This window comes from Panicum hallii, chromosome 2, assembly GCF_002211085.1.
Source record: "Panicum hallii strain FIL2 chromosome 2, PHallii_v3.1, whole genome shotgun sequence".
Taxonomy (NCBI): domain Eukaryota; kingdom Viridiplantae; phylum Streptophyta; class Magnoliopsida; order Poales; family Poaceae; genus Panicum; species Panicum hallii.
In genome coordinates, this window is record NC_038043.1 from 52,315,153 (window position 1) to 52,582,944 (window position 267,792).

General features: G+C 48.4%; 44 protein-coding genes, 1 long non-coding RNA gene and 2 pseudogenes across 61 annotated transcripts; 17 read left to right on the top strand and 30 right to left on the bottom strand.

The window, feature by feature from the left end:
* Positions 1-7,408: 7,408 nt before the first annotated feature.
* LOC112879829 (protein FAR1-RELATED SEQUENCE 5-like) lies at positions 7,409-11,752 on the top strand. Of its 3 annotated transcripts, none has more exons than XM_025944240.1 (5): positions 7,409-7,631; positions 7,791-8,155; positions 8,246-10,670; positions 10,750-10,805; positions 11,386-11,752. In XM_025944240.1, exons 2-4 carry the CDS (start codon positions 7,922-7,924, stop codon positions 10,800-10,802), a joined length of 2,712 nt encoding a protein of 903 aa, XP_025800025.1. In that variant the 5' UTR covers positions 7,409-7,631; positions 7,791-7,921; the 3' UTR covers positions 10,803-10,805; positions 11,386-11,752. The 3 variants fall into 3 exon arrangements, with proteins under 3 accessions (XP_025800025.1, XP_025800027.1, XP_025800026.1); XM_025944242.1 differs by having other exon boundaries at positions 11,446-11,752; XM_025944241.1 differs by having other exon boundaries at positions 7,821-8,155.
* Positions 11,753-11,966: 214 nt separating this feature from the next.
* LOC112879830 (ADP-ribosylation factor GTPase-activating protein AGD5) lies at positions 11,967-17,096 on the bottom strand. The gene is made up of 11 exons (XM_025944243.1): positions 16,769-17,096; positions 16,073-16,131; positions 15,547-15,637; positions 14,921-14,975; positions 14,738-14,828; positions 14,442-14,634; positions 13,503-13,737; positions 13,217-13,395; positions 12,861-13,112; positions 12,712-12,767; positions 11,967-12,561 (listed from the first exon to the last, which is right to left on the bottom strand). The coding sequence occupies exons 1-11, from the start codon at positions 16,817-16,819 to the stop codon at positions 12,402-12,404; spliced, it is 1,422 nt and encodes a 473-aa protein (XP_025800028.1). The 5' UTR covers positions 16,820-17,096; the 3' UTR covers positions 11,967-12,401.
* A 1,949-nt stretch (positions 17,097-19,045) lies between these two features.
* LOC112881276 lies at positions 19,046-22,495 on the top strand (annotated as a pseudogene).
* A 1,422-nt stretch (positions 22,496-23,917) lies between these two features.
* On the bottom strand, positions 23,918-24,691 carry LOC112882296. The gene has a single exon (XM_025947321.1). The coding sequence runs from the start codon at positions 24,376-24,378 to the stop codon at positions 24,154-24,156; it is 225 nt and encodes a 74-aa protein (XP_025803106.1). The 5' UTR covers positions 24,379-24,691; the 3' UTR covers positions 23,918-24,153.
* A 1,953-nt stretch (positions 24,692-26,644) lies between these two features.
* LOC112882705 (SOSS complex subunit B homolog) lies at positions 26,645-27,651 on the top strand. Its single transcript, XM_025947820.1, has 2 exons — positions 26,645-26,811; positions 26,966-27,651. The coding sequence occupies exons 1-2, from the start codon at positions 26,656-26,658 to the stop codon at positions 27,443-27,445; spliced, it is 636 nt and encodes a 211-aa protein (XP_025803605.1). The 5' UTR covers positions 26,645-26,655; the 3' UTR covers positions 27,446-27,651.
* Positions 27,652-27,946: 295 nt separating this feature from the next.
* Positions 27,947-30,211, bottom strand: LOC112883167. 2 transcript variants are annotated; one of them, XR_003226764.1, is made up of 3 exons: positions 29,814-30,211; positions 28,614-28,683; positions 27,947-28,224 (listed from the first exon to the last, which is right to left on the bottom strand). XR_003226764.1 is itself a non-coding variant. In XM_025948420.1 (3 exons), the coding sequence occupies exon 1, from the start codon at positions 30,159-30,161 to the stop codon at positions 29,202-29,204; it is 960 nt and encodes a 319-aa protein (XP_025804205.1). In that variant the 5' UTR covers positions 30,162-30,211; the 3' UTR covers positions 27,947-28,224; positions 28,614-28,683; positions 28,826-29,201. The 2 variants fall into 2 exon arrangements, 1 of the variants encoding a protein (XP_025804205.1); XM_025948420.1 differs by having other exon boundaries at positions 28,826-30,211.
* A 564-nt stretch (positions 30,212-30,775) lies between these two features.
* LOC112882767 (internal alternative NAD(P)H-ubiquinone oxidoreductase A1, mitochondrial-like) lies at positions 30,776-33,890 on the top strand. Of its 2 annotated transcripts, XM_025947915.1 has the most exons (5): positions 30,776-30,898; positions 31,486-32,437; positions 32,559-32,719; positions 32,853-32,918; positions 33,036-33,890. In XM_025947915.1, the coding sequence occupies exons 2-5, from the start codon at positions 31,567-31,569 to the stop codon at positions 33,648-33,650; spliced, it is 1,713 nt and encodes a 570-aa protein (XP_025803700.1). In that variant the 5' UTR covers positions 30,776-30,898; positions 31,486-31,566; the 3' UTR covers positions 33,651-33,890. The 2 variants fall into 2 exon arrangements, with proteins under 2 accessions (XP_025803700.1, XP_025803698.1); XM_025947913.1 differs by lacking the exon at positions 30,776-30,898 and having other exon boundaries at positions 31,437-32,437.
* Positions 33,891-34,166: 276 nt separating this feature from the next.
* LOC112882768 (secretory carrier-associated membrane protein 1) lies at positions 34,167-38,403 on the bottom strand. Its single transcript, XM_025947916.1, has 13 exons — positions 38,160-38,403; positions 37,773-37,835; positions 37,560-37,664; positions 37,367-37,429; positions 37,049-37,082; positions 36,438-36,560; positions 35,766-35,828; positions 35,588-35,681; positions 35,444-35,489; positions 35,271-35,338; positions 34,820-34,868; positions 34,599-34,664; positions 34,167-34,510 (listed from the first exon to the last, which is right to left on the bottom strand). The coding sequence occupies exons 1-13, from the start codon at positions 38,214-38,216 to the stop codon at positions 34,424-34,426; spliced, it is 918 nt and encodes a 305-aa protein (XP_025803701.1). The 5' UTR covers positions 38,217-38,403; the 3' UTR covers positions 34,167-34,423.
* A 1,043-nt stretch (positions 38,404-39,446) lies between these two features.
* LOC112880298 (brefeldin A-inhibited guanine nucleotide-exchange protein 5) lies at positions 39,447-50,233 on the bottom strand. The gene is made up of 32 exons (XM_025944846.1): positions 49,882-50,233; positions 49,619-49,785; positions 48,529-48,650; positions 48,390-48,448; positions 47,953-48,010; positions 47,777-47,861; positions 47,484-47,687; positions 47,317-47,375; positions 47,130-47,199; positions 46,979-47,047; positions 46,780-46,902; positions 46,613-46,666; positions 46,415-46,503; positions 46,226-46,322; positions 46,012-46,110; positions 45,728-45,931; positions 45,538-45,648; positions 45,238-45,422; positions 44,539-45,162; positions 44,038-44,455; positions 43,653-43,892; positions 43,424-43,547; positions 43,166-43,314; positions 42,672-43,025; positions 42,310-42,476; positions 42,004-42,212; positions 41,739-41,902; positions 41,053-41,169; positions 40,711-40,847; positions 40,346-40,634; positions 40,146-40,241; positions 39,447-40,056 (listed from the first exon to the last, which is right to left on the bottom strand). Exons 1-32 carry the CDS (start codon positions 49,994-49,996, stop codon positions 39,994-39,996), a joined length of 5,121 nt encoding a protein of 1,706 aa, XP_025800631.1. The 5' UTR covers positions 49,997-50,233; the 3' UTR covers positions 39,447-39,993.
* Positions 50,234-53,116: 2,883 nt separating this feature from the next.
* LOC112882706 lies at positions 53,117-59,771 on the bottom strand. Of its 4 annotated transcripts, none has more exons than XM_025947822.1 (16): positions 59,362-59,771; positions 58,722-58,831; positions 58,478-58,597; positions 58,348-58,383; positions 58,101-58,235; positions 57,863-57,946; positions 57,677-57,795; positions 57,442-57,543; positions 56,998-57,114; positions 56,869-56,922; positions 56,629-56,695; positions 55,678-55,731; positions 55,158-55,247; positions 54,650-54,715; positions 54,532-54,564; positions 53,117-53,418 (listed from the first exon to the last, which is right to left on the bottom strand). In XM_025947822.1, exons 3-16 carry the CDS (start codon positions 58,565-58,567, stop codon positions 53,281-53,283), a joined length of 1,185 nt encoding a protein of 394 aa, XP_025803607.1. In that variant the 5' UTR covers positions 58,568-58,597; positions 58,722-58,831; positions 59,362-59,771; the 3' UTR covers positions 53,117-53,280. The 4 variants fall into 4 exon arrangements, with proteins under 4 accessions (XP_025803607.1, XP_025803606.1, XP_025803610.1 ...); XM_025947821.1 differs by having other exon boundaries at positions 57,863-57,949; positions 59,362-59,768; XM_025947825.1 differs by having other exon boundaries at positions 53,117-53,399; positions 59,362-59,752.
* Positions 59,772-60,058: 287 nt separating this feature from the next.
* On the bottom strand, positions 60,059-64,475 carry LOC112882884. The gene is made up of 5 exons (XM_025948075.1): positions 64,139-64,475; positions 63,270-63,319; positions 62,569-62,646; positions 61,516-62,374; positions 60,059-61,004 (listed from the first exon to the last, which is right to left on the bottom strand). Exons 1-5 carry the CDS (start codon positions 64,298-64,300, stop codon positions 60,372-60,374), a joined length of 1,782 nt encoding a protein of 593 aa, XP_025803860.1. The 5' UTR covers positions 64,301-64,475; the 3' UTR covers positions 60,059-60,371.
* Positions 64,476-64,956: 481 nt separating this feature from the next.
* Positions 64,957-70,861, bottom strand: LOC112882998 (protein STRUBBELIG-RECEPTOR FAMILY 3-like). Of its 2 annotated transcripts, none has more exons than XM_025948209.1 (19): positions 70,459-70,861; positions 69,864-70,134; positions 69,536-69,665; positions 69,368-69,439; positions 69,195-69,260; positions 69,043-69,114; positions 68,866-68,937; positions 68,699-68,770; positions 68,550-68,615; positions 68,367-68,432; positions 67,875-68,275; positions 67,720-67,776; positions 67,512-67,568; positions 67,103-67,410; positions 66,742-67,010; positions 66,511-66,646; positions 65,866-65,999; positions 65,588-65,744; positions 64,957-65,509 (listed from the first exon to the last, which is right to left on the bottom strand). In XM_025948209.1, exons 2-19 carry the CDS (start codon positions 69,982-69,984, stop codon positions 65,423-65,425), a joined length of 2,343 nt encoding a protein of 780 aa, XP_025803994.1. In that variant the 5' UTR covers positions 69,985-70,134; positions 70,459-70,861; the 3' UTR covers positions 64,957-65,422. The 2 variants fall into 2 exon arrangements, with proteins under 2 accessions (XP_025803994.1, XP_025803992.1); XM_025948207.1 differs by having other exon boundaries at positions 67,512-67,571.
* A 6,063-nt stretch (positions 70,862-76,924) lies between these two features.
* On the bottom strand, positions 76,925-80,604 carry LOC112882375. Its single transcript, XM_025947421.1, has 2 exons — positions 80,024-80,604; positions 76,925-77,448 (listed from the first exon to the last, which is right to left on the bottom strand). Exons 1-2 carry the CDS (start codon positions 80,357-80,359, stop codon positions 77,290-77,292), a joined length of 495 nt encoding a protein of 164 aa, XP_025803206.1. The 5' UTR covers positions 80,360-80,604; the 3' UTR covers positions 76,925-77,289.
* Positions 80,605-84,207: 3,603 nt separating this feature from the next.
* On the top strand, positions 84,208-88,435 carry LOC112882278 (peptidyl-prolyl cis-trans isomerase CYP37, chloroplastic). 2 transcript variants are annotated; one of them, XM_025947298.1, is made up of 12 exons: positions 84,210-84,444; positions 84,532-84,708; positions 84,795-84,884; positions 85,071-85,166; positions 85,303-85,410; positions 85,529-85,578; positions 86,324-86,426; positions 86,633-86,686; positions 87,078-87,233; positions 87,355-87,477; positions 88,036-88,085; positions 88,181-88,435. In XM_025947298.1, exons 1-12 carry the CDS (start codon positions 84,265-84,267, stop codon positions 88,302-88,304), a joined length of 1,311 nt encoding a protein of 436 aa, XP_025803083.1. In that variant the 5' UTR covers positions 84,210-84,264; the 3' UTR covers positions 88,305-88,435. The 2 variants fall into 2 exon arrangements, with proteins under 2 accessions (XP_025803082.1, XP_025803083.1); XM_025947297.1 differs by lacking the exon at positions 88,036-88,085 and having other exon boundaries at positions 84,208-84,444; positions 88,125-88,435.
* LOC112882279 (caffeoylshikimate esterase) lies at positions 88,340-89,616 on the bottom strand. Its single transcript, XM_025947299.1, has one exon. The coding sequence runs from the start codon at positions 89,467-89,469 to the stop codon at positions 88,453-88,455; it is 1,017 nt and encodes a 338-aa protein (XP_025803084.1). The 5' UTR covers positions 89,470-89,616; the 3' UTR covers positions 88,340-88,452.
* Positions 89,617-90,939: 1,323 nt separating this feature from the next.
* On the bottom strand, positions 90,940-91,670 carry LOC112882664 (putative cell wall protein). Its single transcript, XM_025947770.1, has one exon. The coding sequence runs from the start codon at positions 91,596-91,598 to the stop codon at positions 91,266-91,268; it is 333 nt and encodes a 110-aa protein (XP_025803555.1). The 5' UTR covers positions 91,599-91,670; the 3' UTR covers positions 90,940-91,265.
* A 4,086-nt stretch (positions 91,671-95,756) lies between these two features.
* Positions 95,757-96,814, top strand: LOC112881277 (putative F-box protein At2g16220). Its single transcript, XM_025945953.1, has 3 exons — positions 95,757-96,218; positions 96,375-96,429; positions 96,516-96,814. The coding sequence occupies exons 1-3, from the start codon at positions 95,757-95,759 to the stop codon at positions 96,812-96,814; spliced, it is 816 nt and encodes a 271-aa protein (XP_025801738.1).
* A 1,520-nt stretch (positions 96,815-98,334) lies between these two features.
* On the top strand, positions 98,335-98,925 carry LOC112881278 (the record flags this gene model as incomplete). Its single annotated transcript, XM_025945954.1, has 1 exon — positions 98,335-98,925. A coding segment is annotated over one exon (552 nt), but the record flags the coding sequence as incomplete, so codon positions are not given.
* A 9,380-nt stretch (positions 98,926-108,305) lies between these two features.
* On the top strand, positions 108,306-110,125 carry LOC112881825 (annotated as a pseudogene).
* A 161-nt stretch (positions 110,126-110,286) lies between these two features.
* LOC112881824 (translation initiation factor IF-2-like) lies at positions 110,287-111,226 on the bottom strand. Its single transcript, XM_025946704.1, has one exon. It carries the CDS (start codon positions 110,889-110,891, stop codon positions 110,439-110,441), a length of 453 nt encoding a protein of 150 aa, XP_025802489.1. The 5' UTR covers positions 110,892-111,226; the 3' UTR covers positions 110,287-110,438.
* A 2,724-nt stretch (positions 111,227-113,950) lies between these two features.
* Positions 113,951-118,275, bottom strand: LOC112881823 (probable protein phosphatase 2C 64). The gene is made up of 5 exons (XM_025946703.1): positions 117,592-118,275; positions 117,188-117,457; positions 116,933-117,053; positions 116,617-116,840; positions 113,951-114,890 (listed from the first exon to the last, which is right to left on the bottom strand). The coding sequence occupies exons 1-5, from the start codon at positions 117,814-117,816 to the stop codon at positions 114,435-114,437; spliced, it is 1,296 nt and encodes a 431-aa protein (XP_025802488.1). The 5' UTR covers positions 117,817-118,275; the 3' UTR covers positions 113,951-114,434.
* A 7,874-nt stretch (positions 118,276-126,149) lies between these two features.
* LOC112881920 (NAC transcription factor NAM-B2-like) lies at positions 126,150-128,710 on the bottom strand. The gene is made up of 4 exons (XM_025946850.1): positions 128,542-128,710; positions 128,185-128,426; positions 127,575-127,900; positions 126,150-127,457 (listed from the first exon to the last, which is right to left on the bottom strand). The coding sequence occupies exons 2-4, from the start codon at positions 128,420-128,422 to the stop codon at positions 126,762-126,764; spliced, it is 1,260 nt and encodes a 419-aa protein (XP_025802635.1). The 5' UTR covers positions 128,423-128,426; positions 128,542-128,710; the 3' UTR covers positions 126,150-126,761.
* A 6,408-nt stretch (positions 128,711-135,118) lies between these two features.
* Positions 135,119-142,936, bottom strand: LOC112881279. The gene is made up of 4 exons (XM_025945955.1): positions 142,347-142,936; positions 142,117-142,218; positions 135,369-135,863; positions 135,119-135,221 (listed from the first exon to the last, which is right to left on the bottom strand). The coding sequence occupies exons 1-4, from the start codon at positions 142,934-142,936 to the stop codon at positions 135,119-135,121; spliced, it is 1,290 nt and encodes a 429-aa protein (XP_025801740.1).
* Positions 142,937-145,389: 2,453 nt separating this feature from the next.
* LOC112883393 (probable arabinosyltransferase ARAD1) lies at positions 145,390-149,347 on the top strand. The gene is made up of 3 exons (XM_025948690.1): positions 145,390-146,435; positions 147,216-147,581; positions 148,753-149,347. Exons 1-3 carry the CDS (start codon positions 145,491-145,493, stop codon positions 148,942-148,944), a joined length of 1,503 nt encoding a protein of 500 aa, XP_025804475.1. The 5' UTR covers positions 145,390-145,490; the 3' UTR covers positions 148,945-149,347.
* A 3,333-nt stretch (positions 149,348-152,680) lies between these two features.
* Positions 152,681-155,604, top strand: LOC112879821 (obtusifoliol 14-alpha demethylase-like). Of its 3 annotated transcripts, none has more exons than XM_025944234.1 (3): positions 152,681-152,918; positions 153,902-154,406; positions 154,548-155,604. In XM_025944234.1, exons 2-3 carry the CDS (start codon positions 153,927-153,929, stop codon positions 155,559-155,561), a joined length of 1,494 nt encoding a protein of 497 aa, XP_025800019.1. In that variant the 5' UTR covers positions 152,681-152,918; positions 153,902-153,926; the 3' UTR covers positions 155,562-155,604. The 3 variants fall into 3 exon arrangements, with proteins under 3 accessions (XP_025800019.1, XP_025800020.1, XP_025800018.1); XM_025944235.1 differs by lacking the exon at positions 152,681-152,918 and adding an exon at positions 152,965-152,988; XM_025944233.1 differs by lacking the exon at positions 152,681-152,918 and adding an exon at positions 153,515-153,661.
* Positions 155,605-158,931: 3,327 nt separating this feature from the next.
* On the bottom strand, positions 158,932-164,309 carry LOC112880627 (uncharacterized protein At4g19900). The gene is made up of 5 exons (XM_025945346.1): positions 162,989-164,309; positions 161,645-161,794; positions 160,497-160,634; positions 160,026-160,220; positions 158,932-159,660 (listed from the first exon to the last, which is right to left on the bottom strand). Exons 1-5 carry the CDS (start codon positions 164,167-164,169, stop codon positions 159,474-159,476), a joined length of 1,851 nt encoding a protein of 616 aa, XP_025801131.1. The 5' UTR covers positions 164,170-164,309; the 3' UTR covers positions 158,932-159,473.
* Positions 164,310-164,460: 151 nt separating this feature from the next.
* LOC112880629 (cytochrome c6, chloroplastic) lies at positions 164,461-165,888 on the bottom strand. Its single transcript, XM_025945349.1, has 5 exons — positions 165,560-165,888; positions 165,117-165,205; positions 164,999-165,030; positions 164,854-164,917; positions 164,461-164,779 (listed from the first exon to the last, which is right to left on the bottom strand). The coding sequence occupies exons 1-5, from the start codon at positions 165,792-165,794 to the stop codon at positions 164,639-164,641; spliced, it is 561 nt and encodes a 186-aa protein (XP_025801134.1). The 5' UTR covers positions 165,795-165,888; the 3' UTR covers positions 164,461-164,638.
* A 1,321-nt stretch (positions 165,889-167,209) lies between these two features.
* Positions 167,210-167,935, bottom strand: LOC112880630. The gene has a single exon (XM_025945350.1). It carries the CDS (start codon positions 167,860-167,862, stop codon positions 167,536-167,538), a length of 327 nt encoding a protein of 108 aa, XP_025801135.1. The 5' UTR covers positions 167,863-167,935; the 3' UTR covers positions 167,210-167,535.
* Positions 167,936-169,015: 1,080 nt separating this feature from the next.
* On the top strand, positions 169,016-170,835 carry LOC112880628 (scarecrow-like protein 23). Its single transcript, XM_025945347.1, has one exon. It carries the CDS (start codon positions 169,255-169,257, stop codon positions 170,611-170,613), a length of 1,359 nt encoding a protein of 452 aa, XP_025801132.1. The 5' UTR covers positions 169,016-169,254; the 3' UTR covers positions 170,614-170,835.
* Positions 170,836-172,334: 1,499 nt separating this feature from the next.
* LOC112879432 (cysteine-rich and transmembrane domain-containing protein WIH1-like) lies at positions 172,335-173,250 on the top strand. Its single transcript, XM_025943677.1, has 3 exons — positions 172,335-172,646; positions 172,775-172,991; positions 173,075-173,250. The coding sequence occupies exons 1-3, from the start codon at positions 172,610-172,612 to the stop codon at positions 173,118-173,120; spliced, it is 300 nt and encodes a 99-aa protein (XP_025799462.1). The 5' UTR covers positions 172,335-172,609; the 3' UTR covers positions 173,121-173,250.
* A 117-nt stretch (positions 173,251-173,367) lies between these two features.
* LOC112883485 (exocyst complex component EXO84C) lies at positions 173,368-178,521 on the bottom strand. The gene is made up of 7 exons (XM_025948790.1): positions 178,177-178,521; positions 177,564-177,658; positions 176,353-177,391; positions 175,200-175,718; positions 174,086-174,274; positions 173,879-174,015; positions 173,368-173,781 (listed from the first exon to the last, which is right to left on the bottom strand). Exons 1-7 carry the CDS (start codon positions 178,279-178,281, stop codon positions 173,532-173,534), a joined length of 2,334 nt encoding a protein of 777 aa, XP_025804575.1. The 5' UTR covers positions 178,282-178,521; the 3' UTR covers positions 173,368-173,531.
* A 2,099-nt stretch (positions 178,522-180,620) lies between these two features.
* On the top strand, positions 180,621-185,389 carry LOC112879424 (nodulation receptor kinase-like). The gene is made up of 12 exons (XM_025943670.1): positions 180,621-180,756; positions 181,012-181,162; positions 181,363-181,434; positions 181,516-181,587; positions 181,763-181,831; positions 181,926-182,107; positions 182,436-182,656; positions 182,989-183,115; positions 183,195-183,263; positions 183,469-183,658; positions 184,259-184,391; positions 184,606-185,389. The coding sequence occupies exons 1-12, from the start codon at positions 180,678-180,680 to the stop codon at positions 184,945-184,947; spliced, it is 1,707 nt and encodes a 568-aa protein (XP_025799455.1). The 5' UTR covers positions 180,621-180,677; the 3' UTR covers positions 184,948-185,389.
* Positions 185,390-185,626: 237 nt separating this feature from the next.
* LOC112881280 lies at positions 185,627-191,043 on the bottom strand (the record flags this gene model as incomplete). Its single annotated transcript, XM_025945957.1, has 4 exons — positions 185,627-188,299; positions 188,698-189,546; positions 189,663-189,698; positions 190,735-191,043. Coding segments are annotated over 4 exons (3,171 nt in total), but the record flags the coding sequence as incomplete, so codon positions are not given.
* Positions 191,044-198,822: 7,779 nt separating this feature from the next.
* LOC112881458 (zinc finger CCCH domain-containing protein 50-like) lies at positions 198,823-201,771 on the top strand. Its single transcript, XM_025946155.1, has 2 exons — positions 198,823-199,033; positions 199,299-201,771. Exon 2 carries the CDS (start codon positions 199,331-199,333, stop codon positions 201,347-201,349), a length of 2,019 nt encoding a protein of 672 aa, XP_025801940.1. The 5' UTR covers positions 198,823-199,033; positions 199,299-199,330; the 3' UTR covers positions 201,350-201,771.
* Positions 201,772-202,481: 710 nt separating this feature from the next.
* Positions 202,482-207,215, bottom strand: LOC112881725 (HVA22-like protein k). The gene is made up of 8 exons (XM_025946556.1): positions 207,007-207,215; positions 206,055-206,113; positions 205,537-205,634; positions 204,724-204,775; positions 204,231-204,294; positions 203,453-203,548; positions 203,302-203,374; positions 202,482-202,971 (listed from the first exon to the last, which is right to left on the bottom strand). Exons 1-8 carry the CDS (start codon positions 207,037-207,039, stop codon positions 202,856-202,858), a joined length of 591 nt encoding a protein of 196 aa, XP_025802341.1. The 5' UTR covers positions 207,040-207,215; the 3' UTR covers positions 202,482-202,855.
* Positions 207,216-207,783: 568 nt separating this feature from the next.
* On the bottom strand, positions 207,784-210,476 carry LOC112881724 (protein TIC 20-I, chloroplastic-like). Its single transcript, XM_025946555.1, has 3 exons — positions 210,214-210,476; positions 209,624-209,779; positions 207,784-208,562 (listed from the first exon to the last, which is right to left on the bottom strand). The coding sequence occupies exons 2-3, from the start codon at positions 209,748-209,750 to the stop codon at positions 207,925-207,927; spliced, it is 765 nt and encodes a 254-aa protein (XP_025802340.1). The 5' UTR covers positions 209,751-209,779; positions 210,214-210,476; the 3' UTR covers positions 207,784-207,924.
* Positions 210,477-212,029: 1,553 nt separating this feature from the next.
* LOC112881722 (calcium-dependent protein kinase 20) lies at positions 212,030-215,706 on the bottom strand. Its single transcript, XM_025946553.1, has 8 exons — positions 214,848-215,706; positions 214,420-214,543; positions 214,150-214,293; positions 213,712-213,864; positions 213,439-213,554; positions 213,188-213,355; positions 212,587-212,817; positions 212,030-212,472 (listed from the first exon to the last, which is right to left on the bottom strand). The coding sequence occupies exons 1-8, from the start codon at positions 215,379-215,381 to the stop codon at positions 212,320-212,322; spliced, it is 1,623 nt and encodes a 540-aa protein (XP_025802338.1). The 5' UTR covers positions 215,382-215,706; the 3' UTR covers positions 212,030-212,319.
* A 6,804-nt stretch (positions 215,707-222,510) lies between these two features.
* On the bottom strand, positions 222,511-223,764 carry LOC112881723 (polygalacturonase inhibitor 1-like). Its single transcript, XM_025946554.1, has one exon. The coding sequence runs from the start codon at positions 223,652-223,654 to the stop codon at positions 222,656-222,658; it is 999 nt and encodes a 332-aa protein (XP_025802339.1). The 5' UTR covers positions 223,655-223,764; the 3' UTR covers positions 222,511-222,655.
* Positions 223,765-227,845: 4,081 nt separating this feature from the next.
* LOC112881868 lies at positions 227,846-229,335 on the bottom strand. Its single transcript, XM_025946767.1, has 2 exons — positions 229,001-229,335; positions 227,846-228,225 (listed from the first exon to the last, which is right to left on the bottom strand). The coding sequence occupies exons 1-2, from the start codon at positions 229,266-229,268 to the stop codon at positions 227,999-228,001; spliced, it is 495 nt and encodes a 164-aa protein (XP_025802552.1). The 5' UTR covers positions 229,269-229,335; the 3' UTR covers positions 227,846-227,998.
* A 182-nt stretch (positions 229,336-229,517) lies between these two features.
* On the top strand, positions 229,518-234,883 carry LOC112880506. The gene is made up of 3 exons (XM_025945149.1): positions 229,518-229,841; positions 230,775-231,124; positions 231,658-234,883. The coding sequence occupies exons 1-3, from the start codon at positions 229,631-229,633 to the stop codon at positions 234,598-234,600; spliced, it is 3,504 nt and encodes a 1,167-aa protein (XP_025800934.1). The 5' UTR covers positions 229,518-229,630; the 3' UTR covers positions 234,601-234,883.
* A 1,450-nt stretch (positions 234,884-236,333) lies between these two features.
* On the bottom strand, positions 236,334-237,663 carry LOC112883283 (remorin 4.1-like). The gene is made up of 2 exons (XM_025948565.1): positions 236,777-237,663; positions 236,334-236,678 (listed from the first exon to the last, which is right to left on the bottom strand). The coding sequence occupies exons 1-2, from the start codon at positions 237,497-237,499 to the stop codon at positions 236,484-236,486; spliced, it is 918 nt and encodes a 305-aa protein (XP_025804350.1). The 5' UTR covers positions 237,500-237,663; the 3' UTR covers positions 236,334-236,483.
* Positions 237,664-246,556: 8,893 nt separating this feature from the next.
* Positions 246,557-251,935, top strand: LOC112882086 (protein N-lysine methyltransferase METTL21A-like). Of its 6 annotated transcripts, none has more exons than XR_003226598.1 (4): positions 246,557-247,402; positions 250,590-250,945; positions 251,074-251,196; positions 251,294-251,935. XR_003226598.1 is itself a non-coding variant. In XM_025947069.1 (2 exons), the coding sequence occupies exon 1, from the start codon at positions 246,587-246,589 to the stop codon at positions 247,385-247,387; it is 801 nt and encodes a 266-aa protein (XP_025802854.1). In that variant the 5' UTR covers positions 246,557-246,586; the 3' UTR covers positions 247,388-247,402; positions 250,383-250,518. The 6 variants fall into 6 exon arrangements, 2 of the variants coding, with proteins under 2 accessions (XP_025802854.1, XP_025802853.1); XR_003226597.1 differs by having other exon boundaries at positions 250,590-250,804; positions 250,877-250,945; positions 251,074-251,935; XR_003226595.1 differs by having other exon boundaries at positions 251,074-251,935.
* On the bottom strand, positions 247,619-251,175 carry LOC112882085 (L-type lectin-domain containing receptor kinase IX.1-like). Its single transcript, XM_025947067.1, has one exon. The coding sequence runs from the start codon at positions 251,173-251,175 to the stop codon at positions 249,058-249,060; it is 2,118 nt and encodes a 705-aa protein (XP_025802852.1). The 3' UTR covers positions 247,619-249,057.
* Positions 251,936-252,068: 133 nt separating the features above from the next.
* On the bottom strand, positions 252,069-253,434 carry LOC112882087 (chaperonin-like RbcX protein 2, chloroplastic). The gene is made up of 5 exons (XM_025947070.1): positions 253,082-253,434; positions 252,885-252,976; positions 252,732-252,789; positions 252,540-252,605; positions 252,069-252,434 (listed from the first exon to the last, which is right to left on the bottom strand). The coding sequence occupies exons 1-5, from the start codon at positions 253,367-253,369 to the stop codon at positions 252,309-252,311; spliced, it is 630 nt and encodes a 209-aa protein (XP_025802855.1). The 5' UTR covers positions 253,370-253,434; the 3' UTR covers positions 252,069-252,308.
* A 3,557-nt stretch (positions 253,435-256,991) lies between these two features.
* LOC112879808 lies at positions 256,992-260,883 on the top strand. The gene is made up of 2 exons (XR_003226177.1): positions 256,992-257,242; positions 260,564-260,883. It is a non-coding gene; the product is annotated as an uncharacterized LOC112879808 (long non-coding RNA).
* A 1,122-nt stretch (positions 260,884-262,005) lies between these two features.
* LOC112881281 lies at positions 262,006-262,821 on the bottom strand. Its single transcript, XM_025945958.1, has 3 exons — positions 262,709-262,821; positions 262,203-262,620; positions 262,006-262,107 (listed from the first exon to the last, which is right to left on the bottom strand). Exons 1-3 carry the CDS (start codon positions 262,819-262,821, stop codon positions 262,006-262,008), a joined length of 633 nt encoding a protein of 210 aa, XP_025801743.1.
* Positions 262,822-264,887: 2,066 nt separating this feature from the next.
* On the bottom strand, positions 264,888-266,728 carry LOC112883042. The gene has a single exon (XM_025948259.1). The coding sequence runs from the start codon at positions 266,663-266,665 to the stop codon at positions 265,220-265,222; it is 1,446 nt and encodes a 481-aa protein (XP_025804044.1). The 5' UTR covers positions 266,666-266,728; the 3' UTR covers positions 264,888-265,219.
* Between the last annotated feature and the right edge of the window lie 1,064 nt (positions 266,729-267,792).

Here is a 267,792-nt window from a genome sequence, read left to right on the forward strand (position 1 = left end):
GAAAAAAAGAGAAACGGTTGGAGTTAGTTTTAAGACTATCAAACCACATTTTTTTTTGAAACTAAGGGCAGGAGCACTGCCATGTCATTTAAGCAAGTAGAGAAAGCAAAGTCGAAGTCTTACAATGTTTTGATTACATAAACGAAATTAAGTTCCAAACTCGGAAAAAAACTAACAAAGGTACTAAGGTACGATAGGGGCGCCACAGGCCCAAAAACGCAACAGCATTTCTTCCTTGATAAGTTGCAGGACGAAACGCGGTTCCGCAGCTTTTTCTTCAAAGATTCTTCCATTTCTTTCCTTCCACAGGTTCCACGCAGTGTATATGAGCAAAGTTGACGCCTGTCGCCACTCCTGCTTTGGCTGTACTGCCAGAGTGTCGCACCACCATTCTTCAACTGAAGCCTCTTGAGACGGAATGCTGATGCTGCCTCTTGACCAAACTCTAACCAGCTCCCAAATTTGCATCACAAACGAGCAGTGCAGGCAGAGGTGCACCGCGGTCTCCTGCTCAGCATTGCAGAGCGCGCAGGATGGGTTGCATTGCCAGTTCCTCGCCTGTATCTTGCCCGCTATCAGCAGCATCTCTTGAACCAGCAGCCAAGTAAAGAACTTGTGCTTGCCTTCCGCATGTGCTCACCAAAGTGTAGTAGGTCTGAATGAGCAATATGAGCCCTTGAACTGAGCTACATAGGCTGACTTTGCAGTATAGTTTCCATCCAAGATCCACCTCCAAGTGATTTGATCGTCCTCCGTTGTTAATTGCACATTCTGCACTAGATCCCATACAGCAACAAAATCAGTCATTTCCTCAACCATCGACATTCTCCAAAGACCTCTGGTCCAGCTGTGGTTTTCAAATTGGTCCCTCACTGTTAAATGCTTCCGCCAGGCCAGTTTGTATAAACTCGGTGCTATGTCTCTTGGCGCCTTGCCATTCAGCCATGGTGCCTCCCAGAATTTTGCCGTGTTCCCATTGCCCACCGCCCGCCGTAACAGTCGTTGACACTCTGAAGAGCTGCCGATCAGCTTCAGTTATTGGTAGTGCTCCTCCAACCCAAGGCCGATCTGCTTACTTCCATTCAAACCAAAGCCACTGAAGCCTAAGTGCTCTGCTAAATCTCTCAAGATCCAGCACACCCAAACCTCCCAGTTTCTTCGGTCTCTGCAACTTTTTCCATTGCACAAGGCAGGATCCCCCATTAGCCTGATCAGTCCCTTTCCAAAGGAACCCTCTTCTCAGCTTGTCAATCTGCTTGATCATCCATTTTTGTGGTTGGAAGACCGTGAGGAAGTAGGTTGGGATGGTTGAGAGTACCGCGTTGAGCACTGTCAATCGACCAGCCCTGTTCAGGCATTTGCCTTTCCAAGCTAGCAATCTGGCTGCCACTTTATCCACGAGTGGTTGCACATCAACTCTTCGGAGCTTCCTTGTATGCAGTGGCAAACCCAAGTAGGTGCAAGGAAAATTCTTCACCGGGCACTGGAAACACTCCATTACATCAGTTAGGTTCAAACTGTCACAACAAATGGGGTATACTGCGCTTTTATGGATGTTGGTTAGGAGGCCCGATGTCGTCCTGAAGCTCATCAGAATCTGCATCGTCTCCTGGACGTCTTCCTTGACAGGCTTCAGGAAAATGGCCGCATCATCAGCGAAAAGACTCAGCTGTAGCCTCGCTGATCTTTGGTTGAAAGGGGTTAGTGCCCCATCTGCCGTTGCTAAGTCCAACAGACATTGCAGCGCCTCCATCGCCAAGATGAACAGCATAGGCGATAGTGGGTCGCCCTGACGCAAACCAACACTATGCTTAAACCATCTCCCCCGGCCACCATTTAGCAACACAGATGTTCATGCAGTGGAGAGTAAAATTGATTCCCAGCTCCGCCACTTGGCTCCAAAACCCATTCTCTCAAGTACCTCCAACAGATAGTCCCACGTGACGCTATCAATCGCTTTGGCGATGTCGAGCTTAAGGAAAAGTGACGGTATCTTGAGTCTGTGCAGGCCCCGTATCAAGTTCTGCGTGTAGACAAAGTTGTCATGTATACTTCTTTTTCTGACAAAAGCACTCTGTGCCCTTGAGATCAAATGCTGCAGGAAAGGTGCAAGTCTTGTGGCCAGTAGCTTGGAGACAATCTTGGCAACACTGTATGTAAGGCTGATCGGCCTATAGTCATATACTCGTTGTGCATCACTCTTTTTGGGAATCAGGATCGGATGTGTTGTATTCAAGAGCTGAAAGTGCTGGTCATGTTGATTGAAGAAAAAATTGACCGCCGCCAGTAGGTCTTCCTTGATTATTCCCCAGCTTGCTTTGTAAAAAGAGCCAATAAAGCCATCCAGCCCAGGGGCCTTGTCAGCTGCAATTTCCTTGACTTTTGCATGCACCTTTTCTTCAGAGAAATCTTCCTCTAGAGCACTAAGGTCCTGTTTAGGCAGTCCAAGTTGTTCCCAATCTAAAGTGAAAGGTCGTGGTCCTAGCGTTCCAAAATGTTTACTGAAGTGCTCAAATATATGCTGTTCTTTATCATCTTGAGTGTGTACTTGACCCGAATCAGTTGTGAGCTGCCTGATGTGATTCTTTCGTTTCCTCCCATTGATCTGCAAGAAGAAAAGCTTGGAGTGTGCATCTGTCGCCTTGAGAGCTGTCAGACGTGACTGCTGTTTTGCTCTGATCTTTTCCACTGCTGACAGACCCAAGAAACGTGCTTTGAGGTCCCGTTTCAGTTGCACTTCCGGTATGAACAGCTGCCTGAACTTCTATACTACATCTAGGATGCCAATCAAAACCTTCGCTGCACAAAGAAGTAGTCTGACATTCCCAATCTTCGACCTGGACCACTACCTCAGTTTAGCTCCCGTTCGTTGCAACTTGATGTGTAGTCTGAGGAACGGGTTTATTGGTGTAACCTCACCTTCGCAGTCTTGTTGAACTACTTCATGAAAACCCTGCACCCTCGGCCAGAATACCTCAAAACGAAAACCACAGTACTTCTTGGCATTTGTGTTCCCCACCAACAAGAGGGGACAGTGATCAGAAACTAGAGAAGACAAAACTTGCAGAGAGCAGTCCTGTAGCATCACGTCCCATTCAGTTGTGCAAAAGGCTCAGTTAATGCGCGTTTGAGTAGTATCATTTGCCCAAGTGAATCTCCTCCCTTGCAATTTGAGCTTATTCAGCTCCAGATCAACTACCACCTTCCTGAATTCACCCATCATGCGCCTGTATTGTGTTACTCTTGGCTTCCGCTTGTAAAATCAAATTGAAATCCCCAATGACCAGCCATTTTTAGGGATACTGTTTCTTATCATCCTCAGCTCTTGCAGGAAACGTAATTTGGCTTGATCATCCTGTGGTCCATACGCCACAGTTAGCCATGTTAGCCACCAGGTACCCACACCCATTGTCGATTGTAGTTGTGCTGACACTGAGTATTTTCTCACATCAAACTGCACAATCTTGTAGCAGCTTTCATCTACCGCTAGTAGAGCTCCACCTCTGGTACCCACTGCCGGCAGGTAGACAAATTGCTCGTCAAAGCGCTGTCCCAAGCTTTCCACAACAATACCTTGGTCAATCTGCTGCATTTTCGTCTCCTGCAGGCACACTGTACTGGCTCTCGTGTCCTGAGCAAGATCTCGAACAACTTTCCACCTCGTTGCACCATTCAAACCCCTCACATTCCAATCTAGCAAGACGCAGCGCTGATCAATCATCATTAACAAAGAGAACTCCATAAACACCACCTCCGTGAGCAGTGGAGGAGAACCCACAAACACTGTCTCTGCCGCCAGAACGAGAGGCGAGCAGAGGAGCACACGCTCCACACACTTCTTGAAGGAAACACCGGGGTAACATGGGGGGAGGGGGGGCGCACGCACACACACAATGACATGGCAAGGGGCCGTGTCATTAACCTTCGGAATGCACGGCGACAGCACTAAGGATGTTAGTGCCGCCAGCCTCCTCCAGGTTGAACATGGTTCTGTACTGTGTCACCTCCTTCCGCGGCATCGGATTAGCAAATAAACTGCAGAACATGATCTTTGCCTGATCATCAGGCTGCTGCTTCTTCTCAAGAAAGTTGCACTTCTTCATTAGTAAAGCCGTGGCTTGCTCCTCCATTGTCATGTCCCTTGTTGATCTGTTGGCCAGCCTGGTGCTCTTCCTTGACTTGGGCATAGTGCCGTCAGTGGATGCATCTCTCTTCTTGCTAGCAGCTTTGCAGGTCACCCTCTTTGCAGGGATGGTTAGGAGTGGTGCGCTGGTTGCCTTCATGTACTTGGGACAAGCCGTCTCTGTTAGGTTCAGGGGGTGTTCGTTTCCGGGTACCTAAATTTTAGAGGGGTCACATCAAAAAGAATCTTATCATTTAGAAGTATTAAATAAAGTCTAATTACAAAATTAATTGCAGAACCCTAGTGCTAATTTGCGAGACGAATCTAATGAGGTATATTACTCCATGATTAGCGAACAATTACTGTAGCATCACTGTGGCAAATTATGGATTAATTAGGCTCATTAAATTTGTCTCGCGAATTAGCATCTAGCTGTGCAAAAAATTTTATAAACAGATTTTATTTAGTACTTCTAAATAGCAAGATTCTCTTTAATGTGATGGGTCTAAAGTTTAGATAGGAGGAAACGAACAGGCCCTTAGTCCTGATGGATCATTTTCCTTGCCTTGCGCAAGTTGGACCTGCACTCCCTCACGACCCATTTCAGTAGACTGGCCCGTCCCAATCACTTTGGAGTCCTCACAAGCCACAGTGTCATCAAGTGATAGAAGCTGTCCCTGGTTCCAGCTCCCGCGAGCAGCACAGTGTCCTCCGGCACGTGTTCCAGCACCTCCTCACCAGCTTGGACTCCAGCTTGCTGCGCCTCATCTTCTTCAGCCACGTTCTTCGCACTGGCATGGTCAATAGCAAAGGCCCTTGTGCCCAAAGACAGCAACTCCGCCACAACAGTTCCCTCGGCAGGCTAGCCCCCTTGATCTGTCAGCTCCAGCCCAAGAGCCTCAGCAGTGCTTTCTGGTCCCACGTGCTCTACAGCCTCAGGCATCGCCGCCAATGGCAACACCTGGACCGCCCCCTGGCCGGAGGCAGCCTCCTCGGTCATGGGGTCCACAGAAGGCCAGTCTGCCACCAAGCTTTCATTGAAACGGCAAGCGGCGTCTACATCTTCGAAAGCTTTCTCTGGCTCCTTCTTCTTCCAGTCTATCTGTTCTCCATCACCGGTTCCCTCACCTCCGGTGATCCTAGCACTTGCGGTCGGATCCTCTTCCACAGCTCCGGCTGTGTCCCCGCCGTGGCTGCGGCCACTAATTCTCCTCCCGGTCTGCCCACCATGTGCATGTCCACCTCCACCTGATCGGCCGCCTCGGAAGGGAGCCATATCATGGTAATTTGGCGGAGGCACCTGCATGTTCCTGCTCCCTCCACCGCCTCCACGTGGCGGCGAGCGATCATGCGGACTAGCAGAACCCCTGATGCGATCATGCACCGAAGTCCTGGGGATGAACTGGCCGTCAGGAACTCCGTTGTACCACGAAAAACGATGCCGGACGGGCCATTCTTCCTCAAAGGAGTCATCTGGTATCCCACTCACATCACTCTGGTAGCTTTGGTTGGATGAGCTGCCCGACCGCGAGGTGTAATCCTCAATGCGGTCAATATGAATGATCACCTCATAGTCAAGCATCTTGGCAGGTCCAGATCTAAGGTTAGGAAGTCCATGTTCCCCCAAACGGATGAAATAATCCTCAGTCACCTCAACAGGCTCAGCAATCTGCAGCACACCCTCCTTTGCAATAACATCAGGATCCGAGGTCCACAGCCACAAACAGAAACAACCAATCTCTTTATCCCTCCGCCTCTCCGGATCTACCGTGTTAATGAATGTTGGCGCCTTGAACAGTGGTGTGACGGTCTCTATCTGATGAGCATGGCCGGGCAAACCCTCTATGCAGACACGCATCTGATAGAACAAGGAGCTCGATTTAGCACTGATCTGCTTGGTCCAGGGCATGAGCCACAAGCCAGTGCGGCTCGCAGGCAGAACCTTGGTGGCGAGAGCGGCGTTGCGAAGATGCGGGCTCTCAAACTACAGCAAGAACAAACCAGGCTTCAGAGGGGTGAACATCAATTCATCCACCGGGATACGAAGCTGGCGCAGAACATCCCAGCGCATGGCCTCGTAGGTCAGGTGCACCCTGGCATCCAGCTGGATGGCAACCAGGCCGTGGATCTCAACCTCCCGCTCCGCCTCCCACAGCGCGCCAGACCACGCCGTGCAGGCGGTGATCCATTCAACGCGACGCTCCGGGGCACCCCAGTCGGGTCGAGCAGCAACTCCATCGTCTTGCTCCGCTGGGGTGGCTTCCTCGAGGCCGCCTTGGCAGCAGGCTCCTTCTTCCTTCCTTCACCCGAGCTCAAGCAGTGCCTCGCCTTGTGACCAGACCGCGAGCACAGGATGCACTTCGGTGGATCGCGGCACTACGCAATGCGGTGGTTAGGGGCAAAGCAGTTGAAGCAGCGTCCCTCAGCTCGAGCTTGGAGAAGAGAAGTGAAATCTGACTGGGGATGCGAGGCAAAAGCCTATCCTTCACACTGGTTATCCTTTGCCCAAGCCGGTCATGAATGTTGCCCTGTCTTGTCCCCAGCCTAGCCCATACCGGTGGCCTGGCCAAGCTCTTGGATGCCCTGGTGCTCCCTACTTTGCACCAGATGTACTCACCGGACGCAGACCTAGCATGGCTTGCCCGTGGCTTGAAAGTCTTCGGCCACAGTAACGCCTCCTTGTAGGAAAGCCGGTGCTTCGGCGGCTTGATTATGACCAAGCGCAGGCCATCCACCAGGTTGGCAGGGCCATTACTCTTCTCCTTAGTCGCTGCCGCTTCGCCCTCTTTGTTGCAGCTCTCCTTCAATGCGTCGTCCTATCGCCTCCGTTGTCCTTGACTTCCCTCCTCCGTCGCCTCCGGGCTCGAACAGTAGCCAAGGTCCAGCGCGTCCTCATACGAGAGTGAGCGGGCGCTGGGCTGGTGTGGATGGGTGGCTGGTGGCTGGATGGTTACCACCGACGTGGCGTCCACCGGCAAGGAAGGTGAGGTGGGCGGGGTGAGCAAGGCGGAAGGCTCCCTCATCTTCCGTTTCAGCCTCGTCTCCACTTGCCAACCTCGCCGCGACTCATAGTTTTAATTTCAAAACCACATTTCAGAAAACGTTGCCCGGATTCATCAGCTTTCTTATTAATAAATGGGAAAAGAGAATTAATATCCCATTTCGTGAAGGCCCAAAGAAACGGCATGGCTTGGGCCTACTACCACCCATGCGCAGGCCGGGTCCGTTTCATCAAGATGCAAATATAACTCCACAGTTCCGGCCCGGCCCAGCCCGGCACCTGGCCACCTTCGATCTTCCGCTTCTGACAGTGAGCAGCGTTGCTGACACCGTCGTCGTTCTCTCCTTCGCCGGCGCCCGCGCCCGCGCCCAAGCCGCCGAACCAGCTCCCACGAGAGACCTCTTCCCTCGTGGTCGTTGTCCTCCCGCCTCGCTGTGATTGCTACTGGTATTGGGTTGGCGTTGACTGAATATCCTGTGGGACTTCGAATTAATTTTTTTCACGGTGGTAAGGAACCCTAATTTGCTTGGGTGCATTTCTCCCAGAGTGGATTTTGTTCTGGGAGATCATTCGACTTCTCCATTGAGCAATCGAATCCAAACTTTTCATTCCTCCACCATGCTGTCGTACTAATCCTATAAGTGTCCATTTTTTTCCCGGGTTCAGTCAGTCGTCCTCCATCTTCTGCGTGCTCAGAATCGGCCCCGAATTCTCTCAATCGGCGCCTTAGGACGTCCTCCGAGGCGAGGGCGCAGTTCGATCCCCACCAGCAAAATTGGAGGTTCAAGTGGACCTCGATGCCGTCGGCACCTGGGGAGAAGAATCCCCAAGATGCTCCGGGGCCTGCGACTGCACCTCCGCTGGTGCAGGCTTTCAGGCCTGTCGATGGCACTGGCAGTCCCGCCATAGACCCGAGGCTAGCACAACAGTCTTGGCCCGGGCATGTAGTGCTCCTGCGCCCATGTGTGCCTTGGCCTCCTCAGGTGCCTGTCCCGCTGCTGCTGAATCCTGCAAATCCGCAGCAAAATGCGGTATGCTCTCTGTCACACTGGCACCTAATTTCTCCTAATGAAGAACTATGTCTTATTACTGGTTGTTCTGATGCCGTTCTTGATGAGCAGGATGCTATGGTGGATGTGGCTGCAGCAGATGTTAACCCTGCAATTGGTAGCTGTGACGAGAATATGGTGCCCAAGGTGAATATGCTGTTCGATGGTGAGAGTGGTGCGTATGAGTTCTACAATGCATACGCAGAGAAGGTGGGCTTCTTTGTCCGGAGGTCAACGCTCTGGACGACGTCAAAAAACATAATCACTAGGAGAACTTTTGTATGCTCAAGAGAGGGTTTTCGGGAAAAGAAGAAGGGGGCCAAGGAAGCAAAGTGCCCACGCCCTGAAACAAGAATTGGGTGCCCTGCGAGCTTGACAATTAGACTTACTGCTAACGGCAAGTATCGTTTGACAGAGTTTGTACCGAATCATAACCATCAGCTGGCAACGGAATCTACAATTCATATGCTCAAAGCAAAGAAAATCAGGCGCAAAGCAAGGGCTGTGAGAGAAAATCTGGTCGATGATACTGTGAGTACGCCAGAATTTGAAAATGAAGATGAGGCATATGAATTTTACAGCATGTATGCAGGAAAAATTGGGTTCAACGTGCGAAGGGCTAGCATGACAGTGAATACTGAGAACGTTATAACCAGAAGAATGTTTGTTTGTTCGAAAGAGGGTTTCCGTGAGAAGAAAAGAGGAGCGAAAAGAGTAAAGAAGCCTCGACCGGAGACACGAACTGGCTGTCCGGCATGTATGGTCATCAGGCTTGGAACCAATGGCAAATATCAAGTCACAGAATTTGTTACCTTTCACAATCACCAGCTTGGGGCTGCGGCAGCGTCTGATCTCGTCATGGCATCACAGAGTACAGAAAATGATCAAGATGATGGAGTTCATCTGGCAGATAGATCACCTGATGATTCTGTTCACAAGCAAAATCTTATTAATGAAAGTGTCACTATAAATTTCCTAGAAGGTAGAAGTTGCAAAAGATACAAGTGTACAAAGACTCCACACTATGGTGATGTCGGTGCTACTCTAGAGTACCTGCAAAGGATGCAACATGATAACCCTTCATTCTTCTATGCTGTAAAATCTGATGAGAATGGGAACTTTACGAATTTTTTCTGGGCAGATTCAAAGTCTATTGTTGATTTCGTCCATTTTGGTGATGTAGTATGTTTTGATTCAGGATATGCATTGCAAAGCTATGGTAGGCCACTTGCTTTGTTTACAGGTTTGAATCATCATAAGCAAACAGTTATCTTTGGTGTTGCATTACTGTATGATGAAAGTAATGAGGCTTTCAGATGGTTATTAGATACTTTCAAGATGGCAATGAATGGAACACATCCCAAGACATTGTTAACTGATAGATCTGCTGCAATAAGTGAAGCTGTTGCAGCCACATTACCTGCTACAGCCCATCGTTATTGTGTGTGGCAAATTTACCAAAATGCTCTTCAGCAGTTGAGTCAAGCTTTCCACGGTTCAAAAACTCTAGAATGCAACTTCAAGAGGTGTCTATTTGATTGTGAGGATGAGGATGAGTTTTTGACAGCATGGAAGGAAATGTTGGAAAAGTATGACCTAGAAGATAATCAATGGCTAGCAGATTTGTTCTCAATTAAGGAGAAATGGGCACTGCCATATGGCCGTGATGCATTTTATGCTGATATGAAAAGTGTCCAGCAGAAGGAAAGCTTGACGAGTGAGTTGAAAAAACATTTAAGCTTGGAATATGACCTTCTAAACTTCTTTGAGCAGTTTGAAAGATTGTTATGTGATCGTCGATCTGCAGAGCTGGAAGTTGATGTGAATGCTAACCAGAGCACAAAGAAGCCACCATCTATGCGAATGTTAAGGCAAGCTGCCAATGTATATACACCTGCTGCCTTTAAAATGTTTGAGCGGGAATTTGAGTTATACATGGATTGCATGCTTTACAGCTGTGGTGAGATGGGAACAATTTTCGAGTACAGGATAAGTGTTGAAGACAATCCAAAAGATCATTTTGTTAAATTTGATTCGCACAATTCCATGATGAATTGTACTTGTAAGACGTTTGAGTTTATTGGCATCCCGTGTCGCCATATGCTGAAGGTACTTGACACGAGGAATATCAAGGACCTTCCTGTTCAGTATATCGTGAAAAGGTGGAGGAAGGATGCCAAATCAGGATCTTCAAATAGTGGTTGCACTTTCTCATTTGATGGTGATCCTGAGTCTGCTCAGATGAAACGTTACAATTTACTGTGTCGCATATTCAGTATAGCAGCGGCTAGGGCTGCAACCTCTGCAGAATCATTCACATATATGGAACACCAGTCAAACATACTGATGGATCAAGTAGAGCAAGTTATTCAAAGCAGGCCTCCTGACATTGTTGACCTTATTGGTGCTAACTGTGACCGAACTCAAAGTTCAGTTGACAATATTGTCACTGAAAGCATTCACAGTCATACTAATTTTCTTAATGGCTCCGCTGATGGTAGGTGTTCAAGTATTGTTTTCCTCCCTATTGAAATACTTATAATTTCTAGGCAGTAAGTGCATTCTGTGCATTGCAGGCTCTCTAACATTTCCGTTCACATTGGGTGCTGGCGCATTGGATTACCGCTGACAGGTAACTATTGTTCAAGTCATACTGCAGTTACAGAACATAACATTTCTGTTTTGCTACACACCTCATGATACATCGTCTTAATGTTTTAAAATGAAACAATGCTCGTTGTGGTTGCATCATTTGTTTATTAATCCGTGTGGAAAATGTCTGCTTGACCTCCTGCCTTGAGATAATTTGTTTTTTCGATCTACGGACCAAGTATGTTTAGGCAGGATGACATAACTGAATTTTCTACTAATCTGTTGGTAACTGCTAATTGTGGAACTGCGAATAGCAATGGCACATCTTTTTTCTCGAACACGCAGGAGAGCTGCGTATCATTGTATTAATAGAAGAGGAGGAGTCTTCCATAGACCCAAACACCCCCCCCCCCCCCCCCCCAACCACTAAACCTGCAAGAACTTAATCACCTATGCTTGTCAAGAAGCAATGGCACATCTGCTTGCACAGGTTGTTGCAGGCAGATTACGAAATTGCTGGAGCTTATCCATTTAGTAGCTCTTATGAAGAAATCTCAAATATATAACCTATAAGCCACAGCCACTGACTACTCCCTGTGAAACTACTCTCAACATTGCAGGCCTGATATTATTTCCGCAGTAGCTCTTCACCTGAAGTCAAGCATTCTTTCCTTGACCAGCATTTACTTGTATATACTTGCTGGGAAGGATCTTACGTGAGTTGGAATAATCAGCAAGATGCGTTGGTCATGGCCTGGTGGTTGCTGTGCTCAGCACTTTCAGGGACTTCCTGTGATGGCAATTTGATAAGGTGATGCTGCTGGGAGCTGCTGATCTCTTAACCAATGCTAACCGTGCCCATATGATCTGTTTATGTTTCTAACACATGCTGTATGTACAAATGTTTATGACATCATTACATCAATAATATTGCACAACTGGCAATCAGTTGCTGGTGTGCTAATAGTTCCTAGGTTTTTTATTATATTTTTGTCAAATTGGAGCATGCCATGGCGTCGGTAAAATGTACACCAGTGGCCCATGAAATCGGGAAACAAAAGTACGTGAATCAACCTGTGAACTTGGGAAACAAGTGGTACATGGAACTGTTTGAATATATATATATATATATATATATATATAGAGAGAGAGAGAGAGAGATAGAGAGAGAGAGAGAGACACACACACACACACACACAAATGCTTGAAAGTGTGGTTCAATGCCTTGATGAGGCCACTTCAGTCTCACAACAGTACACAAATGTGAAAACAAATAAAATCCAATTGTCTTGTACAATACAAAATAATCTGTAATCAGTATCGGCATTGCAGCTAAGTCACGACCAAGACAATGGAAAGGCTGCATTATACTTCTATAACTGACAAGGCGTAATCCTCGAGTAAAAGCAGGAAGCATAACTGACAACGAACTCTTCAATTGTAGAAACATCATGAGCTATCTAGCGACATATTTTCCCTCTTACTTGTCCGACAGCTACAAAGTCATGTAACTATGTATCCACCAGAAGAAAAGCTGCCTCAAATAATTGTGCACAAGCCCCTTGTGCTCCCTACATCAATATGCCCCGTCCAACATTACACACTGGTCTGTTCGGTTTCCAAGCTCACAAGGTGCTCATCGTTTGGAGAAAAATCCTTGAGTTAATGAGGAAAAGTCGTAATCTTTGCCAGATTGTGAGGGGAGAGTAGATGAGGCAGTGGATCCAGTGCCATTGTTGCTAGCACCTGCAGCCGCGGCCCCATTTGCTGGGACAGCTGAACTAATGTTGTACAGCCTGCAACCAACAGGACACGTCAGAAAAATGGACATATGATCAATTACCGACTTCATACACATCCAAAATTTGTTTACAAATCCAGTGTGGTGCAGCATGAAATTCCATCAACCACAATCTGCAACTAAAATGTCAGACGGTATAGCTTACCCAGGTGTACCAAAACCGAAGCTCCCAGAAGAGAAGTCCTGATTGTTGTTCGCAACCTGTCACACAGTAAAGCAAAGAAAGATAACACGTGGAACAATTTAATTCAGATATAATGCCAATAAATATATGTAGCATCTTCAAGTATTTACCTTAGCGGCACCATCCTGTGCTGCTGGTGCTGCTGCTGGAGTCAACCCAGGGTTTTGATAACCAAGATTTGTCCAGTTTTGAAAAGGCAAGGTTCCAAGAGGGGGATTAGAACCATTAGCATTTAGCTGATTGGCATTCCCCGGAACCATTTGGGGTGCATTTCCAGCTTTAAGAGCAGCTAGAAGAGCTTGCTGCTGGGACATCAATGCCAGCTGCTGCTGGTGGAGAGCGAATGGTGATACCATATTGGACTGCAAAACATAGCTATTTCTTAGATACACCACGGATGTGCCCTTTCTTTTGTGGGTAGAGCCATTCTTCTTGAACAGTGTTGCAAAAGAAGTGCTGTGCTCACCTTCTCGAACAAACTCATGATATCATTCTTCGCATTTGCTTGGGAAACAGCTGGAGCTGAGGATACTGACACAGCTGGTGAGTCTTTAAATAAGTCTTCTATTCCTGATGTGGACTGGGGCTTACTTTCTGCTGGTTTGGCAGAATCCTTTTTCTCTGAGCTAGGTACTGGTTGTGCAGCTGAAAATTTTTGAATATCCCATGAGCAACAGAAAAAAAAGGTGGCATTGCAATCCATAAACATCATACTGCCATAGTAGCTAAAAAAATATGACACAGGAACTTACACTGGAACCCATCCCAGGCATTATCATCGTTTGAAGATGACTCTGACTCTTTCTCTGTTGTTCCATCCATAGATAACATGTTAAAGAGATCAGTGGCATAATCAACTTTAGGAGGTGGTGCAACCGATGGCTTCTCAACTTTAGAGGGTGTTGCGTCAACTTTGGCAGGAGATTTCTGTGGCTGAGGAGGTGAAACCACCTTAGGAACTGGTGGTTCTACTTTTGGAGGTGATGCCTGCTTCCCATGCAATCATGCCATGTTTAAACTTAAGACTGTCAACTAAATAAACAAGGAAACATACTAGAAATGAACTAACTTAAGTACCAAAACTACTAGAAGCTCTATTCAAATGGAATGATATGGAATCCTAATGCCGAACAGTTTACTGTTAGACATGATATCTTTGTTCATCATACATGATTACAATGCTAAAAATTGACTAATTTGACCAACTAGACTAGAGATTATGGTAAGGAAGACCACATGAACTAGATGAAACCACTGATTATCATCAAGCTTGGTTGTCAAGGACAAGCATAAGAAACAAACTGTAAAATGCCCTTGACCACAATATACCATATACAGGTTGTTATTCATGCTGATTCATGAAACACTCATTAGCATGCTATTGCATATCAACACATTCAAGTTTTAGTATGTTCGGTTATCTTAACTGTTTTGAGCCAATATGGCTTTGTGCATATAGTGCCCCATATGAGATGTTACAGATTTTCATTTCAATTAGTAAATTATTAAAGTACTTCTTAGACTTAAGGCCTTCTTATTATTGGTGTATTAAAGTGATTGATAATTAATAATTCTGCAATGTGGATTACTCATCTTGAGTTAACGAGGAGTGCTAAAAATTTTCAAAATCTTTGTCTGATATTTGATTGTGGCATAAGAAAGCTTGCAGTATTGCAGTAGTGAAGGGTTACCTGAGAGGGTATCCTTGAAGCTGCAGGTGCAATTTTGCTTGGAGCTAGTGAAGCACGGTTTTGCTCAAATGAAGATCTGTGACCATATCCACTCCTGTTAGCACTAGCCGGAGACTCTTGGCTCTTCTCATCTCGAGCACCAGAGGAAGGTCGTGACGTTCCATTCCTCGGTACCCATCTCTTGTCCTCGTATCTACATTTCAGACATAATATTGGTCACATGTAGTGTTTGAAGAGGAAGCAGATATGAATGAATTACACTAGATCAAAGTACAGAAAGATCAGAAGAATCATACTTTGCACGGATGAAATTCTCTATTCCAACCCTATCATAGTTAGGAGGCAGCTCTGCTTCCCAGTAGCTGTTTGCCTTTTCATTTCCCATTGCTGCAAGAAATAAGAGCAACCATCATGAAAAATATCATCACGGTTTTATTCAACTAAAATGTCCAAGTTACACAACAGATAGTAATCCTTACATTGAATAAATGCAACTTGCTCTGGCAGCCATGTATCCAGGGTGGCAGATCTTACCTGCAGAAGGAAGAAGATGCTTTAATAAAATGATAAAAGTCGTGGGCTATTTGATAACCATCTATGGCTTATAGTAGACAATACAACATGAACAACAGCAACATATGTTTTATGAAGCCATTTTCTCTCTGGCTTACACAAACAATGTGTTATCGACAAACTGAATAAACTTAAATGCAAAAAGATCAGGATAGAAGCAATGTAGCCAACAAAAACATAAGCACAGCTAGATGCCAAGGTTCTTGCATGATAAGGACAATTAAGCTGATACTCTAGAACTGGATAGTGCTGTAGTGATACATGATTATCATTATGTCAGCTAGTAATGTCAGTGAAATTGAAGTTGGCAACATAGTACACAATTTCAAGGTTAAACATTTGAAGCCGTAAAACAACAGGTCAAGAGATAGCAAATTGTCTTCAAAAGCAGATCACCTTAAGCCATACATCAGTGTTGTGGCTTCCATACAATTCTTTGAGGACATCTACGAAGGACAAATGTCTACCAGTGATAGAGATGCTGAGTTGGAAAAGTAAACAGTGAAGCTCATGCACATGATTAGTCACTGACCTTAGATATGTGCACCCCAAGGCTTCTATGAATTCCAGAACATGTCATGCATATAAAGATCCCTAGATTCACACTTGCCCATCGAGGACCCCTGCAATATGGTCACAGTTAGGTTTTTCAACATGGACAAAGTTGTAAGAACAAGTATCTACCCATAGTACATGCAACTACAATGAATTAAAGCAGTCAAGGAAGCTTTGTATATCACTAGGGGGCTAGGATAAAACTAAGAAATAACCCACCAAGCTCCTTTTCCGCTGACATAAATTTTTCATTTTAGGCCCTTTTCCTGTAATCAAAGGTGTGCTTGCACATGTAACATAAATTCCTAAACAAACGGTAGACCTGTAGATGTTTTGGACCATAAAATATCATCCCATTTACTCAAAAAACATTTAAAAAACAAAAAAGCCATGTCCTCAAGTGATAACTGATAGTGTAAGGAAGCTATTCTGGCAGCATCTAGATATGTCTAAATTCACCATTTCCATGTTTGAAACAACTAAATTGACACAGTTCCACTCACTTTGACTTGCAGTCCGCGCATTCTCTGTTCTCAGGCAGCCGAAGAAGACCTTCTAATATCTGAACAGAGAAGATACAATTAGTTAAGATGGCTAGGTTTCGGAAAAGGCCAACAAGCATAATAGAAGGATGCTAACACAACATAGGGTCAACAAAATGGCGAACTTTTGTCTCGACAATGAAGGGAAGCTAGTGAGGTTACTTGCACTGTGAAGTGTGAACTAAAATATCAGGAAGCCAAAAAATGGTTCTGCCTTTCTTATTACTATACACAATATAAACGAGATAGTTTGTAAATCTAACAGACAGATACTGATAAGAAAATTCGGAATCAATCCGCCTTCTAGCAGCCAAATGAAGAGACCTAAACGTCACCAACAGCAAGCGTGGTTCCTTCATTCCTTGGTTCCCACATGACCCTAAGCAAAAGGGAACGGAGCAGAGCTCGGATCCGCCCCTCGCATCAACTCAACCACAGAGTCACAAATCAATTACGCAGATCAGCGTAACGGCGAAAGAGAAATCAACTGCCGACGTCACCGCAGATCCCGAATCCTGAATCCCGAACAAGACAATTGACCGCACCCGAAAACGGATTCCCCCTCAATCCTCTTGTCAATCAAAGCAGCAGCAGCGCGCGGTCCCGATCTACGAAAATACTCGGAGAAGGGCGTGGAGCAGGAAGCAACAACCGGACCTTCTTGTGCTTGGCGTTGAGCTCCTTGGATACGGACGCCTTCTCGTTCATGGCTGCGCCCCCGAATCCTCCGACCCGATCAGACCCCGAGGCTCCCCTGATTGAGAGATTGTACCAGGATTCGGGGTTGGGGTTCGGATTTCGGGCTCCTCCTGCTCCCTCTTTCTCTCTCCCTCTCCTCCCGGTGTTTTGGCTTTGCCGCGTCGGAAGGGTCGAGGAGAGAGAGGGAGAGAGGAGAGGGATCTGTGCCGTGCCTCTGTTCTCTTCGCGGCTTGACCTTCTCGCTTGCTTCCTCTCTCTCCCTCCCCACTGGATTTTCCTTGATTTTATTTATCTGTTTTTTCTTGATTTGTTTATGGTGGGAGACTAGTTTATTTGTGTGGTTTGACAATGACGGTGGTGTGAGGGTTTGCTGGCCTAACCACGATTAAGCCCCCGGATATTTTTGTAACGCTCACACCGGCCAAGGTAGGATTGATGGGAACATGAACTCCTCGAAATTTCATCAGGTGCTTTTCTCAAAACATCGATCTATTGTGGCTAGAGACAAAAGAAAAGGCATGTCTCTATCAAACTTACCCAATGATATTTTGGCAATGCATGATGAAATTTTGTAACTTTTAACCGTGATTGAAGATTTCAGTTTTAGATAAAATTGTGGTTTCACCAATGAACGACGAAGGCTCTGTTTGTTTTCACCCAAGATTATATAACCTAGATTATAATTTATAAGCTAGAGGAGAAGAGTAGCTTATTGGATTATGATAACCTAGCTTATAAACAGGAATAATCTATCTATAATCTATAGTATGTTTGTTATATAATTTAAGTGGGAAATAAATATCTCCGAAGTAGATTTCCAAAGACGTACAAGATGGCATATCTTGGCAGAGAAACAATTGTAATGGTGTATTAGCTGAATTGATTGTAACGGTAGATCTTTGAACTTGGGTATTTGCAATAGCATAGCATGGGTCCAATTAAAAGAATAACGGCACGAGCGAATATGCTAAAGCAAACTGTAAGGAACCGAAGATGACAGGCGCGTGAAGATTGCACGGTAAAATGGGCAGTCCACCGCACACTAGGATGGATGATGCTAGCACAGTCAGCGACACCATGCTGCAAAGATGACCTTGGTAGGCCGGTATTTTTGACAGCTTTTTCGGGCACATGGTAATTCTCATCTGCTAGTCAACCATTACCCATTTCTTTTTATACTTCCAAGAAGGTCATGATAAGTAACTGGCACGTGGCTTTCCCCGGTGCTCTGTCCCCGATCTCGATGCAGCACAAAGTTAACATTGACCTGTCGAGGCAACGCCACGGTAGAAGACAGCAGAGAGCAACTGTGCAGATAGTTTATCGGCACAGGCTTTTTAGTTTGATCTGATTACCATGGCTGTTCAATGGCAATCATGTTGCTTAAGCATGATTAGTAGGTGAGGTGCGGCAGCTGGTCCTCTCCTCCATCTGTTGTTTCTTCTCGTTTTGTTTTGGTTTACCGAACGGAGAGCTGTTGGATGCTCCGTTTGGTGTTTTGCTCCTGCAGTTCTGCGTGTACCAAGCTGTTTATATTATGTGACAGTAACAACAAGCGAATTCTTCATACAAACACACGACGGAGACAGGCTTGACAGAGTTTGTGGCAAGTCAAAAGCGGGAGTCCCCACGTTGGTAGCAACTCTTTGTTGGGTTAATTTGCTTCTGTACCACGCTGAAATTAGTTGATGCCGTGAGTTTATTATGTACTAGCAGTATGCTTGCTTATGCACATCCATTTCTTTTTATAGAAAAATGCAGAGTTCTTCGACTGTCCTTGGATCACAGTCACAGCCCCTCCCTGCTGCGTAATCTGACAGAATGTTTTTGCGTCATTTTCGTGCGTGGAGCTGATTTTCCAGCGAGAGCCCGAGTCAAGCAAAACATGACGCATCCAGTCCATTCTCTAAGAAGAAAAATAAAACGAAACAAAAACAAAAACAAGAGGCATATCGGTGCTCGAATCCTAGGTAATGCACCTCGCTGGGAGTGAGAACGCTACCAGTCAGGCTTATCGGTGAGAAAACCTAACCCTGACAATATGCTTCCGATGAAGCGGGAGGATACCCAGCCTCTGCCCTCAAAAAAAAGCATCCGCACGCGAATGAAACTGGAGTTGGGCCGCACATTGCCACCACATGCTTTCTGGCGCACTATAACTCTTGCACGGGCCCAGGTAGAATGTTCCATGTCCGGTCCGGTCCAGTACCCACCCTGAACCAGCAGTGAGGCGTTTTCTGCTAAGAAGGCGGGTTTTATATCGTAATTTCCTTTTCCTCTCCCTTCCCTCATGCAGCGAAATCCGCTGAAGCGAGCGGCGAGAGGAAGAGCGCGGAGGGAGATGGAGGCGCAGGGAGCCCAGCGCCAGGCAGGATAAACCCTCGGCGGCGGCGGCGGCGGCGGCGGCTCCAATTACATCGCCAAGCACGTCGGAATCCAAAACCAGGTACCGATTAAACTTGCCGCCACCGTCGCCCGCCGATGCGGATCCCTGCGCCGACTCGCATTCTCGCTCGAATCAGTAGCAAATCCGCCCGTCACGTATTTGTTGCGCTGAGACGTTGCTCAGACTTGGGAATTATTGTCAACTCCAGCCCGAGGCCTTGTGTCCGGCTCTAGTAACGTGCGATGTGTTTTTCTCTTCTCACATTGCAGGTCTTGAAGTGGCTGCAGCATTTCTCTGACAGGGTGGAGGGGAGGGCTAAAGGGGCTGCCGCGGAGGTGAATGGGTTGCTGGAAGAGACTGGTGCGCCGGAGCTGGATATGAAGACGGCGGTGGTCGCTTTCGACCACCTCACCCGCCAAAGATTTACTGAACATTCAAGTAGAGGTTCCAACCTTTGAATTGTCCTTGTCCTGGATCGCTCTATTTAGTGGAATCATGGTCATTACACAATTGAGTTGTTGGCTATTGACTTGAGATGACGAAAGGATTGTTTTAGGCTGTATATGATCGGTGACTCATTTCATGGTGTCATGCTCTTCCAAGTCCAGCTGCAACTTAATACTAGTAATTAGTTTTAGAGAACAATGTATGTACTCCTCATCAAGTAATGGAACGTAAACCACCATTGAGTTCTAACGTTGAGGCTTCAACTGCAGAAAGTTTCTGATGATGATATCGACTTGAGAACAAGAGACAGTATAAGAAGTTCTACTCAGTCACCAGTGTGAGCTCAGGATTATGAACATGACATCTTACCAAGATACGAAAATGCATTACACATAGGATTTGCTTCCTATAAGGATCACTTTCAAAAGAAAGGGCCTTTCGACCATCTCTCCCACATATTATTGGTTCTGAAGAGTATAATCACGGTCATGGCTGCGGCTTGGCAGGTAATAGCAATTTTTTTTTTCAGTTCTCAGTCTTCAGAAAAAGTCTCACCCTTTCTATGAATATATTCATTTGAGTTTTTCTATTTATTCAAATAGATGATGCACTAACTATAACTAATGACTTCAGCTGGTTGCGAGAGTTTCAAGGGGAGTCTTTGGACTCTGGAGCTGATGATCTATTTGAAGCTCAAATGCTTGGACTGAAACAACGTTTTAAAAAGGTAGTTGGTTTATTTATCATATTGAAACCATCAGTTATTCTGCTATTCATTCATGGTGCTGTCTGATATTTTTGCATGTTCTAGAATGTCTAGCACTCTTAGCTGGAGATGGAAGCATGCGTATTACTATATAGCATTAAATCTGTTGGTTTTTGTAATCCAGGGGGAGATGGACTATCTAGTATCTGCCTCACAAAAATTCGAAGCAATGTTGGAAGCCGCACTTGTTAGTCCCTACAAGTTCTGTATGTGACTCCTCTTTGTCCGTTTCTACAATTTTACCTACTTTTTACTTCATATGCCTTTTGGCTTCTTGAATAACCATATCATCATAGCCTCCCTTTTTCTCCCTGCAATCTGGGCATTGTTATAGGTTTTTCTCCGTTGAATAATTTTGTCCAGATAACTGATGACTTTTCTTTTCTTCGTTCTGCTTTATCATACTCCTTGCAGATGGTGATGATGATGCAAGTACTACAGCATGAGAAGCTTCTGTAGAGAATACAAGCACAATTGAAGTACACCGTGACACAGTTAATCCTCCTATTTCTATGCTATTGGTCTGTGTAGATTTATCGTCTACATCTTTTTATATTTGGAAAAAGTCGATTTTACTCCCCTCAACAATTCACTTTGTCCACTTAACCCCCTAAACAAAATTTAGGCTCAATTTACTTCCCCAAACTATTCCAGTTGGTCCAATCTACCCCTCTCTTTTATTTCTCCGCATACAAGTGGAATTTGAACTTGAAATTTTGCAATGTAACTTACAATATTTTGCCCTATGCTAGAAAAATACATAATGATTTTTTCATGAATATTTTTTATGCAGAATTGTATTTTTGTGATAAATTCCGTGTTAAATGTTTCCAACTTATGAAAATAATCATGAAAAATTCTTAATGTATTTTTTTGACATAGGGCATCATGTTCTCTACCCACTAATAAAATTTGAACTTAAAATTCAATTTGTATGCGGAGAAAAAAAAGAAAAATAGCATTAGGGGTAGATTGTACTAATTGGAATTGTTGGGGGAGTAAATTAAGTCTAAATTTTCCTCAGGGGGTTAAGCGGACAAAGTGAATTGTTGAAGGGAGTAAAATGGACTTTTTCCTTTATATTTTGAAGTGTGGATGCAAATGGATTTTTATTTTAAGAAATCCAAGGCAACCTCTTGCAGTAGCACACTTATGTCTTCATCAGTTGACATGGCAAAGCTGGCTGGCTCTTTCCTGATGAAGAGATTTGTTTATCTTTTTTTTCATCCAAAATTTATATTTAAAACTGGAGTATCATGAAATATTTCTTTTTGGGTACATGTTCTTTTGGATTTCCTCAATGATGGCCATGGCAACTTTCGGAGTTCAAGTCCCCAATATGGGTGATTCTTAGCTATATTACCTCTTTGCTGAGTAAACTTTAAATATGCCTTTACTTGAAGTGTGTATTCATGATACTACAGTTTTGCATTGTTTGCTTCATACCAAGCTGGCTAACTTGTAGTTCTAGCTTTACAATGCTACCTTAATGATGGCTCCAGGGCGCAGCTTTGTCGGCCAGGATGGGTGGAGCAGTGGGTGAAAGATCAACAGAAGCAGATAATGCTCAAGAGGCGGAACTTCTCACAAGCTTGCAAAACCCAGACAGCAATGTTCATGACATCTATTCTGCCTTGGTTAGAGAGGGCCTGTTTGATGCTGGTGATGAGATACTAGCTGTGGACCCAGCAACCAGCATCAGGCTCGGCTAATCCTGCAGTTGCTGATTCAGCAGAAAGCGCCTCCCCGATGAAAGAAGCTGTTCTAAGTGAGGACGAAAACTTGATTGAAGAGGACAATACCGCATCTCCGCCTGAGATGAAAGATAAAGAGTTTCCGAATCATCCTGACAGTGCTGGCATTAGTTAATTCAATTGATCCTTGAGGGTGCTCTTTTTCTCTCTTGTGGTTTGTCAATTTCTCATTCTAGAAGACGATGAAGTGAGAAGCTCTTCTTAACAGAGACATCGCTAACTTTTGTTTGTCATTGATACGGTCGTTTTGTTACCACTAGAAAGTTGATGTAGACTGCTAGACTTTTCAGCAGTCCAGTTCAGAACAACAAAAGAATATACTTTGTGCAACACTCCACTGTGAACAGCTATCCATTTGCTTCTGAAACTATTCATTCTTTATACAGCACCCATCGTTTCTCTATGTCACCCTCGTTACATCGGTGTGGCAGCCTCTGAAAGAACAGCACCGGCATGGTATAACCGTCAAGATGCGCCCCATGCTGCCAGATGCATCATTAAACCACGGTCCGTTACCGCTCACCAGTCACCAGTACGCACTTTGGTACACACGGCGGCTTGTCCCGCGACGCCCAAATTCTGGAGCATTTCTGTGGTGATGTTGAGTTGCCGACCGGCCCATGTTAAACTCTCCAGCCGGACAACGGTTTCAGTCCAAGGAAAGAGCTCTCTGGCTGCTGAGTGCTGACCGGTGACCAAGACGGCAAGACACCAACGCTGCCGCTGCCAGTCCCCGGCGTGTGCGGTGTGCCCATCAACGGCTGCCCCAACCGCCCTCCTCCTCACGTCGCCGGCGACACATCCACTTCATGCCCGCCCGCAGCTCGATGCCGGCAAGCGGCGACGGCTCAACCGACCATGCCTGTCGTTGCCGACCGTCATGCGCCTCGGCAACCGGGAGCACGGGGCGGCGCGCAAGAAAATCGGTAGGAGGCGAGGTGGAGCGCCAGCACCTGCTGCTCGCCAGCCGCACGGGTCTGACGCTCTGCAACGCCCCAACTGACCGAGTCAGGTCTGCCGCTCCGCCGCCGTCTCCGTGTGCTGCTACAAGTCAAAAACCACCAAACCCCGCGCCCCAACTACCAGCTGCTCCTCGCCCGTCGCGCTGGCGCGCCTCGGCCTGCCGCCGCGCCGCGCCGCCTGATTCGTCCTCGTTAGCGGCTGCCGGCCGGCTGGCTGGCTGTGGTCACCACGCACCAGCGTCCGGCACCGTGAAATTGACCTTGATGACAGCCTAGGAATGGCACCACCAAATGACAGCTGCTGCTCCTGTGTTGTGGGGCGACGGAATTAAAATGGAGTTGTTTGGTACTGGAGGCCCCGCCCGCGTCAATTTAAATGATCTCGCATGGCGTAGTTAATGCTTATGAATTGGTGGTCGGGCATATATGGGTTTAAATGCCTTGCCCTTTTCCTTCTAGATGAAAATCTAAAACTTTCAGAAGTTCAGATTCAGAAAAAAGGAAGTCTGAAACTTTCAGTTTCAGGATTATATTTCTTTACTCACTGAAAATGATTTTTTTAATACTGTAGCACCTGACAAATGTTGTTCAGGTGTGAGGGACCACGTTCTTGATATGGAGGGGGAGAAGAAATGTATGAGCATGACCGGTGAATGCTGACCGATTAAGCAGGGAAAGGCGTTGTGAACCATAGCATTTCACCTGCATCTAGAACTGATCCTACTACAGTGATAGTATTCCAGATCCATGATGATAAGAGCTGGAAGAGTGAATTGTGAATCCTCGACAAGGTTGTTTCAGAAGAAAAATCGCTCTTGCTTCCATAAGTAGAGGGAAAAGGAACAAGATATGGATCACTTTGTTAGTCGGACATAGAGTTCACTTCATGGCACCGATCCCATATTTACATGCATGCACAGGCAAGCTGCCATTACAATCTGCAAACCGAGCATAATCAAGCGGGAACAAAAAAATATCCAATATTCGCCGAGTGCAAGGTCACCGACCAAGAAAGCCGTCGATGGAGATCAGTAGAGCCTGTAGTGGCGGTAGGACTTGAGCATGGCGCCGCAGAAGGTGCAGATGATGGCGCGCCAGGTGCGGCGGTGCACGGTGAGCAGGTAGCAGACCCTGGTGGCCGTCTCCATGTCCGCCACGCTCGCGCACCCGCCGCACCGCGAGCAGATCCCCGCCGCCGGCTTGCTGCTCCGCACCGTCCGCCGCTGATCCACCAGGAAGCAGAAGAACACCATCCCTCCCCTCTCCTTCCTTCGTCGATATCCCCTCCGGTTGCTTGCGCGTCTCGCTCGGCTCTCTCCAACGATACTAACAGACTAATCTCCTCGCGTGCGGCGCGTGCTTATATAGCGGCAGCGGCAATGCGGGGGCGAGGCCTGCAACGCGGTGACGAGGCTGCCGTGAGGTCAGCAATGGCGAGCGAGCGGCAGGCAGCGCCAGTAGGAAGGAGCAAGCGATTCCGCGGGATGCGACCCGGGTGGGGTGGCGGGGAGGGGGGCCGAGGGGAATTTAAGGCGGGGCATATGGATCGCATTGATGGCGGGGTAGGAGGAGTGGTGGTGGTAGAGCCGTAGAGGGGTAGGGGTGGGGTAGGAGGAGGCGTTAATGGCCTGGCCAGCCGGCCGACCATGGCGCGTTCCCGTCTTGACCTGGCTTTCGAACGGGCAGCGTGCCCAGGCACAGCGAGGCTGGCTGGCCAGTGGACAGTGGTCACCGGTGCTGAGCAGGCAGCTCGTGTCCGAGATGGTTCATCACGGCGGCCGGCCGGCCGAACTGCCGAGAGTATGTGTGGTGGTGAAAGTGTGCGGGCCAAGGACTGGCAGCTTTCCGGTTGAAATTGTCGTTTCAAAGAAATCAAGGATGACCTGTCAAGGCTTCACTGCCTCTGATTCGGGAACTGTTGTAACCTGCAACAAAGCAAGAGATTGAGAACAAAGAAATCTGCCTTTCCAACGAGAGTCTGAGAATTCTTTTACACAAAATCGGCAACAATCCTTGTACTAGGTTTTGTACTAGGTTAATCTCATGTTAGGATCTAGAAGATGGACAGGAAGCACGAGGGGCGGGTGGCACTATCAATCAAAGCCCTCACTAAATTCGTGGCCAACCCCGCTCGGCTTTGGCCCCACAACCGTCCTCCGTCCAACGGAGCAGCATGAGAGGAACAAAAGACTTCCATGCGAAGCAAGCGAGAGCCCTGCAGACAAAGGCTTGACCGGTTGGCAAACAAACAGACTGCTATTGATTACAGTTGGTACTACTACTACGAAATGTGCCTGAGCTGCCGGCTAATTAAGCTTCCTGTCTGAAATGCGAGTCGCGTGATCCTTTTTGCTGCTGCCGCTAGCTCGGTTGACTTGAGAACCTTCTACCGTGACTGTATCGTGCCATGCATGATGCCCATGCCATGCCCATGAAACGAAGGACCGTGCCGTTAAGTGCGAGCGGCATTGATCTTCCAGTGATGGTCTCTTCCAATGAATCCGGCCCGATTCCACGGGTAGATTCCGCGCCCCATGCTAGCTTCTTCATTGTTCGTAGGAGGAAACCCAACGTCCGCCTGCCTGATGTCCCGGTGCGTAGCATCGTACTCTCCAAAAAAAAACACGGAAAGCAATGCCGGGAGAAAATACACGGCACGGCCCCGCCCGTGCCTGCCGCCCAGCACGAGTAGTGCACGACACGAACCAGGGCGCCCATAACTTGGCCGGCGTGATTTGTCGTGTTGGCATTAATCCGGGCCGTGGGAGGCAGACAAGCCCCATAATTATGGGATGGACACGGAGCGACCCTTCGACGGCAGGGAATTATATTGATCGACGGGCTTGTCACGTCGCAGTCGTGCCATCATCATCTGCAGAGCTGCTCGTGTAGATGGCACTAGGATCACGCATGATCTGATCCACGATTAGCGGAGCGCGAGTGTGATCTCCTCCTCGCACCGAGTCTTTCCACGGCCGTGCAGTCGTGCACTGTTAAAAGAGACCTGGCATGCTTTCGAGTCGAGCACGTCTATCCGCTGGCGCGATTGCGTACGAGTCGATGGATATGAGTTATGATCACGGCGATGCGTGCGCGGTCGACAAGCCATCTCGTTAGAAGCCAGTACTCCGTGCAGTGCTAGCGTGCCCAGGTCGCAGTCGGGACAGCTGCCGACCGCCGTCCGGCGAGCCCGTACGCGCATGTGCAGAGAGCAGAGAATCCAGCGCACAACAGTATGATGAGATGGCGGAGGAGCACTGTTTGCCAGGAGGCAGACGATGAGGCGGAGCGACACGCGTGGTACGGGCAATACGCCTGGATGGCCGGGGTGATCCCGCCGGCCACGGCGACGGCGACGCGAACTGCCGCGCGAGGTGTAGGATTGGCCGTTCGTCGGGGCAACGCATCACGCGGCTGCCTTTGTCTCCTGCGGAGTTGTGCGCGTCAGTCTGGCGGAGCACGACTGCACGAGATCAGGTCAAGCCGGCCCGGTTACAGCCCATTTAAGTTTAGAGTGCAGGTGCGGCGCAATGAACGGCCCAGCGGCCTGCGTGACCGACCTCCAGCGCGGCGAGTCCGCCCTGTCCGACTGCAACCGCGGCACGCAGACGAGGCAACTGAGCAGCAGCGGCGGCGGCCGCGGGACCGCTCTCCCGAAACGAGCACCGTTGATGGCGCAGGGAGAGGTGAGCCAACGTTTCCGTCCTCCCCTTCCTTCCTCCTCTTACCAATGCGCCCGATGCGTTGTTGCCACCCAAATCCGAGACGCCCGCAATGTGTTCGATCAGAAGCCTGATTGGAGCTTCTGGGCACGGTGATTAACCTGACGCCATGCTGCAGGCCGACACGCCCGGCGGCGGGACGGTGAAGCTCAAGGACCTGGTCCCGGCGGCGACCAACACGGTGAACACGACGTTCATCGTGCTCGACAAGGCGGCGCCGGCGGCCCGCCCGGCCCACCCGCACCCGCACCCCCACGCCCAGGCCCGCGGCGGCGAGGAGGTGACGTGCCTAGCGCTGGTGGCGGACGACACCGCGGCGGCGCACTTCCTGCTGTGGGGCGGCGAGTGCGGCGCCTTCGAGCCGGGCGATATCGTGCGCCTCACGGGCGGCATCTTCTCGTACCACAGGGGCAACGCGCTTGTGCTGCGGGCGGGCCGTCGCGGGCGCGCGGAGAAGGTGGGCGAGTTCACCATGCTCTTCGTGGAGACGCCCAACATGAGCGAGATCCAGTGGGGGCGCGATCCCGGCGATCCCCGGAGGATGGTACAGGAGGCCGTCGTCTCGCCCTACTCCCAGGTCTTCAAGCCACTGCGATGAGCTTCCAGTGGCGCGGCAACTCGTGGGCTCGTAGCCTTGCCGTTCTTGTCAGACCGAGAGATGTTGATCTCAACCTTGTGTATGCGTGGGCGCGCGTGCCTGAACTTTTGAAACATGGAGAAATACTATATATTTTCTCTGTCTAAAAAACAAGTCATCATAGAGGATAAATTAATAAGAAGGTAAAATGACCATGTTTGCCCCCATTTATTATCCATATTTAGCACTAATTGATTTTTACATGCACATGCACTTTCTAAATAGGACAAGATGGCTTGTTTTTTAGGATAAATTTTGAATTATAGAAAGATTTGTTTTTTTAGAACGGAGGGAGTACTGTATAAACCATCAGGGAGAATGAAGCGAAAGCTTAAGCTCCGTCCGTCTGTCTGAAACTCATATAAGCTGTTAGCAGCGAATGTCTGTCAAAGTGACAAAGGTGTCAAGGCTACAACATGTGCAATCAGCTGTGCTTTCTCTATTTATAAGTAATGATCAACTCCAAACTTGTACACCTGTACAATATGTGTTTCAAAGTTTGCAGCACGCGTACAAACTCCTGTACATGCACATTGTCACTTCCTAACTCCTTGCCAAAATGCTGTGCAAATCATCAAGGATGCTGGAATGCCACTATTGGCACATGACAGGAAGGTGACCATGTATGGCTCGGCGGCAACGCCAGCCCATCTTTCAGTGACAACTATCAGGACACTTTTTGTCGACAAGTTAAATATTTGCTCTTGCCTCAAGGTACCATGAGAGATCATCCATCAACTCTGGATTTTTTTTTAAGAAAAACAAGGTAAGTTTGTCAACAATGGCCAAACTAGAGGGTACCAAGCAAAGAAAGTAGAAGACAAGAATAAAAGAACAAAGGCCCTAATAAAAGAACAGTGGCAATGCCTAACCAATACCTTAAGTAAAAGTACACGTGCACTAAGTAAAACAAACTAGAAAGGAAGAACTTCGAAAAGAACAATTATCTAGACATGAATGAGATGGCAGCCCACATCTTCTAAAGCCATGGTTTGTATCTCAAGAAGCTATGGCAGAATGATGAATTCGTTGGATTGGTAGAACTAATTACATATCACAGGAACATGACATGCATGGAAAATATTGCAATTACTCATTAATAGCTGAATTGATCAAAACTAGGACTTACGCCTATCCACAGATTTGGCTTCACCGACCAATCAGGTCTTACAGCTCCGTGGAACATGAGTGCTTTATTCCTGAAAAAAGCATAAGGAGAAAACATTAACTTTCCGAATCGAACAAAACAAACATACAGCATCATCTCTAACTGTCTTCCTAGTCTAGCACATATAAAAATAAACACAAATATATAAAAAAATATAAACATCCTCAACATACCAATGGCTGCGGTAGCAGCAGGTGAAAATATGATGCACGAGCGTTTAAGGGCTCGCTGGGGGGTTATCCCTGGGTATGGCTAGAGACCAGGTACCACTACCTAGATGGTAATGCTCAATAAGTCTCTGGCAACATACTCCCACCTGCGAATCGTGTTTTGGAATTCTATAGTTGCAGGTGATTGAGTTGCCCGGAACAAAAGGGAACCCCTTGTTAGATGAGACGCACAAGGATCGATCACCAAGCAAGAGGGCATGCTCTCCGATGTCTGTTATAGGAATAGCTCTTCCTCTGATAAGGTCAGCGAGCCTGTAAACTACTAGTTGTGTAAATGAGGTGTCATGAGAACCAACGAGCATGAGCTCTGACCTGCATTCTACCAGGTGGCCTGCTGCCATAGTTGCGACCACTGGGCACTCGACAATAATCCTCGCTGCTGGCTGCAGATCAGATAGCAAGTGCGAACCCTCTGCACTCGGCGTAGGCGGATCAATCTGATCCGAACATTGCGCTCGCCAAGAGACTTTGATGACATAGCGTACACTTTGCCCTGGAAAGAAATTGGTGGTACTAGCAAAAACGGCAGCTTGCGAGCGGAGAGGGTCCAGCGCTGGTCACCGGCCGTGGCGTGGGCTACACGGCGTCTCGGGCCAAAGGCTATAACCACGGTGATGCCATGGTCCCGGCGACACCCACGGTGACGGCGGCACAAAGTCCCTAGAGGTAAAGCCGGAGCTCGCTGAGATTGGACTCCTCGCTCATGTAGCGGTAGCGCTCCGTCTGCTGCAGAAGGGATGACAGCGGTGGGAACTCGGCGATGTCGCCGGTGAAGGGGTGGAGGAGGCAGATGGTGGTGCCATGCTCCCGGTGCAGCAGCAGCAGCAGGAGACCATCTACCGAATCGAGGACGACGTGGTCGTCGAAGAGCGGTCGGTGGACGCGGACGAACCTGGGACTGGTGGTGGTGAGGCTGAAGAAACGCACGTACCCGCCGAGGTTGGGGTGGCCCGGGTAGAGCCCGTGGCCTTCGGGCAATATCATCCACCGTCGCGGGTGGAAGCGCGGATCCACAAGGCTGCGACCGCGCGGGCGGAGGGTGCTCTTGGTCCCGTGGGAGCAGACGGCGCGGAGGCGGACGTTTGTAATCCAGCAGGTCGCCGGCCAGCACACGCCACGCTATAAGCTCCACCAGATCCTGGGCCAGCGAAGCCCATGGCCGCACGTCTTCACCGTCGTCACCCCCGTCGGATCCGCCCCGCGCGAGGCGGCGGCGCTTGCTGCAATTGCACGTGATTGCGGCGTCTCGGTCGCCTTCTCGTCTCGGCGGCGGCGACATCCTGGATCGATTGATCCGAGCGCAGCCGGCCCAGTCGTCAAACGAGCAGAACAATCTCGTCGAGAGGTTGGACTGAGTTGGGGTTGGGGACGGGTTAGGGTCCGACCCGCCCTCTACCACCATACGGATTCGGTGCTACAGAACCCGCGCTCCACCCGGCCGCTGCGGCAGGTAGGTCACACGGTTCGAGCACGCCCGCGCCCGTTTCCTTACCCGGCTCAGTTTCTTCGTGTGTGACGTGTCTGTCTCTAATTTTTCATCAGGGTTCTCTGCTCGAGGGGTACGCCGGGCTCCGCGCGGCGGTGATGTCGGCGGATTGGGGTTTGCGCGCAGCTACTTGATATTGGCCGCGGACGATGGGGCTCCAGTAGCGCGCGCCGCAAGTATCTGACATTCTGATGACGATGTCCTAGCCTAGCGCATCTGCGCATGGATGGACCAAACCCTGGGCGAGACCCGGGCCGGGCGGGCGAGCGGGCCCTGTGGGTTCGCGGTCGCGTTTTCTTTCTTCTTGCGACGCAAGTCGAGGCCGAGAGATCCTCCTCCCCTCCGTCAAGTCAGGAGGAATATAAAACGAGGCAGGGAACACGCGCACGGCCCCGCCGCTTCCAGATCTTTTCGGTTCCCCATTCTCCCTACCCTTCCCATGTCCCTTTCCCTCCGGATTCCTAAACCGAGGTCATCGATAATGGCGATGGGTCTGCTGCTACCGCCGCCTTCCTGGTGATCTTCGCACGGTAAATTCTCCAACCTCTTCTCGACTCTTGGCGTGTGTTGTGCGGGCGCGGGTCTGGGCTGGTCATCCACGGAAGCTGGGAGGGAGAAGGGGGAACTGGAACCATCAGCGAAACTCCGCGGCGGCGGCGTGCACAACGCGCCATCGACTGGACTGCGGATCCTGTTTGTTTCTGCATCAATGAGTCCGCGGGTATATTCCTGCACGCGACGTTCTAGATGCGCGCATGCCTGATCAGCCAGGCCAATGGGAATCGAAAGGGGGATCACATCATACTTGTTCTTCTTTCCGCCAAATTTCTTGGGGAACAATTTGACTGATTTTACTTGGAGTACAATTCTTCTAGATGCAGAGTTCGTCGGCTCCAGTTTCCTGGGAGGCTGGTCAATATCAGCGTATTGAACCACACGTCCTTTTTCCTTGCCGAATCTTCCTAGGAAAAAGCGAATCGAAGCAAAGCCAAGTCGCATTCCTCATGTCTTTTTTTATTGCTCTGCTGCCGTTGTCGCTCATATATAAATTCTCTTGCAGATCTGCTATCGGTTTTTGTATGAGTTGCTGAATGCGATCTCAACGTCCGTTTTGCAGGCTCTTCTCATCCTTCCCTAGCACGCTTGGGGCGGTTACTTGCGCGCGGAGGGTTGTAGCTGAACTAGGCGCGCCGCGGACATGGCGGCGTGGTCTAGGATCGGGAGGGGCGCGCAGCTGTCGCTGTCGCAGTCCCTGTCGAGGATCGTCTCCGAGGGCGGCGCGTCTCCGGCGGAGGGGGCGTCCGCGCTGCGCGGTGCCGCTGCGCTGTCACGCGCCCGGGGGCAGCACGCGTCGTCGCTCCATAGCCTCGCGTTCGCGGGGCTCGCGGGCAGGAGCGCGGCCGCCGGCGGCCACCTCCTCCAGCCGGCGCCAAGCAGCAGGGGCATCGGCACCACGCTCGAGAGGCTGCACCCCGCGTCGTCGGCGGCGGTGGCGGCGGAGCTCTCGGACGCGGAGGCGAGGGAGCCCGAGGCCGCGGCGACGCCTCCTCCTCGCCGCATGCCGAGCCTCGGGCCGACGAAGCCCGCGGAGAAGCCCCGCTTGGTGGTGCTGGGCACCGGGTGGGCGGCGTGCCGGCTGCTCAAGGACGTGGACACGAGCACCTACGACGTGGTGTGCGTCTCCCCGCGGAACCACATGGTGTTCACGCCGCTGCTCGCGTCCACGTGCGTCGGCACGCTCGAGTTCCGCTCCGTCGTCGAGCCCGTCAGCCGCATCCAGTCGGCGCTCGCCACCCGCCCCGGCTCCTACTTCTTCCTCGCCTCCTGCACCGGCGTCGACACGCGAGCGCACGAGGTGTTCTGCACGGCCGCCCCCGGCGATGGGCTGCCCAGCGACCCGTACCACTTCAAGATCGCCTACGACAAGCTGGTGATCGCCAGCGGCGCCGAGCCGCTGACGTTCAACATCAAGGGCGTTAAGGAGAACGCCATCTTCCTCCGCGAGGTCAGCCACGCGCAGGAGATCCGCAAGAAGCTGCTCACCAACCTCATGCTCTCCGAGAATCCAGGTAGCCACAGCAGCTCACGTTCACACACGTTTGCAGAAGGGAAATGCGTTATGTTCATCATCATCAGTAGGGCATTGCAAGCTTCGGTTCTGATGATTAAGCATTACTGCTTCTACTCCAGGCTTGTCTGAGGAGGAGAAGGCGCGGCTCCTGCACTGCGTGGTCGTCGGCGGAGGCCCCACCGGCGTCGAGTTCAGCGGCGAGCTTAGCGACTTCATCATGCGCGACGTGCGGGAGAGGTACGCGCACGTCAAGGACTACGTCAAGGTTACCCTCATCGAGGTACGGATATGCAGTGCACCTCATGAGTTGATCGACTACATGATCCGGAGCATATCTTGCAACGATCGGACTTGCTAAAGAAGTTGCCACTCTTCTAATCGTTCTTCATGAATCATCATCTGTTTCTTTGCAGGCAAACGAGATCCTGTCATCGTTTGATATCGGGCTGCGTCAGTACGCAACGAATCATTTGTCAAAGGTAACAGAAGCTTCAGACATCACTGATGTCACCCTGAAATGTAGCAATGTTCTCGCGAATGCAGATTAACTTGTGATGTCAGCTCAGGCTTAACCTTGTGTGCTGCATCTGTGACAGTATGGAGTTAAGCTGGTGCGAGGCATCGTGAAGGAGGTGAAGCCCGGGGAGATCACCCTGAGCGACGGCACCCGGGTGCCCTACGGCCTGCTGGTCTGGTCCACTGGAGTCGGCCCGTCGGAGTTCGTCAAGTCCCTGGACCTGCCCAAGTCACCCGGCGGGAGGATCGGCGTGGACGAGTGGCTCCGCGTGCCCTCGGCCCCGGACGTGTTCGCGCTGGGCGACTGCGCTGGCTTCCTGGAGCAGACCGGCAAGCCGGTGCTCCCGGCGCTGGCGCAGGTCGCGGAGCGGGAGGGCAGGTACCTGGCGCGGCTGCTCGGGAGGGTCGCGGCGCAGGGCGGCAGCAAGGCGCACTGCATCGGCAAGGCCGAGCTCGGGGAGCCGTTCGTGTACAAGCACATCGGCAGCATGGCGTCGGTCGGGCGGTACAAGGCGCTGGTCGACCTGAGGGAGAACAAGGACGCTAAGGGGGTGTCGATGGCGGGCTTCATCAGCTGGCTGATGTGGCGGTCGGCGTACCTGACGCGGGTGGTGAGCTGGAGGAACAGGTTCTACGTGGCGGTGAACTGGGCGACGACGCTCGTGTTTGGCAGGGACAACACCAGGATCGGCTGACGAGGGTGCAGCTGTACTAGAACGTCGGCTGCACTCCTCTCAATAATCCACGGGAGCAGCAGACTGGCTTCTTTTTTTTTTTCCTCAAATTTTCCACGAGAGAATTATGAAGCATGGGCACTATTTTTGTTGCGATTTGTTGGTGGTGATGTTAGGAATTCTAGCTAATTCACAAATCAAAGCATTGGATGGATGGCCGAAACCGATGCTAAAGGAGACAGTGACAGACAATCCTACAAATTTATTTTGGCCACTAACTTTATTTTATTTTAGGACCGTTGCTTCGCATGAAGATTAGAACGAGTACTTGGACAGGGGGCGTGAGGAGTCAAGACTCATTGGTATCAGCTTCAATGGTGGTTGCTTAAATGTAAGCAAAATATTCTAAAAATTTTGATTGAGAGAAGCCATATCATTATTGGCTTGATCGGTTTGCTACATCGCACTTCAAATGCTTGTGCAAATATTTACTCCTCCAGCAAGTACAAATAGTTAACAATAAGACTGTACAATAAATAAATTAAAGATGATGCTCCACTCCAATTGCGACTAGGAAAAAAGATGGATGAAGTAATGCTATAAAAGCTGCACATCCTCTATATAGGTTAAAAAAGAAGATGGCGAGTCACGTAATGTCGCTTGCAACACCACGATAACCTACTGATAATTTTGGCATTATAGTCAAGGAGTAAACATATACTTTCATTTGTAGCACAACCTATCCACGGTAAGTATACGCTTGGGACTATCATCTGAAATGTACTCCGCCGCACTTAAAATGCGGCTCTCATGGCACTCCTTGTCGCATCACGCTTCATCTCTGCTGCTTTTCCACTGCCTCGGAAGTACATGTACACTTGCTGCACTCATAAAAATCCAAATTGGCTCAGCTAGTTCACATTAATTTAATTCAGCAAAACCAGATCAGTTGCTTATAGAGACACTGACCTGGATGACCCAAATGCTGAGCAATGACTCGAGACAGAACAATCCAAATCCAACAAAGTAGAAGATCTGCAGAACAATCATATAGATTACTTTGTTACTAGCCAAAGTGGATAATTATATTTTGCATTAGGGATAGGATGAAGATAATTTTAATCAAAATATTCAAAGCTACATATCTCAGGATGGAAATGTAGTTAGCAAAAAAAAAAATCCGTCCTTACCCCAACTAAAGCATTCACGCTGAGAAGATCAATTGCTGGCAAAATTCCTCTGCAAGAATATAAGACAGAAGTTAGTTCATGCCAAGGATTTATCAAGCTCCTACACAGATAGTTCACTCATCTAGCCCTCTAGACATTGATCAAAAGATTTTGGGGGTGTTATTGTCCAAATTAGTAAAACATTTCATGTTTTTATCTTGTTGCAGTGATGGGGTTGTCCAATCAGGTGGAAATGGAGCAGTGGAGCTTTGCTCTATAATGTTCAACAGCCAACTAAACTGTACTCTAATATCAGTGTTACTTCATAGCTACATCAAAGTGTGCACAATTACAGATCGTGTTACTGATACATCATAGCAAAAAACCATTTGCATTGATTCAAGTTTACGAAGTATGCAAGCTTTCAGTATTCCCAGTTTTCTATACACAAAAAGGCAGGCAAGAAACTTACGCCAATGATTTTCCCTCAAATACAACAGGGGGAGCCACAGCAGAGAACACGCAGAAAAGAATGTGGAACTGTAATCACAGGAAGTTCAAGCAATTTATTAATGTGCATTAAAAATTATTGAACATTAGATAACTATAATCACGGATGCTTCAGAAAGTGACTTGTAAACTTACCAAGTAAAGCAAGAAGAACAATCCAAACTTCAATGCGCTATCAGTCCTACAAAACAAGTTCCAGCAAATGTTACCGGATTACACACAAAAAGACAGATGGTCTGAGATATACAAAACAATGCAATGATATTTCAAAAAAATTACCTCATGGCATTATACAGAGGGCGATACCATAAAACATATGCACCAGGAACACCAGATATGAAGTAGATTATAGCCAACAACCAGATCTTAACACCTGAAAATAGATTAAACATTTTAAAAAGAGTGGGATTGATTAATTTGATAAAATCACAGGTCACGGCAAAAGGATTCAGTCTACCTTCCCCCTTGATCCAAGCTGTAGTAACTGCTATGACGTTCCAGAACAGGCAGCAAACCAACCCTATTCATACCAAATAAAGATTCAACAATGTTTACTGCTGAAAATAAAATGCTTCACATATGAATTAAGATATTCTGTTAACCCTTCCATTTATGCCTCTGAAAATATGTAGATGTTTCAATGCTATTCATCTCTCCATATAACTTCAAAAGAAGCGCACCTTCTCAATACCATTTAAGATCTCAAAAACTTCTACTATGTTTTATAAATCCCATTACATGTACGGATTTCGGAGGGTGCAGGGATATAATAATATAAATATTAGTGTCACTAAAAATTGCATCTGCAAGCATATTAATTTAATCAATTGTGCTGCAGCTATAAAATAAGAAACGTATCTGTCAAAATATTTGATATCCGTTGCAAAACAAATTTGACCAAAATTACTGCAGGAATGCAAGGGTCAAGTTTCAAAGGTTGGAACAAACCATTTGCCCGTCTTACATATAGGTTCATAACCCATGGGTAAATAGATAAAACCAATGCAGAACTAAAAAAATAATCCAATATATGGGTGGAATGCATGTTCTCCGCACCATAAAGTAAAGGAGGATATTCTTCACCCAAGTGAAATATATCAGGAATTTGAGAGATTCAGAAGCACCATACCAAGAAACGATGCAAATGCAAAATATTGCATTCTTTGAAGGTGACTTGGTATCTCATTGGTGATATCATGATGGATGAGTGGCAGGAAAGGGGGCCAGTTTTTCTCCTCAATGACAATACCAGCTGCCAAACAAAATAACGACACGTAAACATACATGGATCATAAAAAATCTTTATGCCAATGGTCTGTTAAGAAAAAACGTGAATGAATGTACAAAAGTTGCCAAAAGCTTCTCATGCTTGGTAGTCATACTTGTTTTATATAACTATGTGTATTGTCGAGTACCCTTTTCCCTTTAAGACGATAGTCATACTGTGGTTTTGCAACAGATCAAAAGAAAATATGTGTAAATGAAAAATCTACAGCTTTTGCATGAGATATATCCTTATGTTAACAAACTAGTGGAGCTGAGGCTCAGTATCTGTACATGTGTTACAAAAGAATATGGCGTTAGCGCACTATGTTATTCTTTCAGGTGTAAAATACCATACTCGTAACACGCCAACATTAGGTATATCACATGCCTCTTCAATGTAAACAGAAAAAAAATACTATGAAGCCACCATGTTTATACAACGACATTGATATATGGAAAGAAATGAGCATTTACCTCGTGCTGCAGCCTCCTCTCTCCTTTTCAATTCCTAGTCAGTATAATAGAGATAACAAACACTCAGAAACTTCACGAATTTCAGACGATCTGGCAAATGTATTAGAGTACAATACAAGAATACACTTTGCGGGTACAAAGTATAGTCTAGAGGGGAAATAACCAGTACACTCTACTTCGCATTTAAGCCTAGGAAGCAACTCTTCATGCTTGAAATGAAAAACTAAACCAATCATCTCGAGCTTAAAAAAAGATTTATGATTGTGTGGTCTTGGAATGAAATTGAAACAGCACTGAAGATACAAATATCCAGCATACCTTCTCCCGCTTGTTCAACTCCGCTTCCCTTGCTTGCAGCTCCTTCTCCCTTCTCTTAAGGTCCTGAAGGATCCAGGAAACATATGTCAACCTAGACAGTCACAGATGCTTGGCACCGACCAACATTTACTTCTAAGAGCGCTTATTACAGACGCATTTTGCAGCTGAGAACAAAGTGCACATTCACACGCACCTTTGACGAGTCAAGTGGTATATCCACTGTGGCACTGAAGTCTGCCGGTTCAGGAGGAAGCGGCGAAAGGCGTGAATTGGATGCGGGAGCCACGTTTCTGGGGTTCTACATTCCAGTAGAAATCACACAGTAGTGAGCAGGCAAGCGACATTAACCCCCCAACTCTTGTGACATTCCACAAACGCCACAACACATAAGAACAGAACAACCCACAGGCATGTAGAATGCGCCGCCGCCGAAGTTGGACTGCCCGCCAGCCTTGCCGCGCGCTTGTTCCTACCAAGCAACCGACCAAAAATACTTCAATCACAAGCGCATACAAGAGGTTTCGGGCACCAATGCATCATCAGAGCAGCCAAAATTCCCCAAGCAGCATCGGTGAAGGCAAAGCTGAGAACAATAATAAAAGGAAAAATATACATATTGATTCTTCAATCGCGGGGCCGTGGTCAGATCTGCGCTCCACCCAGATCCAAACAGGTCCGAAGTAGCCAGCACCCGGAAGAAATATGATGCCAAAAACGGAAACTAGATCTGCGCCCGGGCAATGGCAGGATCGCGAAGACCAGGGGAGGAGGGCGGAGGATCGGGCGCGCGTACCGAGAAAGGGTTCACGTCCTCCTCCTCGAAGGGGTTGCTGTCGTAGCGCCCCGCCATCCCGCTCCGCCCTCTTTGCTTGCGCCGGCAATGGCGATGGAGATTGGAGTAGTGAGGCGGCGACGAGGAGTCCTCCTGCCCAACGGAAGAGGGAGGAGCGCGCACGCACGCAGCACCGCCCCCACACCGACTAGATGGAGCGCTGGCGACTCCGCTTTGCCGTCTTGCGAAGGAGAGGAGGCGGGTGAAGGGTGAACGTGCGCAACGCGGAACGACCTGTCCGGCCAGTAACCGCTCGTGGGCCGAACTTCGGTTTTTTCCCGGTTGTTCCCCCGTATCTCATGGGCTGATGGGCCCGTCAATTTGTTTATAGGAAAAGGCTAGTTAGGTCCACTCCACACGGTTCGATTCAAATGTGCCATGTGAACGTCTACGATTTTGTTCAGCCTCGTCTTTGAATTTAGAAGCTCACATCCGAGCAAAATTTCACAAAAAAAAGTTTGGTGCTCTTCCTTTATCATTTATGCGTAATAATTGATTCTAGCTTATTTGGAGGGAGTGAGCGTACGCTTTTACCACCAAAGATTTCACCTATGGTCTGTTTAAGTGACAATTGTCTATTTCCTTAAATGTACTATCTATGTTCTTCTCCACATGAAACAACATAGTTTCAGGGAGACGGATCACGCACCTCCTTTGCAGGAGTGTAACATCACGTAACGCAATGGGCATGTAAACTAGCCCCTCCCGCTGTCTCGCACCAATTGGAGACGTGCCAAGCAACACCACCTTTTTTTGTGCCTTGACCAAAAAATGATGTGGCGGAGGCTGCAAAGGTTAGGGCTGGCACCATCATCAGTATTCTATGATGTTGGCAGACGTATAGCCGCGCGACTTTGCAAGAATTGCGGCCATAGTTTCGATAGTGACCTGGATACCCTGCTGTGGCTAACTGCCATCTGTTCACTGTCTTCTTTTTTTGAGGTTGACTGACTGGGGAAGGCCACCATTTTCCACTCAAGCATTGCTCGATGTCCAGTTTCCATTCTGCCTAAAAGCGACTAACCACTTTAGTTGGGGAGTTAGGCCTGATCGTCTGCTGTACAGAGTAGTATTAGCTGCCAAGAGGCTGGATCCAACTGGCTCAGTCTCGACAGGTTTATTGAAAATAATGAAACGAATCAACGATACACCTGCATTGTGCAACAAATGAACGATTGGAAGGTACAAAATTGAGTAATATCTTCATTGCCAGCAACTACCGCACTGATGCACATCATCAGACAAGACTGACACCCAATAGGTACAAGACGTAATACAAACAGATAGAAACACACCATCGTGCCAACATCACGCGGTTCCGCAATAATCAGTCAGAAAAAGCTATACTACTCAAGACCTCAGCTTTATTTGACGCACAAAAACGAGACTTTACCGCACATAATCTACTATTGCCATATAATAACAACAGGCTAAGTCCACCGTCCTGAACAATGTGTACATATCGCCAACACCTATTCTACTGTGTAATGTGCGTATACAAGCATCATCCCCGTCCGGGAATAGATAAATAGCCCACAAGTACAATAAGTCACTAGGAAAAACATGGCATGCGCAACAGGCAAACCCACTTCCCTTGCATCGTCCAAAAATATGTGGCTTAGGGACTTGCAGTTTCTCGCAGACCAAAAGCCCATTCCTAGGGAGTAGTTGTTGCACCAGACATGTGCCTTAAGGATGTCAACCTCCCTACCTGTGCTCCATATTTGCACAAAAATGCCGATGGTGACTATATTCCAACGAGAGATAAATGCTACAGAAGAACTAGCGCCGTGCTTCAGGGCATAAGTGGAGTAAGTTGTTTGCTGAAGAGATCTCCAAGCGCCCCACGAACATCCATCTGAAGCATAACCACAAATTAAAGCTCTAGACTATCATATGTTTCGTTGATACCTTGAAACCAAACCATATATTGGAGAACGTAGTTACCTGATCACAACAGATAAGTTTGGTAATTAATGGATAGAACTCTTTTAGGTGCCTTTTGAATATCTGACCATCCATGATGCACATTCCTTTCAAAACCTGAAATGCAAAGAAAATTTCATGTCAAAACAGATTATCCCAAAGTACAGATGAGCATCTTAAAGTTCTAAGGTAAAGCTCCAAGAATCCCAGATACATTATACCTTGACAATAACAGGAGCCCGTAGGTCCAATACACGATGTATGTCTGCACTTGCAGCCTCCCCAGTGCTAGGCTGGAGATCAGACGCCTCTTTCAGAATCTGCCCGCAAAAGGAAACCAGCTTTCCTTCTGCTAGGTCCTTGATCTTTTCCTGCTCACCAGATTCCGCACTAAAACAATCTGCTTCCTCAGTTGAGTCCTTTTCTTCCTGCTCCACTGTTGATTTATGGAGGATATCTAAATAAATAGTAGTTCCAGCCAGTTCTTGCCGAAGAAGATTCAATGGAGGCCTACACAAATTTACAATGTTAAGAAACTGATGCCTAGGTCAACAAAAGTACAAAGGCACTGGTCTTCAAGCCTTACCGTTCTGGAGGTATATGGTGCATCCTCGTTCGAAGATTCGAAGGTGAATTATACGAAGAAGCAAATTCTAGGAGTGAAAGCAAGATATCCATTATTGCAATCTGCTGTGTGGATTTTAGCCTGCTCCAATACCTCTTCTGCAATGTTCCATCAACAGTTAGTCACAGTATATCAACCCAGCTACCCAAGTAGGCTGGCTCATATATTTGGTGAGATGAATTCTTTATTTGCTACAGAATTTTGTGAACCCCTGATTGTGCCAAAGGTGGGTTTGGGCCCACATGTCAGTGAGACAATGGATGGATTCAGAATAAGTATGCATACACAGTAGAAACTGCGTACCTGTATGCTGTCAATTGCGCCAAGCAGCAGTAACTGGGTGATACATTTGCTCCTGACAGTTTCCATCATAGGGCTATCTTCCTCTTCAGCCTTGTCAGCCTCATCATCATCAGGTGCCTAGATCAACAAGAACATAGCCAAAGGAGAAAATGTTAGTACTTCCATACCTAGCATATTCACGGTATCAATGTCAAAACACTTAGTTCCAATGCTCATAGCTACTCTTTAGATGCCAGATGAGTTACCAGATATGAAGGGTTAGAACAGGCTAAAACTATGCTAATAGAGTCGAGCAGCTTCAACAATGGCCAAATTTTTTTATAAGAGAAGTATTGCAGAAGGTTCAGTAAATATAACTTACAAATTATTTGAAATAAAAACACTGATTACTAACGATAACACATACAATTGGCTGTCACAGGTCACAGCAATAGAGTAGCAAGTCCTTGTAGCAAATGGACTCATGTGTCGCAAGTTAACATAGAAGGTATTACTAAATAACCAGCATCTTTCATGAGATGGATCAAAACAAAATTTGACAAAATACCAAATAAAAGTTATTAATAAATAGTATTTTTGTGAGAATGTGTGGTTAAATATTTATTGATGTGAAGATGCCCAAACCATAGTAGTTAGATGCACCTATGACTTATCAACATGTGCTGGAGGAAAGAACAAGCATATACCTTCACAGGTGAGGGTGGAGCAATGTCATCTGCTCGACCTTTTGATTTGGATGTAAGACTTCTGACCAAAAGATTATCCATCATATTGCCCATAATTCTTTGTCCAATGCTTTGGCCACGTGGGGAAACAGCAGGTTGTGTTCTCCCTGATGGTGATGGCGAACCTAAATGAATACATAAATTGTGTAGATCTTTTCATGTTGACATTCCATATGGAATATTGTGCACAAAAAGACAACTAGAGAAACACCTTAGATCAGGATACCTTCTGAATTATCCAGGCTAGTTTGTGGATTTGGCTCTGGATGATTATGTTCACCATTACTACTGATGGAGACTTCTCCCCTACTGCCATGGTAACTATTGCCATGCGAGTTGCTCTCTGCTTCTCTTGAAAGTAACTGCTGGTTGTTTGATTTCTGAAATCCTAATGAATTGAGCAGTTCAAGGGGCTGAGTTGTGTATGATGCATCCCTGACAAGTGAGATCAACAATAATAATAAATAAATAAATAAATAAATAATGAGTAATGAGAAGTAAATACTTTGGTAGAAAAAATTTCAGAAAATACCTAATACTCTTTAGTAATGTTTCCCAGTCACCATCACTGAACTGGTGACCACCAACCTCTATCAGATGAACTAAAGCGCCAAGAGCAATTGAAACAACGGTTTGATCTGTTTTCTTGGCACACTCAAGCAGCAAGCTCAGAAGAGGTGGAAGCATAAAAGATACCTCCTGTAAATGCCACAATCAGATGATGACCAACCAAACAAGTTTCAGTTGGATCTTTTGTTCTATGGGAAGCTTAAATGAAATATAAAATGTTTATGAAATGTAGGGGATCAACAGTTTCATCACGCTGATGTTCTGAATTATGGACATGATGTCCTTGAAGCTACTAAAGTCAGAAGGGAAGAACAGCATAAGTACCTTATAGAAAGTATTGAAAAGGTTGCAGATTAACTGCAGCGAATGAATGCTAGTATCACGAAGCCAATCATCCCCAGAAGAAAGCCCATCCCTTCCAGCATGTCTTACATGATCAAATATAGGAAACAGTACACGATGGAAAATACTCTCCCAGAAGGGAGAAGAGAACTTGTGTCCTCTCTCATTCAGCAAATCAAACAACACTTCAAGTGCACAATGTCTGACTTCTGGTCTGGAGTCTAGAGTCAAATCAGACAAACCAGCCAGCATTGGGAACCAGTAGTGCTCCGTCACATCAAAATTTGCCTCTGGAACAGCATCAATAGGTTTAACAGCACCACCTGGAATGAAGCCCTGTATGATGAAGAGATAAATGAGGCAAACAAGAAGGTATTCCCAATTCCCATGAATAAGAGAGCAAGAGAACTATAACATCAACAAAAAGTGGACAAATACAACTTAATATGTAAGTAAAGGTTACTAATAACCCCAACCTCTGCCAAACGATCTTCACATATACGGAGGAGAGCAATAGCCTTCAAACTAATTCGAGGAGTGCATTTGTTATTTGCAAAACCAATAAGGCAGTTGACACAATCCATAAAGCAATCACCAACAACTTGATCAAAATGTTCCAAAATAACTGCAAAAGTTCGTTTAGTTCACAAAGTCAGACAATAAAATTTCAACATCGCTACGATATAAGCTGGGAAAGACACGTTACATGCCAGCTATATAAATTCCTTACTTACCTTGTTCTACGTTTTCAAAAGCACTCTCAACAATTGATTCATCCTCGTCATCGGCTGCTGCGGTGAATATCATGAACACACAACGCCAGCCTGACTTTATGCTACCAACTTTCGACTTGATCAGCTACATGTTCATCCAGCAAAGTTTTTACATGCAACATCATTTGATAAGAAACATCACATCATTATATTTCATTGGTGAATCAACAATTCATGTGTAAGGACATACCTGAACAATGCAATCAACAATTAGACCGCGGATTTTTGAGTTGTGGCTATTCCTCATTAAAATGACAAAAGGCTTCAGTATGTCACTCTGAAATGTGAAGTTGTTTAATTCCGCACGCTCCAAGTACTTCATACCAAGCTGCCTTAGTGAGTCAATGGCATACATAGCAACTTTCTCCTCATGGTGGCTTCCAGCAGCAATAAAATGCTGGGCCAACACAGACCATATTCTAGCCCACACCTACATTTGCACATATAAATGGTGAGTTATTGCTACTTATGGCAGATTGTATGTTTAGATCCCACTTATTTATCACTTCAAAATTATAGTCCAAGAAAAATACTGTGAAATAGATGGCACAGTGCAAACAAGAGCCAGAGCATACCAGACGTATACGAGCCATGTTATAGTAGCTTATCTCAACAAGCTTTTGCAAGCTAAAGACACGAGCAGGTGTTTGTTTCAGCTCTTCAGCAGAAACACCGCAAAGGGCGGTGAAGAATTCAACAATTGAATCACTTGGCAGTTTTACGCTATTTACAAAGATTTGTTCAGCAGGCTTCCCAGCCAACTCTTTCAGAGATTGGACTACAGAGTCCCTCGATATTTGATTTGATCCCATCATTACAGTTGCAGAAATTGAAGGATTTGAAGTGATATACTCAAGTCTCGAGACACATTCTAAAACAGCATTCCAAGTATCTTGTAAAGCATCCATATCTGTGTCAGCTAAACCAAGAAGAGTCCGCAGTGCCTCAACATTTTTACTACGCATCTCCTTGGGAGCATGCAAAAATGTAAACCTGCAAAAAGATTACTTAAGACATTGCTATATGAAAATTAAATGTGACTGCACTATATGAAAAAGTTCAAAGGATAAACCTACCTCACTAAGGACGTCAAGAAAGCATAGCGCATGGTGTCCATCCCAAGAACACGAGTAAGATGGATACCAGCTCTAAACCCGTCCATGCATGATACAACCCTAGGCTTACTGTCACCTTCCTCCATGGTCACAGAAAATGTTGCAAGCAAAGGCCATCCTACAGCTTCAAGCATTGGCCTAACAAGCTCAACCTGCTGTGCAACATGAAAAACACCTTTATTCTGTCCCTGGTTCCTGAAAAGTGCCTGAGTCTGTTTGATGATCTTTTCACTCTCTGCCTTTGTATCACTTGCCGACTTCAGTCTTGGAAGGGCTAAATTAAGGATATTGACAAGGCGGCCTCTTTCTTCTGTTTCAGGTCTCTTAGTAGTTTTTGATGCATCATGCAAATCATCTTTCATCTTTATCTCTTCCTTGACAATGGAATCATAAATTTCTTCCAAGAGCTCCTTCGGAGCACATTCTTCTGCATCACTCACTGTGTTCATACGAACAAAATCTGATTTTGACATCTTAGGCCACACCATCGGATTATGTGCATCAGTATTTAACATTATAACAGCATAAGCAAGAACATAAGCAGTATCTGCATTTTTGAAAAGCCCAGGATTATCAGCACAGTACCTGCAAAAGTCATATCAGCATTTCAGGATCACTGGTGGAAATCTTGAAGAAAAAACACTATAAGTACAAACATACCGCTCTGCAAATTTTTCCATTATACGATCTATCTTCTGTGCCTCACCAGGAAGGCGAAATCCTTTCAGGAACTCACGAATTGCAGCATCAAACTTCAACCCTGAAAACTTCATGGAGTCAACATAGGCATGCATCACAGCAAGAGGGAACTCCTCATGCTGTCCCAAATATTCACCAATCATAACCTGCATATAGCTAACAAAAGTTAGATGTAGGTAGACCTTTTTGATAAAAAAAAGAACATTAAATAATATTATATTGAATGTTACAGCAAGACTCCCGATAAAATCTTAAAATCACCTTATCCAAGCTGGGAGTGTTCTTGAGAAACTGAGCTACAGATGACGCCTTATTTTCAATCAACTTATTTGACAATAAATACTCAATCCCTTTTGCTGGTTTACGATTAAACTGCAAAAGATGTAAAAGATTTAAGAAACATGGTGAGATCGCGAAGTGGTTAAGAAAACTGCTGGCATCCCATTCCCACCTCTGAAACTGCAGCCTCCATGGTCGATTTATGAGCTTTGGCTCTCTCAAACTGATTCCGACCATCCTCCTGGCTCTTCATCTCATCGGTTGTCAAGCTCCTTGAAGCATCCTCTTCATGAGATTCAACAATGCTCCCTTGCTTTGAGGAATCTCTTCGAAGTTGCTCCCAATCAGCCAATGACTTCAGAATACTCACCAAGCACTGAATTTCAAAGTCTTCATGTCAAACTAACATTAAACAAAAAATATTAAGGAAATGTGGGTAATCTGAATTACAGTAACCTGGAGAGATGAGCCTTTTACAGAAACTGTTTGAGATGACACATTGGAGTTTGTATCAGCAATTTGAGATCCTTGTGCAATTTTTGAGAGTGCACTTACCTGATAGAGATATATTACCAATCAGACATGTTACAAGTCCGAAAAAAAGTGATATGCTTTTTATGAGAAATTAAGAAGCTATGCTTTGTGAACAGTTAAATAAACTTATGCTTACCATACGTTCAAAAAGATTTGGTCCCTCAAGATCACAGTCATAGTTCACAAACACATCTGCAAGCATTTGGGGATCTTTGCAAACTTTCTCCAACATCCTGGTTGGAAAATTAGTCAAATAACATCAATTATACATGTATCGGATATCTAGAATGACCAAACTGTTTCCATAAAGGAAAAAGACGTGCACCTAAGAACACTGGCCTTCTGGCTGAGGGGGCTATCAGAGCTATCTAGAGACCTTAAAACTATCAGAGGAAAGAAGACACCAATTTCCCCCTGCACAAATATTTAAAAAACACGAAGAATGTAATGATATCAGAAGCAACACAACACAAAACAACAAACAATATTCCCATAACATGAGTCCTCTCAATAACAAATTTACCTTCAGACTCTCTCTAAAACGGAGCAACAGAACTGAAAATATTCCACAAGCATACTGTCAAAGAAGAAAAGACAGTTTAGCGTGATTAGCATACTTATTACACAATCTATCAGTACTGTCACATCAAGTATGATGAAAATCAACATTGATAAAATTTCAATTTTGACCTGAAAAACAACTGGAGATGAAGAGACGCATGCTCGCAGAAGAGCATATGAAAGATATGCTTTGACCGAATCAATGAAGTGGAAATTTTTTGTGAATGTGTCGCTGACTCCTTCTAGCAATCCCTGGAGGTAATAGCTATGAAATAACATCAAAACAAACTAACAAACAATATTAGCAACCCAAAAGAGGTAAACTGACCTGTAATAGTTCGAGTGACAGCAGCCTTGTCTTTGTAGCAACCTCATCGCTTTCTTCTTTCATGCTCATCTGAAAGGATGACAAAAGGCAGGAGTCCAAGTGTGACTTTCTTGTTAGTTCTCATTAAAATAACACTATTTAAGCAACCAACCTTGCAAAGAGTTCGGAAGAGCAATAGCGCATCACGTTGTATTATATTCACAGTGTCCAGGTCAATTCCACTGGAAAAGGAGGGAGACAAAGGCAATTAGTAACTGCCACGTCTGAGTTTCTGATACGCACCTGGAAATGCAACCAAAATCCCATATAGTAAGCACAACTTAACAAGCTTAACAAACCGTGACACTTTCTTCCCATCTTCAAGTTCAACAGCCTTGTCCAGAACAGCCTCCAACCCCTGTAAAAGAACCGGTATTTGAGGGAACTAATGCAATAAATGACACATTTCGGAAGTACTAATAGAATCATCAAAAAATCAAAGTAACAAGCGATCCAGTTTCACTACCTTAATATCTGCTCCTCCTGCAAGATTCTGAAGCTCTTCAACAGATGTTGGAGGTGCTTCTGAAGCCCGATTCATGGACAGTGCATCTCCCAGGGTAACTTTTTCCTCATCTTGGCTATCAGTAGATATTTCCCCATTTTCAGAGTCCTTTGTGCTAGATGAAGGTGTATCTTTAACCACAGAGCTTGCAGACGATACAGAAACCTGGAACCAAGAAGTAAAATAAATACCTAGAAACAGCCTCAATGAATAATTTTCCTATGCATAAAAGAAGATATGTGGAAATTATTTGCCTGCTCAGATTCCATTCTCCTGAATACAATGCTGATCATCTGGGTCAACATAGCCTTTGAGGTAGCCTGGTTCACAGGGCTCTTGCTACGGAAATACAAATACAAATGAACAAATTATCAGACAAGTTTTAAAGGGTAGCATACTGCAAAAGAGAACGCGACAATATAAAAGGTACCTATTGAGAGCAATGTTATAGCATACTCTAATGACCCCAAGCAATGGTTCTCCATGAACTGCATTCCAAACAAACAGAATCAAACTCAAAATATGTATTTGCTATACACAATGTTCACATATGAAGATAACTACATGCAGAACTATTTCGGCCTCACTGCCTTTGTAGAGTAAAACATATGAATGTATTAGCGACTTGCACCTTGTTTTCTTACATGATTTTATAAAGATAATTCCATATACAAAAAAAGAGAAGTATAACCAGGAACATTTGTCCAAGCTAATACATGCATCTTCAAGTGTTACGTATAAGCATAGCAATTGCCTAATGCACGAGGCCATCATATCTCACAAATGTGTTTCAAATAACAGCATTAGTTAAACTTGCCCAATAAACAGAATATTAGGAAACATCGAAAATAAGCTTTTACAGATTACCTCTAAACCTATTTGAAGCAACAGCATTGAGAAGCACTTTCAAGACTTGGAGGACAGTACTACAACACAGAGGTGATACTCATGTAAGTACTTGAGCAAAAATGTGGCAAGGCATTATCTCAGTTCAATGTGATTCTACCTGTCAGAGGAGGTGTTATCGACACAGCCACAGACCATGTTCAGGATGTCTGTAAATAATGGGGAATTTTTACCACCTTCTAAACCAGGATCACCTTCTAAATGGTCATAAGCAATAAGTTTCTGGTAAAAGAAATTGAACAACTCAATCAGAAAGGATCATTCAAGATTTTAAACTTAATATTGCATTTTATACAAAAAAAAGGAGGTAAAGATACATTAGCAGGCTGATTCTTGGTCCGAAAAAAATGCAGTAGAAAAGGAGTGGCAACTACTGCATTGATCTGGACTACTTTGCAACTAGCATAAGATCCACACGTTTGATGCCACCCCAAGTAATTTAGCAATAAGCACTGCCCAACTTTTGGACACATGGTATAAGGACAGAATTATGGAAATAGATTTATAGATGGATTGTGGAGAAGATATGGCAGCACCAGATCCCACATCTGTATAAGTGTATAGCAATTTCAGAGCTACACTAGATGTCTATGACGGAAATTGGCAGAATATAACTTATATAGACATATTTGTACATCATGTTTGTGAATTCCAGATTATGTGTGTCATAGCACCCTATCTTATTGAACCTTGGTAATGCAAAATGTATATTGACGAATCAACTTAATGTCTGGACAACTACCTGTTCATATTGCGGGCTCATTTTACTATCCTGAGTTCCATTTTGTACACTACTATACATATCCTCGTCGTATAACGATAGTCTGTGTTACATCTCAATCTCGTCAAAATTGTAAATACATCAAATGGCATAAACCTTCAACTACCTATCATCTCTAACCCAGACGACCAATGGTCAGAGACTTGGCTTTGCACATGCAAAATGAGGAAGGGTCCATGCCAGCATCTACCCTAGGCAAGGAAATGTGATTCTATCATTCTAACGTCCAAAACATCCATGGTGCCAGCGCGAATGATCCCTTCAACAGCATGCATTTCCGCTAGTCAACCGTGCTTCGCGCCAATGCAACACGTCTGCCGCTTCGCAAGCCTCATTCCTCTGGCAGGCAGGCAGGCAGGCAAGCAAAGGAAGAGAAGAAAGGGGGTGATGATGATGATTGATTGATTACGTGGAGGCAGTCGAGCGCGGGCTCGACGAGCTTGACGTGCTTGGTCTCGACGGCGAGGCGGAGCGGCTGCAGCACGAGGTCGGCCTGGGGTCCCTCGAGCACGCGCCCGGCCGACGCGAGCGCCTCCGTGATGACCGCGCCCTCCGCCGTGGCGCCCTTGATGCTATCTGCGACAACATACGCCACAGAGATCACCGCAGCTCCGTCGTCAGCCACCGAGAGATCCCAATGCGCGGGAGGGGAGGCGGGGAAAGGGCACGCACCGAGGCATGACTGGATGGATTGCTGGAGCGCGGCGAACTTGCCGCGGTTGGCGGCGCACTCCTTGAGCATGGCCTCGAAGGCCCGGGTGACGAACCCGCCCGCGGCGCCCGCCATGGCCGCGGATCTCAGCTCCGGCCGCGGGGACGGGGGGGAAGGGGCGGAGTGGTTAGATCCGAGGAGGAAGAGTGGGCATGGGATGGAAGTGGGCGCGAGATCTGGAGGGGGTGCGAGATCTGAAGGAGGAGACCGAGAGCCCCCGTTGCTGTCCTCGGCTCGGCGGGGGGCGGATCGGACCTGGTTGTCTCGCACAGTCGCACGCACGCACGCACGCTAGCTTGGCTGATTTCAGCAGGCAGATCGCCAGGACCATGTGCGAAATTTCTTTACGCGGGCATATACTTTCCTTGCCCCGGCGTTTTGCTGTTCTTGGGCTCGAGCTGGTTGATCAGGTTCCTACGACTTGGTGTGTGGGTAAATTTTTGGCGGATGACCTGGAGTCTTGGACGATGGTAAAAGATACTTTGTTTCACGGTCGCACCAACATATTTGTTAATCATACTTTTTTTAAAAAAAATGGTTTCATCAATCTCGACCTAACATGTCGAGCTCAAGTTGTTATAAAATGTCCTTAAAAAAGTTGTTATAAAATATTTTTTCATCAGCTTGATTTAGGCCATATACGATGAAGGTGCTTAGAGCTGCATTCATAGCAAAAGGAAACATTTTATTTTGATCGTGTGGGATGAAAGATTGCTTATCACATAACATTAATGCTCGCTGATACGCTAAAAATAACCTTAGCCTATTTAATTGCATGTGTACTACTAATTAATGGAGCATAAAAAAGATCGAAGGATTCACCAAGTGATATTTGCAACGGAGACTTGTGACTTTTATATAAATGCTTGATGAAGTGACTATAATATCCTCGCCTTAAGCATATAATCATATTATCTCAAAGCTGCCCTCAAGTCTGAAACCCACCATGATGATTAAGATTTCACCATCTTTTTTATGATTTTTTGCAGAAAATTTATATGTGACCAAGATATCATGGTCTAGTACTTCAGACGTACATATAATACTTTCAATAAGAAGCAAACTCAACTGCTCAAATTACTCTAAGGGCAGTCCCAACGTAGAAACTATCAATTAGTTTCTATGAGTATCATATCAACAAGAAACTACAAGTAGAAACTAATGCTACGTTGGTTTGTGTGGATCTAAAATTAATTATATCACTCTCCGCCGTATCATGTTCTTTTCTATCTTGAGTGCTCGAGCGCTGTTGCCGCCGCCGCCGGCGCTTCGCCAGGGCTTGCGAGCGGCGGCGGAGGAAATGCAGGTGGTTGTTCGCCAGGCCCGTGCGGCCAGCTAGTGGTGAGGCCATCGCCGGAGGCGGGCCCCCTTCAAGCCGGCGAGCCCTGCGTCTTGCTGTTTTTCTCTGCTTTGCATTTGGATTGAGCTGGAGCATCGATCCTCTTTGCTCTGCGGGAGGAGGCTTCAGCTAGTATCTACCGCTCTTTATTTATTTGACATGACGAGAGATGCTGAAATTTCCTCCCTGTTCTAACACAGGCCCTGTTTAGTTCTCAGGCCATAAACGCAACGAAAAATTTTCAAAAGAATCTTACTAATTTGAAGTACTAAATGAAATCTATTTACAAAATTTTTTGCATGGATGGGCTGTAAATCGCGAGACGAATCTAATGAACCTACTTAATCCATATTTTGCAACAGTGATGCTACAATACCATCCGATAATTATTGCTTAATCATGGATTAATTAGCATCATTAGATTCGTCCCGTGATTTACAATCCATCTGTGCAAAAAATTTTATAAATAGACTTTATTTAGTACTTCAAATTGGCAAGATTCTTTTGCAATTTTTTTTTCGTTTACACGCAACCAACTAAACAGGCCCGTAAGCTCGCACGCAAGCATTTGACATGACGTGAGGCGGGCAGGGAGAACTCCACGCCGGGGAGCAGGCCGCAAGCTCGCACCCAGGCTACGCAGCGAGCTCGCGCGCAGGCCGCGGCGAACAGATCGACTGCGGGAGCTCTCACGCAGACTGCGGCGCGTGCAGCACAGGCGGCCAGTGCGAGCTTCACCAGCGGCCGGGGCCGCGAGCTCGCACGGCGGCGAGGCTTTGGGGCTCAGCGTGGGCGGACAACTCAAGCTCCGTGCCAGCATTGGCTATCTACGAGCAGGCGGCGGCGGGCTCAACTGAAGCGAAGGCGTGCACGCAATGGGCCCCACGACGATGGAAACGAAGACTCGCCCCAGCACAATTTGGCTCGTTTCTTCGCTTCTCGAACCACGCGTAGACGTGGTTTCTCAGGTGAGAAAACGTTCTCTCTCTTTCCTCGTTAATTTGGTTACCACTCGTCAAAATATGGCGGTACATTAAATAATATAGAAACTACATGACGTGGAGCATTGGAACTGCTCTAACTTCAACACTTTAACGAGCACCGAAGCCATAAAAGAGAAATAAAAGTAGCCATTTGAAATAGAAAAAACGGGGTAAACAAATCACGTCTGGCAAAAAGTCAAACTGTGTGACGAAGCTGCCATGCGCCATGGCTGTGAGGAAAGAGAGCTACAATAAGCTCCAAGGATTTGTTTTCCTTGAAAGTAAAAAAAATGTTGCGCCGGTCTATTCTCGTAGGTTACAAACACACGGGCAAGAACAGCTGTTCGTGTACCTTCGTGTTCGTGGGGCCGTGGTTTCCATGTCTACTCGCTGCCGCAACAGGGATTCGGACTAGCTGTCACTGAGCACGGTGCGGCGACCAACCTGCGAGGACGCGCGGCATGTCCGCCAGTTTTGTTTTGTTCGCTCGTGTGTGCCAGAGAACATTTCACTGTGCTGGGTTTTCGTCTCAATCCACAGGCCACAGCAAGCCACGCATTCCGAAAGCAGTAAATCCATCTCACCGTAGCAAAATGCAGATATTTACAACCAACAACGCAACATCAGCAGTTAAATCACTAATTACCAGTGTTAGTATGTGGATAGCACTGCTAGGACGCCAATCAATGACGCTATTGCTGCACTGTCGACGTTCTTGGAAAATTCTAGAGCCTAAGTTGATGGTATAACGGTTAAAAATTTAGAGAGATTAGGAACATAAACTAGGATTCATCTGCATGACACATTCAGTTTCAGTGTACACTGCCAGCAGCCTAGAGCTAACCAGAGTGCACAAGGAGCGTGGATTCACACTTTCCACTGGAAACTCACCGTGTTGAAAGTTTTCACGTGTGGTCAGATCATCAGTATCGTCCTTGTGATTTTCCACAGAATTAATTATGCAATTATACACTCTAAATCGATGGTCCAATTGGAATGTTATGTAACTATGAAGACTACCAACCTATTGCGGGGTTCTATTCCTGCGTTTTCTTCGGGAGCGAGCAAACGGATCGACCCATGTTCTGTCTTCTCTTGCGGCCCGGTCCCAGCGCTTCTGGAAATCGCGAAGCTCCGATCGTGATTTTCTCCGGATCTGCAACGTTGAAACAAAACTGGCAATCTGTGAGAACTGAGATGATTAATGGCATGAAAATTACAATGTACCAATTGTTGCATAATCTGGATAGCTATAGGTAATTCTTGAGTGTCATTTTAACATAAGGGACATATATAATTTACAAGTGACGTGACAGGTTTTTTGAACTTCAAGTCATTCAGTTTCCAACAGCATTTTCCCCGGGACGAGGCACGGAGATATTTAATTATTTGTCATCAATGGATGGCACCTGCCCATTTACTATCCCTATTTTGGCTTCTACATTTTTGCCATACCTCTACAATCAAAGCTAATAAATTATTAATTTTGCTGGTGTGGCATGCCAAGTCACCAGACCAGCGTGGAAGGGGCACGCGAAAAGACTTCCATACCCCTGTCTTTATCCCAGCGCATGGTGCTCCCTCTCGTTCTATCTCTATGAGAGGTGGGACCCACCCATCTTCTTCTACCTCGTCTTCTTCCTCGCCATGCTTGTCTGCCAGGCAGCCGGCTAGCACGCACCGCTCGTGGCCCGGGCTAGGCGGCCAGCCAGCACGCGCCGCCTGCCTGCCTGCACGCGACGAGCGGCGGCAGCTCCGGGAGGGAGTCGTCGAGGCAGCTAACGGGCAGGGCCCGTGCGAGCTCGCCGACAGCCTGCATGAACTACGCGAGAACCTCGTGCCGTCGGCGACGGCGTGGTTCCGCTTGACCGCGACAACGAACCCGCTGCAGGCGAACTCCGTGACCTGCACGCGAGGCAGCGGGTCCGAGGGGCACAAGAACTCCAAGAGATTGGAGAGTTAGGACGGGCATGTAGGTGACTGGCTGGAGGAAGAAGACGAGGCAGAAGAAGATGGGTGGGTCCCACCTGTCATAGAGATAGAACGAGAGGGAGCACCATGGCTGGGATAAGACAGGGGTATGGAAGTCTTTTCGCGTGCCCCTTCCACGTTAGCCTGGTGACTTGGCACGCCACGTCGGTAAAATTAGCAATTTATTAGCTTCGATTGTAGAGGGGTGGCAAAAATGTAGAAGCCAAAATAAAGAAGGCAAATAATTAAATATCCCTAAGGGATGGGTTAATGACATTTGACACAATGTTTGCCAGCTAAGTGATTTGTTAGCTCACCTTTGTTCGCATGTCAAGACCTGCTGGCCTCCCCTGGTTACAAATTATAACATGTGTTATGGAGAGGTCACATAAGAAAACACAGCAATACGGTGTCATTCACACAGAACGAACATACTCTCGTTTTTTGCGCTTGAGCAGCTTTCTGACGGAGTTGCTGGGCGTTTTTGCCTCGAGTACCACCCTTCCAGAATTCATAAAAACAGAGGAAACATTCAACATTACTTTGAACTTTGACAATGAACAAACAAAATTCATATTTCCAGAATTCATTCAGCATGAGATGCATGTAACGCTTGGCATTATCAGAAGACAGTCTTATTGCAATGTTTAATGCAGTTTCTACCACCTACCAAAACATGGGTTTTTGTTTCTCCTCAGAAGACTTAATTATGAAAAGATTATACAAATTATGCACACAAGTGCTCTCAAACTGTTATTCTCAAGGGCACAAAAGCCTTGTGTGTCATTGCATTAGGAAGTTGAGCTCAAAATTATGGAGTATGCTGAAATATATTGCCATGATGTATCGTTCTTATACGTGTAAAGAGTATTATGAACGCATGATTTGCAAGAAACATCAAGGTTTCAATTTGCAACAACAAAAAACAGAGGTTTCCACAAACCTTTGTTATTGTAGAACCTCCTAATGTCTGCACCCCTCGATGAACTATAAATTCACTATCAACTACTCCGATGTTCTTTGTCCTGTCACCCTGAAAGCAGTATAAGAAAAAAACAAGTTTAATTTAGAGTCTTCGCCAAAAAGCAGCAGAAGTTTGCTTGGACAATGAGGCCACGAACTCAGAATTACTGCAGTATGGATTAAAAGATGCTAGATGCTTAAGAACATAAATAACTAGTTAACTATAAAAGTTTCTATTCCTTTAAATCAGTTAACCTCAGGCAAAAAGAAAAAAGACCAATTTCAATAGACTGCGATAGAAAAGTTATATTGATTGATCACATGAAACATAGTGTTATATGATTTTTCTTGGGAATACTAATCATAATTACAATTTCCTTGTTGCGATAAAAATAATTATTGAATGGAGAGAAGCTGCATGAACAACTTAATCAATACTTTAGATACATTAAATTATAACGCATGCACAGTTACTCAAACAACAGTTTTTTTTATCAAACCTGAGCACAGTACCCAAACTTGTAATCAATGCCCCATCCATGGATAAGATCATTCTGCAAAAATACAATGTAGATATATGAATACCTCGCATAATCCACAAAAATCAATCAGGTGCAAGACAAAAGAGTATCAAAAGAAGTATTTTCCTTTTCCTAAAGCAGGTTGATTATATGTCAATGTCTTATACTCTTGTAGCAATCAACAAGTCAGTTCAAATACAATCTAGAATTAATGTGGGCCCTTTCTCCTTCCTGTGCTCCAGACAAATGCAGCAGTGACAAGGCGTGGAGTACTGAAGGCACTGTAGTGAGTTCATAAACAACTATGAAGCTAGGATCAAAGACGCATCCATAACATGAATTTGATCCAAGCATTCTCCACAAGTAATAATGACACAAAATGCCAACATATGCTGCATCCAAACTAACCTTAGTTGTGAATACTAAAAGTCCAATAATATATTGGGCCGATGAGACAAGTAGTTAGCTCATATCTCATATATGTTTACTGGCTCATATCTCATATATGTTTACTGCTTCTGTACTCCATATTATTTCAGAAAGAAGAAAAATACAAAGGTGTAATACATTTCACAAAGAAACAAAACGTAAAGACTTGACACATTTTGGAAAGAAACAAAATGTGAAGACTTAACACTAAGAGAGGTCAATGTAGAGCCAGGGTCCAAAATGCACTAGCTTTGCCTGTTTGGGTTTGTGTGCCTACTCTTTTCAACATGGTTAATCACAGTTATGCATGTTCCCAATAACTACGACTCCAAATACAAAAATGGGACTAACCATACACAAGGGCTCTAAGCCTACACCATTACGTACAACCCAAGCCCACAGCTTATGGACTGTTGAAAAGAAAACAGTCATATTGTCTCGTACAATGGTAAATTCAAATGTGCAAACATGGTTAAGAAATCATACATAGATAAAATCTACCTGGATAAGATGCCATACACATTGCCAAGCAGATTTTGAGAAAACCGGTGCCATGCCCTCAACCCATCTGTGAATCAAATAATTATCATGTCATGGGCAGCTCTCAATGTTGCAAGCGTAATGTGGTTACTAAATAGTAAGATGATACAGGTGTAACCAGATCAAATAGAAAAATATAAAGAATTAATCAGCAAAAATTTCTGTTATAGCACAAGAAAGGGTTCGAGAAAGAAAATATACCCAGAACAAGGCGGACCTTCTCTTGAACATTCTTTGTTAGCCCGACTAACTCTCCTATACAAATACACATGTTGTTTCATTTAGTTATGATGTAACCACAAGTTTCCAAAGTAAATGTGCAGTACTTACCTATGAAAACTTCCTGTTTTTTTACGAACAGTTATTCGGTGATGAATTTCGGAAAGTTTAGAGTCAAGACCTGGTTGTGATATCTCCAGTCCTTCTGATTTAACTATATTTAAGTATCTGAAAGGAACTAATGCATTAGCTAAATTGGTGCAGAGAGTTCGATCAAACGAACTCTTTTGGGGGAGAACATTAGCATAAGGTACCATTTCTTCACAGGTTTCTCCTATCTGGAACAAGTACTTAAGTTGCTTACTTTTAAGAAAACACATAACATTTTCCACCAAGGACATACCAGACATACTAGTAACAGTTGTACCATGATTATAAAAAAATCCAATGCACTGAACTCTGATAAAATTCTACGTTTCTGTACATCTTTCCTTTGTTTATTTTTACGGCTAAGCAACGATAAGTTCAACAGGTTGTTCTCATGCAACACAATACCTTCTTGGGTTAAAGTTATCCACTTCCAGATCTTCATCCCAAAGAAAGATGTACTTATACATGGAGACGACAGCAGGATGGAGGAACCTCTTTGCAAACCACCTACCAAAATAGATGCCTTGTCATCTCATCTTGAAGCTAAATGATACCAGATAAAAAATGAAAGGATGCCCTTTTTTTGTTGAAAAGAGAGAGAAGCATGTCTAATCTCAGTGCAAAGGAAGAAATATCGTACCATTTTGTCTGGTTAGAAGCAGCTATATGTATCACACTTTTGCTCCATGGCAGATCATTCCACCCATTGACATTCCCATCATAATGGAACAATATAGCTGTAAAATTTTCTGGAAGAAACTGAACATTCAAGAGTTACATCGCAATTTATGCGCAATTAGTTCCTGCGAAGGTAATAATGAAGTACCTTCTTCATAATAGCGTCCACACTCTTTTTCTGATTTATACCAGCAGCAATGGCAATCAAAGACTGATCATTCTGTTTAGACTTCTTCTGGAACAAAACACTCACAGAGCATTAGATAACTAAATAAGATTTTGTACGTAGGAGGTGGGAACAGCTAATGGTTGTTGAGTTTGACAAGTGAAACCAACAGAAATATTGTACTGGAATCAAAGCACTTAAGATGGGTTACCCAACTGACCTGTGATTGCACACTTGTTGTCAGCCACAATGGCTTCAACTCCACGTCGGAGTTAGACTCCACTATACCATGGGGCAAATAACCAATTCTCACAACAGGTTTTTTGGACACCTTAACAGCAGGTCTGTCAGACACCTGATGTTTAAATTGGAGGCACAATCATGTCTTAGTAACAGAAAAATCTGCTTCTGGATTAATATGGAAAACCATTTTTCTGACTTTTGATCGAAATAATGTTTTCACATACCGTCACAGTATCAAATGGTCGAGATTTTGCTTCCAACTGTAAAATTGCATAATCACATCATATTCATCCATCAGGTATATTTTTGTTCAGAGAACTCAGTTCGGGATAAACCAGGGATATTGATTATTACCGATGTATGCTTATGTTGAAAGTTAGCCATGTTGTACACCAGGAATATGATGATCACGCACAGGACCAACAGATGCAACCGCAGTTTCATCTTAGGACAGCTATCGCCCGCCTTACCATTCTGTGGAACCAAAAGGTGGTAGCAATATATAGTGACCTCACACTGAACCAGCCTTTTAAGTGCTCAGAAAGTGTACATGACACTAATAAGCAATGAATCATCAAATGAACACACGCGAACTCACCTTATCTTGCAAGGCACTAGGTTTTTTTTTGTAGATCTGAAAACGGATGGATCAGTCTTCTTATGGTATCAAGAAGCAACTCAAGCACCTCAGGATCGCTTCATGACGCCCTGAATGCAGGTCATAAATTACAAGCAAATATGTCATCATAATTTTATAATGTAAATATTGTCTCAGTTCATCCGGGGTGGTCCCCAAAAAATGTTCTAAGATTTGGCGTGTCGCTTGAATTCAGATATATATACCACATAAAACAAAGGAGAAAATTCTTAAAAATTAGAAAACGGAAAGGAGAGGGAGAGCTCGGGGGCGAAATCTCAAATGAATATGTAGACATCCGGTGCGCGATTCGCTTTTGTTGTTCACAGGGCAGCAGTGAAGCAAATTGACAGCAACGGGGTGTGACCGCACGCATCGATGCGGGCGGGACGGGAACGCTCGCATACCGGCGGCGAGCGAATTACGCTACTCTTAGCCCCAACCCTCCAGTTAAGCTCAGGACCTCGCGGCAACGAGGGTGTCCCAGGAGATCGTTTCCCAATTGCAGGCAAGAGCACCAAAAGGCACGATCAGAACCAATCCATGATAACACACGTACGTTGGTACTCTCTACGGGTGGAGAAGAAGAAAGCGGAATTACCGCGGCGACGGGAGGAGCCGACGACGAGGCCGCGGCGGGCGGGCGGGAGGCCTCGGAGCCGAGCGCGCAATGGGCGGTGGAGCCTCGCCACGGGCGGGCGCCTTGGCAGCGAGGGCACCGCCGCTGCTGCTGCGGGTTAACGAGACGTTTCGCTGTGCCGGAGCCCGGAGGGATTGGGAAAGGTTGGGTGCGGGGAGTTGGACGGGCACGGGCACGGGCGGAGGCGGCCGCGGGAGGGCGAGAGAGCCGACGCGCGACAGCGACGGTCGGGGTCAGCGCATCAGAGGAAGGGCGACGGGTGGCGCCTCGCCCAGGTCCCACCCGCGCCGCTGCGCCCGTCAGTCGTCGCAGCGCGCCCCCACACACGCGGCGGCCTCCGCTCGCGCGACGAGCGCGAAGCTGCCGTTTCGGCCACGCCCGCGACCGGGTTTCCCGCTCGGTTTGTTGGCTCCCCTCCTCTGCAACACACGTGAACCCAGCCCGAGCCGCGTGCGCGCGAGTGACAAAAGGCAAGCGGCCCTCGAGCGGATGCGCGCAAAGAGAAGAGCGAGCGACGCACAGCGGCACAGGCGACACCGGCCCAACACTGCCCGGACAGTTCTGGCGTGGAGTTTTGATCTGGTTCAGCCAGTCCAGTCTCCTCCAACAGGTAAATGTTGTTATGTTGGTGTTTAAGCATCAGCTGACACTGATAACAAGCAGCAACAATTGCTGACAGACATGTTGGTGCAGTTCTGCGCTTGATCTGGATACAAAGTTACAAACATTACACAGTCAGACATGTATAGCCTAACTCGGACAATCTCTACAGGAAAATATGGGTTCCCTACTAACTGTCCTTACTCCTCACCCCTTACAAAACAACACCAAAAACAGCTAACCCTTCCTGTTACATCAGTTTGATTACTGGGCCATAGCTTTTTTCTGCCAGCTAAACACCACTGGAAGGGACTAGCCTATGATATGGTTAAGCTGTACACAGTTTCACCGGCGTTGAGCTGATGGTAGCTTCATCGCCGGGTCTTCTTGCCGCCTTTACTGAGGCTATCCTCCTGTGCTGCAGCATTCCTCTTCCTGCCTTTGCTGGGGCTATCCACCTGTGCCCCAGCGCCCCTCTTCCTGCCTTTACTGGGGTTATCTTCCTGTGCCCCAGCAGTCCTCTGCCCACTCTTTGGAGGCCGACCGACGCCTCTCTTCTTTGCCAGCTCATTTCTCTGGGTAGTCTTTTGATTAGCTGCTAATGCTGCATCATTTCTAGAGCTCTTGCCCTCGCCTTCCTTGGCAGTAGCTTCCCTTGAAGAAACCTTGCCTCCCCTTGCATCACCAGGGCCAGGGCGTCCCAGCTGCTGGGCTCGAGCATTCTTCTTCACCGCAGAGGCACCAGCTGTTCCCGTCTCTCCACGGATCTTCAAGAGCAAGCTTGCACCCTGCTTCACAATTTTGCATGAAAGGTCCCGAAGCTCAACCGCAGCCATGTGCTCTAATGTAGCCTTTGGGTAGAAGGCTATTACATTATTCACAAAAATGAGAATGTCTCTCAGAAGCTCCTTGGTGGAAGAGATGGCACCATTCTTGATCTTAGAGTGAAGGGTCCGGAAGTCCATATGCCGGCGAATCATCTTCTTGTATCTAACCCTTTTTCTCTGTAGATGAAAAGGTAAGAAGTGAGATAAAATTCAGATCCAAAAGTGTTCATGCTATTTAGCTGACTTTGAGAATGATTTGATAGCACAATTAATTTTGAGAAGTAAAATAATCCTTGTAGCACAACTATATAAGCACAACCACTGCATAGATTACCAATTCGACAAAAGACTAACTGCAGCCACGCCATAAGAAAATAGCCTAAACTAAAGACCCACAAAAACCTGAGCTGACTAACCTCTCAGCAGGAAAAACAGTTAGTGGTTCTAACATAGGTTTCAAAACTATTGAGATGCACTAAAGTATTCCCTCTCATCATTCCAAAACAATTATTGCAAGGTATCTAGGTCATTTCCTCCCATAGCTCTCTCAATTATGACCTCCTTAGTCTTTATCGAAGTCAAAATAAGCCCTATATTAATCAGTGAAGGAAGTATATACCGACAATTTAGACCATCTACTAAGGCACCAGAAATACAAAGGTAATTAAATTCAGTAAATTCATCATACCTGGGTATCAAGTTGGCGTTGCAACATCAAACAGTCACCTTGAGTGGATATAGTTTTCAAAATCTCTGCCAACTTTTGTTTAACTCTCTCACTCACAAGCTGACCACATTCTGCTTTTGGAGCTTTCAAGCCCTTCTTCACAATATCAGGTTCTACTTTGGGAGTTTTCAAGCCCTTCTTCATAACATCAGATTCTGCTTTGGGAGTTTTCAAGACCTTCAAAATGTCAGATTCTGCCTTGGGATTTTTCAGGCCCTTCTTCATCGCATCAGATTCTCCATTTGTAGTTTTCAGACCCTTCTTCATTAGACCAAATCCTGCATTTGGACTTTTGAAATCCTTATTCGGCACACCAGATTCTGCCTTTGGAGTTTTCAAACCCTTCTGCATCACAACAGATTCTGCCTTTGGAGTTTTCGAGTCCTTCAAGAAGCCTTCAGAGGAACCCTCCCTCTCTATGCATGCTGTAGATGTAGGCTCACCATCTCTACTACTATCATCACCTTTGATAGGAGTACGTCTAACTCTCCTTCCTCTTTGCTTTCTAGAGCCCCAAAGCAAGCTATCTTTGGGACAGACCTTCTCAACTTGGTCCTGAGGATATGACTCATCCGGTGATGGATTATTAGCCTGAACTGAATCAGTATCACACTGCTGCACTTGCTGAGTTTTCTGACTATTGCTTGCTTCCTCTGTGAAACTAGCCGCTGATGATCTGTCTCTGGATGCTTCTTTACCTGAGGAAGTATCCGCTGTATTTTCAGAGTGCGAACATGATTCGGTATGACTGGTGCGACATTCAGAACTCCCATCACCATGTTTGCTATTGCTAAGGCTTTGAATCACAGATTGGAGGGATCTGGAAGGGTAAAAAGAAGATCGCATGTTACCATAACGTAGAGAAAATCCAGAAAGTTGGCTAAGTGTCAAACAATCACTTGCTTGGATGAAAAAACAGATTGCATATGGGATAGTCGAATATAGGAACAAAATACCAACAACTCAAGTGAAATGCAAAAGTGCTCAGATAAGGGTGAAAAAAATGGCACTAACCCAATAGAATTTTCCGACTTCTCCAATTCCCTTTTCAGTTCAGCAACTCTCTGCTTGCGAAGCTCTTCAAACCAAGCGCTGTATTGAAGCAAATTGAATGATCAGAACCCAGATAAATGCAAGATACTTCATATCGTAGAATTATCTATATTCAAGTGCTGCTGCCATCTGAAAGACACTGCAATGTCCTACATTTTCGCATACATGACTTATTATTTATGGGATTGAGGTTGGTGATCAAGTGGTCCACATTTTAATTTTTTTTCTCCTCTTTATTCCCTGGCAATTATCCCCTATCCAGCCTAAATCAGCTCACTACTGGAGTAGTAAAATGCCAACTTAAAAACCTGAAATCACCAAGCCGCATATAGAAAGAAGTGCAACTATTTCACTGGCCGAGTGCAGCCTGCAGACATGCTAATTATCATCTATTATTTAAAATGATCAAAGGGGGCCTGCAGTGCACATCTTATCGTTTGGTAAAATGGGCAAAATTCTTTTCAACTATGATGCACTATATGATGAATAAACACATGCTATATGTTAAGAGATTCGTGAAGTTCTTATTCAGCTCCCACAGCATCGTAGGCAAGATAAGTCCCTAAAAAGGGACTAAATCCATCTAAGCTCAACTTCTTAAAATACATAATGATATGCAGTAGGTACGAAGTATGCACATCACAGATCAGGTGTACGCTTACTTGCATGCAGAGTAGCGCAACTGTATCTCTGCAAATTTTGCTTCACATTCCTGCAAATAAAAACAACTGTAAGCAAAGTACTCGTATGCAACACTAGTAGCAACCACTCAATCAGTATGCCATAACTTCTAGATGATAATAGAACAGCTAGATTGCAATGTAATAAGACACAGCTTGATGCGTAAAACTAGTTACACAAAGAGGGCACATCGTTAGGCTCAAGGTTCCACTACATGGCTACATCTGCATTGCTGGAAAAAGTCGATATAGTAATAGCAAGCTAAACATCCTGGGAAGTGGGAAATTATACAGCAGCAGCAGCAGAACCTTTTAGTCCCAAGCAAGTTGGGGTAGGCTGCCCAGGAAAATTTTCTTGTTTCTAAGAAAATATTTTTCACCTAATAGAATGATTTGATTGCCCCTTGTGTGCAAGTTTGAAAAATTGTGTGAAGCATTTCAGTGGCTATTAGAACATCTGAGCAGCAATTTGAGCACAAACTGTGCAATGTGTGTCATCATTGTGTTGCTAGTTACTGTGGCACACTTCATTAATGCCTACTACATCGTTGTCCTTGTGACTGGGCTCCCCTTTGTTTAAACTCAAAATCATGAAAGCTTATTCAATCGTACAAGTCCTTACAACCAAGCATCTAAGGTCAGCAGCTCAGCATCTCTAGAATCACACAGCCCTACGGACATTGCAAAATCAAGGATACGCACAGGTAGGGCCACGAAACCCTAGCCCCAATTTTCGCTCGCCTGATAGTTATCCCGGACCGGTGGGGCCCAGGGCCATGCCCTAATCCGTGTCCTAGTCGGACGGGAGCTGCACACACGAGCTAGGGTTTGATAGGGTGCGGGGTGCGGACCTCGGGAGAGAAGAAGCACGGGGAGCGGGTCCGGAGCTCGTCGGCGACGGCGGCCCACGCGGCGCCCCCGTGGCGGAGCACGGCACCGCCCAACACCAGCTCCTCCCACGTCCCCCACCCTCCTCCTCCTCCTCCGCCTCCTCCCACCGCCACGACCACCATCGGGGTGCCGGCTCTGGTCGGCTTGATCGCGCGGGGTACGGGCGGTGGATAGCCAGTAGGAGCCGGAAAGGGAGGTCAGGAGGAGAGGAGAGGAGAGGAGGTGGACGAGGCGTCGGGTCGTCGCGGTTTCGGGGCGGTGGTCTGGGCTTTCCCCTGTTCCGCCCGCCTGCTGTTTCTCGGGCCCGGCTCGCGTGGGCGATTGGGATTTTGTGGGTAGATTTCTGGGTCCGTGCCGTGGTAATCTCGGAGCCGCGGACCCGGGCGGGAGAGCGTGTGCGAGGAGTGGTGGGGCCCCACGCCGCGCCGCGAAACGCTTTTCACTCGCCGCTTCGCTTTTTTCCCGTTGAGTTCTGACCCCGCAGCATGCATCGGAATTCGAAATCGGATGAGGCGACGGTGACCGAATTGGGTCCGTGTCGGAAAAGCATTGAACTGTCATTGGATTAGATACTAAATCTGACTATTAAATTTGGGTTACAGATTCCGATTCCTACTTTCTTTTCCCGTTAAATCTGACAGTGAATTGGATTGGAACTTTTTTTTTTGGAAAAACTGGATTGGAACTTTTTCAAAAGCATTTTAATGAAACGGAGCAGGAGTCCAGGAGATAAGGCACCTTGTGCAGTGAACTAAATCATAAACATGGAGTGATCTACTGATCTTTAACATGAGCAAACTCTAATATATTTATTTCAGTTCTTGTATTTACATATGGTCTAGAGAACCATGCATGATCACATGAAGTGATCTGCAACCGGAACCAGGAGCCGAGAAATATATTGTGCAGACTACAGAATTACAACAATAACTTCGAACTAAAAAATTCACGAGAGATTCAGAGGAGCATTATGGCAATGGATAAAACACGGTGCATTACTGCATCCTTCTTGCGTCGGCCAGAATATCCTACTACTGCATCCATGATCATAAATGCGTCTTCACAACATCGGAGAGAACTGAATCTGCCAAGAAGCGCTCCACATGACACTCCAAATACCAAGATGAGGTGCATGCTTGCATTCTAATTTCGAAAGCACAGGCCTCCACCCCCCCCCCCCCAAAAAAAAAAAAAAAAACCCCACCACCACCACCACACACACACACACCCCCCTTCAGGACCGCCTACATGGAAGCCTTTGATGCATTACTTATCATGCGAGTTAAGTCTTGGACAACTTCAGACATCGGTGGCCTAAATTCTGGTTCGTGCTGCACAAGAAGTCTCAGGTTAGTCGTGTGTCTATCTTCATGTAAAGGGGATGGCAGATCTAAGATCAATTGTTTTACCTGAATGCAGCGGCTAATAATGTCAGCAAAACGAGACAGTGCCTTTTCAGAACATTGTCCTTGAATGGAAGGATCTACCATCTTTGCTATGGCATCAATATCATAGAGCTGAGAAGTGGCCCATCGCACCAGATGTTGTTCAGCCCGTGGACGTGAGCTGCAATTCCATTCCATGTCAAACATTGTTGGATTGGCTGGATCAGAAATCATCTTCAAGAAAAATGAATGTGCCAGGTGGGCGTGCAAAAAGGACTTGTGTCTTTTATTTAAAATGTTACCTATCATAAGGTTTACGCCCTGTTAGAAGCTCCAACATAACAACACCGAAGCTGTAAACATCACTTCGATCACTTATGGATCCAGATTCATGCACCTCAGGGGCTTCATAATGGAATAAGGTACGGCCAGACAACTGACATACAAAGAAGTACAGGCCTTATGAAAGATGAAACAATAACATTCACTTCCTTCTGATGAAAACAATGATTACCCAGTACTGCTTTGAAATGAACTAGTGAACTTTTATGAAATCAATGTATCAAAACCAAAACTCAAAGGATAACATTGTAGATCCAACTATAAATTACAAGTATCAAAATATCAAGAAAACAAATAGCTCTGTACTATTTGAAAGGAGAAACATAGCACAGCAGCCCAAGAGCATCACGGCATCATGCATGTTTTAGCTGTATCTGGCTTCGTATTTGCTTTAACGTATGATTTTGCAGCTAGATATTTATATGTGGCCAATACAAGCCTGTTTCTTTTTTAAATTAAATACAAGCCTGTTTCAAAAGACTTAACTAGCATACAATAGATAGGCCAGGTCGTCAGGACTCAAATAATAGAAACAATGTCACCAGAAGTTTCAAGTATCCTTTAAGAAAATCTAATACCAAAATATAGTCATTAACATTTTTTACCTGAGATGCTGATTTTGATGCTAATGATGCAAGGCCAGATTCAGAAATATGCACAACTAAGGTGCTGTTTAGAAGAACAACAGATGGTTCGAAATTCTGATGTACAATTGGTGGTTGGCAACCATCATGAAGATGTCTGCAAAAAATTGTACGAATAGCATTTTCAGACATCTTTCTGAATCACGGCACACAACTCAAACAAAATAAGATGGAGCAAATTGTTATGCTTACTGTAATGCTTTTGCTGCCCCCACAGCAACTTGGAGGCGAGCATTCCATGATAATGGCTTGCTTGAGTCATCTACATAGTGGAGTTCATCATGTAGAGTCATCTTGCTACAGTGCTCATAGACAAGTAGTCGCTGCTCAAACTCCGCACAGTATCCAGCAAGCCCAAGTATGTTAGGATGCCTCAGTTCAGAAATGCTCACAACTAGCTCAAGAAAGGCATCCACTGGTACTTTTGAGTTAAAAGCATCTATCTTCAAAACTTCCAGTAACTGCTTACGAAATGAGTGTCACAATTTCAGAACAGATGATTGTATCAAATACATTAAAAAATTAATTACTTCAATATTCCTGGACCATTTACCTCTCCATCAGGAAGCTCTGCCAGATATACCTTACCAAACCTGCTATCTCTTATGAGATTTTCCTCACTGAAACTGTTGGTATATTGTTGAAGGGATGCAATGGAAAAGGACTTGACAGTAGTTGTCAGGTCTACCTTCCCAACTGAAGGTACTCTTCTTCTAGTACGAACACTGGGATTGACGATGACCTTTTCAGAACGTTGTGCAACAGGTTGCGTAGAATGCAACTGCTCCTCAACGAAATTATCAGCCTTTTCCATATCAATTACATGCTCTTTTTGCTTCATTGAGACCACCCTGGGAGTAGCTGGCATGCATGTGTTTGTGTTAACTTTCATATACTCAAACTTGCAATGCAGTGAAATAATACTTCCAATTTCTGATACTATTGGATTTCAACTCATTTACCTGCCAACAGTGAGTCTGATTTCTGCCCATCTCTTGCATCACAAACCACATTTGAAGCTGCTGCAAAAACAATATTTAAATATAAATGATTGAGGAAAATACAGACCCTGCTCTGCCAGCATTTCTTTCAAGCTTTCCTGTATACAAACTTGCAAAGCAGTGAAATGGTGATACTTGTATGAATTTTCCCAGGTTTGAAGCCATTCACCTGATGTTGGCATTTTTAACTTATGATCCTCCTTTGCATCAGAAACAACATGGGAAGCTGTGCATAAAATTTTCAGATGTCAAAACTAAGGGGCAAAGATCAGAGAGAAATTAAAGGCAGATGACAGAATGGGTCTCAAGTGATAGAACTGGAACCTTTCCCAACATTATTCTCGAGTTTTACTGGTGGCTCCTTGATTTCTGCCATTTCCTTGATTTTAGGCTCTCCAAGCTTCTGAGGCACCCTTCCCATCTTGTTTTTTGTATAAATGTCATCTCTTGACTTTCTTTCTTTGCACTTGGATAGACAGTACATTGCCATTAGCACAATAACTACTGCTGATACCACCCCTATAAGGATATATCCAACTAATTTGATTGTTGAAACGGTATGTTTTCCTGATCCTGGAGTACTTCCTCCTGGAACGCTAGAGGAGGTTGAAGGTTGTTTTGAGGGGACATGCCTAGCTGGAGGTGAGACTGATGGTAATGGTGTTGGCGCTGCAGGAGGTTGAGCGGATGGGGCTATGCTGGTATTGAATGGGTTCCCATCCTTCCTGTGCAGTAAATTAAATTATATGAGTATTGTAAACCCATGAAGAAACTAATTATATGAGCTTGATCAAGCAGAAGCTTATAAGTTCTTACTTAAAGTTTGGCAAGTTGAGTAACTTCACAGGCACCGGACCAGAGAAAAGATTGTTTTCTACGTTCCTGTTGAATTAAACCAGTTGAGGTAAAATAAGCCAGATATTCAATTTCATTGAAAGGCCAATTCACTTGCCCTTCGAGAAAAGAAAAGAAATAAAAACCATAATTGAGTGGGCATACAAATCTTGGAAAGGGAGATCTTGCAACACATCAAGGGTTCCTGTCAGTTGATTGTTCTGAATATGCCTGCAATGGTTGTGGGAAATTAGGCAATTCACATTAGTTAAAAGTTCATCCTGAAAGATAGTGCAGAAGACTTCAATACTCACAGGCTAGTCAATGCTGTCAAATTTCCCATTGAAGGTGGCAGCGGACCGGTCAAGTTGTTAGAAGAAAAATCTCTAATCAAAAAAGTTGAATGTCATTACTAACTTGCTTCAAATTATCAGTTAGTGGTAGTATGGAATAACTATGTAAACCAAGTTAGTGTTCTTACAAATTCGCGAGTCCAGTGAGTGCTAAAAATACATCTGGTATATCTCCAGATAATTGGTTGTTATTGAGCGACCTGCAAATGAAAGAATGCAGGAGGGAAAGTATGAGAAATCATCATGGAAGTCTTAATTTTCTGATGAAGGCCTGTGAATTTGTATTTTGCCAATGATATACTTACATGCTTGTCAAAAGTGTGAGGGATGACAATGTACTTGGGAGGCTGCCACTTAGCTGGTTAGCTGAAAGGAAACTGTGATTGGTAGAAAGGGCTTAGTAACAAAACAGTCATGAAGGTGAATGGAAAGCAATAGAATGCTCGAACAGACATACAATTTCTGCATTGTGACTGGTAGACCATCAGGTATGGTTCCGCCAATATTATTGTTGCTAAGATCCCTAAATGAGGTAGTAAATCATGAAGTGTTAAGTGCCAACTTGATAGAATATCACGAATTCAGAACCAGGCAGACTGGCATCTCAAACTCTACACATAATCAGCTTACAAGGTGATCAATGATGTGAAATTCGCCAAAGTGTTACCCAGCTGTCCACCCAAGTTTGCACCGCTGAGAATTCTACAAGAGAAACATGCTGCATTGTTCAGCTCACCAATTAAAGGGGGGTCATTGAGTAGAAAGATTGAAGGAAAAATACATGAGCACTGATTATACATGGAGGTAATATTTGAGGCCACGCATGAAACACCCTGCCAGCCCTCATTGCAGGGGTCACCGCCATTTGTAGTCCAATTGGGCAGCTGTGGTGCTCTAAGCGCCGTGTACAAGCCATTTATCGCAAACACTGATAAACATAACAAACACACATGATATAAGGTACCATCTGTGCATTATCCCGTTTGCAGTAAGTAAATTGTATGGTACAGAAAGACGTAAACAATCTCTTGTCCTGCATGAACTTATGAAACCAATAATGATGTTTATGCTCATGAGTACTGAATTTAAGAAAATAGTAGCGAGTATCAAGGAGGACAATACAGACCATCTTGCTCGTAAGTGTAGGGCTGACAGCGCGGTAACGCGGAGAGCAGCAGCAAGATGGCGGCCGAAACAACCAGGGGCGGCGGCGGGGACGCGCGCTGCACGCGCGCCGGTTTGCTCATTGCCACGACCTTATCCCTTCAACAATCCCCCAACGCGGGCATCAGATGACGAGCGACCCCGGAGGATGAAGGTGGGCAGGTGGCAAACTCGGGCACGTTACTCTGATCTTTGGAAACAACGATCAATTATGAGTCCCCTAGGATTACAGCCTGGAAGTCAAAAAAGGGTGGGAACAGTAAGAACACAGGGGATAAGGAAACGAGAGGCGCACGCGAAAGTAAACAATGCTGATGCCGCAAGATTCTTGCAACCGCAAAAAACCTGCCAAAATTCCGCAAGGAACTCACAGCATCTGGTGCGAGAGAGAAAAAAAAACCAGCTTCTCGCTTCCGGCGACCGTACACTTGTTAAACAAATTCGCTTAACACCTTCTTCCCATGGAAGAGAACGCAGATGGGAAACCAAAGCGAGGAAGATAAGGAGAAGAACCAGAACAGCCAGAGAGAACAAAGGCGAGGAAGAAGCCCTGATACCTGCGGCAGATTCCTGTCTCCACGGCAGCGCTGCACTGCGCAACCAGCAAGTCCAATCTCTGCCGCAGCCGCCGCTTTACCGAGACGCTCGCCACCGAAAGCAAGCGACCAGCAGCAGCCCGGCAGGGAGTGCGGTCCTCCTTTCGTCGGGCCGCGTTTAAAACTCCCCGAGCTGAGCTCGGAAAGCCTTGGCCGCTAAGGATTCGCGCTGCTCGGTGGAGAGTGGAGGAGGAGAGCAGAAAGGAGACGGCGAGACAGGGACGGGCTCGAGACGCACAGCGCAGATCTATCTATCCGCTCGTCGCAATCCGTCGCGGGCGCCGGAAAAGGGGACAGAGCGTGTGGTGCGGCGGGACTGCGGGGGAGGGGGAGGGGAGCGTCTTGTGTTGATGAGTGCGCGGAGGCGAGGAGTGGCGAGCGGAACAGCTGGGGCAGGCAGGAAAAGGACAAAGCCCCACCAAAGCAAGCCGCTTTTGAATTCACCGCTGCTGCCGCTGCCAGCGCCGGTGGCCAGCGCTGGGAATGAGCAGTGATGACGACAGCGCCACAGCGGTTGTACGGAGCAGCTCATGGGTGTGGGCTGAGCCTGTCTCTAGACCGTTCTCTACCCTATATATATATATATATAGAAGATTCCATTCTCTATTGCTCCAGCAGCGTTCTCTAAATGGTCCTCTAAAAACAGAGAACGCTACAGTTTTTCTCTATATATAGAGATTCTCACTCCTCTTCTCTATTTTTTCTTTACGTTTTAAACACTGAATTAAATAAAAATAAAATATGTTCATAGCATTTGAGGTATGATAAATACGTACGTATAAAAATTTGGAACAAAATACGTTTCTAATATAGGATTTACAGAATTCTCTAACCATCGTTATCTATATTCTTCTCAATATCCTTCATTTACAGAATTCTCTACAAGATTCTCTCCTCTGTATCTCATTTCTCTCCGACAACGTTCTCTAAATCTCGTTCTCTATACATTAATATGTATTTTAGTTGGTGTTATTTTGAAATATATATTTGAAACATATAGACACGTATATTTGAAATATATATTTGAAACATATAGACACGTATAGGCAGCTAAGTTGTTTGTTTAGTCGCCTATATAATATTTAATATGTATTTTAGTTAGTGTTATTTTGCATAGGAGGACAGATCAAATTAGTAGACGAGATAGCAATAGTAAACAACAACACACTCTTTTAACATTTAATAATGGTCACATCAGTTAATTTACGTGCCCTAGATTGATTCCGGCTCGTGGGTATCTGAACCCAGTCTAAAAAGAAGATGGCAATTGATTTGAGCCAAACATACAATGCCATGGACAAGGAATTAGGAAAAGAAAAACGCAGCAGCCAAAAAATCCATGCTAAGGAAATAGTAGGCGTGTGGAAATGCGGTGCATTTCAACAGGTCCTGGGCGAGGTAAGAATGGTGTCCCGCTTTCTGTTTGCCTTTCGACTTCTAGCAACGCTGATGGCGTGTGGCCTAATCGATGGGGTCATGGAATGATCGCACCGTCCCTCCTACCTCGTGAGTCCTTTTGTCGCGTCTTTCCAGCCGATTCCAGCGAAAGGCGCAATTCCAGCTCCCCGTCACACATCCTCCGAGCCCGCCGCTCCGGCTCGTCGGCATGGCATCGGATCCGAGCGCCGCCGACTCGTGTCGTCTCCGACCACGCGAGAGGACGAACCGCACGTGGAATTCTTCTAAATTTCTACCTCCTGTTTTCCTCCGCGCTGTGCAGGGTACAGATTCCTACCGGCATTTCCAAAAGAAAAAAAGGAGACGCATACAAATTCCTACCGGCGAGGCGCACGGTGTTCCAATTTCCAACCAGCAGCGCATGCAGGTGCACGGCACGATGCTAGATGCTAGACCGTCCGATCGGGTTCATTCGTGCCAGAGAAAAAGGTGACGAAACTTTTTGAGCTTTTGGCGTGCATACTCTGTGCGCCGCACGCTGCGGTTCCGTGTGATTGGCTATCATCGTCAAGTGGCGTATTTGTCAAGTACAAATTACAACGTATAATCACGATCACATATTGTAGTCCTGTGCAGTGATGGTGGCTGAATACCCGTCGGTTTCCGGCTGTAACGGCTACTAAACGGCCATGCCTGTCCTTTTTGAAAAGTTAAACATGGCTAGTGCTGCAGGGGTGTCGCCCCAGTAGCCGTTGTAGCCGTCGCCGTGTCAGTCCCGGCGATCTGCCTCGAGTCAAGCCCGCGCGCTCTGACACGACAGGACGGCAGCACGGCATGTCTCGGTCTTAATCGGAATCCAATCAGTGGTCATTTTATTACTACGGTTCCCAGATTAAAAGGATAACTTCCATCCTGTTTGGTCCTCGTAGGCATTAAATTTAAATCCCACTCTATTTGGTTGGAGGGACTAAAATTATTTAATATAATTATACAAAGAACTTCGTATCTCTAATCATTTAATATAGATGTGGAAGGGAGAAGACTAGAACAGCAATAAATAAAAGGTCCTGTCAAATAGCTCCCAGTCCAGTAAATCATCATATTTGGTACTTTAAAAATTTATTAGAACTAAACTTAAATAAAATCTATAAATAAATATAAGTAAGTACAGACCAAACAGTCTCATCTTACCGTCAACGAGGGCTGAACCGCTGCCCAGCCCTCACGTGCGTCGCCAACGCGATCGGTAATCAATCACGGATCATCTTGCTCTAGTCCCCGCATCCCGGCAAAGTGCGGCGGGCGCGCGACAAGGGTTTTGGGTCGTTGGGTTGGTGGAACAGTGGCTGGATTCCGGCTGTCGCTTCTCCGGCGTGCGGCGGCGGCAGCGATTCCGCCGTAGATCTGGCTGGCGTCGCTACCATCGGAGTATTTCTATTTGTCTGCTATGGTTTGCAGCTTGCCTACATGAACTCTGGTACAATTATTATTGAATCTATGTGGAGGATATTGATCGAAAAAACAAGTTTGGTCTTTTCGGTTAGGAGGTCATGTTCCTAAAACTCAAGTGGCCATCTTCTCCGACTCCTTGTTTTCAATATAGTTTATCTTCTTTTTTTGGTAATTTTCTGAGTTAAAATTCATTCCGTTAGATTCATGTTCTTCTGATATATTTTGCAACTTAATCTGCTAGGAAGAATATCTGATCATCTATGGTAAAAAAAACAACTATTTCAATCACCATGCTCTCATAATTTTCCATTTTATGTTGCTTATCTAGAGAAAGTGAATGGATTGGCTGCTTGAATCGTTTTATTTCACTTTGCTTTATTCCACTAACATATCAAGTGACAAATCGGCATATTGTTTTACATGTATTGCAACAGTTTTTTTTCATTTCTTAACATGGTGAAAAATTCTATGTGCACTACCTCGCAATTGGTTGGATAGGGTGCGGGTAGGAGCAAATACCCCGTTGTGAGAGTACCAGAAACTCTAAGGCTTGCCCATACTTACGAAGCCTAGTGCGTAAAAAATTTTATATCCATATCCGTACCCACCGCGGGTACCCGTTAGGTCCATTCATAATAGTGCAAATAACATGTCATTTTCCATTCATGTTCAAAAGGCCAACCGCAAGAACAAGACCAGCTGAATGCGAGTTCAATTACGAGGAGATGGGCAAGCCAAGCCTGCTAGTAGCCAGTATGAAAAACATTGATAAAAACTATTTCAGACTTTAGTTCCATAATCATAGGAAAAAGAGAGGGCAGAGCATTCTCTGATAGGTTCTAGGAGGAACCGATCTGATTCCCGGAACCGAGACAATTTCAATTTAGGCGATTACAAAAAAGAAGGGGGCCTTCAAGCATGCGAAATACGCCGGGGTTGTAAATGACATAGCCTTCCTAATAGAAAATGACGACTCCTTCAGAAAAACAAAGTTATTCAAGTTCTTTTTACCAAAGAAGTCCCGCTCTGACGGCCCGATGAGTCATCTACTGAAAAGGACCCTCCCCGCTGTGCGCCCACGTAAACTAGTACAGTTTGAATCCGTTGCCATACAAGCTAACAAAAAAGAGAACTGAATAGTCCAACCTACACCGTTTTATCTCATCTCACAGAAAAGAGTAAAATATTTTAAATATCAAATCAGAATGATTAGATCGATTATGAAATATGTTTTCATAATTTACTTTTTTGATGTGTTAAATATTAATATTCTTCTCTATAAATTTAGTCAAACTTGGACTATTTTAACTTAGGACAAATTAAAACGATTGATATTTCAGGATGAAGAGATTATGACATCTGGAATTGTTTGGGTGCTCTGCATTAACTTTTTTCAAAGCTAAAATGCATTCTAAGTCAGCATTAATCACCTGCAGGTAAGTTGAGGCATCTACAGAGCTGACTGCAGAGAAGTGCTGAATCCCAAAACATATTTGTTACTATAAAATTTAGATTCGGTGCCTCGATCTGGTTTAGGTATTTCCTTTGAGTTTTCAAGCTTGAAGTCTTCATGTCAATTGTGGCTATCAATGCTCGACAGAATCCACAGATTCTCTAACTATGAAGTGAAGGATACCATCTTCTTGCAGGTCTAGCATTGGAAATTCCAGAATGCTACGAAGCAAGGGGGAGTGCTGGTATTTCACCGGCAACCAGAGCTTAGTGACCTCGAGGGTGTGCTTTGGCACCCACTCTGTGCCCTTTAGTAACCATGTGCTTACTGAAGAAGGACAGGTGGAGCTCCATCGGCTTCTGAACCGACCATCATCAACATCGACGAACCAAATCCTTCATTGAAGGCAGCTGTGCGTAGTGTCTCTGGAAGACCACGCCCTTCCATGAAATCAGCATTGGTCTCGATTCCAGGGAACTTGATGAACTGGAGATGAGGTCGCTCAGCCGAGATGTCAGCTGAAATCAATCCCTGGTGGTAATCCACCCAGAATATGAAGCTGTCATGTGAGAAGACAGTATCTGTATACCAACTTTGGCCTTTGGGGGTAGAAGCCACTGGCAGCGTCTCCGGGCATGTCGATCAGGAAGAAATCCCACTCGCCCCAACCATAAGAATAGCGGAAGAGTTCGGTCATCTCCTCACCCTGAGCGCCCACCAGTGCGTGAAGGTTAGCCACGATGAAGTCGTCGGCACCCTCGTGTAAGACGCCGGTGATCTCGGCACGGCCACGCCAGCAGTTCCTCGGAGGAGGAGGCAGACGTGGGCTGGCCTTGTATAGGAAGAAGTTCCCTGGGTAGCTGCTGACTCGCACACCTTTGACGGCGATGACATCATACATGAAAACCAAATCTCCGTGCGCGGCGATGATATTGGGCTGCCCGTAAAAGGGCAATGAGTCATCCGTGTAGATCTCGAAATACGAGCTTAACGGCGGGGCATGAGGCGGAGAGAGACGCACACGTTCTGGCCGGTGCTGGTCTCGGTGGCGGCGGCCGTAGAAGAGCACGGGACGACTCCCTGAATATGGATGAGACGTCGGTCGAAGATGGACCACTTCAGCTGGGACTCCGACCGCGCGAATTCGAGCTCCATTGGAAGCAGATTCGGAGGAGTGACGATGGCTGGTAGATGACGGTGGCGAACGGGGAGATCTGGGATTAGAGGAGTCGGGAGGAGTCGGGGGTGGATGCGGATCCAGGCAGGGCTCTGTTTGTTTAGTAATCTTTTTCGAGAATAATAGGGGTCGGTTTAGGTTTGGGAGGAGGCAGGCTTGCATTGCAGCGTAACCGGGGGCGACCGTGGGATTCGTCCGTCGAGTCGGACGGAGGCTCGGAGCAGCGTTCTGGACCGTAGGATCGCGCCTGTCTACCTCGACAGCGTCGTCCCGTCCTCAGCCTGTCACCGCTCACCATCGCCACAGAACCTGCCACCAGGTTCAGCGTCGACACGGTGGCGTTGTCACCTGGCCGCTTCTCACGGTCACGGTCATTGATTTTGACGGGTTACAGGGCGTTTACGCGAGCGAAAGCGACCGCACTTACCGAAAGGGAAACAAAGCAGGTGGATGGTACTGTACGTACATCTTTGACCGGCAAAGAAACCAGCCGTGTCAGTGCATTCATAATTAAGTCAATAAGTGTGCAATGCAATTGATGCATCATTTAGTTTTTGATACAGACAATACACCATTTTAGTATACTACTAGTAAATTTGCTCCTACGGTCGAGGTTACGCACGTGTCGTGGCTGATTTTGTTTCGGCGATGGGTATTTTTGACACGAATTTATTGCGTTTTCTCGTTCCTATTGTATTCAAATGGAAATCCGTTTAGGTTACAGTATAAAATATAAAGTTGTTGTTTTAGTATCAGCTTAAACTGTTTTTGTTTTGCCTGTATATGTTTCAGATTCAGACAGTGTGCCTGCGAATGGCATCAGCTTGTAAACGGTGAATGTTTTCAGACTAACCTGTGGTCCCTGTTTCTAAAGAAAGAGCGCAATACTTCCACTTGCCTCCGTCAAACATGGCAGCCACTCGAGAACCAATCATCAGAAAGAATCAGACGAAACGATTTCCTGAAATTAAACACCTGGCGGCGCACATTTGCCAACTGAGTCCACATAACACGCCCCATCAGGCCATCTACTAGCACAGCAAGCGGGATCAGCAACAACTACTCCAGAGATCCACCAGCCGCCGCTCGCCCGCCCGCCACAAGACAGCAGGGGGGCAGCGGCAAAGCTTGCCGCAGAACAAGACCTAAAACCTGTACAGATACAGAAAGAGAGCGAGAGAGCCGAGAGACTGCATTGGCTGTCATGCTACTCAGCCACCATGGATTCCGAATGGATCGCCGATAAGTCCACAGGGCACACGGCTACCCCTCTACAGACTTTGGTGATTCTGACTACACGCAAGTCTCAACGCTAGCTAGGGTTTGATGAGGAACCGGCGAAAGGAGGGGGCTGGTGCGATGGCCATTGGATCCTCTCCGGAGGGCAGGGTGCTGGAGCAGGATGCGCGATGAACGTTGGCACGTCTTGCCCTGGCATCAGAACTGAGACGCCTTTCGGGTACACAGGTATCTGCAAGCGACATGAACGAAGTGGTCAGTGAACATGCATCAAGTGGGCCAATGTGAAAACAGAAACATTAAATGTTTTGATGCAAGCACAAATGACGACGCTGTAACTTCATGCTACATTGTAATAGAAAGAAACATGCGAGATATTTTGATGTAACTGAAATCCGAGATTGCAGGGTTTTTTTTTAAAAAAAATGCAAGATTGATGATATTTTCAATCAGGAGCAAATTGTCATGCTTCATGATAACATAGCAGAAATATTTCCATTTTCACAAGAGCTGAAGACGTTATTGTATCAACTGACAGAAATCACAGAATGAGGTATATAGCAATTTTCACACAGTTCAGTTCCACAATGGCACAACAAAAGGTGGGTTTTATTCAGTTGGTAATTTTGCAATGTCCAGAGAAAACCAGGCCTAGGCACAAGCAAGGCCGGTTGCCCACAGTGTTCATCTGCATAGCTGAATATTTGTGCTCTAAAGATGTTGGCAAGCTACTGCAATTTAAGAATGATTTCCTGTCGACCTATATACAATAACTGGACAAGGAATTTTCATGGCAAGCAAATAACAAAAGTTAATAAAGAAATCTAGCAAGCATATAACTATGTTGTTTTCTACAAATGCATTATCAAAGTTCAAACTTACCATCAAAAGAACTTTCCAGTGGGGCTGCGACAAACTAAGATTGTCAAATGTTCTAAAAGAACAAAAAGGAAAGAACACAGATATGCTTGACCCCATGTGTATGCAGTGGCTTTCTACTGGCAGCTTAGCTAAACTGAATTGTACTGATACATAAATATTTCCCCAACTATAGTGCGCGCGACAATCTTTGGCTTGCAGGCCATAAAAAGATGATGTTCTAATCCAGTGTATGCTGAATGATGATCATCTACAGTTTCCTGCAATAGTTCAGCATTTAGTTTTTCTCCACCTCCCCCAGTAAACACAAAAGTTGCATCCTCTGCACTAGTAAGCATGAACTAATGCTGAAAATGAGTTGAATACAAGAGATAGCTGTTGGTCCACTTTAGGGGACAGGTTTGTCAACTTTGAGTGTACCAGTTTAATCACAATCAATGTTCTTTCCCACCAGTGGAACTCTAGAACACAAGATGGTGGCAAGCAGTTAACCAATCATCGTAAAGTTTCCATGAGTTCTCAAGTTTAAGTAAAGCAATAAACTTGAAACTAAGGTTAATTGATCTATCGGGTAACATGTTTCTTACAGAATATTTAAAGTGTTGTACCAGTAGTCGGACTGAAAAAATGTCCTAACTTTCAATTTGTTTGAGAAGAACAGAATTTATATTTGTAGTTTGGCACACCTCTCACGTGAGAGTAAATGCTTTTGCTCTCCATGGTCTGACCCACTGCTCTCAATAGTAACAAAGTTCAACTGCTGTCTGATGACATCTTAATAACAAGATGCTCCACATGACCACATTACTAACAATTATTAAGCAGCAAAAATGATAACATCTGAAACCTGTATGTAGTTGTGGTCCTGTGGACAACCAACATTGCAATTCATAAACTACACCAGGTCTAGACTTTGGTGTGGCTGCAGACAGGGATGGCCTTGTCTGTTTGCTGCTGTCAGCCAAATTTCCCTCTCAATTCCATAACCCATGCTCTCCTTTCTGAAGGAATATAGGCCTCAATCTTATATGGCTCATTCACTATATAAATTCTTTTAGACAATATGTACAAGATTCTTGTGACAAGCTATACAAATGTGTTACATAAACTTAGACAAAATATACAATCTGGGGAGGATAGACAGGAATGGAATTCGGGGACTGATGCTTCTACCTACATTCTTGGTGCCACTATCTAGTTTAGACTCTCTCGGCAGTTGGCACTGAATAAGCACTATAAGAACGAAACTTTAAACAAGGATTAGTGCAAAAGCAGAATATGCACAAACGAGGCAGCAATAGCCTTAGATATGGCTAGCTGAGTTAGCAACAGATACTTGCGGTGTTGTGGAGCTGAACTAGTAGAGCCCATGTGCATATATGAAGTTATCAGAACAATGGCATGCCCACAAACTAAATGGCACATCTTGGGATTACATCAGTCCCAGAAGAACTTATATGCATGTATGAACAACAGCTTCGACACTAAAAACATATGCAAGAACTTAACATTTCAGATCAAAATAGAGTAATTTACCTTTTCTTATGGTCCTGACAATTATTATGCATCCAATCATTATAGGGGTGTCCTAATTTCAAAACCGAAGGATTCCAGTCGCACGAGCTCTTTAACGGTCAATCAACAGCTAGAGGTAAGAAATCATTTGCATTTCCATCTTCCTCACAAGATGCCTTCGTGCTACCGCTGCATTATGATCGAGTAGAGCAGAAGACTAGAGGATGACAAGAACCGGGGGTCCGACAAGACTCGCAATCAGGTCTATCAGATGGCCAGACACACGGTAGCGAAAAGCAAGGCCACGCGACAAGGGAAAGCTGAGGAAAAGGCAAGGCGACGGAATCATTAAAAGCGTCGCGCCATGGATGGGCGCGAGGCGGGGCGAGGCGTGCGGGAACAGTGTGTCGTACCTCGAGGGGCGCGTGGCCTTCGAGCTTCCTCGCCGCCTCGAGATCCGCGCCGGGGGCGGCGCCGCGCGCGCCGCCGCGGCCGAGGAGGCGGCGGAGGATCCCCCGGGGCGGCGGGGCGGCCGCGTGGGCCGGGGGGCGGAGGAAGTGCTCGAGGATGGCCATGGCGAGGAACATGGAGACGAGGATGGCGGTGGCCACGAACCCGAACGACACCGCGCTCACGCCGCTGTCCAGCTGCCGCCACCGCATCTCCTCCGCTGCCGCGGCGGCGGCGGCAGCAGCCGCGGCTACCGCCCCGGGCCCAGCGACAGGGGCCATCGCCGGCCCGCGCACCATCGCACACCGCCCGCCCTCGTCCTTCCCGTCCCCGCCGCAACTCCCGGGCCTCTGGTCACGGCCAGCGCGGCGCCATTGGCGGCTCCTTGGCTTTCCCCCGCGCGAGTGGGTGTGTGTGGCTAGGCTAGTCGTCTTCCGCAACCTTTCTCTGCCGCGGCGCCGCGCGCGACGGAGTGGAGTTCAGAGGGAGAGGAGGGGACAGACGGGAGGAGGAAGGGGTCGGGCACGGTCTACGCGACGCGATCCTTTTCCGCTGCGCAGCAAAGGTTGCGGCCCTTTTCGAGGAGAAGTACGAAGCGGGGCAAGGGGCAGGACGGGGATTTCGTCGTGACGGCGATGCGCCTGCGAGCTGCGGGGCTCGCGCTGTCGCGCGGGGGCGCTTCACAGCCGGGATGTGGCTCGACGTGTTTCTTTTTTGTTTACCAGAATTGCCCCGAAACTCGTCTCGAGTTCGAGCAAACACTGGGTTGCTGTATATTTCGAGGACACAGAGCTACGGACAACAGGGTAACTACAACCACCTTTTATATTGTCAATGTCTCAATGACAATGTTAAACTCAAACACCATATGGCTTCGTGGAACAAAAGCAGCCTGCACCAAAATTGCAGCAGTATCACAATAGCCATCGCATACATTTCTCTGAAGCTTTTGGAACGCTTATGTAATCTCTAGAGAAAACAGATAGCATAAGTATTGAGTGTATGCATTGCCTGATACGTGCAACTGGTCATGGGAAATGCTAGCTCTTGGACAGTCAACAAGTCAAGCGCAAGCTGCGAGGAGCTCGGATCTGCAGCCCGTTGTCCACTTGGCAGATAATGCACTTCGAATAGACGCTTAGGGTCTGTTTGTTTGCACTTAGAGACTTAAGTTTAGTTCCGACAAATTTTTAAAAATAAAATTTTAAAGTGCTAAATATAGTGATTTATTGGGACTAAAGATCCATAAATCCATAAGTCCTAAAGTTGTAGGTTATGCGAGGTAAAAGGTGCTTCTGACAAGGGTATCCTTTATTTATTGCTGCCCTAACACTCTCTCTCTCACACCTACATTAAATGATTAAGGGTACAAGGGTCTTTGCACAACGATATTAAATAATTTTAGTCCCTATAACCAAATAGGACCTTACACCAGTTAACAATCCACCTAATGAGGGCAGTCACAGCCCTCCAAGTCAGCTAATTTCCATAGTATTAAATACGTTGCCATATATGAAAAAACTGAGATGGTAGGAGAGTTAATGAGGAGAGAAGGAAAAATATAAAGAAATTGTTAAAAAAAACTCATGTCTACGTGAAAACCAAGATAAAAGAAAGGGGATAGGGGAGCGAAAAAAAGAGAAAAAAACATGATTGATGATTGGGTAGCAATTTATTTTGAGGACACTATCTATTGAGGATGTAGTTTCTACGTGTAGTATCTATATGAAATGGTAAGTATAGAAACTATTACTAGTGTCTTAGGTTAGAATTGCCCCGGACCTTATCTTGGTAAAGAAAGTTCTAAGAGTAAATTAGTTCCTTGACCCTAACAAAAGTTACAAAAGTTTAGCTTAGTTTCTTGACCCTTTTCGATTGAAGTTGCCTATTTAGCCTAAAAACGAATTTCGTTTTCATTCAAACTAACAGTATTAAAAGCAACGCGAAATGAATATTTTACCCCTGGCGTCAAATAAAACACTACAGTAAAGTCATACAACCATTTTAGGCTGCCTATTATCATTAATAAAAAATAGGATATAAATTTTCTACCAAAATAAGTTATATTTTTTCGAGATAATAGACAGCCTAAAATATTTGTATGACTTTATTGTACGTTTTGGTGTTGTTTCATTCGGCGCTAAGAGGTAAAAAAATTATTTCATGTTGTTTTTAACACCATTAACTTGTCAAACTAATAAAAGGATAAGAACCAAAACGAAATTTATTTTTAAACTAAATAAGCAAGTTTAATCGAGAAAGGTAAAAATATTAAGCTAAACTTTTATTAGAGCCAATGAACTAATTTAGTCAAGTTCTAAACGAAACCTTGTCCCTGGTCAGCCGTCACCGGCGAAGAAGTCACGAAGCTCGCGTAATCTGATCGGGGGTGACGACAAGCTCCCTCACCAGACACCTGTCGCTCCTACAAGGCAGGTGTCAGTGGTGGCGGCCTGCGCGGCTGCGCCCACCTCGGCCGATCACGCACCTCACCGCGGCTGCTGGCTCGATGCATGGCGTAAAAGAGGCTCCGTTTTCTGGGTCCGGCGACGTCAACGAGTGAGACAAAGAAAAAGCTGGAAGCTTTGTTGTGACTTCGAGAGCCGCGACGAGGAGAAAGGGCCCCGCATACCGAGAGAGGCAGAGGATCGATCGATGCTCGCGAAAGGTCGAAAGGATACAATACAAGACTCCTCTGTCGTCCTCTCCTCAGCCCGCGTATACTACTAGCATCTGGAGTGCTCATCGGCGTAGTACTCTCGTGATCTGCCGCTGCCTACGAACGTTCATCGTGCACAAGTTCCCACCATTTCCTTTCGATTCGATTTTGGTTGCCCATGGCCGAACGATGCCGTTAACAAAGCGGCGAACATTGACTCGAGCCACCACCCGCCGCCTAAGGACATGCGCGCGCTCTGTCTCGGTTCACCGGACGCGAATCGATCCGCACGAGCATATATCCCAGACTACCAGAGGCTACGACGTGCGGAAATTTTAATCCCTCTCTTTAACCCAAGCATAGTAGCCGATCGCCCGATGGAATGGAATGGAAAGCCTTCGGTCCTCTGCCATCCTCGTTCCCCCGGAGGAAAATGTTCGTGCCGCGAGCACTAGTTTAAGGGCGGCGGTACGCGGGGCGGGGAGCACCCCTCGTGCCCATCCGCGGCAGTTCCATAAATCCCGCGCGCCCGGTGCACGCATCCCCAACTGGCGTCGCCGCCCTACTTTGCAGAAGTCCCAGCACAGCTAGTATCCCGTATCCATGCCCGGAGGGAAGGCACGGACTCTACTGTACTCCGTGCTGTACTGCTGCTCAATCATGGTTACACGCTACGCCTCCATGCATGCAATGCAATGTGATTAGTCTTCGTGCTTTGGAAAAGAGAAGGCTAGAGAACGCGCAGCAGTGTCAGTGACATGGGGTGCAGGGCGTAGACGGGGACGAGGACAGCACGGGCGTGTGGGACGTGACTGCCGGAATCGCCGCTTAATTAGCCAAGTCCAGCGGCGAGCGTAGGGGAATGATTGGACATGGGGATTAGCTAGCAACTGATTATTGGTAGCAGCTGAGTTGATGAGGGGTGCAGGGGAGCGCGGCGATCCAGGGTGGACGCGCGCGCGTGTTGAGGGTGATGGCGACGGCGACGCGGGAGCCTGCGCGGCCCTGACCTTGCCGGTGCCAGGTGGAGGCGGCGTGGTCGATCGGGGAACCGGGGGGCAGCCGGGGTGCCGCGGCATGGCGGCAGGCAGCCACCCGCCGCTCCGAGTGGGGGTGTCGGGCGAAACGCCGTGCCGGTGGTTTCGTGGGCAGCGCAGGCCTTGGCAGTCTGGCCGCCTTTGGCGCCGCCATCCTGCTCCTGCACGATGTCCCCCACCGAGCCCCTCGGTCACAGATCACAGTCCATTCTCATTCCCTCCAGGGCCCCCCAAAGCGGCGGAGGGAGGCAGCTGGGCCGAGTTAGCCAGAGGGTGGCAGATAAATGGTTTGGGCCGAATTGGCGAACGGATAGAAAGTGGGGGGGGGTCCATGACGCGGACCAGACCATATCCGGAACCGTGTCGACCCGCAGCCCAATAAGAGCCCAGGAGGCGAGCCAGTTCGAAACCGGATTGCTGGCTGTGGCTGGGAATAGACGGCGACCACCGCCACGACGGCGACGGCAGCGACGGCCACCATTCCCTCCCAATCCCCCGCACGCAGACCATGGCGTCGCGCGTGGCCGCGATGGCGCTCGCTGGCGCCCGCCCTAAGGCCCACGCTCCCTCGCCCACGGACAACACCAAGCTCCCTGCGTGGAGAGCGCAGCCTAGCCTCAACCGCCGCGGCCGGGGCACTCGCGGCCTGATCGCCCGCGCTTCCCACCGCCCCTCCTTCGGTGCTGAGGTGGGTGCGCCGGCGCTGGACTTGTCCAGATAGCTTCCAAGCTTCCAGCGCTTTATTTGTGCTCTTGGTTTGGCGTGATGGGTGTAGGAGGGGGTTATCCAGTGGCTGAGGAGCGCGGCCGCGGCGCTGGCCATCGCCGCCCAGATTTCCGTGTCGCTGCCGGCGGAGGCGGTGCTCTACTCGCCGGACACGAAGATTCCTAGGACCGGGGAGCTGGCTCTGAGGAAGGCCATCCCCGCGAACCCAAACATGAAGATCATACAGGTTTACCTGATCATCGGAACTGGCATTGAGGTTTGTTTATTCCATTCTTCAGTCTGGGCATTGCCTTATAGTGCTGCATTTCGCAGGAATCGCTGGAGGACATCTCGTATTTGCTGAGGATACCGCAGAGGAAGCCGTACGGTACCATGGAGGGCGATGTGAAGAAAGCCATGAAAGTATAAATTGTCTCCATGGCATGTTTTTTCCTTTTCCTAGTTGCTCTTCAGTTTTCAGAATAACTAATCCCTGGAGCTATTCAGACAGATGGCAGTTGCTTGATCTGGGCATAGTGGCCTTCACATTGCACTTGCCACTTTATAGCATTGTGCTTCCTACATATAAACTCTGTGCTCTTGGTGCAGATTGCAATGGACAACAAGGAGGCAATCCTGGGAAGCATACCTGCAGAGCACAAGGAGCAGGGTGCCAAGCTATATACCACTCTGCTCGAAGAGAAGGTAAGCATGCTATGTTAGGAGTGCAAAATGCAGTTCATAGGACAAACATGAACCCAGTTTTCAACCTGTATATCCATGAACTCTTATTTGTTATTCCTGTTGCTTGATAGCTGATATATTTTCACATCAATTGCAGGGTGGTTTGCAGACTCTCTTGAAATATATTAAGGAGAATGACCCTGACAAACTTTCCATAGCACTTGCTTCGTCACTTGATACTATTGGTGAATTGGAGCTTTTGCAGGTACCTCAGCAAACCGATAAACTGTTGGATAGAATTTAGACAATGCTTAGAACAAGCATTTCAATTCCAGTGACCATTAGGATTTCTTGAAATGATGTTTTCTCCCCCCTTTCAACAGGCTCCTGGTTTGTCTTTTCTCCTACCCCAACAGTATTTAGAATATCCAAGGTGTCACTTTCTTGATTTTCTCTTAAGCTCAAAATTATATTTCTGTGATTTCTTGTATTTTTTTCATAATTGTTTTCTTGTTTCAACCAGCCACCAGTATGGATCATAACTCACTTGAATGTAGGTGTTATGGAACTTCATCACACATGACCTAGTTTATATACACATTTTCAGTGGAGCATGAGAAATACCAACCGCCTTAGCTGCTTGATGCAGGGATTCATGGCTACCCTTTAATAGGTTAACTTAAAATCCTCGTGTGACTTGTGAAACCTCATTTAATTCTACATTTCAGTGCTCAACAATACCAAGAAAAAATCAATTTACCATTATCTGCACACTGATTTGTTATTGGGTCTGGCAGTGCAAACACCTGCAGGTTAATTTGTACCTGTGCCCATTCAACATAAATCTGTTTGCAAATTTCTAAACATTTCCCTGCCATCATATAGTATCGCGAGATGGATATAGTTCAGTTAGTGAAAGATAGTAAGCGTGGCAACATTTCATCCCTTTTGAGAATTTCTTAGGAACAGCATAAATTTTTAATCATGATTAAATGTTTATAGTTTCAATACAAATTACGCAATATATTTAGAGAAAAAAAGCAGAGAATAGATTCAGGATGCAATGTCAACTTGAATGTTCAGTTTCTTGGGGCATTTACATAATTGAGCATGCAGTTCTCCAATCTCTGACAAAAGATTTTTTATGAAATTTAGTTTAAACAGCTTGCTATTAATAGGCTAACAGGAAGAGGAGTTGTTGAATTCACAGTTGAAAAAGGTGATGGTTCAACATTCTTTCCAACCGGCGGTGGTGAACCAAAAAGTGTTGCCACAATTCAGGTAGATAACAGAGGCACTGTGAAGTTATAGTCCATGAAAAACTTGATGTAAATCAACAGTTTAAACTCAAAACTCTTCTAGCATTCTTTTTCCTTCACGCCTTCTGTTCTGAGAAGAATCTGTTCTGTTGAGCCATAGTATTCATTGCTATCCTTTGTCATGTCATCTGGAGGATCATGCCAGGTACTGATTGTACACTAATGTAGGTTGTCATTGATGGCTACTCTGCCCCACTGACTGCTGGAAACTTTGCAAAATTGGTAAGGTCACTTAACTCTGACCCAGTCTCTTTATTTCCTCAAAATTGTTATGGGGAAATTCATAAATTGTAAAATTTATGCTCCCTGCTTTCTGGTACAATAAGGTGCAAAACTTTGACCATTGAAACACAAGTTTTGTCACACAGAAATGGTAATAGCAGTTTTTTAATACAATAGCTTCAAATGAAGGTTTTTCAGTAACTTTTATCAGCAAATTCTTAGAACTAACAATAGTCAAATACGTGTATTGAAGACTATCAATATCCAAACGACAAGTAAAACAATGGAGGGGTATACACAAAATTCTCTTTATGAAGTTCTTAAAATTTTACATTACAAGTTCTTTATTCTTATTACCAGCTCTAATTCAATGCAATAACCTTTCCTTCAGGTCTTGGATGGGGCATATGATGGGGTAACATTGAAATGTGCAAGTCAGGCAGTTATTGCAGATAATGAGACTGGGAAAAAGGGGTACACTGTTCCATTAGAGGTCATGCCTGCAGGACAATTCGAACCATTGTACAGAACTCCACTAAGCATTCAGGTCAGTCACTCCCCTAGACTGCTTTTGTGGCTATGGAAGTTTAAGCATATGATTTCTTTAGTATTTTAGGTGAATGACATCCTCTTTTGTAATTCATTTTATTTTGTTTCATCTGATCTAGGATGGAGAATTGCCAGTCCTGCCGATGTCCGTATATGGTGCTGTTGCCATGGCACATAGTGTGGATTCAGATGAATACTCCTCACCAACGCAGTTCTTCTTCTATCTTTACGACAAGAGAAACGTGAGTAAAAAGGCCTAAACTCATTCTCATACTAATAAGACATCAAACTGCATATTTTTACTATCCAATTTAAAAGATTGAATTGTATAAGTGTACTTGGCTGAATAGTGTGCTTATTTTTCCTCTCCTACTGTGAACCACATTAGCTATCTTTAAATGGACATCATATGAATTTTTCTTTAACAAAAAATGCCGAATAAAATCATTCAGATAATTGACCACGGCACCACGCCCAATCGACTACGCCCTCCGTTTTGGCTTTTCAACATACATAGTTTTTGCTATGCATCTACATATATAATGTCTAGATGCGTAACAAAGTTTATGAATCTAGAAAAGTCAAAATGACTAATAATGTGGGACGGAGGGAGTATATCACTCACTTCGCTAACTCGAAGCGCCTCGCTATGAGAATGACGCTTCGCTAATGCTCAGCTAAGTCGTCCTCGCGCTGACCATTCGCTTTCTCAGTAGCTCCAAGCCTGTAACGTGTAAAAGCATGACTTGTGTATATATTTGGACATGTGGTTTAGCATGATTCTATCTCTTTTTTTGTAGTCTGGTTTAGGAGGAATATCTTTTGATGAAGGACAATTTTCAGTCTTTGGGTAAGTGCTGACTCATTTCATTTTGTGATCATTGATTAGCAAATTAATGAACAAGGATCAAGTGAGAACTTCTACGTGCATCCAAACGCCTGCAGGTACACCACGGATGGAAGGGATGTTCTGTCGCAGATCAAGACCGGAGATAAAATTCGTTCTGCCAAGCTTGTACAAGGCACAGAACGCCTTGTGCTGCCATCAGCAGCGCCTGAAGAGAGCTGATATCAGGCAACCAGCATTTTGTATATTCAAGCCACTGAACCTGACCAAGCCAGTTCATAATCAAATAGAGTATATATAAGAATCATTGTACATGAAACCGTTTTTTCTGGTATGTCGATCACTTTGCAATCTGAACAGAGTGGAATGCCTATTCAACAGTTATGTCACGGTGCCAGGAAGTCGCCGGCGGCATGCATCTCTCGTTGAACCAGGCGAGGATGTCGCCACGGACGCGCTCGATGTTCTCGTCCGGTTCCCCGAAGAGCAAGGAGTGGAGCATCCCGTCGTATATCTTGATGGTCTTGTCCTTGCTGGCGGCGGCCTCGTACAGGGCGCGGCTGACTTCCGGGTCGGTGACCTCGTCGGCGCTGCCGTGCACGACGAGGAACGGGACGGTGACCTCGCCGAGGCGCTTGGCCAGCTCGTCGGTGGCGCGCAGCAGCTCGATGACGGTGCCGAGCCTGGGGCGGCCGTTGTAGCGCACGGGGTTGCGCGCCGCAATGACGCGCTTGGCGGGCACCTTGACGGACTTCTCGATGAGGTCGGCGGTGGGCACGATGGCGGCCGTGGGCGCGAACCGCGCGACGAAGGTGAGGATCTCCGGCAGCGGCCACGGCGGGCGGATCCGGTCGGAGATCCTGCACATGGGCGCGACGAGGACGGCCCCCGCCCACTCGTCGGGCCGCGTGCGGAGGTGGATGAGCAGGCAGATGGCGCCGCCCATGGACTCCCCGAAGAGGAAGCAGGGCAGGCCCGCGTGCTCCTCCCGCGCCCTGACGGCGCGGAAGAAGGCGAGGAGGTCGGCGACGGCGGCGTCGAGGTCGGGCACGAAGGCGCGGAGGCCGTGGGAGCGGCCGTGGCCCGGGAGGTCGGCGGCGAAGCAGGCGAACCCGGACCGCGCGAGGAAGACCGCCGTGGACTGGAACGTCCAGCTGACGTCGTTGCCGTAGCCGTGGACCATGAAGACGAGCGCCTTGGGGCGCGCGGGCGCGAGGGGCCGCCATGCCCGCGTGAAGAGCCGCCGGGCGCCCTCGTCGGGCGTGGTGAAGTAGGACGACTCGCCCTCCGCGCCGTGCGCCGCGTAGTACTCCGCCTCCGTGGCCGGATGGTCGCCCCAGAAGTGGACCGCCGGCGCCGGCGCCGTTGCTGAAGCGTCCGCAGGCATGGTGAGGATCAGAGTTTGGTCCCGGACGGTGGCGTGCGGTGGGGTGCGGTGTGGATGGGGAACTACTGGTGGCCGGCGAGTGGGGGAGTCGTTGCTGCCTTCCAGTTGCGTAGCGGCAGAGGAGGCGTTTGGGTGCGGGACAGGGACTCGAATCTCGATTCGTTTCGGGCCTTCGGCTGGGGTAGGTAGGGACTAGGGAGCCAAAATAGTAGAAGAACAGTTCGTGGCGCCGTTCCACCAGCTCCTCCCTGCACCGGTGCAAAATCCACGTGGTATACTATTCGTTCTTAGTTGGCACACGCTGGGAACATTAACTCCCGTACCAGCAATTTTTTTCAAGACACGGAATAGAAGAGAAACGCTTTCCAGTATTGGTAAGCAATAAACTTTTGTGCCTAAACTTTTTGATTCTAGAACTTGAAGAAACATGATCCTCGATCACTGGAATCTCGGTGTCTCCATTGCCCCCCTTTTTTGAAGGAGAACCTTAGCAGCATTTACAGCAAACAAAAAAAGTGGGAGTTTTCGCAAGGGCCTTTCAGCCCGGGATACTCCACATGACACTGCTTCTTGGGCCGCAGATCTCCGTCCAGTTTTCCTTGCGCGCAGAATTCAGATAATCAGATCACGGTGCATCAAAAAAAGAAGAAGAAGAAGAAAAACTTAGCCATGACACAGGAGTTCGCCCCCCAAACAATGACGAGTTGGTCTGGTAGGTACGTATATTCCCCACGATCAATTGATCATACATGTACTAGCTACATGATCTCCGTCGCCGTATTTTCGATGAAAAACTCTAGTACCGTGAGGAAAAGGTGAAAAGAACCCCCTGTGGGTAGTGAAATAAAATGTGAAACCGTGCTGAGCTCCCAAGCAGTGGGAGGGGAAAGTGATCTGTGACCGCGTGCCTGTCGAAGAATGAGCCGGCGACTCATAGGCAGTAGCTTGGTCAAGCGAATGGAACCCACCGGAGCTGCAACCAAAGCGAGTCTTCACAGGGCGATTGTCACTGCTTACACTCGTCTAGGCATTGATGGTGATTCGGCCGGACGGTCTGTGACCGCCATGGGCGCAGTGGCGCACCTCCCATCTGATTTGCTCCCCGGAAGGCCAGGACAGGTGGTCCGGTGGATCGGCAACCGCATCTACGGATCTACCCCTCGTATCCGATTCCCTCCGGCATGGGGCCTCCCTCTCTATTCCGTTCCCTTATTTTTTTTTCACTTCAAGAAAACTGAAGAGACTTGAAGGTCCCCGTTACAGGAAGGTGCTGAGTACAACACGGGCCACGCGTCCACGTTGTACTTTGCCCCCCAAAACCCAAAAGGAGTACAGTGCTCTTTACCTGAACTTCCTGCAACCCATATGGTTTGGTAACGCCACCTACTGTGCCGTGCGCCTCACTGTTGCTCATCACCTCATCAGGCACGTAAAGAAGCATGAAAATGCATTGCACAGTTGACAGTGACAGATGATAATGATAATTTTATTCGAATCAATAGTGGCGGAGAAACAAACCAACTCGGTCAAGATCTGACGCTTCTTCCTACGCATCGCGCGTGCACACTTCACGCACTCAAGCACAACTGCACACAAGAACAGCAGCGAGGTGGGGGCGGCAACACAAAGACATGCGTACGTGCATGCAGGGAACACAAAGCACGGCTAGCTCTAGCTATATACGTAGTAGGTGGATCGGAAATTATTCTGGGGATGGCGAGGCCGAGACGACGGACTGATCGAGCACCACCGCCGTCGCCGTCGCCGTCGCGGGCGCGCGGCGCGCGGGTGTTCATTCAGGGAGTGGCCGCGCCGGGGCGGAAGGGGTTGGGGATCTCGAAGCCGGGGTTCGGCACCCAGGTGTCGTCGGCGCCGGGAAGGTACTGCCCGTTGGCGGCGGCGGGGATGCTGTGGTCCAGTCCGCCGATGTCCGGGATGTAGTGGCTGCCGAGCTCGTACCGCCCGATCCCCGGGATCAGCACCGTCCCCTCCTGCAACGTGTCAGGGCGCTTCACGTCCTCGGCCGGCGCCTGCTGTACCGGGACGGGGCGCGTCGCGGAGCCCAGCTGGGCGAGGCACGCCGCGGACACGAGCAGGGCGAGGAGCAGAGCCGACGACGACCTGGCCATGCCGACGATCTCCTGGTTGCTGCTGGCCGCCTGGCTACCTGATTGCGACTCACCGATCAATCTTCCTTGCTGTTGCTTTCGTGGTGTGACTACCGGTGACGCCGCGCCCGGGTTTATATAGAGCGCACGCCCCGCGCCATCCAGAAGCCGGGGCGGGAAAAGGCGGTGCGTTAATTAGCGGCCGCTGCTTGGCGCGTCCCTCTCCCCGGGCTAGCAGACCAGACTACCACTACACTTTGCCAGCGGCGCTAGCCGTGCGCTTCGAGCATACGATCGGCGGTTGGATTGGATCCGGGTGCTCTGGGCGCGTGCGTCGCGCGTGCCCCGGCCGGCGTGTGGGTGCATCGTCGTCGACGACGTCGGCTAGTTACCGTTCGACGGCGACGGATCGGGGGCGAGGGCCCGCTCCCCTTTCGTGGCTATTGATGATGGAGATGTGGCAGTCACGCTCGCGCCTAGGTTCCACCCACTCTACGCTGCTCTTTATTGTGGCGCCGGCGGCGACGGCAACCTTGGGGTGGCTACTTATTTCGGCCTGGTGCTCATGTTCTGACCATCCTCCTGTACGCTGATGAGCTGATGACACTGACCATCACGGCATCGCTCACTGTCTAGCACTGATGTGATCCAAGCACGGATCGGAGACGTCCGCTCATCAGTTGGGCTCAGTTGTCTCGTCAGGAAACATGATTACTGTTTCTGCTGCACGGAACATTACTAGCTGCAACATCGACATGTGGGCTCTAAAACGGCCTCCTGCTGAGGGTGATCGAGCTACTAGCTGGACTGTCACACTAATCTTGACACTCCATGTAGTTCAGCTCGCAGCTAGCGCACTCCAAAAAAACCCCAGGCACCCAGAGTCCCGCACAGCTTGCTTAGACTCCTTACCGTTCCGTGTACAGTTTCGAACTCGAGCTTCGATAATTCCAACCGAACTTTTTCCTTACAAAAACGATGAAGTGACATGGCACGTGAGCTCTGCCATCCATTGAACAAGAAGACAGAACTTTTCTTCTTCTTCAAATGAGGATGGGCGAAAATAAACCAACCAACCAACTGGTACTACTACAGAATATGAATATGCATTTGTCAATCAAACTTAGAGCCTATTTGGATGATCCTGCTGAAGTTTAGGCAGCCTTTTTAGTCCTTAGAATTTCTAATACATGGACTAAAAGGAAACTAAAAGGGCTCAAAAACCCTTTAGTCCATTAGTCCCTAAGATGTGGCTAAAGGGGACTAAACCGGGAAAAAGACATCCCCTGCCCCCAATTAGTGCACGCGCTCAGCTTGTCAGGTCCTCCCCGAGGCGGATCCGCCCAGCCCGCCGCCATCGTCTCACCCGCCGGAGGTACCGCTGTTGCTGTCGCTGTAGACGCACGCTCACCGCCCGGATCCACCTGCCGCCGCACCTCCACACCATCGGATCCATGCCGCGCTCCCGCCGCACCTCCACACCCGCCCCCGCCGCCGCACCTGGGAGGCGTGGGGCCGAGCGTGAGGTGCGGCCCCGGAGCCCCTCATCGCCGCCGGAGCAGGACGACGCCGAGAAGAAGCTCCATGTCGAGCGTCGTGGCCCGATCGCCGCCCGCGCGGAGCCGCGCGGCGTGGAGGCGCCCACCTCGCTCCAGGGGCCGACGGACGGGGCGACGCCGTGCTGGTGCGGTTGGAGGAGAAGAAAAGGACGCAAAAGCACAGGGGCGGAGAGGAGAGCAAAGCACCAGTTCAGCGTAGGGGCAGCAGATTAGGGGTATCATGATCTTTTTACTTAGTACTTTAATGATCTTTAGTCCCTCCTTCTAAGGCCCTGTTTAGTTACCACCCCGTAAACCTGAAAAAACCGTAAACGCGAAATTTTTAAAAAAATCTTACTAATTTGAAGTACTAAATGAAGTCTATTTATAAAATTTTTTGCATGGATGGGCTGTAAATCGCGAGGCGAATCTAATGAGCCTACTTAATCCACGATTTACAACAGTGATGCTACAGTAACCCTCCGCTAATTATTGCTTAATTATGGATTAATTAGCATCATTAGATTCGTCTCGCGATTTACAACCCATCCATGCAAAAAGTTTTATAAATAGATTTTATTTAGTACTTCAAATTGGTAAGATTTCTTAAAATTTTTTTTTTCTTTACGCACCACGAACTAAACAGGCCCTAAATTAGTGATCTTTAGTCTCTCCTTCTAAACAGGTAGGTACTAAAGTTTAAAGTTTAAAATTTAGTCCCTAGACTGTAAACTTTAGTATATGACTGAAGGACAAAATAGGGCCTTACGTTATCCTATGTGGGATCCATCATCCATGCTGTCGGTTAAACTCTGTCGGCCCCTACTACGCATGGCAGCTACCATCCATCCGCAGGTTGCCAGTTGCGCACGCTTGCCTGGCCAACCCAATCGTCTGCATGCATTGACGCATCTACCAGGCGAACCAAGGTCAGAAACTTTAAACCACCAGACCGTGAGCGGTGGAGAACAAACGGGTTGCTGCTCCTGCACGCCGACGCAGCGATTAATGGCGGCATGTACTTGGGGTCGTGGTACTGCCACCAGCGTCGCCGGCAGGTGCAGGCCCTCGGTGCGGTGCCGCGGCTCCGGGGCATGGGGCGGGCCGCCCCGGCGGGTTAGAATTGGAAGCTTCCGATGGCCGGGAACCACTCCCCCGCCGTACGCGTGGGCGTTTTGGGGTTCCGTCGAGGACGCGCCATTGGACGACGGCGATTCACCCCTCCCGCGAACCGCGAGGTGTTTATGGCGGTTGTTGCGACGCAGCAAACTATCCTGCAGGCAAGTACGGGGGGAAGGGGCCGGTGGTTTGTGCGCACAGGCCCACGGCGCCTGGTTTGCTGGTTCAGATCAACGCTTGGAAGTTGGAAAATGATGGCCTGTCCATTGGTAGCCGCTTGATGCCGATTCTTACGCGTTGCAGGCAGTAGATGCCGATGAGCGGCTGTCGAACAGATTCAGGAGGAGTCACCTGCGGAAGCTCTGAAACTTCGAAAAAAAAAAGAAGCGAATTTGGGCGTTCAGGCGCGCGCTGAGCTAACCAGCCCTCCTTTTAAAGTTCCCCCGTGTTCCAAACAAGACGTACAACGGCCAGTAGACTCCGTCCACTGACGCCTATAGAGTAAGAATCTAATTAAACATCATCCAGCTGGTTCATTCAGCCATAATCTGGCATCGAGCGCATGGTTTTTAGTGGAACAATTAGTAGCTAGCTCGACGCGGGGCGGCGGACGAGATCGTCAACCAAGAAACGCGGCGGGCGTCTACACAATCACACGCATGCGCGAAGCATAATTCGCGTCGCATTTGATGCGAGACGGAGGAGCGGCAAAGGAAACCAACAAGCACCGGCCTCCGCTACCAGCATGCCTGAAGTCCACACGGGAGACAGTGGTAGACCTCCATGGCGCCAGGCGAGGCGTCCAACCCAGAGAGCGATCAGCTCTGTTATCCAATCCTTGGAAATCGATCCGGTGAACCCTCCCCGGCGGTGCGTGATTTATTTCACGACGAGGGGCCCTGTGCTGCTGCCAACTCAGCCCCGCTCCTCAATCAGCTCCCTGTGGTTTATCTAATCCTGTAGTGGATCAGCTCCGATCCCCCTTCCTCGATCAATTCAGCCCAGCTCCCTAGCCGCCGCGAACCAACCGCATCTGCATGTGTCATTTCACAATTCAGTCGCAACGTTCGTTGATCCCGAATGAATCAGGCCAGTCCAGGAATCTAGAACGCGGGGGGAAAAGTAGGAAATTAAACCAGGTTTATTAGCTGATCATGAACGGTCATACCAGATTTATTACCTTGTAATACCGGGTCTCTTGGCCCATCCGTTGGAGTCCTGGTCCATCGCCCATGTTTCTAGCATCTGCGACAGTTGGTTGTTGCCCACTTACAGCAACCTGCTTACCTGCGGTGTCTGTCTTTGCACGGTGAATAATGGAACGGCGGCAACGGGATGCAAATATGCAATGCAATAGAGCTCTACGGCTCTACACTTCAACAGGACTACCCGATTCCGGTAAGCTTCCGAGTCCCAGTAGTTTGCGATCCAGTGCCTGATATGTATAAACAAATCCAGAATTTGTTCCTGATTCTATTTTGTTCTAGTATAATAATAAGTTCGAGTCCATACTCCTTCCCGGATGGAGGAGGGTGCAAGTGCAAGTGCAACGGCGGCGGCCTACCTCCCCGACGACCTCGTCGTCGACATCCTCGCGCGGCTGCCGGCCAAGTCGCTCTGCCGCTTCAAGTGCGTCTCCCGGCGCTGCCGCAGCCTCATCTCCGACCCCGCCCACCGCGCCCGGCTCGCGCAGACCCTCTCCGGCTTCTTCTTCGTCTCCCGCGCCCCCGCCTGGCGCTTCGCCGTCCTGCAGTCGTCCGTTACTCCTCCCGGTGGAGACGGTGGCCCGCCCCCGGTGGACACCTCCCTCTCCTTCCTCCCCCCTAGCTGCGGGGAGATCAAGATGCTGGACTCGTGCAACGGGCTCCTCCTCCTGCGCTGCTCGAGCGAGCGCCCGCGCCGTCCCCCGCCGCCGTTCTTGTTGGAAATCACGTACCTGAGCGACACAGTCTTCACGTTCCGCGCGCTTCGCTCGGCATCGCCCGCAAGGCGCGCGCGTGCTCGCCACGTTCTGCATGGCTCACCCGCGGCTCCTATAATCTAGCTGAGTCCGTTAGCCTAGAGCTCCCTTGTAAACGCGTGTATATATACTGCACAGTGTATCAATACAATACATGGTTGATCCAATCCTTCTCTACAGTTCTACGTCGTCTGCAACCCCGCCACCAGGGAGTGGTGGCCTTGCCGCGACCGAGGTACACCCCTGGGCAGGACGCCTATTGCTATGAATACGAGGGGAACGTGGTCACCTGGTACACTGCGGTAGGCTTCGATCCGGCAGTCTCCTCGCATTTCTACGTGTTCCAGATGGTGGTGGTGGATTACACCACGGAGTGTTACCTTGAGGCGGTGGAGATCTACTCATCCGAAACTGGAGCATGGATAATGAGCGAAATGGGACGGGGCGATGCATACTTCGGCGCCTTCATGCATCACATGACCTACTTCAATGGCTCCCTGCATCTCACTAGGGACTCCGACGCAGTGGCATCGGTGGGCGCCAAGGGTCGGTCATGGAGGATCACCCACGTGCTGCGCCGTGAGGAGGATCATATCATCACCATGGGCGTGCATACGTAGGCCATTCTCAAGGGCACTTGCTTTACGTCGACGATGTCCCCAGGGAGGATGTCCTGTCAATATACGTTCTTGAGGACCAGGGTCTTGTTTAGATCGCTTACAAATTTCAAATTTTTACACTCTCTCTCCATCACATCAATTTTGGAACATATGCATGGAGCAGTAAATGTATGTAAAAAAAATAACTAATTGCACAGTTTAATTGTACATCACGAGACGAATCTTTTAAGCCTAGTTAGTCCATAATTAGATAAAATTTGTCAAATACAAACGAAAGTGCTACAATATCAAAAAGTTCCAAAAGTTATAAAAACTTGCAATCTAAACGGGGCCCAGGACAGCGGGGAGTGGGCCCTTACGCGCCGTGTTAGCAAGAAGGATCTTCTCTTTGAGCCATGGAAGAAAATGATGAGACCAACCTACTACAAAGCTGGATTCCATCCGAACGGCGATTTGATTTTCTTCTACGATCGGACGCGGGGAAAGCTGATCGCCTATGATATGAGTCGCAATGATTGGCGTGTTGTCTGCACGCTCGGAGACTTCAAGCATGCCCATCGCGCGTTTTTCCCATACGTCCCATGGTACTCGAGGGGATTGGCATCACCAAATAGCAGCTAGAAGTGCTTCACATTCTCCACTACAGAGCAGGTCTTTGGTTCATTAAATCGGTTTTGTGTTGGAGGAAATGCTTGTGCTGATCTTTGGAATCATTTCTCAGCTTAATTAAGATGACAGAATTAGGTGCTGTTTAAGACCCAGGGGTGTTTCTGTTAGTCTGATCTTCGCTAGTATAAGCTTTCTTTGATGAGATGGCTGCCGAGGATATGTGCGTTAAGTCGTGCCGGAAGACTGAAGAATTGGAGCATCCTCGTGCGGACTTGCGTTACTGGAGGATTTTGAGAAGAGAATAGTGGATTGTCATGCACCGTTCGAGGTTAGTGTAGCACCAAAGGAGCCATGCCGACCTTCGAATTGTGCTCGTCCTTATGATTTTAGATTTGTTATGTCACTGTACTATGCAGTCTGAGCGTTGCCTTTCTATAATACCTGGTTTTATGTATTGCCCACTTATTTTGTTAACCTTGGAACTATATTTGTGGCGATGCATTCAGTTTTTGCCATATAAGAGCACTTAACCGTGCTAACAACTAATCTTATTCAAACTAGTTATCTATTTGAATTGGCAATTATCATTTTAGCTGAATTCCGTATGCCAAGTCTGAGCGTTTAGTTGCTTTCACTGACAGGTGGACATTAGTTTGATGATCCCCAGGTACAGTCAAAGTAACAGAGACTCGCTAGTAGTAGACGCTATCGTCGTCCTAGTAGGAAATCAAGCTACGGCAATGGGGTCAGCAGCACAAGGGCTTCTGGTTCCTGCCTTGTACGAGTCCGCTTCTTCTTCTTTTTGTTATGTTTTTGGAAAATTCAATTCCTTTTGGAAAGTTCCAATTCCTGCGCCCAACGAAATCTTGCATCCAATAAATGTCTGGCTACGGGTTCCCATTTTATAATCTTGCCTGCTCCGATTTCCAACGGAGCGGTTGTTCAATCTCTTCGTCTCGAAGCCATCGCGCAGATTTCGCCCCCACCCACCTCGGGGATGGAGGAGGGCCGAGGGGTGCCGGAGCCCGGCGGCCTACCTCCCCGACGACCTGGTCGTCGAGATCCTCTCGCGGCTGCCGGCCAGGTCGCTGTGCCGCTTCAAGTGCGTCTCCCGGTCCTGGCGCGCCCTCATCTCCGACAGGTTTTCTTTCGCGCAGACCCTGTCGGGCTTCTTCTTCAGCAGCCGCCGCGACATCGCCGCCGGCCCGCCTTGCGGCTTCGCCGGCTTGCCGCCTCCTCTCCCCAGAGTCGATACAGCTCTCTCCTTCCTGCCACCCAGCGGCGGGGCGATTGAGCTGCTCGACTCCTGCAAGGCTGCAACGGGCTCCTCCTCCTGCTCTGCTCCCGTGAACCCGGGTCGCCGCTTCCCCCCTTCTACGTCGTCTGCAACCCAGTCACTCCGGAGTGGGTTGCGCTGCCCCAGCCCAGCCACGCTCCGGGAACTTCTCAAGTGCTCGATGTAAAAAGGATCACGGGAGCCGCGATAGGCTTCGACCCGACCTTCTCCCCGCACTTCTACGTGTTCCAGCTGCACCACGTGGCGATCCAGTGCCAAGAACATGTCGAGGTGGTGGAGATCTACTCATCAGGAAGCAACAAATGGGTTCTGAAGGAAAGCGGATGGAAGCGTCAGTGGGTTTGCTTCTGTGGTCGCGATAGTACCTTCTTCAATGGCTCCCTGCATTTTGCTATCCCCTTCGATAAAGTCGCTTCGGTGGACACGAGAGGCCAGTCATGGCGGGTCACCGTCGTGCGGCCGGGCGAGGATGACAGCTACGACCATGTTTTCGGTCAGATCGTCGGCCATTCTCAGGGGCGCTTGCTGTACATGGATGCTGACTGCTGGAAGAATGTCTTCTCAATCTTTGTTCTTGAGGACTACAGCAGGGACGAGTGGACCTTCAGGCAAAGCATAAGCATGATGGATCTGTTTGGACCACCCAGCTGAGCTCACCACGGGGTACATATTTCAGTGTAGCTTCATTTCATCCGGATGGTGGTTTGGTTTTCATCTATGACGGGTCACGGGAATGGTTGCTATCCTATGATATGAACCGTAGGGAAGTGCGTGTTATCTGCGATCCCGGAGAAGTGTCATGGCCTACTTGGTTTTCACCATATGTTCCGCTGTACTCAAAGGCATTAGTGTCGCCTAATGTCGACTAGAAGAGCTTGTCAGTCTCCACTACCAGCCCCACATTTGCAGATTTGCATTTGTAATATTGAAATGGCATTGATAATTCCTTGAGAAGGATGTGGCGAGCTTCAAGGAATACCAATGTTTCTGAAGTTTTGAGAGGGAGAAGCCTGAATTGTTCAGCACCGTTTTGAGATAGGTGTGGCAGGGAGAGGAGCCTTTCTTGCCATTGGGGTCGTTTTGGCAATACACTTATTTCAAGTCTTATCTAATAATAATGTTTGCTGTTTTACTACTTGAAAGGTGAACAATCTTAGACATTGTTAGTTCTTCTGCATCTCATTTATCTGCCTTTCATGCAGAATCTATTCAGTGTTTGTTCATTTATATATATATATATATATAAACTATTCTGGTTGGCTTGGAACATCTAGTAGGATTAACCTTAGTACCTTTTGTTTGTGGCAATGCGATATGATTTCCAATTTGATGTGCATGTCTGGTTGTGAAGCACATTGTCTGTTCAAATTAATTATTTATTGAAATGACATTGATGGGTATGCTGAAGTTATCAGGTTTTTTCTTTACCGTGTGTGAACATGGCTGAATTCGTTCTGTTACATATCATGTCATTTTGGTCTAGGAAAGCGTCTAGTTTGGCAACCGTGTCGTTTCAAAGAGTAGTTCCGTCAGGTGATCTTGTTTTAGGAACCTGAAAGTACTTGACCTCCTGTTGATGGCTTTGATAAGAAGAGACTGAATCCCTATGCTACGTTGAAATTCAAACAGGCCAGGCCCTGCTGGTTGCCTCTGAATTACATCATCAGTATTTTTCCTTAATCTCAATTCTCTTGTGCTTCTGCTTTCCACCTTGAGAGCTAGTCTAGGAAATCTTGGATGTGTGTTTAACAAGCGGAGTATGTTTCCAAATTTTCTCACAGCTATCTTGTCCTGAAAAGGGGAACCTGAACATGGTGCTGTTGGCCCAGTCGCCGCACACATGGCTTCGTGCGGCGAGGAGGGAACACCCGCGGGCTGCCGACCGTCTCTTGGGGTCCGGTGTCCGGAGCGCAGCCATGGCCTTCCCCGCCGGCGATGCCAAACGATGCAGGGCGCTCGACCGCTCCGTGCGCGTACTTAAATCAGCAGAATTTCCGAAAGAAAAAAAAGGCATTAGCTTGCAAGAAGAAAACAAGCGCCGCAATCTATAGGATAAATAATGAAATGATCGATGGTCCTCTAGTTGCAAAGCTCTCACATCGTTGCGCTTGGCTTCAGTGTACCCAAACCCAATAAGAGTCAACGCGCTCTCACCGCTCACCGCTGCCAGCGAGATCACGAAGGGGGGCGGCGGAAGAGCAGGAAGGCCGGCATGGCCCAGACCCGGCGTCGCGGTACACTTGGCAACCACGCCGGGAACCAACGTGGCGAAGCGGCGGATCCGATGGAGCCCCGGCCGGCGCGCGCGGCAGCCATGCCGGCTGCCTTGCGTGGAACGGAACGTCGCCGCCGGTGCGCTCAGTTCGCGAAACTTCGTTCGGAGTTCAGATCGCTGATCGCGGGCACCGTTTCGCCCTCGTTCAGAGTTCCGGCGGCACGGGTTCGGCAGTAAGCCGTCAACCTCAGCGATGTCGGCGGCGACGTCCAGGCCGGCCACGGCGCGCCGCTGCCGTCGCGTCCGTATCGGGTACGACTCCGACGCCTGCGTAATCGAGCCGACGCCGAGGGAGCTCGAGCCGCGACTGAATGGCTCGTTCGTATCAGGTATGGCATGCTGAATCTCCGCCGTTGGGTAAGGAATGAACGGCTATTAGGTACGCACGGGGTGCACAGTAAATGAAATACCGTCCACCCTCAGCGCCCGGACGTCTGTGTTGCAACGTTAAAATAAAATATTTAAAACATAGAAAATATAAGATCATAATATTAAAAAATATAAAAAATAGTTCAATGTAAATATTGTATTCCAAGGAAAAAATTTCCGCTGCAAGATAGAAGATAAGTTTCATGCAATATTTCCCAAACGTTCAAAAATATCTACTGCAACAACATGACGTACCCATTGCAACGTACCAAAATCTCTACTGTAACATCGTAATATACCTATTGCAACATCGCCACTCGGTGCTCCCCTGCCACAGCCTTCGCTTCTCCTCTACAATCTCCAGGAGCTGCCCGCCATGGCCGCCGTCCAGAGCTCCTCCGGTGGCCGGCGCGGGGGAAGCCGCGGGGGGAGCGGCGGCTGGTGCAGCTCACCCTCGCCGCGGAGGAGCGCGGCTGGCGCCGGGGCACGGCCCCGGCGCTCGCCGGACAGCGACCAACGCGAGGTCGCGCCCCGGTGCTTGAGCCCGTACAGCGGCCGGCGCGCTCGCTCTGCGCTGGGGAGTGGCGGCCGGAACAGCTCCTCACGGCGCTCCAGCCTGATATAGAGACAGAAAGATAACGAGAAGATAAGATCGGCCAAGCAAGGGACAGTAGGGGAGGGGGGAGGTAGCATGTGGAAGTCTATGCGCCACGTCTTTGTCCGGAGCGAGCCATCCATCCGGACGCTCGAGTCGAAGCATTACCGATCGAAATAACGTCCGCCCTCTATGATCGCAGCGACTCCGGGTACGCCGGCCATCGCTTCCTGCCGGTGGCCAGGGAGGCGACGAGGGAAACCAAGAAAAGAATCCGATCGAGGTGGTCGGAACCCCAACGGCGGCGCGCCGCCACCGCGACCAACCGTCGCGCACCGTGCGAGCCGTGGCGTCCGCGCGCGTTAGACCAGGCGCGACGGCCGACGATGGAGCAGCGATCATGGCTGCTGTTGCTCCTCACTCCGAGCTCCCAATAGGAAAACTGGAGGATGCCGCGGCAGATGCAATGTGCAACACCTAAGGGCGCCTTGCCGGAGACTGCAGCAGGTCGGTGTGGAAGAGGGAGGCCGCGGCGGGCGGGCGGGAAGGCGGCGGAGGGGGTCTCCGCGCCACGTCAAGGGGGAGCGGTCGTGGTCGCCGCGGCTGGGCATGATCAAGGAGCGGAGGCTCATAGAAGTCGTGAGCCCAGGGAGGCTGTCACCGGTAAGGCTGCTGGAGATTGACAAAGGGCTCAGCTTCAGTAGAGATATGCAAAATCGCAAACAAATCCAATGACAACGACATGCCATCAAGCACAACATGAAGCTTCACCTGAGTTTGTGCGAAACATTGGCAGCGTTCTTCGATCATGTCACCAGCTAGTTAGCATGAATGTACAACAAATTTTGCACAAGGAGAAGAGCCGTGACCCTACCATTCCACGTGGGCGACAGCTTCCGGCCACAGCGCGCCACACCACCACCGCGTCGCGTGTGTTTGCTTTGTTTTGGGTGGCGGCGACCGGCAAGGGGAAGTAGAGGAGCAGTGACCCAACCCTCGACGGTGAGCAAGGCGTTCCCGCTGGTTCGCAACTAAGCAGCAACCATGCTGTCCAGGTGTCCCCTCGGCCCTCGGCGTGTGCCGCGGAGAGAGAGTGGCAAGCTTCTCACAGGAAATCAAGCTATTTTCCTACCTTAAGAGCATTCTAGACTTTCAAGCATGGCTTCCCGGCGGCAAATCGTGGAGCAGGGCCTCGATTTGGCGGCGCAGGAAGGCCATCCGGACCCCAGCCGGGAGCAGCCTCCCACTTGGATCACGGCGGCCCGGTCAGACAATCGAGCGACGACGGCCCGCGGGTATCGCGTGATGAATCTCCACCGTTGCGTGAGGATTGAAGGACTCTCACGGATCCGGGGTGGACAGTAAATGAAATACCGTCCACCCCGGACGGTAAACGAAATAGCATCCGCCCTATATAGTCGCTGCGACTCGGGGTACGCCGGCCATCGCTTCTTGCCGGTGAGCTGGGGAGGCGGCGAGGGAAGCCACGAATGGGATCCAAGGTGTCCGGGATCCGTTGGCGGCAGCGGCGACACCTACCGCCCCTGCACCTTTCGAGCAGCGCCGCCCGCGCGCGTTAGGCCAGGCGCGACGACCCGACAACGGCTCTTTGGTTTCACTCACCTGATAATAGCTTATCTGAGAATCTGTTGTCTGAAGTATCTGAAATGTTTGGCAATTCTGATTATTTCTACTGGATTATTTGATAATCCGCTGTTTGGAGAATCTGCTGTCTGAAGAATCTGGGGTGTTTGGCAATCCTGATTATTTCTGCTGGATTGTCCGTTCTGACTGTGAAATGACCTATATGCCCCTGAGTCATGTAATAGCTCATTTTGATCGGATTTCTCTACCAATTTCAATTCTAAGTATATTATTAGTACCAAAATCTTGTTATAGTAGAATTATAGTCATAAAACACACAATAATGATAAAATAAACTAATAAATAATAGTCATGATGAACATAGATTAATAAGTAATATAATTTTACAATGATAGTTAAGACATCATAGAGGCAGCAATAGCATCACGAAAGACACCCATATCAATGTCATCTCCTGGAGCACTAGCATCGATCATGGTAGGTTGGCTGCCACCGGTAGCATCATCTTGCACATCGGAGTTGAAATCTAGATCTTCATTGGTATTTTCTCTAATAAAATTGTGAAAAGCCATGCATGCAACTATAATTTTTGCTTGTTTGGTAATAGGATAGCTAGGCAAGTGCAACAAGATACGCCACTTCATCTTCAACACTCCAAATGAACGTTCAATCACATTTATAAGTGACGAATGTGCTTGATTGAACTTTTTTTTTCTCCCACTGGTTGGTGATGTTGCCATTCCAAAACATGATACCTTTGTCCCTTATAAGGTGCAAGATATCCTTTTCTATTAGGATATCCGGAGCCTACGAGATAATACTTTCCATTGGAAGGTATTGGGAATTGGTTCTGATATGTGAGTAGAGTATCCAAAAATACTCGAGTATCATGTACGGACCCAGGCCAGCCAGTGACAACAAATGTAAATCTCATATCAAAGTCACAAACAGCCATGACATTTTGTACAGTATACCCATGCCTACCAATATATTTTGGTTGTTCAGATGCCGGAATAGTGACTTCTATATGCGTGCCATCGATGGCACCAATACAATCTACTCAAATGTGTGCACTCATATATGAGGAGGAAGAAAAATCACCTTGAAGCACCTGCAGCAAGTTCAATTCGGCTGGATCTAAGAAGGAACACCTCTGAGGACGAATCTTGCGACTGGTGACGAGGGCTCGATGGTGTGCCCCTGTTCGGCGGCGACCCTGGGGAGGAGGGGCGACGACCAGGCGGTGGGGAGGGGCGGTTGCCGGTGCAGAGAGGGCCACTGGCCGGGCGTCGAGCCAGGGGAAGAGGGGTGCCGCGCTTGGTGATGGGGAGGGGTGGCGGCCGATGCAGAGAGGGGCGCTGGCAGGCGTCGAGCCAGGGGAAGAGGGGCGACGCGCCTGGAGATGGGGAGGGGCGGTGGCTGGTGCAGAGGGGGCGGCGGCCGGTGCAGAGGGGCCGGCGGCAGGGAGAGGCGCTGGCCGGGCCTCGGCTTGGAGGAACGACCATCGGCATCGGCGCAAGAGGTGGGAGGAGAGCGAGGGGTCAGGAGGACCGAGGGAGAGGTCAGGCGCACGGGGTGGGGAGCTGAGGGTGGGGTATGCGGAGGAAAATGCGTTCGCTTTCCTGGGAATCAAGGGAAAGGATTCCGACCAGAAAAAGCGCTCCCCAGTTGTATTTCGGATTCCCAGAGAAGCGACGGTGGAAAAAATCGAGCTTAAAATTGAGGCGTTTGGCGGGATTCTCGCTTTTTTCCACCGATAATCTGATTTTAATAGGAACCAAACAGGGCCAACCGCGGATGGCGCAGCGGTCATTGTCGCTCCCAGCTCCCAATTGGAAAACCGGAGGATAGCGCGCCACTTGGTCGCCGGTGCAATGTGCAACACCTAGGTGCAACGGTCAGGGTCGGTTCTAAGGGGGCAGGCAATGCAACCGCCGGGGCCCATGGAGCTTGGGAGGCTCAAGATCTGATAATTATTACATATAATTTTCTATTTGGCATAACAAATCTTTGAAAGTCTATCCCAAGCCTCATGATACCATAATAAATCTTTAAAAGCCCATCACAAACCTCATAATGGTTATTATTTTTTAATTTTTTATTACACTATTGTTATATATTTTTTGAGCTATACATATATTGAAAATAATTTTTATTATTCGTACTATATACTGTAATTTTGTAACTAAAAGTTAGTTCAACGGATTCTTATCTTCATGCTTGACCAAAGCCCTTAAAATTATCGGGCCGGTTCTAGCGACAGCAGATCGGTGTGGAGGAGGGAGGCCGTGGCCGGCGGAGGTGGGTCCTGAGCTGTGGCGCTGGCGGCGATGGCGCGCTCACACACTGATTTCTCCCGTTCTACACGTGACGGCAAGAAGCAACTGGTGTCGCGACCGCCGTCCTTCTGCTCGATCGCCAAGCATCCAGCTATGACTTCATTGATTGGTTCCCTTGAGCAGTTGTATCAGTGGATCCTCCTCTACTTGTCAAGGATAGCTAGCAGTAATAACAGCAAAATGTTATCAAACTAAAAATGCTTAAGCATTATAGAGCACGAGAGAATATTTTCAGCTTTGTCTCAGGCGAGCCAAAGTGACACCCCTTTATGACTTCAGCTTGGTGCTACTGGCAACAAAAGCCTTCAGGCCATAGGTGGCATGAGTACTCACAAATGGAACAGCTACGGCCACAGCCCACAGCAAAGGCGCATATCAATCTCCACTTGAGCAAGAGGAATGAGAGGAAGGAGTTGGAGTTGTCGAGGTAGGAGAAGGCTGCGTTCGATGCCTGTTTGTTGCCGTTCTTCTCCTCTTTTACCGTATGGGCCCAGATACGACTCCCATAGGCCGTAACGCAGCCATCCCTCGGCCCAACTGTTTAAAAGGCCATATGTACATGACACTCCTCGTCGTTTGGGCTTGCCTTTACCTGGCTCGTTGCATCAAGCCCAAATCGTCGGTTGGACATCCTTCTTGTCCGATGACGGCGACGGTGCGTGCGTTCGCATCGTGGCTTCCATCTCGAATGAGCGTTTTGACGAGCACGCCATGTTCCGGCGAAAAGACGGGCGCGGAAGGAGGAGGGTGCAGGAGAGACTGGAGGGGCAGAGAGCAAAGCATCCGCCGTGACGGCTTATCAGGAAAACGAATCCTCCTTTCACCAATCAATGGCGACGTAGTAGCTCCGAAATGCTTCTCGACGGGCGCCTCGGGTGGAGGCATACGGACGGACGACGCCAGCGGATGGCGGCGCGAGCAAGAGAAGCGTGGAGCCAATCTGCAAAATTCAGGAGTTAAAGTGCATAAAGTTGGATCCAGATCAGGGATTAAATGAAAAAAAAAGGAGTCTTCTCCGGCGAGCTCGGGCGGCGGTGCGAGAGCAACGACCGAACCATGCCAAGGGCTCCCAGACGGCGTCCGTTCCCTGGTAACGCCTTGCGCGGTCAGGCTTGCTTCCCGGCGTGGGTCCCGCCTCCGCCGCCGGCCGCGGCGGCTCCAGCGTACACAGCACTTGTTCACACGCCGCTGTGGAGCGCCTCTCGAGGGTCGTCGTATCCTCTCCTCCTCCTCCGGCCACAGCATTTGTTTGCCTGCTAACACTGCAATTTGCTATCTACGGATGAGCACTTCTATGGGGTGGCAGAGGAATTGCAAGCATGCCACCTGAATGCGAACCTTTCTCCTTTTTTTTGAACAAAACCTGAATGCAAACCTTAGCCCAAACAATACATGATGCATTTATGCTTTTTTAAGAGAACTTTATTTTGCATAGTCCTTCCAATACGATCTGACCACCGCTCAACTTTGCACCATGCTGATCTCATCTGACGATGCTGTGAACTTTGAAGGCACGTTAGCAGTCACCACGCAACAGACACAAAGCTTTCACCGCAGGCCAGCAAAAATCGAACAGAGCGATCACCTGCCTGCAGCAGATCACTCAATTTCCAACCAAACCTGGTCTGACGGTTGAGGATTTGACGATGTTGATCTGACGATTGGGTACTTGGGTTGCGATGTCATCTGTCAATGTCTATGAATTCTGTTCGTGTGTACTTGCTACTTGTGATGTCCCATGGTGCACGTACTGAACTACTAAAGCAGTGATGCGTGGCGAGAGTCCTCGTGAGTTTATATCAATAAAAGAAGGGAATGGATATATCAATGTTTCTTTTTCGCGATAAACAAAATTGTTGAGAAGTTCAGTTCATTCATATGCTTTCCTGCAATTTGGGCAATCTGCGAAGAACGCCTCAGGTTCAGTTCGTTCATGTTTCTTCCGTTCGTTCTCCCTTCTCCGCCGTCTATCCATGCTGGTAGGCCTTTCTGAAATTGACAGATGTGCTCAGTCAGTTGCCGTGGATCGGAGCAGCTCAGGTTTCAGCCGAGACTGCAGCAAGGGCAGCAGGCACAAACCCCTGACCTTGAGTTATTGTGCCCTCTCGTTTACCTAGCTCGTTGCAGGAAGCCCATGTCGGAACCCATTCTTCACCGACGACGGCGACGGTGCGGTCGCAGCTTTGAACCTCGACGAGCACCAAGTGCCGCCGGGGGCGGAAGGATGGTGGATGCCTGGGAGGAGGAAAGGAACAGGGGGAGAGACCAAACCATCCGCCCATGGATGGCTATTATGCATAACATATCCTCCTTCGCCAAGAGATAGCCACAGCGCTTGGTGGCGCTGAACGGATGCTGGACGTTGTTCCCGGCGGCGGCGAGCGGACGGCCGACGCCCGACGGCGCAGGGGAGATACAGAGAGAGACAGGGCTAATCTGTAAAAATTAGGTATAAAGGTATAACTAGGGGGGTAAGTGTAAAATATCGGATCGCGATCCATAGTAGCGATCCAAATTAGGGGGTAAAGTGTAAAATATCGGATCGCGATTAATTATCACGATCCAAATGAAGGGTCTAAGTGTAAAATACGGTTTCTCCCCTGCTCCCAAGGACCTGACACGCCGGCGAGGCCGGGCGGCGGCAGCGGCTGCTCGGGGTACGCCTCAAGGCGGGGCTCGACGGCATCTCCACTATGCTGTCACGGCGCGGTCAAGCTCGATCGGCGGCGCGGAGAGGCCGAGTCCACCGGCATCCGCTGCGCCTCCCGCGCATGCGACGCCTGTTCTTCGCCCGCCGCCGCGGAGCACCTCGCGCGTGTTCTATCATCTTCATCCCCGTCCGGCAGAGTGAATGGGAGTCCGATTACTACACGCTTACGAGTTTGAATCCGTTCTCCTCTCTACGTTCCAACTCTAGCTTTTACCAGAATATGGCTACGTTCCGATTGAATCTTCCACCCTGCTGCGATTCGTCAGGTTGTTGATCGATCTCCCCGACGTGAAGATTCCGCTGCTCGACTTGGGCATGGCTGACGCGACGGAGAGGCGGGTGGCCTACCTCCCCGACGACCTCGTTGTCGAGATCCTCTCGCGGCTGCCGGCCAAGTCACTCTGCCGGTTCAGGTGCGTCTCCAAGTCTTGGCGCGCCCTCATGTCCGACCCCGCCCACAGGCACAGGTTCGCGCACACCGCGACCTGCTTCTTCTTCTGCCGCGACTACGCCAGCATCCCGCCCTGGGGTCGACTCGGCCCTGCCTCAGGTCGACTCGGCCCTCTCCTTCCTGCCGGCCTCGAGCTGCCCGGAGATCGAGCTGCTCGACCCCTGCAACGGGCTTCTCCTCCTGCGCTGCTCACCGGGCACCGGTGGCGCTGGCGCCGCCGTACAACCCCCGCCGCCGCTGGCCTTCTACGCCGTGTGCAACCTGGCCACCGGAGAGTGGGTCGCCCTGCCCCAGCCGAGCCTCGAGCCCGGATTCGACGACTTCAACACGAGGGCGCGCTCGGCGGCGCTGGGCTTCGACCCATCCATCTCCCCGCATTTCCACGTCTTCCAGCTCGAGGAGGAGGCGCACCGCTACGATCACTACGTCAGTGCGGTGGAGATCTACTCGACGGAGTCCGGCGCGTGGGTGAAGAAGGAAAGCGGATGGTGCCCCGGCGGGCTCGAACTGACCGGCCACACGACCTACCTCAACGGCTTCCTGCACCTCACCACGTGGCGCCACGTCATCGCCGAGGTGGACACCAAGGGCCAGGCGTGGAGGACCATCGGCGCGCCGTCCTGGCGGTCCACCGACAACGGCTTCATCAGCCACTCGCAAGGCCGCTTGATCTACGTGGACGTCCACCGCAGACGAACGGGTGCCCTGCTGGTGATCTATGATCTCGAGGATCATGACGGTGAGGAGTGGAATCTGAGGCACAAGGTACCGTACGGGCTGGATAGCCTTGTAGTTGGGTTTCATCCCAACTGCGATAGGTGTTTCTTCTACGATCGTCACTTGGAGAAGAGGCTCATGCCCTATGATATGAATGAGGGGCGTGTGCATGTTATATGCACTCTTGGAGATGTGGCTGACGAAGTTCACCCCTTTTTCTTGTATGTCCCGTTGTACTCTGCTGGGACGTTGGATCGCCAGATGTCGAGTAGGAGTGTTACGATCTCCGGTTCAGACCTGACAAGCTGAAATTTGGTTTGTAGATGTTTTGACAGAATTGATGCTCCTCTGTTATTATGCACCATAAGACCATAACAATTATAATTGTGAGATGCAATGCTCCATCTCCATTTTTTTTACGTACGAGCATATGATCAGATTGGCAGTCAGTTCTACCGGTGATCTTATTGAAGGAACTGACAAACTACTCGCTGATCAAAAAGTATATAGCAAAAACCCCAGATGAGGCGTATAAGCGAGCTGAAGCGTGCACATGCGTACAACCGAGCAGTTTCACATAAGCTTGAATTGCTGTACAGATCAAAGAATTTTCATTTCCGTGACGGCGAAACAAAAGAATTCGATCACGAGGATCGATCACGACGGCCGCGGCCGCGGCGAGGGGAGCGACGACGCGTTGCGCAGTCGGCTGGGCGACGGCCGGAAGCTCCACCTCCTCATCAGGACCGGCCCGCCGCCTCCGCGCCCGCGGCCGCGCGCGGCGGGCGGCGCGAGCGCCCGCCGCACCAGCTCCCGGTTACCCTTCCCCGTGGGCGGCACGCGCGCCGTGGGCCTGGCGCCCCTGCAGCTCCTCTGCCGCCTCGGCGGCGCCGCCTGCCGCGCGCCGGCGCCCCACCAGTTGCACTCCGCTCGCCCCGACGCCGCCGCGCCGCCCGCGGGACACCCCGGCCTCGGCGTCCCGGGCCGTGGGCCTGCCGCGCTCGGCACCGGCCTAACGGGCCGCGGCAGCCCACCGCACGCCACGCCGACGTGCTGAAGCCGCCGCTCTCCTCCTCCGGCTGCCGCCGACACCGCGCGTGAACTCATCATGGCTGCCTTGGCGAGTAAGCTCGACGCACAGGCCTCCCCGGACGCTGCCGCGCCGCTCCTGTCGTCTTCTCTTCCTCTCCTGGTCGCCGTCGCGTCTCCTCTTATATGCCACGCAGGCACGCGCTCGTGCCGCGCGAGCTGGAACCGAAGCCGCAGGGAAAGCCAAAGCTCTACAGCTCGCGCGCGCGTGCCCGACGACTCGATCGCGTTTTTGACCACACCAGGTCACCAGCCGAGCCGATGGCCGACCGGTCGCGATTCCCGGATTTTCCCCTGCTGAACCTTTCGCGGGCCTCGGCCTCGGCGACCCGGCTGGCCGCGAGCGGGCGGTGTCGCGGTCCTGCCCGGCGCGGGGCGACGCGGACCAGACGCGGCGGGGCAGGGTGCCCCGCCGGGCAGGGGCTCGAGGGCTAGGGAGCCGTGTCGCCGCGCGCGAGCGAGTGCGCGCCGGGCTGGACGGCACTGCCCTGTGCCCCTGCCGTGTCGGGAGGGGATTTCCGGATGGATTCGCTCGTGGGGAAGGGGAGTGTGGGTTGGAATCCAATCCAAGCTCCGAACAGCTATTCTGCTACTGGATGGTCTACGGGAAGCAGGTGGGAGTGGTGCGTGGCGCCTTTTCAGATTTGACCATTCCTTGGTGTCTTCGGCGGCATCGCCATCGGTTCAGGAACAGGACCAGTCGTCCTGCTGCCGTCCTGATCCTGTACGGGTGTCTGCACGCGCGAGATTTCTCCGCGGTTCGACCGTGCTGGGAACAGGTCACGTGATCACGTCCCCAAACAAACCGTCGAATTAAGCTTCCAATTGCTGCGGTAAACAAATTAGCTTTCAACCTGCTGGCTGCCCTGTCTCATTATGTGGTACTCTAGCACGACAAAGCCGCTAGCTTTTTCTCGGAAAAAAAACCAAAGCCGCTAGCAGATATTTCTGTCACACTTGCAGATGTGCATGCGTGTAACTGCAAAGCCAAAGCATAATTTCCTGAAAATCACTGATGCAGGTCCAGGGAGGAAAGAAAAAGGCATGAGAACGAAGTTACTGACACCGTTCCACGGCTCGAATTCTTCCATCATCCTTCTCTCCCCCACCGTATCACGCGGAGATCCGTCCGTCACTTTCTACTCGCCGAGCACGACCCGTGCAGCGCTCAACTAGTCCCCCGATTCACACTTCACACTAGACATCACACCCTGCAATTTCTTCTCCTCCTGGACCGGCACCAACAGCAGCGCGGGCTGTAGATTGCGCGGGTGACTGATGCCATCAGCCTGTCGCGGGACTGAGGTCAGCGACAGATCGGATGCGAGATCCACATCACGTGACGGGTACACGTCGGTACTGGTACGGCGGGCCGCCGGTCCTGGGGTCTACTCATGGCTCATCATGATCATGGAAGCGTCTGGTCTTGTCCTCGCGCGCCACTCGCTCCGTGCGCGTACACCCTTCAATTATTACCGCGACAAGAAGTACCACGCGTTCCTTTCAAAAAGAAGTACCACGCGCGCTACTCCGTTTCAGGATCTGTTTGGAACGTAGGAATAGAAAATAAAGACATGTATGAAAACGTAGGAATGGGGTATAGCATAAAGCGAAAACCTACAGGAATCCAAAATAGAGGAATGGAAAGATTTTGGTGTTTGGATTGCAGGAAACGTAGCCCTTGCTTTGCCTACTGAAGTCCAAACGATCTGCTCGTGAAGAGGGAAAGCAAATCAAGCAAAGATGGAAAGGCACTATCTGCTCTCTTCCAATAGCAAAAAATGTACCTAGCTAGCAGGCAAAGAGGAGACGGAGAAATCGAGCTGGATGATTTCTCGCTGCAGGCTTGATGGCTCACCTTGGCTTGCTATTTTTTCTTCAGGACTCTGCCATTGTCAAGGCTGGAGGACTGGAGGAGAAAAGAAATGGAGGAGAGCAGTTGTGAGATTGAGACCGAGAAAGATGCTTTCCGTTGGGTTGGACTGGATGCTTATTTTCCTGTGAAAGAACATGCACCTTTGCCTTTCCTCAGGATAGGAACGGAAGACTGCAAACCTTTGTTCCAAACGCACTCAGCAAATTCCTTTCCTTTGGAAAGGAAAACTGCAAAATTCCTTTGGAAATCATTTGTTAGATTCGGGGTCATAGGACTGCGCATATGACGTACATATTCTAGAATAAATGATGGGATATAGTCCACACAACTGTAACTGCTCGTACAGGAGTAGGACTAGTCGGAACAAAAGAAAATTACCCGAGTAGTACTCGAGTAGGACTTCTAAGCTAGTATCGGGTTATAATTTTTATGTAACCCTGTTCCCACATACTATATAAGAGTGGGTAAGGAACCCTCTCCGAAACATCAACACTTAAGGCAATACAAACTATCGTACAGAATGTAGGGTATTACGCTCTCGGCGGTCCAAATTTATCTAAATCTTGTATTCCTAAATATTATATTTAGTTCCCGATCTCGATGACATCCCACCTATAATCTACTGCGTCAGAAATATCCTCACTGGACTTCGAGATTAAACACCTACTTACTTCAATCCAGACATGCCCTCGTCGTGCAAGAGTGCCAGTGTCGTCGCCCACAGAGCTGCAGCCTGCAGGCGCCTCGCCGGGAACAGAGGGGAGAAAAGCTTGGCAGATTCACGTACACGTACTAGTTCTGAACAGAAACGGTGGAACGCTCCATCCTGCACCGGGAAACTGACCATACGTGCAGGGGCTGGGGCTGCAAGCCTGCAACTGGTTCCGTTGCATAATGCATTCCACATGTATGAAGTTGCGAACCATCAGTGCCATCTACAGCTCGCACAGTGCGCGCACCCCATCTCGATCTAGGGGAATTCGGTGCAGAAATGAGACCAAGGAATCGACAAATCAGGTACGACCGATTGGACCTGTGAGCACTCCACGGATACCTGTGCAGCCCTACAGCGCAATTCGGCAGGTTACATTCGCATCGCTCGTCGCAGACAAGATGCAACATGCAAGGCGCACAGTACGATACCAACGAGGGCGAAAATTCGGCAGCCGATGGATCGGCAAAGCCGGCACCGCGCACTGCGCCCTGTCAAGAAAAGCTACGCTCCGGAAAAGCCCAGACAGACAGACAGACACATCTCTCTACAAAGCCAAGTGCCGGTGGGGGAGAGAATTTACAAGTCACCCGACAGCGTCATCATCCCAGATGACTGGCGCCTAGCACGCGTTCGCGGCCACTGTGCATAGGAGCACCGGCTGTTCGTTTAACACAACAAAACTGCACGCTCCGGACAAAGGTTTCCTTGCTCCTTGGCCTTTCAGGTATCCTTGCACACCTGAAGCCAGATGAAGGCACAAGAGAAACCTTTGTCTCTGGAAATGTGCAATTTTGCTGCGCTAAAAGCCACACAGCTGAGGCACTAGGCACAGCGGGCTCAAACGATTGCTTGGCGCCGGAGGAAATCACAAGACCATGTTTCATTTTTCTACCTTTTCTCTCAAACAACTGGCGACTAAACTAAATTCAAACAGAAGAGAATAAGTTAATTAAGAACAAAGAATCGCAGTTCCTCAGCCAATCGCCTTCTCCTCGGAGAACCTGGGAAGCTGGACGAGCGAGTTCACCCGCGTCACGCCATCAAGGCCCGACCAATTCTGATCGTGGGCTGCGCCAGCGACCACTGCGTCCGTCGCCCCAGCCAGCACCTTCTCATGGGCGCTCCCAGCAACGGTTCTGACCGTGAAATTCCGGGTCAGTGCTGGCTCCTGCTCTGGAGCTTCGTTCAGGTCTGCGACTGAACCCTCGTCGACGCTAATGTTGTCCATGGAGGCCGTCGAGTCGCGCTCATGGTCCATTTTGCCGTCCAAATATAGGCAAACCACTGCGCAGTCGTCGATCTTGGATGTCGGGTATTTGGTTTTCCATTCACGAGTGGCTGCCTCAACTAGGGATTTTGCAGCCTTTGATCGGCTTGGGGATGAGGACACTATGTCCACTGCCTGCTGGTTGCTAAGGACATCCCACACCTGCATGATTTGCATTAGCATTAGATTTCCTGAAGTATGACCGCACCAAGTGGTGCATCTTGTATAATTTGGTCGAGTACAAGTGTACAACTATAAAGAGACAGGGGGAATGGGCCGAACAAGAGAAGATGGAAGGGCAACTAGAATGATTCAAAAACGCATTCGTAAGCAGACCAATGAAAACACTCCTGCTGATTCCACACGAATGCTCTTTAACTTTTTTTTTTAAAAAAAAACATTGACGCCAAAAGGGAACAAAGTAGCATGCTTTTGCGAATTATAATAAGAAACAGCTGCAAAAGGCAAAAGCAATTACAGACAGTGACTGAAAAATAAAGACAACTGGTCCTCCATTAAAAGAGCATTTCAAGTGATAGAGAAGTCCATTACATAGGGTAAAATAAACTATGCAACTTCACCAACTACAATCATTTCAACAAAGGGTTCAAAGTTCAACCATGCCAAAATCTAACTTTTGATAATATGCATTGTTTAAGGTAATGCACCATGAGTGCACTAATGGAAAGGGCAATCAAGTGAGGGGGTATGAATCCCAAGGAGAATTTGCAACCAGTAAGATACCGATGAGTGATAATCAGTTTCCTCATTGGTATAACTGACAACAAAATGAAAACTAATGCCCGTGTGCAACACATCTTGATTTCAATACTCAATGCAGGGAATAAAGGCAATAAATCAGCACTGGAGTTAATTCTGGGGCAGACACCCTATCACATGGGGATATAACGAGTACTACCACTTTATTAAAACATGGGTATAGTAAAATATTTCACTAATTTTGATCGGTCGACTGTCGCTCTACTTTATAACAGTGACATAGTGACCTGTGATAAACAAATAAGATTAACGCTAGATGACCAGATATTCAAGGAAAGCTGAAACAATTAGTACATATGGACCTTAAAGAAAAGTTATCAATCTTTTAATGACTCGAAATGTATAAGGTCAGTTCATCGCTTGGAACTCCAAAAGTTCAGATGCACAGATCACCAATGAGGAAGTAAGTTATTTATAAGCGAGAATTTTATCTTTAACAATCCAGTGAAGAGCCCTTGAGAATTTTAGATTATCTTTTTTAGGCCATTTTAATTTTATCTACTGCGATTAAGAGTCCCTACACTACCGGCTCAATGCTGGAAGGTGCAACTCATCTCACCATAATGACTAAACCAATTGGTCATGTCAAGTTCAATATGAATAAACCAATTGGTCATGTCAAGTTCAATATGAATAAGATTTAACAGCTGACGGACAGCAGATAACAACAGGTGGTGACCATGCAGTGGAGAAGGGTGTTAAGCTGGCTAATCATTATATATGCAGCAGGCAGGAAAGGGACCCATGGCGGAAATTATTATTCTTGCACCTGCCATGATGACAGTTTATCAACCGACCCCTAAAGCTATAACATTTTGAAGTCAAAAGACTGGATCACTCGTAGGCATGATCATGAATTCTCTTTTAGCTTCAATGAAATGAAAGGACATCCTGGACGCTAAAGGCCCACCATGTGAGGCTACTTAGATCACGAATGCAAAAGTGTGGCAAATTGACATTGCATTGCAACTAATCATGTTCTGATGAAAAAGATTATGGCAAGATTTTGTTGGATCAGAGATATACTCAAACGCATATATCTGCAAGCACAAATATCTGAAAACAAAACAGTGAACACTAAATTAGAGTACTTGGTAGAGGAAATTACCCCATCTGATGCAAGGATGACGAACTGATCCTTCTCTGTAAGTGACCAGTGGAAGAACTCCGGCACTGAGATGACACCGTAATCCTTGAGGCAGAAGTCCCCAAAAGCGCGGGCCATTGCCAGGCCCGGCGCGTCGTCGAACGGCAGCCAGACCCGCGGCACCTCCGGTTCATCCTGCAGTGCGAACACTCTGCCCCTGCACTTCTTGATCCGCTCTGCCTCACCTGAATCACAAGTCGAGCCATTAACACAGGCAAACAAAAAATGGCACTGCATCAATAAAGCTAATTTAATGGCGGGGAACATGGTGGCGTACTGGGAACATCAGGTTTGAGGTCAACGGTGAGCTGCACGGCCACCATACCGCCGGCGGCGCCATCCCTTGAGCCAAGCACGGCACGCGAGTCGCCAATGTTGGCCATGTAGAGATCCGAGCCCTGTGTGCAGAAACCGCCCGTGAGTTGCACGGCCGAACGCATATACATCCAACAGAATTTGATTTGACATTTGTGCCTGCGAGGAAGGATGAATCGATGGGCAGGAGAGTCATGTCAAGTCCAGTGGCACGTACGAGCTTGAGGACGGTGACGGCGGTGCTGCCGCTGCAGAAGCAGTCGAGGGTGGCGTGGGAGCGGAGGTCCTTGTCCATGGCCTTGTAGGCGCGCGCGAAGGCCTTCCTCCACGCGGCGGTGGGCATGTCCAGCCCGGCCTTGGACGCGCGCACCGCGGACATGAGCCTCAGCGGCAGCGCGTCGCGGACCCTGCGCGCCACCAGGTGGCCGTGCGGCCCGTGGCCGTCGAACACCCCGCACAGCACGATGTCCTCCTCCCCGCCGAACCCCTGCCACGGCGACAGCTCCACCACCATTACCACGCCACCCGCGGTGGATCAAATCGACGACGAGAGCCCCAACCGTTCGCGGCGGGACAGAGACAGGGAGGGAGAGAGATTGGGCAAGAGATTCGGCGGCTTACATCCCAGACGAGCATGGCGTCCTGGTTGATCCCCTTGCGCCCCTGCTGCGTGAACACGGCGGCGGTGCGGCTGCGGCCGTCGTTGGAGAAGATCCGGCCGGGGACCGAGCCGAGCTGCTCCTCCCGCGGCGCCTTCCACCTCCTCCCCCGCCGCCTCCCGTCCTCCCCTCCCGCGCCCGCCGCCGTCACCGTCGTCGTGCCCCCGCTCGCCACGCAGTTCCCCATCGATCACGCCTCCCGATCTCCTCCTCCTCCAATGCCGCGCTCGCCCGGCAGGTAAGCGCCGAACAGAGACACCCGCGCGGAGACCAAGGACGCCGGCCTCCGCCGCCGCTGCCGCGTGCAGGCGGGAGAGGAGAGGATTCCCTCCCGGGGTGGCCGGGTGTGGAGTGGAGAGGAGAGGAATCGCAGATCAGCAGCCGCGCTCAAACGCAACGTGAAAAGTCAAGGCGGGTCCCTGGATGAGGAGGGAGGTGAGAACGGAGGGGAGAGAGAAGAGGCGAGCGAGTTATTTATTGCGGGCGCGGGCGGGCGGGCGGGGCAGCGACGCACGCACGCAGAGGCAGTGAGGCAGACAGCTCCGGGTCACGGAGAAGAGGCGCTCTCTCTCCGGGACGGCGTGGGAGGAGGCGGGCGGCAGGCGACGAGGGGCTCAGCGCCCGACGCGCTGCCCGGCCCGTGCCACGGCGCTGCTTGTCGCTGGTGTTGCGGCCTGGTCGTTGGCAGCTGCTGGATTACCGTGGCCTCCCCGCCCGGATTGATTTGATTATCAGTGCGGATGGCTAGGAGCGACTTGTTTACTGGGGCGGCAGGGCGTGTACCGGGCTGCCGGGTCGCGCACTGCGAGGAATAATCAAGCGGTGAGCGGGGGCGACCGCCGACCGGATCGCCGGGGTGCGGACGTGGCTGGCGGCAGCGGTCAGAGCGGGGAGGAGCCCAACGGAACCCAAGTCCCCAACGGGCGAGTTAGCGCAGTTTCAGCCCACAGTTTCCATAGATCGTATGTATATTTTCATATCAGCAACAAACCAACTTTAAAAACTACGTCCCCAACATATAGTTTCCTGACCAGTATATGCATAGACCCGGAGTAAATTCGCTCCCACCTCTCTCATCTCCCATCTCTCTCCATTTTTCTCCCTTCTCTCCCAGCACTGGCTCTGACCAACCACCCACGGGCGGCGGCGAGCGGCAGAGGTCTCTTCATGTGCGACCTCGCTGTGGGTGCGTGAAGGATTTCGATAAATAAGCTAACGGCCGACGGAGGCAGAGAACTAGATGAGGCACGCGGTTGTGGCCGGGGCCACGCGAGCGAGTTGGGCGCACGTCTGCCGCGATAAACTCGGGTCGCCAAGCAGGTTCGAATCCCTCCAACGATGAGAGATCACTTCTTTGGGCAAGAAGCGGCTTGATCCGGTGGGGGAAACAACTACTTAGACGAAGTGAAGCTCAATCTTGACGGAAAGGTGCCGATTTGAGTGGAGAAGAGCTCGATCCCGGTAGGAAAAGTTAGCAATTCACGCAAGTATGAGCTGGATTCTCAAGCTGCCGCAGCAAGCGGTCTTGCAGGTGCTTCACGGGGCATCACGAGGCAGGTCCATGTCAAGTTGTTTTAGGTGCAGCATATCCACGAGCTTGCCTTGTACTTTCAACCAAATTCCAATCTCACATCACAATTCCAATCTCATAAAAATCGATTATTATTTTCTCTATCTTCATTGCTCTTTTAGCTTTGGAGGCATTCACACCCATGCTGGCAACTCGTCGGCGGTGAGTCCGTAGCTATACGCGGCGGCATAGTCAGTATACACGAGCACGACAAAAAGCTCCCCGGCGAGCACGGCAGTGAGCTCCGGCGGGTGGTAGCATTGGGCTCCTATGGCGTGCTGTGCGGGGTTCCAAGCGGTCGGGTCTACACACCTAGTTGAGAAGAAACGCCGCAGTTCCCAACGCACTCCTCGGCTGTGTCTTGCTCGCTGGAGATTGTGTCAACACTGTTTTCTGCACGTGACACAGTTTCTACATTTTTTCTCCTTTCTCCTTGTTAATTTAGTTGCCACATCAGATTTTTTATTATGTAGCAGTGCAATTAATTCTATGAACATCAGGTGAGGTTGAGCAGTGGGACTGCCCGCCGATCAGTCCAAAGTCTCTGTTCGCTCGGTTTGAAGTTTGAAGTGAAAGCCAAGCAACTAAACTTCATGTAATCTTTACAACTCTTATGCTTGCCTAATTTTAGTCATCAACTTTAATTTCTATTCAGATTTAGCATCTCAATTATCAATACTGCTTGATTGTGATCCAAGCCCTTCATCGGTGGTTCTCAAGTGACATGTTGGTGGTTTTATCCTCAAGGTTGACTTTTTTGTAACAAACCATTAGAAAAAAAGAATGGAACTCGTACTCGAACCACGTCATAATCATCTAGACAGGAAAACACACAGCCACATCACTTGAAAAAAACAGAAGAACAAAAAACGAGCACAGGGGTCAAAATTGAACGACGTTCATGATTGAGGTATTATGGTGCAGCTAAAGGTCAATATTCGATGAACAAAAAGTAAAGGCGGTTAAAATGGACCTTCTTCTTAAAATTATCCTTTGTTCAGAATATGAATTTATATCACAAGTCCTACATCTCAGGCAACTAAATATTTTTTAAATACCCGCAACAAAATAAACATTTTAAAAAAATAAAGCAAATTGACATGAGGCCTGCCTTTCATTTAGGTTAGAAACGGAGTTAAATACTACAGCAGCTCAGGCCAAAGACGTTGCCCTAGTTTCACCCCTTACAACTCAGGCAACTAAATATTGCACCTTCTATCAGGAATCGTTCACGTCAAGCTTGGAAAGGGGGTATAGTAGTTGATTAGACATCTAGGGGTATAACACTTGGCCACTTGGGTGCTGCTGCGGTACATGCAAACTCTGAAAACTAAAAATAATAGGGTCAAGATCAGCAAGGATAAGCTTTATCTTCCAAATGGAAACAACCGAAGTATGTGAGAGGCAAAACGGACAGGCAGAGGAGGTGAACAGTGGATACTGCGCTGTAACGAGGTGGAACGACACTAGCCACGGGTGATGGAGGATGAACAATAGGTGGCGCTTGTACGAAAAGTTAGCGACTGATGGAGAGGATTAGAGCTGTGATTTGGTTCGTGCTGACCTGGTCCGACCTCTGATGCCTCGTGCCATGTCGGGTCTAGATTTGTAGGCATGTTTGGCGCATGGTGCCGTGCGCTGCTGCTACTACAAGCAATATGCGTTATAAGAAGATATGGTCATGGCTATACCACCACGCATATGCGTTGCTACTACTACAAGCAATGTGAAGAAACAAAATTGAGTAAAACATGATTTATTAATTTTATTTTACATTAGTACATTGCATATGAAAGGCAACATATCTCAACTAGGAAGCATATAAACCATGCATGGTAAGAAAATTACGTGATTTTCTTGAATGAATCTTTCTTTCTATGGTGACTGTTAATTAGGAAACAACTTGAACTATGATAATAGAACAACAGGCTACGCGCGAGCCGATGAGTTATTTTCGTGCCGTTCCGGTCTAAGCACAGTTTAAAATGCGGGCCGTGCCATATAGCCCATTGTGCTGAGATACTAGGCACAACACGATTCTCATATTCGTGTCATGCTGGAACCGTCCAAAATTTTATATGTTGTGCTGTGTTTTGGATCGTGCCAAAAGGACGTGCTAGCCCGTCCAAAAATAGCACGGTCCAAGTCCCAGCTCCAGAGAGGATAGGAGAGCATACTGATTTGGAGGCCACCGCCAAAAAATGTTCAGTTGCATGAGGCTGACGGTAGAAGAACCAAAGAAGATAGTGCGAGAGAAGTAGGATAGGTATTGGAGGCTTGGAGACAAGAGGTTTGTTGATTGATTTCAACTGTGAGGTAGCAATAGCATCGCCTAAATACATTAGTCTGTCGATGTGAAGTTACTTGGAGTTTTCCTATTCAAAGTTACCTACCCCTGATCATTTGGACCGAGAATTCAACTTTCCACATCAACTCTCGCTCTCACGTCCCTCTCAAACCTTATCCCTCCTAAGCTTTGCATGATCCGAGCCACATTAGACAGTAAAGCTGGACTTTTTATCATTTACACGAAAATTTACCTGATCTCCTATCGAAGTTATTCTATTGAGCTTGATCCGACGGCGCGGCGCAAAAGAGAGGCGGGTAGCGCCGTAGCCTTTTCCTGAACAAAGAAAGCAACGTATCTGAACCCAAAAGGAGATACTACTACTGCTACTCTATACAATACTCCAAGCGGGCAAAGGAGCCTTGTACTTCAAGATCTCCAGAAAATCTCTGCAAATCAAGTCCGGCGGCCCCATGCATGGACGAAACGCTCGTCCAAGCATCAAGCCGTCGCGTCATCGCGTGCGCACGCCCGGAGGCCGGCCGGCCACTCGCTCGCTCGTCATCGGCTTTCTGCGCGCGGCCGCCGGCGCCAGCGACCTGCGCGTATCGCTTCCGCATTCGTGCCGGCACTTTGTGGTGGGGATCCCAATCCACCTGCCCATTGAATCCGATCCCGAGCCGCCGTCGAGCCGGCGCTTTCCCTTCGAGTTCCGGCGGGGCCCCCGGCCCCGAGCGGCTGGGGGATCCCATGATCACGACCACCTGCCGCAGCACCTCGCCTGATGAATGCCCAACCACCCCCGCCCGCGCCCACACCCCCCCCCCCCCCCCCCCCCGGCCGTGGACCATCCGCGTGCGTGGGTCGGGCGGATCGATCATTAGCGGAGGGGGCGCGCGCGCACGGGCGGCGATTGATCACTCATTAGCCGCATCTTGAGTGCCCCACTAACGCTAAGCGCCGCCGCGGCGCGGCGGGGTTTTTCTGATGCGGGGAGGAGCCGGCCGGCCGAGTTGACGGCTGGGGCCTGGGGGCGGTGGTGCCGCGGTGCCTCTCCAGCGTCCAGCCTGCTCGATCGCGCACGGGTGACGACGCCGTGCGGTGGCATCCACGCTGGTTTTTGTTGGATAGGCTTGCAGCTTGGTCGTGGAGTCCGACACGTTACGTGGATCTTGAGAAACATGGTTGGCAGTCAACTATACTACCTACAGCATGCGGATAGACCTTCGTGGTCGTGCTGACGTAATCTGCAATATTATTTTGGCCTGTTTCTTAGGGTAGAAGCCGCCGGCCTGAACTTTGTACTAGATCAGCTGCTGTCGCCCCGAGATTTTGGGTTACCGATACAAACGTGCCTTCGAGGTTCGAACAGAGGTGCATTTCTCCAGTTCGAGAGGATGGCTGTGATGGTGGCCGTGCGGATGGCACGTTCTTGGGTGTCGTCAGAGAGCTCACGGAGAACCCAAATGTCGCTGAACGAGCTTTGAAGATGGCCGATCAGGCACGTTTCGGGCCTCCGGCCTATCTATAGCTGCCACGTTGCGTACTTGCGTAGCAAGAAGCCAAGAACCTTTTGCAGCAGATGTTTACGCCCTGCTATACTGTATTGTGAACGTGTTCCGCACAAAAATAAGAAAAAGAAAGAAAGATCTAGTGGACGTGGGAAAGCCCAAGTCTGCATGTAGACCACAGCCCAACTTTTCTTCGACGGGTCATTTACAGCCCGAGAGCTTCCCGCCTTTCGGAACTTCTATTTTCCCCAACAACCAGTCCGAGAATTCTGCTGTGGCCCAATACGGAGTTACATACAGGTTGGGCCCAACGTGGGCTTTCGCTCCCATCACTAATGCTGCCGTCTCCATTCCCTCCTGCCTCCGCACGACGAATTAAACCCCTAGCGGTAACTCGTACGCGACACGTATCGTACGATCCCGGGGCTTCTGGCCCCGTCACAATACACAATTACCATTAACCCCCCGATCACGATCCGGTAGACGGTAGCTGCCGCGGCCGCTTTCGCTCTCACCCCAATCCCGGCCCTCGGGCCCCACACATCCCCCGCCTGTACGACCCGACGGAGGTACGGTCACATCCGGCGCGCCCATCCACCGGCACGGCGCATTCAGCCACCGCGCGACGGCGAACGACAGCCACAGCCGCGTGCGTTCCCGCCCTCCTTTTCCCCGCTTGTGAAATCCGTCCGCTTTTGTCGCCGTTGTGCGGTGGGGAATCGTGGATCCACTGTTTCACTGACGAGGAAGGTATGGTGGCAGCAGCTAGCAGCGGGACAAGAGGAGGGGTCGCGGCATCAACCGGGCGCCGACAGCTACCGGGCAGCGGCAGGCAGGCGACCGGGCCGTTGCACTCTGCTTTCCCCGGCGGCCGCCGCCCGAGACGGCAAGCCCGGCCCCACACCCCCCGGGCCGGCCGGCCGGATCGCTGGCTGGCTGCACACCTAGCTAGCTTCGATCCGCCTGCCCCTGAATGGCAACGGCGCAGCTGGCGCGCGATTGGCCGCGGCCGGGCATCGATCGGGATCAGATAGATCAGACAGCTATTAGTGCGTGATTAGCCATCGCTTTTGCGTTTTCGCCCGGCGGATGGAACGGCCGCCGTGCTTATCGGCGGTTTTGACTCCGGGGATCGGCACCGGGCTGGCGAGCGAGGCGGTAGCACACAGAATCGCACCAGCCAGCCGCCACTCGCGTCGTGGGATCGCTGTACTTGACCTGTAGCAGCAGCAGCAGCTAGGGCGTAGGGGTGTGGCGAGGACGGGACGACAGAAAGGCGTCGGGGCGCCTGGAAAGGAAAGCTTTTGGCCGCGCCGCGGAGAGCCGTTACTGTAGATACGCGACGCGCGAACGGGGACAGACAGATGGTACCCCGAGGTAACCCCTCCGGCTGGCCCGATCAGGAGCACAGTGTCATCCTCCTCGGCCGCAGTCGAAAGCGACCCTGTGAATCACCACGCCGCCGCCATGCCAGGATAGATAGATGCTGATCTAATCTCGTTTACTATTACTAGCTGATGATCGATTTAATTAGCATGCGGAGCACGTAACCCGCAATTAATTACGCTTCAGATCGAAGCCGCATGGGCCGTCGTCACCGCGATAAAGATCCGCGGCGGCGTCCGAGCTCGCCAGCTGTCGGAAAGAGAGGTGGCGGATCGGAGGCCGGAGCTAGGCTCAGCTCGCTCGCGTCGCGTGACAGAGGAGATACGTCGCCGGGGCACAAAGTTTCAACACGGACAGGTACCATACAGGGACGACGACGGTGGGTTTAGGTTTAGGATGAGTAGATTTCAGCTAAGCTACCGACGACAGCTTTGTTCCGGAGCACTTTTGGTCTAAACACAACGTGCTCTGCAGCCTGCACCACAGCCGCGGCAAAGGTAAAAATCCCCTTGTCCTTATCTGCTGGTACGTATCCCGCGATAAAAAATCTCGGCATCAATTCCCCCGATCCGCCTGTCTAGACTCTACCCCCCTCCGATCCCCTCGTGCCGCCGTCGACGTCGATGTGTCGCCGCCGATCGATGGCAATACAGCATTGTCACCGGACAGCGACGGCCGAATTATTCACGCGCCCGGATGTACGAATCTACCCCTGACCGTGGTTACTTCCTCCGCTCGCGCGCCCGCACTCGGTGGTGGGCGTGGCATTTACCGCAATCGCGTCGCAACACCTAGCGTGCGGCGGCAGCGGCTGCCTCCAGGTCGCGTTCGATCGCGCGGCCGGGTCGGCGGCGATCGCGACGGCGGTGGTAAAAACGCCGCCGGCGAGTCGCGGGGCGGCGCGTAGCGCGTGGGCGAGCCGAGCGCCGCCAGCCACACAAGGCGGGGCGTGGGGGGTCCGGGTAAAAACAAAGGCAGGGCGGTTAAAGGCGGGGCTTCTGCGGCAGCGGTCAATTCCTCCGCCCCGGAGATAAGATTTGGTCGCGCGCCCCCGTCACCGTCGCGGGTGCCGTCACCCCAAAACTACCCTATTCGGGGAGCCACCGGAGGCGACAGGGCCGAAAGGCGCCGAGCCTTCGGTGCCGCGCGCCGACGTTTCGAGAGCGGCAGATAGAGCGCCCGCGAGCTCTGGCATGCGCTGCGCTGGGGCCTCGCGCTCGCCGGCGCACGCGGGGAATCATCGGGAAGGAGGCGTGCGCCGCGCGCGCCTGCGCCTAACTCCTTTCCGTCTAGGCCCAACTTCCTTTCCCTCCGCGGGCGGCTGCTATCCAGGCCCTCCTCCCGGCGGGTCCCGTCTCGATTTTCGTCGCAGGCCTCGCCTACAGGTTGCCACCTGCCAGTGCGCCGCCGCCCTTGCCAGCGCCGCCCGCGGACGGACGCGTGGTTTCGTTCTGCTCTCCCTCGGCAGCTGAGCGCGACGTCGCAGTTCTCGCTCGCGATCAGCATGGCCGGAAGGGGCTGGACGAGAGGCTGTCAGGATCAGAGGGAGAACGACGCCATGTTCTGAGCCGCTCACCGCTGGTTATATAAGGGTTGCGAGTGACATGGCACGGCAGGATAGGGCACATGGTCTAGCCATTTTAAAACCCGTCTGCACATACATTACATTCCAATGATTCAACCCAAACATGGATACACATATCTTCAGCTACCCTGTCCACAAGCAGAGGTGCCTAGATGGAGAGACTGTGACGGGCAGTGGCCTGTCTAGCAACCAACCCATTGCAATGCAAAGAGGTGGTCATCTATAGTCTATACACGGCTGCCACCCAACTAGGAAATCCTGTACGTACAATACGTACTAGATGCGGCTATAGCTAGTATATGGACATTTTTACATGAGGGCATATGCATGGGTCAAGCATATATCTACATGCATGCAATTACCACGCCCTAATTCTTTTCAGCTTACGACCGCGATATGCAGTAAAGAGTTAACAATTATGTGACTCGGATGTCATCAACTGCATGATGCGCACTTATTAATATGCAGGGTCCAAACTGTAGCTAGGTTCAAGAGGCTAATCATATCTACTGTAGTATGTAAGTATATTAGTAGATTTTTTGTTTGTTTGAAATATGGCCTATCTACTAGCAATGTCGTCGTTGCTTAGCTGCTAGTCCGTACAGGTACGTGCTCGTGGTATAGGAGATGGGGGAACTAGCTGTATGCATGCAAGTGTCCTGTGCGTGCTACTACTCAGTGCTCACTGAATGAGACTACCACTACAACAACTACTAGAGCTAGCAATGTTGACTACCTGAAAAGCCAGCCATGCATTCGATGCATGCTCATAGGCGGTGTCGGTATCATGGATTCACGGGTTCCAGTTCACCCCGGAGAGCTGGTAGGGATGCTGGAAAGTGCAGGCGGCGGCCGCGGCAGCTGCTTCCGGCGGCACCGGCGTGCCGAGGATGGCGTGGTGGTGGTAGGTCGCCGCGGCTTGCACGCCGAGCGGATTGAGGAACGTAGGAATGGCACTAGCGCCGCCGCTGGCGCCATTGTCGACGGCACCGGCGCCAACAGCGGCCAGGTGGTTTCTCTCGGACGGCGACGACAGGGACATACCGCCGTCAGTAGTGGTGTCCCTGCCGCTGTACCCATGAAACCTCTTTGTCGGAGGAAGGATCGCGAGCGCTGACGCGTCGAGCCAGTTGAACGGGGTGGAGGAGGGGACGAGGAGCTGCTTGGTGGCAGATGGTGCCGCCCTCGCCGCCGCGGCGAGATGGCTCAGGGAGCTGGCGCCCGCCGAGAGGCCGCCGGCGTCCTCCGCAGTGAGCAGCCCGTCCAGGAAGTGATCCTCATGGCCGCTATGATGGTGGAGCAGCGAGGTGTAGTTTCCGCCATGCGCCCCTCCTCCCCCCGCAGCGGCCACGGCAGGCGCGGCGTGGGTATGGTACGCGGCCACCACCGCGTCCTCGACGGAGTCCTCGCACTCCAGGCTCCTCTGGTGATCGCCGACTCCGAGCTTGTTGGTCTTCTTGTAGATGCGGCACAACACCCAGTCATCCAGCTGAGACACTAATCAGAGCTTGATCAACCACACCATGCGTATGTTAGATTATCAAATCACGGACGCGAAGAACAGATCGGGTCCCGGTCTTTATTAGACTGGTGCGCACACACATACCCTGAGAGAGGTGGCCTTGCCACCGCCACCGCCGGCGCCGGGCGGCGGCCGGTGGGCGGTGGTGGAACCTGCGGCGTCGGCGAGTCGGTACTCGTGCATGATCCAGTTGGTCTTGAGGCCCTTGGGCGGCTTCCCGCGGTAGAACACGAGCGCCTTCTTCACGCCGACCTTCTCGCGGCTGCCGTTGGACGCCAGGATGGGCTTGTCGGTGCCGGTGGCCTTCCAGTACCCCGATGTCGCCGCCCTGTTCGGCCGCGCTCCGTTCGGGTACTTGCGGTCCCTTGGGCTGAAGAAGTACCACTCGTGCTCCCCGAAGGTCGCCTTATCTGATCCAGTCATGTCCAAGCCACAGTGCATGAGAATGATGAGATCGAGTAGCATATGCATGCAAGCAGTATGCAACTGCGGTAGCAATCTAGATGTGCATACCACTACTACTTTACTTCGAAAAAGATGTGCATAGTACTAAAATAATATTTTAATACATGTATGCGAGCATTAGATGCTGCATGATCCGGCCTTGTACGGGAAAGGTGAGATAATCATGTCAATTAATAAAAAATTCACCAATCAAAGCTGGTACGGATCGATTTACTTGACGCCTACGTACCAGGGAGCTCCCACGGGTCGAACTTGTAGAGGTCGACCTCGGCGATGATGGCGACGGGCAGCGGCGCGGAGGCGGCCTTCTTCTTGAGGTAGTGGACGACGAGCTCCTCGTCCGTCGGGTGGAACCGGAACCCCGGCGGGAGGTCCGGCGCCGATCCCGGCTGCTTCGGCTGCTGCTGCTGCTGCCGCCGCGGTGGCGCCGAGCCGGACGACGAGTCCGTACTCTCCATGGACCTCATCACCCTCCAGCGAGCACCAGCACTAGATCAGCAGATGGATCTACCAGACTATTTATACGCACGCACGCAACAAGCACGGCAAGCCCTTGTGCCACCCAACCGCCAGGCAGTTAGCTTACCGCGGGATGGATCCTGCAGCTCTGGCAGAGCTTCTAGTGTGAAGGAGCAGACAGCGACGAGGATGGCCGGGGTTTGTTACGCTGTCGGTTGGGACGAGCGAGCTGAGAGCAGGGCCGGCGGGCGAGTGATCCGCGCGGGGATTTCTGGAGGAGAGCCGGCCGGAGACGGAGGCGCGGGCGGGCGGGCAGGGGAAGAGTAGTGGGAGGCGCCGAAGGCATTGGCCCGAGAAATATGGCTCCGTTGCACCGAACCCAGAGCTCCAAGCCCGTCGCCGCTCGACACGTACACCGCCGCCGCCCGTACCGCGTGTCAGCTCGCCACCGGCCGCGCGCGCGCGCCGTGACCGTGAAGCCCTCGCCCCCGTCTAGCCTCTCTGTGCGCCGCGGGCCGCCAGTGGGCTGCGTCGTCCTGGCTCTGCTTTTTTTATGCCGAGAGTGACCCGAGCCCAGTCGCAAATGGGCCTCGCTGTTCAGCCTGTTTCTAAAGATACATGGGCCGATTTCTTCTCTATTCGCCCACCTTGATTGAGCCACTGTCATAGCCCATGGATTATCTTATGGAGCGGGGCAGGCTACAACCCTGAAAAAAAAAATGCAGTGCCAGTCTGAACTCTGAAGCGAACTGCCTGTTTTCTTTTCCTCAATAAAAAATCAGCGGTAGAACTTAACCTGTTTCTTGGAACGTTCCAGCGCTGAATTTGAAAATTTGATCTCGGTTCGTACAGCGTCCAGTCCGTCCGTGCTCATGCGTGGATCATGACTTGACCGTGCCCGTAGTTTCTTAATCACAAGCAGGTTTTCTGAAACAGGTTTCTCATACTGAACCTTTTGATTCCAGCAAAGTGCTCGGGGGAATTCTGCACTAGGTGAATTCTGAATTCAACATCCGAGTAAACAACTGAAATACAGAACTGAACCGAACTGCGGTCGGATCGGTGCCAAACGAAATCTAGCAGCATTATATATACAACTACGCACATTCTTTGACGTATCTATCCTTTTCTACTTTCTGAAAACGGGTCTTTAACGTACTCTGTCGAAAGCGTATACATGATCCATAGAACGCATTATTCTATCTCTTACATTTTTCCCAACCGAGGTTTGAAGACAAGCTAGCTCTGAATTTGTTATACGGTTTCTTTGACGAGCTAGCTTTCCTGCCATCCCGATTGAATCACTTGCAAACATTCTAGTCGATCGGTCGTTAAGCCGCGGCGTTATTTTATTAGCCGGTCACGCCGCGACGGTCCGAGTCCCTGCATGGCTGCACGCAGGGAGCGGACCGGTTCTAGCTGACGGACGGAAGTCGCTGTCAGCATACACGAGGCTGATCCCAGAACCAAACAAAATAAACAAACGGGAGCTTTCCTGGACTTCAAAGATCGAAGACCGGTGGCTGACTGCACGGATTACTGAATTAATTAGCGCTTAACTAGCTTCACACACGCAAGTGAATTAACCGCCACAGGATCTTCAGCTCGTCAGAAGGAAGATTCTGAGAGAAGCCCTGCGGCGGTCTGCGTAGGGCAGCTTCGTTCCAAGGCTGCTCTGACCCCGAGCCCCAGCTTCCAGCCGTCCGTACAGAGCCTAACGAGTGAGCTGACGCGCTGCGCTGTGGAAAAAACAAGCTTGGGTTTCCGTCTGGGACTGCTACGCACTGTAATCGGTTGATGCCGCGATCCGTTTGGCTGACCTTGATCCTGTCAATGATCCTGACGCCTTGGCCTCTGACCGGACACCCGGCGATCCGTCCGTTGATCAAACTCTGACTCTTGCTTAGTGATTGATGATCCGGGGTCAATGCCCATCTTATCGCTGGGGGCTGCGCTATTTGCAGGTCAGACTAGCGTCTGACTCATCAACGGATCGATCGATCTGCTGAATGTTCAGGTCAGACGGCAACGCAGCTCGAGTCCTGCGGTTCCTGCGGCGGCTTGGGGGAAAATAGAAACAACAGAGAGGTTACCCGACAGCCGCGGAGAAAGTTCAGGTCCGTCAGTTACTGGTTGAGGTTGAACCCGGAACCGCACGCAACATCCGAGCAAGTATCGCCCGTGGATTTTTTGTAAAAAGGAGATCGAATTGTGCCGTGCCGGGACAGTGCCACCTCTCCCTTTCGCCGGATCATGTTCTTCGTTCGCCGCCTGTCTTTGTCGGCCATCGTGATCGCGAAAGCGGATGCACGTCTTGTTCGTTCATGCGTCTCCCCTCATGCTCGCAAGTCTTTCATTTTCTTTGGTTTTTTGGCTTTTGGTTTTGGATGGCCAGATCACGGGACGTGCGCGTTTACACGTCGTACCGGTGCGTTTTGTACTTTAGTGAAACGTGCTTATGCGATTGGTCGAAATCTGGCACCATTGAAAGACGGTGGTGAGACTTGAATAACAAGCAACTTAACCCCAGAGGAATGCTGATTTGTCAGTATATCTTAAGCTTGTCTTGTTGGCTAAGACTAAACTTCTTCCATGTACTCCCTCCGTCCTAATATATAAGATGTAATCACTTTTTACTTAAATTCTATAATGCAAGGCGCGCTCTCTCTATACGCAGGTACATCAATATAGTAATACTAGTGTTGATAGAGATATAATTAAATACGTTCAAAAGTCTTTAAAGCAGATGTGGATACGCCTTGTATACTAGGACGGAGAGAGTACGCATATCATCCGACCGCTAAAGAGTACTATTAGCATTAGACAACAGAAAGGGCAGTCTAAGGGCAACTCCAACCTTTTGTGGACTTGGTTACGGAGAATAATACACATGCATGGCTCTCACTTCATTCTTCTTTTCCATCACATTACATTGTTTTCTACCGCATTTCCAACAATGTATCTTCAGAGAATCCGACACAGCCAACGCTGGTCGCTCGTGCAATCGGCATGAAGCTGCCTTACAAGTTCTCGAGGAGAGTTACTACGACCCGTCCGATCATTCGCGAACTGCTTGAACGATGAAGAGCAGCAGCAGCCGTGCATACTCCATGACCGCCGGTTGAACACTGACCAAGTGACCATAAAAAGACCGGAGAGGGGAAACATTCAGAAGTCAGCCTCCGGTCCGGCGCACGAGTTCGGCAAGTGCAAATTGGTGTGGTGGTGGGGTGGTCTATCACCAGCGCCGGCGCAACAACTTGTTTCGGGTTGTGCATCTCCGATCGGGGTCTGCAGCCTGCAGCCGCCAGATCGACGGTTGACTACCCTGCCTGTCGCTGTAACTACGCGTTGGATCCAGAAAGACACATGGCGGCATACCGGCATCGATGGAGAGCGAACCCTGGTGATCTTGTGGTGGAGGCGCATCGATCCTTTGGCTGCCTCGCGCACGCTTTGACCGCGACCGCACGCAGGACGCAGCTGACGGCGACGACCATGCTGCGCGCGGACGCGGCCGGCGGTTAAAAATTAAGCGAGGTTTCCCAGCGGATCTGCCGGGCGGCGGCGGCGCGGCTGAAAAGGACAAGGATGATTGGCGGATGGGGAATCTGGATCGCCGCGTCGCATCTCCTGCGCACCGCCGCCGGCTCGCTGCGGGAGCCCGTACTGGTGTTCCGGGTCTGTAGCCCGTACTCGGGATTGAACGGGAAAACACGGTTGGTGCCCGCCCGTGTAGCAGGAAGCGGTCTTCCGATGATGACGCAACGCAACCACCGGCTGGTGTTGACGGATTGTCCTAGCCGTGGTCGGATCGGAGACCAGTTCGTCGCGTGGGCATGGCTTGGGCATATGTTTTGCTGCTCGATCACTCGTATGATCGTATTAATTATGCATGCATGCGCTTTGACAGTTGACATTAGTTCCTAGCCTTTTTCTCTCTTCTCTTTTTTCACTTGATTGCTTGCATCAATTACTTCACAAGGGGAGAAAAGAAGGGCTGAGTGCAGCGGTCTTAGTAGAGTCGATGTTTATTTTGCCTAAAGAAATGTGACAATACCTTTCTCTTTGTTCGGCGAATGCGATTGGTTTCTTGACATCAAGTAAGTAATAATATAATCCCATGTCATGCATTTTCTAGCTAGTTAATCATATCGGGCATGGTTCATCAGTAGTATAATCCACCACTCACCAAAAGAGAGACAGGGATCGGGCTTTTGAACTATTCCAATTCATGGGCAAGAATTCAATTCAACAGTCTTTGGTTGCAACAAAAAAAAGAAAAGAAAAACTTAGAACGCCCAAAGGGCGATGACCACAAATACGTAGATAAAAGGCAACTCCAAGGACAGAATTCCAATATATTCAAAGTTTGGGTGTTGATCTATTTCTTCAAGTAGTCTAGATATACAAAGTGTAGAACTGTGGATGATCAATATAGAGCATTTAACATTTGTTCTTTATTTGAAGTTCAGAAGGTTTTATAGAACCCACTTCGAGTATACAATTATGCAATTGTAGCTATTTTAAATTTGAGGTAATTTCAAATGCAAACCAATGTATGTATCTAGTCTAGGATGGAACAATATTATTATTGAAGTTCGTTTTGGCCTAGCTTGTGTGAAACCATATTTTCTGAAACGATATAAAACCATGTTGTTTCTTACAGACTGGTTCTTCAACTGAAATCTCATGATAAAAATTTCTTTCCAAAATATAGTTGACTTATAAAATGTATGAGTAAAAAATGTTGGTTTTGGTTTATGAGTTAACCCAATATACCAAAAAAAAATATCAGTCACCTATTGTTAGGGGTGCAAAGTGGTGATCTTTAGTTAGAGGTGCAAAGTGGTGATCTCTAGGTGCACCTCCAACCTTTTTTAATTTAGTTCAAATATTTATGCTAATTTTTTAAAATAGAATCTCATTTTGGAGAAGTAGCATAAATATTTAAACTAAAAAGGATTAAAGGTGCACCTAAGGGTCACCAATTTACACCCCTACCTATTCTACCTGTTGCCGAACAAATCTGAAAAATAATTACCATGGAATTGCTAGTAACAAAAAGAATCTGTCTCCTATTAACCAAAATTTGAACCTCAAGAGGTATAAATTCTCTTAAAATACAAAAGGCCGTGCTATGTTCAAATAATAAAGATTCATTTCAAGTTTTTATGGCTGGTAGTCTTTTACTCACCGATAAGGAGAGATCTGCCATTCATTTAGAGAATCAAATGGAGTGTTGCAAGATTGATCAATTTCCTGAAATCTGGGACATTGGATCTAATACATGTTGTGCTTTATTGGGCAATCTCAGAAATACATATTACGTTCAAATAACAGTCGAATGCTTTATTTGGGGTCGGTGATTTTACTTTCCAACAAACAATAGTATCTGATTCAAGAAATTGTACAAGCAGAAGCAATATGTGCCAAATCAACCATTTTTGTTGTTATAAAAATAGATCAATTAAATAAGATCTAAACTTCTGAATACCTTGGACATTTTTAACCTTGAAGATTCAATACGAGATAAATGTCTTACACCTAATAATAATAACACCAATTATTTACCAAAAAAAATGAATTGCCAATTTCTTAGTGTCATAGGCTCACAGTAGAAGTCCATTTGAACCACGAAAACATCATATAGACATATGTCCTGCCTTTTAAAAAAAAGGACATTTCACCCAGTCTCAGTCCCAAATTGCACTTATTAGCCACTTGATCTCCAGAAATCAGTATATATCAATTGAACTTTTTGGTTGAATTCTGTGAACATGACATATACACCGAAAAGTTGAACTCCACAATGCTGTTCTCCTGCATCCAGGATATGCAAAGCTGCATTTGACATGCAGAGGAGTACATACGTGTGATGCATTGGCAAGAACACATTTCATTAATCCATGCATGCACGTGGATTAAACTGATAAATTCAACAGAACGCGAGACATAAACACAAATATTGAAAACACAAGCCCTCCCAAAATAACAGACAAATAACAAAACAACATTCAGATGGGAATGTATTACCTCGTCGAGTGCTGTAAATAAGCCTGAGTTAATATTCCAGCGATGAATGATTCGAAGTAAGAAAGATCAGCAACACATGCAGCTGACTAGCTGAGGGTGGACTAGCTAGCTAAAATGTGAAATATAATGTAACGCCACTCTTTTTCTAACGATCCGTGAATAGTCACAAACACCGATGAAAAGGTAATAACGACGAGACATGAAGCATGCTTAAGTACACACACGTAACCCAGACAGGAAAATGGGCGAGACAAAGACGTTGAATCCAACATCGCCATGCAAGGAGAGTTTGATAGTGGACTCACATTGCAGTGGCAGTTTGCAAAAACCATATGTTTACATACAAATCTATTTATTTTCTACATGTACATTGTGCCTGTCATTATTTGCAAAAACCGCATCTCGTGGACTGCGTATAGTCAGTCGTTAGCTTATTCTAAATTGAAATATTTCTACCACGCCCCAAATTTACTGAACTAATGTCTAATTAATGAAACCGAAAAAAAAGAATGGAATCCTTAAGAAAAAGCAAAAAATGAACCAATCTCCCCCTCCATGTTAATGTATTATTTAACCATTTATCTATGCGTGATCCGGTACGGTCGTCGTCGTTAACTACTGTTCTCTGGTCTGAACAGTAGTCGCGGTGTTCCATCGTCTGCTCAAAATTACAGCCTGGAGGCGATCATCAGACTTCGTGGCACCCTCTTCGTTGCTTGAATCCTTTCCATGACCGCGTCCGCTGCCGTGTTCACCAGCTCGGCCAAGTCACTGCAGATCGAGAGAAACATCGCCATTGCAGATACAGTTATAGTTCCAAGGTTGCTGCATCATTGCATTGCATGCATAATGCACGCAGAAGATCGATCGAGACACGTGTGAGATCGAGCTAGCTAGGTCTGGGCGTGAGGCACGTACCCTGTGACGGGGTCGCAGGCGAGCCCGACGGTGTACTTGGCCTCGCGGAGCGCGAGCCTGAAGCGCTCGATGTCGCGGGGGGTGTAGGCGTCGCAGTCGACGACGGCCTGCGGCAGGACGAGCTCGGAGGGCTTGATGCCGTAGAAGATGGGGACGATGACCTTGCGCGCCTCGACGATGGAGGCGAGCTCGTGGAGGCAGTAGTCCGAGTCGAAGTAGTGCTTGGAGAAGATGGCCACGGCGACCTTGCACTGCCTGATGCCCTCGTCGATGCTCGCGCCCAGCCTGTCGCCCGGGCGCATGGACTTGTTGTCCAGGAAGGAGCGGACCCGGCCGCCGCTGAGCTGCAGCAGCCGGTCGTACAGCAGGCGCGCCAGGTTGTGCTTGGTGTCCACCCCGCGATGGTTGATGAAGACGTCGTACGCCGCCCTCGCGGCGCCGCCAGGCATCTCCTCGTCGACGCACTCCACCCGGTACCGAGACACGTTTCTCGTACTGGGACTTTTGATTCCAGAAAAGAGTTGGGAAGTTGCTGCGCTAGATGAATTCATCATCAACGTTCAAGCACACAAACGAGAGCAGAAGTGCAGAACAGAACTGCGGTCGGCTTGTCGGTGCCAAGTGAAATCTTGCAGTACACAATCACGCACATTCGTTGGTGTATATATCTCCTAGGAGCTAGTATATATAGTCTCTCAAACGGGTCTTTAACGTCGTACTACTTCCATTTCCTGGCAGTCTAATTGAATCGCTTGTCAGCATTCCGGTCCATCCTTGGAAGACGCTAAGCCGCGGAACGCATTATTTTATTAGCCGGTCATGCCACTATAGTTTCAATTCATTCCGGGTCCATGCTGCATGTGTCTGCGTGCTGGATCGGACCAGCTCTAGATGCATGGAAGTCACTGTCAACGTAAAGAGAGGAAGCTGATCATTTAAAAACTGAGTAAAAAACAAACTGCGAGTTGCATGAGAACCCTAACTGCAGTCTACAGCAGTAGGCTTTAAAGATCATAGACCAGCAGTTGACATCACTAATCATATCAAGATTTTGTTTCAGTTCCAACTGCAATAACCGTGTCCGTCAGAATCTTCAGCTGATGAGAAGATTATTCACCGCGAAAAATCATCCTGCAGACGTTTGAGTAGCTTCCAAGTACTCTCGTCGTCCGTACACAGCTTAACGAGTGAGCTCAGCTGACGGGCGCCGCGGGGGGCTTGGAATTCCGTTTGGGGACTGCTGATGTTAACGCTGCTATCCGTTTGGCTGACCTTGATCCTGTCAATTCCGGGGTCTCGGATCTTCTTCTGACCGGACGTCGTTCGTTCGATCCGTCGACTGCTGATTGATCAATCCCGACCTGACTTGTGTTAGTGCTTTGTGATCCTGGTCGATCAACGCTAGCTCATCTTACTGATGTGGCTGCTGCGTTGCGTTGCGCATGCAGGTCAAACAAGCCGCGTCTGGTCAGACCCATCAAGAGAACAACAGGGGCGACTTGTCCCTCCCAGACTCCCATACACATGGAGGCCTGTAGCAGCAGGATCGATGGTACGATCTGCACTGAAACGCTAAATTTTCAGGGTCAGTCAGGCCGGTCAGACGACAACGCCGTCAAGTCCTGCAGTAGTCTTCTGGAGCAGCTTGGGAGAATACAAACAACAGAGAGGTTATCAGCTGAAGCCGCGGCGAAAATAAATTCAGGTACCGCTTGAACCCGGAACTGCACGCAACATCCGAGCAAGTACAGCCCAGTGGCTACGATAATAAATGATAAAATGATTGATTTGGTCTGGTTCCCTTTGTGCCACCTCACGCTCTCGCCTGATTCTTCGATGTACAGTAAGAACAGGGAGACACGCAGGTCGTTGGTGCAGAAAACGGTCGGCTTTGTCGGGGCCAGGATCGTTGTCTTATCTGATTGAGATGTCCTTGTCATCAGCCAACGCGATCGCGGAAACGGACGCTCTTGTCTCTTGTTTGTGGGTTCTCCTTCTTCAATTCCCTCATGCTTGCAGGTCTTCCATTTTGGTTCTTTTTTGGGGGTTTCGGATGGTCCGATATATAACTGCGTGCGTTCATACAGTCGTCTAGCTTGAACAGCAAGCAACTTTACTGAGGAGGCATGCCGTACTAGTAGAGATTAGGGTGAGCATTACCTTGCTGGTTAATAAGACTAACCTTCTTCCTAATAATATACTGTATAATCCAATCACTAAAGATTTAGTCTATCTTTGGACAACAGATAGCTAGGGCATTCTCAAAGGCCGGTGCATTCTTTTCTACCGCGCGCGTTTAATTTCTAAGACTGTTTCTTTCAAGAATTTGGGACAGGCAGTGCCGGTCACTCATGCGGGAGGCATGAAGCTGCCTTACAAGTTCCATAGGAGCTCAGCTACTACGACCCGTTCGATCATTCGCGAAAACTTGAACGATGGAACAGCGCGCAAGATGCATCGATCTTGGGTTTGAACACTGACCACGAGAAGAAAAAGAAAACACCCGCCCAGAATTCAGCTAGTGCCAGCATCCATGCTTCTCTCTGCATGCGCGCGCGCGCCGGCGTCGCGTTCCGGTCGTCACCCCGTCGCGTTACGGCGGGCAGCAGCCGTCGCCCGTCAGCTGCGCTGCGTGCCTGCCCCCCTCGTGCACGGCTGACCGCGACCGTGTCCCGGGACGAGTTGTCGAGCTCGTGCGCGGTGAGAGCGCCGAGGGAGACACACGGCGGCATCGATTCGGACGAAAGCCTGGTGATCCTCTTGCGGTGGAAGCGCGTCCCCTGGCGGCCGCCGCGCGCGCGCGCGCGCTTTGACGGTTAATTTGACTCCTTGGCGTTGGGGTCCGGGGGCGCAGGGGAGACGGCGTCGTCGCCCCCCTTGCCGAGCACGACGAAATAAACGCGTTAAAGTAGAGGAAGAAACCCAACGCCGAGCTGCCGGCGGCGGCCGAAAAGGACAAGGTCACAAGGATGGTTGGGCGATGGGCCGGGTTGCCGGAAGCCGGGAGGCCGGGGGAGAGCAATGCAACATGGCCGTCCGTACTGTTTCAAGGGGACAGCCTGCCCGTACTCGAGGTGGAACGGGGAGGCAGCAGCGTTGGTGCTTGGAAAGTTTTGCCGGGTTGCCTGGATGTCCGTGCGTAACAAGAAACGGTCGCCCAATGTGTAACCACACACCTGCTCGTTGAGGGATGGGAGTCAAGTGTCATAGTCGCGGTTGGAGACTGGTTCTGATGACATGAGATAGATGGGCTTGGTTTGAGGCGCAAGCTGTTCTGATCTCCACTCGTACGTCGTATCATGCGTGCGTTTGACATTTGACATTAACTACTGGCATTAATACAGTCTTTGCATTTTAGTTTTCCATTTTTCAGTTCACATGCATGCCTCATATTTCAGAGGGTTAGCTGAGTGTATTTGTCTTATAGTGAACTCGATGTCTTTTGAACACCTTTCTCTTTTGATCCGTGAATTTAATTCGTTTTAATGTATTCTTTCTAATACTACTATCAAGTAAAAAAAAAGTCCTGTCAACAGGACCCTTGTCATGCGTTATTCCAGTTAACCAAGCAAGGTTGATCAGCACTAGCCACCAGTAGAAATATAAGGATAGAGCTTTTGGACTATTCCAATTCAAGGGCAAAGAATTCAACAGTCTTTGGTTGCAAAATAATAATAATAAAACACCTAAAAGGAGACAGCAATTATGTAGGTAAGAAACAACTATACAAATCTCACAACCGACAGGCCAGAATTCCATGAAGTTTCAAAGTTTGGATCTTAATTCCCTTCAAAGTCTAGAGAAAGGTGTGGAAGATCTAATAATCCATTTACCGTTTGTTCCTTTTGAACTTGGAAAGGTTATGGAAAAATACATTTGAATATCAATCAACATATTTATGCAGGTATAGTTTTCAAACTATGGGTAGTTTACAGTATAAAACTATAAATCAACGTATGTAACCAGTGGCGGAGCCAGAATTTCGCAGTTGGGTATGACACATATAAAAAAATTTGAAGCAAATACGCAATATAATGGACGATAAGTTATAACGGCTATAACAAAACCATAAGAATAACCAAAGTATAAGTTCTAAATATGAATAATGAATAATTAAAGAATATTACAAAACAGTAAAGGCTACTACAATGTAACCCTACGATCCCCTTTATTGGAAGAGATTGATGATATCCTTATCTTTCACTTGACTGAAGAATTCTCTCTCAATAAATGTAATCAAGCAATTATTCAAATATTCATCATCCATTTTGTTCCTTTGCTTGTTCTTCACAAAATTCATCGTATAAAACACTCTTTCAATACAGCAGTGGCTACGGGAAGAATTAGCACCAACTTAAGAAGCTTGTAAACAACGTAATATTGTTCATCTTTTTCTGTATCCACAAGCTTAACTGAAAGCTCACATAGTTTCTTCAAATTTTTAAACCTTTCATCTCTACGAACATGAGAAATGTACATAGTAAGCTACCATGGAAGTTTTGATAATTCCTTGGTTGTGAAATCCTTAGGATAAAACTTTGTAGCAGGTGTAACCAACTTGGCTTCCAACTTGGCTTGATCATAAGCATCAAATGAATTAAGTGGACTAGATGCTGCCATTCAAGAAAGTAGTTCTGTGTTACGAGACTTACGAGCACAATCGAAAGAATTAGAAAAAGAAATCCTCAATTGTTCACTGAAGAGTGGATCTAGATCTTAGGGTATTCTGCTATGTTGTTCGCTCACCTTGCTTGAAGCACAGAAGCAGCCGAGGGGGAGGGCCGGTCGGACTGCCGGAGGAGAGTCGCAGAAGGTGCGCCGCTTGATGCCTTGGCCGCCGCCTGGCCACCGGTGCCCGGTGCCCGGTGGCCGGCACCTTCCGTCCTTCACGCTGGGAGGAGAGGAGGATGAAGCAGCCTGCGAGCGATGGCTGATGGGGGTGAGGACGCGAGGTGCTGGTGCTGCCCGCCGGTCACCGCCTTGCCGGAGTAGGGGAGCTGCCAAGGGCCGACCGCCAATTGGAGGTCAGGGGCGGACGCGACTCACTGAGCAGGACGTGAGCGGCGAGCGACTCCGACTCAGGCAGCGACGGAAGTTTCTACATTTCTGGGCTTCGGTCGTGGGGTTTGTTGTATCGGGCCTACGAGCCATATTTAATAGTATAAATTTGTGTATACATATTAATATTTCTTCCAAATCTTGAGTATGCCAAGGAATACAGGGGCATACCCCTGCCGCCGCCCCTGTATGTAACAACTTATTATTTGAAATTCGTTTTGATCCTGTGTGAAACCATATGTTGAATTCCTATATGATGGACTGAGTCCTTAACTGAATTCCACAAAATAATTGTATATGTATGGACTTATAAAATGTTCAAGTAAAAAGAACTGTAAAAATAAGGTCTTGGTTCACTAAACCAAATTTACCATGGAGGACCAAAGAGACTCCTAACTACTACTAGTAATAAAATGTTGACTTTTTACTGTCAAAATTTCCAAATAAAAATTTGAACCTCAAAAGGAATAAATTCGGACAAAACATAGCAACAAACAGAAATTTGCCATTCGTTAAAGGGTTAATTAGGTTCATGTCATCCAAACTGGAAGTCCAACTCGAATTAAGTCTATGGCCAATCAGAATGTACATCAAATAATGAACTTTAATTTCTGGTTAAATTTGACAAACATCACATGCTCGTGGCTTGACTAAAATTTTTAAAAAAGGCTGAACTTGCTTGCATTGCAATGCAGTTATCCTACATTCCTACAGCACGCACAAATGGAGGAGTGCACTAATACGATACAGTGGTAATAACAGGATTATGCAAAAAAAAAAATCCACCCGCTCCAAAGTAGTGCACGCATTGTTCCTCCTCAAAATTTCATTTTGACAATGAAATAACACTGTTCAAGAATGTTTTGTTCTAGTAAGATAATGCAATATAATGTATTAGCAATTCCTGGAGTACTGTATACTGTAGACCTGAGTAGTCAGTGGTGCAGCGATGGCATGGTTCAAAGTACACACCGTATGGCACTCTAGCTCAGAGTGGATCCCTGCCCCCATGACATGTCATTTCTTTGGACACAACGCAGCTAAGATGAGTTTTCTCTGAATGTAGCTGCTATACCCGTTGTCACGTGAAGAGCTAATAACATGTGAAAACTAACATGCACCACTCTTTCAAACGATCCATGCGTTAAGATCATTGCAAAAACTGTGTGAGAAGGAGATGGAGACGAGACATGAAGCATAGACAGGTACCAGACCATATCGAGGAAAATGGGCGAGAGTAGAGACAAAGACGTTTGAATCCATCAGTACCATGCAACGAGTCAGATGATACTCGCGCATTGCAGTGGTAGGCTGTAAAAATCTCCTGTTACATACAATTCTATTTTATTTTTCTACACTGTACACGTGTGGCTTTGATTATTTGCAAAGCCACATCTTTCTTCGGAAGGACCGTGTATGGTCAGTCGTGCAGCTTATTCTACATACATGGGCATACAACTCTATTCCCAATTTTATGAAAATAAAGAATGGCTAAATTAGAAAAAAATTAAATCAATTATACATTGAAAAAAGCAACAAAAAAAATGAACCAATCCCCTCCATGTTAATGAGTTACTGCATTAATTATTCACCATGCATGTTCCGGTCGTTAACTGATGACGCAGGCCAGCTAGCTCGCAGCTGGTCTGAATAGCAGTTGATGTAGTATATGTTCCGTTCAAAAGGCTACAGCCTGGATACGATCATCTGCCGCTGCGGCACCCTGTGATCCATTTCTTGGATCCTGTCCATCACCGCGTTCGCTGCCGTATACACCAGCTCGGCCAAGTCCCTGCCATGGCACAAACATGCAGTCAGTTCAATTCCAAGAAGCAAATTGCATCATTGCATGTGCGCACAATGCACGCGGAGGTCAGGACGAGAAGCTGAGCAGAAGAATTTCAATGGCGCGTCGCGTACCCTGTGGCGGGGTCGTAGGTGAGGCCGACGGTGTACTTGGCCTCTTGGAGAGCGAGGCGGAAGCGCTCGATGTCCCTGGGGGCGTGGTCTTTGGACTCCTCCACGGCCGGCGGCAGGATGAGCTCGGAGGGCTTGATGCCGTAGAAGATGGGGATGAGGAGCTTGCGCGCCTCGACGATGGAGGCGAGCTCGCGGAGGCAGAACTCGGAGTCGAAGTAGCGCCTGGAGAAGATGGCGACGGCGACCTTGCACTGCCTGATGCCCTCGTCGATCCTCTCCTCGAGCCTGTCCCCGGGGCGCATCGACTTCTTGTCGAGGAAGGAGCGGACCCGGCCGCCGCTGAGGTGCTCGAGGCGGTCGTACAGCAGGCGCGCCACGTTGTGCTTCGTGTCGACCCCGCGGTGGTTGATGAAGACGTCATACGTCCTCGGCGGCGCCGCCGCCGCCTCGTCCTCGTCGGCGCGCCCCGCCCACCGCGCGGCCGCGGGCGCGTCCCCCGCCGCCGCCTCCGCCGCCGCGTTCAGCCGCGACGCGATGGCTGACGGCCCGCCCGCCATGGACCTCTGCTGCTGCAGCCCGCACGACGCCATTGATCGACGCGGAATGCGAGCCGAGATCGATCACCTGATGCTGTGAGTCTCTTTAATTTCCTAGCTCCGCGGTTTCCGGAATGCGCGCGGTGGTGCTGCTCGATCGGTCGATCAATCTGGTGCTAGAAGTCCGTCGAGGCCGCGGTAGCAACCGGTGCTGTCCCGATCGGGATGGGGTGGCTAGCTAGCTGCTCGACCGATCGATCAGATCAGATCAGCGGGTGGCGATGAATCGATCAAAGCGATTGACACCGTCGTCTATGGCGCTAGATAGCTCTGGAACCAATGTTGATGGTGCTGTGGAGGCATGCTGCGAGTGGCTTTATAGATGTCCGGGGCGGAGCGCCTGCTAACACCCTCGCGCGAAGAATCAAGAATTCAAATGTAGCCGGTCGGACCCGTTTGACACGAGAAAGTTATTAACGCGGCCTCCTCCTCCTCCTCCTCCCTCCGCCGAGGGCGCGCTCGTGCTCTCCGATCCAGCGCAGTCACATTCAACGGAGCCCGCGACGCAAGCAACAGGCCAAGGCCAAGGGGCGGGGGGAAGAAAGAAAGCGCGCGCGCGCGCGCATGGGCCCACCGCCCCCACCACACTTCATCAGGGACCGCCCGCGTCGGGATTCGTGCTGCTGCCGGATGCGCGCGGTCGATGGGCCGACCCGGCGGCGCGGCGAATCAGACACGATTCCCCCTGGCCCAAGGAAAGCCCTGCAACCATCGCAGCCCCGTGCAACGGTGTCTGAATTCCGCGGGGGTTGATTTGTCGCCCGCGGGGGCGCGCACGTGGACCGGCCCGCGGCAACAGCAGCAGCGTGCGCTGGGCATTTTTACTCAGTACAAATACGTGGATCGGGTCTCCGGCGCGGGTGGGCGGGAGAAGAGACGAGGGCCCCCGTCGATCGGAGACCGCTTCAAAGACGACGCCACATCGATCAGGCTCCGCTGGGACTGGGAGCCATGACGCCAGCGCTTGGACTCTCCCGAGTCCCGATTCATCGCTCGCTGTTCGTCGAGAGGGGCTTTGAGGCGTTCAACTCCTCGCTCCTCGTACCCGTTTGCGTTTAGATCACAGCCGCTGTGAAGCAGAATTAATTACCAGCGCAGTGAAAAGGTGATGGTGATCTTAATTTTACCGCTAGTTTTCAAAATCTTAATTTTACCGCCCGCCGTAGCGTCAAGTCAGGGGGGAGGGAGCACGAAGACGAAGACGCACATGGTGATATGGATCGAGTAGTCCACCACGTAGATTGCTTGGGGAGGCAGCCATATCGGAGGAGCTAGATGATGCTACTTGCTAGATGGTGACCGCGACTTGGACGTCGAGGAAAGCGATCGACGGCTAGTACATGTTCTTCTCTCCCTCTAAGACGCCAAAGACGTAGACAAAGTGAACCCGGTTAGTTTATCCGGTTTGATGCTGTAATTGCGCGTCTTACCATGACCCGCTTGACTCGATCGCTGGTGCTAGTACGGTTAAATCTTGCCTTTCCAAATAAAGTTACGTGCCACGTCATGGATGACAAGTATGGAGTAGTTGCATAGAGGCGCCACAAAAAAGAAAATCGCTATCAGCAAAGTTGCAGTGCAAGTTCGATTTGGAACGTGGTGTTGCTTTTTTCTTCATTACTATGCTGTGTCTGGGTTGTCCATTAGTTCGAGATTAATATCGAAGTTAAAACTCGTTGGAAAAAATATGGATATACTACTGCCTCATTTTCTTTTTTTTTTCTTAAAAAAAGATACTACTGCAAAAGTTTTGTACCTTCATCAAACTTATTTTTGATATATAATTCCGGCGTGGCACGTAATTGGAGGCAACATATATCGACCCTGTCAACGAGAGGTGGTCTAAGATAGATGGTGGATTATATATGTGTCCGAAACAACTTATGGCATTCATGGCTTAAGCAAGATGAGTGTTACATAGAAAATATCAGTTAAAGGCCTTTGGGTCTGGACTTTGAGAGATCGATCAATGACAACGTTTGTAATAGTGTCAATGCGCCCCTTAAGATACATGACCAATGCTAGGATATGACATAAAAAAAGCCACGAGCAACTCTATATATATCTCCAAATTCACGTACTAATTGTAAATGTAAAGCCGTTTGATATACTAGAATATTTTCAGATACTTTCCAAGTTTTTTTTTCTTTTGAAATATTTGAAGTGGGTGCATCTATGATTTATTCTTTTGCGTGCAATATTTTTTAATCAACCAAGTGCTATAAGAGTTGTAGTACTTGTCCACACAAATTTGAATTTATGTTTAGTTTTTTCAGTGCAAAACGACGTGGGCGTCGAGGATGAGATGCTTCTCTAGCGTGTAAAAAAAATTCACCCGGGAGTTCAAAAATGTTTTTTTTTCTGAAATAAGAGCAGTAGGAGTACAACCTATCGACGCCGACTGGTGGGACCCCACAGCCAGTAACCCTGTGGCCACGACGTCTCGCATCGCAATCGCCGTCGCCTTCGCCTCACTCCCTCCCATCCTCCGCCGGCCGCCGCACTCCGCCGATCCATCACCGCCCAACCCCACCGCGCGGCCGGCCCCATGTGGGAGCGCGGCAGGCCGCCCCGCAAGCCGCGCCCGTCCCCGATCATTGTGCCGCCGCCGCCTCCATCGCCGCCTCCCCGCCTGAACCTTCTGCTCCCCAGATCCCTCCTCGCGCTCGCCGCGCGCGCCATGCCATCGCGCCGCCCCTCCCCGGTCCTTCTACTCCTCCTGGCGCTCGCGCTCGCGCTCCTCTTCCTCCTCCTCTCCCCGTCATCCCCCTCCGCTTCCCGCCTCTCCCGCTCCCTCGCCTCCGGCTCCGCTTCCGCCTTCTCGTCTCCGGCGTCACCCGCCGCTCCGCCCGCCCCCGTCAAGATCTACATGTACGACCTGCCTCCCAAGTTCACCTACGGCGTCGTGCGCAGCTACACGGCCGCGCGCGCGCCCTCGGGGTCGGCGGACGCCGCCGCGGTGCTCCCCGACGAGCAGCTGCGGTACCCGGGGCACCAGCACTCGGCTGAGTGGTGGCTCTTCAAGGACCTGCTCCGCCGCGGGCCGCGCGACCGCCCCGTGGCACGCGTGGACGATCCGCGCGACGCCGACCTCTTCTACGTGCCCTTCTTCTCCTCCCTCAGCCTCGTTGTCAACCCCATCCGCCCCCCGGTGGCAGCCAACGCCTCTGGGGTGGCGGCGGCGTACAGCGACGAGGCTATGCAGAAGGAGCTGCTGGAGTGGCTGGAGAGGCAGCCGTACTGGAGGCGGCACCGGGGGAGGGATCACGTTTTCATTTGCCAGGATCCCAACGCGCTGTACAGTGTGATCGACCGGATTAGCAATGCCATACTTCTGGTCTCTGATTTCGGCCGGTTGCGCAGCGACCAGGCATCCCTCGTCAAGGATGTCATCCTGCCCTACTCACACCGAATCAACTCCTTCAAGGGTGACGTCGGGGTAGATGGTCGGCCCTCATTGCTGTTCTTCATGGGCAATCGATACCGCAAGGAGGTTAACTCTTGAATCCTGAAAGAAAAACGATGACTTTGATAACATTCGGAGCCTTGTTCCATTTGAAATGCAACTGCATTTTTAGGGGGGCAGTATATCCTGTAGAGAGTATAGATAGGAATTTAGGTAACATTAACATTAAATCTAACTTGTGTTTTGCTAATTTCCAGAGCACTCAAACATGATGTTAACTAAATGGTTTTGTATTGATGATGTTCCAATGTTTGAATTGTCATAGTGAAGCTTGTATAGTTGGATACGAACAAAGCTAGGATCCAGCTATGCTTGCCTTGAAATTAGTTCATAGAGTAGTGCACTGACAGCTCATAAACTCGTTGGGGCTCACTTAGGTCGCTGAACTTATTTTGCGGTTTCATATCCCTAAACTTATTAAGTGGTTCACTTGAGGTTCAAACCTTCCTAGTCGAGATGTATTTACCCATGTGGCATGTTGACTGTGTCCAAGCTAGGAACCTAGAATGTCTAAGCATACATATATTCCCGCCGCTAACCTAACGATTTGGAAATCCCTGGTGGACTGGGCATTCCTCTAGTTCTTAATTTTTTATTTTTTTTGCTTTTGACCAAACTATGTCTCTTGAGCGTTTGTTTTATGTAGTGGTCCATCTTTATTTTCCTTGTTGGTCTTAATGTTGTCAATCCATGCTTAAGATCGTCGTGCCTCAGCCAATGGAGTTGTAGTCACTGCTGCTTCCATTTTGTACTTTGTTTATGCAATGGGATATGCTTACGTGACAATTATTGTTCTGAATTATGTAGGGTGGTAAGGTCCGTGATGCACTTTTCCAAATTCTTGAGAACGAGGAAGATGTAACCATAAAACATGGAGCTCAATCAAGAGAGAGTCGCCGTGCAGCTACACGAGGAATGCACTCATCAAAATTTTGCCTCCATCCTGCTGGAGACACTCCATCAGCGTGCAGATTGTTTGATGCTCTTGTCAGTTTATGTGTTCCTGTTATAGTGAGTGATTACATTGAACTACCATTCGAAGATGTTATAGACTACAGTAGCATATCAATATTTGTCGGGACAAGCAAGGCAGTACAACCTGGATACTTAACTTCGATGCTTCGAAGAGTAAGTTCAGAGAGGATTCTGGAGTACCAGAGAGAAATAAAAAAGGTCAGTACTATCTCATATCATACGACTGTATACATCTATAGAATGCAACGATGCATGCTATGCTACTTATAAATATTTTCCCCCTTAAGATGCCTTATTCCTGAGACAAATGGTTGCTCCAGTAGTTATGTAGATGTTTCCTGGCCACAGTTTTGCAGTGAATTGTGTTCTAACATGGAAAAACAATTTGTACATTATATATATGCATAGCATGGTGGAAACATATGTGGTGCCTGAACGATGTAACGGCATCGTGACCTTAGATCAGTGAGTTTCAGAGGATTGGAAAAGAAAAATGAAGAAACCGAAGTATAACTATCCTCATCAACCTACCTTTCTGGATTTGGTGTAGTTAGCTTAACTAGAAATTCTTATGAAGTTGTGCTATTACCATGTCAAACTGTAACTGAACCCCGACAAGAAACTCAATGTGATTCAAGTTATTGCGGTGAAGAAATGATGGCTATACTTCCACTCTCATACTTGATTTCTATAAGGAACCACTCTCATACTTGTGACTATCATAGTAATCTGCTTGGTTCATTTTGCCAGAGATGATCACCCACCACCTTATTCTTTATTCGCGTAGAATATGAAGTAGTAAGAGCATGGATATACAATGGTTTGAAATTGTTTGACAAACTATGTCACTTTGGCAACATTATTTATTTTCCAGCTATCATACGAGTCATTTATGCACTTTGTAGGTCTAGAAAAGGCCTTGGTTATCAGCAGATAGGATTTGGAACAATATTTGATCCATCTTACCTTGTAGTGTACATGATGACGAGTGCTAATTTCGTATAATATATCATTGGCATGTTACGGATATTAAACCTTTAATACTTTGATGAGGATGCAAGCTGGCACATTCCACTGAATTTCCGGTTCACTACGTAGTACAAACAGTTGATTAAGCGGAATATCTAGGATGGGCTGACAGGTCACGTGATTGGTCCCACTTAAAATTCTAGCGTTTATTGAGATCTTATTTATCTCAGTGGTGGTTGAGATATGTAGCAGGAGGCAGCAAAATGTCTTAGTTCAATTTTTGTTTTATGCATTGATTGCACATGGTTTAGTTTTAGAGGCATGCCATGGATATAAAACTTCTTTCAACATAATCTAATTATAATTAGCTTATTTTCTTCATTGTGAATGCCTGTTTCAGGTAAAACGTTTCTTTGAGTATGAAGATCCGAATGGACCAGTAAATGAGATATGGCGCCAAGTATCCCTAAAAGTACCATTGGTAAAGTTGTTGACTAACCGCAACAAACGCCTGGTTGAAAGAGGCACCAATGGAACAGATTGCTCGTGCATATGCTCTGCAACCCCTACTGACATGACCACAGCTGGGTAAAGAAGATGGAACCCCTATGAAGCCTTTTGCCCCATTTCCAAGTGATCACATTGACTGAATTTGTGAGGCTGTGCAGCTCCTATGTACAGGAGATTACCAGTAACTACTTTCAACACTGAATTACTAACTGCCGCAATCCTTCAGTTTTCAGTAGATCTGTATAGGAGGGGCGAGTAGTCAAGAACCCTGCTCTGATGCCTCTGGCGTCAATACAGTGCACAGTATATTTTTTGTATCATGTGTAAGTTATATTAGTTCATTTTTGTCAGCAATTTGGTGCCCTACTTTCGATGTTACATGAGCTCAGTCCCCGTGCCTTTGCGCGGGCAAATACTTGTATCAAGGCACAGCCACAGGTGGGACAAGTTCGTCCAGATTAGAATACACAGAATTTGGAACTGAATTGATGCAGCTATTCGTAACTTTATGTGATGTTTTGAGGATTCTCTGAAATACTGTACATGATAAATTCATAATTGGGAACGCGGAACACCCACACCCCCTATATACGAAATCTGAACTATTAGGATACACTAGTCAGTAAAGCGTGGAATAGATATGATATACGAAATCTGAACTATTAGTTTGTCACCGAATGAGTCACGCCACACCTAGAAGTCATCTTGATGCTGATTAGGGTTTGAGATTTGGGGGTTCGCCCAATAGTGTTTTTTTAGGTCGGTTAATTAATTATGATGGCATGCCATTCTAGTTTATTTCTCCTTCCAAATTATTTACGTAGATTGTCATTTTAGTTTATTTTATTTTATCAACTTTTTAAACCAGACTCAATGATCCATAATATATATAACTTGCATCTCTAAGTGCCAGACGTCTGATCGGCAGGGCGAGGGCGTGGCAGCCGGAGACGTTAAGGAAGAGCTTCCCACTCTTTCTATAATAGAAAAAATAACAAAACAAATTGTCCGGCTGGGCCTGGCTTCCTTTGGCCAAGTCTGGTGCAATTAGAGCTGCGGGCCGAGCCAAGCCCGTCTGGATCGGACCGGGCTAAAAATGCTCGGAACTATTCAGTGAACTTTGTGTGGCGTGCTGTCACAAAAAAAAACAAGAAGAAGAAGAGCTGAAGAAGAAGCTGAAGACCCTCACAAAAAACTTGTACGCTGAACTATATACCACCACTAGAGGTGGTAACGGATTATGGTTCTAATAGTCTCTTCACAATCCAATTTGATTCTTATATATTTTTAGCTTAAAATTGTATAAGATAAGAATCCGACCCTTTTAGGGCTAAAATTTAAGACCATTTACCACCTTATTGCTCTACCATAAATTGAGATCGCTGCTCTATGAAGGGATCAATGATCCATATGACTGGCGTGTGACCTTGCCACATGCATGAGATTTTGGAGTTTTATATTTTTTCAATTTTAATGCTGATATGTCTGCGACAAAATCATATTCAACTTTTTTAGAAAAATGATAAACTAAAACTGGTTTAAACATTTTCCCCATTATTTTCGACCGTCTTCATCCTGCAAAACACCATGCACGTTTTGCACCCTACCAACACACCACGCCATGATCCTCCACCTTCTAGATTTCTAACGATTACAAGAAAAGTCCTCTCCGTGAGAATGCAGGTCATGATCTGGATTAATCTGCGTGTCACAATTAGCTAGATTCAAATCATCAATTGTCTATGATACTGTAGCCATGACACCATCATGTAATACCGTAGAGTGGTTGCCATGTGTCCAGCATCTAGAGTCCCTAGCAATTTTCGAAAAGTCCTTAATTAGCTAGTCTCGATCTCAATTTACTCATGAAACAGTTGAAAGGGAGTGACAGAAGACCTTACAGCAAGGCATAAATTTCACGTGCTCCGTTCCCGGCCTTAAAACGAAGGAATGGTTTCCCTAGGCTTTGAATCTTAGATTATTTATACCATAACACTGCCCAACTAACGCGCGTGTGTTCGAAGAACAGGAATCGTCTCGTTTTGTTGTCTTCGTGGTGCGGTACCATGGACCCGAGATCCTGACGGCGCTCATCTGAACACGAGGGCGCCTGCAATGAGCCCCAACTACGACTGTATTCACGGCCTCGATTGCGTGGACGACGCTAACAATTGAATTGTCTGAAAGGGAGTGCAATAAATGCAGCCAAAAACATCGAACGCGATATGTCTAAAATGGAGTGTTTGGATCAGTTGTAATAAAAAAACATGAGCTCTCACCTCTTCCCCTTTCTTAAAGCATAGTAAAGTAGAAAAAAGAGTAAAATGTACCCGAGCTGGGTCTTAAATTCTTTTTTATAGGGTTGTCGTAATTGCATGTGTGTTGGACACGACGACGGTACCTTGCACGCCAAGTAAAATAAAATCACCAGCTTGTCGGCCTTCGAATAGTTCCTATTTACTGTGACTTACTTCGAAATAGTAGGAATTCATAACATACAATATGTATACCCAATAGTAGGAATTCATAACCGCTAAGGTCTAATCTCTACTCCCTCCGTTGCATGAAAAGTGCAATAATCCTATATTTGAAAAAAAAATCTCACAAAGAGTGCCTAATTAAGTGTAGTCAGATTTAATTTGCATGTAAAAACTAACCACATGTAGCAAATAAATGAGGATATGAGCTAGTCTTTTCACACTACCGCTAATCGGTTTGAAAAAAATTAGAATTGAATAGATGGAGGAAGTACGGTACTGCACTGTGACCGAAGCCTCCACTCCACACCACTGTATATATATACACTGTGCTGTCTACCCATATTCTCCGGCTCGAAGTTCCTCAGCAGATGATGGATCTATATATGGATGTTGCAACGCTAGAGAGAGAGAGAGAGAGAGAGAGAGAGAGAGAGAGAGAGAGAGAGAGAGAGAGAGAGAGTTGTTCAAAGGTATGTCGCAAATTTTGCCACGAGGATGACCCTAGCTTCCTTCCGTGGTTGGCCTAGCGTCTTGCAATGTTTTTTAACCTTTTTATTACTTAACTGGTTTTCGGCCGCCTCCTTTTATTTATATTAACGAAGTAAGAACTTTCTCGTTTGTCCGTTCAAGAAAGAAAAGCAAACTAAGCCATAGAGACTAAGGGAGTAGTATTCGGAGTGCATGGTTCATGAAACTCTGTCATACTCTCTCTTATTCAGTACACTACGTTGTAGGGAGTTCTTAGGCAGAAAAAGCACAAGAGAATTGCTCACATGAGGGGGGGGGGGGGGGGGGGGCGTGACCTAGGGAGGGAGGGGGGGAGAGAGAGACTTTGGGATGAAGAGGTTTTATATACTTTTTTTTTGCGAGTAAGAGGTTTCATATACGACTGAATGTCTACAAGAGTTTTTAATTTCTAACATGTATGATTGCACGATGACGTGGTTTCATACTTTTGAACAGTACAGTTCTACAATTTTTTTTTGAAACGTAAGTACAGTTCTACAATTATCTTTAGCCAAATTTTCATGCCAGAAAAACGTCCAAGAGCCGCTTAGTTGAAATAAGGAAACACATATATGTCCGCATACATAATTGAAAGCAAGACACTTGCAGCGGGCCCCACTGATTGACGACACTCGATTGTCGGCAGCATCAAATTAAACGCGAATGAATATGGAGGCACAAGTTAATCGTGCAGCAATCCTACACACCACCAATAAAATAATACTCAATAAATTCAGAAAACAATGCTGCGCACTTGCACTCGTCGTGCCGTTTAATGATTTCGGCCGGGTGACCTCTCGCCGTCTATAAATACCCTTGCTCCTGATCTGTGTCCCCGCATCCATAGCCAAGTAGGAGTAGCTCAGAGCTGGGTAAGCTATAGCTAGCCATAGCGTTTCTTTTCAGGTTAAACACACATATATTTGCATGCATTCGCTCAAGCTGCTTCCATTATTCCATTCTGTCAACACGAGAAGTCACCCAAGAAGTGAAGAAGGCTGCAGCTACTCTATACCAAAACTACTGAATCTCTAGCTGTCAGCACTGATATACACCAATTTCTTCCCAGGTGCATGCATGTCTCCTCCTGTGTGGTACTGTGTGGATTGTGATACATATGTGCAGCTCTTGGTTTGAAGGTCTACTATCACGTACTCTCTCTAGCTGTATAAAATTCTAACTATGCATCTTTGTTGTCATGTACTGAGTGTGTGTATAGCCAACTAATTAATGAACACTAATTAAGGCTATGTTTGGATCTCATACACATTATAGAAACTAGCTGTACCAAAGACGCGAACCTGAAGTAGTAGTAGTACTAATATATGGTGCTACTTTCCATGTGCATACAGTACCACGTCAGCCAGCTTGGAAAGTCACGAATAGCACATTTTATGTAAAAGAAAATTCACGAACGGGTGCAAACTTTCTACAGTATTTATGCACAGTAGCATATGGCTTGAGAGCGTGCCGAATCCCAGGTCTTTAGTATAGAGGTATATATATAGACAAGCTAAAAAAAATCCGTATAAGATCCAAACATCTGAGATTCTTATGTAGATTATGGATTCTGATCACCCAGATTCTTATAATCCCATTATTTTCAATAACCCTCTGCTATTTTTTCTTTAAAAAGTCACTTGGAAATCTTTGATATCATACAATGTGTTTCTAATAATCCAAATATAAGATACAGCCAAAGCTTCAAAAGTTTGATGGAAGTATGTCTAAACAATACAAGAGTGATCTGCCTTGAGGAACGCGTGTTATTTAATTGCATGATGCATGGATGGTAGTACTGACTGTATACAGGTAATATATCACCTGATCTCGCTCGTTGTTGCGTATCAAACAGCTATCATATTTTGGTACACACCCTTAAATATTATGGTCCACACAATATAGTACAATATTTTGTCTATTATTTTGTCCGCAAACTATTTAAGGGTCATATTGTAAAATGCGAGGACGTCTAGATCTCATCTATCGTCTTCATCTCCTAGCTCTCCCACTGACTCTCTCGTCTCTCTTCTCCCTCTCCCGGATCGGCAGGACGCGGCGGCGAGCCATCCCGTCGATGATCATGGATTTACCGGCAACCACATGGCTGGCGTTTGCTGTCTTCTTCATGGTTGCAGCAGCGATCAAGATTACCAGGCGACAGCGATCTGCCGCTAGTCCGACAATGACACGCCCGCTTCCCCCTGTGTCTCCGGGGGTCCCTCTCCTAGGCGATCTGCCAGCTTTGCTCATCAAGGGACCCTTGGCGCTGATACGCGACCACTACACGAGGCTGGGAAGCGTCTTCACCGTGCGGTTGTTCCACCTGAAGCTGACCTTCTTGGTCGGGCCGGACGTGTCGAGCCATTTCTACCAGGGGCTCGACTCGGAGATCAGCCAGGACGAGGTCTCCCAGTTCACCATCCCCACCTTCGGCCCGGGCGTCGCCTTCGACGTCGACTACGCCACTCGGCGCGAGCAGTTCAGGTTCTTCGGCGACGCCATGAAGCCGGTGAAGCTTAGGACCTATGCCCAGCTCATGGTCCGTGAAGTCGAGGTAAAAGAAAGAATCGACCTATACAACTAGAATGCACGCATGAATTTCACGAGAAAAAAAGGTTTGGACTTCATAAATTTTCAATGTTGCAAACGTTGCTTAATTCATCGTGTACGTACATCGTTCATCTGCACTCTGCAGAGCCACTTCGCGAGATGGGGACAGTCCGGCACGGTTAACCTGAAGCAGGAGCTGGAGCACGTCGTGACGCTCATGACCAGCCGGTGCCTGTTGGGTGCCGCGGTCCGGGAGAAGATGTTCGGCGAGGTCGGGACGCTGCTCCGCGAGCTCAACGACGGCATGCGCCTCGTCACCATCCTTCTCCCTCACCTGCCCATCCCCGCGCACCGCCGGCGCGACGCGGCGCGGGCCAGGCTAGGCGAGATATTCATCGAGATCGTCAGGTCCCACATGAACCGCAACGACGGCCGGGCCGACGACTGCCACGACATGCTGCAGTGTCTGATCGACTCGCGGTACAAGGACGGCCGCTGCACGACGGAGACGGAGGTCGTCGGGATGCTCGTCTCGGCGCTCTTCGCCGGACAGCACAACAGCTCCAGCGCGGCCACCTGGGCCGGGGCGCGCCTCCTCACCCACACCAAGCACCTGCGCGCCGCAGTCGAGGAGCAGGCGCGGGTCGTGGCGCGGCACGGGGGCCGCGTCGACTACGACGTCCTGCAGGAGATGGACACCCTGCACCGCTGCGTCAAGGAGACCCTGCGCCTCCACCCGCCGGCGCTGATGCTGCTCCGCCACGCGCGCCGGAGCTTCGCCGTGCGCACGGGGGACGGCCGCGAGTACGAGGTGCCCAAGGGCCACGCGGTGGCGAGCCCGCTGGTGATCCACAATAGGCTGCCGCACCTCTACGAGGAGCCCGACAAGTACGACCCCGACCGGTTCGGCACCCGGAGGGCGGAGGACAAGACCGGCGGCGCGCTAGCGTACGTGTCGTTCGGCGCCGGGCGGCACCTCTGCGTCGGCGAGGCGTTCGCGTACATGCAGATCAAGGTGATATGGAGCCACCTGCTGAGGAACTTCGAGCTGGAGCTCGTGTCGCCGTTTCCCCAGACGGATTGGAACGTGGTCATGCCAGGGCCCAAAGGGAAGGTGATGGTCAGCTACAAGAGACGGCAGGTGCCTACTGCAGCCTGAGCCAAAGGGGTCTCTCTGTTTAGTTCTCGTAAGGATCTAGAAATAACCTACCAATAAACTCTGCATATCTAGTTAGCATACGCACGGCCTATGAAATTTGAAGGAAACAATGACATGACAACATACATATATCAGGATTTATGCACAGAAAAATACTGCACATGACTTAATCTTCAGTACATCTTGATGTAATCTCTTCTAAGATTAATTAATAAAGCTTCTCTTCTACCAGAAGCCTCCACTCCACACAAGTACACAGCCATGTGGTGTCGAAGTCCAAGTGTTGTTTCTACTTTCTAATCCTTCCAACCCTCGAGGAGGTGGTAGATAGGTACTTTTCATGTGTCCACCATGCAACAAATAACATAACAGACTGAAAATATTGCTCAATATAGCTGTCGGCCTTACGCTAAGCACAACAGACGTATTGTGCAAGCACCGTCGATTCTCATTTCACACTACTGGCCTAATTTTACTTACTAGTGACGTGGACTTACCATTTTCAAATTTCTTTCGATTATTTACTCGGTGCAAACTGTTTGGACCGTGAGATGATATTTTCGACCCGCATTGGCGCACAGAAGAAGATCGTCTTATATGTACTTGACCATTTTGGCGTAATGTTCAAATAATCAAATATGTTTGCACTTGGTATCGAGAATAATTCTAGAAAATAATATGATGATTAGATACAACCGGGCTAAACAAATCCAATATGATCTCGACCTCATCTTGTCAAATAGCTAATGAGTGTATTATATTTGGGTATGCAAACTTCTATGATTCATGCATAATTAATGCATCCAAAAGATAATATACTTGTATATCGTATAAGGTCAGATCCTCACTTAAATAAAATATTATAAAGGTTAAGGGTTTAGTTATTAGACACTCTTTACGTAGCATTTGTTTAAGGGAACCCGAGGGAGTACAGGAAGTGCTCTCTTCGTTCAAGAGATATCGCGTGATATGTGCGGCACGTGCTGAAGATACAGAAGCTGATCCGGTCAAAGAAACTATAGGTTCTCGCAAAAGAAAAGAAAAGAAAAGAAACTATAGGTCTCTCGATCGAATTGTTTTTCTATACACAGTACAAGGATTGGCTAAAACTGGATGAAAAGATTAGATGGTTGGCAAGGTAGCTCCCTCTCAATTGGAGGGAGGCTTACTCTAATAAATTCCTGTTTGAGTAGTATTCCCATTTACAGTATGTCTATGTATCTTTTACCCAAAACAATATGCAAAAGAATAGATCAAACAAGAAAGAGATTTTTCTGGCAAGAGAGTGGGTTGAAAAAGAAGTACCATCTAGTCAAGTGGGAAAAACTAAATAGACCAAGGAAAAAAGGTGGTTTGGGAATTCAAGATATCAGGAAAATGAACCAGAGCTTGTTGTGTAGATGGTGGTGGAAGTTGGAAAAGAAAGAGGGAATGTGGCAGAAACTAGTGGAGAAGAAGTATGTCATGCAAAGTAGCATCACAAGACTGAAATATAAGCCAACTAACTCTTCAGTATGGAACAACTTGCTGAAAGTGAAGGACATTTACTTGAAAGGAAGAAGGATCAAAGTGGGGAATGGGAGGCTAGCTGAGTTTTGGGAGGGCCAATGGTGTGGTGCTGTATCTCTGAAAGATAAATTTCCAGAGCTGTACAATATCTGCAATGAGCAGGTGGGCTCAGTGGCTGCTTTTGCTGAGAGGATGGAGATTGACGTTCAGAAGGTGGTTAGATGAGAATTTACAAAACCAATTTAGGAGGCTGAGAGACATGTTGACTTCAGTGGCTTTGTCCAGGGAGGATGACTCCCCAGTCTGGGCATGGGAGAAATCCGGAGCTTTCTCAGTTAAATCCACATATGCCCATCTTTGCAGCAATCAACTTGCTGAACCGAATAAACACATCTGGAAGGCTAAGATACCTCTCAAAAATAAAATCTTCATGTGGCTAGCCCAGCAGGATGCAATCCTGACTAGGGACAATTTGGCCAAAAGAAACTGGCAGGGTGATCTAAGGTGTAGCTTTTGTCAGTGCCCTGAAACGGCTGAACATCTTTGCTTTACCTGTTCCCTTGCAAAGTATGTGTGGAGCTTGGGGGCGTTCGTCTTGGGAGCCAGCTGCAGACCCTGTTCCCTTGAACAATTCTGGCATTGGGTGTATATCTACATTCCATCACATAAACAGTACCACATGGTGGGCTTAACAGCCATTTGCTGGGCCCTGTGGAAAGCAAGAAATTTAGTGTGTTTTGAACAAAAAAGAGTAAAAACTCCCACTGAGATAGTCTGCTCGGCCTCTTCGTTTCTTTCTTATTGGGCAGGTTTACAGAAGACTGATGACCGGGCGCCTCTAGAAGCGGGCGCGGAGGCCCTGAAGGCCGCAGCTCTTTTCTTCCACCTTGAGGAGTCGCCGAACAACACGGGCGTGGTTCTGCTGCGTTGAAAAGAGCATGCTCTGGCTCGGCACTGTTCTGTTGTTCCACCTGTGGGGCTGGGCTGTCCCCCTTCGAGCTTTTGTTAGCGTATTAGTCCCTTTTTTCTGCGGTTTGGCTAGTGGTGGCTTGCGAGCAGTCCAGGAGTGTGTTGAGACTCTCACCTTCGTTTTTGTTTTGTCTACTTTCTGCGCCTGACGGTCTGAACCAGTTAATTCTGGGGTACAAACTCTGTAATTTCGTTGTCTTGGTAATGAAATTCGGGCCTCTGCCCATGTTGGAAAACAAAAACGCGATAATTTCTAAGAGGCTTTTTAAAATCTACTCTCTAAATTATTATTAACAGAATTATTTAAGTAAAACTAGTTTTCTATCTTTGTACTCTCGAATAGATTTTCTATATCTCGTGCGCAGTCCAGAGAGCAATTCTCGCTCTTCATCTTTGCAGAAATCCGGAATAGAGTATATTTAGATACCCAATTGAAAAATCTATTGTAGGGTAATTTTTTTACCAAAATTTCTATTACCGAGGATATAAATATAAAGAGTCTCCTCGAGATTGTTAGCAAAAGTTCGAGTCAAACACTGAACACGTCACTCACGTGTGCCCCGATCGACAAGCATGGCGCTGACCGGTTCGGCCCCGGAAAGCGGAGGACTGGGCCGGCGCCGCGTTGGCGAGGGAGCTAAAGCTGGTGTCACCGTTCCCCAGAACGGACTGGACCTCTGAGATGGCAGATATGTCAGTTTGGAAATTAGCAATCTATCGTGAAACAGTTCAGTTCGCGTAGTGTTCCAAGGTTTGAATTCCACAGCCTTGTATGATTGTCTGTAGTTTTGCCGATGCAAATGGGAGCTAGTTTATGTTTTACCAGTAAATAAACTGTCATCATCGTCTCTTCAGCACAATACGCTTTTGGGGGAAAGAAAATCATAATTTGCAGCATAGCAAACACTACAGCCTTGAGCATGTCAAGACTTGCACCATGATCATTTGCATTATGCTAAGTTTACATTTGGTCCCAAGTCGTCGCTAAGTAATCCATAGAAATAAAAGTTTTACCAGAAATAGATAAACCCAGGAAATTTGGTACATAAACCTTTTGTAATAACCTTTCTTACATGAATCATGTTATTTTCAAAATATAATGTGCAAAAATAGATGGGCACCGAACTAATCAAAACTCTCAGCTCCAAATACCTCTAGCTGTTGCATTCTGTATTGCCAGTAGACAGGTTTGCTATCGACAACTGGTAGAATAACTAGTCAAGTCAACATGCTTGCGCCTGCTTGTAGCTCCAGCACAAGCCTTGGTGAAAAGAATATATATGCACAATGCTGCTGGTAGTTTTCCCACCACAATGTTTTCGTAAAAACTGAGCAATATACCATGGCCATTCTGAGTACCTATTGAAAGATTTCTTCTGTGTATGTGTCCTAAACCAAAGTGAAGATCTGAGCTGGAACTTCAGACTGCTGCGACTACAAAACATCAAGGCAATGGAGACAGTAACGGTTAAGGATTCTCTCAACAAGACTGTTAGATTCAGGCACCAGCGTAGATGTAATGCCGTTCCAAAAATGGAAAGTGGTGGAGTCATTCACGATCCTAGAAAAGACGGCATCATGGTGTGCTTTCTCAACCATGTTGTCTGGCTCTGAGAAATATCTGCGGTACAACAACATCATAATGAGTATGCATGCCTCTAATTTGTAGCTACCACTCAGCTTCCAGCCAAACATATGAAGATCTGGCAATTAATTTAAAGTGATACATATAGCAAGTAAGTTTAAAGAGCACCAGAGGGCTTTTAGGTGGTTGAACATAACAAATGAGCTATGCAATTCAGGATCATGAAAAATTGAGATAAAAGACTGAATATAAGGAAAAAGTGCTACAATACTAGATACAAAATATTATAGTTTGATATTATCTCTCAAGTCGAGATGGACAGCTGACAATTGTAAATATAGCTTTTGGATAGTAAAATTGGCCAAATATAATCAGCACAAATGGATGAATAGAAATCATACCTCATAATATCAGTAGAACTTATAGGGTAAAATGTAGCAGAGGGCTCCAGTTTTGTGTTAAGAAGCCACATATTTCCATCTGCTTTGCTAGATAGATTGCTTATTACTCTTGTCATAAGTTCAGCACCATTCCACTGCAAGATGGTATCATCATATGTTGAATAAAACTCTTTAAGACACTCCTCCAATAACGGGCTGCAACCAGCAGAAGCGAAGTGAGAAACACTAAATGTGCACTAGCAGTAGTCATAGTCAATCATGTAATTGCTCAAATCTGAACCTAGTTACAAATAATATTTAGTACTTTCGTGTACTAAAAATAAAAGATGGTTATTGACCCCCTTTTTTTGTGAATCAATAGAATATTGATAGATGCAGACTTCATGTTTGTTACCTATTTCATGATGGTATAAACAATTTAAGTTAAATGAAGTTTTATAAAAATAAAATAAAATCATACAACATTTTTACCTCTGTTTTTCAAATGCTAGCACAGCACCACTATAACCGGAACTTCCAGGTACAGGATTTGTGGCACCAATAGTATTCCGGAGCAATGTTAAAGGTTTAAGTACGATAATATCAGAATCAAGGTATATGCCACCATATCTGCATATGAAGCACAGAGAAATAAATTAACCATATTCGTCACAAAGAACACGGAACTAATAATGTACTCAAGGTTACATTTATGTTCTAACTTCTAAATTCTGCCTGATATCAGTGTCACACTCATCGACATTCATGAAAACATACTTATCATATTATTGAAAGCAAGTTTCAAACACTATTTTCCTTTCTCTATAGGGACGGTTGACAAAAAAATGTACAGTTTTAGTCTCACCCTATTTGCTATTGTTCAGCTTTGAAAATAAGGACATTCTCTGTAGATAATATCTCAAGTTCTCAACTAAACTAACTGGGTCAAGAACTGAGAATCAGTGTGTGCAGCTGAAGCTTACTTCACAAACTATAAGGTGATCCAGTAGTATCAGTTACAGGGCACAATCGCATCCATTAACAGGGTGCTTGGTTTGAGAGGCCGCCTAATTCTAGGATCGGTTGTGCCAACATGGGACCATCTCGTCATTTTTGTAGGGTCACACTAGTCCGCATTTTTTTAGCCTTGTGCTTGTGGGGGACAAGGTGGGGGGCGGGCAAATAAGTTGGTAAGTTTCAGGGTTATGATCAGATAGTCCATTCACAATCTGGTTCCTCAAACCACCAGTCTATTAGATTCTCTATTGCTTGTGAAAAGACCTAATTAGGTATCGTTCTGACGTTCCAAAATTAAAATTGGAGATGCCTGATTGTTCACAGTAACTTGTAAAAAAATGGAACTGTATTCTCAGATGGTAATTTCCCCTTTTCATGTTTTTTAGTCATGCAAAATTGCACTGCCTGAGCTGATAAGGAGTGTTAGATTGATAAAATTATTTGTAATCTATTTCTTAAGGTAACTCTTTTGCCAGGAATTCCCACAAAGGATTTTTCTGCTCAAATATAAATGTGTAGCATTATCTCTCAGGATTTTTTTTTTCTGATAGAACGTAAAGCAAACAATGCATGTCTCTCAACAACTTCCGGAACTTATGTACTTTTGTATTGTATTGTCTTACTTGTAAAGAGCAGCAAGGCGTATTAGCTCACTGTAGTGCAATGGGTAATATTTTGTCTGCCGCCATTCATACCACACTGATGCAAACTCATGAGTTGGAGTGCTTTCCAAAAGCTTGTCAAGATTCGGCACTGCGACAGCAACTTTATATCTGCACGAGAAATAAAACCTATGAATAGCAACGCATATGTAGATATGAGCGTAGCTAAAATAATTATAACTTAAACTGGTTACATGCAAGGCTCATAGTATTAGTGGGTCATCCATTGTACACACAAGTCACAATGTCTAACATGTCATGTTTTAAGAGTTCAGATGTAATTCTAAGCAGTAAAGTTAGTTGAACTATATAATTACGTGAGGTTCAACTGAAAATACACAGTTTGGCCCCTGCTATTAGTAGATAATAACAAGACAGATCCATAAATGTTCCTACAAATGACACTGACAATAACTTGCCATTAATCTAGCAGTGAACGGTTTTATTTTCCTGAAACATACTAGATGCTAGTGCCTCAGAGCTGCTAAGCAGGCCAGACGGCGATTAGGAGGTAGGCAGGACTCAAGAGGCTGGGATGGTGGCATACAATCGCAATTTAGGACAGCTGCAGTAAACTAAGGTACTTCTAATTACAGAAGTTGCTATTTACATTACATTAGCTCATGCATGACAAATCAATGTCCATATCAGACTATAAACAAGCTACATCTTATGAGCCACATCCATTCGATTGGATACTAAAGCGAACCAATCAGAAAAAAGCATAAAACGGATGGAGAGTTTAAAAGTTGGGTGGCAAACAGCAAAGGTTAATCAAGTATCTAGGGCATCATTTTCAAGATTTGAGAAATGATTACTTAAACTAGATCATGGCATCAGGAAAAGATGTGTGTCACAACCCCAACTATAAGATGTGACTTCACCTGTCCACAAGAATTGAGAGAACAATTGATAATTGACAAACAGCATCCTATATTTTTCTCATTGTGCAGCAATATAAATGCATTACAGCATATAAACTGAATGGGATACGTGAACATGTAAATCTGATAAAAATCTAGAGTTGATAACAATCATGTTTTTCTCATAGTGCAATATGTGCATTCAATATCGTAGAATAACTGAACTGAAGTTGATCCTTAAATACTATGTAGATCTTATATAATACAGTACCAATTCAGAATTGCTAACAAAGATATTTCATGTATTCAGGTTGGAATTATGCATTTTCTTTTGTTTATGGTCTATACTCTAGAGTTAGGCTGTTAGCTACTAAAATTAACTACTTCAATTAATTGTATTCTAGTGCTATGGAGGCTAGAGTTGTGTATCAACAGAACATACCCTTCCTTCACAAATTCCCGGAAGGATTCTAGCTCCAGCGTCTCCGATAGCATGACTACGCAGGCGTCTGGGTGCTGCTTGAGCAGGCTCTCCAATCCACGCTGGTGTCGGACACCATACGCCCACTGCGGGCTGTTCCACACCATGAAAACCTTCATGGAGCACTTCCCAAGCTCGAAGAATCTCTCCATGAACTCTGAGAACCCCAAATGGGGATCAATCCCCGGGAAATATCCCCACCTCCTTCCCTTCTGTTGCTTCACCTTCACAGTTGCTCCCATGCCCTGCTCGTTTTCGTAAGATTGGAGCCTACGCCGCTCAGAATTCTTGGACGCAGGTTTGTCAAGCTCAGCTAGTAGCAACCGCTGCACCATGCGGTCGCCACGGGTGAGAGAGGTGAGGCCGGGGCTGTCGGGGTCCTGGAGCAGCGGATGATTGCGCGGATTGAGTGACTCCAGGTTGGAGCGGAGCATGCGATCGCGCCGGAGGTAGTCGGCCTTACCCTCGAGCCACCGCGCCCACCCGGCCCGGAGCCGCGTCTCGGCGCCCTTGGCAGAGGCGGGCTTCAGGAGTAGGGCGTCCTCGATGCCGGCGATGGACGAGATCTCCACCCGCAGTTCCAGATCCACCAGCTCGTCGTCCGATCCAAAGGCGGCGGCGGCGATCCGGCGCGGGGAGTCGAGGCGGGGCTGTCCAGCGGGCAGGGATTCGCCGGCGGCGGGGAGGCGGAACGGCAGGCGGGCGGCGCCGGCGATGTGGTCCCAGACGAGGGACGTGGCGGCCGCCGCGGAGGCGGTGGCGTCGTCTGCCGCGTCGGCACCCGCGGCGTCCTCGTCCAACACGTCGAGCTCGTCGATGCGGTCGTCGTCGGGGTTGGCGACGGCGCCTCCGCCGCCGTCGGTGGCGGTGGTCGTGGTGGTGACGGTGAGCAGCGGGTCGAGCACGGCGGCCACGTCCTCGTCAACGACTTCGTCGGCGAGGAGGGCGGCGGAGGAGTTGGAGTCGACGGCGGTGGAGTGGGAGCGGGAGGTGGGGAAGATGGAGGACGACGACGACGACGAGAGGCGCGAGTGGAGGACAGCGAGGGAGAGGAGCAGGAGGAGCGCGGCGACGGCGGCGCAGAGCTGCGTGCCCAGCCCGGAGCGCCGCCGCGCCGGGTGGGAGTGCGTGCGCGGCAGCATGTCGGTACGAGGGGAGGCCGGTGCGCTGCGCTGCGCTGCGAGGTGCGACGCCGCTTTCCCGCCCCAGCACCAGCAGCCGCGCGTCGGAGGATTTCTTCGTGTTTAAACCACGCCGACGCCTGGTAGCAGTTCGCGCGGCGTTACCCACCACCTTCACCAACCCTCTCCGTCAGGGAGCTGACCTGCGACTTGTGAGTTCCTGACTACCCAACCCTGAGCCCCAACTGAACACTGAACTTGGTTCGGTCAGGGGTCACTTGCTCGCCATCGTTGGGCCACATGCAGTCATACTGGGTCTATACTCGAGCTAGATTTCAGAAGTTCAGAAAACAGAGGAGCCTGAAGGTTACAAGTTCGGAAGTTCAGAGAACCTGACTAGTAAAAGGCTTCAAGTTCAGAAGTCCTAGACAAAAAACAAACACCGTCTTCCCGTCATTCTAGCCATTTGATCAATACAAATATCAATCATTCAATCTCCATCACCTTCGATCTTTGGCCACCCGTTTTCGGCTTGCGACTTGACAAACGAAGCTAGGAGCTTGATGTCATCTTCAGACAGCCGGGGGCCGAAGGTGCACTGTCCTCTTGGGGTGCATTTCTCTCCAAAGCCCTAAGAGAAAAACAAGCATGCTGCTATTACACTTCCCATACGTTTGCTAATTCAATTCAGAACGTTTAACTCACCGGCATCCTCCCTTTCCCGTAGTATGTGATGTTATACAGTTCCTCATCTGTGGCGACTCCATTTCTGCAAGTTTGCCTCCGTTGCGTCAGTAACAGTGAGCAGTGAGAACACGCGCAATCTTCAGTTTGCCATATGACGGGTTACCTCTCGAGATCCTTCAGGAAAAGAGTGGCTCCCTGGCATGATCAAGCAGCATGTTAAGAACAAAAGATGATCAAAACTTACAGGATTTGTGCTCCACACAAGGATTTCAGAAACTCACGGGCTGTAGGATGTTTCCTCCCATGTCATGGCAGCCGATGCAGGCCTTCCGGAACAACGCTGCGCCTTCCGAAATTGGTTGGGCAAATGCTGTCCAATAGGGGAAACGAATAAAAAACATCGATCAGCATGGATTCCACATAGTATGGACGTCCTATGTAATATGCATTATCCTAGATTCAGTTTCATTTTTCTTTATTGATAAGGCGAGCAAGTTTCAGTATGTCTGCAGATAGAGTCAGTACTTACGTTCGACAGCTAATTGCATACAAATTACGTTAACAATCAAACCTCAAATGCCAGAACAGCATATATACTAGGGTGGGGGTGTCCAAATTACAACAAACCATGAGTACCAGCAACGATTTCCCATGTAAACGACGCAATGCAGCTAACACCACGTGAAGGTTAGCGCATCTCACAACAAGCAAGGACTGGACAAACCTGGAGAGGTAGCATCAGGTAGGCCAGGGGGCGCAGCTGCAAGGAGGAGCGCCGCAGCCAAGAGCGGCGCGGCCGCGCGCCCCGCCACGGCTGCAGCGATGGCGGAAGGGCGCGCCTGCTTCAGACTGGCGCAGCAGTACGCCGAAGCCGCCCTTACCCGAGTAACGGAGGAAGAAGCGGAGCAGGCGAGGTGAGACGGTAGCGGGGGCCGCGCGGCCGAAGGAAGCCCGTACATCGCGCGGGGCGCGCGCCCGGCGTCCTTTGCCGTCGCGGTGGACGACAAGGCAAGCCAAATCTAGAGCTAGAGCGGACGAGGAAAGACGAAGCTACCGATTGCTAAGGTTGGCTCAAGTGGACGCCACGTGGTCTTTAGGATCTGCAGGTGGGAACTGGGTTGGGTTGGGCCATACGTCTAATATATCCGTGCCCAACGACGTTTCGGCCCAAATAGCCCGGCTTCATCATGTCCTGGGCCCTTAATCGGCCAAGGTCCAAACCGAATATCCACCAATAAAACCTCCAGGTTCTATCCAGATTTACACAATTAACATCTTCGTACGTCATAAAAAAAATGACACCATTGTACGTCCTGACTTCAATTGAAGTTTTACAACTTGTACCAAACCAAAAAAAAAAAAGAAATTGAATCATGGTTAGCAACTAGAATTTGAATGACAGGTCTGCCACAGTTCATGAACGAAGTGCAAACTAACATGTGAAATCAGACTATTGATCACGGCCTCAAACATCCTTCAAGCAAAATAGCGTAGGCATCATAATGCTAGTACACTGGGGCGCAACTGGATTGAGATTCAAGCAAAAACTGAATTGGCATAAACAAGGATCTATACATCGCCATCATCCAACAACACGAGACATTACAAAAGGAAGGAAGCATGATTGGTTACATATCCGCACGTCAATTAGACAATTACATCAGACCAAGACATATTGACATACATGATGCATGTGGTGATAGACTGATAGTCTTTAATCAACAGATTAAAAAAATATAGGCTTGTGTAGAATTTGAATTCTGCAAAATGAATCATACACAGGCACACAGCCTAAACCAAGTCTAGTGTGAATTGCATTAGTTCGATTACCTTATATAGAATAGCAATAGGAAACTCATCCATTCATGCTACTACCGTGTTTGTTGTTTGTGTTACTGAACAGCTGACGGTGCTTGCTTCAGACTTCTTAACAGCTAGTCGACAGTTCACAGTGACGTTGAGCCCTGTTATGACACTAAAATGAAGCCTCCGCTACAAGCCGCAACCAACCTCCCACCATGTCAGGGACACTGTACGTAGCTAATGCTTATATGGAACCCACGAATCCAAATTACAGGTAAGAATAATGGTATCATGCTAGTACATGAACAGCTAATGCAAATGCAACATCCCCTTTTCCTCTGTCACAGAATTCTCCTTTCAGCAGTCTTAGAGTAGCAAAATTAACACCCCTTCTCCATGTCTCAATAGTTTTAATCACGGACTCGTTTTCTAGTCGTTAAAGAATATCAAAAACCAAACAATGTATCCCAAACAATTCATGTGCAAATATCTGAATAAACATGATAGTGTATACTAATTAATACGGACTACAGCATTGGGCTTGAAGTTGCTTTACACTGTTCTAAATCCATAGCAAGCAAATTGCAATTCATGTCCTCTTTCCAAGAATACAACTGGATACTCAAGATCATACATGAATTTCTTGTCGAAGCCATGCAGATGCCAAAAATACATGCATCTTTTTAGAGTTCACTCCTGCTGCATCTCTAATGTTGCATTCAGAGTAACCTCTAATGTACAGTTTTGTATACAGCATTGGTTGGGGCTCCAATGTTCCATAACAAGATTACATTCCACAAAGCAAGTGAACTACACATAGAAAAACGCAGGAAAACCGTGTTTGATCATCAACGCAAATCGCTGTACGCCTGTACCGGGTGAGATTGCCCAGATAGATCAGGGCTCTTGATGTGCCTCGAGGCAGAGGGAGAGGTCGATCCGCGCCCGCTGGCACTGAGTGCGCTTGAGCTCGGTGCCGGCGCTGCTGCAGAGGGTGCGGACGGCCTCGGTCTCGTCGGGGCAGCACGCGGTCACGACGCACTCCGCCAGCGCCCGGTTGAGGTGCCGGCACAGCACCTCCGGCTGCAGCGGACCGCGGGCGGCGCGGCGGTGGCACTCGGCGAGCGCCCGATGCGTCGAAGCGCAGGGCCCCGGGACAGGCAGCGCCGCCGAGGCGTCCGGGTCGGGCTCGCGGTCCCGTCGCCCGCCGCTGCCGCCGGTCATGGAGTTTGGTGGGAAAATCGGCGGCGCCGTTCGGTCCCGGCGTGATCTCTGATCTCTTTTCCTGTGGACTCCCGAGAATTGGACAGCGATCTCCAATAAAGTTTGTCAGAGGCCCGATAAAACGACGGATCGGCCCATTAAAGTTTCTAATAAACCCATTAACGATGGATCGGCCCATGACGAACGAGTTCCCCCACCCAGCAGTTGGTTCGGGTTGGGCCAAGTCCAAATCCAAGTATGGTGACATCTCTTTTTCAGAGAACAGCATACAAATGTGGCAAACGACAAATTTCTCCGGTGTATGTGGTCACTTTCATTCTATCGATTAGCCTCTGACGTTACCTTATTTGAGCTGTGGTCAAGTCACAGCCCCAAAACATGTGGTTCATTTCTGCCGGCATTATCGTGTTAGTTTTTGTTTTTGTCTGCCGTGCAAGTACCTCCGTGCTACATAACATAACGACGCCGTCGATCTCACGGCCGTAGCAGCACCCCCTGAGAATGTTTCTTGTAGAAGAAACCATACACCGAAGTGTTGCACCTGCATCACCTGACACCTGACACTACCCTCATCGCTCAGACGCCCACCAGGCACCATGGATTTGGTGTCAGCCAGCACGGGGGCGACCGGCTCAGGGCTCAGGCGGTCAGGTTAAGCTCGGGCAAGTAAAAAAAACCAACAAAATCCGCCTTGCAGCAACGCTTGCTGCTTGCACGGGATCGGCAGCGCCACACCCGCGCCGTGCGCTGTGGCACGTCCCGTCGATGCGCGGCGCCGGCACGGCCTGTGCCTAACCAGAAACGTCAAACGTCCCACCGAGAGGCACGGGTATCCGAGGAAAGCTTTTGTCCGGCGCCCCGTCTCGCCCGCCGGTCGCCCCCCGTCGAATGATCACAGGCTTCACCGATCAATCCCGGCCGGACCCGGAGCAGAGCAAACCAACCCCCCTCGGCAGTCGGCACCGCCGGCCGCACACGCAAGCACACCCCGGCGGCCAGGCCCCGTGATTTTCCACAGAAAACCCCACGCCTCTCCCGTCCCCGGATGGAGATGGAGATGGTCAGATGGAGACAACCGGTCGCCTTGTCGCGGCCCGCGTCCTTTGATTCCCCCTGCCTGGCCGCGCCAGCAACTGCCAGCAACCAGACAAGCAGACGGCCGCCCTGGCTGGCGCCCCCTCCTCAGTTTCACTCGCAGACTCACTCGAACGCACCGGACCCCGCCAAGCCAACGGCGAGATCCTTGCTTCCACGCCCGCGCTCGGCGCTCCCCAGTCACCAGCGCTATCAGCAGCCAGCAGTGAGCCGTGCCCTCTCGCTTCCCTTGCCACGGGTGACCGCGTGAGTGACTCGGCGGCCTTGGCCCGGGACGAATTATTGTCCGACGGCGCGATGCTCCAGGGCGTGCTGTCCCGCGCGCCCGCCACCGAATCGCCGGCAGCGGCAGCGATGAAGGCCAAGCGGGCGCCAGCGTCCCCCGACGAAGAGGAGGAGGGGGAGGGGCGCCCGGCGCGGGGGAAGCGGCAGCAGCTGCTTGGTCTCGGCTCGGCCGCGGCGGCGGAGGGGCCGGAGACGCGGGGGCTGCGGCTGCTCAGCCTGCTGCTGCGGTGCGCGGAGGCGGTGGCCATGGACCAGCTGACGGAGGCGCGTGAGCTGCTGCCCGAGATCGCCGAGCTGGCGTCGCCGTTCGGGTCGTCCCCGGAGCGCGTGGCGGCCTACTTCGGCGACGCGCTTTGCGCGCGCGTGCTCAGCTCCTACCTGGGCGCCTACTCGCCGCTCGCACTCCGCCCGCTGGCGGCCGCGCAGAGCCGCCGCGTCGCTGGCGCGTTCCAGGCGTATAACGCGCTGTCGCCGCTCGTCAAGTTCTCGCACTTCACGGCCAACCAGGCCATCCTGCAGGCTCTCGACGGCGAGGACCGCCTCCATGTGATCGACCTCGACATCATGCAGGGCCTGCAGTGGCCGGGCCTCTTCCATATCCTCGCCTCCCGCCCGCGCAAGCCGCGCTCGCTCCGGATCACCGGGCTCGGCGCCTCGCTCGACGTGCTCGAGGCCACGGGCCGCCGCCTCGCCGACTTCGCGGCCTCGCTCGGCCTGCCCTTCGAGTTCCACCCAATCGAGGGGAAGATCGGGCACGTCGCGGACGCCGCGGCGCTGCTCGGCCCGCGCCACCGGCAGCAGCAGCAGGACGAGGCCACCGTCGTGCACTGGATGCACCACTGCCTCTACGACGTGACGGGATCGGACCTGGGCACGGTGCGCCTGCTCCGGAGACTGCGCCCGAAGCTGATCACCATCGTGGAGCAGGACCTGGGCCACAGCGGCGACTTCCTGGGCCGGTTCGTGGAGGCGCTGCACTACTACTCGGCGCTGTTCGACGCGCTGGGCGACGGCGCCGGCGCGGCGGCGGCGGAGTCCGACGAGCGCCACGCCGTGGAGCGGCAGCTCCTGGGCGCGGAGATACGGAACATCGTGGCCGTGGGCGGACCCAAGCGTACCGGGGAGGTGCGCGTGGAGCGGTGGGGCGACGAGCTGCGGCGCGCCGGGTTCCGCCCGGTGTCCCTGGCCGGGAGCCCCGCCACGCAGGCCAGGCTTCTCCTCGGCATGTACCCGTGGAAGGGGTACACGCTGGTGGAGGAGGAGGCGTGCCTCAAGCTCGGCTGGAAGGACCTCTCCCTGCTCACCGCGTCGGCGTGGGAGCCGACGGACGCCGCCGCCGCCACGCCACGCCGCGGAAGCCAGGAGACGTAATTGCAAGACAAGATTTTTGCAGCAGCACTAGATTGGCAACCCTCCTCGATCACTTCTGCTGCTAATCTCGCAGCTCCTTCGTGGCCATTTCTGTTCTTGCCGTCTTCCCTGTTCGTCTTCTTCTTCTTGTGAGTAACTTATGTCTGTGATATAAATCGTATAGGAATCGGCATTCGTTCCATCTCCATGCTCAAATCAACATTCCATTCCAGACTTTTACAATGCTGCGGCTTCAGTTTCAGTCTGAATTTTGCAAAACGAACACATGCATCATCAGCAGGAAAATAGACAGCTCATCCATCGCTTTCTACAGCTCCGGGTGTCCCGGGCTGCTAGTAAAATAGACAGCTCAGCTCAGCCGCCGGCCGTCGGCCGTCTGTCTGCAATAGCTTAACGAGTCTACACGTCAGTTCCCCGGCTGTAGAAGGCCCCTGTGACGACGACAAGTTACTGATACGAAAATGACTGCTTGCACGTACGCGGGGCGTGTTACGGGTGCGCAACAGTTGTTCCTTCCTGGCTTTGGATATGGATTGCTCGATGTAAAACAAGTTGGGGTGTGCGCTTTTTGGATAGAGCCGGCCGATGAAGGTCGCCTCACTTCACGGATGGACAGGCAAGAAAAGATATGATGAAAGAAAAAGGAAAACGTTGCTGCCTAGGCCTATATCTTCGACTAGCCCGTGAACGCACGCGCGACCGGTCTGCCCAGCAGCCCCGGCCCGGTCTATCTTTCGTGCATGAATTAGGCCCTTTTTTCTTCTCGAAGGAGAAAACCAAAAAAAAAAATCGATGGCCCAGTAATCAGAAAAATCAAAGGAAAAATTCTAGAAGAGAGAGAGAGAGAGAGAGTAATAGTGGCTCATCAACTAGAAACAACTGCTTATTAAGTTCAATGCATATATCTGCTCATGTGGAGTCGAACAGAATTGGATTTTCTATTTTATAATTTTTTTAATTTACTATAATTTTTTAAAAATTCAGCCAAAATAAATATAAAAGAAAAAGAGCAAAACCGCTGATAGAAACCAGTCAGGGAGATCATGTGTCCGGTATCGCAAATCCAAAAAGTTCAGACGGATAGTTTTATTGTCTATGGAGAAAACGCGGACTCATCCCAAAGTTCAGGAGATAAAAAGTACCTTTTCCGGTGCAAAACGACACTCATCCATGGGCTTGATCTGAACCGTTATCTTGATAGCCAGCCCATGGGCTTAAAACAAAGCTCACTAACTACTGGCCAGAGCCCAGAAGAAGTGACAGCAAGTGTTCTCGTTTCTACCGGTTTTCGTTTACAGTCTCAGGTGGCAACGGCCAACGTGACCCAATTGCCAAAAGCTACGCGGCATTCCGGGAGACTGGTCCACGGCGACTGAGCCATGGGGCGTGTCGGAGATGATGAAATGAGATGGACGACGCCATTGACAAACTGACATTGCAGGTTCAGTGTTCGTTAGTTCGTAGGAGTATGTTCGTTATCCGATTATTCAGGTTCAGTGTTCAGTCCAGTATTCGACTTCAGCACGCGCGGTGCAGTTCTCTTCTTGACATCCCCACGCGTGCATCTACAGGCTGCATCTGAATTGATTGCCTAGCTTGGCTACCAATTGCAGCAGGCGATTTCATTCACAGTTCAAACTAGCCGTGCCACCGGCAGGGTCACGCGTGTGCCTGTTTCTTCTAGCTGCCTCATCTGAGACTCCGCCGGGCTTTGTCTCAAACCCAAGTGGCAAACCAATCGCAGCTAAGAGCCGACGCGACCGAGGCCGGCTTGCCGGCACCGGCCGGCGCCCAGTTTCCCCCCACTTCCGATTTCCTCTCGGGCTGTCACGTCGAAGCACACCGAACGCCTTGTCCGCATCGCTCCCTCTCGCTCTCTGTGTTTCTTCCTATATAAACGCGCGCGCGCCCACGGGCATCGCCGAGTCCGTCCTGCGAACTCTACCATCCTGTTCCGTTCCGTCCTTGGTTCGCTGCGCGTCACGGCCGCGCGAGGATGAGCTACTACGGTCAGCAGCAGGCGCCCGTGACAGGTGATCCGCGCGCGAGCTCGGGAACTTTGGTTTCTTCTGCCACCTCGGCTTGATCGATCGCTGGCTTGGGCGCAGCTGAACTGAACTGACCGCGTGGTTTTTCTGTTCCTGTGGCTTCGGCAAAGCAGCGTACCCGCCGCCGGGAGGCTACGCAGCGACGGCGCCCCCGCTGCCGGCGGGGCAGCCGTACGTGCAGCCGCCGCCGATGCAGGCGGGCTACGTGCAGCCGGCACCGCCGGCGGGTTACCCCGGCAACTTCAGCGGCGCCATGATGAACCCGCCGCCGCCGCAGGTGGTGGCGCCCCAGACGCAGAGCCGCGGCGACAAGACCTTCTGGGAAGGATGGTAAGCTAAGCTTCACGCCCTTCTCTGATCCCACGACAACGATAGATATACGAACTGATTCGCTCGCCGCGTTGCTCTTGCAGCTGCGCGGCGCTTTGCTGCTGCTGCATCCTGGACATGTGCTGCTAAGCCTGGCGAAACCACAAGTGCATCGAACCATGGCGTGCTCTCCATTTGTAATAGAGTCCGTTTGTAATACCTCGAGAATAACTAGCGTGTGATACCTGACACGTTACTCAAATACCATCAGTTTTATTATGTGGGCATGAGGTTTGTATTTCTGATGCATGTATGAAGGCTCAAGGCTATCGAGATTTTTTTTCTCATTCTTAAGAAAAGACACAATTTCTATAACATAAACAAATAGGCAGCACGATACGATAACAACCACGATAATCCCAATAAGTACCGCTGATGTTTCCAGGTTTTTTTTTCTTGAAGGCAATGGTGTTTCCGAGTTCCAGGTTCCGATAGGTATAACAGATAATAAAACTGATGAAAAAGATGACCACATCTACAATTACTACAATGTTTCAGCAACTAAGCTTCAGGATCAGTGAAGTAAGCAGGACTCTCAAGGTCATCATTGTTCGCAGAAGCGAACGAATCTTCAGACCCTGACGTTGATGGAGTTGCGATGCTCTCATCAGAATCGGATATCTCATCATGCAGAGCAACATGTTCTTCAGGTTCAGGCTCAGGCTCGGACTCGGATCCAGAGGTCCCCAGCATGAGCTTGTGAATTGCACCCTTGGCAGTTTCGAGAAACCACTCGTCCTCAGGAAGTGCACTGAAATGAATTTTAGTGGAAGAAGAAACGTGATATTAAGCACCGGGCAAACAGATAGCCTAACAAATATCATTGAAATGATATTGTGATCACGGACCTTTGTGGGTCAACATTCCTTGCCGAGAAAGCAGCAATCGCTCTGGTTATGATTGTTGACACAAGCTGCTGAACTGGTCTGTGTGGAAAACGCCCGCAGACAGCAATCTCAACAATGAAGTGCATATCAAGAATAAGCTGCAAGGTGAAAATGATTGTTAACTTCAGTATTTGCATCGAAGTAACATAAACATTCAGGAAAATGTACCTGCTGCAGCCCTGAAGGCTGGAGTTGGACAGACCGGTCCTCAAAAACATCCCAGAATTCTTGCTCATTGGAGAGCCACATGACAACAGTTTCAGTTAGCCTTGAGAGCAAGACCTTTTGTATCTTATCTTTTCCCAGGAGAACATCCCCGGCAACACTAGCTAGCTGCTGCAATCTTCCAAACAGCGCCTGGGAGAACAAAAAATAGATAGGTGAGACAGCTTTGTTTGGATGACCAACTTTCAAATTTGTTGGTGTTTGGATAATCACTTTTAAAGTCTAAACCAAGTTGGACATATTGCTGCGTTTCAATAACACAATAAAGGAGCCGAAGATGAGAAATAGTCATTGAATAACATAATTCTTCTAACTTTAACCAAATTTGCCAAACAGAATGTTGGGAAAAAAAACATACATACATGTTTTTCCACAACAGAATAAGCACCGCACAGCAAAACAATCACAAATTGATACTTACAAGCTCAATGATAATGTAAACATCACTGATGTTCCCTCTTAAGTTACAGCTTTTTACACCCATGGGATCCAAATGCAATATTCTAAAAAAAATATATGTAGTATATTTAATTAGCATAATTTCCTCAATAAATGTATATCTCTATCCTTACACCTTGCACTTCCCTACCCTTCAACATCACAGACAATCTGAAACTCTGGGACTCCCATGCACTCATTTAACAATGGTTGCTCACCAACTGATATACACACAAATAAACACAATGTGCTTATGCATAATGGCGCACATTACACCATCCAATCTAAAATATAAGTCGTTTTAATGTCTGTGTTGGTCAAAGTTTTTTAGTTTTGAGCAGGAATATATATGTGATTAGTATATTGACTACACAATATGGATGTTAGTAGATCCATCAAGAAAATACCTTCATAGTGCACATTTTAAACAACATATTTTCATAGAAAATGGCCACCGAATCTTTATATTTTAGACCAAAAGGAGTATAAAGTTATGTCATGCACCATCTATGACACAGAAATATAAAACAATTTTTCAGAAAGACAAGAAAAAGTCACACCTATCAGGATCATATGTAAACATTTGATTTCAAATCACTGAGATGCAATACAAAATCACCTGGAAAGGCAGTGAAGGCAAGGGATCAGCATCAAACAAAAGATCATCGGTCTTCCGCTCCATGTACATTCTAGCATCCAATCGTGACTTCCCTTCCAAGTAAATAAATGATAAGACATACTGTCGGCAGAAGTGATCTCTCAGTTTGTCTAATGAATGTTGCAAATGACGTTTCCACTCTTTGTATTCAATGGAGTATATGGAACCAGAGCCAAGGCCTTCACTTGATCCACCAGCTCCTTTCTTTTCATTTTGCATATCAAAGAACTTGGATAAAGCAGCTGGCAATAACTCATCTGCTATAGTGTATGCCGCTCCAATTAGTGTAAGTTGTTGCGCATCACTTTCAGCTTTAAATTCAACAGGCTCTTTTGACTCCAGTAGAGTATCATCCTCAGAAGGTCCAGGCAAAACTTTGATCAGTGTTTCTACATATCTATCAAAAAGCTGGAGAAATTTATTCAGAATTGCTCCACCAAAGTGAACTATAGTCATTGGGGTGACTTGATCCAAAATATCCTGTAAGGAGGACAGGCAAATATATCAACCACTTCAAACTATCAGATAGCAGGTGAAGTACATATATTCGTGGAACAAATAAGTGAATTGTGCAGTATTGCATTCCATTTGCTCCAGTTAAAAATTACTCTATTCAAATTCCGAAAACTGGAACATGAGTGCACAAACAGTAAATTGATTACAGTAACTTGGTATCTACTCATACTCATTGCTACATTAAGTGAAGTAAATGTGTTACATCTACTTATCCTAGATATGTTTATGCAGGGAGGTATTCTGCAGTGCATGGCTCCCTGTGTCAAGTAACTATCACAAGTAGAGAATGTGGGCTGACTGCTAGCACAGCATCAAAAGATTTCAGTACAGTTTATGCGACATTTGGCAAATCTGTCAGCAACTGAGCAACTTATAGCAATGCTCAAATGCTCAATGAGATGCAAATCACAGTAAGAACCCATCAGGTGTAATACATCTTTAGAAAGGAGCAAAAGACTAGCAGGCCAAATCAAATTGCACAATCCAACATAATAGGAAGTTGAATTTCCAGACATGTTAAAACAAAAGGTTGGATTAAGACTAGTCCATTGAAAAAATATATATATCAGTAGGTAAGCATCAACAAACGAAAACTCACATTGACAACAGACATGAACTTCTTCCCACTGCTTGTAAGGATAATGTTTGGGGCAACTGCACCAGAAAGCGGTGATCCTTCTTGAGGGGTGAGAAGCAGAATATCATCATTCCTTGCTGCATCCACAATCTTTCTTCTCACCCTTCTAAAATTCAGTTCAAGAACTTCTTCGATATAAGGCCGCAATAGCACCATAAGTAACTTTGAGAATTTCAGCCCATAAGATTCTAAAAAAGAGCAATGAGAGAGACTAGTTTGGATGCATATGCAAGCAGCGCGAAGGGCAGAAACACTCTCAGGCAAAGGAGAATTTTCTTTAACCAAACGCGCAAATGTTTCAATTTCATATTCAGCCCATTGGATGATCCGGTTCATATTCATGGGGCTATCTCCAAATAGTGTATTAGTTTCTTTAGCTGCTTTTGCAATAGCTGAGAAAACAATCTGTGACAATGATGCAGCATAAGTTTCTGTGTAGATTGAACATGAGGGGAGAAAGGCCTCAACATTTTTCTGAAGGTGCGAACCATAAGCTTTTAGAAGTAATTGATGGGCTAAAGAACCTTTGCCTATCTTTACTAAACCAGCCAAAGACTTCCTTAGTTCAGTTATAGGCAAAGATGGTTGTTCAGACCACCTAACAAGCTGATCCTCAAGAATTGCTTTCCTTTTAAACAGCGCTGTCTTAAAGGCAGAAAGTTCTGGATTTGATTCTTTGCTAGATTCATCTGTAACCAAATATTTCTTTTCTTCAGCTTCCAAAGCAAGCAACGCTTCCTCCATTTTGTGCTCTGCAAGCAAAGCATCTAACTTATCAAGAAAAATAGCTTTGGGATCCTGGGTATCATCAGACAGAATTTCATCCAGTTCAGTTTGAAAATCCTTTTCTTTCACATCTTCTTCCTTGTTTGATTTGAACCAGACATCAAGCTCACGGCACACTCCGCTCATTAGGTCTTGCACAAGAATCCCTTGGGCAGACACATGCTTTTGGAGCTCAATTAACTCTTGCTCTGCTTCAATAACCTCCTCGGATATTCTGTGCAAATAGCGAAAAGGAGGGGGGAAATTGAATAGGAAAATGATTCAAAAAGTGAAAATGAGTGTGTGAACTGGAATTTTCAGGTATGAGCAAAGGAAAACAACAAATTCTGAATTTCCATTTGTTTCATTTATTTTCATAAGGGATCAGCCATAAATTCTGTAATTACCTGAGAAAAGCCAGGTACTTTGACTGCATATTTCCACTCAGATTTTCAATAGCATCCTTCAACTCCAACAACTCAGAACAAATTTTCCTGATACCCTGCAAGTACGACAACCATGTCGTTCAGTACCATCACAATACCAACGAAAACGTTTTGGAAACCGCCAGAATCTCTATTCCTTTCGGATTCCAAAAGACAAGGATACACTGATACAGGCAACACTAAACCCTTCCTTCAATCCCAGTTAAAATTTGTCAAGTTATCCCAGATTTTACTTGCACCTTTTAGTGCAAGAAGCAGCTAGTACTTCTGTTTGGTTGTGCTTCTACTCTTGGTGCATCAAAGTTCAGTCAGAACTACTCCCAAGCAAAAGGGGGGAAATTTCTAAGGCCAAATACAGGATAGGTTATCTCCCTACGCGAGATTACCCCTGACAAGAACATCAAACAACCTCTAGATCCAAAATTGTGAAATTTCACGCACAAAGGGGGCCGTAGCGCACAGAAACGAAAGAAGCAAGAACTCGCTGGGCACAAGGAGTAAAATTCCCCATTATGCGCTGGCCGGAATGTAAGAGAAGAGCTGAAGAGCAGAGCAAGGTAAGGAAAAATCCGACCTTCTCGGTCTGGGACTGGTAGGCGGCGTTGATGGAGGACTGTGGGGTGATCCACTCGTGGCCCGGGAACTCCTCCTCCAGCTCCTCCCCGCTGCTGCTCTCCATCCTGCACCTCCGCGCAACCTCAGAAGCCCAGTGCAGGGTCGATGCTGGGAAGGAGAGATCTCTTGGCGTGCGGCGAGACCGGACTGAATGGCGAGAGGACAAAGGCGGCGGCGCTGGTGGAGTGCTGGAAGTGGAGTGGAGTGCCGTTACGGGTAGCCACCCACCGGCAGCAACCGGGGGGCTATCATCCAGGGGCTTCTCTGCCTTGGCGTGTCTGGCGCTAGGTGAGAAATTGCAGGCCGTCGGCGACTCGGCGTGACTTCCACCGCCCTTTCCTGTAATATAGTTCAATCTTTCCATTAAAAACCCGGGCAATTTTTCATCCAAACCGGCCACCACTGTCTATAGTTATTTGTACTTTCTTTAAATAAGAGATTATCCAATGATTGATACATCTTTAGTTTTGAGGCTAATTACTTATGGTGTTATAGAATTATAAATTTAACATTAGTATAGAAAATGCGATGACTCAATACCGATGATAATTTCTTGCAGTAAAGGATGATGTTATATATGCTTCAAATGTGCCTTGTTTTGGTGTATGATGTGACTTTGGTTGCTAATATATAAATACATCTTGAAAAAATATTAACAAGCTCTACTCTTCGAACTTCTTTCTATTATCATTGGCAACAAGTCTCAATATTTCCATAGTTCTGCATTATTGGTAATGAAGAACTTATTTGCTATGTATTTTTGTTTAAATTTGCAAGGTTCCTGTAGTTACATAACCTTCATTATAAACTTCCTTAACTTTTTTCACATCAATATATTTTAGCTTCTACTAAGAAATATGAATTGGAACTAAAAGCACTAAATTTCAACTATATATGAAAAGATTACTGTAGGAACTTTCTCATAATTTACAAGAGCACTGTTACAACGCAAAGTGCTGGTGATCATAAAGTGAATTCCATAAAAAAAATCCTAAATTCGAGATGCTAAGATGGGAAACTCACCAGTGGATTTAGGAATCTGCGTTCGACCCTTCAACATGATGGAGAATGTTGTGGTGCAGCGGCGGAGTTTGAATCGAGGGGGAGGGCAGATGACGGTGGCGCCGCCTCGTTCGTTCTCTTTGTATCTTGTAGCTTGATTTCCAAGAACTAGCAGCAACTACGCGGAAAAATTCTGAATCAAGAGGAATTAGAGTAGGATGAAGGCGTGATAGTGGTGCTAGCGACTTCTTCGTTCACTCTTTTCAGCAAAGGAAGATCTAGGTGAAGAAAGATTCGTTGGTCGATTGGATCTGAACGAAAGAAGAGTGGGGAATTCAGAGAGAAGTAGGTCTGGAGGTATCGAATGAAGAAGAGTGGCGAAGTTTATTTTATATGCAAGAAACAATAGTAACGGCTCGATCGTGTACGAATCATAAAGCAAAGCAATTAATTAAATATTTAGCTAATTAGTTTTTTATTTTGGTCTCATACAAAACCGGCCCCATCCCATCCAGCCCAGCCCGTGTGTGGCTCACACCTAGTTAGATTTCTGATTTGGTCAGTTTACCGGTTTTTGTCATCTATTGTGGTTTATTTCCAAAATACTATGAGACAGTAGCAAGAATATGGTGCACACGCTCCGGTTTTATTCTCGATTATTTTTGCAAGCGTAACTCTCTAATAGATTTTCTTATGTACATCTATAATAGCACACTATGAAGTTCTTTCTTTCCGAAATGGGGATTACCTCAATTCCATTTGTGATCAAAACTGGGAAGATGATGGATTGCCTACAGCAAAAAGGTAAAGAGGGAGAATATAACGATCAGCCCACAAGGAAAGTAAAAAAAATGAAAACGGAATGCTGCCATCAGTGAATGAAAGATAGGCCCAGCCCAGTCTAGCCCATCGTATCCTGCCTCCTAGTAGACCAACATCTAAAAAAAGTCTACAACAGCATCCCCAACCAAAGAAAGAAAGAAAGAAAAGAAAAAAGAAAAACTAGAATAACATCCTCTCAAACACAGACAACTAGGAGAGAGAGCACATCAGAAAAGAAGTTCGGTGAGCTGCCAACAATGTCTGATAAAAATACTGAATAATATGCATCGACACATTTCTCTCTCCCCCGCTCCCTTCTCTGAAATTCAAGAAGAGCAAGCAACATTTCATTGACGCTGGTCATTGGTCAAGCCTGTACCGTAGCGCTCATCCCCCGGGAGCATACACGGCCTAAGAATATCCGGAGCTCCGTCGATGACGCACCGGAGCAGTGCGGGGAAAGAAAAGCGCGCCGTCGCTGTCGACGGCCGTGCCGAGCGCCAGCAGACAACCGGCGACGCTACAAAACAACGCGCCAACCAACCGCCCCACTGCTGACCCTCCCTCCCCCCCCCCCCCCCCAAAGGTCCCTGCCTTCCGCCGGCCGGCAGCGGCAGCGGCCACACCCCACATGGTATGGCCGCCCGCTTCCTCCTCCTCTACGCGCTGTTCCTCCTCCTTGCCGCCGCCGCGCCGTCCCATGGCCTCACCCAAGGTAGTCTTGTTTGTTTGTCTTCGTAGCCGAATCCTTTCTTCAGTTCTTGTCTTCTTGATTATTTGGTCGCCAATAGTGCCGATAATTTCTTGGGTCGATTGAACCATGAATCGGAATTTCGTGCATAAAGCAGGCTGCTTTTTTTTTTGCGTCTGACTGACGTGACTTACTGATGTTTTCTTCCAAATTTGGTGCCTGTGTTGAGCTTTTCTTCTGATGTGATGGGGGACTTTTTTCTGCTTGACTTTGACACAGCCGATGTTGCGAAGCGATTGAAGGAGGAGCTGTCAGAGAGAAACCGAGAGAATGAGATGCTCAAGTCATGGAATGGGGACCCGTGTTCCCTGTCTACCTGGGAAGGGTTCTCTTGCGAACCCAAGGATGGCGCCCGTGTCGTCGTCAAGCTGTGAGTGACACAACTACCTGATGATCAACGTTCACGCACGTGCTTTCAGAACACCAGCTTGCCTTGTTTTTATTGCTGTTATGTTCAGATTTGGTTGATCCTGTACTGTGAATTGAGATGCTTTTATCTTGTCAATATGGTACTTGCATCAGCAAGTGGTGTTGAATCAGAAAGAATGTGATGAACTGGTACTTGCGCAGGAACTTTTCTTCGAAGAATTTGCAAGGCCAGATTCCAGCAGCGATTGGGAACTTAACAGACCTAACTGATATGTATGTTTCACTGTCTGATTTCCGTAGCGAATTCATGCTTTATTAGGCGTTAGCTTTATTGTCTTATTCCTGTTGGTGCAGTGATCTGCAGGTCAATAATTTCACTGGATCTATTCCAGCATCCTTTTCTGCTCTCAAACACCTGCGCAATCTGTAAGCATGCATTATCTGTTTCGCTTCTTTCTCCTTATAACACAAAGGCTTCAATAAAACTCATGAGTAATTCTAAAATTTTGCCATCTGATCTCATATGCTTCTCACATAACATGGATATTTTGTGTGAATGGCGACCTAAAAGATCTGATCAAACAAATGTCATCTAATCTAGGTCAGTGAAGTGCAACCCCTTCCTAAACAGCCAGTTACCTGATGGTTTATCAACTGGGGTGGATTTCAGGTAGCATTTGTATTGCATCCATTTTCGCGTTATATTTCTTTTACGTGTGACAGCAACATAACGTTACTCGCCTTTCTTTATGAAAAATAAAAAGCCATGGAGCCTGTGCTGCTGAAGAGTACGAAAGCCCACCTGGAGTTGCCAGTCAGAGAGTAATTGTTATCAGTGGTGTTGCCTGTGGATCTTTGGCATGCACGTTTGCTCTTGGATTTCTATTTGTTTGTTTTAACAAACGTGAACGGCGTTCTCCAGAAAAAGACTGCTCGTCTACAACAAGTATGTCTCCTACTGCTACAGTCATATGGTAGATGGTCTTCTGAGTTCCGTGCAGTCTTTATTTGGGGGCATGAAATAGAACTTGCATGCCATGTATATCCTCTTAGATGTACATGTACAACTACCAGCAGTTATATGATCGAATGAAAAAAATAAAGAACAACACTGGCAATAGGACATGGAAACCATGGAGATAGAATCATTCCATTTTGATTTCAGTGGGAGGCTAATAAGCAGAAAGTAGGGGAAATCTTTCACTGTTTCAGTGTATCCAGTGCTTAAATATTTGATAGGTAAATCATTTCTTGTTTTAAATTGGTTTATGCAGATCCCATTTTTCAAGAATGTGGCATCCATAACACTGCAAACCCTGCAGTGCAACAGTTGTCCCTCAAATCTATCCAGACTGCAACAAGCAACTTCAAAACATTGATAGGAGAGGGTGGGTTTGGAGCAGTTTATCGAGGCACATTACCACATGGACAAGAAGTTGCAGTAAAAGTCCGATCAAGCTCATCAACACAGGGAACGCGTGAGTTTAACAATGAGGTACAGACCGATTCTACCATATTAGCATTGTTTTCTCCAAAACAAAATCACACCAGCATAAAGGAATCTTGTGGGGAAGAGTTTGTTCTGAATCATGGACGTGGCATTTGAGTATTTGATCGCATCACAATCTTGTCTGAGAAGTTTTATTTATCTGTCTGTTGTCATATCTAGCAAAAATTCCATAATAACTTTATTTTATATATGGTCAAATTTTACATCAATGTTCAGTTGTTCCTGATAGTTTAATTTCTATTTTTTTCTGTATATATCTATTTAATCATTTCATCAAGAAAAGTTCCTCTGATCTCTGGATCAACCAATTGACACAGTTAAGACTTCTTTCTGCTGTATGGCATGAGAATTTGGTCCCACTTATTGGCTACTGCTGTGAAAAGGATCAACAGATATTGGTATATCCATTCATGTCCAATGGCTCACTACAGGATCGCCTCTATGGTATCATGTTTCATGAAACTTTATTTACTTTTCACTTGTTATACCCTTATTTATAATCCTCATTTTTTTTGTTTTGTAGGTGAGGCATCCAAAAGGAAGGTTCTTGATTGGCCTACCAGACTATCTGTTTGTATTGGTGCAGCAAGAGGTAAGAAGCACCTTTGTTGTGTGAATACCCACTCTGATTGTTTATCTCTGTCCTATAGAGGAATCAAACTAAATATTCTTTTTTGTGCAATTCCGGGAATGTCCTGTTGCTTTGTGTTGACCTTTGGTCTATAAATATTGAACAGCGTAAATGCTTCCTTTTATTTCTACATCTGCATAACTCATTGCTTGTTTTACTTGTTCAGGGCTGGTATATCTGCACAATTTTGCAGGGCATTGTATCATACACAGAGATATTAAATCAAGCAACATACTTCTGGATCACAGCATGTGTGGCAAGGTAGCCGATTTTGGGTTTTCTAAGTATGCACCTCAGGAAGGTGACAGCAATCCATCAATGGAAGTGAGAGGAACTGCTGGATATTTGGATCCTGAGTAAGTTTTCTCATGACTTTCATTTTAGCAGTAAACATTAGAGGATCAAAAGACTAAGTTTGGAGCAGCAGTGATTTGAATAGAGATAGAACAACATATTGTTTGAAAAATAATGTTGAGAAAAACTTAAATGTTTCCATCAACCTGAACATAGCATTTGGGAGTAAGTTAATCTAAACAACAAAATTTTCAACCCAGTAGATATCAGTAGATAATGTTCAGTTGGATATTTCTGCTGTGCAACTGAGAATCTGAGGCCAACATTATTGCAATATAGCAGGTCCTGTAATTTCAATAAATGACTTCATTTTAAATCATCCAAATATTCAACTGCAACGTGAACTCTAGAAACGTAAAACCGTAAAAGGCATATAATTGTGTAAACGAAGAGTTCTTGCATGTGTTGTTTCTTGATATACTTTTAGACATTGTTAAATGTGGGCTAACCAAAATTGTTCTCTCTTTAAGAATTCAACACCATAGAACAAACCACAATGTTAGTTGCTCAATATTATATGTCAGTTGAAATTTCGAATCGTCATGCATTGAGTCATCCGGAACATGTTCATCATGATTTACTGATGCTTCCTTTTCTTTTAGATACTATTCCACTCAGGTGTTATCCACCAGAAGTGATGTCTTCAGTTTTGGAGTAGTCCTGTTAGAAATTGTGACAGGAAGAGAACCTCTTGATGTCAAAAGGCCCCGTGATGAATGGAGCTTAGTTGAGTGGGTATGTTCACATTACACTCTATGGTCGTCCATTGTGCATCTCAATCAAATGTACTCAAATGTAACAGCTTCTATTTGGAGGCTTGCAATGCTTTGTCCACATCCTCTAGCTTTTGTGATTGCTAAAATATTCATCATAGTAGTTCTGACAAAAAATGCTATATTTCAGCTACACAACTCCAAAAATAATCTTACATTGATCCGACGTCATGCAGGCAAAACCTTACATAAGGGAGTACAAGATCGAAGAGATGGTGGATCCTGGCATAAAAGGGCAGTATTGTTCAGAGGCCATGTGGAGAGTGCTTGAGGTCGCATCGGTATGCACCGAGCCCTTCTCAACCTTCCGTCCAAGCATGGAGGATGTTCTCAGGGAGCTGGAAGATGCACTGATTATCGAGAACAACGCATCCGAGTACATGAGGTCCATCGAAAGCACCGGGACTCTGGGGTCCAATCGCTATCTGTCCATTGACAGGAAGCTTTTTGCATCAGGTTCAGCGCGAATCGACCCGATAAAGGGACATTTGCAAACGATGCCCTCACTTCCTAGGTAACTGGACTATGGACTGTGCTTATGATCCAACAACGGGTGCCATCAGGGATATACCCTTGTTCAAGGCACATCTGAGCTTGGACGCTGAGCCTTGAGCACCTGAGAAGGGCATTGGGGGGGGGGGGGGGGGGTGTTTGTTACCCATGTCTGTAGCCTGTACCCATGTACAGACCCCATCCAGTGGACAGTGCCACAGTGGTGAGAGCACAGCTCAGCTATACCTGCACTGGGAAATGTTTCTGAAGCCAGAGAATGGCCTAGTTTTGCCTGTAAAATTTCCATTGATTTAATCACCTTAAAGCTGGTGAACGTATGTGCGCAACTATTCTTTGGACATTGTTTTGAACGACAAACATTGGAGTGTGACATATGTTGACGCAACTCCTCCCAAAAAAGAAGAATATATGTTGAGGTAGCATCACCTCATTATTGAAGTGTTGCTATATTGAGACATTGTACTACTGAGCTGTAATTTTTCGTGTTCTTGCGTAATCAAACAAGTATTGTTGACCAGGCGCCACTGAAATCAATACATATTGAGAAATACTGAAATAATTTTTTGGAGGCAAAGGAAGAAATGGCGAAAAACCGAAAAGTAACCCACAAGAAGACGCATCTTGTAGCATACAACAAAGTCAGGTCAAGGATCAATAATAACCTTACTCAGCAGGTAGAAACTCTTGACCTCAGAACAGATCATGGGTTTTGTTCAAGAAAAAAAAAGAACAGATCATGGGCATACACATTTCACAAGTAGGCCTTCTGGGTTTGTCAACACGCGCGCGCGCGCACACACACACACACAGAGAGAGAGAGAGAGAGAGAGTTTCAGGTTAAGTTCATGTATGGTTCTTATATGGGCGCTCTGTTACACGCTTGTTCCATTATCCCACATAGTTCATGTAATGAAAAGCAAGAGTATAACTTGCGGTAAAGTTTTATCAGAAAACCTCAAAGAAAAAAATGTAAAAGCTTGACATAGGGTTCTGAACAAGAAGCTCATGATCTGTCACATAAAACTTGATAAGCCACTGGAGGCTGGAGTGCCCGATGTGAAGGCAATTGTCTATCACATCTTTGTCATTCATTGGTGTCATATATTCTTGATAAGTATCGAGATTGAATATTTAGGCAATAGACATGCACAAAACTATAGATGAAATTGAAAACTGAGCTGTATATTCTTCCTCCATCCGTTTCTCAATCATAAACCAAAGTCTGAAATCTGAACAAGCAGTACCCATCACTTACTGCAGGTAGCATTTTGACCATTCGATCACTTCATTCTCTTAACCAGCAGCCAATCCATTCAGTAAAGGTCTACTAGTCCAAAGATATTGCTAGATATGGGTCGACCTTACTCATTTTCATGTGATCTAAGGTATGCCAAATAATTCATGAACTCCTTTGTCAGTAGACTTGTCTGCTCCAAACAAGTCAGGAGCAACTTTATCTGTGGATTTATCAGAGGAGCTGCTGTGAATCATTTGGAATGGAGGATTACTCATGCCCCATCCATTGACATCTGTGGGCGGATCAGGAAAATGAGAACTACATCCTTTGCCATCAGAAGAAAATGGTAGTGCAACATCAGGTGATCTTCGTGGCCGCCGAACAGGTCTGCTGCTCCTGCTTGAAGATGGGAAATTTGCCTCCCTGCCCTTCTGTTTGGTCCCAAGAAAGCCACAGGCAAGAGCTTCCAGAGCTCGGGCAGTTGGTGGGCGGCTTCTACTACTATGCCTTCTTGAGTTGAAAGAAAGCTCCTCGTAGAGCACATCACTAGAGGCATCCATGTCTGGAAGGCGGTCAGCCACCTCAGTTCCTGAAGAATGTAGAGGCCTGACTGTGGTTTCAGTATTTTTGTCAGATGGAGGGACAATGTAGCTCAGAGTTGACTCATAATCAGAAGGCATATGTGGGATATTGAGATCAATGATGTGCCTATTTTGGCAAGTTTCTTTGTAGACCATTGTTTCAGCATTAGGGGGCACATTGTTAAGCTGTCCGCAGTATGGCTTCTTGTTATTCACATCAAAGGATATGTTAGCTGATGAGTTTGGAATTGCACCCCATACAAAAGAATTGGCCTCTCCGCTTGCTTCATTTGCTCCAGACACATCATGTTGCGGCGGCTCGTCAACTTGCTTCCAGTAATGGTTTTCATTGGTGCTGGTATTTCTGCGGCCAGTTCTTTCAGTCTTAGAGGAAACTAACCTCCTCCTCTTCGAAAAGGGTGCTAAGAAAATTTGGGACTCAACATTTACCCTTTGATCAAACTGGAAGCTTATTTCAGTGGAAGTAGTGGTAGCATGGATTCTTTCAACATCAACAGAAAGAATAGTTGCGGTTGAAGAGCATGCATTACTCATTGCGTTGAAACCTTGATCAGTTGAATTATGACCATTGATTGATGATAATGTGCCTAAGAAAGCAGCCTTCTCAATTACACTAGAATCCATCTTATCAATTTTTGGTGCCTTACTTTTTCTCTCCTCGCTAGCATACTTTACACCAGTTGTGCTTCGATCAGTACTTATATGTTCATAAGGCTCAGAGCTGTCCTCAGAATCTGAGCGTTCCTCTGAGCTGTCACTCCCAGAATCTCCAGAATGTGGTGAAGACATGTAACCATGACTGGAATCTGTTGGTAGATTTCTTAGTGACCTCACCTTAGAAGGTTCTTCCCCTTGAACAAGGCTGGTATCCACCACAGTGAATTTCATTAGTTCTGGGGAACACCCAGGCTCAGTGGGACGATTGTAGGAAGGTTTCTTGTTAGGAAGTGTGTTTCTGTCAAGTTCAGAATCATGGATCCATCCATTTTCATGCTTAATCCCACTGTCACCATTACCACCCTGAACTCCAAATTCAAGCAGCCTTGGTTCAGATGCAACTTTGCTCAAGACATCACTAACAGAATCAAAATAATGATTTCCTTTGATAAGCTTCTTTCTAGAAAATTTCTTTACACCTGGAATGAGAAAGACTAAAGCGTGCTTTCCAACTGGTGAAGAGTCCTTAGGTTGTTCTGAGTGCCAGCCCCTTGAAAGCAAGCGAGGCCAGACAGCCTCCCAGAATAGATCATTGGATCTTGCCTTGCTTAGTCTGAAATCGCCAGTCAAAAACTTTATGATATCTCCAGATGAAAGTGCTGAGCAAGCCTTGCCAACAGGGATTTCTGGGCGGGTCGAGGTACCATGATTTCGACTAGGATCTAATGCAAATCCAGTCAAGTCATACTTTCCCTTGCCAATTCCAACTGCTTCTACAAGAACTTGAGCACCAACTGTGGACCTTAAGGTCAAGATAAACTGCTCAAAAGTAGATGTTCCCTCATTGAATATCTTAAATACCTGCAGAAGACCATATATAACAGTCAACCTCTTGAGAGAGCTGATGGATCGCATCAATGCAATGAGATGCTAGATGAAAATATATGAGCTTCTTAGAGCAAAAGGTTAAAATACCAAAAATAAATAAACAATAAATAAGAACAAGCACACTAAATACTAGGCCTCTTTCGGAAGCAGAAAAGGCATGGTTTTAATAGCCGTACAATGGAACAAATACGGTAGCAATGCTGATGAGCTGGCCTGCCTTAAGTGTCATTACAATTTAAAGATATTACAAAATGTTAGCTGTAGTTGTTGAATTGATTGTACACGTTATTTTTCAATGTTTTGATGTTTAGTAGGAAAAGGGAAAAGAAGTAGAAAGAAAAGGAAGAGGAGGAAAAGAAAAGTCAGCACACCTCCATCAACGAAGCTTCAACTTCCTTAGCTACGCCAGCAAGCAAACGTGACAACAGTTCCTGCTGCCTTGGACCAGAAAATATACGCAGCCCAAGAATACACCTCCTGCTTCTTGCTTTTCTGCACGCTGCCCATCTTCTGTATGCATCAGACCTGAAAAATTCTCCATAGTAATAGGACAAGACTTCTCCCATTGTCTTAGTTTCCATAAACTTCGTTACCTGAACAAGATTTTTCCCAAAAATGTAGAGACCAAGGAGAAAAGTCTGTGCCTCTTCATCACTCCAGGAGTATTTTGGCATCCCAGGCAATGGAAAACAATCATTGAATTTCTTCTTTGCACAAGAACAACCTAAAAGCTTCCTTTTTTGTGAGCAGTGCATGTCTTGTCCAGCTGACCCTGAGAATTTCTCACCTTGCTCAGCATATCCAACTTTACACTCTGAACAAATGATGTCCTGATATAAATTTCCCGGAATATTTTCACTGCTGTGGATGGGACCTTCATCTTGTGACGGACATGACCTGCATCCTGAAAATCCCCCATGCTCTTCTTCTATATGAGTGCTTGTATTTTGGTTCCACGTGACTGGAATAGCTAATCCTACTCCCACAGGGTATTCAAAACCAAAAGCTCTGCTGTCATAAACTGCCGATGACCTTAGTTTTGTCCGTTCTTCTTCAGTTAGTAGATCCAGAACTTCCACCTGGTACTCATCCCCTACACGAGGGTATACTCGTGTGTCTTCATTGACCTCCTCTGGACATAAAGGTTCTAGAAAACGAGGCTGATCAACAAGCATCTCTGTAGGATGCTCTTCATCATCCTTGATTTCAATGGGATCCATCTGCACAAAAGCAATGTGGGTACAGATTATGATCCATGATGGATGAATGCGAATGATTGATAGAACATAAACATGTGGTCTCGATAGAACATAAATATGTGGGCAAACATATGTACCTGATAATCTTCTTCCTTGATTTGAAGAGAATCTATCTGTAGAAATAAGTACAGGTCAAAATCATAATAACCATCACTTAGTGGTCAGTCAACTCTACATGCATATCACCAGAACAGGAATATGAAACCCTAGAACAAGTCTGCAATACATGAAGTGTGAAGATACGAGGGGAAGTAGTCAACTTAGTCATACTATGAGGATCTGTGAGAGTAGAATAGATTATAGAATTAGCTTTAGCTGGACCAAAATTCAACAGGACGAATTGTGCCTCAATATGCTCAGAAATACTGATTACTCAACAAGAAGAAGTGCAGAATAGCTTGAGTCACCTAAAATTAAGGGATAATCCATCAGATGCCACCGGAAAGTGGCATGCTCCCGAGTGTGCCATTGATTGCCCCATGACATGTGGGCCCAAAGAACTTTCTCCTTCATTTGAAAAATAAATGAAACCATCCTACTCTATATCAGTATACCAAAATTAGATTTAAGCACAGCAAGTTCAGACATCGCGCGAAAGCATAAGTTATTGCTGCATTCAAATATTTCCTACTCTAAATGTGCATCATATACTAAGCTGAAGGAGAAAAACCTTCTGCCACTCAAACTAAAAACAAAAATGGCTGCATTTTGCAGTCATTCCCTAATCCCTACCAAATAATTTGCATTAGCAGTGACAGCAATTGCAGGTTAGGCTTGACCCACCGATCAGGATCACTAAGTTACGAGAAGGTGCACATTATTGATCTCACGCCATCCATGGGCAGACTTAACACGGGACATGGGATTCAGTTGATCCCCCAATTCTTTGCAAAATGAACTGCACCCGCACTTCGGGACCGAGTCATACGGGGTCAAGTGAGATCGATCCCGCGCGCTCACAAAGACGAACCTTATCGAACCATCAACGGATGGATTAGACTAGTAAGCGTCTCACGAAGCAAGCAAATCCGATGCTAACCGACGGAGAGAACGAACGAAAGCTGCGGATTTGATTGTTCAGAGCAGAGATGAGATCCCAAAGAAGACAATTCAAGGAAGAATCCATCTAAGCAAGCTAAGGTACTTTACCAGCAAATGGAATCCGTCGCGGGTCCGGACGGATCTCCAGTCCACGCCGCTCCAGAACAGCGAGACGACAACGACGAGGACGCAGGAGACGTATTGCACTCCGAAGCGGCCGGCGTGCTCGGCGGCAGGATGCCGGAGACGCGTCCGCTGGTGAAGTGGACGGCGGCGGCGCTGGCGCCTGGCGTGGCGCGGGCGCTGGCGAAGTGGCGAGGAGGTCGATGCGATGGTGTGAGAGATGCTTTGAGACAAACGAGACGGGGCAGCCGGGTGGAGGTGGACCCCGGTCGCCGTACGGGCCGGGCCGGGCTGTCAGAAAAGCCCGGGCAGGGCTGGGCCTGGAGAGGCGCAATGGGGGGAGATACAAAAGTCTGTAATTCTGCTGCATTTTCCAAACAAACAAAACACTGTGATTCTGCTGCTGCTCAACAAGGCAGGCAATAGTAGCCTAAAAAGCACCATGAACAATTTTGCTACAAACTTGGCAAAATATCGCATGTGGCAAAATATCGAGGCACAAAGCCTCAGCGCCGAACATCCCCGTCTGGGGTTATTGGCACCCAGGACAGGAAAAAAAAATGGTAAACGAGCGCAACAAGGACATCCAGGACAGGGAGCCTCGAGCCCTCGACAGTTCTTCTAGATTTGTGCCTCGTCTAACACTTGCTTTTGTCTTTCTGCAATCCTCCATTTCCTATATACTCCTACTCTAAAAATATACGTAATTTACTAGCTTCGAGGGGAAAGCTTTATGCCTATGCCAATTGCGGCTGCATTTTTTGCTCGGGGAAAAAAAGGATAGAAAGACATCGGCTGCTGCATCTTGCAGCCCTCCCCCAACCAAACCATTGGCACTCGCAATGACAGCAATGGCATGTTAGGCTCGATCCACTAATCGCTCCATCAATCCACGCAGGCAAGGGGCCGATTCAGACGATGTCGATCCCCAACCTTCTTACGAGTTGCAAAACGAATTGCATCAGCACCGCCGGTATGAAGTCATGCGGACTAGGGAGTCAACTAAGATTGATCTCGCATTCTTATTTCCTGCCCGCTGATGAAGAAGAGCGAAATCGAGCCATCAATAGATGGATGTATGTCATGTATTGGACTAGCAGCGCGTGGCGAAGCAATTGAAGCAAACAAATCCGCTTCTAACCGACGGGTAGGGGCGAACGAGAGGCGCGGATTCGATCGCTCGCAGCAAAGATGAGATCCCACGCAACAGGATTCAAGCAATAATCCATGGAAGCAAGGTGATGGGCTTTACCGGAAAATGGAAACAGCCGCAGGTCCGGACGGATCTCCCAGTCCACGCGGTCCAGCTGAGAGGACGACGAAGACGAGCACGGAGGAGGAGGAGGATTCCTTCGAGATTTAAGACGTTCTCCGGCGGTGATACGCCGGATACGTGGCCGCTGGTGAAGAGGACCGGCGGCGGCGATGACGCCAGGCGTGGCGTGGCGCGGGCGCTGGCGAAGTGGCGAGAGGACGACGATGTGGTGACTTGGTGAAATGGTGAGATGCTGAGGCAAAACGAGGCAGCCGAGTTGGATGGAGAGGTGGACCCCAAGAGTTTCGCGGGCTAGACCGGGCCTGTGGGAAGCCCACCCAGTGATGTGTGGGCCTGGAGAAGCAGCACGGGCCCGGCTTGTTTACGCACTGGCCAAACTGGAGTTTTTTTTGAAAAAGGGATTTAAAAAAATTAAAATTCGAAAAAGGAGCCGGATGGGAAAAATTCGGAAAATGGGTACCTCCCGCACTTTGAACGGGCGGGAGGCGTGGGGCCGGGGACCTCCCGCCCACCCACGGGCGGGAGGTTCCAAAAAAATTTTCAGGCCCCTCCCGAGAGCCTCTTCACGAATAAGAAAAGTTTCTTATTCGCGAAGAGGTCCCTAAAGCAGGCGTCCCGCCCGGCCGGTGGGTGGGATGTGGGCGGGAGGTCCCCTGGTTATGATTTTTGTTATATTTTCTTAGAATTTCTGTTTCACAAACTATTTGAAATTCAGACTTTTTTCACATACAAACTTTATTCGCTATACTCTTATGTATGCATATAAAATTTTAATTCAATTTTACGAAGAAGATTACGGTATCTAAAACTCGTACGAAGATGGTTAAACGATAACGTTTTGCAACGTAGAATCCAAATATTACGATAGTACAATACATGAAACCATTAAAAATAAAATAATATGATAACAAACATTATAAATATTATAAATATTACAAATACATGAATCCAAATATTCTGTCTTTAGTCAATGCAGCAAATATTACAAATACACATCCAGGTGTGATACAATCTCAACGCAGCAAATATTACACATGAGCAAACAACGTTCAAATAAAATTACAACTAAGTGATGCCTGATGACGTACTAGCACTCGATCGGCGACGTCTCCCACTCCTTGATGCAACCGGAGGTCTTCCATCTGCAGCATCACCTGTAGGGCCAGCTTCAGCAGAACTGGGGACAGCATCATTGTTTGGACAACGTTTATACGTGTATCCTCGGACGGAGCTCTGACTCATCCATATCATTACGAATACGGTGTGTCTGACGGCGCCCTCTCTTAAGCCGTGATGATCTTGGGTCTGGAATATATATAACAGGACTCGCTGTCTCGGTGAACGATCCAACCAAACGGAACCCATAGATCTCATACTGCCAAATGCTGGTAATTGTCTCCTTTCTGAAGTAATGGGAAATATATATATCGACAGGATGTCGAATATCCGCACAAGCAGCCATTACATGAGAACAAGGTAAGCGCAGCAACTTTGGCCTCATGCATGAGCAACAACAAGTTCCATCAAACTTGAGAATGCACTCATTTACAGGAGTTTGACGTCTCATACCACGTCGCGCTCTGTCTTTAGAAGATACCTCAAACTTGAGCTCCTGTGTACCACATTGCCGTACGTGGTGTAGCCGAACGCTTTGTGCCTTCTTAGTCATATATTTTGTTATCATTTTTCCAAAATATCTGTCAGGATCTTGCATGAATACCTGATTTTTAGTGAACCGCTCCCTAAAGTAATCGGTACACCCGCCGACGATGAATTCCACAATTGCAACCAGTGGAAACCCACGAACACCTCGCAGCACCCAGTTGTAAATCTCGGCGAAGTTGGTGGTCATTATGCCGTACCTTGCACCATCGGTATCGTAAAGTAACGCCCACTTCTTCTTGGGTTCGTTCTCAATCCATTCAGAAAAGGTCTTCACCGCTGACCCAGACCTTCTGCGAGTACGTGCAGTATCTGTTGGTAAAGGACACAAAATATCTGCTTCATCCTGTGCAATTATGGTTTTTGATGCGTCCTTGGCTCTTTTCTTCCTGGTGAGTTCATCAAGTTTCTGCCACTGCTTGTTAAATTTTTGTTGATTCGTTTCCTTGCATAGCCTCTTGAACATATCCATAAGGTGCTTGTTCTTGAATTGTCTGAAAAAGTTTGCACCGATATATCTCATGCACCATCTACTGCGAACATCACGCCACTTGGGCGGCTCTCCGATCTACACACACCCCTGCTACAAATCTAGTATTGCCCTCAATATGCCGGCGTGACGATCATGAATCAGGCAGACATCTTCCCTGTCCCGAACGACTTCAAGCTTAACCCGTTCCAGAAACCAGTACCAACTGTGTGTGTTCTCACTCTCAACAAAAGTAAAAACAACAGGAAGCAATTAATTATTTCCATCCACTCCAATAGCTATCAGCATTTGCAATCTATACTTCCCTATAAGAAAGGTCCCATCGATGCAAAAGAGAGGCCGGCAGTGTTGGAATGCGTTAATGCATGGATCCAAGCTGAAAAAGATCCGCTGCAATATGTAGGGCGGACCTTCTCCTCTGTCTAGAGTTTTCAGGTCATAATAGCTTTCCGGATTTCTCTGATATAGGACGGCCAGCAATCGAGGAACATTATCATATGCAGCCTCGAACGTACCAAACCTCATCTCTAGCACCTTTTGTTTTGCACTCCACGCCTTGTTGTACGAGATGGTATACTTGTACTTTTTCTTAATATACCTGATAATAGACTTTGGATCATATGACATGTTCTCTACTATCATCCCGTACATCTCATTTGCGATGTATTGCGATGTAAGGTTGCGATAGGTCTTCTGCACCCCCGGCAAATGACAAGTGTGCTGAGTGATAATTGAGCATTCCCAATAATCTTTCCATTTACCCTTATAGGCATGCACCCACCACGGATAACCCCCCTTCACACATACCACATCGTACTTACGAGATTTGCACTCGACTGTTTTAAATTCTCGCATAAGAGAGAGACCAACACTTAACAGCTTCCTTCACCTCTTCAATTGAGTGGTACCTCGCACCCTGGACAATTTCATTCTCCCTGCAATTCGAAGGCCCGCTACATCCGTCATCTATGACAAGATGACTGAAGTCGCTGCTTACCCATTCTTCGGGTACATCATCGTCATCATCAGACGAATCGGCATTCATTGCTTCATCCAATTCACGTTCTTCGTCTTGCAGCTGTTCAACAATAAAGGGTATGTTCTCCCTCTCATCAGCCACGCATTGAGGTGCTGCGGTATCACCTACCTCAATGTTTGCCTCCTCAACTTCTTCATCAATATTTTCATCCCCCGGAGCAGCTTCAATGTTTATCAAAGGGTTCTGGTGCACACTGACAAGGAGTACCAGTGGCCATTGCCAATGACTTGCATTTTGCAGATAAGTTAACCAGTGCTCGTTGCTTGGAAGTGGCATCAGCTCCCAGATCAAAGCGTGAGTGGTACGATTTATGATGCACTGAACACTCACACTGTGTGTCTCCTGATTAATCCTTAATCCGCTCATTAACCAGTTGCATAGGGATTCAAATATCCTCTTGTGCGGTCTGGTAATTTCTCTGACCGCACAGTTGAATTCACTTAAATCTACCCCATTCGGCCCATAAATCACATTTCCTTCTCTGTAATATATACTGAAAATACCCTTCTCGGAAGACATATCTGTCAATCATTAATAAACTAGTTATACTACATATTAATACACAACGACGATCCTAAGTTTCAGCGATTCTCAGACTATATTTTACAGATTGTAAACTATTCAGAATATAAATTATACTAAAAATAAATGAAAATACTAAAAACTATTCAAAATATAACTATTCTAAGAAATATTTCCTAAATTATAGTTATTTTCAAGTAATTATACGGCTAGAATGAGAATATACCTCCAAATCGACGTGTGAACAGAGCTTCGCCGCTTCCTCTTCTCTCTTCCTCTCCTCTCTTTCTTTTTTTCAGATTTTTACTGAATAAAATAAAATTTTTGGAGCAGGTTGGGGCTTATATAGCCGGGGGACCTCCCGCCCGACTAAAGGGCGGGATGCTCCTCAGGACCACATCCTGCCCGTTGGATGGGCGCGATGCCCCCGCAGGGACCTCTTCGCGAATTTCTTATATGCGAAGAGGCGCTCGGGGAACCTCCCGCCCGCTGGATGGGCGGGAGGTCCCCGGCCCCACGACTTCCGCCCGATCAGCGGGCGGGAGGTACCCATTTTTCAAAATGTTCCCAACCGCCACCCCTTTTTCCAATTTTATTTTTTTATCCGTTTTTTTAAAAAAAGTCGCCAAACTGAAGGTTGGGCTATGGTTTTACAACTCTTTTGTTGCGCACCCTCTCACGCACTCACTCAGCCTGATGGGATCATGGGATTTGATCATAAAACTGATCGTTTAGCCACTAAAAAATGATCGGTTTGTTTTTTGAATTATCCTTCTGATACACTAATTGCTGTACAAGGCAGGTACTGTATTTCTTCCTCTGTATATTGCGCGTTTATTTTCGAAGCCCCCTCTTAAAGCCAACACAAGCTTCTATAGTTAATAAACACATCCTAAAGTTCATTTGTAGTTTTTTCTTGGCCATTTTTAACTTATCACATCCTATTTTGGAGCATTACTAAAAGAAAATATTACATCTTAGTAGTCAGGAACGGGTGGAACACTTGCCAAAGATATTATTGTTACATCTTAGTAGTTCGGAGTGGATGAAACACTTGCACAAAAGTATTTTCTCTTAATTTAAGATGAAGATTGGCACACGTTTATTTAGTAAAAGCATAGGGGTACATGCCTCGTTACATATGTCCCATCACTATAAAACGTATGTAACCATCACTATAAAACGTACAAAAATAGAAAAACATCGCGTGCAGTAGAGCACGACCATAAATACTACTATTGGAGGTGAACATCCTCGATGAGGTTTAATGGCAAAGAAGATAAAGAAGGCTGACGGACAGGCACAAGAAAGCCATCTAAGAACTCTTCTAATGCTTCTCGGCTTAGGTTCTTGAAATGGTCTCTTTTGTCTTCGTCCTTGAGATTGAAGTTGGTTGAGGTACATTTCTCTTCCATGTCTTTGAATCAAACGCTCTTGAATCAACCCTTCAATATTAGGTTGTGTGCTTGATGATGACAATCGTAATAGGTACTTTCGGCGAGTAGTTCTTGCCACGTATTGGTAGCATGAAAGACACCTCAAAATCTTGAGCCAATGATTTGCAAGTTTCTTTAGCTTGAATGAAATTATTCTATGAGTAGCTAATGTTTGTTGCGATGTTATCTGTTATTTGCAACATAGTATTAGAAGTGAGAAAAGCTCAAATCGACAAAGAGAGGAAAAAAGAAGGAATATTAAAAAACCTTGTCGAAGGAAGCCTCGTAGATTCTTCCGCGGTTAAAGGTGGTGGTAAGAAAGCAGATAATCATAACCGCAACGAGAACAACGAGAAGACGCAACCGACGGCGAAATACCCAGATCATCGGAACTCTATCCAAGATGAAACTCAAGGAGGAAGAAGAAGGAATAAACTCTCCCTCACCTACGGGGGTATAGATGGTGTGAGGGAAGAATACCTTCTTTATGGTGTCTTAATGGTGATGTACATGGCGGTTAGTCCTACACAAATATATAAAAATTAATAATAAATGCTATGATATCTCTTATGTATGGCCTTAAGATGATAAAAGTTTTTAGACTTTGTGAAATTGGAATGAAAACTGATGATTGTAAGATAGTGATTTAAAATTGTTGCACTGTATAATCATGTGTAGGAGACGTATATGATACTTGTGATAGAACTTGTGTATAATGTGTATTTCCAACATGTTCTCTCAACAATACATTCGATCATGGTTTGGATTGCTCGTGTCTCCAACATATTATCTCTCCGCAAGATTTGAATCCATCATTCCCGGATTTGCTCCTCCAGCACCGTGTTTGACTGGCAGACCTGAAACCGTTCCGTCATTGCCGCGACGGTTTCCATTCCGCCCGTCTCGTCCCCGGTCCCGCTCCGGCAGCCACCGACAGGTAGGGGCCACCCGTCAGCCCCGAGATTTGACCGCTGTCCTTGGCTCCGCCACGGGGCCCACCCCTCCTCCCTTCCCCCACCGGCTCGCGCGGACCTCGCCAACCCCGCATCCAATCCACCTCTGCGGCCCCACTCGAGCTCCCGACGCGTCCGCGCGCTCCCTGGATCAAGCCCACCGCGCCCTGGGTCCACGCCCACGTTTGGCACATTCGTGCGCGTCGGAGGCCGGTCCATGCATCCGGCCCAGGCGACGGCACCGACGACCTTTCCGCGCGCCGACCTCCCCCGTACCGCGACGCAGATGCAACCGAGGCTTTCGGCGCCGAATCTCCCGTCCACCACCTGCCCGGGCGATCCCTGGCCGTCCGTGCCGCGAGCCGACGGCCGGATGGGGCTCCACCGCGGCACGTGGCGGGCGCGCAGCGGCAGCCACCCCCCGCGGCCTCTCCCCCGACCCCACTGCGACGCGAGCGGTCCGCACCACGCACCGGCACCCGGCTGTTTGAATCCCGCGCGGGCCCCACCTGCAGTAAATTCTCCTGCATAAATCCCCGGCCGATCCGCACCCTCTCTACGCTCAACCACACGCATGACAAGCGGCCCCACAGGATGCAGACACCCACTTGTCAGCGAGACGTTTTGGACAGCGGACTGGACGAAGCAGGACGTGGTGCTCGAGGAATAAGACAAGTTACCTCCACCTCACCACCGCCAGTAAACTGCGAGTCCTCCTTGCTCCGTCGCCCTCTGTCTCCTCTCCTCACATCTCCCCTCTCTCACTGCCGTTCCCCAAAGCAGTTTCGGCTTCTCTTCTCGGGCGAGGGGGAGGCCGGCGGCGGCGACCTTCGCGAGGACAGAAGGGAAGGGGCGCGTTGGATCCCGCTGGGTTGGATTGGATTGGGATCGGATCACCGTGGGCAGGTAATACTGCTCGTTAATTGCTTTCCTTTCTCGCGTCGATCCGGGGGCTTCGAATCGGTGAGATTGCTCCCGATTCAATCCGGATTGGATAGCCTGATTTCTTTCCAAGGAGCGGGTGCTCGGATTCTAGGAGTTCGTTTCCCCTCCTTTCCATTTTCTTGCCTTCCTTATTTGATGATTTCTTGATCCCGTTTCTGAGCTATATATCTCCGGGCCCCCCGTCTTGCTGAATCTAGCTAAGCTCGCCGTCTTGCCGTGGATGCAGATGCGCTGAGCTCCTGCCGGGCAGAGTGAGCTATGGGCGACCTTGCTGATCTCGCGTGCGCGGGCGAGGCCGCGCGCTCGCATCTCGCCGGCGGCGGCCGCCGGGACCTGCTGGCGGAGCTGCTGGAGCTCGCGGCGGCGGACGACGCCGCGGGGTTCCGGGAGAAGCTCGCGGCGGCAGGCGGCGATGCGGAGCTGGCGGACGGGGTCGGTCTGTGGTACGGCCGGAGCAAGGCGTACGAGCCGCGCACGCCGCTGATGGTGGCGGCGACGTACGGCAGCGCGGAGGTGGTGGCGCTGCTGCTCGGCCTGGGATGTGTCGACGTCAACCGGCGCCCGGGCATCGACGGCGCTACCCCGCTGCACTGCGCCGCCTCCGGCGGCTCGCGGAACGCCGTCGCCATCGTCAAGGTACTCCTGGCTGCCGGCGCCGACCCGGTCATTCCCGACGCCACCGGCCGCTTCCCTGCCGACGTCATCCTGGCTCCTCCTGCTTCACCGGACGCCTTGGGCGATCTGGAGATGCTCCTTGGTCGCCGCCGAGGTCTAGCTGTCACGACCTCGGTACCATCGGGCTCGTCCTCCCCGCCGCTCTCGTCCTCGCCGGATGAGGGCAACAGGTCGCCATCCACGCGGTCATCTTCGTTGTCCCCGATCACCGTGGACCGTGCCAAGAAGGAGTACCCGGTGGATCCGACGCTGCCAGACATCAAGAGCAGCGTCTATGCCTCCGACGAGTTCCGCATGTTCGCATTCAAGGTGCGGCCCTGCTCCAGGGCCTACTCGCATGACTGGACCGAGTGTCCGTTCGTGCACCCCGGCGAGAACGCCCGCCGCCGGGACCCCCGCAAGCACCCGTACACTGCTGTGCCCTGCCCCAACTTCCGCCGCCCTGGTGGCTGCCCCAGCGGTGATAGTTGCGAGTTCTCCCATGGTGTGTTCGAGAGCTGGCTCCACCCGTCGCAGTACCGCACAAGGCTCTGCAAGGAGGGCGCAGCTTGTGCCCGCCGCATCTGCTTCTTCGCCCATGATGAAGATGAGCTCCGCCATGTGCCTCACAATAGTGGTGCAGGTTTGCTGTCTCCCCGTGCCTCTTCATCTATTGACATGACTGCTGCTGCTGCTCTTGGGCTGCTACCTGGATCTCCTACCAGGCACTTTGTGCCAACCCCTCTGTCGCCATCTGCCACCAACAATGGTGGAGGTGCTGCTGCTCATTGGCTCCAAGGTAGCAGGCTGCGTTCTTCTTTCAATCCAAGGGATGCACAGGCTGATGACCTTGGCGCGCTCCTGGAATGGGAATCACAATACCTTGGAGCGCTCAGCCTCCCACAAAACAGCCGATCCCAGCCCCGTCTTTCTACTGGTCTGAGCATTCGGCCAACAGCAATTGCTCCATCTAACCTCGAAGAGATGTATGCTTCAGACATGGCAATGTCACCAAGGTTCACTAATGACCAAAGTCACTCAGTCTACTCACCAGCACACAAATCAGCCCTCCTAAACAAGTTTCATCAACAAAAGGGCCTCCTGTCACCTGTTAATACCAACAGGATGTACTCTCCAAGGGGTCTCGATCCGTCAATTATTCATTCTCCATTTGGTGGTATGTCTCCTCGGTCCCCTCGGACCATGGAGCCAACATCTCCCCTAAGTGCCCGTGTTGGAGCTACTGTCACACAGCGTGATATGTTTGATCATTTCTCGTCCGTGAACAAGCATCAGTTGCCATCTGTTGGTTCGCCACGGAATCTTAATGCTTCATGGAGCAACATTGGTACCCCAAAGAGTAAGGTTGACTGGGGTATTGACAATGAGGAGCTGGTCCGTTTGAGGCATCCTGCTCAACCAGGAGCTGCAGAAGAGGAGCCAGATGTGTCATGGGTGCAGTCACTGGTGAACAATGCTGAGCTGAATGGCAAGCGGGGTGAAATGGCAGGCATGGCCTCTGGACCGATGAGTAGGCCTGACCTGAGCAGTCAGGGTGATTCAGTGGATCAGACGATGATTGCTTCTTGGCTTGAGCAGCAGATGCACTTGGAGCCGAAATAACTGTCAAGGGAGGCCTTTTACTGCTAAGGTGGACGAAACCTTCATTTTGCTGGATTAGTTACCGAAGAATAGTTATTTGTCCTAGTAAATAATAATATTCTTTTGTATTCTTGAAATTTTTGTTCGCAAAAGTCAGAGATGGTGGTCCTCAGCAAAGCATTCGGTCAGAGATTGGTAGCTGAAAGCAGCTGCCCAGTATTGGTAAACGACCTGTTACTTTGGAGGTCCTAACTAGTATTCTTTTCATTAGTTCAGATGAGGTAAAATTCATATGGTCCACCATGAGTCAATAGTAATTGTGTTGATCTCTGTAACAAAAGAGATTATAGTTCTTTTCCCCTCATTTATCAATGAATGATTTCATGAAAACATCAATAATTCCAATTTGTTGTTCCTCAGGTTAATACATCTGTACTTTCATATTTCCTTGTTTGATTGATCCTCCGTTGAATACTACTGGCTGTGAAAATGGTCCATTATGAAAGAAGTCCGTGTTCCTGTTGATTCCTGTTGATTTTGTTATGAGAGTCCCAAGTTTGGACCCAACTCTAGCTGTGCAGAACTGTGTGTGTAACCAAAATGCGGGTATATGAGAAGTGTGTAGAATTTTCTTCTGCTGCAACTATTTTCTGAAAGACAAATGCAAATTGCATTTCATAAGGGTAATGAGTTGAAGGACCACTACAATCAATTTCTGTTTCTAAATAAAAATATCATGGACTACATAATGCCTTTCGAATTTGTAGAACAATTGCTGAGATGATTTAACCTGGTACGTGGCGTATGACATGTCCGTTGAACGAAAAATGGGTCAAGACTCAATAGGGCATCCGCCTTCCCAACAGAAAGGTGAGCTCGGCTAACGTCAAAAGCAACACACCGTTTTGGTACATAGCGAGTTCGTTCAACAACCATCACGTGGCGCTGTTTCAGCAAATTCCAAATCGGGATTTGCTACGATCATCAATGTATTCCTAGTTACCAGCAAATTGAGAACATGCTGATTCAGCTTAACCACATCAGTCTATGCATACATAAATATATACCAGATCAAGGAAAACATACACAAGTGATGTTTCGAAACATGCAAGCAGGAACACAGATGTGACCTAATAACAGACGGCAACCCAGCGACCACGAATTCATGCTTTAGATCAAGCTTGTTCATTTCAGGCCTCAAATTGCTCTAACGTAAAAGATGACACAAATCAAGATGATGAAAAAGAGAACAGGCAACGTCTGGACATGGAACTGCATCTCACACCTCAGGCATATTTATAATGTAGACAAATGAATGCTGCAGATTTGTCCAACACCCATTTAAGTGGCTATAGATTATACTTATCTAGCTAAAACTAAAAACATAGTTTCTAAGTTTAGCCTTTCAGGAATGGTCGTATTCACAATCCAAACAAGCTGGATGACCTGAATGGGCACTTCTGTAGCACATCTAACGATATGGCATTTGCTTCGCCAGAGAAATTGAGCGGTGATAGCAAGTTCAGTTCAAGTCTCAGATCCCAACCCACCAGCTTCTTCAGTTGCAGTTGGATTCGGACCTTCAATTGCATTAATCGCTTGCGGTTCATCAGGTTGGTCGAGGCCATTTACAATGTAGTTTGCTGTCACAAACATATAAGCAGCATAAATTGGTTTTCCATGAAATCCAAATTCTAGTCACAAAGCATGATTGACATATGAAGTCATGTTGAGGGCACAAGCAGATAGTTGTTACATTGCAGTAGTGAACTAACAGCATGTCATGCAATCATATGAGACCAAAAGAATATCAACCTTAACATGTTGATATCCAAATTGTAACCAGAACCTTATTATTTATGGCCTAAACCCATTTAGCAATTCTTTTACATCTTTTCCTGCACGGTTAGCTTTGTCTGTACAAGTATGCCATGTTCCTTAGTCTGTCATACAGGGTCTTTCCAGTTCTATACCTGTGGTAGCACCTCTGATGGCCATGTTCTCTATAAAACGAATTTCATCTTCATGGCTGCTGACAAACTTCGTCTGGTTTTGTACAGTATTACTTTCGTCAGTTCATATCCATGGAGGAGAATATATCATGATGATAAAAAGCACACTTACAAGTTCCTTTGACAGAATATTCAGAAATCTATCAATTTTTGCTTGATGTTTCAGGAAAAATGGACGTAGGTATTTTTTGTATACATGCTTGGATCCCTGAAAGTAAAAGAACACAGCTATCAGTAAACCAAAGGTCACGAATTCTACGAGCATCTCCAGCAGTTCCCCACTAAACATCTCCCAATAAGGTAGTATTGGAATGTCCCAATACCACTTTCATAGGTTATTGGGAGAGATGCTTTTACAGTTCCCCAATCATCTCATCCCAATACAACTAACATATTAGGAGAGTCAAAATTCTCCCTTTGAGGGGAGTTGGGGTGAAATATTGGGACAAACCACTAATTATTGGGAAAAGGGAGAGATTTTGGGGAACTGCTGGAGTATATCTTCTTCCCAATATTGTAAGTTTATTGGGGAAAGGGAGACTGCTGGAGATGCTCTACAGCAAGCACCAAAACAGTTAAGACTCTAGTAAAATGAGTTCAGAAGGCAGCATGAATCTTGCCACAAGAAAACATGGATATGATGTTAATAAAAAGGAAAACATATACAAAGCTGTAGTCTTGAAGTTATCGACAAACTCCCACTACAAGATAAAACTTGAATGGGTCAAGCAACAAAGCTCTTGAGAGTAGAACAGGAAATAAGATTGGGGCAATGCGAAGAAGTCTGCGATATCATGGATTTCAGCTAAAGTCATATCACAAGAAGGTAAGTGGTAGAGTTGAGCCTACCAGAAATTTGGAGAAGAGGATGGAGGGCAAGGGACACTTACCCCGTTTGAAGGGAACTGGAGCCACACAAGGATAGCAAACTTCACATGATAATAGAGAGGAACACTGGAGAACAGCAATAGACACATGTTCAAATAGTATCTAGATGAATAGCACGATGAATAACAAGGAAAGTTACTTATGGAAAATATAAAGCACAGTAATAAAGTGCACAGACAATGCTATGAAATGAGAATGCCATTAGGGGAAATAGAATGATACTCTGCCAAATGTAAAGCACAATAAATGCAACAAGTTGCTGAAGGGTTTTCTTAACTCAAAAGGAAAGACTCTTAATGCATCATTTTCTAACAGATTTTCTAACCAGAAGTTTTTTCAAGGTAGCAAGTGTACATGGAATCTAATGCAAAGTTGCAGAACCAAATGCTCACTGAATACTGTCATTGCTTCATGGTGTGCACACATGCCAACAAACAAGAAATAGTTATTCAACAATAAACATTCAAAAAACTCAATAGAATCAGATATCCATACCTTGAAAGAAGCTTATCTGCAAAGACTTCAGCAATGCTAAAGGATCCATATGCTGCAAAAACATTTTGACATTCAGATCCAATGTTACAAGCAACAAGCAATGAAGTACCGCAGACATGGACCAAAATACAGACAACAGCTATTTTTAAATTTGTTCATTTGATTCCAGCTGCACTAAAAATTTTCTCATTCTTATACTATTAACGCCCTGGTTGGATGCAAAATATTTTTGGAGTTTCTGAAAAATACTAAAGTGTTGCCAGCTAATTGGGTTTTGAAGAAACTATGAGGTGTTTGGATATAATAAATCTTTTAGTTTTAGAAACCCTAGTCTTTCTAGAATTTTAGAAACTTGAATCCGGACATCTTTTTTCTAAACTGTGGTATTAGATGGCTCTGGTCTTCAAAACTGTAGTTTCTTTAGACCATGGTTCTTGGAAACCATGACATCGAAACAGGTCCCAACTCCCAAGTCTACAACTCATCAACCGCAGTAGCATTTTAAATCATGCTGAGACGATAGGGCAAATTGCTGTCTTCCATGCAATATTATTCTGCATAGCGCATATACTATTTCATTGGTATGAACATCTTTCTTATTAAAAATAATTGAATCATTTCAACTGGATCTAGAAGACTTCTTATATATTGCATGCAACCAGATAAATAGCTCCATAAAGTAGAACAACATATGTTGCAATTTTTCTCCATAATGCAAATATAGCAATAGTTTGTACAGCATTTTCATCAATGCTAAAAGAAGTTGATTACGTAATATGAAAAATTACTAAAAAGGTTCATCTCATTACAGACCTGCCCAATACAAGAGCAACCGCTCTTTCTCTTTTTCATCCTTCTTCTCTATAGCTCTGAAAGTGGAGTATACAGGTAGACCAATCCCCACGGCACAACTGCACCAACATGAAATGAGAATAAAAAACCTCAACTACGTAATTTTTCAAAAAAGGAATTGCCAGAATAGTATATTTTTGTTTATTACATCAATTAAGACCAGCAGGTGTTTCGCATATAAAAAAAATGTTGTAGTTACAGAAGATGCCCATCCCACATAGGTTGAAGTTGTTGCTAATATAAAAAATATGATTATCACCAGCATTACCTGTTTGTAAAATATATATAGATCGGATACACTGAAATTTATGTACATCTGTCTGTTCATTTACCAGTTCATTGCAGAGACTATCTTATAGGCACATAATAAGCTGTCGATCTTTTCAATTATAAAAAGCTTCCAACTTCCAGGAAGCACAACACAGAGATAAACAACATGATACCACAACACAATAAATTTTACAAAATTTAAGAAGTACCTGGCTGTACGGATGACTACATTAGAGCTTAGTGGCGCCAATAAGAGCCGCAAACCCACCTGCAGAAGTTTTAACACAAAACATCAATAACTGTTGGTTCGACCATTAAATTTTGGATCATAGGATAAAAGCCACCAGAAAAATGAAGAATATTTAGAAAAAAGCAGGTAGAGCAAGATATTCTTGGCGAATGAGTAGGTCCAGGTGTTACAAACTTGCTACACAAAAGGTATCTTAATTGAATTCATGCGCACAATAGAAATGCGCCAAACCCAAAATAAATCTGAACACACTAAAAACACAGAAGTCCCTTCCACTCTGTCAGCTTTGGCGAGTATGAGCATATTACCAGGTGGGTTTGTACCTCGAATTAGCTCACATGATGACTGATAAATGGATTAATATAGAAATACTTGAAACTCGTAATTTCTCCCAATGCAATAGACATTTTGAGTTATGCTCCTGTAATACTAATGTTCTAGTGCAATGCTCTTGTAACTAACATGAGGACAAAATCCACTGCAAGAGCAAGGGTAGTTCCAGAACAACTGTCTCCGTTCTCCCACAACTCAATGCAGTGCTTCAGTGTGAAAGAAAAGTTCGGGGTACATTAGATTCGCAGGTAAAGACAACCATACTTGGCGCAATCCCATTGACGTTACGGGCGCTTGATAAAAAAACAAACAGAAGATCCCCGTGTGCCACAATCTGCCACAACCTTTCGGTTCAAAGCCTAAACGCGATTCACCCGCGCCCTAACCCAATCTGCACATTCGTCCCCCCATGCCCCAACCCAAACCCAGTTGACAAACAAAACAATCACGACCAATAGCATAGCCGAAGCGACAACGACATCTCCAAACCCTCCGACGAACACGCGGGAGCCAGATCGCGCGAGCGGCTCAGGTGATCCAGGTTTTCCGTAGGAAAGCGGAGCGGGACGAGCGCGTACCTCGCCGGAGATGGCGGGGGCGAGGAGAGCCATGGGTCGCCGCGGAGGAGGAGGAGGAGGAGGACGCGGGGCTACTAGTCGGTGCGCGAACCGCGGCGCCGCAGCGGCTGCCTTCAGGCCGAGGTGTCCGCGGCGATTTGGGCTCTGCGCGGCGGGAGGGAGGGGGGAGGCGGCTGGGACTTCACGCGACGGCTGCAACGTGAAAGCCGGGGAGGGGCAAAAGCGGTTAGCGCTTCGGTCTATTTACGATTGGGTCCCTGACCTGTCCATGATTATCACGAGCGGTCCGGTTTCTTCGGGTTATTCGAATTTAGCAAATGGATCCAACGTGCTTATCGTTTGGTTCAAATATTCAATGCAATTTTCTTTGCTAGCGTTTCATCAAACATTTTTGAAGAAAAAAATTTTATGGAGAAAAGTTTAATTTTGAAGTTGGATTTGAACACATGCACTCAATTTGGTGATCATAAGCATAGCAAAAATTCGAATACCCCAAGCTGGGCTATACATTTCAAATGTGCCCAAAACTACATCGTGTTTGCCCCTCCGCGAGGCAACAGATAGTTGCTGAGGAACAAGGTTTCCAAATTTCAGAGGCAACATTATTTCGGATGAACAAGCTATTATCCCGAGAAGTATGGCTCGGATTAGAAGCACAAGAGAGCACAGATTCACAATTCTTCTATACTCAATTTTGCAGGTTACGCATCTCATAAGGGAAATTTGCAGGTCTAACCAACCATAGCAACACTTCAGCATATGAGAAAAGGAAACCAATTCCAGTGCAATTCGAATTATGTTGTACCAGCCGGTCATATAATAAGAAGTACACAAGCCCCTTCAATATGATCAAAACATTGTCTCTAGAACTGTAAGTAGCTATTTCAAAAAATATCCTGGATCTTATATAGTAAGCACCTATCTGAACAGGTTCAGATCAGAGTGAATGAACGCAGTGTGGGATATGAACGGGACATTTGGGTACATTCCACAAAGAGCACACCGCATACACTCGAGCACTGTGAATATCTGTATGAAGGCAATAGACATCCAGAAGTACTGCATCGGTTTCCCTTGATACACGATGCTTGGCATCCAGGTACACATGGTGGCCACTGCTTGGGAGCCAGTGTCCAGGAGGATAGCCAGGATCACATGGAACCTCAGAAAGTGTGGTGACCACTTCCGCCTCACAACGAAGAAGTACACTGTCATAAATATCACCAAGAAGAGCCACCCAGGACACAGCGTCATGGTATCAATGAACGTGTACAGCAGCGAAAACCCCTGCAAGTAAGTGTGCAGCTGGTAGATCACGTCGGCGTAAGACCACATGTTGTGGAGTGGCAGCAAGTATGGCACACAAGCAAGTGTTCTCCACCACCATCTGGGTTTGGAAGTCAGCTCCGGGTAGCTGAATGATGCCAATGAGGATGCTTGACAGCTAACGGACCTTGGTTGCTGATTGTGCCTTATTGATAGTGATGGAATGCCCTTGACAGAATTTTCCTTTGGCAATGATGTGATCATGCCATGCCGAACGGAGTCTGCACCAACTGCAAGACACAAATGATGATTAATAAAATCAAATTCATTATAGTAAGAATCTGTATAAAGAGATCCCTGACTATTACACAAATAGGGATACAAAGGCTTGTAAAATGACTTCACTTCCAAGTTCCAACTAAACGCATCAAACCAGTGGAGACAACTAAAACAAGGCTCTTCATTTCAGTTAACATCATATCATGTTATATATCCTGTTGACATATTCCAGCTGGAAGTGAATAACTCGAATTCAAATCCTGTTAAAATGATTCTATATTGTAGATTACTTTGCCACTGTCTCAACCATGTACCGACTAAACACTAAATTGTCTTCTTCAGCAAACATATCTTCAAAATTCGGTCCTCAAAAAATAAATCGAAAGGGTGAAGACTGAAGATACTAAAACTGCAAAAGTTTTCTTTCTGAAACACACAACATTAGACTGCCAGCTAGAGCATATCAACATCAGATATACTAGCATGAAATATCAATGACTTAAGAGTCGAAAAATATTGCCAGTACACAATAAGGTGAAATGAATATGCCAGTATACAGAAAAAGAATTGTAAGTCAATGCTAGCTACCTTCTGGAGAAGCATGGAATCCAGTTGGCAGTTGTAACCTTAGAGGTTTAAATCATCCTATTCTAGACATTCAATGTCCCATTGTGTTTCCTTTTTCTATGGGCTACATGTTTATCCATATTCTAGAATAACAATGGAGTATTATGATGCTTGTTTCTACATCTACCTTGGCTAAATACAAGATTCAGGACTCTATGGTGCGAGAACTATCAAGAACAAGAGTATAAGCAAGAAAAGACTGAGAATTTTAAAAAGAATCATTAGCACTACACTATAACAGTATGGGGTGATTACTGTATATGGTGATTTTCCATCAACAATAATTCTGGATTAGGGGGACTGGGGAAGCGGACGTAGAAAGCCTTTTTCTCCATCAAGAAGATATAACGGCAGAAAATCAGGAAAGTATTGGGGGCAATAAAAGAGAACATGTGTCATATCATATATTGCAGTAAATGTAACTGAATGTTTGTTACATTTATACCTCGTAGAGCTCCCGCAGAAAAATGATTCTTCTTAACATGAAACTGGGTGCTCCTTAGACTTGATGATCTACCAGGAAAAGCTAGAAGCTGAGCATTTCCAGCAGGTAATCCCTGACACAGAACCATTTTGCATCCGTGTGGCCTTGTACAATCACCTGCGCATACATGTGAAGGGATTTTAAAGTTTTGGCTTTACGCTGTAACTGTGTAGCGGAATTGCAAACTCAGCACAGATTCTAAGGGGCTGTTTGGACGTAGAAAGTGTAGCTGCAGTTTGGACTGCTACTAGGCAGACTGGGGGGGCCAGGAGGAGGCGGCGGAACGCTCTGTTCCTGAGCGCTGAGGGGCGGGCCAGGAGGAGGCGGCCTTCCGCCGGCCCGGGGAGGGGGGGGGTGGGGGGGCCGGACCTTCGGGCCCAGGCGGCGGCGGGGGGGGGGTGCGGGCGGTGCCTGCCGCGGCGGCGGCGTTCCGCGAGGGGGTGGGGTCCGGCGGGCGGCGGCGTTCCCCCCGGGGGGCGGGAGGACCAGTACCTGGGCGGCGCGGACGGGAGGAGGGAATGGAGAGAGGCGCAGGTGCGGTCCGTGTGTACCTCGGCAGGCGCCAGGCGCGGCGGAGGAGAAACTGGAGAGCGGGGGAACGAACGAACGGCCGGTTGCCCTTGGGATCCGGTGGCGCGCTCCACTGGACCGGAGGAGCAGGCCGGAGCGGGCAAGGGACGCCCAAGCCGGGGATGGTGGGTGGCCGGACCGGACCGCCGGGGCGTAGGAAAAGATAGGGTTATGCAGTTGCAGACCAGCCCCTGTAAGTTTCCGGAATTCACTGTCAAAGTGGGTTCTCTCGCTAGCTTAGCAGCAGGCCTGTTCAAATGCCGTGCCGGGCTTGAATAAAGAAGGCCCAACAAGATATCGGCCCAAGTAAGAAGTCTGGCTCGGCCTCGGCATGACTTTCGGCCTGCTTTTGCCTCATCCTTCGCCGCGCCAGCCCACGAAGGCACGCAGCAGAAGAAGACAAGGGCCTGATCTATCTCAGTAGCATCTCCTTTTGGGCTGCACGCTTTACGCAATCTCCTTTTGGGGAACTAGTTTGGTTAGCTGATTAAGCCCGCTTGTATAGATGAGACGATGATGTGATTAGACTGGACTGACACCTAGTATGTGTACGTCTCAGCCTTAGCCAGCTTGATTAGGCTGGAGGCATTTAATTTGGTACGCAACGACAACGGATGAACGATCATTAGAATCTTAAACTTGTGCATGAAGAAACGCAGCCATCATGGACCAACGGCATTAATGCCTTACATTACATGCCGATGCTTGCATAGCCTAGGAGGTGCAGTGCAACCAGCGGGTACATCCGGTTCGAGGTAAGCTGTCACCGGACACGGGCAACGCATGGCTACCAGTGAGCAGTAGCATCTTCCGTGCAGCTTGGCTTGCAAGGCGAGCCATCGATCGATCAGGATCAGCGCATCTCTTCCCATCAAGCTTAGAGTACCAGCCGCAGGCCGCAACACCTCTCATTGAGCACCTGCTGCCTTTACTGACGTCGCCGCTGTCGATCTGTCCCTTGCTCCGCCATGAAACCCCTTGACAAAGGTGTCGCCGGGCCCACCACGCGTTCGCACGCATCCGACGTTCGCACGCATCCGATCAGATTACAACGGAGGCCGTAGAACGCAGCGGCAGAAGGCAGGCACGGCGTACGTGCGGGGGTGCGGCGTCAACCACCCAACCGGGCACGGAAGTCAAGCGGCGGAGGACGGCCACGGCTCCAGCCGGCGGCCTCACCTAATCCTCATCTGCATCTCACCGAAGACGGAGGAGTTCGTGGGCGTGGGGTGCAGGGCGGCCGGCAACGCCCGTTTGGTCAGGCCGCTGATCCTTGTGCGAGGCAACCGGACAGCAACGTGCACCGACCGATTTTTTTTTCAGGCACGTTAACGTCTTCGCTTTGTTCAGCGACACAGGGGCAGGTGGTTGACTGGTTCACGAGTCCAACTTTGAGTTGTGCGTTCAAACATAGTAGCCCGTCACGTCCCAATCGACCTGTTCCGTCGTTTGGATGCCGAATTGCCAATGGCATCGTTCTTTTCTTTTTTCTTTTTTTTTTGTGCGGGGACAGGGAAACATCAGAGACAGGTTTGGAGCTATGCTCACAATGTCCATACAGGTCCAAAGTGAATCTCTTGGCCAGATCCTCCATGTGGCATGGATGTCATCTACATCAAAGAAAATTGGCATGGAAGACGCGATCAACCAGCAGACTCTGGGGTGAAAAACCTGCACCTTCATCAGTTCAACTGACCCGTAATTGAATTCCTGATTCCAGGTTCAAACAGGTGTTATCGAGCACCATATGCAGGAAAGGTTATCAGGAAGTTGGCACCAAGATGAAATGACAGAAGATGGATCCACAGAGGTTATCAGATGCGTACAACCTCCTAATTTTTTTTCCTCTTTCTCTTGTACAGTACACTTTGCCTAAGGCGTCGAAATCCGTGGGCGTGGATCATACAGTCTAAATACAATCAAAGCGTCAACAATCCCCTACCACTTCAAGCAGCCAACGAGCGAAGAATAGAGATCAATAGAACATCGGGACAAACAGAAGAAAAAAATAGTTGTCAACGAACAACCTGAAGAATCTACACAGGGTTTTCATCTGGAATTCACAACTTGCCTATTGGTGTTATCGGCTACCGGGTACTTGTCATCTGCAATGATCCGTCCTTTTGCAGCTTTAGGCTCAGGCTGGTGAACCGCTCTCTTGAGTACTGTCTTGAGGCTTTCCTCCAGTCCGTTCCAGCCTTCATCATCGCCGCAAACTCATCGTAGCTGATCTTGCCATCCTGAAGAACAAGATAACCGCTGAGATATTCAGTATCATAACACCAAATGATTTAAACTAGACGTGAGAAAGAAACTAGCATCCGTTTACTGCTAATTGATCAAGAAGTACAAACCTTATCAGTGTCTACATCACGGATAATGGCATTGATAACTTCTTCATGATTTTGTCCCAGGTCATCAGCTAATGACTCACGGAGTTCATCGATTTCAATATACCCACTCTGGTTCCGGTCAAAGTATGCAAATGCCTTATGCAGATGCTCATCATTGCCAATCTTTCTTAGGTGGACAGATAATGTAACAAATTCTCCATAATCCAAGGATCCATTTCCATCAGCATCCGCCTGGCATAATATGAACAAACAGTAAATACAAGGCCCAACACATCACATTCTTTGCTCAATTAAAACGGAAAAAAAGATCAAGCAACAATATTGCATCATTGGATCAATTATGGACTGTTCAGTAATTTGTGCACAATCAATAGTAAAGATCTTTCATAGTTTTGCAAAAAACAACACCATTTGCCCTCTCTTATCAATATGTTTCCGAATTTTCAGGGCTCTTCTAAAGGGTGGTATGACCTTTGAATTTTGACATAAGACATAATAATTATGAAACAAGGCTGATAAAATACTATTCAAAGACTCCAGTCCAATATATTAAAGAGGTGCAAATTAAGTTTCGTCAGTCAAAAATAGAATGTCTACTTACAGCTTCCATTAGTATTTGGACATCAGCATCAGGCATTTGGTGACCAAACTTATGCAGACCAAGCTTCAGTTCATCAAAATTAAGCATTTGATCCTTGTTAAGATCCATCTTTTCAAACATGTCCTTTATGTCAGCAGCCTCTTCTACTGAAAGATGTTCAGCTATGACCTGTATCAAAACATGTGATGATGTTCAGAGCAAATTTGAGAATGAAAGGGGATTATTTGATGTCAAGTCAGACAAAAATATACCCTAAGTGCATGCTTCTTGAACTTGTTCATCACCGAGAACTGTTGAAGTCTGGCCTTAACAGTTTCACCCAAATTGACATTTGGAGCCTTCTTAATGTTCTGTAACCATGGGTGATCTGGAGAAAAATACAAGGTTATCAAGACAAATGTAAAGGGGAGAGCACTAATGAAATCATAGAGCAATTTAAGAATGAAACATTTTTCTAGTTGCTTTAATAGTGAACAAAAGGAACAAAACACAATATAGTCATCTAATGCGAGAATGATTATTACCAAGCACTTGCTGAGCTGTTAATCGTCGTTTTGGATCTGGATTGAGCATTCCCTTGACAAGATCTTTTGCGTTATCTGAGACCCTTGGCCATGGGTCTCTTTTAAAATCAATGGCAGAACGGATAATTGCTTGAGCAACACCCTGTTCGGTTTCTGCATTACAGCATAGAAACACAAAATGTTAAGTGACCGTTTAAAAGTACATGCTTAACATGTAATTTTCATCTACTACAGTACCATCACCCTATCAGCCTATCAACCCATACCCAAAGTAAAGATAAAAAAAATAGAGGGTGTCAGTTTACAATATGCCACATTGATCATTTTAACTTATTATTACATAATATGTATTCCCAATTTGTAATTATCTATAATTTAAACTTTCAACGTATATAGACATGTCCTCTCACCATCCCTCATTTAAGGTACAAAACTAACCTGCCCAGAATGGAGGGACGCCGCAAAGAAGAATGTAAAGAATCACTCCTGCACTCCAAACATCAACTTCTGGGCCGTAGTTTCTCTTTAGCACCTCTGGAGCCATGTAGTAAGGACTTCCGACAATCTCAGTGAATCGTTCGCCTGTACAAATTCAAAATCAGCACATCAAAATATGAAGCGTAAGAACTAAGAAGGCAGCAAAAGGTCACACCATCAATAATGACTGATGAAGCACAATGACAGACAGAAGTCGGGAGTAAACTGTACCTGGAGTGAAAAATACAGACAGGCCAAAATCAATTGCTTTTAGGGCCGCTGTTTCTTTCTTGTTTGCAAACAAGAAATTCTCTGGTTTGAGATCCCTGTGCATCACTCCATGCTTATGGCACATCTGACATTGCACAGGACATAATGGATGCACAGGTTAATTCATTGTACATGGGGGAAAACTGATTGAATACAGAAGATGTGAAATTGCAAACAATCTAATCACCAAGTTGATCAGCAAGATTCAACACGACTAAACGTTTGCTACATGGCCTACTGAATCAAACTATTGAGGAAGTTATCATGAGTGGTAGTAAACTGACCCCACCCAACATAATGAGAGTAACGGAAGCACATAACCACATCCATCTGTAATTGCTGTCCAACAGTAATGATTCATTCTACTATAGATTGAGCCAAAACCTCACCTGCACGACCTCGACGATGGTGCGCGTGACCAAGGCGGCGGCGCGCTCGGTGTAGTGCCCCCGCGCCACGATCCGGTCGAAGAGCTCCCCGCCCTCGCAGAGCTCCATGACGAGGTGCACGGCATTGTCGTCCTCGTACGTGTCCCTGAGCGTGACGACGTTGGGGTGCTTGGGGAGGTGGCGCATGATCTCCACCTCCCGACGCACGTCCTCGATGTCGACGGGGGTGCGGAGCTTCTTCTTGGAGATGGACTTGCAGGCCAGCGCCTCCCCGGAGTCGCGGTCCGTGCAGAGGTAGGTGACCCCGAACTCGCCGCGCCCGAGTTCCCCGCCCAGCTCGTACCGCGCCGCGATGTCCCGCCCCGTGGGCTCCCGCAGCACCAGCAGCCGCGGCGCGGCGCCCGGCGGCGCGGAGCGGTTGTACTCGATCGAGAAGGGGTTCGGCTTCTTGCCCTTCTTCTGCTTGGGCTCCTTGGGCTTCTTGCCGCCGCCGTCGCCGGCGGCTCCCCCCGGCGTCACGCAGCAGTTGCCCATCCCCCGCCGCCGCGGAGATCCGACAGCCCGGGGAAGGCCGAATCAAGAAACCGCACGGCCCGCGGAGATCTGCGAGGTAGAGGGGGGGAGAGACAGAGAAAGCGGCCGAGAAACGAACAGCGCGTGCGCGTTTGGTGTGCCGGTTGCAGAGAGCGAAGGCGGCGAGCGAGGTGCGGGGCGAGGGGTTAAATCGCGGGGAGGGATTCGGTGTAGACGGGGTCAGCGGTGGCGGCGTCTGGCCCCAGGTGGGAACCCGCCAGTGGTAAAGCCAAGCCCAGCGACGCGGCCGCGGGGGAGGAGAAAGAGAAGAGGAAGGCGGAAGGGAGACGAGGTGGTCAAACACGACCTCGCTCACGCCTTTTCTTTCCCCCTCCTCTTGATCTCTTCTTTCTTTTTCCCTTCCCTCCCGACTCCCGTCCTCTTTTCTCCTCTCGCTTTCATCTTATCTCGTTCGTAATTCTCCAATCTCAATTCAAATTCCGAAATATTTTGAATTCTCTCTCCCTTTTTTTCGCCGTGTGCTCTTATTTATGGGGAGGGAGACTTTGGGAGGAAGTTCTCGAGTGGAGTGAGGAGGACTGAACGAAAAGCGGGTTAGGTGGGGGGATTTAAAATGACATTACGCAGGATTCGTGCAATCTCGATCTCGGCCGCCTAATCATTCATAGCGGACAGGTCGACGTTTTGATGGGTGCTAAAGCGTAGCGCTACAGTGCTTAAGCGGCGGGCGGTTTCCCTGGTTCAAGTGGGGGGGGGGGGGGGGGGGGGGGGGGGGCGTTTGTGTTCAAACATGTGGAGTAATCGCGAAACCTGGTCTTCCTTTTTTAAAATGGCAAATGCGTCCGCGCATGGCCTGGAAAGCTTCTTCACGGGGTTCCAGTCGTCCAAAGCAAAAGGGTGGAGGCCAGCTGCTTTGATCGCGTAACAAGAAATTCTCGGTAAGGGCTTGCTTCGAACGCAATGTTTTTGTCCTAATATTTCTTGGGAACTTCTAAGTAGGTAACTACTCGGAATGGAGATGCTTGATAGGAGTGAAACCCTGAAAAGATACTTATCAGTGAAGAGGTTGAGCTGACACGATGTGCCTTTTTAAGGTCAGAAAACCCAATATGTTTGTGAAAAACAATAGCGCGATTATTTGATCTGGGAGAAAAATCTCCCCCCCCCCCTCTCTCTCTCTCTCTTAAAATCCAAGCTCCCAGTATTTGCATGTTCTTACACTCGTCTTATTTTCCCCTTTATCTTCCAAGTCTTTTTATGAACTTATCCTCCAAGCTGACTTAAAGTAAAAAAAAACAACGTCATTTCCATCCATCGCACACCACGATTTTCCTTCACTTTCGAGTAAGTCGCAACTTAATCGCACAGTACCTACTCTATGTCGATTAGGCACCCGTTCACGCGGCCATTAACGTAACCTGATTACCGCCACCGCGGCAGCGATTAGGCCCGACCTGCCCCCCTTTCTACTCCTGCTCATCAGCCTCAGCCACTGTCAGCAGCACTGCAGCAGACTGTTCCCCTCCGTTGTCCTGTGAAATCGTTGTGACCCCTCCGTCACCCCCGCGGCCTGACGACGCGCGAGCGCGCGCGCACGGGCAGGAGCCGTCGAGTCGAGCGCTAGTGCGTCGGCGACCACGGGTCCGCGTCGACGGGAACCGGGCATTGGTGTCCCCGCGTCGCGTCGCGCGCTGCCCGGACCGTGCGAGCGGGACTCCTGCTGCTGGTGCTGGCTGCAGTGCTGCCCCCGCGAAGCGCCCCTGGCAGAGCCTGGCGGCTGGCGTCCATGGAGCGGGGAAACCAGAACCAGGGAAAGGGACGCGACCGGCCCGGCCGTTCACACCTCGCCGTCCCGCGACTCCCGTGAGCCGACGCGTCGTGTGACACGCACGCCGGCCGGTGCCGTGCCGTGGCAGCAGGCAACAGCAGCACACGTCTGCGACGTCGGTCACCTGTTTTTGCTGCCCCGCTCCCATGGCACGGGCGACGGGCAAACGTGCGCGCGCTCTGGCGCCCTGCCTAGCCGTGCGTGTAGCTCGACGACGACAGAGCTGACGTCTGATGTGGCTGTTCACATCGTGGACTCCCGGACGATTAGGAAACCGGTGTGTCCAGCGAATCGTAGTCACGGGCCTAATTGGATAACGGATATGCATCAGGCTGCTGTTGCTGCAGCCGTGCAGCGGGTCCGCGCCCACTGCCTGCCAGAAACGAGTCCACGCCTCCACGGCGCGGCCGGAGACTCGAGGAAGAGGAAGCGGTGGCGGTCAGCGTCTGTGGTCAGCCAGGGAGGGTGGTGGTGATTTGGACGGCCGGCGAGAACATGATTGGCGACGCGCGCAGTGGCTGCCCTACTCAGATGCCGCCGGTGGTAGCAGTCCATGTGCGGAGCGAGCGCGTGGTTAAAAATGGGAAAAGAACAAAGTCCAGCAGATGAGGAGAAGAAGCCGCCGCGAGTCCTGGCATCCAAGGTCCGTCAAACCTACGCTGTTCGTCGGAGGCGCGCGCACTGGAGAATAGTATTGTTTGGTGCAGTAGTCGCCGGCGCCGCTTGCCGAGTCAAGGGTCAAAAGGCTCGCCGCGGAAGGGAGCAGTGGAGCACTGGTGGCGCCGTGCGCGTGGGCGTGCTACCGGACACGCGCTAGCGGCCGGAGCGAAACGGAATGAGCAGTTGAGCACGTTGTGAAATTTGCGAGCTGTTGAAGGCTGCCGCGGGGGCCGCGGCATCTTCTTCTTCTCGTACTTTTTTAAGGGACCGCAGCTTCTTTGAAACAGAAGGGTAGAGGGAGAGAACGCGAATTTATCGCTGCAAAGATGAATGGGCCAAATACGCAGTGCACTTAAGATCCAAAGCATCCGCACGCACATTCAGCAGCTGCAAATATGCCGTATACGTGGGCTAACATCGCCCGTAGGGCCCATGTACGTGAGATCACAGAGGTTGTTAGACTAGACATCATTTGGAAGGTAATGGGCCATAGCCCATAGTATATCCTGCCCCAACAAGGAATTTTTTAGAAAAAAGGGTTAAAAAAATTTAAATTCAAAAAGAGGTGCTGATTTGAAAATTTTCCAAAAAGGGGTACCTCCCGCCCGACCAACGGGCGGGAGGCATGGGGCCGGACATCTCCCGCCCATCCAACGGGTGGGAGGTGCCGAATCTTTTTCTAGGCCCCTCTCGAGGGCCTCTTCGCGAATAAGAAACTTTTCTTCAGGCCCCTCATACAGCCGCGGGGGCATCCCGCCCGCCCAACGGGCGGGAGGATCGGGGCCCCTACAGTGCGGAGGGGCATCCCGCCCGTTGGGCGGGCGGGAGGTTCCCCTCCCCCTATATAAGCCCCCACCTGCCCCCTAAATTCCCATTATATTCAGCAAAATCAGGAAAAAAAGAAAAGGGAGGAGAGGAAGAGAGGAGAGTAAGCGGCGAAACCCTGTTCACATGTCGGTTTGGAGGTATATTCTCGTTCTAGTCGTATAATTACTTGAAAATAACTATAACCTAGCAAATATTTCTTAGAGTAGTTATATTTAGAATAGTTTTTAGTGTTTTCAATTATTTTTAGTATAATTTATATTCTGAATAGTTTAAAATCTGGAAAATATAATCTGGGAATCGCTGAAACTTAGAGTCGTTGTGTATTAATACGTAGTATAAGTAGTTTATTAATAATTGACAGATATGTCTTCCGAGAAGGGTACTTTTAGTATATATTACGAAGAATGAAATGTGATTTATGGGCCGAATGGGGTAGATTTAAGTGATTCAACTGTGCGGTCAGAGAAATTACCAGACCGCACGAGAGGACATTTGAATTCCTATGCAACTGGTTAATGAGCGGATTAAGGATTAATCAGAAGACACACACTGTGAGTGTTCAGTGCGTCATAAATCATACCACTCACGCTTTGATCTGGGAGCTGATGCCACTTGTAAGTCCTTTATAATTGCTATTTCGATCAACTTTGATTTACACGACTAATTTTATTTGTTTTTATAGTCATGCACTCGACGGCAATGGGGCCTCCTTCTGCAAGAATGGAGCCTCAGACGTTTGGCGCCTATGCTCCAGGAACGTCTCTCCCGTCAGGTTCGACGCCAGCTGCTCCGTATTCTCAAGGCTTTACTCAACATGCGTGATCGATGGGAGCTCCTGCACACAGTGGTAAGTTTGGTGTGCCGCACTGGGATGGCGGCTCCGTCAGTTTGTCGGAGTTGGAGGGCGGCGGCGCCGGGCCAGACATCATTGGCCCCTCCCAAACGTATGACGCTCCACCTCTACAGTCCCAGAATAATCCGCTCACGCCGGCGCCTCCTCCGCCTCGTCCTCACCGTGCTGCAGATACACTCACTTACTCGGAGGGGTACATACGCCGACGGTCTAGGACTAGGGGGGAGGAACAAGAGAGAGCGAGGACCGGGACAGGCGGAGTAGATACTCCTGATTCGGTGGACTCTGTATATTTAAACTATTTTTTTATCATACTATTTTATTTTTAATGGCTTGATGTATCGTACTATCGTAATATTTGGATTCTACGTTGCAAAACGTTATCACATAACCATCTTTATATGATTTTTAGATACCGTAATCTTCTTCGTAAAATTAAACTAAAATTTTATATGTATACAAAAGAGTATGGCGAATAAATCTTGTATTTCAAAAAGTATGAATTTTAAATAGTTTGTAAAATATAATTTCGAACAAAAAATAAGAAAGAGGGCACCTCCCGCCCGTTGGGTGGGTGGGATGCCTTTGCCGCCGTGGGAGGGGCCTCTTCGCGAATAAGAAATTTTTTTATTCGCGAAGAGGCCCTCGGGAGGGGCCTGGGAAAGGATTTGGCACCTCCCGCACGTTGGATGGGCGGGAGGTGTCCGGCTCCACGCCTCCTGCCCGTTGATCGGGCGGGAGGTACCCATTTTTAGAAATTTTCTAAATTGACACCCTTTTTTCGAATTTATTTTTTTAACCCCTTTTTTAAAAAAATTCCCAGGTCGCCGATCCATGCATTTGTGAAAAGGCGTGTAAATATAATAACCAACATCATAAATGGAGGGAAAGAATCTCGGGCCTCGAGCCCAAAATATATATCTAACGAGCTAAGAGCCCCTGTGGCCGAGCTCCAAAACGGCTCCAAAGCCGGTTCCAGCTGAAGCTCTACCCAAGGGATAGTTGTGAAACGGCTCCATATAAGAAGCCGTTGGCTGTTGCTAAAGTTCAAAACAGCTTCCACTATAGTTTTGTTGCTCCAACCGACTTCTTCTCTCCAATCCATTTATGAAAAGCAAGGTGAAATTATTTTGCTAAATATTTTTTAAAACGACTTTATCTCCACTGGAGAAATCGCTCCATTAAAAAAACTAGAGTTAAAAGTTGTTTCTAGAAAAGCCGCAGCCTTACTAAACGGTCCATAAGTATATGGCCCAGTCAGGATATGGAAAAGCCCGTTACAATCACAGAGACAATCAAACGAGGAGGACAGGGGCCGAGAAGGCACCCGTTGCCCGGCCCAAAGAAATAAAAAAAAAAGGCGCGAGAAAGATTTTTGTGTAGCACTGTAGCTTTCGTGCATCTACATTCGCTCATGCGCAGCCACCAACTATGCTTGCGCTGCGCTGCCTCCGGTCCCCCATGTCAGATAGGCACAGGGGGTTGATTGGTTGCCCGCGTGATCCTAACCTGGCTCGCATCTGTTGCTTGGTTGCTTGTACGTGTCCAGTCCGGCTGAGTGCATGCAAATCCTCACGCTTGGTTGTTTGTACGTGTTTAGCCCGGCTGAGAAGAGAAGATGTTTGGCTATATGTATGCGTCATGTAGCATGAGATATGATTAGAAAAAATAAATAATTTTATAATATTTAGCTTATGGAGTTGCGTTTTAATGGTTTTATTTTAGCTTTATAAATCTTAGTCTAATTCAAAATGTATTAATATTACTTAATGTATACTGATCATATACTAATAACATCATTAGCATGTTAATACCTGGCTCCCGCGAGCCAGGCCCGCAAAAAGGGCCGATTCTAGCATTTTCCACGAGCCCAGCCCGGTCTGTACGGTTGAAGCCAGGTCCGGCCGCCTGCCCAGCCATCCAATCAGGCGCTGCATGCACGCGGGGAGCTGGCCGGGGGTCATGCGGCCAACCAATCCCTAGGCTCCCTTCACTCCTCCAATGGCGTCCCCTGCCCTCACGAGCACGCGCTCTGGACGCTGGTCTCGCGCAATTCAATTCGCCCCCTCTCGCCCAGCCTTCCCACCTCTCCCATCTCTGCAGCCTTGTTTTTACTCTGCTGTGCCCGGACCACTTCCACCGAAGAAGTGAAGATACCCTCATCATTATTTTGCCTCGTGTCATAAATCAGCAACGGATAGCCATGGGTCATGGGTGAAAAAGGTAGAAATGAATGGTTACTGGTAAAAAAAAGAAAGGACGGGATTTGAATTGAGTTGCCGTTGTCGCTGGCTCGCTCCTGGCCTTTTGCCTGGCTGCCCTTCCTGCAATGAAACAACAGCTTGCTCCTCCTCGCATTTCAAATCGTGAGCCTACCGGTTTGGAGCCCCATTACAACAGCTAGCGTTTTTTACCGTTGGAAGCAGAGCGAGACCTGTCCCTTCGATGGCATCGGGTACGTACGTCTTGGCAGCTTTACACATCAAGGCATCACCGGTACTACGTACGAAGCACCAAGGCATGCGCCAAGTACTCAGCGGTTGCAAGTGCCAAGCATGCTGTAATACCGAGCCGAGGTACATGGCGGACACCGAGCGCAATGCTGAATGCTCACTTGCCCAGGGATTTCTCTTCGTGTTCTGGAGCCTGGAGCCCAAGCTACTCTGTCCTCACTGTCCGTCTCTGCTCCGACGACCCCAACACAGTTTGGACAGATCAGAGTAGAACTGCTGATCCGACCTGAGGACTCTTCTGGTTTCACCGGCCACACACACAACACAACTTCACTGTCAACCAGAGTTTATTTTTTTTAAAAAAAAGGCAAACATAATTACCATTTAGTAACATTCTTTTGATACATCAGAACCGATCGGATCCATACCAAATACACAGTACATATCACACGCTCCAGCACAGCACACAGACACAGCTGCCGTTTCGTACGTACACGCTTTCACTGCTCGAGATCGGCATTGCCGCCACGCAGCGCACTCTCTTGTCTATAGCTAAGAAGAACACCGAGCACCGTCGTGCTCCGCTCACCACACACCACGGCCACGTACGGGGACGCACGCGAGCAGCGATCCGCCCGGCGGCGGGGCGCGCTCACGACAGGTCCTGGCAGCCGGCGAGCGGGGTCCCGTGGCGGCACTGGTTGTGCGCGAACGGCTTGCACCCGTGCTTGATGACGCCATGCCCCCTGGGGAGCGGCCCGCACAGGTTGTTGTAGCTGAGGTCCAGCTTCTGCAGCGTGGACAGGCGCTCCAGCGACGCCGGCACGGTGCCGCGGATGTGGTTGTGGGACAGGTCCAGGTACGTCAGCTCCGGCGGGAACACCAGCTTGCTGAGGTCGAAGTCGAGGTAGTTCCACGACAGGTCCACCTTCCCGATGGGCCGCCCGGAGACGAACAGGTGGGAGGGGTCGCCGGTGAGCTTGTTGTGGGAGAGGTCCACCGTGTTGATCTCGTCCTGCGCGTCGTCGCGCGGGATCGGCCCGCTCAGCTGGTTGTAGGACAGGATCAGCGACCGGAACTGCCCCTGCACGAGCCCCGCCGGGATGGGGCCCGTCAGCTGGTTGTGCTGGAGGTCCAGCGACCGGAGGTTGGGCAGGTCGGCGAACGACGCCGGGATGCGCCCGCACAGCTTGTTGCTGGAGAGGTCGACCGAGTCCAGGCTGCGGAGCCGCGCCAGGGACTCCGGGATGGGGCCCGACACGTTGGTGTGGGAGATGGTGAGGAACTGCAGGTTGGAGAGCCCCGCGAGGCAGGGCGGGATGGCGCCCGTGAGCCCCGGCAGGCGGAACAGGGACAGCGACATGAGCGCAGTCAGCCCCGCCACCGCCGACGGGATCTGGCCGTGCACGTCGGCGGCGCCGTCGATGAAGACGTTGTTCACGCGCCCGGCGTCGTCGCACCGGAGGTGGTCCCACCCGCAGCAGTTGGGCGACGACGGGCTCCACGACGACAGCGTCGCCGGGTTGCCCAGCGCCTGCTTGACGCTCAGCAGCGCGCGTAGGTCGCTCGGCGCGCACGACCGCGCCGGCGTCGACGCGGCCGCCGCCACGAGCAGGAAGACGGCGAGGAAGGATGAGGCGGTAGGCGCCATCCTATCCCTGGTGGTGGTGGTGGTGCCTCTCAGGCTCAGCCCAGCCCGTGCGCTGCTGGAAGCTGGAAGCTGGAAGCTGGCTGGCTCTCGAGTCTCGAGTGTGTGGAAGAGTGCGGGAGTGAGGCGCGCCCGAGGCCGCTATAAAAAGGGCGCGGGCGTGACGGGATAAACGCTTTCTTTTCTCCTCGCCCCACCCCGCCCCGGTTTTTTTGACCACCCACCATCGGACCGGGGCGTGCGCGGACACCGAGGCCGCCAGCCGTGTTCATCGCGAGCACCACCGTGGCATGGTCCTCCGCTCGCTGAATCCCCCTGGCTGCAACCGGACAACCGGAGGGTCCGGCCCGGCTGCACCCGGCCGGGTCGCGAGGGAAGTTTCCGAGTGGGTTCGCCGTTCGCCGGCGCCGCGCGATTGGGAGCTGCGGCTTGCGCCCTTCGCGCTCTCCAGCGTGGGCATGGCATGGCGCGGTAGTAACTCGCGTACATGTGCGTGGCGATCTCCGGGAACCGAGGTGGGCGTCGCCTAGCTAGCACCCGCCCTGGATTCGCTTGTCCTGGTTATGCTCAGCAGGAGGCGGATTAATGGGGACAATTAAGGGATGCACTGTTTTCTCGTCGGGATTGTTTGTTTAGTTTATCGGTCAACATGAGAGCATTTGGGCCTTATTTTACCCGGAAAACAGTTGCGAAGCTTTATGTATGCTCTCTCCAATGTGCAAGGACAGCGTGCACGCGTGCTTTAACTCTTTCGGTTCTAAGCATGGGATTGTGAACACTGAATAGCACGCACGTACTCTTCACGGGAGTAATCCCCGGGTACAGTGTCACAGCGAGGGCGGCACGTCAGCTCGGGGGCGCGCGCTACATTCGGTGCATGCACGCACTGTGAGACTGTGGTCAACAGCTCCACCCCGGTCTCGCAAGGCTGCAACGCATGGTGAGGGCAGGACGTACGTGAAGTCCATGAGCAGTACCAGTACTAGCAACACACGGCCACGCGCCGAACGTTTTGTGGCGTCGGAACCGCCACGCATGCGGATCAGTTCACTCTTATCTCTGAACCTGTTACCCGCAACGTGCAAAAGCTCGTCGGCCCCTCTTCGCCGCTCGATCGCCTCGGTACCACCTCGAGCTTTCATTTCCGAAGAGGCGAAGGGCATTACGCATTTCTTAGTGCTATTTCGCGCACGGAGGCGGGCAGCCCCCATGTGACGACTAAATAATGGGGCATGGATGCGTCCGACAGGGTTCAGTCCGCACACGAGAGCGCATGTGGAGGAGAGAGAGGGGGCGGGCGGGCCTGAACCCTGATCGCGTGTGCGGTGGCGATGCGAGAAAAGGGGGAGGACTCTTTCGGCCACCTTTCTTTCCGGGCTGGCCTGGCCGGGGCGCGGGCAGGCGGGATGCTGGCTGGCTTTGCTTGATGCTCGCGCCTGATCGATATCACCCAGCTGCGCACCACATGGCCTCGAGCCTGGAGATGCCCATCACCCCCCTGCTCCTGCTAGTGCTCTGCGCTCCGGTCCGTCACCCGCCAGTTCGGCAAGCGTGCACGCTGCGGCGCAGCGCCGCGATCAATGCTAACCATTTAAACGCGATGGCTCGAGCTGGCTGGATCGGATCGTGTACCGAGCAGGGACTGTGTGTCGCTGTACCGCGATGCACGGCGGGGAGAATTGTTCGCAGGACCAGATGTTGCATGGATCATGATGACTGTCCCGAGGGTACAAGGAAAGGGCGCGTCTGCTGCTCCTGCGAACCCATGGAGGATAAGCTCGCAATCACTCTGCTGCTCCGGCGCACAGTGACTTGAAAGCACGGTTGCCGGTCGTGGCCCACCCGCTCCTGTCGTGATTAGTGAGGCGGCATCTTCGTGATTGGTCTCATCGACCCCCCGGCTCCGGATCCAAGCTGAGATAAGTTCAAAAGCACGCACCGGCTAGGCCAGGCACCGAGCACCGCTGTGAACGCAGACGTTCCGGTCGGCGGCGAGATCTGAAGGACTGCAGGAGTGCAGGATTCCACCGCGGTAAGTAACCGGATGACAGGCCGCAGCCGGTTGTCAGGCACCCGTCACGTGCGCGCCGGAGAGAAAAGCTTACTGCTACTAGCCGCCAAGGGTCGACAGCCGGCAGCGGTGAAAGACACGTACAGGGGGCGCTGGGCTGGGACACCGACACGTCATCGTCAGCGCAGATCGCCCACCCCTGCGCGATTTGCAGGCCCCGTGTGCCTGCCGTGCACGGTGGTGGTGGTGGCTCGCCGCGCGCGCGGTTGGGGTAAAGCCCGGGCAGGCCGCGGCAGGCCGGGGCCGGACGCCAGCCCGGCCGCACCCACGCCACAGCCGTATTATTACCGTCTGATTCGAGCCACGCACGCACACATGCATGCATGCCCGCTCGCACCCGGACCCCGACAGCGTGGGAAACGTTTGCTCGGTAGCGCGGGCAGTGCGATCCCGGCCGGGGCCTCCCCGGGGCCCCGGGGCGTATGATGACTTCGTGACAGCAACGGCGACCGCGACGTGTGATCCCCGGAAGACGCCGGGCGGATCGTCGACCCGATCCTGCCGCCGGCGAGACCCATCACGCGGCCGCATGGGGCGAGCGAGCGCCCGCCCGCCCGGGTCTGGCGAAGCGAGGGGCGCGCGCGCATGGGCCGCCCGGGCATGCGCGCCGACGACCGCCGAGGCGCCGAGTGCCGACGAGCGCGGTGGTCTCGCGGGCGCGGCGACGTGCGCTTGGGGGGGCTGTCCCAACGGGGGGCCCGGACACTTGTCCCGCGGCCCCGGCGGCCTCCCGATAAGGTGCATGGATCTGGGGGCGCGAGGCGACGCGCGCACATGAGAAGAGGAGGGCTCGCGGGCGCGCGCGGTGGGCAGCGCTAACCTTCTCGGGGCTTCCAAATTATGGCGACGTGGACGTGGGTTCCGGCTCCAGATCTTGCTGCTAGAACCCGTAGCACCTAGCGTGACGGGAGAGGTCAGGCCACGCTTCCGGTCTGCAGTCAACTGACCCTCCCCGCCATTGCCGCAGCTTCCGCGGAGCCGGACGCCCTGACGCCGGACACGGACACGTACCCGTGCCATGTAGATTCGGCTCGGCTAGCGGGTACTTTTAACTGAAAAAACCGGGCACGCCGCACATGCGGTGCCGGCAGCTGGGTGTCTGCGGCCGTCGCGGAGCCCGAGGGAGGACGATGGAGCATGTTCGTCGTCCGGCACTCCGGCTGGATTAGTCGGCATGTTACCAGATTCCGCTTTGAATAACGATCGATCGCTGACAGGTGTGAGAACAAAATAAGAGAAAGGCCTGCGGCATTTCGACCGGCCAAGAGGATGACGGAATAAACAACGGGTAATCACGGGGGCGAGTGAGGACTTGTGTTGATTTATAAAGAGCAAAAGAGTGCTGTCGTCCGCGAAAGAAAAAGGTTAGAGGAAAAGTGAACGTGTTCTGTTCTGTAGCCTCCGCCCCCCCCCCCCCTCCCCCCTCCAAAAAAAAACCCAGCTATGTTTCTGTAGCCACGATGAACCAGAGTGTACTGGTACTACTGTTATCGTTGAGACAACATACGTGACAAAATTAAAGGATAGATGCAGTATCTAGTATCTGAGATATAGAGGAAAGCAATTTTAGTGAAAGCTGTGTGAACGAGGAAGCTCCATCTCTACCGGAGCACAAAAGATGCCGACAAGCAAAGGAATTCCACAAGCAAACAATAGATGCAGTATTTAAAAGAAGGAGAAAAGCCAGATCAAAGAAAGGGAGCGGAAAAATACGTAATGAAAGCCAAAATCAGCAACTGATGGAAAAAATTCAGTCAGGGCATATTAGAAGACTTCGGATCTCGGGGGACCAGAGCGCCCCTACCCCACTCACTTGACCACCGTTTGACGCCTCATTCGTGTCGGTGTTTCTGGTGTCCCCCCAGTGCGGTTACTGCAGCAGTTGCAATCACAAAATTTCCTGCAACTCTTCCAACTAAAAAAAGGGAACTGCGGATCCATGTGTCACCCTTGATCCCCTGATTATTCTAACTGACAAATAAGCTGCGTTTGGTATGCTAGATCTGGTTCTCAGGATTCAGAAATGGCATGGTTGATCTATCCACATGCAGGCTTGCAGATGAAAATCAGAAATGGAGGTGCATACCGGACACGTCAAAGCTACCAGAGTACATGTTAACATGTATTAAAAGCCTTTTGGGGTTGCTTCATCTTTGGACAGGGAGTTCATTTGAGAAAACTAAGAAGCTAGAGTGAGGGGACACACAAAATTAAACATTCCATTGATTCCACTTGGAAAAAAAACATTTATAACATAACTGTACCCTCTGCAGAAGCTACTCGAATTGCTGATCTGCTGGATTTACTAGAGGCACTCTCTGAATTCTTACGGGTTGATCGGCGCCGTCAACAGAAGGTTTGATGTACAGATTGAACATGACGTTGGTGAATATCGTGAGGATAACAAGTGCCAGCGTCGAGAATGCTACGTATGTTGGAGATATATCCGGTAGTTCATCAGTGGATCCCCGCCCCAGTATCATGTCTCGGTCCAAGTAGGGGTCTGTTTCAAGCAAACAACAGTGATTATATAAGATGTTGTGGATTGCTAAACGATGTGAATGAGCAAGAACTGTCATTGAAACTGGAAAAATGCATTTCGCTATAAATGTGCTCTCTCTGGCTCCCGTAAGAAAATTGAACTGGCTTCAAACACGTGAGCCTGTGTGCAGTCATAGGGAACTGCAGATGGTTGAAAATCAGTACAGTTTCTTGGCTGAAATTCATAAAAGAAATGCTTCACATGTTTTTTTAAATAGTGAGTCTTCTATACTTACTAGGCATTATTAGAATTTTGGATCACATGTGAAGGGTGCTTCTATACAAACTTCTTACAGCACAGTTTCATCTGCACTCATGTACAGCTGCTAGAACGGGCACGAGTAGTACTGCAAACTGAGCACGGAATCATCTATCAATGTTGGAGGCTCGTATGACCTTTCACAAAATTCAGTGTACTTTCAACCGAAGTTTCAGTACAAACTACAGAGGACTGGTCCATCTCTTCCGAATCACTGAATGTCTTAGCCAGCTTGACAATTCACAAAATAAATCTTATCGTTTTGGTGAATATAGATAGATTTGTGTAAACAAATATTAGCATCAATTGTTGGCCGCGATGAAGATTTTTGTCTGCCTATATATGCGGATATGCACTGGTTCAACTGAATTCGTCTAACTATACAGACCACGATCAGGAAACCGGGCACGTACAGAGCCTACTAGCACAGGACATGTCGACATGAGCAGAGCAGGGTAGGCAGAGAGGCTGGAATTACCCGGAGGAGGAGGTGGCGTCGGCGGCCGCATCTTGGGTTCGACCAGCCCCTCCAGCAGCTTGTCGAGCTCCGCCAGCCGCCGCCGCGCCTCCTCCGGCGTCTCGCCCGGCACCGCCTGCTCCTCACCCCCCTTCCCCGACGACGAGAAGCTGACTACCTTGCGACACGTCCTCCCCCTCCACTCACGCAAGGACCGGGGACGAACCGCCGAGAACCCGCCTCCTCCTCCGGCGGCGCTCACGGCGAGCGGGCGGACTGGCTGCTGCATCGATGCCGCTTGCCAGAGGGCAGAGGCCGTACACGGAAGCGTCAGCAGAGGACCTGCGGTGGACCGAGCGCGTGGGTGTGGATAACGATTTGACGAAGTAAATGGGCCAAACGGAGTTTTCAGGCCTCATGGCCCATGTTATTTCGAGTCAGTTCACGGGCCTAATAGACCACATGGGCCCATGAAACGAGATCCACAGACCACACAGTCACCAGATTCGCGTGTCGTGAAAGCTGGATCGCCCGACCGAATCCGGAAGCCACAGGCGAGCAGCGAGCGCACGCACCGGCGCAACACCGCCGTTGCCAGCTCCACCACCACCACCACCACCACCACCACCACCCAACGCGTGGAAGTGCGAGATGGCGGCGTCGGGATCGGGGGGCGACGGGCCCGGCGGCCGGCCCTGGACGGCGATCAGCACGTGGGCGCCGGGCCCCGGCGGCGGGGCCGTGGAGGACGCCATCTCGTTCGAGACCTCGGACGAGGACGCCGAGGCCACCCTCGCGGGTGTCGTACTCTCCCGCCCGCAGCCCGATGGGGACGGGGACGCCCCTCCCTGCGAGGTCACTGGTGAGTCCTAGCTTTGCCTTCGATAGGACTAGTACTAGCTTAGTCAAAATTTTGCGAGGTTTTGTTGTGAATCGATGTGTTTGCGCTAGTCGGGTCGTTGATCGGGTGCAGATGCGGGCGTTGTTGGGAATTTCTGTGTTGCTACCTGCGTTGGACAGCGTCTATGTGGATAAAACCCTACTAGGTTGGTACTAGCTAAACTGAACTGGCCAACTCTGTTCGGGTTCTGAAGTTCTATTGCTGTGATCCCATTGGACAGGAAGTACCATATGAATGCTTTGGGGCTCCTTTGTTAATTTTACACACTGTTTGTTTTTACTAATAAACTATATTACTATAACGAGACGTTGAGATGCCCAAACCCTGTTTGGAATATTGGTACGAAAATTGATGAATGATCGTTGCGTGAGATATAGCGGTCCATTTTGTTCTCCTAGACGTTTAAGCGGCCGAGTCGGTCAGTCAAATTTTTAGCCAATTAGTCAGAAAAAACGACTCATTAGCCAGCTAATCAGCCAGATTATCATTTAATTGGATACGACTGGCTGCTGTGTAGCGCTTACATGCCCTGTAATTGGCCTAAATGGCAGTTAGGCGAACAATGCCATTTTATATTGGAGTAGTGGACCGTGATCATAGCACCAGTAATTGGTAGTTTTGGATTGTACTCTACTTCATCATGGAATGCGCATCTAACACTTGTTATGGTGAAGTTCCCAATTCCACTTTGAGAGCGTCATACCTGATTTTGTCATCTTCTATTGAACCGTTGAATTTCCATGGAAGCCTATAATAATAGTGTGAAGTTGGTAGACGGTTGCATCCCATTCTGTCTACATATTTGCAGTTGGTTTCCATTTCATTCTGTACCTGTCATGGATAAATTTCAAGTCATTTTGTTATGTGCAAGACTAATTCAAGGATGTTATTCAGTTAATTTCAGGGGAAAGTATGAGATTCACTGGGTATATGTGCGAAGCACAGCTCGGATTTATGAACTGTACCATTCTACTGACGCAAAGGGTACCGGCAAGGATTATCTATGCACTGTCCGTTGTGGACTTGCTGTTAAAGAACCACAGCCCTGTGGTGATGAAAGTATGTCTCAGCGGACTGGTGGTGCTCCAACTAGTGACAAGCGTGAACAGGAGACCAAAAATGTAAGCAGTAGCAGTGATGAAGAGAGTTGGGTTGATGTCAAAATTCCAGAATCTCCTACGGGAAATAACATGCCCGAAGCTCAAGAAAGGAATGCAATCAGAATCTGCCAAGAAAATACTCTGGTAATTTCTTTTTTGTTCTTCACAACAAATGTTGTGTAGTATTCAGAGCATAAATTTCCGCTGGGTGTGGCTTCAACTGTAACATTCTTACTAACTGGGCGCTGCACCTTTTTGTGACATAGACCTGCTGAATCATTCCAATCCTCAACAGGCAACAGCATGTAGAGATTCGAATGCACATTGTAGATTTGCTGAACTGGGAGATATCAAATGTTAGCTATATGTTTTAAGTGAAAGGAGGTGCTGCTGGGTGACAACTATTGGAAATACATGATATTTGGCTGCAGTGATTACCAGAGAAAATCAGATAACTAGATCTGTTCTTGTGTGAGTTTGTCGGCTAAGATAAGGCGTGTGTTTCTTTGTTAGGAAGTAGTGTAGAGTTCTTTTCCAAACTTTTATGTTTTTTCAAGTGGAAATATTATAGAGAAGTGGGAATGATGAGCAGCAGGACTTACAAAGTTACAACCAGCTGAGCCTTATACGGTAGTAAAAATGTCTTTCTAAACTTTTGTTTTCTATGTGTAATGCAGGCACACTATGAAGCAACTGCTGAGATGACTGATGTGAGCCCATGTGTGTCTCTTACTGTCCGTCTTCTGTCACTTCAGTCAAAGACATCAGTGCACATTGAGGAGATCTGCATATTTGCTGACCCTGTTGAATCTACCAATGATAATTCAGTAACAGGTCCTGGAAACATGGGTGGTAGTTCTTTGATGGCTATGCTTGTTCCTGGACTTATGCAAATGTCTAAATCAAGAAATTTGAAAATTGATGAGAGATACTTTTCTGATGGATCAAGTACTCAACTTACCCAAGATCGTGCCATGAAAGAGAGCAACCCATCTGAAAAGATTATGCAGGAAACAGGGCTAAGTAGCACAGATAATCATAAGCCATCAGGGATAGAAAGTGTAATAAATTCTGCTGACAGTGGAACAGTATCTAATGAAAAAAGCAACCAAGGTGAGTTCCAGTTGAAGGACACCAATTCTCTACCATTGCCTTTGCCTGTACAAACAACAGAAAGCACGCAAGCGCCATCAGTGAAGGACCAGCAAGCATCAGGCGCGGGTCATCTTGCTAATCCCCTTGTGAAGGAATTTACTCCTTATAATCATAATATTGAGAGAAAGCTGGATACTCTGCTATCTAAGGTTGAGAAGATGGAATTATACTGCTCTAGGTTTGAAGACAGCATGATAAAGCCCCTCGGTAGCATTGAGGCACGGCTTCAGCGACTGGAGGAACAGTTTAGTTCATTCTCTGTGGAGATGCAGTCTTTGCGAGGTTCTTCTGCAGATAGATCAGCATCAGATGGTATATCTAATATGACTAACTCACAGGAGGAAGCATGTGCTCCTGCTGCTGTAACTGACAGGAAGCTTGGTTTAGCTTTCAGGGCGCCAGATTTTTCTTCTGATGATTCCCATTCTTACAACGCCACCAGTGAAAACCAGGTTAATATCCGTGGGTCTAATGTTTTGCCAAGGCTACTTGTGAAGGTCCCTGATTTTATTGCTCAACCTGAGTTAACTGGTGGCGACGTTCATGATGGGCCTTCCTCACCTGTCTATTGTGCTCCAACTTCTGAAAAGGAGCGCAAGATTTCCCCAGGTTTAGTTGTCAAGGTTCCTGAATTCCTAGATGACGATGATGATTATGACGAAGATGTGGAGGAAGAGAAAGAAGCAGAAGTTGGTGATCATGATGATGGTAACACACAATATGATGATACTCTGAGCAAAAGCACTGTTGACAGCACCAAGAGCAAAAAACCGGTATCTATCAATGGTGCATTGGCTTCCGCATTAGAGGCATTACTCACTTCCAGCAAAGGAGCATCATCTTCGAAACCTGTTGTTTGCACTGCCAGTAATTTAAGTGCTGAAAATACTAATGATTCCTTGAGTTGTTCCCTTTCTCCTGAAAACATGGGCGAGAAGCCCACTAAAGATGATTCAGCCGACCAATTTCTGGGTACATGTGATGCAAATTTGGTTGGTACCTTCAGATCTTTTCAGGAAATTGATGCAACTCCACATACTTCTCTCTCAAAGGAAATGTTGGATAGCAAGGCTGAGATAAATGAACAGAACGCTGATCTTAATGCAGAAAAGGTGTCATTTGTTGCAAGCACAGAATCATTGGATGTCCCTTCACAGCCTGATACAGTTGAGCAATCTATTGATAGTGGAAGTCAGGTAGATGGACAAAACAATTGTCCTAGTTTGGACACGATGCCATATGCCATAAGCACTGGACCTATGGGACCTCCTAAGCCTCCTACTGTTTTTGAAGCTGCTGATAATGGAGTTCAAGTTAATGAAAATAGACCTGCCATATCCTTAGCAGAGTTTCTTGCTGCAAGAAATGCTAGCTCTGGTAAGAATGTTACTTCTGAGGTATGCAGCGGTAATGACGGGCCTAAGAAACTGTCCTCTGAGAGAACATTGGCTGGAGCTGATAAAAGCTCAAAAAATATCAGTCAACTTCTAGTGAAGAAAGCACTTGAGGTTGATGCGGATGAGGGGAAGCATTATTCTAGTGTACCCATTGGGGCAAATTTTGATGGGTCAAGCAGTGTAGATCCGGGAAATGGTGCTAGTGGGCACAATATCATTACAAAAGAAGCTGTCTCAGATAAGTCCTGCGGCCTAAAGAATGCAGAGAGTGGCTTTAGGCTCTCTGTTGGGATGGACTCCATATTTTCTCAGTTTGCTGCTACAGATTCCAGGAAAGAATGGATTGAGAACAGCAGCTCGGACTTGAGCCCAGATGATACCTTCTCAAAACCAAATGTGATGCATTCCTGGTCAATTTTGAGTAGTATGGAGTCGTTTAGTGGGGCGCCTGCCAAAGAACCTGCTGTTTCAGCGAATGCCACATCGAGAAATTACGTGGAAGATTTTGAAGACATTGGAGATTGTCCTACGGGAACACGGATTTCTGGGGAAGAGCTGCAAAAGGTTTGTGACTTGCTTTATGAGTTGAAGGATGATATGTTGGGCATGACCTCCATGGCGAAGGGTACCAGTAAGAGCAGTCTGTCCCTTGAAGTCTTGCTTGCCGAATCATCTGGTTCTGAAGCGCAAATTTCTGATCAGGAGGACATTGACAATGGCGCTGGGATTGGCTCAGCTCGATTGTTCAGTACATTCTCATCCTCAGATGATGATGCTTCTGCTGCAGACGAGCCTTTAGTTGATGTTGCCGACCTTACCACACCATCCGAACCATATGCTTCTGCCTTCAACGAGCCTTTGGTTGATGTGACTGATCTGACAAACCCTTCTGGGACGGATGCTTCTTCTGTGAACGAGCCTTCGGCAGATGTTGATCTGCCAAACCCTTCAGAGACATCTGCTTCTGACGTGAACGACGAGCCTTTGGCCAGTGTGGATGATCTGCCAAAACCTCTGGAGTCGTTTTCTGGTGGGAGCAGTGGAGAACATCCTGGCAGTCTTATATAGGGCTATGCAATACTGATCTACTTGTCAGAGAAAAGTGAAGCGTATTCGTGCTGCACTAGTTGGTTTGTCCTGTACAGTGACAATGGTTTCAAGTCCAAGGTCACACAGTAGTTTCTGTACATAAATAATGTTCATGTCTGCAACAGTTTACTAAATACTATGATACCGAGCAGCGTGCCTTTGGTTTTGGGTTGCTGTTCTGCTGTTCGTGTAGTACATTATCCTTTTTTTTACAGCCGAACACCCGCCGATGTAACTATTTACTGTTGGTCGTTCTTTTTAAGGTCAGGGCATTGCAGCCTTTCAGGAAAAAGCATAGATACACAAACTCGGTATGAGTGTATGACATAACTTCGAGCCTTTCCTTCACTGATACTCTAGCATGATTTGGAGGGTACATTATCTCTGGAGGCTGCTCTGTTACCTATGTAATTTCTTACACTAATCTCGTGAGCTTGTAACCACTTATTGCTGACAGGTGAAGCCTCGGAACACACCATGTTCCACAAGCGAACAGAAGAACAGGCGGCACTCTGTTCACATGTGAGCTTGCCTGCCTGCCGCCTGGCTGCGCGCCGCCAGCGCTCCGTATACGCACATGGGCTAGCCCTGCCCATGGGCCTGGCGAAGTCGCCCCCCGAAAGATGCAGCATTCAATGCGAGGGCCCGTCTAGGTGCAAGGAATCCACGGATTCGCATCCCCCCGCCGGTCTCGCTGCAGTCCAGGAGGAAAAGGGACATGGGAGACACTATTTTCTACCTCAAAAAACAGGCGGCTCAATTCTCAGTCTCAGGTATTATCGTACCAAAACTACCTTTTTGTCTCTTCGCTAGGGGTTGATGGTATATGCAAAATGTTCTACAGTAACTTCTAACAATTATGCATGCCATCATTTTTTTTAAAAAAGGCTTGTATCCCACGAGAATAATTTGAGTTATAGAGTTATGCCGAGCCAAACAATAAAAGGGAAATACTGCGTCTACAATCCTGGTCCCAAGTTGCCAAACCATCATGCAAGGTACCGCATGTCATCTTTGGTGGGGTACTGTACACTGTGCTACACCCCGCATGAAAAATTAAGTTGAAGGTCACTTTCCTGTCACGGACATTGTTTAGCAAACCTGGTGTATACCTGCTTTTCTTAAACTGCGATCATGCCGATTGGAAGTATGGGTCAGAGTTTATTTAACGAGACGGAGACGACCTATCATTATATGCGTTTAATGATGACGAGCGCTGTTCCTCTCCCAGTCTCGCCATGTCAACGTGACTGTGAGTTGAGGTGACATTCGACTGGGGAGGAACAGCTTCACCACACGACTGTAGCTATAGAGCATCAGCAGAACTGACCAGCATAGTCTCATCGAACAGCAGATACACTGATGTGCCGACCGAAGCTGGTCAGCATCCTATGTTCAATTACTCTTCATGGAGTTCAATACTGCCCCATGTTCATGGAATTCACTACTTCTTTGCTCAATAAGCATGTAAGCAAATATACACAGCGGTAACTCACTTGATACCTTGTTCATATTGACATACACGATCCTTCATGGGAAAGAAAAAAAATCCAAGAAAACACAGGCAGCTCTTGCCCTCAAGACTCAGGCAGAGCACATCCTTCTTATGACATGTGTTCTGTTCCCTGTCTGCCCTGGCCATCGACTTTGCAATACCATATCAAGCACAAAATAGGAAAGGAAAAAAAAAGAGAAATAAGATTACAGATCATACATGTGGACACAACACTAAAACAAGCGTTCCACACAGCTAGCACGGCACTGATCACTCTGTCTGATCCCATGGGGTGAAGCGGTGAACGATCCAACCCAACAAAACGAGCGCACCGGCGACGGCGAGCACCAGGCAGGGCGGGAGGGATTCAGAAGAAGGAGCGCTTGGTGGAGGGCGCCCTCCCGACGGCCCTCATGAAGTTGGCGAGCTCCAGCACGCGCGCCACCTTGGTGCCCCGCTTGGCCTCCGCCGACGCGCGCTTCTCCTCCGCCTTCCGCCGCGCCTTGGCCACCTCGTTCTGCGCCTTCTCCATCGCCTTGGCACGCTTCTCCTCCAGCTTCCTCTGCACGCGCGCAGCAGAAATTCAGGGTCGATCGGGTCGGCAAAATGGCGTCGCCGGATTGAGTGAGGGGTTTGGTCGGCGGAACGGTGATCAATTACCTCGTACTTCTTGAGCCAGCCGCTGGCCTTCTCGACCTGGTCGCCCTCCCAGCCGTTTATGACGACCTCCTCGCGCTTGAAGCGGTTGTTGACCTTGGCCACCTCGGCGATCTGCCACGCGGCGATCTTGGACTCCACCTCCTCCTTCTTCACCTGCCCGACCGACACCCCGCCCTCGCCTCCGCCGTGGCCCTGGGCGCCGGTGCCGGCCAGCGCCACGTCCGCGCCCGGGGTCGGCGGGACCCGGCGCGGCGACGGGATGGGGTTGCTGTCCGGCACGATGGCCAGCGGGTTGGTCTCCTCCAGCTCGTCGCCCTCCCCGATCCTCCCCATCGCGTCGACGTCCCTGTCGGCGTCGCTCCCGGCCCCGTTGGCTGCGGCGGCGGCGTTGGCGGTGGCGGTGGCTGCGGCGGCGACCATGGCCGAGAACTCCCTGCTCATAGTCGGGAAGGGCTCGCTGGGGGCGGTGTCGCTCCCGACGGAGCGGATCGACGTGTGCCTGCTCCCGCCCGCGGCGGACCCCCACGACTCCCCGCGCCCCCTGCGGTACGACGGCGGCGGGCTCAGCGCGTGGATGTCCCTGAACTCCGGCTCCTCCTCGTCCTCCCCCACCGGCTGCCGCCGCCTCTCCTCGACGACGCTCCTCTCCTGCTGGACGACGACGCTCCTCTCCCGCTCGACGACGCCGCTGCTGGTGCTAGCCGCCGTCTGCGCACTCAACATGTGGCACGCCGCGTCCTGTCCTCGATCGCCGACGCTAAGCCTCCCGCTGCCGCGGAACCATCTGCGGCTCAGCTCAGCTGATCGGTCAGGTCGCTTCGTTCCCCTGCAGACCTCGAGCTTGCGGTGGTGGGGTGGTGGTGAGCGGTGAGTAGGATGGTGGCGGGGGGCGCCTTCTTAAATAGCCCCGGAGGCCGTGGCAGCGTGGGGCGCCCACCAGCCGAGGGGAAGCGACACCACCAGGCCGCGGCCCGGCCGGGATATTTCCCGAAACTGAAGCCCCATTTCTCGCGGCTTTTGGGCGCCTTCGTCTCGCTTTCTCATCAGAACCGGAGGGAGGAAGCGATGTTTATTTCTGGGGGGTACGCAAGGGTCCCGTGGCCAGAGTGCGCTGACTCACACTACCATCCACCACTGGCCACTGCTAATTGCAGTGCTCTCAAGCCTCAGGATTTGATTGTTTTTTCCCTCTCTCTCTCCCGTTTCTTTACGGGCTCGGGGATCAGATACGCTCGCGCAGGGCGAATTGTTTTGGTTATCGGCGTGCCACGGGTAGGTATCACCGGCGAACATTCCAGTGACGGTGCTCCGGGCACGGCGGTGCTGAGCTATCAGGAGTTCATCCCAGCAAAGCAAATTGAGACATAACTGAGGCCAAATGATTTTTACTGTTGATTGGAATTCAGTAACTGTTTCTTGGTTCCCGGTTTCCCTAGAGCCATCAGACTATCGTATCAGAGCACGAAACCTGGGCAGGAGGCAGGATCTACGACAGTCCCTCATGGCATACAGTAGCCTGGCTAGTGTGAATTTTAACTAGTTATATAAATGACCTACTGGTGAAGCTAGAAAGGCGTCAATCTAACGTGCAGGGTAGTTGCGTGACTTCACTTTTTACCGCTACTCACGTAGAAGGGGAGATTAGAAAGAGATGTTCCGTTACCATGGGGATAAGACGTGGTCGGCCGTGGTAACACCGGTCGCCGTCGCATGATCAAAGCGGGCCCGACCGCCCGCCCCGCATGCAGAGGCGGTAGAGGGAATTAGCGTTAACCCCGCGTGGGCCCGGCTCCCCGATAGCTCCACTAATTTATTTATTTTATTATTAAGCGCCCGGTAGGCGCAGACAAGGTGGGCCTGGGCCCTTTCCGTCCCCCGCTCGCGGGCCCGGCGCAATATCGGCGGGGAGATGCGTTTGGTGGAAGCATCTTCCTCCTCCTCCTCGTGGGCTCGTGGCGTAGGAATGTGGAGAGGAGGAGTGGAATAGTAGGGAGTTGTTGGCTGCCAGGAGAAAGAAAGGGAAGGAAACGAAACGAACAAACCCGTCAGTCAGGTGGGAGGCGAGGCGTTAGCCGTTAGAGAGACAGGGCAGGGGATACTACGGTATGGGCCGTCGGCGTCCGGCTACTGTACGTGTGCGCAAACCGACGTCTCGTGATGGATCACGGATGGGCTGCTCACTGCTGGACGGTACTGTATCGATCGCGCTGCAGCGAGCCATGGCCGCCGGCTCGTGTCAGCTCGAGAGCGACACGCCACGTGGCATGCTGGCAGCAGCTTCTACTTCAGAGTTCAATTACGATCGACGAGAACAGGACAGGCCCAGGACGAGCTAGAGGCGAGCAAAGGGCGGTCGAATTTCCTGTGGTCACCCGTCGTCCCCGGGGTAAAAATGATGGGTGCTTGTGTCGACGTCTTCTATAGTTTGTTCAACGATCGATGCTCCGTTTGTTTCCAGACGACGACGATGCTAATTGCGCAGCATGCAGGGGTTGGCCACGTACCCCGCGATGAATCATGAGACCGCGGCCGGCCAGCAGGAACGCTCTTGGATGGCCGCAAGCTTTGGTGGGGTGGAACAGCTCTGCTCTGGATCGGTCGTTAGGATTCAAGGTGAGCAATGGCGATTGGTCGAACAAGCTGGGGGCACACGTACTGGTACTAGCAGCTAGTGTACCAGTACCACCCCGCTGCGCTGCACGCCGAGTCGCTGGCTCACGGACGTGGGGGGTGGCCCCGTGCGTGTGTTCCTCTTTCACTTTCACTTTCACTTTCACCTTTCGACGCGGCGTCTCTCCCTAGCTGCTGTACCGTGCGTCTCTTCTTTCCCTCCACCTGAAAGCTACTACCAGCATCTAGCATGCAGGGCCCTAGTACTGTCCGATGCCCGTGCAGTGCGCCAAACCACGCGGTGCATGCATGGCAATATGGTCGTGGCATCTGGCTCACCAGAACCCGGGGTGGCCCCGCCATGACATGCACGACGTTACTGCGCGCGCATAGAATCAACGAAAGCTGGAGCCAACTTACTTTAATCACTTTACAGCTAGTAGTTTAAGAATGCTTGAAAAGTTATTATGATGGTGATGATTCTTTTGACGCGGCCAGACCAGAGAAGACGTGGCAAACCTCTCAAAATCACACAAAAAAAAATTCATCAGCCTCTCCAGAGGAAAAGAATTCGCGCTCTTTCTTTCTTTTTTATTTTGTGGGAGAAAGTGAAGAAACACGAAGCTTCAGTGACAAGGAACGGACAGGCGTCGGGGAGATTACGAAGGGTCAGGAGAGGACGGGGCGAAGATCGCCTGTGAAACACGCCAAATGTGATATCGGCCTCGGTCGATCGACCGGCTTAGATTATACGTGCACGTGGGCCCCCAGAGCTTGATGCAGCAGAGGAAACAGACAACGGAAGAGATCGCTCGAGCTAGCAGGGATCCTCTGTAAGCACCACATATATCCACACTGATCCAACGTGCCATCAATTGTCTTCTCCAAGGACCGTTGGTACTTAATCAAGCCACTCGTGCTGATGATGCAAAGGCAGAGTGGCCTAACTATATGAAAGCACTATACAAAGTCTACAAAACAGAAGTATACAAAGCATAGAGCGCACGCACGCACACACAAAGTTTGCCCCGGATCGGAGTTTCATCCCTTTTTTTTTTGAGCTTTAGGGCTTAGCTCCAGTCTTACTTAAAAGACAGAGATCGTTTCAGTTCTTACATCATAAGCTGGGAGGCATCCCAATTTCATCCAAATTTAACCATGGTATAAGCTGCGAGGGACACCACAACGTGCATCTGTTTGTTGCCAAGCACGGTGAACAATAGTGCAGCAGCGCAATGCGCTGGTGGCGGTACTGATCCGCGCAGAAGATCCCCTTGAGCCGAGCAGCCCCTCGCGGCACGTCCACGGACGAGCTGGTCAAGGTCAACCTTAGCGTACCCTACCACGGCGAACCTTGGGGTCCTACTACCGGATACCGGTGCCGCAGAAGATCGAGAACTGGGAAAGCGAGGCTCGGCGCGCCCCACCACGTCATGGGGAGCCATGGCGGATCAGACGCGGTTGTCGGCCGGGGCGGGCGGCCAGACACGTGGGTTACCGACAGCGCCTGTGCCCCGCGGGGCCCGGCGGCGCTGCGGCCAGAGCTCGAGGCCGGCCTCCAGCGCCCTCGACCCTCGTCGCGGCGGCAGGCCATCACGATCGATCCATCGCTGCCGCGGCCCGTGGGCGAGCGCGCGGCTCGTTCCGCCGAGACGTGACCCCTCGGCGATCGAGACCCCTGGGGCGCCTCGCCATGCACCGGGATGTACTGGCCGTGCGACGAGCAGGCCGGCCGGCGGGGGCTTTGCTTGCTTTCGCGCAATCTTTTCGCTCCGGGGACAAGATTATCGTATCAATTTTAGTTGATGGATGCGTGTCTCTCTAGGCTATCTCCAACCGTCGTTCTCTATATCCTTCATTTACAGAATTCTCTACAAGATTCTCTCCTCTATATCTCATTTCTCTCCAACAACGTTCTCTAAATCTCGTTCTCTATACATTAAACCCTATATTAGAAACGTATTTTATTCTAAATTTTTGTACGTATGTATTTATCATACCTCAAATGCTATGGACATATTTTATTTTTATTTAATTCAGTGTTTAAAACGTAAAGAAAAAATAGAGAAGAGGAGAGAGAATCTCTTCTCTAAATCTCGTTCTCTATACATTAAACCCTATATTAGAAACGTATTTTATTCCAAATTTTTGTACGTATGTATTTATCATACCTCAAATGCTATGGACATATTTTATTTTTATTTAATTCAGTGTTTAAAACGTAAAGAAAAAATAGAGAAGAGGAGAGAGAATCTCTATATATAGAGGAAACCTGTAGCGTTCTCTATTTTAGAGGACCATTTAGAGAACGCTGCTGGAGCAATAGAGAATGGAATCTTCTCTATATATAGGGTAGAGAACGGTTTAGAGGGCACCGTTGGAGACAGCCTTACAATGGGAAATATGGAGAGGTGGGAGGGAGAACCGGAGAGGGATTGGTGCGCGGATCACTCTCTCTTCCGCTGCCGGCGGCCCGCCACTTGCCGCCGCTCGGTTGGTGGCGCTGCCCTGCTGCTCATGGTCGATGTGCGACCACTCATGGCTTCGGATATTGTTTAGATTTGTTTCTGCTGCGGCGTCCCTTTATCATTTGTCTGATCCTATGGCCTTTCCTGGTCACTGAAAGCAGCCACAGAGCCACTTCTGCTGCAGCAGAGTTTAAGCTCGTGTGCGTGTGGTCTGGTTAGGGCTAGCGCTGGACGCATAATCCGGTTTCCCTTCATCGATCGGCATGGAGGGCTGCTCGAACCTGCCCCTGGCAGAGAATCTGCTGCGCGCCAAGCCATGCCACGCCAACATGGTGCCATCGATGATTAGCTAGGCATGGGCAATGGGGCAGTCAGTCCCCGCCCACGGCGACCGCTGCTGCTGGCTCCTCCTTTTTGGACGGGTGGATGACTGGCCGGAGCCCAGACGAGGGACGTGACGGCATCGCTTTGGCGCGCCTGGCGGATGGATGACTGGGTCGCGCATATGCTCTGCGGCACGCACCTATTCTCGACGCTGACGTACGTTTGTGTGGACACGCGTTCGCCCTACGTGCGACGCTGGCTAGGTATAGTGGCCGGGATATCTTTTTGGATGCGATGATCGAAGCCGCCGATGGGTACTACTGGTACGTGTGAACGCGGCGTGACGTCGGCCCTCGCGTCAAATGGCAGCGCGTCGTCTAGTATGATGCATCGACGCTGCTGCTGCTCGAACGACCGTGTCTAATCCATGCACGGACATGGGCCATGAGTCCATGCCACGGCCCACAGACCAGTGCTTTGCGGCACCTGGCTCTTCAGTCGCAGGGTACATGGAGGGCGGAGAATCCGATTCTTTCGCGACGTTCAGCGCACGCTGCTGCTAAGTGTTTTTCTTGCTCGTAATAATGGGGAACGAATCTGCCGCTATATACGTACTGGGAGTACCACGCGCTGATCGACAGATGTCCGAGGAGGAGGAGAATTGGGACGCGATCGGAGCACCCGAGTCTCGCCCCCTTCTGTAACAGCCTAGGCTACTTAAAAGGATAATCATAAGGATAATCATGTCATCATATGCATCATCAAGCATTAACCATGATTAAATTGTATTTAAAGGGATAAAATTATAGTACTAAGCACTGTCAAAATTATAGAGGCGGACCGCCCCCCCTAGGGCGGACTGAGCGGGTCTGACTGAGGTCAACGCGACCGAGTCAATTTTTCACCACGTCAACACCTCGGACGGTCCGCTAGTGCCACCCCGATGCGTGTGAAGTGCGCAAAACTTTGACACCACGTACCCACACGGGCTCCACACGTCAGCCCGAGCTCCATCTCCACTAGAGCTACGGAGGAGCTTCATCTTCTCCCCATTCACTCAAACTCTTCTCTCTCTCTAACTCCAAGCTGTGGAGGAGCTTCATCTTCTTCCCCACCATTGAAGCCCCTCCACCTCACGGGAGCTTCACCGGAGGACGCTGGAGATCAACGCCGACGAGTTGCATCACCTTGACATCGTCTTCTTCCTTGGAGCTAGGAGCTTCCCCAACCTTCTCCCTCCATCTTCTTCCCCTTCCTCAAGCTTCAAGCAAGAAGGACAAGCTCAAGCTTCACCAAGCCTCCTCCGACATCTTGCAGCCCTTGCCGGTGTTTCACTCATCGCCGGTGAGCTCATCCTCTCCCCAATCCATCCCATTGTTCTAGATTTGGAAGCCATGAAACCCCTCTAGAGCCTAATCACCATTGATGATCTAGCTTTGAAACCTTAATGTATGTGTGTTCTAGCTACCAAAATAGACTCTCCATATTTTCAGGAACCTTTAGGAACGAACCTTATCCCAAACCGTGGCCGGAATCACCGCCGGCGAACTTGCCATCGAGTCTCGGCCATAGTGCGGACGGTCCACCCATCATGGGCGGACAGTCCGCCAGTCACCGACTCGACCAACAGAAATTCTGGATATTTTTCGGCCTCCCAAAAATTTGTACGGCGGACGGTCCAACCCCTAAGGGTTTCAGCATACACAGAAACACATAGAAACTTTGTTTCTCAACCAAAATAGCCCGCGATTGATCGGCAAACAGTCCGCGAAATGGTTCGCTGTTTAGAGCCGGATTCCGCTTCTTCCAAGTCGAACGGTTTGCTGCAAAACTCTAAGATTTGTGTTATGTAACTTGAACCTCTTTATATAATGTAATGTGAATCTCTATGTATGGATATGCTTGTATATAACAGCTTGTTGTGCTTGTGGAGTTTGTTTAAATTCTAGTCATCACTCGTGACACATTCCAAGGACTACCAAGATTGGTTCTCTTTCATTAAGTGGATCAATGCATGATGACTCGATTAAATGGAATTAATTTGGACTGATTCCTCGCATCTTACTCGCTGAGCCTGTCGGCAAACGACTCTGATCTCTCTACTCCACAGGCGGAGAGCGACGACCAGGCGCGAGCACGAAAAGGAACGAAAAGAAAAGCCGGGGCAGAAGCGCCCAAACCCGAGCTCCCGATCGACGACGACGACGAGGAGCCAGCAGCAGCGCGATGTGGTAGACCCGCCCGGTCCGCACATCTGGACAAACGCATGGCACACGGGCCGCCGGTACCCATCCAAAGGATAAAGCGATCGAAGAAGGCGCTGACAGGAAAAGCGACCGAGCCCGAGGGCCCCCGGGCCGGGGCGGCGAGAGCTAGCGACGCCGCGACAGCGGCTGCCCGGTGACCGTCCCGGCCGGACGGCGCCATCCGGGACGAAGCTTCCGTCGTCCTCCCCCGCGCGCGGGGCGGTGCATGCACCGGCCGCAAACCGCTCGACGCACGGATCCTTTTCGATCGCCCGCGGGTGGCGGGGCGCGCGTCAGGGCTTGGCGCGCGCTGGCTGGACGTACGGGGGACGACACGGGGCCCGCCCCGCCCCCGGGGTGAGAAGTCTCTAGTCGGGCGCCGGCCGGCCGAGCGCTGTGCTGTCGCTCTCGCCGCCGTACGACGTGGTCGCGTCCGGGCCAGCGGTGAGACCGAATCGATCGCCGTGGCCGGAGCGGAGAGATGCGTGCGTGCTTGCATCAACGCGTGGTTCGGTGGGAGGGGGCGGCGAATAGCTAGCTGTTTTACAGCTGCGGGTGATGGCAACCAACGTTACGTCGATCATCGGTTCAGTCAGGAGCAAGGAAACCTCGCGACTCGTCGCCGAGCGAATGATATCACCGTTCGCGTTTGTCCAGCAGTGGTAGCGCCAGGCTATTATTTTAAGGGAATGTATCCTTGCCCCTCTCGTCTCTTCGTTGGTGCGTGTGCATGGTCGCGAGGAGGGACAGGGACGATGTTTCCGCCCGTGACGCAGGTCACAGGGGAGTAACTAGTTTCCGTGAAGAAAGATAGCGGAGCTACCAGCTCTTGTTTGTCCGGTCCCGTCCAAGGTAGGAGCTGTCGAGCTTTAGGGGTGCCACGCACTTGCATTTTTTTTCTTACAAAGGACGGAGCGAGGAGCGACCTTTTAGCACAAGCCTCTGGTGACCGGTGGAGCAAGTTAGTTTTACTGATCTGCTGGCTTAATCAGGTCAGGTAGATTGCATTCAGTTTTGGAAGAGTGCACAAATATATATGATACTCCACATGCAGAATATACATGTTCATGGAACAACACTGTACGTGGCGGCTTTTTGCACAGAATGACTGTCTAGCCAATTTCACCGCCCATGACCAGGTGCTTTCGGCCCACCGCCCATCCCGGAGCCGCAACGCGATACCGTGGGCTGAGTGTATTTTCCGGGATGCCGCTGGGCCCGGAAATATGCCATGAACAGGTGGTTTTTGGGACCGGCTGGACCGCTGGAGGGTCGCCGGTCTAGTCCATTTTTTCGGCCGGAAATAGCAGCAGGCATTTCGGCCCACTACAGTGTTAAATGGGCCCTAATTCTTCTACCGAACAATGCCTATTCTTCAGTGTCCTTTAGTAAGCATCCTAAATTAGGAAGATCATGATCAAATGACTGATATCATGTATTCTTATAGAAAGAGAGTTGCACAGAATGACTGATGATGGCATCATCATCGTTCATCATCCTTGAGTTCATGATAAAGACATAGAGTGGTAATAGTGCAAGGAACAAAACGTCAGCAGAGGAGTTAGTGTGCATTGGTCGTTGTATGTTTTGGTTGCAAGTGCCATTTGTTCATATGTGGATTTGTTTGAGATGGATGGTGATCCTTATATTTAGTTGGGTGAACCGCACTAAAATGGTTTTCAACTAAGAGTGGTGGATCATATGGTTTAAGAGTTAAAATCACATCATTCAGGAGATGATAAATACAATCAAATATCTAGGAAGATGATGATAGTAATAGAAGATAAGAGAGGCTCTCAATTAGCAGATGATAAAATGGTTACAGACTTCTAGCAAGTGCTATGGTAAGCCACGATGATGGCCTTGGTGAGGTGTACACGGTACACCGAAGGAAAGACTGACAAAGAATGAAATCAACCACTATGACTGGCCTGACGGCGAACGTCTGGTCACGAATCTGTAATCAGTTGCCCCGTTTGCCGAGACAGGAAAACGTCAGGTGCAAAAACCCCTTCCAAAAAGAGTAGAGATCCTAAATCCGGAGTTCCGGACCATCCGCATCCTGTCTACGTCAAAATGGCAATACATACAACGGTCTCCGATGGCCCCACGCTCCAAGGCTTTGACCTAGTAAACCCCCCGGCACAATCGCAGCTTGCCCGATGGCCGCCGCCGCCGAAGCCGCCGGCGCGTTCCCCTCCACCGCCTCGTCGAACTCCGACTCCGAAGACCTCCTCCTCCTTCCAAACCTCCTCCCGTCCGCCGCGGCACCTTCCTCCCTGTCGCACGCGCAGCTCCATCACTTCCACGTCCCGTCCATCCCGTCCCCCATCACCGTGCGCGCGCTCCCCTCGCGGGGCCTGTCGTTCCAGCTCTGGCCCTCCGCATCCACGCTCCTCCGCGTCCTCCCGGCCTCCCCGCACCTCCTCCCGCGCGCGCCAGCCCCGGGGGCCCCGCCGCTCAGCGTCCTCGAGCTCGGCTCCGGCACCGGCGCCGCGGGGCTCGCGCTGGCCGCGGCGCTCCCGGCCCGCGCCGTCCTCTCCGACCTCCCCGGCGCGCTCCCCAACCTCCGCCACAACGCCGGCCTCAACGCGCCCCTCCTCGCCTCCGCCGGCGCCGCCGCCTCCGTCGTGCCGCTCCCCTGGGGCGACGCCGCCGCGATGCGGGAGGTGGCGGCGGCGCGGGCGGAGGCACCGTTCGACCTCGTCGTGGCGTCGGACGTGGTGTACTACGAGGCGTTGGTTGACCCCTTGATCGAGACGCTGCGGTTCTTCGTCAAGGGGGAGGTGGTGTTCCTGATGGCGCACATGAGGCGGTGGAAGCGCACGGACAAGAAGTTCTTCGGGAAGGCGAGGAAGCTGTTCAACATCGAGGTGGTGCACGAGGACCCGCCGCTCGAAGGTTGGCGCCATGGGCCGGTGGTTTACCGGTTCACCGCGAAGAAGCAGCACGGCAAGAAGTGATGGAGCTGCCTCAAGGTAATGGTTGCCTGCTTGCCTGTGTGTTCAAGTTGTATTGCTGCTGCTGTTGATTGTAATTTAACGAAATTTAGATCCCAATGTTGGCAACAAAAAATAGTTCCTGTGAACAAGAACGATGTAATATTATGCAACTCAGGGCTGGAACTTGGTTAAGTTTGCTCACAGATTGATTTGGGATTGTATTGGTGGAGGTGTTAGTACTGCTATAGTTTACTTTATGCCTGGTTTGATGAGTGCAATTTAAGTTTCACATTGCAGTTTCGAACTAGATGAAGTTTAAAGAATCTGAATCTAGTATGATAAATCATGATTTGAACTACGAGGTAGTTGGCTCATGTGCTTTGCAAGGGACCTTTTGGATTTTCCAGTTGAGACATGATGAAGTTGGTGGCAATGCTAGTGTGTTTTCATGTTATATTTCAAATGATGATGGACCTCAGGTGGACAGATAAATCACATTGTGCCTCATCATGTCCAAAAATTGGTGACCTTAGTTAACATTGAATTTTAATCTTAATGGTTTATTCAGCTAATAGTTATTTCTTTCTGTTGTGTGAGTAGAATTGTGTCCACAGTATTGTTTGGGTGATGTAATCTACTTTTTTTAACTTTCCAACCTGCTTCTAGGTCGTTGTGCTTTATATACAAATGCTTGCTTCACCTTCACCATTGACTTAAAGTAGAACTATGAACTTTTCAACACAACTTCTATCCCTCATCGTTATAAACAAATGTTTGCTTCTCTGTTAACTCAAGTAGTACAAATTTATCCATTTGTTAAATTGCCATAGAAGGTTGTCAACTTTGTAACGCTTTGTCCGCATGGCATGCTAATCTCGTTCTTCTTGGAGGACTTCTCTTGCACTATTTTTCTTTGTGCATGCATCTTGAAGCAAAACTACAACTCTAGCCTAAATCTTATTTTCTCTAGGGGATACTCTGATGAATTTGAGTCCTCTCATATGAAAGGTCCATTTGCGTGTTACATCGAACCCTGCATCTTATTACTCAATGTCACTGATGCATTATACCTTAAATTATGCTGTATGGCTTTTAAAGAGGGAAGATGTCAAACACTTGCATGCAGGGCAAATCTGGAAAGGATATCTTAGAAACCAATGATAAGTAGAAAAGATACAGGTATAGTGCGTGTTCATTTATCAGTAGGCAGTAGGCATGCCAGAGCTGGCCTTCACCTGATATAGGACAACAGTAGAGCTTACCCATACCCAGAAAAAAGGGGGGGAAAGAGAAAAAGGGAAAACATGATCTCAGTATGCATTGACAAGCGCAATTGATGAAATATTCGAAATAAAAGCAGTTGACTCATTGATGAACAATATAAGAACTACCAGCACGGAAGTCTAGGTGTTAGATGAATGTCAGAGCTTCACCTAGGAGAATTTATGTGATGAATATCAGAGCTTCACCTAGGAGAATGTATGTATATAAAAATAGTCTTTACCAAGAGCATTTCAATACACAATATACTTACCTCCTACAGGTAGCCAGTCTATACACAAGCAGTCGAATCAATACTGTTTACAACATGCAGATGAACTCAAAAAAGGTATTTTGGCTCTAACTTAAGGTGTCTTTTGAATACCACCGGTAGTAAACACATTTAGCATATAAAAAGGAAGCTGACAGACCTAGTAACCGATCTGTGGTAAATGAATAGAGGGAGGTGAACTAGAAGCATTGGTGTCACTGGACGAGCTTGTTGTCTTCCCATAAATGTTGGACCCCTCCAGCTCCTTCAGTGTTCCATCAGATGAGGTGTATGAAAATTTGCAAAGATGGATTGGTGGTGCAAAGTACATTGCCACAGGCATCTTTGGTGGAAGGCTTGGCAATGGTGCCTCAAACTTCAATACACTTATGACCTGGCGGATTGAAGGTCGGAAATTATAGTCTGGGTGTGCACACCAGAGCCCCACAACCATCAAGCACACAGCTTCACGCTCATCCAATGCACCATCAAGCCTTCCATCAACTGCATTAAGTATCTCATTTCTTCCATAGAGATCCCACACCCATTGAACCAGCTTGATCTTCTCATCATCTTCCTTTAGTACAACAGGCCTCCTTCCGCAGGCAACCTCCAATGCAAGAATGCCAAAGCTGTATACATCAGATTCTTTGCTTGCTTTGCCAGTGGTGACGCACTCTGGAGCCAAGTAACCCATTGTGCCAGCTATCACTGTAGTTTGTGAGCCCCGGTCATGATCAACAAGACGTGCCAGCCCAAAGTCCCCAAGCTTAGCGTTGAATGAAGAATCAAGCATCACATTGCTTGGCTTGACATCGCGGTGCACAACACATTGCTCCCACTCCTCGTGAAGGTACAGGAGGGCAGATGCAACGCTGATGGTGATCTTGAACCGCAACGGCCATGTTAGGATGTTACTATTGTCATAGAGGTGCGTGTCCAAGCTCCTGTTCGGCATGAACTCGTACACAAGCAAGAACTCTCCATGCTCATGACACCAGCCCACAAGTTGCACAAGGTTCCTATGCCTCAGCCTGCTGATGATCTTTACCTCAGAGATGTACTCCTTCTTCCCCTGTGTTGATCCTTTGGCAACTCGCTTAATGGCAATGTTGAGGTTTTGGTCCTTCAAGAAACCCTGGTAAACTGCTCCAAATCCTCCTTCTCCGAGCTTTCTCTCCAATGCAAAATTCTTTGTAGCAGCCACAAGTTCATTGTACTGAAATCTTCTTGGACCCCTCCCTTTCTCAAATTCACCGTCAATGGACTCATCATATTCTAGCTTCTCTTCTTCCTCCTTTCTTAACCTCCTAGTCTTTCTAAACCTCAGGAAGCACCAAACCAATCCCATAAAACAGACTATGCCACTTATGCTAGTAGCCAGGCTTATGACTAATGCACTTTTCATCTTCTTACTCCTCAGCTGCACATCAGTAGAATTGAATTCCCAGTAAAGTATCCGATGAGTCTCTACCAATTTACCAGTGGCAGCTGAGAAGCCAATCGCCACTTTGTCTGGGAGATATTCTCTGAGATCAACTGAATAAGATAGGGTGGAGTTGCCACTGAATTGTGGGTTGTCCTTGTACGTCAAGAAGACACTCAGGTTCTTGGAGCTGGCCTGGTAAGTTACCCATGCATTTGCTATCTTACCATCCTTGATGCTACTTTTCCATGTTACATTGGCTGCAGATATGATGGAATTGATGTCGATACCTACATGGTTGTCGTCTGGATCCCATGCGTTCTTGTGGCTGTCAAACTCGACGGCCACGATCTGGTTGGATGTCCCACTCTGATCAGCACTGCTACCGAAGAGGCCAAGCTTACCATCGGTGGAATTATTGGGGACAACAGAAGGGTATGGTGAGAGGAAAAAGGCAAGCCCCTCACCATACGAGCCATCGGTAACGTTAGCTTTTATCACGAATGTGAAGCGGGTTGTGAAGTCAGCTAACTGACCAGTGGTGCTATCCCAGAGGGTTACCGGATCCGTGAAGACTGCTCGGCCGACACTGTGAGCAATTTGGCCATCCATCTCTTCCTTGGTAAGCCTGATCGCCTTGTTGTAGAAGGCATCCTCCTGGAACTGGATTGTGGCCGCTCCATTGTGGTTCGATTCAGTGAAATTCAGCTCAAAGTACAGAGGACTGACACAGCTGATATTCTGAAATAGGAATAAGTGGAGTGCCAAGAAGCTAGTAACTATGCTTCTTGATCTCATGGCTGTTGAGAGAGCTGGAGGCAGGAAGGGAGCAAGGGAGGAGAGGCAAAGCATCACAACTCCTGTGGAACTGAGGTTGTTTCCTATGTATGCTGATGTAAATGAGTTCCCAACTTGGTCAGCCGTCGATTACTTCACAGTTCAGACATGCTTGTTGTTTTTTGTGTATCAGTACGGCCGGCCTGTCAATAGGGCATAGGCCTTGAAAAGACAGATGTAAGCCACAGGAGAAGCAGCTCAAATTTGGAGTTTATATTGGTGGTACCAGAGGGAGGAGGGTGTATAATAATGGTATGATGTTGAAGTATGAATTGAAATTTTCAACAGGAGAGAGGATGCTTGGTTTCTATCGCCATTGCCATCCTAGATCACAGATAAAACACAGATAGTAACATGAAACGAGGTCAAGGATAGTCCGTCCACACAGGGTTTGTTGATTGCCGGCCAAAGCAAGATCTTTGCTTCTTTCAGCAAATGGAGCAGGTATGTTCTGTGATATCCCTGGAGGCCTGGAGCTCAGAGGTTCCTTTCCCTCTGGCATCTGTGCTCACCACACTGGATCTGGGTGTATTTTCTTTTCATATAGTTCAATGACAAATCATTTCATTCATCTGTAGATAGTTTACCTGGTCCTAAACATCAGGTCAATGTTTCTTAATATTGTGTAAACTTCAATGTTTAGAGACATCTGTCGCCAAATAAGATCACATTTAGCAGTAGGACGACTTCTTACTATCTGATGTGTTCAGAATTCAGAACTAGGATTCAAATACTTGATTTTTGCAGTTGCAGTAAAATAATGCTTGTTTATCAATCTGTGTCAATATGCGTCGCGCCCCAAAAAAATCCTTGAAAATCAAGAAGTTTTTTAAAAAATGACTGGCTGGGGAACTTGTACCTTCATTTCAAAATCTAGCCACAAGGCAAAACATCCAGGTTTTCAAACAAAAAGAAACACCCATTGTTACGATGCTTTGCTGAGTTGTATTGTGAGGAAAAAAAGTGTCCATTCCACTAAACCATAAACCCCTAGAAGAGAATATACATCAGGTGTTCTGTTCTATCCATGCAGGGCTGTCGTATACAGAAATGCGCAGGTCAAATCAAACCCCTGAAGGGAATGAACGCAACACACTGTTGAGTGAAGCAGTCATACTCGTTGCTCGGCGCGAGCTCCAATCTCGCCGTTAATCCTTGGGCTCGCCAGTGCTTGTGTCATCGGCCGGCCAGACCACCGTCTCCAGCAGCCTCTGGCGCATGATATCCAGGTTCTCTTTGGAGATCCGCTCGTACATCATCGCGTGGTCGCACTTCTGCTCAGACGCAGGTTTGTTTCACACAGTGAGGTAAGTTTGATCTGTGCCTTGAAGTTTTATATCTTTCTGATTCAGGTGATGAACTGATCTCTGAATTACTACCTTGATCCATTTGCCGTACAGGTGAAGGCGTGTGATCATCACCCTCTCGGCCAGGTCCTGCCTCTCCTGTCAGATACGAAACAAGCCAAAGAAATGAACCCTAGTACAATGCTGAGACACTCGTATTTTTTTTGTCAGTTTCGTCAGAACAAGCAGAAGCGAATGAGATGGATAATAATAAATTAATAATACCTTTGCGAGCAGGCGAAGGAAGTAATCGCCATCTAATGGATCGTTGACGAGAACGTAGCTGACAAAAGGAGCAGCGTTAATTTCGAAAGGTGGTCGAACAATTGTTCAAATGCAGGCAGGAATTCGGACTGAGGAGGATGGCTGCTCGCTCACTTGTAGAGCCAAGTGTAGGACGGCGGGTTCATCTCGTAGAGCTGGTGGAGGACCGTGTGCGTGGCCTTGTAGGTGAAGTAGTTGATGATATTCTGCGCATCAGAACAATGACAACTGAGGAAACGTCTCGCAGATTAACCAATTCACCACACAACCAAAACTTGGCACGTTGGAGCTGCCAGTGATGCGCACTGTACCTTGTGCACGTCCTCGAATCCGTCCTCGTACGTCCCGCCGAACTCGGCCCGTAAGATCACTGGGCCGCGGCCGCGGCCGGTGGCCCACGCCGCGCGCCACGCCCGTGCCCTTGTCTGCGCGCGCCGCCGTAGCCACCTGAACCCGCCCGTCGTCCCGCCCGGCGCCCGGGACGGCAATGCCCAGCGCGAGGTGCCCCGGCGGCACGCGGTGGAAAGGCAGGCGGCGGCGTGCGCGGACGCCGCAGCCACCATTGGCGCGGCGACCGCTGCGGCCTGGGCGACTGTCATCGTTCGTGGAGGAGGATAGCGGCCAGATATTTTCGTCGGCTGGCGTCGCAGGTGTGAAGTAGCCAGCAGAGGGGCGGGACAGACTGACAGAGTGGTCGCTGCGATTTCTGTGGAGGAGCTTTTCCTCGCCGCGGGGAAGCAGAGCAGCGCATTTCTTGGGCTCTTTCTTGCGAGCGCCGTGGGCCTGATGTTTATGAGTTGTGTGACCCGCGCTGCGTGCTGAGTGGTCAGGAAGGAACCGGGATGAGATTCTTGTGATTCAGAGTTTGGGCTTTTGTCCTTTTGGTGTTTTCTCGTTCCCTTCAGAGAATCTTCTTTCTTGACTTCTACCGATGTCGCCAGCGTGAAGTGCGGAGTAGAATGCTCTGAAGTGCGGAGTATAACCTTGATGGTTCATTTTTTTTCTTAATTACAGTGACTCTCACTAGTCACTAAAGAGATCGGAGTAAATTGAGAATACGCGGAGGCAGGAGGGAGTGTCTGTTTGGATACTTTAAGCTAAATTTTAGTCCAAAGACTAAAGAGTAGCGCTTCAAAATGGAGGGTTAAATTTAGCTCCTTTTGCTGTTTGGATGTAAGGGCTAAAGTTTAGTCTAGAGGTATTAAAAAGTCCTCTTTACCCTAATTAATACCCTTCAATACCTTGCATGGGAAGGTATATGTATCTTTTGATCACCCTGGACCACTTTTCAACCTTTTTAGTCCACTTTAAAGGGGCAAATGGTCTAATAGTACTTAAAGTTTAGATCTCCACACCAAAACATGATTGGAAGTGGAGATCTAAACTTTACACCTATGGAATCAAACATGCTCGAAATCGGGTTGCACCGTCATCAGCACCGAAGGCGTCCATCTCGGCACGAGGAGTCGACTAGCGCGAGCCCAACCCACACGCAGTCGTCGTCACGGTCACCCTCGCGTCCCCGAAAAGCCGGAGAATTTTCGTTGCGTTCCCGAACGCCCTCCCCCAAATTCCCACGCCGATCGTGCGGCCGGCACGGGTGCGTCCAGGGAACCCGGATGATCAAAATCACCAACACGGAACGAAAAGGAGGTCGCGGACTCGCGGCCGCATCAACCACGCCGCCGGCCGCGCCGTATACGCCGAGGCCTGCGTCACGTAGAAGCCGTGGACCTGCCTGCCGGGTGGACACGGACTAGCTCGCCGGTCGTCGTCTCCTCCTGTTCCGAATGCGCGCGATGCTGTGGCCTCGCGGGGGCTCGGTCGCGGTCGCCGCACACTCAACGAACCCGTGACCAGGTGGTGGTGGTGGGTTCGTGTCCCGCGGCGGCGTCATCATCGCATCTCGCGCTTGCGTCGAGAGGGTTCGGTGGCTGGGGACGGGGTACCGTCCACTCCCGGTCTCATATCTCCCTCCATTTTCCAATCGAAATTGCGACGAAAAATTCTGAAAAAAATAGCAGAGACTGAGGAGGAGATGGAGAAACGACACACCAAAATTCGGTCTCATCCTCGATCTGTGCAGGGAGAAATTAAATCGAGAAAATCTGGAGGCGGGGTGGCCGGTATTCAAATACCGCCCACCCCTTGTGTCCCTGTATTTCAGTTCATTCGCAGCCAAACCGAGAGCCAAAAAACCTGAAAAAAAATCATGGAGGCCGGGTTTCAACGAACAATCACCGCACCAAGTTTCAGTCCCAGGCTCAATCCATAACAGGGGAACAGAATTACAGAACCATGACGTTCATTTGTTCTGTTTCAGTCTTTCTTCGCTGTCCCTTTTTCTGAACCTCGCAGGTGCAGGCCCCTGTTCCTCACCTCGCCGAGCCAGATCGAACGCAGAGAAGCTCGCGCTCCATGGTTTGGAGCGCAACTGCGCAAGAGGCGGCGAGGCACTCACACCGACGAGCGGCGCCGTAGCCACCTGAACCCGCCCGTCGTCCCGACCGGAGCCCGGGACGGCAATGCCCAGCGCGAGGTGCCCCGACGGCACGCGGTGGAAAGGCAGGCGGCGGCGTGCGCGGACGCCGCAGCCACCACCGACGCGGCGACCCCTGCGGCCTGGGCGACTGTCATCGTTCGTGGAGAAGAATAGCGGGAGATATTTTCGTCGGCTGGCATCTCCAGGTGTGAAGTGGCCAGCAGAAGAGAGGGGCGGGACGGAGTGGTCGCTGGTGATTTCTGTGGAGGCGCATTTCTGGGCTTTTTTTTGACGAAATGTTTCTGGGCTTTTTCTTGGGAGCGCAGCGGCCGAGCCTGCGAGCGCCGTGGGCCTGATGACGGTCGGGAAGGAATGGGGATGAAATTCTTGCGATTCAGAGTTGGGCTTTCACAGAATCTTCTTTCCTGACCTTTACCAATGTCGCCAGAGTGAACTGCGGAGTAGAATGCTCTGATGTACATTCATTTTTTTCTTAATTACAGTGACTCTCACTAGTCAGCAAAGAGACTAAATGGAGAAAATGCGAAGGCGTCCATCTCGGACCTGACGAGCGTGAGCGGGCCCATTAGCTGGCGCGCGTTCGCCGCTAGGGCATCGCGACGACCGAAGAGACGTTATCCTGTTCGTCTTCCTCGCGCCCAGCCGCCCCGCCCCCGCCGATTCAACCGCTACCCCGGCCGGCTGATGGCGCCCTCGCCGTTCCCACCTCCACCGCCCACAACCCGCCTCCCCCTCCCCCCTGCCTCGCCGTCTCCTTCTCCGTCGTTCGCCGCTACAAGGTTGTAGCGCACGCGCGCTGTATAAGAATTTGGGAGCGCGAGCTCCAATCCACACGCAGTCGTCGTTACTGTCACCCTCGCGCCCCCGTAAAAATAGAGAATTTTCGTTGCGTTCCCCGGACACCCTCCCGACCTCACCCATTCCCACGCCCACCGTGCGGGCGGCACGGCGCGTCCACGGAATCCGGATGAGCAAAACCGCGAGAGCGACAGCACCACTCTGCGAGCCAACCAACGAAGCGAAAACGAGGCCGCGGCCGCGTCAACCACGCCGGGGCGCGACGTACGCCGCGCGCGATGTTGTGGCCCCGCGGGGGCCGAGGCTCGGCCGCGGTCGCCGTGGACTGCGGGATCCGCGACTTAGTGGGCGGGTTCGTGTCCGGCGGCGTCGTCGTCCTCATCGCATCTCGCGCTTGCGCGTAACGCGTCGAGAGGGTTTGGTGGGAGCCGAGTTCCGAGCACGTACCCGCCCACGATTTTCGTCCAAAGCTCAACGAATCGTTACCGTAATGCGCGTCTCGTGCACGATGTAGTGATCCTAATCTCTTGGATTCTTCGAGTTGAAGCCAAACTCATCGGAACTCCAGCTAATTGGTGTCGATAATTGCATCCAAAGTTGCAGTAGAACACCACAGCTCCACCAAGATACCCGGACTCGAATGTCTCTATGTCTACCAGTACTGGTGCTAATCTTACCATCTACAGTAGCGTCCATGACTAAAGTTTCGCACAAAAAAGAAAAGAGAAGAAAAGTTTCGGCGATACGGCGATACCTGCTCGCAGCCGTCTCACCGACCCTCACCCGCCCGAGAAAAAGGGGTTTGTTAACAACTAACTAATCCGGGGCCCACACATATTCCAGGACCTCGAACCGAGCTCCCGACAAATCAGAGGACCTTGCCGCAAAAACTCCCCGTCAAAACGTTACGGGTTTTATTCGATTTCGTGCCCCGTCCGCTTGACGACCGAGCCGCCCGCCCCCCTTTCCTCCTCCCTTCGTCTCGCCCGCGGCCGCCGAACGCGGCGCGGAGGCGGCGGAGGCGGTTACCGGCTCGGCTCTACCGGAGGGCGCGCGCGGTCCCGCCGGAGGTATGGGCACGCCGGAGTTCCCCAACCTGGGGAAGCACTGCAGCGTCGGCGACTGCAACCAGATCGACTTCCTCCCCTTCACCTGCGACCGCTGCGACCATGTACGTTTCCTGCAACTTCTCCCGTTGAGTTTTTCTCTGTTTGGATACGGTGATGCTCTGGTCACTTATTCTGAATTGGACTGTTGCTGCAATCAAATTTGTGTGCTGAATCGTTGTTGTGTGGACTATGGAGCACGAGAGCTGATTTTTCCATGGAAATCTAGTAGCGCGTGCGATATCTCGAGATAGATCTTGGGCGTAGCAGTAGTTTGGGGGCAAATAGGATAGTCATTATCTGAATGGCAGCCTCCTGCGCAGTAGGCAGTAGGCACGCACCTGGGGAGATGGGAAAGAGAACCTTAACCACTCACGTTAGTGACCGTGCGACGTTGGAGCACGTTGGGCGTACTAGGTTTCCTGATTATGCTAATATGTAGGAAAAGAACAATAATACAAGAGATGGCAAGTATGTATGCACAGGCAACTCAAAAAAAAAAAAAGTAAGGATATGACCATGACAAGATACAATCAAAGCATCTCCTAAGTCCTAATCCTTAGAGAAAACTACCTATGTACCATCAAAATTTATTCTGATCCTTTGCGTGCCATCGAAAATTAAACATTCCCTTAAGTGCTACTTTGTACTATAGTTTGTTTCCTTCGCTTTATGACATTCAAGTGAATCTATTTACTTAAAATCACCATTAGAGCTCGTAGACATGTTAGATTTATTCATGTTAGTTTTATGAATAAATCGTCAAAGTGCGCCAAGATGCAACAGCCACAAATCCAACCGTGCCAAGCTCCTATTCATCATCACCCTCCCGCCTGACGTTTGGGACTTCGAGGAAGCACCATTCGGACCTATGACATCCAAACCCGCCGGCCTTTCTTCCTCAGCTGCCATATGGTCTCCTACACATGGTCTTCTTCTCCAGCGCATGCAGGCGACCACGCCTTGGTGCCAAATTTATGATGCATAGAGAGTTTGCCTCTATTTTATTTGGTACTCCCTCCATCCAGGTTTGATGTGTGCCTAACAAAAAAAAAATCTAGAATTGATCTGTGCCTAAGCAGGCAAGGTGAGGCAGCGCCGCATAACTGCGTCGCTTCGTAGCGCATGAAGCTCGTTACTCCTCTCTCGTTTCCCTCATCCACCCCCACTGCGTCTATTTTTTTTGGGTCCGTTCATCTTCCCTCGTAGCAGATGCATTTCGCCAGGGAAACGAAGCAATACTACTTAATTAATGGTTTGCGCGGCCGATGAAGGAGATTATGAGCTCCTTGGTCTTTGTGCCAGACCCTTATGCGCAGATCATACGTGGACGGAGGGAGTATGTGGCTTCATTTTCTTTTTGTGCATCATCAAAATCAATTACTAGCGTAGATTCATGCATGGATAGGATCTTCGTGTTGTTTGCCATGCCACCGGTTTCACTCACCAGAGAAAAACACCCCACCTCCAACCAAACAACTAAGGCCCCATTTGGCAGATCCTAGGTTCCTAGAAGTCAATGAAGCTAGAAAAATTGGTTCCACCGGCTTCCGTTCATTTTGAACACCAGCTTTTACTATATTATGTAAAGATTCTCTAGAAAACTTAGTTATTTTGGGTCTAGAAGTCATACATATGGGTGTAGGCCTCCTCTATCCAAATTCCAAACCATTGTGAGCTCCCATGAACGACACTCAAGCTCACTAGTTATCTCTCTCACTTTCCATGCAATTTGATATATGAAGAATAGCCTATTGTAAAGACTGAATAACACTATTATATTCAAAAAAGCAAAAACTGCGTGACCTAGCACTTGCAGAGCCAAATTGAAGCTCAGCTAGTCAAGCCACTGCAATGTGCAGCAACCTACTACCAAAACTTGTCGATCTCTATCTAACTGACTAGAGTTGGCACATGCACAACACAAGTGCTAATGCAACTGCACATAGCCCCACTCACAGAACCGCTAGAGCACCTCATAAAATGCCACTAAATAGAGCAAATAGGGTCATTCAAAAACTTAATGATCAAACGAGGATCATGACTGTCAAAATTGAGTTAACTAAGGCATAGATATAAAATTTATAGCACCTGATATTTTTTCACACAGCATTCATAGATTGACATATAAATCAATTAATTAATCTATCGATATATCAATTTTCTTAAGGTCTACTCTCTCAACAAGTTCAAAGGCGGACAATCAGCAAAAAGATTTGTCGACCTACTAGCTTAATAAATTCAAAGGTGAGATATACTAGCTAATTGACTGGAAAGAATTTTATTGGCCACAACACATATTATCTTATGGTCACCGAAGTGGACTCCATAGGAGTTGAGAAGCCATTACCACCAACTCCAACTAAGACAACTGCATGAAGAGCATTGCATTTTTCTGGTTCACTTCTGCAATAATATGGTGGTGTGTTATAAATATCTTTTCCTAACCTTCTACAGAGAAGCATCACGTTACATGATTGGTCACTATAGGATATCTCGAAGGCAATAATCTTATGATGGATGTAAACTCATTCTTATCAATGTCCTACAAGTCACTAATTTTGTTCACTTATAGTAAAGTAATTCTATCAGAGTTAAATTGTTGAAGATCATAGATTTGTTAAACAAACATGAATGAGACCCTTTAGATAACACCCATAAACTATTAAAATGTAGCAATTTATCTTATTAGACTATATTAAATAGTTTTATGCGTTAGTTTCTTTGAATTCTGTATGCCATTTTGCCCTCATGGGTTGTACCATGATTAGGTAACTTTTTCAGATCAATCTCCTAATATTACATTACTTTTTCATATAAATTTCAGATTTGTTTTCCATGGTGTTTCAAGAAGTTTTTATGAGTCAGTTCCTTTCTATCATATATCAATTGTAGTACAAATAAAAAATATTTATTTTGACAAAAGATTCTACTAGCTCATATCATAGTTAGTACTTAGAAGGTGACTAAAGGCTATGACTCATTTATTAGAACTGTAATTTTTATTGAATACCATAACCATCTAGCTTATCTTTAATAGTTTAATGTGACATGTAGCTGTGAAGAGAGTGTGTTAAGATACAAAGGAGTAATGATAATTTTAATACAATTTTGTGGTCAAGTTCTCTGAAATATCAATTATAAGGTTGCTTCATACATTATGATGTCATCTTTCCTCTATGATGATATGATACACAACTATGCAAGTATATATATGAAAAATATGTTTCTGGTGTCTTCTATTACTCTATGCTTAGTATCTAATATAACCAAAAGTATCTCCCAAACATACAAATGTGTAGAGATATCCCTGGTTGTTTCAATAATTTTTATATTTAAGTAAAAATTAACTTAAATACTTAATTAATTTCAATTTCCGGCTTCAGGCCCTCGAGGACATAAACCAAGCTACGATTGGACAAATGTGAGTATTCCTTCAATATAGAAAACACCTAGAATTGAATTTTCTAGTTACCCATATTTTTTTACTAGTAATCTTATTGTACCATATGGCGATATTTGGAATATTTCCAAAACACATATCCTTTATTTTTTGTAAGCCGTTTGTAAGATCCACATTTTGTTGCTTCTGTTGAATAGCATAACAATTTTGCCAAGGTTGCAAGCAAAATAATGGTGGTGGTGGTGGTGGTGGTGATGATGATGGTGATGATGATGATAATAATAATTTATTATTATTTGTTCATATTCTAGTGCTAAGGATGATAACAACACAACATCTCTCATGCTGATATAGATATTTCTAAGAACAACAGTAAGATGTCAAGCATATTATAAAGTTTAAGGGTGGTAGCTACATATCGGCCTCATTTGCTCAAGTTTCTTATCACACTAAACTATAATTAATTCATATACCTTCCATTTAGAGCTTGCGGAAGCACACCGTGATATTGTATATAGACCTTCCAAACTTAGAAACCACTTTTGAACTTGTTACCTCCTGAACCAGTTGATAGAACCTCCTTCCACACTAAATCACTGACTTGAAATTTTTTCAATTTGACCTTATTGCAAACTCCTGCCACCCTCTTGATAGGATCTTGCAGACATTGAATGAAATGTCTTCACCTATCCTCAGGGCTGAGACTTACTTACATCATCATTTTCATTACTTTTAAAAATTGGCCAAATTAGTGAGCTCTTGAAGGCCTTGCTTATGCTAACAAGGCTAAGCATAAGCTTTTATTCTAAGATGAAGAATACAGTAAGATAAACATGGTAGCCATTGCTATGCTACCTTATTTTCCCTCCAATTTTATAGTCTCTAGCTCCAACCTATATAATCCTTTCTGTGCTCATCGTCGCTTTGGCGATCATGTTGTTGAACTCGATCTCATGGTTGTAGAGCACCTCATATTGATCCATGTTGCCAATCATGGACACATGGCCACTCGCTGACCAAACATTGTGTGTCCCTGTAGATTGCAGCTTCAGTTCTCATCTTTTCCAACATTAACATTTACATATCTCTACACAAAATTCCTAAGCCCTTGACCTGTGATGAATTGAAAAAGAAGAATTACACGTTACTCATGTTGCCGCCATCTACAGACAACAGATTCATATTTTTTTTTCTATTATCTTTTTTGAGTTTCTAGCTGAAGTGCTGAACCACTACACATAACCAATATATAGACTGAATCAACAGTACATATCAGTCTCAGACTGTCAGAAAACACCCTGAAGCAGCTTTACCCGCTAAAGGTTGCTCATCGCACACCTTGGGTCAGAATCGTCAGGTTCAAAGTTCACAATTCACACCCGGCGGCATGAACAGCAAGAACGGCAAACCAAGAACATTGTTGCTCTAATCATGGGAGCAACTTCTGCGAGACTGTGCACTGTCTTCCAACCCGATCATTGCCGCTCGATCGATCAGCTTGGTGTGCTCTTCATCAGTAGTTGCATGCTGCAAGGGACACCAAACTCTCGAAGTAAGGCAAGACGTTGTGTAGAAAGTCCTGCGATTGGGCCATGTACTTGCTTCCGTCCGGTCTCTCGTACTGCAGCTCGTGATGCAAAAGTCCACGGCTTCCTGCGGACGAGGAGATCGATGCAGAAGTGCAACGACCACTGCAGCTCAGGCCCGTCCTCCGCCAGCCAGAAATGGTGCCTGCCAATGGTGTAGCGGTTGCGCCACCGGTCGAAACCGAGGGCCACCGGCGGGAGCAGCGGATCTCCATGATCCAGCTCGGCGTTGCGGCTGCCGAGCGACAGCGCGGCGAGCTCCCTGGTGACCGTGTTGCAGACGAACACCCGGTCCGTGGCCGTGGCGATCGCGACGAAGCCATCGCAGTGCGTAGGCGAGACGAGGCGCGTGATGCCCCCGGGCCACGCCGTGTCGAAGACGAGCTCCGTCTCCGCCCCGGCGGTGCGCGGCGGCGGCAGTAGCAGCAGCCAGCAGGAGGCGGTGGAAGGCGACCTGGCTCCGTGGACGTGGCGTAGTCGTCGAGAGGGTCGGCCTCGCGCGGGCGACGGTGAGCAACGACGGGGACCTCGCGCATAAGGACAGCTCGAGGTGGCGGCGGACGAAGACGGCGCCGGCGATCCCGGCGCTCCAGGAGCGGCAGACGCATCTGCAGCGGGCGAGGGACTTGGCGGTTGCTGTGGTTGGAGCCGTCATTGCCTGCCGTAGCTTGAAGCTACGGCTGCGAGCGGCGGGAATACCGCAGCAGAGAGGGCGGAGGGCCGCGCCGGATGCTCGGCGGCGGTGGAGGGGATAGCGCAGCCTCGCCGGGCGCCGTGCGTCCGTCGCGGCGTTCACGATTGGAACTTTTGCAATTTACACCTTAAATATTTACATTTACTTCCCTCATTTGGATCGCGATCAGTGGTTGCGATCCGAATATTTATATATATTTACAAAATACTCCCTCAATTGGATCGTGATCAGTAACCATGATCGAAATATTTACAAATTACCCCTACTATTTACAAAATGCCCCAAGATTGCATCGCGTCCTCACTCTTACGCCCGCCCGCCGCCGCCCTTCACCGACGGCCGCCGAAACCGCTGCTGCCTTCGTCGAGGAGCCAGCTCCGCAAGAACGCAACGCGGAGGGGTAAGCAAAGGAGCATCCGCACTAATATTTACAAAATACTCCCTCAATTGGATCGTGATTAGTAATCGTGATCTAAATATTTACAAATTACCCCCTACTATTTACAAAATGCCCCTGGATTGCATCGCGTCCTCGCTCTTACGCCCGCCCGCCGCCGCCCTTCACCGACGGCCGCCGCCACCGCTGCTGCCGTCGTCGAGGAGCCAGCTCCGCAAGAACGCAACGCGGAGGGGTAAGCAAAGGAGCATCCGCGGCCCAGTACATCCCGCCGCCTACGGTGCTCCCGAAAGCCGAGTCGCTCGATTCCGATTTCCACCCGTCGTCCACGGCCGCGGCGACAGCCCGCCGTCAATTCGCCGCCTTTTCCTGTCCAACCATCCAAACGGACACAGCAGGCTGTTACGGGGGAGTGGAGGGCGGAGCTAGCTCGCCGCCACCTCGCGCCGCTCGTTGCCGGCTGCTCTGGCCACCGGGGCTCGAGGAGAGCTCGTGCTTCTCTCGCGTAGTCGTCCCGCCGCCGCTTCCCGCCTCTTGCCCTTGTCGGGCTGCCCTCCTGCGCTTGCATCCGCCGGCATGCAGTCCGCGCTCGACGATTGGAATTCCGCGCGCCAGGACTGATGGGCGGCGACGGAGGCGAGCGTGTTGGAGCCGGAAGAGAGGATCGAGTTGCTCGAGCTCGCTGGCGGTGCGGTGGAGGTGGTTTGTCCCGCCTGGTCGCCTCGCTGCTCCTACAACTCGGCGCTCGCCTCTGTTTGCTACAGCCGACAGGGCTCCTTTCTTGACTGAATCTCACCACAGCTGACAGCTCGCAGCTTGCCATACTCGTCTTCACGTCTCCATTTCATCGTGATCTCAGGTTGGCTCTTGCTCGCCTTTGCCGATTCTTCTGATCCCGAGAGCCTATAAGAATCCCCTTCCTCCTTTCCCTCTTCCACTCCACGAGCTAGTGGAGGAGCTGGCCATGGTGATTCTCTTCCTGGTGGAAGAAAGAGATGAGGTTTCAGTTATTAAAACAGCGCCAAGTAGTTCTATGCTAACAGTGACGGGCTGATGGCGCTCAATATCCATGTGATTGATGCTCAGTCACTTGACGACCATCTGGACAGAGTGCAGAAAGATGTGACTGGGATTCAACCATCAGAAAGTCATTTCAGATTTTCAGTTATATACGGCTCGCTGCAGTCTGTCAATTACGACGCGGCGGGTCCCTTCAATGCAGCGACCACAACAGCAACCAGCACAGCACGGCTCAGAAAACACCCACTGAAGGTTGGCCGCCGCACTCCATTAATCAGAATCATCAGATTCAAATTTCACAGTTCACAACCCCATTAATCAGAATCATCAGATTCAAATTTCACAGTTCACAAGCCGGGCGACATGAACAGCATCAGGAACGGGAAGCAGAGTGTGAATCAGCCAAAACGGCAGAGCCATACACAAGCATAAACACTCACAAGCACTGAAAGTTGGCTTGACACTACATCCAAAAGGCAACTGAATAAAAAACATGAGGACTGCACAAATTCTGATCCGCATCTCTTTATTGAACTATTATTTCAAGAATATGCATGTATAGGTATGTACAGAAGAACATCAGTGTACAGCCAAGCAAAACTGTCTGGGAGCTTCAGTCCATTCACAAGCCCATGCATTGCATTACACATTTACACTGCATGCTAGTATGCGACCACACATACTTCTACACTGTTTCACAACCGAGCAGTGACTTAAGATCCCTGCCCTTCCCTATCTGGCAAATTTTGTTGATCAAGAAAGTGTCTGTCTCAAAATCTCTTAACTATCTACAGAATCCAGCAGATGAAACGGAGTTCTTTCATTTCCAGACTACTAATGAGTCTATGGACAACTTAATTGGTATGAGTTTCGGACAACATGTTGAACCCAGCTTTGGCCACAGCCTGCTGAAGGCTGCTCGCCACAAACTACGGCTCAGAATCAGATTTCGCTCCCAAGTGAACGTGGTCTACGCCGATAAAGGATGGGTGAGTCCAATCCAAGCTTCTGCATTTGCTCTTCCATCATAGCAGAATTAGGACAATCAGCAACCCCTTGGTCAAGATTGCACTTCTGGACATAGTGTAACCTCATGTGTCCTCCCAAAGCGCGCCCTGACCTTAATAACTTCCCACAGACCTTGCACTGGTGTCTCTTGATGTTAACTGCAGCTGAAAGAACACCGGACTGCAACTCCTCAACTGAAATATCAGCCCCTGGCTTCATGAACTCAGCATCTGCATCCAGCCCATGATCAAACACATTCAGAAGCACCTCCGTCTTGGGAACATCAGCAACCAAATTCAAAGTATTCTGCCCACGGTGTAAGTGTAACGTCATGTGGCCTCCCAATGCTCGCCCTGACCTTAATAACTTTCCACAGACCTTGCATTGGTAACTCTTGATGTTCATGGCAGCTGAAAGGTCACCAGACTTCAAGTCTTCAATGGAATTGTTGACCCCTGGCTTCATGAATTCAGCATCTACATCCAACCCATGATCAAACACAGTCAGCTGCGCAGGCTTCTTGGGAACCAAATTCAAACTGTTTTCCTTCTCACAGTGTAACCTCATGTGGCAACCCAATGCGTACTCTGACCTTAATAACTTTCTGCAGACCTTGCACTGGTACCTCTTGATGTTCACTGCAGCTGAAAGGCTACCATACTTCACCTCGTCAACTGAAATGTCAGCCCCTGGCTTCATCAATTCAGCATCTCCATCCACCAGCCCATCATCAAATACATTCAACAGCACCATCTTCTTGGGAACATCAGCAGCTAAATTCAAATTGTTTTCCTTCTCAGAGAAATCATAGAAACCCTCAAAAGCTGAATTCTTGTCAGACTTGGGCCTCGTGTTATTCAGGAACTCATCCGATTGAGACAGCTGATCAAAAGCATTCAGATTCACCTCCTTCAACAAATTGGGCGTTGAAATGTTGTCATTGTTGTCTCCCCTACAGCAATTGTCATAAGCAGAACTCTTGTCAGAATACTCTGCAAGCATCAGGAGAGTAGCTGCAGCACACATTTCCTCCGAGTCAAGCGCTGGCATGCCCCTCTTTGATCGCTTACGCTTCACTGGAGAAAATAGCATCACCTTGTGCCCATGATAACCATTAGCATTGGCCGAAGCTCCCATCAGCCCAGCTGGTTCTTCGTCGGGCTTGGTCATCACCTTCTTCGCACTGTGCATCTGCATGTTTCCCCTCAGAGATTGGCAGGTAGAGAACTCCTTTGAGCAGTGCAGGCATTTAGTTTCTAAAGATGTCAGTGAAGGCTTCTCATCACTGGAATCCAGCAGTGACACAGGAAGATCGACAACAATGACAGGAGGGCTGGGTGTGCTCCTTGGCTGCATGCCTGCAAACCGGTGGCACGACATGTGGCCTCCAAGAGCCCTCCCTGAAGGGAAGTTCTTAGTGCAGACTTTACACCAATGTTTATGGGCCCCTCTGGATCTCATATCTGAATCAATGTAAAGCGGCAGTAAGTAACAAACAGAACGGTACGATGAAGCAATCATAACACAAGTACACTAGTCACTTGTGCTTGCTTCTTTGATGAATTTGCAAACGCAACTAGCATTTGATCAGATAGTATAGCTAATAAAAAACAAGAGCTCACTTGATACAGAGCTATTGGACGAATCATGCAATGTAGCACCAAGAAAATTAAAGATGAACCAGAACATTCCCTAATTACTGCTTCTTTGAATCATTTGTGGAAGCACTGAGTTAGACTGTTCAAGGCAAATACTTTCCTATGTAACTAATTGAAACAATTTGTGAAATGGACATGGGCATTGGCAAATTTGAATTCACGAAACACAATGAGGTATTAGTTGATAGATAAAGCAATCACGAAAAAGACCTGACCACAGTTTCTGAAGCATTTGCAAGTGCATGGATGGATTGAACATAGCAGGGACCAAGGGCATATTTAGATGCCATAGCAAGATCAAGCAAAAATGAACTAATTGCCTGCTGTTGCATTTAAGCATTTGCACAAAGCCAAAAACACACAGAACAATTTGATCAGAAAATTAGGGGGGTCGCGTCGACTTGCTCTAATGAATGCAGTGACTTGCAAATTGGGCATCAGATTGGTACCTGCAGGCTTCGGAGTTCTTGGTTCGTCAATATCCATGAGAAGAGAAAGCCAAACGAATGTGACATAATCAGGTTGTGCACTGAAGCCTAGGCCTGACACCGAAACATCACAGGAAACAGATTAGTGACCTAAGCAGAACCAATCATTCCAAGAACACCAGCACATCACGTGACTTCCCAACCCAGCGACACCACCCAGTCAAAGTCTGCACGAAATCTCATAATTCTTTTTTATCAACACCAACATCTACCAAGAGCCACAAAGACAAACCACCAATTTATGCAGAGAGACATGGAGAATCATTACAATGCAGTAGTCATTTCAGAGAGACAGCAACTGTGCAAATAAACATTACAACAACTCGTGAAATTGCAATGCAGATTGCTTATCTGAATTCAA

What these genes read in the sequence shown, in the direction of transcription:
- LOC112882664 (XM_025947770.1), bottom strand. Translation starts at nt 91,598, where the DNA reads ATGGCCAGGTCGTCGTCGGCTCTGCTCCTCGCCCTGCTCGTGTCCGCG.
- LOC112880298 (XM_025944846.1), bottom strand. Translation starts at nt 49,996, where the DNA reads ATGGCGGGCGCCGCGGGCGGGTTCGTCACCCGGGCCTTCGAGGCCATG. An exon ending in TTGTTGATTGCATTGTTCAG is followed by an intron (nt 43,548 to 43,652) that starts GTATGTCCTTAC and finishes ATGAACATGTAG; the next exon opens with CTGATCAAGTCGAAAGTTGG. An exon ending in TTTTCAATACTTTCTATAAG is followed by an intron (nt 42,477 to 42,671) that starts GTACTTATGCTG and finishes TGGCATTTACAG; the next exon opens with GAGGTATCTTTTATGCTTCC.
- LOC112882768 (XM_025947916.1), bottom strand. Translation starts at nt 38,216, where the DNA reads ATGGCGGGGCGCTACGACAGCAACCCCTTCGAGGAGGAGGACGTGAAC. An exon ending in TTTGAGGGAAAATCATTGGC is followed by an intron (nt 34,869 to 35,270) that starts GTAAGTTTCTTG and finishes ATATTCTTGCAG; the next exon opens with AGGAATTTTGCCAGCAATTG. An exon ending in TCAGCATTTGGGTCATCCAG is followed by an intron (nt 34,511 to 34,598) that starts GTCAGTGTCTCT and finishes TTATGAGTGCAG; the next exon opens with CAAGTGTACATGTACTTCCG.
- LOC112881868 (XM_025946767.1), bottom strand. Translation starts at nt 229,268, where the DNA reads ATGCAGCAGCCAGTCCGCCCGCTCGCCGTGAGCGCCGCCGGAGGAGGA. An exon ending in GACGCCACCTCCTCCTCCGG is followed by an intron (nt 228,226 to 229,000) that starts GTAATTCCAGCC and finishes TGCTTGAAACAG; the next exon opens with ACCCCTACTTGGACCGAGAC.
- LOC112882998 (XM_025948207.1), bottom strand. Translation starts at nt 69,984, where the DNA reads ATGAGCAAACCGGCGCGCGTGCAGCGCGCGTCCCCGCCGCCGCCCCTG. An exon ending in GTTAAAAATGCCAACATCAG is followed by an intron (nt 67,572 to 67,719) that starts GTGAATGGCTTC and finishes TTGTTTTTGCAG; the next exon opens with CAGCTTCAAATGTGGTTTGT. An exon ending in TTATTAGCCGCTGCATTCAG is followed by an intron (nt 65,510 to 65,587) that starts GTAAAACAATTG and finishes CTTCTTGTGCAG; the next exon opens with CACGAACCAGAATTTAGGCC.
- LOC112883042 (XM_025948259.1), bottom strand. Translation starts at nt 266,665, where the DNA reads ATGTCGTGCCACCGGTTTGCAGGCATGCAGCCAAGGAGCACACCCAGC.
- LOC112880627 (XM_025945346.1), bottom strand. Translation starts at nt 164,169, where the DNA reads ATGCTGCCGCGCACGCACTCCCACCCGGCGCGGCGGCGCTCCGGGCTG. An exon ending in CGGGAATTTGTGAAGGAAGG is followed by an intron (nt 161,795 to 162,988) that starts GTATGTTCTGTT and finishes TTTCTCGTGCAG; the next exon opens with ATATAAAGTTGCTGTCGCAG. An exon ending in AGTTCTACTGATATTATGAG is followed by an intron (nt 159,661 to 160,025) that starts GTATGATTTCTA and finishes GTTGTACCGCAG; the next exon opens with ATATTTCTCAGAGCCAGACA.
- LOC112883283 (XM_025948565.1), bottom strand. Translation starts at nt 237,499, where the DNA reads ATGTTGAGTGCGCAGACGGCGGCTAGCACCAGCAGCGGCGTCGTCGAG. An exon ending in GCTGGCTCAAGAAGTACGAG is followed by an intron (nt 236,679 to 236,776) that starts GTAATTGATCAC and finishes GCGCGCGTGCAG; the next exon opens with AGGAAGCTGGAGGAGAAGCG.
- LOC112881920 (XM_025946850.1), bottom strand. Translation starts at nt 128,422, where the DNA reads ATGAGGTCCATGGAGAGTACGGACTCGTCGTCCGGCTCGGCGCCACCG. An exon ending in CGACCCGTGGGAGCTCCCTG is followed by an intron (nt 127,901 to 128,184) that starts GTACGTAGGCGT and finishes TGACTGGATCAG; the next exon opens with ATAAGGCGACCTTCGGGGAG. An exon ending in GCAAGGCCACCTCTCTCAGG is followed by an intron (nt 127,458 to 127,574) that starts GTATGTGTGTGC and finishes TTAGTGTCTCAG; the next exon opens with CTGGATGACTGGGTGTTGTG.
- LOC112881823 (XM_025946703.1), bottom strand. Translation starts at nt 117,816, where the DNA reads ATGGGGAACTGCGTGGCGAGCGGGGGCACGACGACGGTGACGGCGGCG. An exon ending in CCGTCACCGTCCTCAAGCTC is followed by an intron (nt 117,054 to 117,187) that starts GTACGTGCCACT and finishes TTCTGCACACAG; the next exon opens with GGCTCGGATCTCTACATGGC. An exon ending in CCTCAAACCTGATGTTCCCA is followed by an intron (nt 116,841 to 116,932) that starts GTACGCCACCAT and finishes CTTGTGATTCAG; the next exon opens with GTGAGGCAGAGCGGATCAAG.
- LOC112879829 (XM_025944240.1), top strand. Translation starts at nt 7,922, where the DNA reads ATGCCGTCGGCACCTGGGGAGAAGAATCCCCAAGATGCTCCGGGGCCT. An exon ending in CAAATCCGCAGCAAAATGCG is followed by an intron (nt 8,156 to 8,245) that starts GTATGCTCTCTG and finishes CTTGATGAGCAG; the next exon opens with GATGCTATGGTGGATGTGGC. An exon ending in TCTTAATGGCTCCGCTGATG is followed by an intron (nt 10,671 to 10,749) that starts GTAGGTGTTCAA and finishes TGTGCATTGCAG; the next exon opens with GCTCTCTAACATTTCCGTTC.
- LOC112881279 (XM_025945955.1), bottom strand. Translation starts at nt 142,936, where the DNA reads ATGGCGTCGTGCGGGCTGCAGCAGCAGAGGTCCATGGCGGGCGGGCCG. An exon ending in ACCTACGACCCCGCCACAGG is followed by an intron (nt 142,219 to 142,346) that starts GTACGCGACGCG and finishes GTGCCATGGCAG; the next exon opens with GGACTTGGCCGAGCTGGTGT. An exon ending in GCCTGCGACCCCGTCACAGG is followed by an intron (nt 135,222 to 135,368) that starts GTACGTGCCTCA and finishes CTCGATCTGCAG; the next exon opens with TGACTTGGCCGAGCTGGTGA.
- LOC112880506 (XM_025945149.1), top strand. Translation starts at nt 229,631, where the DNA reads ATGGCGGCGTCGGGATCGGGGGGCGACGGGCCCGGCGGCCGGCCCTGG. An exon ending in CCCTCCCTGCGAGGTCACTG is followed by an intron (nt 229,842 to 230,774) that starts GTGAGTCCTAGC and finishes GATGTTATTCAG; the next exon opens with TTAATTTCAGGGGAAAGTAT. An exon ending in TCTGCCAAGAAAATACTCTG is followed by an intron (nt 231,125 to 231,657) that starts GTAATTTCTTTT and finishes TGTGTAATGCAG; the next exon opens with GCACACTATGAAGCAACTGC.
- LOC112880629 (XM_025945349.1), bottom strand. Translation starts at nt 165,794, where the DNA reads ATGTACGGGCTTCCTTCGGCCGCGCGGCCCCCGCTACCGTCTCACCTC. An exon ending in GAGGAAACATCCTACAGCCC is followed by an intron (nt 165,031 to 165,116) that starts GTGAGTTTCTGA and finishes TGATCATGCCAG; the next exon opens with GGAGCCACTCTTTTCCTGAA. An exon ending in ACGGGAAAGGGAGGATGCCG is followed by an intron (nt 164,780 to 164,853) that starts GTGAGTTAAACG and finishes TTTTTCTCTTAG; the next exon opens with GGCTTTGGAGAGAAATGCAC.
- LOC112882087 (XM_025947070.1), bottom strand. Translation starts at nt 253,369, where the DNA reads ATGACAGTCGCCCAGGCCGCAGCGGTCGCCGCGCCAATGGTGGCTGCG. An exon ending in TCCTACACTTGGCTCTACAA is followed by an intron (nt 252,790 to 252,884) that starts GTGAGCGAGCAG and finishes TCCTTTTGTCAG; the next exon opens with CTACGTTCTCGTCAACGATC. An exon ending in TGTACGGCAAATGGATCAAG is followed by an intron (nt 252,435 to 252,539) that starts GTAGTAATTCAG and finishes GCGTCTGAGCAG; the next exon opens with AAGTGCGACCACGCGATGAT.
- LOC112882278 (XM_025947297.1), top strand. Translation starts at nt 84,265, where the DNA reads ATGGCGTCGCGCGTGGCCGCGATGGCGCTCGCTGGCGCCCGCCCTAAG. An exon ending in CCACTCTGCTCGAAGAGAAG is followed by an intron (nt 85,167 to 85,302) that starts GTAAGCATGCTA and finishes CATCAATTGCAG; the next exon opens with GGTGGTTTGCAGACTCTCTT. An exon ending in GTGAATTGGAGCTTTTGCAG is followed by an intron (nt 85,411 to 85,528) that starts GTACCTCAGCAA and finishes CCCTTTCAACAG; the next exon opens with GCTCCTGGTTTGTCTTTTCT.
- LOC112879821 (XM_025944233.1), top strand. Translation starts at nt 153,639, where the DNA reads ATGGTAGTACTGACTGTATACAG. An exon ending in GTAGTACTGACTGTATACAG is followed by an intron (nt 153,662 to 153,901) that starts GTAATATATCAC and finishes CCGGATCGGCAG; the next exon opens with GACGCGGCGGCGAGCCATCC. An exon ending in TCATGGTCCGTGAAGTCGAG is followed by an intron (nt 154,407 to 154,547) that starts GTAAAAGAAAGA and finishes TGCACTCTGCAG; the next exon opens with AGCCACTTCGCGAGATGGGG.
- LOC112883393 (XM_025948690.1), top strand. Translation starts at nt 145,491, where the DNA reads ATGTGGGAGCGCGGCAGGCCGCCCCGCAAGCCGCGCCCGTCCCCGATC. An exon ending in GCAATCGATACCGCAAGGAG is followed by an intron (nt 146,436 to 147,215) that starts GTTAACTCTTGA and finishes TGAATTATGTAG; the next exon opens with GGTGGTAAGGTCCGTGATGC. An exon ending in ACCAGAGAGAAATAAAAAAG is followed by an intron (nt 147,582 to 148,752) that starts GTCAGTACTATC and finishes TGCCTGTTTCAG; the next exon opens with GTAAAACGTTTCTTTGAGTA.
- LOC112881277 (XM_025945953.1), top strand. Translation starts at nt 95,757, where the DNA reads ATGGAGGAGGGTGCAAGTGCAAGTGCAACGGCGGCGGCCTACCTCCCC. An exon ending in CGCTTCGCTCGGCATCGCCC is followed by an intron (nt 96,219 to 96,374) that starts GCAAGGCGCGCG and finishes CCTTCTCTACAG; the next exon opens with TTCTACGTCGTCTGCAACCC. An exon ending in GTGGCCTTGCCGCGACCGAG is followed by an intron (nt 96,430 to 96,515) that starts GTACACCCCTGG and finishes TCGATCCGGCAG; the next exon opens with TCTCCTCGCATTTCTACGTG.
- LOC112880628 (XM_025945347.1), top strand. Translation starts at nt 169,255, where the DNA reads ATGCTCCAGGGCGTGCTGTCCCGCGCGCCCGCCACCGAATCGCCGGCA.
- LOC112879830 (XM_025944243.1), bottom strand. Translation starts at nt 16,819, where the DNA reads ATGAACGAGAAGGCGTCCGTATCCAAGGAGCTCAACGCCAAGCACAAG. An exon ending in TGCGCGGACTGCAAGTCAAA is followed by an intron (nt 15,638 to 16,072) that starts GTGAGTGGAACT and finishes ACCATATTGCAG; the next exon opens with GGGTCCTCGATGGGCAAGTG. An exon ending in CACAGGATGGTGCCGCTAAG is followed by an intron (nt 12,768 to 12,860) that starts GTAAATACTTGA and finishes ACTGTGTGACAG; the next exon opens with GTTGCGAACAACAATCAGGA.
- LOC112881281 (XM_025945958.1), bottom strand. Translation starts at nt 262,821, where the DNA reads ATGACGGCTCCAACCACAGCAACCGCCAAGTCCCTCGCCCGCTGCAGA. An exon ending in GTCCGCCGCCACCTCGAGCT is followed by an intron (nt 262,621 to 262,708) that starts GTCCTTATGCGC and finishes CCACGGAGCCAG; the next exon opens with GTCGCCTTCCACCGCCTCCT. An exon ending in CTTTTGCATCACGAGCTGCA is followed by an intron (nt 262,108 to 262,202) that starts GTACGAGAGACC and finishes TGTCCCTTGCAG; the next exon opens with CATGCAACTACTGATGAAGA.
- LOC112881722 (XM_025946553.1), bottom strand. Translation starts at nt 215,381, where the DNA reads ATGGGCAACTGCTGCGTGACGCCGGGGGGAGCCGCCGGCGACGGCGGC. An exon ending in TCAAGAAGCATGCACTTAGG is followed by an intron (nt 213,356 to 213,438) that starts GTATATTTTTGT and finishes GTTTTGATACAG; the next exon opens with GTCATAGCTGAACATCTTTC. An exon ending in TCCAAATACTAATGGAAGCT is followed by an intron (nt 212,818 to 213,187) that starts GTAAGTAGACAT and finishes ATATTATGCCAG; the next exon opens with GCGGATGCTGATGGAAATGG.
- LOC112879432 (XM_025943677.1), top strand. Translation starts at nt 172,610, where the DNA reads ATGAGCTACTACGGTCAGCAGCAGGCGCCCGTGACAG. An exon ending in GCAGCAGGCGCCCGTGACAG is followed by an intron (nt 172,647 to 172,774) that starts GTGATCCGCGCG and finishes TCGGCAAAGCAG; the next exon opens with CGTACCCGCCGCCGGGAGGC. An exon ending in AAGACCTTCTGGGAAGGATG is followed by an intron (nt 172,992 to 173,074) that starts GTAAGCTAAGCT and finishes TTGCTCTTGCAG; the next exon opens with CTGCGCGGCGCTTTGCTGCT.
- LOC112882706 (XM_025947821.1), bottom strand. Translation starts at nt 58,567, where the DNA reads ATGAAACTGCGGTTGCATCTGTTGGTCCTGTGCGTGATCATCATATTC. An exon ending in AGTTTGGGTACTGTGCTCAG is followed by an intron (nt 55,248 to 55,677) that starts GTTTGATAAAAA and finishes TACTGCTTTCAG; the next exon opens with GGTGACAGGACAAAGAACAT. An exon ending in GTCTTGACATGCGAACAAAG is followed by an intron (nt 53,419 to 54,531) that starts GTGAGCTAACAA and finishes ACAGATTGCCAG; the next exon opens with TTTTGTTTCAACGTTGCAGA.
- LOC112882884 (XM_025948075.1), bottom strand. Translation starts at nt 64,300, where the DNA reads ATGGTGGTCGTGGCGGTGGGAGGAGGCGGAGGAGGAGGAGGAGGGTGG. An exon ending in TTGCGCTACTCTGCATGCAA is followed by an intron (nt 62,647 to 63,269) that starts GTAAGCGTACAC and finishes GCTTCAATACAG; the next exon opens with CGCTTGGTTTGAAGAGCTTC. An exon ending in AAGTCGGAAAATTCTATTGG is followed by an intron (nt 62,375 to 62,568) that starts GTTAGTGCCATT and finishes TTACCCTTCCAG; the next exon opens with ATCCCTCCAATCTGTGATTC.
- LOC112881458 (XM_025946155.1), top strand. Translation starts at nt 199,331, where the DNA reads ATGGGCGACCTTGCTGATCTCGCGTGCGCGGGCGAGGCCGCGCGCTCG.
- LOC112881725 (XM_025946556.1), bottom strand. Translation starts at nt 207,039, where the DNA reads ATGGCTCTCCTCGCCCCCGCCATCTCCGGCGAG. An exon ending in CCCCCGCCATCTCCGGCGAG is followed by an intron (nt 206,114 to 207,006) that starts GTACGCGCTCGT and finishes AAACTTCTGCAG; the next exon opens with GTGGGTTTGCGGCTCTTATT. An exon ending in CATCAGAGGTGCTACCACAG is followed by an intron (nt 202,972 to 203,301) that starts GTATAGAACTGG and finishes TGTTTGTGACAG; the next exon opens with CAAACTACATTGTAAATGGC.
- LOC112883167 (XM_025948420.1), bottom strand. Translation starts at nt 30,161, where the DNA reads ATGTCGCCGCCGCCGAGACGAGAAGGCGACCGAGACGCCGCAATCACG.
- LOC112883485 (XM_025948790.1), bottom strand. Translation starts at nt 178,281, where the DNA reads ATGGAGAGCAGCAGCGGGGAGGAGCTGGAGGAGGAGTTCCCGGGCCAC. An exon ending in AGCCTTCAGGGCTGCAGCAG is followed by an intron (nt 174,016 to 174,085) that starts GTACATTTTCCT and finishes TTCACCTTGCAG; the next exon opens with CTTATTCTTGATATGCACTT. An exon ending in AGGAATGTTGACCCACAAAG is followed by an intron (nt 173,782 to 173,878) that starts GTCCGTGATCAC and finishes AATTCATTTCAG; the next exon opens with TGCACTTCCTGAGGACGAGT.
- LOC112880630 (XM_025945350.1), bottom strand. Translation starts at nt 167,862, where the DNA reads ATGACCGGCGGCAGCGGCGGGCGACGGGACCGCGAGCCCGACCCGGAC.
- LOC112882767 (XM_025947915.1), top strand. Translation starts at nt 31,567, where the DNA reads ATGGCGGCGTGGTCTAGGATCGGGAGGGGCGCGCAGCTGTCGCTGTCG. An exon ending in CATGCTCTCCGAGAATCCAG is followed by an intron (nt 32,438 to 32,558) that starts GTAGCCACAGCA and finishes CTTCTACTCCAG; the next exon opens with GCTTGTCTGAGGAGGAGAAG. An exon ending in CAACGAATCATTTGTCAAAG is followed by an intron (nt 32,919 to 33,035) that starts GTAACAGAAGCT and finishes CATCTGTGACAG; the next exon opens with TATGGAGTTAAGCTGGTGCG.
- LOC112882279 (XM_025947299.1), bottom strand. Translation starts at nt 89,469, where the DNA reads ATGCCTGCGGACGCTTCAGCAACGGCGCCGGCGCCGGCGGTCCACTTC.
- LOC112881723 (XM_025946554.1), bottom strand. Translation starts at nt 223,654, where the DNA reads ATGGCGCCTACCGCCTCATCCTTCCTCGCCGTCTTCCTGCTCGTGGCG.
- LOC112882375 (XM_025947421.1), bottom strand. Translation starts at nt 80,359, where the DNA reads ATGGTGCGCGGGCCGGCGATGGCCCCTGTCGCTGGGCCCGGGGCGGTA. An exon ending in AAGGCCACGCGCCCCTCGAG is followed by an intron (nt 77,449 to 80,023) that starts GTACGACACACT and finishes TGTCGCTTGCAG; the next exon opens with ATACCTGTGTACCCGAAAGG.
- LOC112881724 (XM_025946555.1), bottom strand. Translation starts at nt 209,750, where the DNA reads ATGGTTCTGTGTCAGGGATTACCTGCTGGAAATGCTCAGCTTCTAGCT. An exon ending in TTCTGCGGGAGCTCTACGAG is followed by an intron (nt 208,563 to 209,623) that starts GTATAAATGTAA and finishes TGTGTCTTGCAG; the next exon opens with TTGGTGCAGACTCCGTTCGG.
- LOC112881824 (XM_025946704.1), bottom strand. Translation starts at nt 110,891, where the DNA reads ATGATGAGTTCACGCGCGGTGTCGGCGGCAGCCGGAGGAGGAGAGCGG.
- LOC112882086 (XM_025947069.1), top strand. Translation starts at nt 246,587, where the DNA reads ATGGCCGCCGCCGCCGAAGCCGCCGGCGCGTTCCCCTCCACCGCCTCG.
- LOC112882296 (XM_025947321.1), bottom strand. Translation starts at nt 24,378, where the DNA reads ATGGTGTTCTTCTGCTTCCTGGTGGATCAGCGGCGGACGGTGCGGAGC.
- LOC112882705 (XM_025947820.1), top strand. Translation starts at nt 26,656, where the DNA reads ATGAACGGCCCAGCGGCCTGCGTGACCGACCTCCAGCGCGGCGAGTCC. An exon ending in CGTTGATGGCGCAGGGAGAG is followed by an intron (nt 26,812 to 26,965) that starts GTGAGCCAACGT and finishes GCCATGCTGCAG; the next exon opens with GCCGACACGCCCGGCGGCGG.
- LOC112879424 (XM_025943670.1), top strand. Translation starts at nt 180,678, where the DNA reads ATGGCCGCCCGCTTCCTCCTCCTCTACGCGCTGTTCCTCCTCCTTGCC. An exon ending in GTCCCATGGCCTCACCCAAG is followed by an intron (nt 180,757 to 181,011) that starts GTAGTCTTGTTT and finishes ACTTTGACACAG; the next exon opens with CCGATGTTGCGAAGCGATTG. An exon ending in AGACTGCTCGTCTACAACAA is followed by an intron (nt 182,108 to 182,435) that starts GTATGTCTCCTA and finishes TGGTTTATGCAG; the next exon opens with ATCCCATTTTTCAAGAATGT.
- LOC112882085 (XM_025947067.1), bottom strand. Translation starts at nt 251,175, where the DNA reads ATGCTTTGCCTCTCCTCCCTTGCTCCCTTCCTGCCTCCAGCTCTCTCA.